The following is a 226,265-nucleotide window of genomic DNA, read 5'->3' as shown; positions in this document are numbered from 1 at the left end:
TTAAGTACAGTTTAATTACAAACACTGAGATGAAGGTCCCCTTTTATGGGATCATAAAATCCTTCACCATCCATCCAAAATAAAGGACCTCTCCAGCTTCCCTAGTGGATTTGGGCAATGGGAGATGACTCAAAAAGGACATACAATGTAAACAAGGACCATTAGCAATATATAAGAAGTTAAACATGCCCCTTTAACACAAAACTTATTCTGGAAGTACAACATATCTGTCAGAACCCAAAGTTCTTTTTGATTTTAAACTAGGAATCTCAAATCATGATAATAGGCTTTTTCTCCAAATCAGTGAAATCCATTTGTTATCACAGTTTTCAGAGTGATATAAGACATTACCTCTTTGGGGAAGGGAGAATTTTTTTTGAACAATACAAAACAGCAATAACAACAAACAACAGCAAAGACATTATTTCCTGTCTCTTGGTGCTTCTGCAGATTCTTTCAACAAGCAGCTACTCCTTCCCTCCATGTACAGGAGCCACATGCAGTGACTTCACCCATTGTTTCCTGTACTAATATGCAATCTCCTGGACTATACAACTTTTACCAAAAAATAGCAATAGAGGCTGGAGTAGCAATAAATAAATGTAATAAACAAATTTAATAAAATTTAAAAGCAATAAATAAATGTAGATGCTAAACATTTATGAAAGGGAATAGTTTACTGAACGTATCTGGAAATCAAATAACTTTGTTTCTTCTGCAAATGGCAGATTATCATTTGATAGATTTCAGAGGGAAAGGACAAGTATAACTATACCTTTACAATTCATACTTTTACATTACTTTACATACTTTTCCATTACATTACATTACTTTTACTTTTTTTAATTTTTATATGCTGAAATAGGATGTGCAATTCCTTTGGATTCAGACATTTACACTCAGCCAATATTCATTCCATTCCCCCTCCACACTGAGTAAGGTGTTAGCACACACACAAAAAACAGCTGCAAACAACCAAAACCAAACACACCACACGTCAACTTGAGAACATGCAGTGAAAGCTTTGAAAACTACAAGCAATGTAACTGTCTGTTTGTCTGGATAGTGATAGAACCAATAGGCTTTTTGGTTTTTAGTTCTAGGCAATCAGTAGAAAGAGATTTGAATCACTTGGCAGGGAAATACATAGAGTTATTGAAATAGCTATAGGTAAAATCATATAGATCTACATTTAGTTACATGAACAGTGCTTTTTGTGTGTCATTTTGCCAGAAACATGCATCAAAAACATAAAATAACATAAAATTCTGAAAAAAAATAGTAGAATCAACAAGGCAGAAAGTGAATAGGTTGTCAGAAATTCATGTTTCCCAGAGAATAAATGAATAAGAGATATGGGATGAAACCAAAGTAATTATAACATATAATTAATTAAGACAGTTCGTAAATGGAAAAACTACTAAGAAAAGATAGTCCAAAAAAAAACAAACTCAAGAAAAAAAGCCAAGCAAGCAAGCAAACAATCAAATAAACCAAACCAAAACAAAACCCCAAAATCAAATCAAACCAAACCAAACCAAACAAAACAAACCAAGCCAAAACAAAACAAACAAACAAACAAAAACCCAAAACACCACAAAAACAAAAACAAAAGCATGCTATCAAAAGAGAAAGAAATTATACAGAAGGAACACTAGATGATCAAAGAAGGAAACTAGTGATAGATGGTCAATATGTTGCAGGTGTACTGTTTCTTTTCTTGACAGTCCACACATAATGAAAGAAGAAAGCATCCTAGGGACTGAGGTATGTTTTCTTAGGCTTGGGGGAGTGAATTGTTGAAAAGCTTTACCCTCATCATAAAGCAGATAAGAAGGCAATTAGAACTCCTGAAAGCCAACAAAGCATTAGACCCAGATGACTTAAATACCCAGCGGAAGAGAGGACAACTATAAACCTTATAGAAAAGATTTATGACAGGTTACAGAGAACAGGGTATTACAAAACAGCTGGAGAAAGAATTGATGCAATTACCACATTCAATAGAGGAAGGAAGGAAGGAGCCAGAGAACAAATGCATTGGCTGTAAACAGAGACATAGGAAAGGCTCACTAAAAAAGATAAAAAAATTTGTGTGACACTGATACAAGATATGGAAATAATAAGGAGAAAGGGAAAATAGGGAACTCACATTTTCAAAACTTGTTTTTTGTTTCTTTTTCTGTTCACCTTTAATATTGATCACCTAGCAGTAGAAAAGGGGACATGCAGCAAAGATAATTTATCTGTGTTTAAGGCAAGAAGATATCCCATATCTGTATTTATGTTGATTGTCAAAGGGTGTTTTTAGTTGAAGGGAGCAGTTAGTCCTGATAAAGCACCTATCACAGACAGCTGCATCAGTCAGTACAGCATGAATGTGTTCACTCCAGTGGCAGGCTTCAACCTCACAGAAGCAGAAGTTAATTGAATAGCCCAGAAGATACATCTGATCACTTAAGAGACATTTCAAAAGTGCTACAAGCCATGAAGACAAGTGCCCAGAGATTACAGAGGAGCAGCATAATACCACTGAAGGACATATGAGTCACAACTCAATGTTGAAGGGACACTTTCAGAAGTGTCTTTAATAAGTAAGCACTTTTATAAACACAAACACCACAATTTGCATGGTCAAAGTGAGATAAAAGGGGATAAAATTAGAAAGATTAATTTCTTTAAGGTCAAAATACTAAAAGCAATAAGTGGATGTGTGCAATCCCTCCCCTTTCTCTCTCAAAGCACTCCACCGAATTAATTCCTCTAAATTACACTGTTAGTTTACTCTGGAGGGCATTTGTTTGTGTTTTTAGTTTGTACTTTCTATTTATAACAATTTACTAGCTTCAGTAATTGAAGATCATCTATGATCAGAAATACATATTTACAGTTCTCTATTTGTACCCTTAGACTCTTGAGTACAAAATTTGATCTGCCAAATTTAAAAATACTCCAGACACCAATTTTCTTGCCACAATGTGATTTGGCACATGGAGCTGAGACTTGGGTAGTCAATTAGTCCACTAACTTCTTTGAAGATCTTCTCTCATACCACTTCACATTACTGGTGGAGAAAAGTACTGGAGGCTATTTTTTCAAAACAAAAATATGAGCATTTTTAACAAGATGAAGCTTAGAAAAGCATAGCCATAATCACAGGAAGAAGCAGAGCCACAAAACAGCCTTTATACTTAAATAAAGGCCTTCACTCTTCTTATCAGCAAGCCTGTGCACACTCTTGTCCAGAATCTGTCACACAATTTATCTTTTCTAGAGGGGGAAGGCATTTTATGGGAAGTGGTGTTAAAAGACTGTCACACTTCATCAGTATGCAACAATTAAAGAAATACCACTATTTTTAGTTTCAATGAGATGTTTAGCTCATTAAGTGGCACTTCTAACTGCCCTGATCATCATTTCAACTTCTTGTTACGGACAACATTTCTGATCATCAGAAAACTAACATAAACTTAAAATATATACATCATAGAAACATGGAGTGGTTTGGGTTGGAAGAGACCTTACATCAGGAGGGTTCTAGGGTTCTATGACAGGGATGCCACCAACTAGGCCAGGTTAATCAAAGCCCCATGCAGCCTGCCCTTTGATAACAGCAGTGATGAGAAACAGCTGGATTCACTGAGGAAAAGAAAACCAAAAGCAAAGATTTACCATGCAACAAAAAATGTCTGTACAAGCAGCAGCAAGTTGTAATCTGGAACCACTTTTATTTTTGTCTTCTGAAAATGTGTAAAGTATTTGTGTATTAAATCCATGTACCAAGATCACAGCAGAAGTTTCATACAAGGTCATAAAACTAATTAACAACAAATTCAGCAGAACTGTATTTACCATAGGATAGCAAAAGCACATTTGGGAAAAAAGATAAAGTGTGCTGAATTAGGAAAGTCAATTTCTAATTCTAATGTACAAGAGCAGTACTGGAAGTTCAATACAACTAATTTTTTAATGTAAAAATTGTGAGAAAAGAAACAATAAAAATAGCCATCTTAGCATCTCAAATATTTTATAATGCCAGCTCTATGTAGCACCATTCTGAATTGTCATTGTCTGTCATTTAATATCTGTGTATTCTAAACTACACAGTTAACCTCTCTGGAAGCTAAGAACCTATGAACTGCCTTTCCACACTTTATTCCTACCATTTTCTTGCAGCCTTTGGAAACATTGATTGAACAAAGAAATTAACACAGCTGATGTTACAAGTGTTACACAGCCATATGGACCATTTGCTAGTTATATACAATAAGATCAAAAACAAATAAGAGTTGTGATGCTTTTTGACACAAGACAGGATAGCTTCTAACTCAAATTTTGACACACTTTGCCTAGACAACCTTTTGTTTTTGTTGGTTAGCTGGTTGGTTAGCTGGTTGGTTGGTAGTTTTTTGGGGGGGGGGGAGGGTTGGAGTTTTTTTGGGTGTTTTTTGTTGTTTTTTGGGGTTGTTTGTGTTTTGTTTTGGTTTTTGGTTTTGTGTGGGTTTTTTTCCTGTTGTTTTGTTTGGTTTTGTTTTGTTTTGTTTTGTTTTGTTTTGTTTTTACCTTATATTTTTATTCTCCATTTTAGCAGGTCAGACCATATCCTCTTGGATAGCCTCAGGGCCCTCTGAGCAATCAATTGCAAAGAGTACAAAGGTTGAAAAAGCAACTGCAGGTGCAATCTATGCTATCTTTGATCACTTATGGTACACTGTAATCATCCATTTCTTAAGGCTTCAAAAACTCCAAGCTGACCTTGTGCTTTATAAATCATGCCACTTTTACAGAACTATCCCCTTCAGCTATTAACTGAATTCTTTTGCATAAACATGCATCAAATCTTATTCTTCCTTTTCAAGCTTCCAAACGGCATAGCTTACCCCAGAGGGAAGAGAAACTAAAAGAAACTTAGAAGATAGTTTAAAAGCCACCAAATACCCAGTAACTATATTCTAGCTAGTCAAAACACACAAAAATCAATGCTTATCCTCAGGACTCATCCCTCTTAAAGCAGTTTCTGACATTTTTTAAATTCAAAGTAAGTTTTGCGAGAACATATACATTATTTGCTCACAAATACATTAAATTTTTTTCTCATTCATAATCTTATTTAATTAGCATAAGCACAGGAAAATGGTTTAAGGATGACCTTTAGGCAAACAAAGAGAAGTATTTTTTGGCTACTATCAGTACAGGAGAAGTCAATGTATTAAGCTTATAAGGAGGCTCAAGATTTGCATCCATTTAGATATCCATGGAAACCTTGTTCCTTAAGCTTCCTTTCCTATGTCTGTAAATAACCAAAGTTACTAAGAAACTAACTTAGATTTAGGTATGTACCTAAATGCATACCTCTTTAGCTGCATTAAGCAGGGGTGGACTAGGTTAATCCTTAATTTCAGAATAGAAATGTTGACTTTTTCTCACTTGTTGGTATATGCACTCAGATGACATACATTTCCAGACAAGACACAAAGGAAATATCATCATATCTCCTACACTGTGATTACAACCTGACAGTGGAATAAGGCACAGACTCTGCAATGTTAATGCAAAGACCTTTATTGGTTTCAAGCACTTATATTTATACTTTCCAAAGCTGCGATAAGATAACGCTTATTGGTAACATGTTATTGTGCTTGCCTCATGAACTGTGTGTGCTGTGGTTACACTGCATACATGAACAGGATGAGATGTTCCATCTTCCTGGATGCAATTCATGCCACGTAATCGGCTTCAAGGTTGTTGCTGCACAAGCTTTAAGAAATCAGCCATGCTGCTCATGTCATTTAACTCATTCTGCTCCTCAGCAATGACCAGCGTCTAGGATGTGGAGACCAGAGTGCACATACTTACGTCTGTCCTGAGGCTTAGAATCCATACCTCACCTATGCTTTTTTTCATAATTTTTTCCCCCAAACACCAAGCAATGGGATACCTTAAACAAGGGGTGAAGGCATGTGCCACTAAGAGAGATTTCGCATTACTCTGATACAACATGCTCTTGTGCATCTAGCCATTACATATTCTTGGAAGTTCCCCCCATAGTATTTGTTTACATGGCATTTTGTAGGCAGGCACATGAAAATTCCACCCAAACAGAGCCAGCAGGACATGTGCCAGCTCTGAATGAAAAGCCGTACTGAGCATTTAGCACATTATTGAGCCTCAAATGATAAACTCCACTCAACAGTAAGCAACTTTAAATCCTGTCATTTTTAAACTTTGTACTCTTTAATTACAAAAAAACCCCAAGGATACCTGCTTGCAATATATTAAATAGCAAGATTAAGAATTTTCCTCTATAGCACTACCCCAGAACTTATGCTAATAATAAAAGTAATATGTAGTAATGTAGTTTTAAAAACAAAGTAATAATGCTAGTAATAAAAGACTAGCTTTTATTTTATGTCCCTATCTGTGAGAGGTGAAGACACACACCTTGACAATTTTTCGGGTTTTTGTAAGACAGTAATGCAGTCTGAGATCTTGGGAGGAACAGCCTCTGCAGGCAAGCAGGCCATACTTAATGTGCCAGTCAAAATGATCTAGCTGTTTCTGAGGCAAAAAAAAGTTAGAAAAAATTGAGAGCTTAAAAAAAACATGATCTTAGTGAAAATACTCATCTTAGACTTCCCTGTTCCCTCACCAACTAGATTTATGAAAACCACTGTCAAAACATCCAAGATCCACATAGAGGACAGCAACCTATTATTGCTGCCAATTACTTGCTTACTTCAAAGCACTTGTTTTGATAGGCTGAAAATTTCAGTCTATTTTGAATGAAAAAAGCATCTTGGAGAAAGCAGTATGATTTTCAAAATCAATCATTCAAGCATAACAAAGATATGAAACTAAGACCTACTTATGCAACATTAATTCAGCTACCTGTTTATGAATGCTCAGGTCAGATCTAATAGGGAAGGGAGCTGAAAGGACATCACTCTTTTACAAAGGCACTTCTCAAAGCCAAGGCCAATAATAGTCTCTGCAAAATTATTACTATTCAGAAAGTTACTTAAAATCATCCTGTCTAGTTTCAGATAAGAACTAGCAATAATTTGTGCATGCTTTTGAAATTCTCAGTTTTCTTATTTGAAAAATAAGTTTCAGTTCACAAAGCAATTCTGTGCACACTTAGAACCAAGTCCCAAATCATCATTCCAACATTCCTCTCACAACAGTATAACATTCTGTATATATTTTAGCAGCAGGACAGTCATTAAAATTTCTGCTCACTGTTGGGAGGCCTGAACCTTGCCCAGGAGTCTTTCTAGTTCAAGGCAGGTAGGGGTTGTGAACAAGCCACAAGCACAAGTGATGTTCAATTCTGTTTGTGCTTGAATTAGTAAGAGAGGGGGCTTAATCTGAGCAAAATCTCAGGTCAAGTTCAGTATTACATGTTTCATTTTATATCCAAGACAGAATATGGGAGGCCTGAGTCTCAGTCTTGACGTGAAGTATGAAAGTCTTCACCAAATGAAAGGAAAATCTTTCAGGAGTTCATCTAAGTTAATGTTGTAACTATGGAGTAAATCCTGAGGTTGGGTAAATAGCTATTTACTTACTTGTCTACATTTTCTTGTGTAAATGTTAATTCCAGCCTAAGAGACTAAACACCACTGCATTCCTTTCCTGTGAACGTGGCAATTCCTTAAACTGAGGGAAGTAACAGCATTTCAGCAGGGAGAGCCTGAACCTCAGGACACTCCCTATGAGTCTGGAATCCTCCCTCCCTTTATCTGTCCATGATGTTATGTTGCATTCTTTAATGATCACAAATCAATTTTTCATTAATGACCTCTGCCCCATTCTGTATGTTTGGGACTTGGAGGGTGAATCAAGGCTGCACATGAAGTACAAAAGGCTGTCTTCTGAAAGCACTCTGCTTGGCCAAAAACACTGGGAGAAATATTTGAACAAAGCCAGAATTGCAGAAAGAAGAGTCTGGTTTCATACTCAAGGCTGATAAGTGATAGTCTGGAGCATTTTTCTCTGGACCTGTATCTGCATAACACTTTTCACTTTAGTAAATGCTATACAATGCCATACAATGCTACATGGGAGACAAGAAAGAAAGAAAGAAACAAAAAATAAAAACCAGAAAAAAATTATTCCAAGACTTTGGAAACTGGACACCCAAAGTAAGTTATAGCATTGAAGTGCAAGACTAAGTTCTGATCTATTAAATTGTGAAATGTGGGATCTATTAACCTGTCTAAAGTGTTTTGAAAATATTAGCGATACTTGACTATTTTTTTGAGAATGCTTAGATACCATTGTGTCAATTTCCTTAAAAAACAATCAGAAAGCTAATAAAACTATTTACTTAGCATAATTTTTAAAAGCACAGGAAATATGGTCAGGTTTAGATGCTGATTTGCTTGTTATTTCATCAACAGTTATGGTATCAGAAGTAGCAGAGCAAATAAAGCTGCAGAATGTATTTGGCCTTATGTGCAAAACTGCTATACGTTGCGTTTATGGTGTGTTTAAAAATGCTGAGGTTTTTTAACAACAGAAGCCAGAATTCCAAACAGTTTTCCTGTTAGCACTGTCATACTAGGTAGTAATTATTAAATTTGAAAAGCAGAAAAACAACAGCAATTCTGTGGAATATTATTATTTTTATACATTACTATTTTATACCTTATTATTGTTTTTATACTGTCATTAGCAAATAAAGTGTTAGAGGAAGATGAGATAGAGGCCATTTTCTCTTCTTTTGTACAAAGCTTCTGAATCTCTAAAATATCTAATATGGTCTTCTTTGTCTTAAACACAAAAAAAATTGCATTTTTCCATCTTTAGAACTTCATTAATGAAATAGCTCGTGCTAAGAAAATAGTAGTTATAGGCCTGTTATTTTCTAAGGTTTCACAGGAGAAGTCTTTAAAACTTTTTAAAATGTAAAACTGTTTACAAAATTAATGTCAAATGGAAGGACCTCAGCAGTTTGCATTAAAGCTCCTTTCTCAGGACAGAAAGTACATTCCTTCTTTGTGATATGTAAACTATAGAGAACTTTATTACAAAAGTTGACAATTAATTTCTAGGTCAAATAAAGATTTTATTCTTTTTTCCATTTTCTTTCTTATAAAGTGCCTTCAGCTCATACTGGTTTGACCACAAGGCTTCAGGCTACATATAATCCAAAATCATTGCAAAACAGTGATCAATTAGATAGTGATTTTTCTCCTCTTCACAGACAAATTGTGAGTTTCCTACATGGATTAATCTTAAAATTATCTGGTTTGTTTCTTCTTCTGCTTGCTTTACACTTCATACCACCCTTAATTTTTTTATTGCTGGAGTCCTCAGTGAAAAAAGGGAAGTACTGCACACATTTTTGAAAAAGGTAAATGGGATCCTGGGAACTACAGGCCTGTCAGCCTCCCCTTGCCACTCTTTGTCTCTCTAAATTGGAGAGAAATAGATTTGATGGGTAGACAGTTAGATGGACAAGCTAGATGGTGACCTGCAGAGAATATTGGCCCACAGTCCAAATGAAGATCAGTGATGACTGCTGTCCCCCGGGAGTCTATAATGGGATCATTACTGTTTGATATCTTTGTTAATGACGTAGATGAAGAGACCAAGTGCAGTCTCAGCAAGTTTGGAGATGACACCAACCTGAGTGGTGTGACTGACACACCTCAGTGATAGGATTTCATCCAGAGGGACCTGGACAAACTTAATAAGTGGGTCCCCATGAACCTCAGAAGTTCAACAAGACCAAGTGCAAGGATTTTCACCAGGGTTGGGGCAACCCCCACTATCAATACAGGCTGGGGAATGATCAGATTGTTTACTTAGGTTGAAGTACAGGTTAGTTCTTCAATTTTGTTGGTGTAAGAAACTAGTACAAAGGATCCCTGACTAAGGTATAGTTCTTCATCTCTCAATTTTGCATGCTTTGATAATCACTTTTAGTCACAGGGCTGTTTTTTATCTTTAGATATCTGTTCAAGAAGGTAAATATCTGGCTAATAAGGTTGTAATGAACTCCTTTTTTCTTCCCCCCCTTCCTCAAAAACTACATGTCTAAGTCTGACAGTGGCCTATCTCCCTTCCTCAAGGTTTAAGAAGGAAACATTGCAAACAAGTAGATGTAATTTCTAATTCTGAATGTAGAAAGCTGTGTTTAAATAAGTGCTTCTTAAATGGCAGCTTTCTCCACATTGGCATCATCAGCAACCCTTCTGATTTAACTTATGGTGAACAGTTCTAAAATAGTTTGGTAATTTGATAATTAATAGTATGATAGTATGATAATTTACATACATCCAGTTCCAAAATATGCCTTGTTTTATAATACAAAGTCATATGTTATAGAAATATTCATCTTGGTTAAAGGTAAGCAAAAAGCGCAAAATAGGATCTGTATATATGAGTTGAAAGGTAAAGAGAAATAAAATCAAAATAATTAGATAAAATTTTAGTCTCTTTACAAGTTGAGTAATAATATTGCTACTTCCTGGTATTTTTGCTCAGCATATCTGCAGAGCTTGTTTCTCCCTAAACTAAAAGGCAATGATAAAAAGACACAAGGCTAGCCCAGATTTATGGAAATTAAATCCCACCCATATTTTTATAACATGTTTCTTATTAGCTCACTACCAAGGCCACAGCTTTTGATCAAAGGCTGTACAAAACCAAGTTACAGGCTTGTAGATGGAACACTGAAGTAGAACACTTGATAGGCCTGTAATCATTTAGGTGGAGGCCTGATAAATCTGTTCCCAGGAATCAATCATATTCAAACAGATTTCATCTTGACACCTTTTTATGAGATTGCAGCTGAAGACACACCTTTTTCTAGCTTTCACAGCTCTGAAATAAAAATTTTATTTCCAATTTAAACTAAAAAAATCATCAGAAGCTTATTAAGAATGCAGATATTCCCTTTATTAAGAATGTTGCAGGAATGTATTGTTTTTCTGTTTGCCATATCTGATCACAAAAAGTTGTATCAAACACCCTGTGAGACTACTCCTTACATACAAGATCTTCCCTCCCACTTAATTTTTTTCCATTTTTCAGGAGGGACCAGACAAGGTGATCATTCTTCCAGAGCCCTGATCTGGCTTCTTGTATGCAAATAGGCATTGAGTGAGCGACAGCTCCTCAGATGGGCTTGGCAGCCTCCCCCTCCTGCCATTGTCTCTTCAGAGATCCTTTCTGGGTGTTTTGCCACATAACCTACCACTTGGATTTAGAAATAAAGAAATAGCAAAAGAATTTGAAAAATATATTGATTTTTAAGGATGCTATTCAATTGTTCAGTTGTAGGATATCTAGAAAATTACTACCTATAACTTAAGCTTTCCATTTATCCTTACGGTCTCAAGCTGTTATGATGCTGACAGTTGCAAAAGCACAGTTGGAAAACAGGAAGTAAAGTGAAGATAAAGTAGTACTTAGAAAATAAAGTTACATCTGGTTTTGCACCTTTCTTTTTCTTCTCTCATACTACTTCTGCTTTGCTCAGCTGATCTTAATATTTTGATCACACTCTGAGCTGTGTTTTTCCTGGGCTTGTCTTAGGCTTAGCTTCATCTTTTCAGAAAGCTTCTGCCTGTTTGCATATCACATAACAAGTGACAGATATGTAATGATAAGTAGCATTAGATGGGCTAAGTATACATTCTGACTTTCTGATGGAATAAGTAGACATTCTGCATTTCAAGTGAAACCTCACTTGGACAGAGAGTCTGATTAGAGCCAAGTGTTTAATTTTTTTCTAGATCTCACAAGTTCTGACACAAAGAGTAAGGACCTCAACTTCTTCTACTGCTTTTTGAATAAGACACAGTTCAGTAGCACACTATAAATTCAGTAAATATAATACCAAAGGATTTTTGGCGTCATCTTAGTAGAGAAGCCAATGAACACACTATAAATGTGCAAAGAGGGAAATCTCACTTTACTGCCTTTGATCTAAAATTCCCAGGGATAAGGAAAATAGAAGCCACAATTGTTCTTTTCTAACTAACATAGCATAATTTTGACCACTAGCAATTATTTTTATTAAGATTACTAGATTTCTCTTTTATAACACCCTGTTTCTCAAGTGATCAGCAACTCAGCAAGACAGCAACTTTAGACATTTCACATTTTTTTTACCACCTGGGCTTGCAGCATCTATAAATCTTTGAAAACCAAAAATACAACAACCAAGCAACATGACTAAACCAAGCAACATTTAAGCTACTCTCTTTCAATTTATTATCAGTTCTTTAAAAAAAATAGTATCTATGTGAAAGCAGAGTATTAATAGAGTTTCTGCTTCCCCATCTGTCCCAACAGGGCTCAAAATAGCAATCACACAAGTGCAGGATCTAACTCTCCTAGACTAACAAAGTTCAGTGATGACCATTAGAATTGCCTCTTAATGTGCACACATGCCACAGCACTGCTTGATTTCAGAGCAAAGGTTCAGTCAGAATGACTTTATCTTCTGGAAGTATCATCAGTACAATACCAAATACTTACTGCCTTTCACTTCAGTGATGTGATCTCACTTGTCATCCTGGAAGGAACACCAGTAAAACTGCTGTTCCTTAACTACCTGAAAACCGAGACTATCTCAGCTCTAAGTCATTGTAGCCCCAAAGGAGTTATTTGCTCAGTTTGGCAGTACTGAAGTTCTTCTGACTTCAGGCTCAGTTATGGGCTCCCAGTACTATGGAATCAGACCAAGCCTATTTAACTGCCTGTTGGTTTTAAGCAGAGATCTGAAAAACAAGTAACTTATTAGGGAAAATGTGTTAATCTCCATCAATGATAAATAACTTTTTCTTCTAACCTTCAAAAGGGATTACAAACAGCAATCATCCTGTATATCTTACCTTCTATTGAATGTCCCACAGAGTAAGAGATTAGTTGTTAAAATTATATACATAATATTAAAATTATGAAATACATAGATATAAATAGAGAGAGAAAGCATAAAGTATAGGACTCCACAACAGCATGGACAGCCTGGAATCTGCTTTTTATCTTCCTAATTGTTGTCATCCGACTTTATTGAGTAAAAAAGAGTGTCTAGAATTGACTGAATGTGACAACTTGCTCCACACAAATCCCTATAACCTAAATGGGCTTGTTTTTCCCAGCTCCAGATAAGGTATCCCCTGTGACATCCAGGCATCTGTATGGACTATTTATTACTTCAAGAAACCAGCTCATGATAGCACCACAAAAACCTCTTGAAAAAGTTTTGGGAGCAGCTTCCTATTTACTAGAACTGTATGCGCAAACCTCAAGTCACAGGTACATCATCAGGAGTTTTAGCTTTCCTTCAGGCAGAATTGCTCCAACAGCAATGTCAGAAACACCCTTCCAAACCTCAAAGGAAACATCAAAGAACACATCAACAACCTTCTGTAACCTCCCCCTCGGAAGCCTCCCAACAGGGACAGGCACCCAAAGGCAGTTTTGAGAGGAAATGGAAGAGTGTGAATAAACCCAGTTTACAGCTTGACAGCTACTTTTTCAGTTTTAGAAAGTGCCTGAGGTTACCTAGGACAAATGGTTTCTCAAAACTCTCAGCAAAAGATTCACAAATGGTTTTCAAACTTTTTCAAACCTATTTATGTTTCCAGTGCCCAGCTGGATTATGACTGATGTTCTACTTTTGTTGCACAAGTTTGGGGTCTCTGATTTGCAAATGTGCAAATACTCAACTCTGTTTGTAGACAGTCCTATGGCCTATGGCCTTTTAGACAGCTGCAATGACAGAATCAAACCAAGCAGTAACATATCAGAGAGACTACTGTAGTACAACATCTGAAGAGTTTGTAAATTAAGGAAACATGGGACTGCACCTCACATGTATTATAAGTTCACTTCCGATATGCATTTTGGCTTAGCCACACAGAATTAGTATCTCAAGAGCTCCATTAAACAGAAACAGTAGTTTTGTTCCAAAACTCTTCCAGTCAATTTCATCCATGCATCAGTTTAGTAAGTGCATTCCCTCTTTTCTGTGGTATCAGTGCCCTGTGTCTGACTTTGCTGGCTTCTATACATAAGGAACATGGCAGAAGAGTAAGAATTATGGCTTGCCTAGAGCAAGTTCTTCAATAATGTAAAATTATTGAAGGATATACTGTGGGTTACACAGAACAGAAAGATGAGCTCCATATTGACAGAGACATCCTAAAGCTTCATTAGTGTTGAAATTTGTTCTTTCTTAGGGAGACAATAAGATCCAGAGGTGAACATGACAACACAGAGGAAAAAAACTCTGTCCAGATACAGGAACAGGCAGTGAAGTTTGCAACTCAGCCTAAACTTGATTTGACCTTGAGAAATATCAGGTGGGATATGTATATTTTATATAAAGCCCAGGATAGGTAAATGAGCATTTAAAATCAGCTCATTCTGAGATGAGTAGTTCTGTTAAGAGGTATTTGTAAAAATAGATATTTATTTTATACTAACCAGAAAGCAGTGTAAATGCATCTTGTGACATTGCATTGATTCTTGCTAAGCCATAGGAAATTTATAACTAATCTGAAAAGAGGAGGCTTTTTAAATAAATGTAGAAATATGCAGTGCATATAATTTGGCATTTGGTTCCAGATGCCAATGGAATGAAGTGCTTATAGCTTTTAAGACTTAAATATGACTGCTAATGGCCAGTTTGCAAAAAAAAGAGGTTACAGGTAACTTTGCCGTTAAAATCACTCCCAGGCTGCTTTCCAAAAAATTTTAGCCACATTTTAACAGAAAAATATACCTGTGACAGGGCAGCATACAATACAGCTGGAAGTTCCCAGAGGTTATGTATAACATGGATGCACAGCTTATGCAACTATCAGTGAATAAATAACTTCATGTTTGGACATGCTTATTTACACATGATCTTGGGAATGTTGGTGAACTTTCTGAAACATTAATTGATTTCTGTTAAATGTGTCAAGGTACAATAAAGAACAGAGTGGGGCTTAACTGAAATGAGGCCCTAACTGATTTTAATATTTTTGTGCTGACAATAAACTGCAATTGAATGTTAGCTATGTAGTGTATGGGTCATGGTGAAAAAATTTATTTCAAAGCTGTTTCTCCAAAGAATGTTTTGTGAGTATTTTTTCTAGTGCATGTATCTATTTTCAAAGCAGACTGGTAACAGCTTTTAGAGACTAATTTGTAATTTTAGTTCTAAGTCAGAAATGCTGTTTGTGCTTATTTTTTTTTAATTGGAACTGAAATTCCAACAAATTCTTCAAATCTTCTCATCCTAGCACTTCTTCAACAGATGCCTATTAGAAAAGCATATTCAGTCTGGAACCTCATGTGGGTTTCTTCTTAAACAGAAGAAAAAGGAAACAAAATACTTTGGGAAAGATCTCTATCAGTTTATAACGAACAACACCAAAGAAAACTCAGTTCTTATCTAACATATTTACATATAAGTTTCTAAGATGTATTACCTTGTATTGAGTTTTCACTAGACATAGCTGTTTGTTAACAGTTTTGGATGAATCACAGGAGTACCCAGATACCATCATATCAGCACAGTACTTCATCAAATACTGACATAGGAAAATGGGTCAGATTATCCATCCAGAAAAATAATTCTTTTCCTTGTATGTTTACTTCAACACTGTTATGTACTTATATGGAATTGTTATTTAATCATATTATTGCCAAACTGGCTATAACATAATTCACCTAGCACTGACCAACTACAGAACAAAAATTAAACAAACATTTTGCTGTTGTTAATTTTTTTTTTCTATGGGTCTGAGCTTCTGAAGCCAGCAGGTCACTTGGATTATATATACAATGTTGATAATTGCATTCCTTAAATCTACAAAATGCAACACAGCTCACTATTTTCCAAAATAGCTTTAAAAACAATTACAATTACTGCCCAGATATTTTCAAACACAGCAGGCTATTGGCTTAGGCAGTGATGGAAACCCTAAAAAGAAGATAAACATTTTGAAACGCACTGTAAATCAAATTTGTGCACTGGACTAAGACTGGATTATCTGCCTCTAAACAGCAAAAGATGTTTTAGCTTGAGGGGTTTTTTCCATGCTTATTTACTAGAAATGATTTTAAATTGTGTCTGCATAATTTTTTTTTCTCGAGATTTTTAACAGCTGATTTGTAGTAAATGCTCTACTATAATTAGTTCTACATACTTTACTCATTGCATTTACTGATGCACAGGAATCCACTGTTTCACAACCTTTTAATAAAAAGTACATTTTTCAGCTTAAAAACTGATTTGGAACAATGCTATGTTGGCCTAAAGCTGCTCTGTAAGTATTTATAGTAGATGTATCTACAGTTTCAACTGGGCAAATTTTGATGATGTAATTAACAGAGCATTCATTAAGAAAGAGACCTCGAGGAAAATTATTATATTGTGATCTACTATCTTCTGGTACTGTGTTACCAAGACAAAGTTAGCCACTTTTTCTAAGCTTCATTCCAGAAAGTGTCTGGGAGGGGGGAAAAAAAGTCAGCTCAAATGGAAGCCAAAGGCACTGGTTTTGTGCATGTCCACTCCAACCTGGTTATGAATCATCAGTTTTCTGACTTTGGGCCAGATTCACCTTCTCTGGCACAGCAAGACTATTGCAGGACAAAGACAACACTGCCTGTGTACCTTCTGAGGAATCCTTCAGCAGGCCACAAGCTCATGTCCACTGGGCAACTTCTTGAAAGAAGTTAGGTCAGTAAGATAGGATGATGCTAGATTGATGCTGATGGTTTACTAATTAGTACAGAGCTGGAATTGCAGCCTTCTCTTTCCAAGCAGATCACAAAGAGAACGTGGGAAGTTTATCCTGGATTCTCCAAGTTTCCAGCTGGAAGACAATCCCTTGGAATGACCCAGAAGGAAGCAGCATTTTCCTAAGTCAGGTCATTATTTTTATAAAATGGGAGTAAAAGCTTAAAGTTTTACAAAATTTGTCTTCACAGAGAAAGATACCTTTCACTTTCTTAGAAATGTCATGAGTATTTAGTTCTTAATCAGAATGGGGTATTATCCTGTTAGCCCTTGTAATATTGTAATATGTTAAAATATTTGTGTTTTCTACTGAAAGACTTCAGTTGCATAAATCTAGCTGTTGAGTTTCCTACTTTTCTTCTTTCCCTTAGAAAGTGATTTTCTGGCTTTCCTCAGTATACAGAGCAGGAAAATATGAAAGAAGCAAATCATAAGACAAAAAAGCCTAATAAGAGAATGGCAAATCAGAAGTCTGATTTTGGTTTGGTGGTTTATTTCTCACAGACAGTTGCATGACTTTTTCTAAATCCTGGTTCAAGATTTTTGTGCAGTAGGTCTGATCATTCATCTGTCCATCCCTTTTCAAACTTCTCTGCATTATATCCAAGTAAGAATGGGCCATACCTCCAAAACCAGCATGAACTTAATCAAAACAAAGATAAACATATATTGTTGAATGACATACATGGTATAATAAGGAAAACACAAACAAAATCTAGCTGAGACTTCACATGTAACCACAAGACTCCACTGCACAAATATGGACACCCTATGCAAGGTCACTGCTTTTGTAATCAAGTTTCTCAAGCCACAGAGGAATGATCAAAATTTCAGTCCAAAACATTTTACTTGTCTCTTTTATTTTTAAAGGAGATTCAAGGTTCATTGTTTTGAAGGCTGTGTCATACTCTTAACGAGCAACATACCTCTTGGCAGCCCTTCACTATCTTGATTACCAGCTGAGAGTCAACACACCCTGTAAGCATTTGTTCATCAGTTCAGCAGAATTACTCAGGACCCAGTGAGCATCTGGCATTCAAGAATGCAGCTGTCTTTGTGGCAGGCAAATTTACAGACATGATTTTTGTAACTGCTACTTTTTGAGATAATTTGCAGTTCACTCATCTGCTAAATACAGCATGGCCAATTAAAATAGGTTATTCAAAGTGGTATAGACTTCTGCTCACTGCTGCAACTCACTGAGAGAGTCATAGCTTCTTTTGTTATTAGTATATATAGCATTCAGGTGTTCACCAAAGGGATTAAACTGACCCTATGTCTGCAGGCTCTGCAAGGGCTCTCCACTCTCCATCCTGAAGACTGAGCTTCTGCAAGGGACATGTCTGAGCTCAAGGCATTTCTTCATGTTTCTTGCACTTCATCTATCCACAGAAGCCATGTCCTCTCCTCTGTAGGGGTACCTCTGGCTGGGACCTGTGGTCTTGACCTATGTACCCAACTCTTGCCCCAGGATCCCCTTGCTGAGATTTCCTCAGCTCTTTACACACCCCCCAGCTCCATCTCAATGCCGCACTCTTTCTTTCTGCTCCCTGGCCCCTCGCCCCTCCACAGCTTTCCCAAACTAGCAGCCTCAGCATAGCTCCCCCAAAATCACTGTCACTGGCCTTCCACCTCAGCTCAAGCCATCCTGTTCCCATGCAGAGTCTTCTCCGTTTGGAGCTGTCATGGCTGCACATTGGGGCAGCCCCTTCACCTCTCCATCTGAGGAGGCAGCTGTGGGGAGCTTGAGGCTGGGCACAGGCTGCTGCTTAGCCTGGTCCAAGCAGCGCTCCCCAAACTCAGAGTTCTCTGAAGAGAAGCCCAACCATGCCCAGTTCTTGGCCTCACCTCAGGTGCCAGCTACTTACAGGGGAGACTAACCACAGCTCAGAGCTCAGCAGCTCTCCACACCAACATGATTGACCAGGGATTGACAGCTGCCATGGCAAAATTGCACATTCCAGCATTCTAGCACCCCATCCTGGCTGTAGCTCTGAGACACCACAAACCACAGCTGACCCCCAACAAAGGGCTGAGGGACACTTGCTGCTGTAGACCAAGAGCTGGCTGCTGGCCAAATTTGAAAGATGCTCTGGAACCCTGTGCTAAGCATGAAAGCCAGGTGACAAAAAGGCCATATTCCATGGGAACCAATTTTACACAGTGCTGGTCCAAGGCACCTGTGATACGTGATGCCACAGCCATCCACTGAATCTTTCATGGGCGTCTGCCCACACTGCAGATGAGCAGTCAGAGAGCCTGTGGTTCCAGAAACCTGTTTTGCTCATAGTGGGGAAAAAAAGGCCACATGGCAGTTTCCCAGCTAGAGGAGAAAGGGAGTGAGGGGACACATCCACAGCCATGAGACCAAGGCCTCAAATCCATCATTCTTGGTCTTTCTCTCATTAAAATTTGTGATCATCACAACTACAAGAAATGGGAAAAAAACAGCATAGCAAATCTGGGGGGGATGTTTTACAGAATGGTGCTTGAGACCTTTCCTAGATGGATTAGGGTAACAGAGAGAGTTAAAAAACTCCAGACCCTTCATGGAAGTAGAATTCAGGTCATTTGACTTCAGCTTTACAAACATTTAACAGTGCAGTGAGCAACCAGTGCTGAGCCAACTTCTTAAACCTCACTGAAAATCAAAATGGAATATTCTTACCTTGCATCTTCTTTTTGAAGCTCGTATAAAATGCAGTTTAATTTCTTTTCCTCTTTTAACTAAATAGGCTGTTCTGCACTTTATTTCACAAGAACTCTGAGCAAGGTATAGTTAATTGATATGTGTAATTATAGCCATCATACCTTCCCTCCTCTCTAGAAAATCAGTTACAAGCCCTATCCTTGACAAAATGCTTTTGAAGAATAATACATCTGAAGTCAAATATTATTGCTAATTGACAGGATAGTTTCAACAATGTAACCGTATCTTAGGTAAATAAACTTCTATGGAAGCTTTGAGCCAGAAAGGCCAAATGAGATGTTTGAGATTCCTTTTTGCTGCAGAAGGTCTTGTTTTGATAGTGCATTTCAATACAAAGGCTATATGTGAAAGACAATCTGAGACCAAAAGAGAGGCTTGGTTCCTCCTGTTTGTATTCACTCCTAACTCAGTATTTTTCATAATAGGAAAAAAGTAACTTTAAGGGGCCTCTAATTGCTGCAGATGAAAAAAATATTAAATATTATTCTTACTTGGATTACTGTTTGAAAAAGACTTAATGCATTTCCAGATTTTTTCTTGAAATTCTTATTTAGATTTTGTATTTGTTTTTACACTTCAATAAATAATTCACAAAACCAGCCTAAAATGAGCATTCTTAACATATAACTGTGTTAAATTACAGATGTGAAAACTCTCAATAACATTCACGATAAAGTAGCTGATCAAAGACAGCAGTACTGTACACCAAATATGAGATGCATAGATGGGTTAAAGCAGTGAGAAAGAGGAGAAACAGCCACCAGGGGAGAGGAGATGATGGAGGGAAGAGATATCTTGTACCAGTGTGTGGATTCTGAGGAGTGGAATCTGAGAAATGAAAGAGAGTGTCCTGGAAATGGATTGTAAACTTTTCAACCACACATTGTCATTCATACACAAGGTCCTGCCCCTATTTCTGGTCAATATTCAAAGATGTTAGAAGGTAGTGACCCTACTAAGCACACTGCACTTCTGTAAATTTATTTGCTTAATGAAACATAGATGACCTCAGAACAAATGTGTCAATAATAACTTAAAATGAATTCTCAACTGAAGTTTGTCTTCTGAAATCCCTAGAGTGGGTCTTGGTCTTTTCATAGAGATATAACTGGAAGATATTCCCACATGTCCAGAACTCTTACCTCACAGTTAATTTGGAAAGGAAGTGTTACTCAGAAACATTAGTCAGCATTGCTTCTCAGGGGAGGTAGATTCTACACAGAAGACTGATCTTCATTGCAAAAGATAAATCATAATGCAAGATGGGTTTTTCAAACAATGTGAACGATAATTTTGTTGTAAACACAGCAAGAATGTGCACATTTGTAGACTTTGATGTCAAGGTGGGATTTGGGAGAAGAATAAACAAATATACTTGTCTTGATGCAGATGAAGAAATCCAATTTCCAAAATCCACGGCTTATTCCTTACCAGCCAGGCCAAATCTGGTCTCTCTGTGTGGTCATAGCAACCAAAGCTTGGAGCACTCACTGGCTGAGTCTTCTCTTCTAGCTTCCAAAACACTACCTTTTCTATCTCAAGCTGTGATCTGATAAATTTATTTGAAACAGGATTACTAAAGAAGTGAGATTATTTATTTACTGATCTTGATAGATCTGCTCTGAAAAGGCCTTCCTGTTTGTAGAAATTTAATCTTCCAATCCTTAATGCAGAAATACATATATCTTTTCCAGAACAGACTTCAATAATTTTCTGATTGGCAGCTATATGACCTCTGGACATAAACTGTGTCCTGTCCAGCTCAATGAAAATATCAGTCTGATGCAGAAACAGAAGAAAATAAATGACACGTGGTGCTTAGGTGGTATGCCAGTCTAAGGGATGCAGAATCCTTAAATGTACACCACCCCACATTTTGAGTGGTTCATTTTCCTAAACTGGACATGAACTTCCACTTTAGCTGGGCCAAATACACTTGGGAAATGACCAATGCCCTAGTTCTGTAATGAACCTTGTTCTGTGGCTGGCTGAGCCCTTATAAATCTGTTTGGGATTTCATCCTGATTACTGCATGGAAATACTCTTACACCATTCTGTCTAGAACGAAGATTCGAGGGACCACACAGAAGCAGTCATCCATCCCTTCCACCTAATTGTTTGTGGTGAATGGAAAACAGCCAGATAGGGTGTCAATTCTTGCAGAATGATAGGCTCAGTGTAGTAATGGCCTTCTACAAGACTATTGGATTGATGACTGACTGCCTCCAGATGAGGCTCACAGGACTCGTCCGAAGTCCATTGCAGTAAACCTCCACAGAAGAGGACCCAGAAGAGTCCTGGGTCTTGGTTCCGAGTAACAACAACAACAACAACAACAACAAGTCAGAAGAATAATGAAAGCCTGTTCAGAATTCTACAGAGGATATGTAAAAATGCTTCTTGTACATCAGTGAGCTTCAGATAGAACAGCAAGTATACTCAAGAACGGTATAGAAAGGGAAGTCAGGGAAAGGAAAAAACAGTATCTCAGGTAAAAATGGTGCTCATTTCCTCAAGAAATAAACTGAAAAAGTGTAACAGAGAATCATAATAGTAGGATTGGCCCCATTATCAAATTCTGGTGAAAAAATGCACTTTCAAAAGACTGGAGGGATTATTTTGTGTCAGGAGTTCTACAGTCATCAATGGGTTATGCCAGGTTTAAGGTAGTAGGAGAAAAGGAGGGAGAAACACCTTGATTTCAGTGTTCTCAGCTTGTCATTATAATACCAGTGGGAAAAAAAACAGCACTACAAACTGAACAATAATGGGAAATCTATCAGATTATAATTTAGTGTGAATGTATGGGAGGAAAGTCAACAGCTTTACAATGACAGAGAAAACTGTCACTAAACTGTGTTATTTACTAAGACTACTCCATCTTTAACTTTTGATCTAAAGGCAATAAAATTTTGTGATCAAGCACAGATAGAAATACCCATATTTTTAAAACAAGCAATTGATTTTTGAATCCTTAATTGTAGATAGAATAGCAAAAATACCCAAAATTAATAAATACACCATTAATACATTTAAGATTCTTTCTTTAACATCTTATTCACAAGAGTGGTGTGTTTATGTTCATTAAACCAGAAACTAGATTTTAATTCAGAAATAAGAAATATTTCATAGGACCTGATCAGAGATTTCTATGGCAAGTTATTTGTACTGTGCCAGGTAAAAAAGGAAGCATCTCTCAGCAACAGTTACCCAAGCACAAAATCTACTGAAATTACTTTCTTCTTTATATTTAAAAATATCATGGCTTCAGATAAACTTCAGATAAAACCTTAAAAGCTCAATGCAAGAAGGACATTTTATTGTTATTATTGACTGGCTGTAAATGAAATAATTCCAAGAAGTACAGAATAATTTTGCTGCCATTAATTTCATTCTTGATCTACATCACTGTTTAAACTAAAATATTACTTAATAATGTACATGAGCATATTCTTGATTTTTCCTTTTTGTTATTTCCATATTTGCTTATATATGACAAATATTGCTGCTGCCCAGGACAGGATTCTAGCATAACATAGATGTTACTTCAAAGAAGACACTTTATATATATTTTGATGCATCGGATGAAGCAAACATTAAGCATACAGAATTCTAGTAACTGTAAGTAAGGGAAGAGACAACTGTACCATGGGTATCAATCTTAAAATCTGCACTTTTATTTTACTAAATTATCTATGTTAAAAACAAATCTGTGCCTGGTGTGGAATTTCACTGCATCGTTACAATATTTTTGTTTTTATTACAAGTAGGAGAATGCATGTAGAACAAGTGTTAAGAAACATGACAATAAATTAGAATATAATTTACAAAAGCAAAAATAATAATAAAGTAACAGTGTACCACATTAATACTGAGTATAAAATAATAAGCAACTAATCACAATAATACAAAGGTAATTTCAGTCTGTATTATTAAGGATATCTATGTGACATTCACTCCTTTATAAAGTTCCTAACGAAATGGACTATTTTGGATGTATACACCTTGAAGGATTAATCTTAGATTTTTATTTCTGTTTTGATCTTTATCAGCTGATAGTATTGCTCAGCGGAAGTACTGGCACCAGGTTTCTGCATCTTGTATTGTACTGTTTGATTCTAGGTCTGTCATATTTATAGCCTGCACAAAGATTCCTTTTGTCACTATTTAGGAATATAACACTATTTAGCTTAGATTATATAGATGGCTACAGTGTAGCAGCAGCAATGAACTGTGCTGTTGAAACCAATTATTTTTCTTTAAATTAGGTTTCATATTTCAGTCTTAGTCCGTAGTGTTGCTTAGTTTGCAAATCCATTTACATTCTGTGTTTTGTACCCTTTAACAATACAATTCAACATGGCTCCAGGCAGTTCTTTAAATTCCAGCCTCAGTGCTGTTATATTGCAGAGTAAACATCAGAATCCCCGATGTTCTAGCACCAGTAAGAGAGCAAAATGTGTCTTTGGAAACATTCCTTACAATTTTCATGTCCTAAGTGAGGTAAAAAGAAGGGCTTCTTTTCAATACAGAGAAAACCCTTTTCTCATTAGCTGAAATGACACATTAGCTGATAAACAAAATCATGCCCTGGAGAAAAATGGACCTTGATACAAAGAGGCCTCTTGCTCAGGGAATGTTGTAACAACCCTTACCCTTTCATCATACTTCTGATCTAACCAGGGCATGTTAGCACCAAGGTGTTCTGTCAAAAGGATATGGGAAGTCAATTCATTTAACAGACAAGGACTACATACTGCCCTTATCTCTATGTGCAACTCCCAAAAATTTGGGATGTTTTTATCTACTGGTGTCAGTTTTAACAGGAGTTGTTTACATGGTGATGAGAGCAACAGATAACAAGCATATGTGAATACATGCAAGCCAAATTAAAATTAATTCCACTGGTCACAAGTGTACAGAAGTGGAAATACTGGCAAGAGGTAGCAGATGACAGGAATTTGATGGTCATAAGTACAGACATGGGGTTACACAAAACCCCTTGACAGATTGTCAATATGTTGGGGGAATTTCATAGTATGAGTCCTCATAACAGTATCTGTTGTTCCACGTTAATTCACATTAGTAAGTAGCGTGCAACATATTTGGATTGTTATTGGTAAAATACATTGGTACACTTCAATATCATATTTTGAAATAATTTTTCATTGAAAAGATTATCTTTTTTAAAAAAGTGCTATTTGAGTTAGAATTTGTAACACGTTATTGTTCACATAATTTTAACTGCTTTATAACAAAGGAGTCATGGTTGGACACACAATCACATTCATGAAGTACCTGTTGCAAAATTCAAATGTTCAAGTACAATATATTATTATAAAGAAATACCTACTTTCCTCATCTCCTTGTTGAAACTGTTACTGAAAAGTGAGGGGGAAGAGGAGCATGACAATTAACTTTTTAATGTTATATTCCCGATTGTGACTTGCCTAAGAAGTTTGGTTTCACTTTTAAAAATGCTAAGTATTTGCTGAATATTAAAAATAGGGTAATATGAATAAGTGGAGTATGGCGGTGAATAGTTAAGGCATCTAGCTTCTAATTTACAGGCATGACTTTGTTCCAGTCTCATGCTGAAAGCTGCCCCTTGCTTAAATATGGTCCAGCTTCAAATAGGTACCTGGCCATTTAGGTGAAGGTGGCCAGAAGAACAGCCATCCCTTTTCCCATGTGCCTTATTCCAGGCACAGGCCTCTTGGCTCAAACACACTTTTGATTTCTCATTTGAACAGAACCTAGATACCTCCGTGAGTCACTTATTCTTTGGTTGCAATCCTTGCCACTCAGATGCGGTCTCCTGAATAGAACATTCACATACTCCTTCTCATAAACAATACCTCTGCTATGGTGAAAAAAGGAGGGAACATCTGGAATCCATTTTAACTTTCAGCTTTGCAAAGGATTGTTGCTATTACACAGTAGGCTTATCATTTGCATTCAAATTCCTCAGTTTTGGAGGATCAAAGCTAACACATAAACCAGATCTAGAAGCCCACAAAGTTGTTTCTTCTTTGTCGCTGGAGTCAAAGTGTAAGTCCTAAACAACCTTTATGGTAGTAGTGAAGGAACTGGCAATCCAGTCTTCACCACTGCTGGGGTCTGCCTCCCCCATGATACTGAAATATGTTCCTTTCAGTGGAGTTCTGTTTCACTTGTACAATGGTAAGATGGCTATAAACCTGCAGTGAAGATTTCATTTTGTTTCATAGCACACTTGTATTTCATGCACCACTGCAATAACTGTTGCACCTCTTAAAACTAAGTCCCTCATGGTTGTTCTATTTAGTATAGCTTTATATATGGCTCACAGCAGTGTTCAGGAAATATGGATTACTCCAAAGGGAAATAGGTGGAATGAAGGAAAAATACTTTTTTTTCTAAAAAATTTCTGCTCCTTAAATAACATTTCCAAGCTCATTTTATAATTTAAATTGTGGTGTTGTATCAAGAGATAAAATAGTTAAGATTTTTAAGCTATGAATTAACTTTTTTTTTGACTCTTCTTTACTTCCATAGTAAACCAACTCATAAGAACTACATTTTAAACAGTTTTAAATAGAAATGGATTCAGTGTCATTGCTAAGTCCATAATAAAAGTTATTTTAATGGTCCATGGATGTAAACAGACTATTGGATTTAGTCAAAAGAACACAAATGTTCCACAGTAAGCTATTCTATATGTGTTGTGTGAATCTTTCAAATTTGGGATCCCCTCATACTGTGTCCAGCACTTTGGATTAATAAATCCCACTTCACAGAAGTTAAAATAATATTGAAATCCTGTCAGCTGGGGCTGACCAGTGGTTATGTTTTCCACAGGGTAATGCATTTGCAAGGACATCAATCTTGTTCCGCTGTGTGGCTCTCTTCGATGGACACTCTTCCACAATGATAAAAACAAGGCACATTCTTCTGCTTCCTGTGGGTCAGTGTCCTTGGCAGGTCTTGCAGCACATCTGTCTGAAGTATGCTCGACTGCAGAACTTGAACTTCAGCACCAGTGGGCAATATGCCACTTTGTTCACATCTTTGCACTCTAATAATTAAGAACATTAAAGAGAAAAAAATCAGATATCTAAGTTAAAGTACAATGAAAAATTGGTGTTTAACATGCTTCTCTATCCATCTATCTCGCTGTCTTTGTAACTACTCTTTCTAGTACAGTCTAGTGCATATAATATTGCAAATTTTAAAAGCCATAAAATATTTGCAGGGCTTTCAACATTTAGAAGTGTGCAGTCTTTGCTTTGGAAGAACTATTATTTATTGGGATAAGTCATCACTTTACACAGTTCGAAAATGTGAGGGTTTTTTTACATTACTTTTACTTCCTTCTCAGGAGTTATTTCATTCTTACATGAGAGGTTATCATTATGATGATTCATGTCCATGTATTTGTAAGAATCCTTAAAACAGAATGAGCATTGCAGCTAAGAGGGATGGAGACTATTACTTAAGTTTTACAAATAATGGTACCAACAGGGTGAGTTCAGTAACCAAACTGAATGGTGGATTATACTTTAGGCTTGGTTCCACACATCCACAACTTATTTCATGCTAGAAGGAAAGGCATTTTTATGCCTGTAATAGACATAAAAGCTTTTTCTCAAAGTTATGTTTTCCCTGTATGCTGGGCTTACTGCCTCAGCTGCCCTGTTGTGCTGGCAGGTAGCTTTCCCAGGAAGGGAGAACAGAGCTCAAGCCCGTGGAAGAAGGTTTCATTCTTTTGCATTCCACACAGGTTGCATATAAAGTGACTTTGTGGGTATATTACAGGAGCTGGAATATGTTGTAGTTATCCTCTGGCTCATTTTTTGCACCTGTAGAAAGAATATGGGAATGGGGAATAGTTTGATCTGTGCTCAGGTCTTATCCTGATACAGCTTGAGAAAGAGCTACATCTGTGAATTCAGTAACACACTTGAAGATAGAATTTTTGCCTAATTTTGGGATAGGGCAACCTTAGTCTTTCACAGATTGCAGCAAAATTCTTCTGAAATTATTTAAGAATATTAAACTGTTAAGTGTTTTGAGATAAATATCTCCAGTGTGAGACATAAACAAAAATGGGATGCTAAGTGGCAATGTGTTGGGAACTATATCCTTCATAAGATACTGTCCTATATCTTTTTCCCTTTGATTCTTCCTAACTGTGCTAATGAGCCTGGATGGCTGTCAGTAAGGAGCTGGCTTGCACCTGATCCAGAGTGCAGGCCAAAGAACTGACAACCATCTGGAATACAGTATAAGTGTTTTTCAATATTTTCTATTTGGGGACCCCAAAAATTTTCCAGTGAAGGTGTGGGTCCCTAAAAACACAATTGCCAACAGACTCACTGTACATAGCTAGCCTGCACAGTTCTACTGTAGGGAAGTTCAGGCCACCCAGTGTACAGAGATCACACACAGAAAACCCCCAGTTGCATTTTTCTATAAGGGATTAGCATATTTTCTGATAATACTGAAGAATTATTCGTGTAATTACTATAAATAACAATATGACCTTGTCATCTAGAAATTAAGAGGAGACTGGGACTGAATCATGTCCACTTATAAGTAATTTATTACCTTCCTTACTTTGGACTGAAATCAACATCTGTGTCTGGATATAAAATAACATGTAGCCTGTGAGACTTAAAAGGCAGAAAATTTCCTAGATTGATAATTATCACTTAAAGATTTCTTGAGAGTGCTAAACAGAAATAATGCAAACTTTACTAAAAATAGTGAATTACAGTGTTCATACATTGAAGCATAAGTGTATTTCTGGGAGCTTTTTAGTATGCTCCCATTTCATCACAGACATCTCTATTTGCCAGACTTTTATAACAATTTTGAATCTATGGCATGGACATTGATGGATAGAGTAGACATTGAATGACCACCAAATCTGAGAGACTACAGGATAAACTTGCCTTTAAAAAAATTTAAATCAGAGCATTTGTTCCACATAAATAGGACATTAAACCCCAATGTAGTAGGAGATTTTGTGTAAAAAGTACTCAATTATATACTGCACAGAGATGAGTTATGTTAAAAGCAGCAGTGCTAGCAACATTGCAGTCAGGTACTCAAAATTTAGGGAATATAAAAATTTTGGGAATAAGTGTTTTAGAACAACTGCTTTTGCTGTGTAATCTCTTGATAGATTGGAGAATTTTCTATTCTTTTTCTTCTTCCACACAAAATGAATTATACTTACCTCATGAGCAACTATTCTAAATTTTATAATCAATGAGCAAACATGTTTTTTACTGCCTAGAACTCCAAATCTACTTTGAAGTCAGCATTTCATAATAGTTTGGTCTAGACCATTTACATGTTCAGATCCAAAGTATTTAATAAATGTGAATAAGCTTATTTTCACAATATTATCTCATATATTTGCTACCAAAAATATATTCTGATGAAGTGAGTTAATAGTCTGATTAAATTGGACTGTATATTGCAAAAAATACTATAATTATTTTGAACAGGTATTATAAATAATATATTAAAAAAAAAAAAAAAGTTAGAAGAAGCTGAAAGGATGTCAAAGTGTAACAACAGACTTGTTCTTACAAGAACCACGTAGCATGAAATCTATGGTCCCGGTCTTCCAATGAACACTATTTTTTGCTACTACATTGTTGTGTTTAACACTGATTAGGCAGGTAGGTCAGTGGATGAAAAGTGTATGATGCTCCCCCTGCAATTATGAACATTTCCATTGAACTCATGAAGAGATTAGAAAATCAATGACACAAACAATAGTATTTTGTCTATGACTTAGGCTATATATATTTTAAGGACATTTTTTTAAACAACCACTGTGTATTTATGTTTTCATTGACTTTACCATTGAGCTACAATGACTAAACAGAAAATAATTTTTAAAAAGTCATTCACAGCCTGAGAGATGATGTCATATAGACTTTTACCAATGCAGCAATACTGACTACACTTTACTCTTTTCAGAATAAATTATATTAAGATGGTAGACTTACCCTCTGTGTTGGAAATGGGAGTACTGTCACATTTACTTTCACACTGCTGCATTGATGGAGGTCTGAGAGTTTCTGGACACTCACTGGATGCTTGTCCAGTATATGACAGGCACTGTACTGTTCTCATCTGTTGCCCAAGACCACACTGTGCAGAACACTAATGAAGGAGAAAAAAAATTTTAAACCCTGTGTCTAATTTTTAAATATATAAAAAAGCAACAGGAAGCAATCAGAAACACTTCATATCCACAAATTTTAAAGAAGACAGGCACCAGAAGATGTTTGATTAATAGAGAAAAGAATTATCATAAAATATTCCAGAATTTTTTACAACGCATGTGAGCACTCGTCTCTCAAAGAAAGAAATTGCAATGCAATATTGACTCCCTGAACAGTTCAGATTTGAGATATCAGAATATAATTTACTCTATTTCATATATCATACTGACACTTTAGAATAGAGAAGAAAAAAAACAAAGAAAACAAGAATCCAAATCTGCTACAGGACTTTTTTTAAGGGAAAAGTAGATGTCTTTCAAACAAATAGACTTTGCTGTTTGAAAACATTTTTAATTTCTGTAACTAAGTAGTTACAATTTTAGCACAATATTAGTTAAATATAAAAGTGGATCTGAAGAATCACCATGACAAAAAAGCCAACTAGACTGTAATATTGCAAATGATTTTCCACTGGTTAATTAAATAAAATGCATTAGAGGAAAATTGCTCCACAAACAGAAAATTTTTCATTAATTTAATATTCTAAGAGTAGGCCATGGATCACTAATGAGATGCAAAAACATAGAGAAAGAAGGAAACTTAGTAAGTCATATTTTGAAGCACAGCATAATGGCACATTATTCAGCCTGTCCAGGAGTAATTTAGCTCCCTGTATGATAATTCAATCTCTTATGTAAAAAATTATATTGATCTCAAAGTTTTCAGAGATAGATAGACACACCTATCTGCTAATACAATAGGAATTGACTTTATATTTCCATTATGTTTCTCAAGGAAGTTAAGCGTGTTTTAAAAATAGTATATCCTGCATCACTGTTGGAGCTTCAAAATACTCTTTAAAAAAGTAAAAATGTTTTTTTCTTTAAAGTGCATACAGAAACTCATCCAGTAGAAACTAGATTGCTCAGACAATCATCACAAAGAATCATGTTTCAATCTGACACAAAAGGGGAGAATCTTTTTGTTTCCCTTAGCCATAGGAACCATCTCTTATCTATCTCCAGGGACATCTTAGGCTACAGGGTGCTAATATGGGAGACTAACAGCAATGAAGACTTGCATGAAGTGTCTCACCTGTCCCCAGTCTCCAGCAACCCAGCGAGGAGGAGGACATCGGCCTAAACTACAGCGGATGCGCACTGGCGGCTTGTTCTCATCTTGGCATTGTGCAGCTGGAAAGGTTTTTAGAAGATCACTGCTTTTGCACAGGACAATTCGGTGTTTGAATCCTGGGCCACACTTTGGTGTGCACTGAAAAAAAGAAATTATTCAAATAAATAATTATAATCTCAGTAAAACACCAATGAAACTCAGATATGCAATTTGTAAAACAGGACATGATGATTTATGATCTTACAATTCAACTATAATCAAAATACAGTAATAATAATTTTTGAATGTTTAGAAACACACATAAGCTGACTGAAGATTGTTTCATTATGTACAAGCTCTTGTAAGTTTTAAATTTCCTTTGCTGCTTGTATTTAGACTACAATGATACTATTTATGTCAGGCTTAAGAAAACACTGCAAAGTAGAAAGGTCTGCCACATGTAACACTATTATGAAACCAATTTGAGTGTTTCAATAATTAAAAATAAGACAGTCTGTTCTTAATATCACCTTAATACCGTCTTCATTCACTTCACTTTTTCCACAGACAATGAACACATTTTTTCATCAATACACAAAAGGAAAGATAAATGTTGGATTTGACTTCATAAGACTTCATAGAAACATCATTCAGATATATCAAAATATGATAACCTCTCCTACAGTGTATGCTTTCCTCTCTTTTCCTATTTAAATTTTAACTCTTATTTCACAGTTTTCCCTTCTTTTATCTCTCTTGTGCTAGTCTGAAAGCAGAAAACAAAACAGCCACTTGAAAAGAAGCAGGCCTGATGATCACTGCTTTTCCTCATCTTCCTTTACCATGGTGCTGCTGCCATTCTCTTTCCTTTTTGCTACTGACCATTAACTGTCATACACAGTAGCTCAACTGCATAATGAGGAAGAGACAAGTGCTAACAAAATTAAAACTCAAGACCTTTCCCAAATCAGCCCCTTTTTTGACATGAGATATTGTAAGCACAGTTTTAGAATCCTTTATTGGCATGTTAATCATTATCCCATAAGCATATCTGCAGTATTTGATCGGAATCAGTTTTTGACAGCATAAACTTTACATGCAGATTATGCTAACCTGTTCAAGACTGGAACTGCCTTTAATATGTGGAGACAAAACAATATTTGGGAAACAACATTATGTGGAACTGGAACAATATTCAAGAGATCACATACCAAAGGCTTTCCAAACATCCAAAACAATTCACTATATCACTGGGGAAAAAAGAAACACCCCTAAGATTAATTTTAAAAAAAATTACTTGAGTGAGGCAAACTTAGTTGTTTCATGCCTAATCCTGAAGCATCTTTTAATAATTTATAGAATTTTTAAAACAGTTCCACAGTATTATATAAGGATATACCCTATAAATATGTAAAATTTTGTATCTCTATCTACATATACCTCAAAACAAGAAGAAAATCTCCAGAGGGAAGCACCTGAACAAGTCCATATAGAATGAAAAGGTTTATTCCAAATGTTATTTCCACTCGGATTTAGAATCTTAAACTGGGCTGCATAAAGATGAGTCTTGCATTTGAAGATTATAATCCAGAATGCAAAATGGATATATTATACTTTCTTTAAAATGTAAGCTTTTCTACCCTATTTGATCTTTTTCTACCAAGGTACAGCCTTTTTATCTGCAGTAGTTCAGTATTCAGAATTTTGATACGGAATAAACAGTTTCAAATGTCTCTATACTTCAACACCAAATGTTATGCACACTGCCTACTAGAAAACTAGATGGAAGAGGGAAGTAAGAGAAGATGTCCGGTAGAACTACACAAATAATACTAATGATAAAGAGAGACCAAAACCCAATGACAGTTATTATGTGAGGTCTTTGAAGTTATGATGATGACTGATTAGTTTTGGTCCAAATTTCAAGAAGTGTTATGAGTACTTTCTCCCACATGTATTTCATGCAAAATGCATGACTTTTTAAGTAGGAATTAGAAGTATGTGCCCCTTCCCAGCTAAGTGCTTAAAAATCACTTCAGTCTGTCAAAACAAACAGAAAAGTGACAATGTTGAAAGGACTGTGTCAAAATGTCAAAACCCAATTGGCCTGTGAGGTTCCATAATCTATAGAGGATGTTAGCAAACAAGCAACAAGGACTAAACTTTGAGTTTAGGAGCATCTTCCTTCTAGTACTAATTAAAGACACAATCTTGAATCTATATGTAAGATGCCATCTGAGAAAGATCTTCTTCCAGCTACTGGTACCAGAAGAAAAAAACATTCTCTTTTCTGGACTTATAGCATAAATTCTACCAAGATGGACTACACTGAATCCCAGAAATGGAAGTGAAAGAAGGAAATAGGTTGCCTTCAATAATACTGAATGACTAAAAATAATAAACACCAATAAAATTTAACAAAAAGATTGTACACTTCCAAAGAAAATTAAAAGAAAATATCCAGATAAGCCAAACGAGGAAAAATTATCTTCCATTACTAAATGCTTCTATAATTTTTGACTGCCTTTGTGGAAGTCGTGAAGGCAAGTTATATGTGCTTGTCTGATAAGGCTCTTCCCGACAAATCCTTAGAATATTTTTTCTGCTTTTTAAAATAATTAGCCTGAAAAATATAAAAGGAGTAGTTTAGAGTGGGTAGATTAATTCTGTCAAAGCTCAACTATCACAAAGTGTGAAAAACCTTATGGCACTAGCTAATAATTACTACATTCCAATGGGAAAGACATCCTTAGTTTTCATTTCAATTTGATAAAACCATGCTTACATTCTCCTAAGGACTTCATCTAACCAGTATGTTTACAAAATGTTTCTGTTTCTCTGACCAAAAGGATACATAATTTCTTGTTAATAATCACTGAAAATTTTAAAAACATGTAATTATATTGAGTATCAACAAGTGCATAACCAGATAAAACAGTTCTGTAATTGTTTTATTTGTAAAATGCATTGTTTTGAAAATGAAAAGAAAACTTCATCTCTTGCATTCCAGAGAAAATTAGCAGGGTTTGCCATTGGTTTCAATTGGAAGAGTATTCAACTCTTCATTTTTTAAGTTCACTCTTGTTTTCCTTTTCATGTTTCTGTCAGAAATTCATATAAACACACATATAAAAATGTTTACATTTATAGTACTATAGGGATTTTAATATATTATATTTCTGGAAACCATTAACAGACCAAAAAAAGCAACTTTTCTTATTATATTAAAATGGTACCATCAGTCAAGACAGTCTGCCAAGCTACACAAATAAAATCCATACCTGAAGGAAACCTGGTACTTTTTCACAATCCCAATTAATTATCACAACCAGAAGTTTAGCAGAGTTTGAATCTTTAAATTAGAATTATTTTGTTCAAAATCATTGCATGATCTTGCTGCATAAAAGCCTAGATATTATAACAGAGTGTAAAATTACTTTAGGTAACCAGTATGTGATACCTGTGGGAGAGAAGGAGCTAATTTAGGGTATAGTGACACTCTGTAGGTTATGGGCATTTTCAGAAGAGGCAGGAAACAAAACAATGAGGCACAGGTGAAACATCGTCAGGGAAATTTTCCTATTAATCCTTCACTTAGCAAGCTCTGACAGAAAAAGTGCTAATATTCAGTGGTCAGAGGTCCTGCCTCCACTATTACCAATGAGCTAACACAGTGAAATTTCCTTACCTCTGACCAGTCCAGAGCAACCCATTGTGGGGGGCAGGACTGGTTGTTGCAGGGCTCTTTTTCAACAGGCCTGTGTGTTAAACAGTTGGTAGCATCCAGCGTCTCCTCCTCAGAAGGCCCAATCTTCCTGATGCAGAGAACTGTTCGTGAACGCATTCCTCCATCACAGGTCTTACTGCACTCTGACCAGTCTCCTATAAACCATCTGGATAGAAAATGTTAGGAGGCTAAGTTAAATACATTTCAGAAACAGAGTTGATAGCTACACAAACCAAGAATGCAAATAGCTTAAATCACTAAACCAAACTAATTTTAACAATGCACACATTCATGGTAAAATAAAGTAGAAATTTATGTGTCTTTTTACTAAATATTTTAATTTATGCCTCACTGCAATTGTATCTTCCAATAATAACACTACTTTGTATTTTCTAAAGCAGCAATTTCCATCCTAGCCTATAGTAGTTAGAAAGGAGTGTTTGAGCCTGACAAAACTGAAGCTATTTATGTAGTTTGTATTGGACTTGCCTGAAATAATTTCTGTGAAAATGGTTTGCAACTGGAAATGTTTGGGAACCATTGCTGAAAGTTACATCACAAGTTAAAAGCGAAGGTGTTTGCCTCTTTAGTATCATTACAATAAAATATTTTTTTCTCAAAATTGGGTGTTTTGAGAGTTAATTCTCCTATGATTATGAGACATTTGTAAACTTTTTAATAAAAGACTACACTGAAATGTAAAATATTCTAATTTTTTAAACTGAAGCAAACACTAGTAAGACATTAATTCATCTCATAAAAACAGTCATCTTAACAAACTCCTTTAAAATTTAAAGAATTGCATTATAGGTAGTAGAGGGAACTTCTGTTTCTGCATAGGTAGTAGAAACCAAGAATTATAAATCATATTAGATTGCTTTGTACTACTGCAGAGCTTAAAGCAGCTATTAATCTGGCTGCGATGTTATATATTTCTACATATGAATGGCTAATGCAGCTCAATTAAATAGAAATATCTCTTCATATTGACGAGCACATTTGGTCTTCAGTATTTTTTATGTTGATTAGTTATTCGCCAGAGTCATCCTTAAAAAGGATGAAGTCAAGTATGCTATCACTTGTTGCCAAAATGCCAAAATTGCCAGGCATGTCAGTCACTGTGGGTGTTCCTGGTGGTATGCCTGGATCTACCTCATAAGATCTGTCATTTTCTCAAGCTGCTGCCAAAAAAAAGTGCTGCTATCCTCGTTTGTGTTACATTATGCATAATATATCCTAATATGAAACTAGATCGATGCAGAGATTGAAAAAATTATGTAATATTCTGTCATTACTTTCCCAGCAAAAGGAAGTTAATTTTTGATTCTTCATCAAAAAATCTTATCCTTTCACCACAAGAGGGGGAATCTGAAGCTCTTCAGAGCTTTCAAGAGGCTGCAGAGTTAATTTTTAATTGGTATTATGATTTGCTCTAGTGACTTTGCTCTCAGGTACCTTTAATATTTATACTGTATGATAAGCCAGCACTATTCCTAATTCATAGAAATAGAAGAGCATTTTCTTGAAATCTGAAATGTAAGAGTTACTGTAATAACAAACAAAGTATTGAAAACAAACATAGTCTGCTGCTGTTCAAAGACATCAAGTATAATGTAACTGGCATTCAGTTAGAAAGGGTATAATTTTCATTGCTTTTGGTATGCACCATGAGAAAAGTAGAATTGTGCTAATTAAAAAGGGAAATATTTGGCCAGTCCAAGTAAACATAAAGTCTTACTGCATGATAAAACTTTCTGTCAAAACAGTCAAACTTCTTTGGATAACTATCTGTTATTTGAACAGCCTTCTACTAGATAACTTACAGAATCAGGAATTGACAACCTTTCCTCAGTTTGGCACTTAGTATTCACTCTGTGGGGGAACATTAGAATGGAGGCCAACATGGATTGAATTGCTGTGATATGTTGAAGTAGATGCTAATTAATACACTCTACCTATTTTCTGAATATTGATGCCTTGACTTTCAAGATGTTCATCAATGTCCCCATTGTAAAGAATGGGGAATCCAAAAGCTTCCCACTTTGTGGGCTGGGTTTTGTTAGTTTATGGGGTTTTTTTAAGTAGTGTCAGTGAAAAAAAAAAAAACAAAACAAAAAACCGTATCAAGCAAAACAACAAAAAGACTCCCAAAATTAAACTAGTTTGGAATAACTTTGTTAACATTACTTTTTAAAATGTTAATTTGCTAATAGTTAAGCCACACAAAGGAAGGGATTGGAATGTGTTTGGTAAAAATGAACCGATCAAACATGACTGCTTTTCAAGTCCTGCTCTCAGGTACACATAGTTGTTACACTCAGAGCCATGCCAAACAGTGTTATCCAAACAGAGGACAAATGCATATCCTTCCAGAATAAATATATATTTACACATAGAATGTGAGGACAATTATTTCAACCTAATTTAGACCTGTCTGACACAGCTTGTTCACACTCAAAGGTAACAACAGTGCAATGGCCTCACTTGGCTTTTTGCCAATTGATACAGGGGCATGAAGTGTAAGAGATAGTGCTCTGCCATCCTGCAACCAGGCACCACACCAGGGAAGAAGCTAATACTCCAGGAAGAGACTGACTTTAGTTGGAAGTTCATTGACCTGCTGTGATTTAATGCACAATAATCTTGTCTTATTCCTCACAGTGTCCTTCATGCCACAATTTAGCAGTTTCTAAGAGACATTTAGAGGTGATCACAGTATTGTACAGTATCTGCATTCAATCAGCATTAATGATTATCACACCCAGTTGGAATACAGCTACAGATTATCACCAAAGTCAAACTAACCAGAGCTTGGGAATCAATAAACTGTTGTATGTGTTCCATCTTTTCCGCAAGTTTTATTTGTCCCAAAGCATAAGGAAAGCTTTTGTTCACATGCTGATATTATTTTCTAGTACAAAATATCACAACTGTTTCTAAACAGGTTTTGTAGTAAGATTAAGGTATGCTCTATGTCCTTGCCAAACTTAATTTTTGATCAAATGAGCTGCTGTTTTTTAAATTATAAATATATAGCATACAGCTATCTTTAAAAATAAACCGAAACAGAATCTAAGCACCTAATCCTAAAGGCACACAGCATTACTCTACAACACTGAATATGCTGGAGAAAAGGTTTGACAAAACTATTAGCAGGAAATTGTTTGGTCTGCTTAGAAGTTTCTATATTTGTTACTTCTCATGTGAACACTTCAACACAAATGTTAATATAACATACTTTAAAATATGGCAAACATTTCAGATGCAATATTAATAACTAGGGTAAAGTTGCCTCACCCCAACATTTTTTTATCATTGTTGCCTTAACAAAGGTCCCCAGTTCTACTCTGTGCACTACTCACTGCATAAGACACTCAAATCCTAAGAAACTGTTTTACAAGAATCTATTTACTTACAGGGTTTGGTGTAGTTCAAACATCACTATTGTTCCTCAGTCAAGCAGAGATCCTCAATGCATTTTTCAGAGATGATTTAAGAGAAACAAGAAACTAAAAACCCTTTCTGATAATACAGGACATGAATACTAGATGAGAATCTTATTTGGTTAACAGGATTTATTATAGATTATGAGGACTTATCTTTCTATGCAAAACCAATGCCCATCTTAAGTGATTAATGACTTACTCAGGTGGGCAAGGCTCAGTGTTGCAGGCTCTTTGGTTTTCTGGAGGCTTACTGTCAGGGTCACAGTAATTGTTTTGTACAATGGAGCTGTCATCCAGTCTTTTACACACCACCTCTTGTTTCTGGACACCTTGAGATGAAATGAAAGACCATTAATTAATCATTCTTGCTCTTCTAATTTTTGAGTATAATTGTATTTCAACTATTGATTATTAATTCTACCAACCCACTTTATTTGGCCAAAGTCTACAGCAGTGAGAATTTAAATTCACTGAATGCCCCCTAGCCACAACAATTTTTAAATTTTCCTTCAATTTTAGGCTGTTCCACTCTGAGAGGAATTTAGGGTTCTGTTGTTTTCTTTTAAAAAAAAAAAGGGAATATATTTATAAATTTACTAGAAGTTTGTTTTTGCATAAAATCCATTCTCTGTCTGCCATCCCCTCCTAGTAAAACACATAAATTTCCAAAGAAAACATCGCAAAATAGAATGTGGTCGCACTTCAATGCAGAATTATTGTTTACGTGCTCTGGTTTGAAACAAACCAGCAATACTGGGAAACAGTGTTGCATTTTCATATATTATCCTACAATTTTTTTTCAAAAAAATAATAGAACTATAATCCATTCTGAAAGAGGCAGTTTGTCTCTGTGAATATTCATTTTGCCTGGCACTTCCAGTTCCTCTTTCATTGTTAACCATCAACAGGGTAATTTGGAATTGATCATTACTGCCAAAACATGGTATATCACTGCCAAGGCAACATGATAAGGTTGTTTATTAAGCATACTTTCTGAGTTTTTTTTTTTAAAGCAGTAAAGAACCACTGATATGATGACAGTATATTGTTGCAATACACACTGCCTTACTCCTCACTTAAAATATGCTGTAAGATGTTTATTAGAATTTTAAAATGTGTATTTGCAATTTACAGGCAGTTTTTATTGAACACGCATAGTTATAAATCTGAAATAATGGCATTATTTGTACTTAAAAGCTTAAAAAAGTCCTGTACCTTTCTTCAAAAGAGAAGTAATCATTTAACTTATTCCAAAATATGAAATGCATATAATTAAATGGAGATTAAAACCTCCTGGCTTCAAATATCTGCTAACTTTACCTTACAGCCATGTCTTCATTTTAAGACATATATAGAATCATAGAATGACTTGGTTGCAAGGGATGTTAAAGATCATAGAGTTCCAAAACCCAGGCTGAGGGCAAGGAGCCTTCCACTTGACCAGGTTGCTCAAAGACCCATCCAGCCTGGCCTTGAACACTACCAGGACTGGAGAGTCCACTTCCCTGGACTCACCAACCTCACAATAAAGAATTCCTTCCTAATATCTAATCTAAACCTGCTTTCTTTCTGTTTGAAGCCATTCCCACTTGTCGTGTCACTAAATGCTCTTAAAAAAAGTCCCTCTCCATCTTTTTTGTAGGTTCCCTTTGGATCCCAGATGCCTGCAATTAGGTCACACCTAAGCTGTATCTTTTCCAGGCTAAACAAACCCAATTCTCTCAGCCTTCCCTTGTAGGAGGAAATAATATCCTCCTTTGGCTCTTGAAAAATAAGTGAAAGATCTAAATATATGAGAAGATGTGACAAGATTCACCTTGAATTCTATAATCAGTGCAAAAACTGCCAACAGATGTCAATAACTCAAATAGGCCTGACAACCCAAGTAGGAATATTTCTAGCAATTTTCTGCTCACATTTCACTACAATAAGAAGTATTTAACAGCCCTAGACAAACAGCAATGCCAGTGATGTGGCACTACTAGCTGATATACAATTCATGTTGAGTTCTGACTAATTATTTATCCTTTCTATTGCAAACTGCCTTAATTCTCTTGGTTGAATCAGCAGAATGTGGACTTCATAATGATATTTTCCTCAAATATATTTGGTTAAAAATAATTTATACACAGTTTGGAATTAAGCATTTTAATAATGCATACCATTCTCAAAAATGTACTTATTGGATAACATTGATATTAATGTTATATTTTTACTGCATTTCCTACTGGCATCAGACACATTTCCTTCTAGAATCTGGCTAAAAATTGGCACTCTTAACAAATTCATTTTTGAGGAATTTTGTAATAAGAAAATATTCTAGACTTCTATGATTGCACAGTATCACTCAGCTTTAAAAAAAAATTTGAAAGTGTGTTATTAACTGAATGTTGTTCAGGTAGCATACCACCTGTAAGACAGTACTCACCCTATTCACTTACAGTGAAGAATCTCTAATTGATGCAAGGAGATACATTAATCCATTTTTTAAAAGTTCTGCAGCATCTTGTCACACAGTATATAAAATTTACATAATTGTTGTCTAATTTTAATATTATTTATTAAAAATCTCAGATAAAAATTCAGATAACTTTTAAGACAAGAAAAATAAATGGGAAAAGTTAGAAGTGCTGCTTTTATCCAGACAATAGATACAACTTGGTTATGCCCTGTATTGAAAAATTATTTTTAAATTATGAACTCTTCCCTGAGTATAAGGTCTCTTTTAAAAGTAATCTAAAAAGCACAGATTAACATGTTCATTTAAACACTGGGGAGAATAATTACAAGCAGTTAGATAGAAACACTCTGCTTTCAAATCTACAGATTTTTAGTTTATAATAAAAGACATAAAATGTCCTCATGAGTAGTCAATGCAATCCTAAGAGAAAACAAAACTCCAGTGGTTTAAGTGACCACAATCTCCTGAGAACTGAAATGCTTTGCAGATTTCAATTCACAAATAGTCTGCATGACTTTCAGCAGCCAAATTCTAAATTACATGGAGCACTTTTATTCTTGAATTAAAATTGCAGGCATGTAAATGCTGTATCTATTTTTAAAAGCAATCCCAAAAATTGTGGCTTGCGATTGCAACAGTTAATTATAAAGATGCCAGTACCAATACATAGTGAAACTTGCCTCTCTAAAACTAGTGCATGCTGGTTAACCCAGACATACTTTCTGAGCTCACTCATCAGATCACAAGATGTTCATCTCAAAGCCAAACTTATATTTTCTTTGATGATGAAATGTATGTTTTATTTGCCTAAAGATAGTTTCATAATTCATCTGAGGGCATAAAACAAAAACATAGTAGGCCTCACTCTAGATGGGTTATGAGCAGCAAAGAAAACTGAACAGCAACCAATTTACTTATGATAGTAATAGTATGCTGACTATTTTATAAAAAAATATTTAAAAATTATAAAAAACCTATGGATATTTAATCCATCTGGAGATGAACTCTAATAGAATGAATGAAATCCTAACCAATTCTTAGGACTACTGGCAAATTCCAGATAATAAATGCTGTCATTTGTTGCCATAATTGAACATGAAAGAAATTTAAAAGGGAGTAGGCAGTTATTTGAGTTATTTTTAAATGCATAAAATATAAAAAACATGAAGAAAGACTTAGTTCCTTTGCTAGATTTTTTTAAACAATACCACCAGAAGTTTACTGCTTTCTTAATACTTGTGGATCAGAACTGAGTAATACACTTTCTCTTGGGAAGTTACAAGATATAAGGAAGGACATGTCTGAGAGTTAATAAACTATAATTCTGCAGTCTACAAGTGATATAACTGCCCTTTCCTTTCACTTTCCAGAATTTTCATTGTATTGTCTCAGTTCCTATTGCTGAGGAATAACATATGTTATTTTTCATTTAAAAATAACATATGTTATTTTTCATTTTCTTTGTGTTTCTCATTAAATAATATTCAGGTCCTTAAAGAAAATCTGTTGTTGCCATTAATTTTTTTTGGATTTCCCTGTGTTCTCGCCTTTCCCACTCCTCTCTCTATAGATAACTTAGCACTGTACATTGCAGTGTTCTCTGGTATTGCTTTCATATCATCTTGTCCAAGTTTCCATTGGCTATAAAGACCTACCTGTATAAGGTAATAACAAGCTTTTCTTCTGAAAACCCTTACCTCAGAATAGAAGAGTTTTTACTGTATTTTAAGGAAAAGGGGGAATTAATATGAAGAATACATGTAGATCAGCTTTACATTATTATGTAATATATATATATTTTTATATATGTGTGTGTGTATATATATATATAATGTATATTTATAGATCTCTTTTTTTTTCCCAGAAGAAAAGAACTAACTCAGATACTATAAATTTATATTGTAAAGGAAAATTTTTCAATACAGAAAGTATAGGTTCTAGTGTACAAAAAGAAGAGCTGCAATTCTGGATCCCCAAGACTAAGAAAAATACTGATATTAAAAATCAGAGAAATTATCTTCTCATCCTATATATGAGCATAGGAATCCTACATAAATAAGACTTGTCTGTCATCAGACATGCCTTTTTAACTATCTGGTAAATCTGAAGATCCACTTTTAAGGAAAAAAAAATTAAAATATCAAAATAGATCTCAGACTTTGGAGATTTGGTTCCTTCTTGATTCCCTGTACAGTGAGCATCAAGGTCAGTGGAAGAAAAACTATGTGTACCTTGCTCCTTTAACATAAGTGACGCTACAAAATACAGTTTACAATCTCTCATAGAATGGGTCAGGTTGTAAGGGACCACAGTGGGTCATCTGGCTCAAATTCCCTGCTCAAGCAAAGTCATCCTGGAGCACATGGCATAGGATTGCATCCAAATACTTCTTGAATATCTGCAATGAGGAAGAATCTACAACCTCTCTGGGCAACCTGTTCCAGTGCATGGTCACTTGCACAGTAAAGAACTTTTTCCTCATGTCCTGGTGGAACTTCCTGGGCATCACTTTATGCCTCTTGTTTCATTGCCTCTTCTTCCATTGATTGGTACTACTGAGAAGAGCCTGGATCCATCCTTTTGTCAGTATCCTCCAGGTGCTCCATGTCTCTGTTGTCCTGAGGAGCCCAGAACTGGACACAGCACTCCAGGTGAGGCACACCAGGGCTCAGTAGAGGGGCAGGATTACCTCCCTCCACCTGCTGGCAATGCTCTTCCTAATGCCCCCCAGGATAGCACTGGCCTTCTTGGCCACCAGGACACGCTGCTGGCTCAAGGACAGCTTGTTGGCCACCAGGACCCCCACGTCCTTCTCCACAGAGCTGATCCCCAGCAGGTCAGCCCCAGGCTGTGCTGGTGCCTGGGGTTGCTCTTCCCCAGGTGCAGGACCCTGCACTTGCCTTTGCTGAATTTCAGATGGCTCTTCTTTGTCCATCTCTCCAACCTGTTAAGGTTCTTCTGAAGGGCTGCATAGTACTTCAGGGTATTTGCCACTGCTCCCAGCTCTGTGCCCTCAATGAACTTTCTGAGCAGGCATCTGCCCGTCAAGCCATTGATGAATAAGTTAAAGAAAACTGGGCCCAGTATTGAACCTTGGGTGACACCACCAGTGTCAGGCCTCTAACTAGATCCTCTGCCACTGATTATAACCCTCATTGGCTGTTCATCAAGTCCACATCTCCTGAGTTTGCCTATGAGAACACTGTGAAATGGTATTGAAAGCCTTGGTGAAGTTGAGGCAAACAATACCCACTGCTGTCCCCTCATCCATCCAGGTAGCTCTTTCATTGTAGAAGGCAATCAAACACCTGATCACCTTCAGTGAACTCATGCTGACGACTCCTGATTATCTTCTTGTCTTCCATATGGACAGAGATGGCCTCCAGAATGAGGCAGTCCATCACCTTCCCAGGGATTCAGGCCTGTAGTTCCCTGGGTCCTATTTCTTGCCCATTTTGAAAACTGGGGTGACATTTCCTTTCTTCCAGTCCTCAGCATCTCTCCTGATCTTCATGATATTTCAAAGGTGATCATGAGCAGGCTCGTTACAGTGTGCACCAGCTCTCTCATCACTCATGGATCCATTCTATCGGGGTCCATGAACTTGAGTAGATCTGTCTAGTTGTTTCAGACCAAATCTTCCTTCCCTAAGAAAGTGTCTTCCTCCCAGCATTCCTTCACCCTGATCTCCTCAGTCAGGGATTCACGAGGCCTGGTCTTGCCAGTGAAGACTGATCCAATGGCACTCAGTAACTCTGCCCTCTCATCTTCCCCTCTTACCAGGGTCCCGTCTCCATTTAATAATGAGCCCACATTATCTTTTTCTTTTGTTATTGATGTATTTGAAAATGCCAGTTTTATTATGCTTGACATCTTTAGCCAAGTTTAAGTCTAGCTGGGCACTGGCCTTTATAGTCTCATTTGCATTTACCCTGACCACCTCTCTATATTCACTCCAGGTGGCCTGACCCTGCTTCCATCTCCTGTGTATTTCCTGCTTATACTTGAGTAATGACAGTAGCCTTCATTCATCCATCCACAGACATCTCTTGCCCCACTGGCCCAATTTCTTTCTAATTGTGATGCATTGTGAGTGGAGTGAGTGATCCTTGAATATCAATCCACCCTTCTGGACCCCTATTCCCCGGAGGGCCTGTTCCCACAAGATTCTTCCAAAAAGATCCCTAATGAGATTAAAGGTAGCTCTCCTGAAGTCCATGGTTATAATCTTTCCTGCTGTCCCACTACCCCTTACTTCAATACAGAATTCTACAATCCCATGGTCACTGTAGCCAAGGCTGCCTCTCATAAAAGATTTTCTTCCACCTTTTAGAGGCAATCTAAACACGTAACTGTTTCTTTCATGAGCTCTAACTTACCTCCTAGATCATTCTATTGAGTATACAGGGGGACAGGAGGTATAATGTCTACTGTGAAGAGCCCATTGATTTCAGGTGGTGGGTGAGTTTTCATATGAGATTATGAAATTCCTTGAATGCTTCAGAGGTCAGAAATTCCAGAGAGCTATACATACAATAATGAACTCATAATGAGCAAGTAAGAGTGTAATGTATGCTTTGAGTTGCTCAATACCATAAGAAAGACACAGAGGAGGCAGGAATGGAAGTCAGAGCTCTGGCATTGTATTGAACTGCCATAAACAGGAAACCTTTCTTCTTCCTACGATTCCACTTACTGTGCTCTTCCTATTCTTCAAAGTCAAGACAGGCGCTAGAAGAGAGGTCCTATTTGAAAAGTTAAAGCAATTTTTAATGTTCTGATGTGACTCCTCAGCACAGCAGAGATGAACATAATATAGAAGTCCAGTGGAAAAGACAGCATGTTACTATTCAGTCAAAGACTGTGGGTTTCTCCCAGCTTGCTCTCAGCTTATTCCTTGACTCCTGACTGCTCTAGTCACCCTTCTCCAAGATAAGGCATACTAGCAGGTCTAGGAAGAGCTGAATGCAGTGGATCGCTCTTAAAACACTAAGAAGAAACAGCACAAAAAATCAGACACTTCTGCAATATAAAGTACTCCAAAACTATTTAAACTTTGCACTGCCACAATGTCTTTATGCTCTGCTTCATGACATTCAACACATATGCTCAAGTTTCACTTACTACATCAAGTAATAACCATGTTTTAAGAGTCATTAAGTAATTAAGAAATGCTTAAGTCACTAAGTCATTAAGCAATGCAGATACAGATAAACTGATTTAGAAAGAGCTAGACTTAAGCAGTACACAGTGGACATAAGGTAGCCTGTTAAAATGGTCCCTGGTCAAGTCTCTGTTTAATGGAATATTTATATCAGCTAAATTTTCCAGTTGAAGTCTCTGTGTCTTCAACCTTTATCTCCCTTTTCTTTTTCCTGACTCAGTTCCTCTTTAGAATTGTGTCTTCTTTTGGCATATGGTGAAAGGCATTTCATAAATTGACAGAAATAGCAGAAGCAGGTTCTTTCATGGAGAAAGCAGATACATGTTTAAACATGAATTATAGCTAAAATGAAATATATGTTTATGAGTAGAGTGGTCAGTGACCTCAATATATCCTTTTATTAAACTGAAAGAGAGGGGAGAAAATGCCTGGTTTGGCCACCATAAGCTACCAAAGAAAATCTCTCCTCCACCTCCTCTGAGTTTAAATTAATAAATATATGCCACTTTAAGGGATTCATAAATCTTCCCTTGAAATCTAATTAATTACATCCAAATTTTTTAATCTCAACACGTGCCTACTCCTTCAGAGCCACTTATTTTTTCCACTGTATTTTGTCAAATGTGTGAAATGACAACGACCTTCATGACAGGATGCCCATGGCTAAAATCTTGTCTCCACCTACATCAATGGGAGCTTTCCCAGGACTTCAGAAAGATCATTACCACATTACCATCACAAAAAATAGGATACGACAATACCTTTAAGGTTTTGATAACTGGAACTTACTTTCTCTATGAGCTAGGCACTTCTCTTCTTTATACTTCTCCTTTAAAATGGTTTTTTTTTCGCTGCCATCCTGACCATTACTAAAATTGTATTTAAAAATCAATCTGTCACCCAGGAATCCAACAAACTAATAATAAAAACATCGAAGAAAGTTGGCATCCTTTATTTTGTTTCAAGACTTTCTCTAGTGGCGCAGAAAATAATTTATGCTATTCTTTGTGTATTATGTATGGCTAGGCTGTATTTAAACTGCATACAACTAGTAACAGCCAAAACAGCTTCCAGCAGAAAGGTGAGTCATGATGAATACCTCCCATAGACAGAAAAAACAAGAAAGCAAGAAGTATTTGGTCCAAAGGTTCTTTAAAAAAATATGGTGTCTTCTTCTTGATAAGGATTGTCCATGGTGCCGTAGAAACTGAAATTCTGAGATGCATTTAAAGCACTCTCCCATATCTTCTGGAACAGAAGTATGTTGGGGAGATGATGATTCATTCAGTCTCCAGAGAGAAGAAAGATACTGTTCACACAGCACTTCTACTCACCAGTCCTTGCAGCAGCAATGGTGTTGGCTTTGAAGGAAGCCAACTGTCCTGCTCTCCCAGCCAGAGGTAAAGAATTGCATTGGTGGCCACTAGAGGGAGGATTAGGAATATAGTAAGTTGTCGGCAAAAGCCACCCATGATGAACCACATGGGACAACCTACAAATCCCCCACTGCTGCCCAAGGGCAACAATTCTCAGATACTGCTACGGGCTGGCAGGTAAAATCCAATTGCTACCATCTTCTACAGAAGAGCTGCCAGTGTGCATCCTAAACTTTGGTGGCTGGAGCATAGGAGGGCTGACTAGGATTGTGTGAAGCACACCTACAAACACACAAAGACACATTGCTTTATTTACAGATGCCTATTTTGCCTTCTCACTTTTAGTCTCCTTATTTAAAACTTCTGATGTCCTTTATCAACAAAGCTTCTGTGAAAAACAAACATACCAGCTTCAAGAAAGTCTCAGAAGTATCAGAAGAGAGAGACACTGTGCCAAGATACGCTGTATTTAATAAAAAGATCTGAACATATTAAAGGTACTTGAAAATAAGAAAATCCGTTGTGATTAAAATAAATGTTCATTAAAATCTGAGGCATACCTGAAAGAAATGTTTTCAGTTAGTCATCTAGATAAATATACAGTGAAGTGTATCTTGCAATTCAGTTTACCCTGTAACCTGACTGTCTGGTGTCTTACCTCCTGCACAAGTGGCAGAACATTCTGACCAAGGCAGATGATTCCATGCAAACCCAACCTCATTGTCTCCACTGCCAGTGCGAGAGATCGGAACATTGAATTTATATTTTATCCCCAAATTCTGTTCCTGCAGCAGAATCTGTAGTTGAAAACAACTGGTTATACCATTAAAGCAGGCACGCAGAGGGCAAACACAGTGACATTTATTCTAGGAGTGTGTTATGTTCTGCTGAACAGGAAGAAAGTAATAAAGGAAGTCACGTTAGTTCTTTTAAGATGTTCCCCAAAAGAATCTGTACCAGCTTTTAAAACATATACAGAAGAAAAATATTATTGTTTAAGGTGAGCTTTATCTTTTTTTTTTCTCCCTTAACACAACTTTATTATTTCTGTCAATTCCTTATTCCTGACAAAATTTCATAGTTTTGCTAGTTTCATAAATTTTATAAATTTTGCTAGTTTTCATAAAATTAATGTCTTCATGGAAAATAACTTGAGAGCTGAATAATTATGGGAGGTCAAAGTTGGTAAAGCACATTACTGTAGAAACATGCAGCAGTTCTTACTGAAGTCTTGCAAGGAGTACAGTCCACAGAGTTTGAAACCATCTCTCCCCTTGTTAGCACTTCTAGTGACTACAGTACAGTACATTACTTCTAGTAATAATAGCAACACCAACAGACTGTTGCTGAGGCCATTGTTTTTCCTAATGCAACAGCCAACAGCTTAAGGTGTGATTGGTGGAATCACACCTTGATTCCTTTAAAAGAATAATAAAACTCACTGCAGCCACATCACTGCAGGCAACAAAAGTGCAACAATCACCATGAGTTTTTGCCTAGCCTCGCTGTTGAAGTGCACTTCTACAGATTACCTGTCCAACACTAGTGTTTGACTCTCAATCGAACATTTTTCTTTCATTGCTAATAGCACAAAATCAAGTTAGACACAGCAATCTGACCCACCCTACAGCTATTTTTCATGCATTTCTACTTTCTCTTACATTTTGCAGAGGCACATCTGTCTATGTCCATATGGCAAAAGAGCAGAGAACTTTTAGAAAGAAAGTCAGTGACACAGACTGAATGAAAGAAGGCACTATAATTGTGTAGTTTATTCTGTATGGACTGTCTAGCTTATTCACAGCTACAGAAGAAAAAAAGATTATTCAAGTGTTTGAAAATGCTGCCTAAAATGTGGATATCCATGTAATAATTATTCTGTACAAAAATATCCTATCTGGCTCAAGCAATCACTGAACTGTAAATCCGGAAGCTGACAGAATACACTGGGAAAATATCAACTTGTTCTCATACTCCTCCTCCACATAGTAGTAAAACAGCAGGTTCACCATTGCCTGTTGTCAGAGATGGCATCAGGATCCTGGTCATATCTTCTGTTACATTCTCATACTCTGTAAGATCTTTTGAGAGAAATGTATGTACCAGTAACATACTTTAACATGGGTCATACCATTATACTCATTCTGTGGTAAGGCAGAATGGCATATAGATGCCATTCTGTGGCATATAAATGTCACCCTTAGGCCAGGCTTAAAACTACAGAAATGTACAGAACTGTCAGGGACTGTGAAGTGTCAGCAGTATGCAGAGATACGATACATGGCCCACTCACAATTCTCACTACTATTACTGTGAACCACATTTAAAGAGATGGTTTATTTTCTGTGAGTTTTTCTGATGCTCTTCTGACTTTATCCCCATTTCATCACAATGTTTGCCAGTCAGTTTTGAAATGTAAGAAACATGTGTTAAAACAATCATACAAAGTCCCAGCTAAACAAGCTCTATACTGTTGGTAAACTCAACCTATTTTAATTTAATTCATGAAATTGTCTTTTCTCAGAACACAAATACATATTACGAATTTCAAAAATATATTGATTATAACTTTACCATGACTATGAGGTTTTCTGAAGTAGGGCCTAGTGCTTCCAAAGACTCTGGTTCATCTGTTGGCCTCTTGTAATGGAAAGCAGTTCCAGCAACATCAAACTTTCTTGGCCAGTCAATAGTCCAGGCACCATTAATATAGTAGTCATCCTCTTCAGATTTTAAAGCTTAAAAAAAAATACAAGCCACCTAAAAATTGGAAGCAGCATTTATAATGGAGAAGCCATTGTAAATTAATCTACTAATCTGTTAGAAGTATGTACGCTGCAGCTCTATATCACTGTTTTTTCAAGCAATACAAAGCTTTTTCTTTAGCTCTAGTAAAAATATCCCTCGTGTAAATCAACAATTTTGCAATAATCTTCGATGTGCAGATTATTTTGCAGATTTCAACATGCAGATGCTACATGAAATGAACCAGAATGCCTAATGCAACTTGAACTATTATTCTGATCTACATGAGATACATGCACGTCTGAAATGTATAATCAATTATCAACCTCATCTTTACATTAAGAGGCCGCGGCATAGAATAAGTATCACAGACAATGTACAGAGGAAAAAAAGAGAAGGAACATTGAGTCTGAAATATGGTACCAGTCAGCTGTTGTTTTATTGCCTATGTCCACTAGTTCTTTTTTGCCTTACTAAAGCACAAATACAAGATATTTCTACTACAAACTGAAATATTAGCTACTTTATCTGATATTTTATCCTTCTTCATTTACAGCTTTGAAACATTAAAAGACTGTAGACAAAACAGAAATTTCATAACTAATCAACCATTAGGATGGGTAAGCACAGCTTATTCAGTGATTTGAATTTGATATTTTATTTAAAATATTACATTAAATTCCTAAATTTGAAACTGACATTGTATCTTAAAGTGAATATTCAGTTAAACATTGACTTCTTGATTTAAGGTGAAGATTACCAGGTTTTACATAGTTTATTTATTTATTTATTTTAAATAGATCATGTTTTTAAAGGAAAAATTATGGTTGGAGCCCCATAGTCAAAAAGCATGTCATTTTTCATTGAGACAAATAACTGATTTTATTGGATAGGGGAAACTTCACATCATAATCCTAAGGAGTAAGACAACTTCAGTTATCTGACATTTTACTCTCAACTACATGTGTGTGGACAGTTGGTTTACCTTAAACAGTTAGGGAAAATGCCTCAGTGATGCTTAAGTTGTCTAAAACAGATCAGAGAGCATTCATGTGAGCAGGAGATAGAGAGGCAATACTCTTCTACTGGTGACAATGACATTCAGCAGAAATTAGTAATTATTTCCATTAGCATAATAAGGTCTGAAAACTAACATACATATGCTATATATGCTTAAACTAATATACATCCAGTAGCAAAGCAGTCAATTTTTTACCTGCCTGCCAATGAAAAATGCATTTTCATTCTCTAAGTACATTTACCTAATGTCAGTTATGCACAGGTGAAGGCCACAGTTGTGAACAGTAGTCCAATTATTACATTATAATAATTATGCAGTGGCATAATGCTAGTAGCATATGAGACAGAAAGAACAAGTTCATGTTCATAATCAAATAATTTATGAGGACCTGAAATGCAGGAAGCCCACAGAAAATTAGCATAAGAGGAAAGCCAGGTGTCACCTTGGATCAAGCCATTTAAGGGAAGATAACAGCGCTACTAAATATGCAGTTTTTTCTGCAGCTCTGAGCACAGACAGTTTTGTTGCTGCTGGCTTCTCTGTTGGAGAAATCACTTAAAATATTGTGGTATTTCTGCAGCAGCTGCAGAAATGGGCTTTTGACCAATTTTGTCACATAACTAGGAGTGATACTGGTGAAAAAATGATCAAGCAGGTCAAGGTGAGAGAGGACAGAAGCTAGCTGAGCTAATTGAATTGTCTAACTGCACTCCAAACTTGAGGTCATGGATTTCAAAGGAACTCCATTCTAGTTTAAGGAACTATGGGATGTGTGCTGTGAGTTAGTTTGAAAGTCTTAGTTTGACTTAGTTCGCTGAATAAAGCAGCCAGTGTGACAACTACAGAGGAAGAGGGGTTTATTTTTTTGGTATGTTAGAATCATATATAAAGAATGTCCTTACCAATGTAGTTTTTTGACATTGCCACTTCTCTTATTTCAATGTGCACAGAACCTCTTGGAATTTGAATCACTTCCATATATCCTATAAGACAAAGATAAATTCTATTTAGGAAAGAAAACTCTCTAAACTTTGTACAAAAATTTTTAACTGATAACAAGAACATAAGTATTCAGGAATTCCTTTTCTAAGTGCTAATAAAGTATTTTCAACAGTGTATCTTAAATAATTAAGACATTTAGAAATGTCTTCAGGAACATAGGATAATTCAAGTGTTAGAGGATTTCAGTCAATCATTTAGTCCAACTTCCTACTGCAATCTAAGAGATCAGATTGAGTTACTCAGAGCTTTATCCTGCTGGGTCATGAAAAACTCCAAAGATGGAAACTGTACAACCTTTCTAGAAAATCTGATCCACTGCTAGACTGTCCTCCTGAGTAAATAGCTTTTTCTTCTATTTGATTAGTCACCTTCCTTCTATCAGTTTATAGCGACTGTCTTATCTCCAGGTACCCACCAGTGCAGAGCCGGGCTCTGTTTTCTCCATGAGCTCCTCATAGTATTGGAGGGCTCATACCAGATCCCCATAAACCAGGGGATTCTCCAGGCTGAATCAGCCCACTTCTCTCAACCTCTCCTCACAGAGGGTCAAGCATTCCAGATCCCCATAATCATGTTTGTCCCCTACTGGACAGAATTAACTGCAGTGCATGACTCCATTTCCTGAATTATGGAGTCCAAAATCTGATTACACTAAGACTACAAGATTAATTTTTTTTTGAGCTAAGATTTAAAATAATAGCCTATATATATTTCCTGAATTCTTAATATTATGAATTTCTGGGATTTTTCTGTTACATTATTACTGTATTCTTGCTATTCTAAAATTTCATGCATTACTATCAGATTCTACCATATACAGCAAAATAATACATAAAACAATAAAACATAATACAATAAAACATTACTCTTAATATACCACCATAACTAAATAATAACAAAAAACTTCACCAACAGAACTAAACATTCAATAATCAAACACATTGTTGTATTTGGGATAAATCCAAACTAATACACAAAGCCAGGAAACAACAGGCAAGCATAGTCAAAGTGAATGACTAGCAGCAATGCTATGCTGGGAATGAAGGCAGCATTGGTATTTGCTAAAGAGTAATTAGCACTGGTAAATGCTAAAAGCGTTGTGCAACAGAATGGACATACATGTACATACCTCCTCTGGGCAATGAACCATTGAAGAAACCTTCAATGGCTTCACATGTACTCCCATCTCCTCCACAAACACGGCATCTGTCTTCCTTAGCATCAGACCCCAAAATATTATCACAACCTACATGCTGAGAACAGGTAAGAACAAATATTTTAATAGGACACCAATGGTCATGCACCATTATTTCTAAAGTTTCTTTGAAGTGTTTCTCTCAGGTTTGAGATATTCAGTTCTTATTTTTATCTACCCTATTGCTGATAACCAGTACTTTAAGTACTTTAAGTACTGGTTATCACTTGACAATAAAAGGAGATAAAAAAGAAGAAGAATTTGCAATTCGGGTTGTTATCAAATCTTGATTAATAAGAACCTTGCATTTCTACTGTGACTTCTAGTAAGGGATTTCACAGTGTTTTGCATGTTATATAATTATTAGACTTATCAATAAATGATTACTGATGTTGTTATTTGATACTATAACAGCTTCATGCCATCTATATTGCTTTTTTAAGGTCAACATTTGCTGTGTGATCCTTAAACATTTAGACAGCATAAGCAGCATTCTAAGGCATTACAGCTTCATAAACCATATTTCCACATGCTGCAGGGGAAACTTGTAATTTGTATAAGTATGAATGTAGAGTGTAAATTACTTCACAATAAGAATAAATGCAGAATGAAACATAGTGAAAAGCTGAATTGCATGCTGTATTAGATGAAAAAAAATTAAAATAAATTAAAATAAAGACAGGACCTTTAGGAAAAGAAAAAAAAAATAGGATGAAACAAGTAGGCTGAAACCAGAATAAAGACTGCAGCTTGCCAATATTTTTCCAGGACTCATATAAAGAAGAAGGTAGCTACTTAATTGTCTAGCTGTCTTTGTTTTCTGTCTAGCACTATTATTTGCCATCTTGTAAACAGCTAATACACACATTATAAGAAAAGTTAAAATACCTTCAATAACTGACAAAATATTATTATTTTAACTCTTTACATTTCGACTTACTGATTCACTAAGATGACAGACACCAAACTTTCTTCACTCTTCATTCTCAACTTGAGATTCTTTTCACTGGTTTACTAAAACATGGCAAAACTTTTGATCTCACTGTGTCATTCAGTAAACATTCATCTTCAGCCCTCTATTTAGCAAAGCACTTCAGCATTAAGTTAAGCTTTAGTTATGTCAGTTGTTTTGTTGAAATCAAATAATTTTTGGAGTCACCAGTACTTTTCAAATATCTAGACCTAATTACATAATTAAATGCTTTGCTAAACTGAGGAAGAACTGGAATGTTAATAACCAAAAAATATGGCACAAAACCCCAATCCTATTGAAATTCTTCTAATGCAGTTCTATAGAACTCTTACATGATAATCAGATTTTTAGTAAATGGCAAATACATCATTATACATTTTTTCCTAGAATCACAGAGCAATAGTAATGACTTTCTGTTTCAATTACGTTAACAGCATGATTTTTTTGCAACAGGATGAACTAGTTAAACAGATTAATATGTTCACATTTAGTGTTTTTCAGACAGAGTGATGTTACAACTGAAATAATAGAATAGGCCATGGAAGACTGCAAGGAGCCTGTTCATCTCCTGTTGCCATTTCCATCAACTCTTCAACAGAAACCATAAAGCAAGAAAAAAGATAAAATGGCAGATTCTAGTAATGTCTCTGAGAAGTTACTGAAATTCAAATTATTTGTCTATTTTATGCAATACCTTTTTTAACTTTCTGTCTCAATCTTACACTTTTATTAACAACTTGACCTGTCAACTCTCCCTTTCACGTAATATACAAGTCCCTTAACTAAATATAGGTAACAGAAGACACAACAAAGAAATCCATAAGTACTTCATAAAACATATGTAACCTTGCATTCTCCATTGATACAGATATCCAGTGAATCAGCATTGCACTGAGTCCCATCTATTACTGCAGGAGCACGTTCAGTGTAAAAATTATACCCTTCAGCCAAGCAGTTTAATGCACATGGTTTAACCCCACCTGGACAACAAAATCAAATGAAAGGGGAAAAAATTAACAGAACTTACAAATTTAAGGTTTAGTTAAAAATATTATACATAAACAGATCTGCAATTTACAATCTTATCTCATACCTGACGTATACAAGATATACATTTTATTTAACTACCCCTTAATGATTTCTCTACTTGACTCTTCTCTTTTGCAAAAAGAAGTTGTATGTTATTTCACACGGTAAGATATGAAAAGGTTGTCTGGGTCCATAACGATGCTGTTATGCTAGTACAATCCTAATGGCTATTTAACAATTAAAAACAACAAGGATACCACTTCACTAATTGAAAAGAAAAAAAATAGCAACAGAATGTATTCCTAGAAGTATATCAAAACCAAGATCCAAAAATTTAAATTGAGAATTCAGTCCTATTGAATTGCACTACAGCTCACACCAGATGATCATGAAGACCTTTTTCAGGCTTTTAATCTAAAAACCTGTTTGTAAAACCATTTAAGCTGTTAAGCTAAAAATCATTGGTAAATCATTTTATTTAAGTCAATAAAGTATAAAACCCACAAATTATACCCTCCAGCTTTAAAACAGGAAAAAATTATTAAATTATGATATTATAAACACTGTCATTATTGAAGTAGTCTTTAGAGACTCCTATAGTGCTTTTACTTCTTTCTCATTTTCCTAATACGTTCCTGACTTTAGTAAAGGCAAACTTATTTTGAGATTACTTAACACTAAACTCATCACTCTAGAATAAGAGGTACTTGCAGATCACTTATGGAATATCTAATTCTAGTACAGGGGCAGGTGGAGAATGGCTCCATATTTTTAAAGTGGAGTCTCTACAATGATGTTGACTCACTTTCAGACCAAAACAAAATCTACTAGAATAAAGAAATTTTGCTCTTCAGTAACACTTGCAGCAACTGACAAAAGTACAAGCTTAAAAATCTTAGCTCATGCTATTTTTGTCAAAACATTATATTTACAAACATTACCCTCTATACAACATTAATATAATTTAGAAATCTTCACATATGATAATGGTTTTGCAATGCTAACCATTACCTCCAGTGTAGGGTTTCCAGTTATAATACTTTCCCCGGAAAGGCATATTGTCAAAATCCGCACATTGCTTCTCTCTAAAATCACGAGCCCCTGAAGGACATGGCTAAAAAAATAACACAAAATACTTAATTTATTTCAAATATAAACATGAAAATGTTTAGAAGCTTATACTGCAACACAATCATGCAAGTGATTAGAAGGTTTTGTCTTGTGGCTCTGACTCTGAAATTTGCTTTATTACTTTACAGTTGAAGTGTCCATTTGCAATCTTAGGCTGACATGAAATAGCTGAAGTAATTTAAAGAAAGGTAAGTGTTACATAACAGATTCCATGAAACTGGAAAATCAGAATCCTGTCAAACTATGCGTCATAATCAATCCATCAGCTACCTTCTTATAAACACATTAAAAACAGCTGGAAAAAGAATTTGGTTGGAGCTGTAGGTTCAATTATACTGTACAAACGAGCTGTACTGAGACACATTATTAAGACATCAAGAAAAAAAAACATTTTCCACAGAACTATATCACTCCTGCTTACTTGTAGCCTTGACAAAAGCATTTTTTTTTAAGGCTAAGAAAGAGAATAGATAGCATGTCTGGCTCTTATTACCAGCCTCAATGCATCAAGAAATAAAAATTTTCATTTAAATTTTGATTGCTTTGCATTAACAATTACAAAACCATGAAGTAACTTTTTTACTTGGAATGAGGGTAGATTTAAGTAAAATTAATCTTGGAAAGAATTACAGGAGAAATAGAATTCTTTGCTATTTATAACATTTTTCATCAGCAGATACAAAGTAATCTTGAATATACCCTCACCTCATTAAACATTGTTGTCAATGTTTAAGTACCTGCTGAAATTGCAGGTACTTAAATACTTTAAATACTTTCAACAGAAAGTATTTAAAACACAGATTAAAATGCTGTTTCGAGTGAAGGACAAAAGGATTTTTTTTGATAGACATCAGAGGTGTTAATAAACATTACTACTTTATGAGCAGGAAAATAGTAAATTTTATGGCATTTCACTTGTCTTCCTGTATACCTAAGCCAGTTAACTCTTCCCAGGAATCTGAAATGCATTCACGTGAAAGGGACCCTATTAACATGGACGCTAAAAATTTTTCACACAATGTAAGTATAAACATAAAAATTATTATTCTCATTATACATTAATCAAGAACACATGATAGCCAGCCCATTGCCATATGATTCAGGAGCTCTAATTTTTTTTTTTTTTTTTTTTTTTTTACTCTATTACCCCCTTCTAATTAAAAATACATTTTTAAAACAGTGCACTAGCTGGTAAGTAATGCAATTAAGAGTAGTGCAATTACTTTTAATCAAGAATCCTTCAGATGATAACAAGAAGCATTCAAAATAACTACATAATTTTTTAAAATAATTTAATTTCAGGGTGTTTTTAATAGTAACCCAAACTAACTTTGCCCCTTTGCATCACATCCTCTAAGCAGTGGAATGATCAGTCTTGACATGCCTCAAAGCTAGAGCCTGAATCTCTTTGGTACTGGTCACTTCACACTCCTTCAGTCCCATTTGCTCAGCTCCTAATCTACACAACTGGTATTTTTATTGCACTGAATTCTCCTTACAAGTTAAATAATGAAACCCTTCATCTAAATAAAGCCTTTATCTTATACTAGGATAAAACAATAAAATATGAAGATGAGTAAAGAAAGATCAAGATTTTCTTTTTTATACTCAGAAAATATTCTCACTACCTGGTCTTTGAGATGTAGTCTTGCTGCCTAATTTTCCTATCTCTTTTTAGTATCTCACCAATATCTGACAGGAGGTAAAACTAAAGGCTACAATCTCAAGAAATGCATTCAAAACTGTGCTTGACAAAGCTGGTTGCCTTCTATGACTCAGTAACCTTCCTAGTTGCTGTTGGGTGAGTGGTGGACATTGCTTGCCTGGATTTCTCCAAGGCTGTCAGTGTTGCTTCCCACAGCCTCCTTCTGCAGAAGCTGTTGGGTTATGGCCTAGACAGGGGGTCCATAGGGTGGGTAGGGACCTGGCTGACCCAGGGCAGTGGTCAATCACTTCTCTTCAAACTGACAGCCTGGCACAAGGGCTGTTCCCAGGGACTGATACTGGGCCCAGCACTGTTTATTCTTCTGAGTGATCTAGAAGATGGGATCAAGTGTATCCTGGTGCAGTTTTCCAATAATAAGATACTGGTCGAGGAAGCGGATGCTTGTGAAGGGAGAGCCACCCTGCAGAAAGACCTGGATAAGCTGGAATAGTGGGCTGATGAGAACATTGTGAAGTTCAGCGAGGACAAGTGTAGGGTTTTGCACCTGGAAAAGCAAAACCTTAGTCCAGGAGTGCAGCACAGGCAGGGATCTACCCCGCTTGGGAACAGCTCTGTGGGAAGGGGCCTGGCGCTCCTGGTGGACTCAGCTCCATCTGAGTGCCCAGTGAGCTCCTGCAGCACAGAAAAGGAGCAGATCCTGGGTGGCCCCAACAAGGACTTCACCAGCAGAGATGATGTCCTTATCCCACCCCACACAGTGCTTGTCAGGCCACACCTGCAATGCCGTGTCCAGTTTTGGCCCCTGGTGCACAACAAGATGTGGACAGGCTGCAGAGGTCCAGAGGAAGGCCACAAAGGCAATCACAGGGCTGGGCAGCCTGGCACGTGAGGAATGGCTGAGGGAACTGGGTTTGTTCCTTGAGAAAGAAAGGCTTGGGGGAGGCCTTATCCCCATGTTACAGTGTTTGAAGGGTGGCTACAGAGAAGATGGAGATTCTCTCTTTTACAAGGAGTCACATAGAGGAGATGGAATTTGTACAAGTAATTCCTGGGCAGATTCTGATTGAACACAGAAGAGAAACTTTTCTCAATGAGAACTGGCCATTGGAATAATTTCCTCAGAACAGTGGTAATTTCACAACCAGTGGATGCTTTTAAGATTTGGCTGGACAGGGTGCTAGGCCATCTTGTCCAGACCATGTTTTTGCAGAGAAATGTTAGACCAGAGAGTCCTTGAGGTCTCTTCCAACCAAAGGGAAAATCCTAGGCATTGAAATGCAAAAAGATTACTACATGGTAAACCACAAAATGCATTTACAGAATGTCATCTCTTTGGCACTATCTCTTTGAGTACATGTTCTTTCCCTAATGTAAACATGCAATAACCGCTTTTCTTTATTGGGTAAGATATTTCACTTTTTTTCATGCAATTATAATACATGGATAACTCTTCTCAAGCTGAAGATTGCTTGTGTCTCCAAATGCTCTTTTATGAGACTGCATATCATGAGGTAGCAATCCAGCAAGCACATGAGAACTTAAAATCATGCCTGAAGAAAGTCCTGAGAAGAAGATGTTTTGAGTTTAAAAAGTGTTAACAAATTACCAAACCTACACTAACACCACACCTGTTCATCTTTTGGGGTCAGGAGTTTGGGGTCTGGAGTTTGGGGTCAGGCAGATTTCAAAACTTGTTGTTTCGTATTAACAAAGTTCTATAAAACCCCTCAGAGAAGATCAGAACCAAACAGAAGAAAGACAGTTCAAACTCAGGTACTATTACAATATGTGGTTTCTTACATTAAATCATTTCAGAAAAAAAAATTGCTTGAAAACATCAAAATTATGAAAGAAACAAACAATATCTGTGAATGAAAGGAACACCCCCTCCCCAAAAGAAACCTACTTTTTCAAGAGAAAGGACTGAAAACCAATAATCTTTTTAAAGTAGGTATGCACACATATATACATAAAACATTTCCAGAAGCAAACCATGTTTTTCACCATATATATAAAAAATGACACTTTTACAATTTTAGATGTATGTCAAATTAAGATTCACATCCTTATAAATATTTTAAATCAATTAGTTACTATAACTGAGAAATAATGTTTCTTGCAATACTACTAGAATTTTGTACTTCTTTTAAATTTAAAAGCACTTTGGTCGGAAAAAATACATATTTTTTGTTAGAGATTATGTGGTTGGTGGTAGAAAACAATTTTCTGATGAGCGTGTTCTTTCTACCACCCTTATGTTTCCAGAACTTACTAGCTAATGTTATTTTCTGCTGATCTCAATGTTTCCATTAGCAGATGCCTTTTGAATTAAGAAGTCATATATGGCTTTGGACGTGCTTGATGAGAAATAAGTCTAGTAGAAGTGTGTGCACTGTTTCCAAAGGATTAAAATGGTAAAAAAAAAAAAAAAAAGACAAGAGAACTAGCTCATGCCTGCAAGAAAATTGAAGTCAAAATGAGGGGGTTTTTGGGTTCTGAATGGTAGGCACTTAAGGCAAGGCTGAAAGTTACAGATGGGCAATAAATGCTGACACTGCAAAAGAAACTCAACAGAAAAAAATGTACAAAGAGCACATTATTAATAAAAACAACATCAGATTTCCATGCTCTTCCATGCTCACTTACATTAATCAACATACCATTCCAGTAAAACTATCAAAGACTATCTATTAAGCACTAAGGACTAACACAATCTTGAAACAAAACCTACTAGTGTCTCTGATTCTTAGTGACATAGAATCCTAAATATTACTATGAAAGAAATGGACTAGAATTCTCAAAACCATTAAGACTGTAAATTTAGACTTTCTGAAAGAAAAGTTGTTCACACACTGGAAGACCATACCATAAAACATGCTAAAAAAATGGATCACAAACTTTAAGAATGGCATTTCCAATCTGCCTGACTTGAGTTTGCAATCGGTTGTTTATCAGACCTAGGCAATGAAATGAAAAGTTCTCTCTCCAATACCTTGTCGAAACTACTGATTGAAATATGTGACTAGGTAGGAAACAAGTATTTCAGAATAGAGTGCTGTAATTTTAAAATAAATCAATAGATTGTTGCAGTGGTTTGAATGGATGCAAATGACTACACTCAGGTATGAACAATTGGCTGTGAAAACACAGCTGAAGAGTGACCTCCTAAAAAACGCTTTAAAGAAACAGTTTTGGGCACAATGAATCAACTTGGACTAAATGAACATTGTCATTACCATAAGAAAAATTAACAAAATACTAAAATGAATGAACAGAATCCCATCATTAAGGTGACAAACTAAGTTTGAAATTAGAGTTATCTCTGACAAGCCTCAACTAGTGCAGTGGTTTGTGTACCATACTTCAAGGTGTGTGCTACTGGCATCCCAATGGTTACCAACACAGAAATGGTCTGGTGTAAAGAAAACTAAGAACAGACATGATAGCAATCTGCACACACAGGAAAGGTTCCAATCTAGGGAATAATACCAGTTATGTTCTTACTGGGGATAGGGGATAAGTAGGGACCTTAAAGGATTGAAAAACATACATTCTATTTTATGAAAATTGTACTGACTGTAAGGATATTGAAAAATCCTAATGTTATTTCCTGGGCTAGAAGTATTTCAAAAGAGGTCAGGTGCCTAACCATCAGTTAAGAATGGTTTATTGAGAATTATTTTGTGTTTGTGCCAGAGAATAGCCTGAATGGTCTCCTCAGAGACCTGTATGTTTCTCCCTCCTCAGACTCCGTAAAGTCCTCTCTGTAACAAATAAATAAAGACTAGGGAAGAAAAAACAACTAAGAATAAAACTGTCTGAAAAGTGACAAGTAGAAATTTAATATAATAAAAATAAACCAAATCATAGCAACATTTCTGTGGTGTGTCTAGGTAGATATGGCATCATTCTTAATAATAGAAAAGCATTAAAAATTGTATAATTGTGAAGGAATGGGATTATATATTATGTAAACATTTTTATATACTAGTTACTGTGGCAGATTGGAGACAAATACAACATTTGAAATAATAATGCCTGGACAAATACTTCGCAAGAGTCGTCAGAGTTAAAGGAAGAGGGCTACTGTGTGCCGTGTGTTTTAAGAAATCTTAGACTGTGTATAAACTGAAGCAGTGCTAATGTAAAAAGATCATTATTTGAAAAGGATTAATAGAATAATCTAGATTACAATTTGCCTCATATCAATCCCAAATAAACAGAACAGTTGGAGACACTTGACTGATACAGGTTTAAAAGAAAGACAAATAATAATACAAATCAGTATTTTTGTATAAGTTGTATCAACTAAAACTTGATAAAACTTTTTATTTTTTAAAGTTTTAATTAATTCTTTAACTTAACCAGTTCAATTCTTGGTTAAATTAAAAGAATAATGAAACATGCCTACATTTTGGTAAGTCATTTAGCTTAGTAGTAGACAGCATCATGAAAGATGTTGTAATAGTTCAATAAAGCATATGTGAAATTTACTAAATACTGATAGATTTCAGTAAGCAGTCATGTGGTTGCCTAATTTGAAAGCAGATTTCCTATCAGCTGTAAGAATTAGAAAGACACCTGATGTAACTCGATGTTTTCAATTGTGAACTACAACTACAAAAATATTTCTTGCTTATGAAATACTCCAATTACAAAAAGACCACCTGAGTGAAAGTAAAGAGAAAGGTAAATTAATTGCTGAATATCATCTGATAAACCAGATGCATTAAAATTAAAATTATACCAAGACAGACAAATGGAAAGATACACATCTACAGAAAAAAATAACACAGTCAAGGATCCAGAATGGTGCACTGGATTTTGGAGGTTAGACAACTGGAAAAGTTTTACAGCTCCTACTGGACAGCATCTAAACTTCAGTTTTTCTTACTACACTGCGGCCACTTCTTGCCTGTGTGAACAGGGCAGCTGTGATCAATAGTAAGAAAGTAATTTTTAATTAGGAAATTTTTAATACTGCCTAGGAATGAGAATAACCTCCACAGAGAAATTTGCAGGGACAGAAATTACAATAATTAATTAGTATACAAACTATTATAATTTCCTGAATATATCAAAAGATTAAGAGGTGAAATAATATCTTTAGCATTCTCTCAGTGTTACATACTTCCTTGATTTAAGATGAAAATTAATACAAATTTAAAGCTAAAATAGTAGGAGAGTCTTTTTATATTTGCAGTGCTACTGACCTGTAATTTGACTTAGAAACTTATTAGTGAAATTCCTTACAATGTGTATTTTTTCCTGGTTTGAATTTTAAGTTACTTGCATTTGTAATTTAGTGTGGGAGGGGTCCCCGCCCTCCCTTGGGAGGCAACTTCAATATAGCCAAAAGTTGTCAATCACATGCTGTTTCCCTCCCCAGTTGAGCCTAGCCCTGCGTGGGATTTTTAGTCTGGGCCACTGCGGAGCGCACCTCCCCACCGCTTAATTGGAAAACTGATACACCGGTGTGGGTGGACCAGTGGCCCTTGCCAATCGAAAAACTTAATGCGCTCAACGAACTAGTAGAGGAGCAGGTGCGCCTAGGGCATTTAATACCCTCCACCAGCCCTTGGAACACACCTGTCTTTGTTATTAAAAAACCCGGCAAAGACAGGTGGCGCCTGCTCCAAGACCTACGCAGGGTTAATGATGTTATTGAAGATATGGGACCTTTGCAACCGGGCCTTCCCTCTCCCTCTATGCTGCCCCGGGATTGGCAGCTCGCAATCCTTGATATCAAGGATTGTTTCTTCAACATCCCGTTATACCCCGGAGATGCTCCCAGGTTCGCGTTTTCGGTTCCGTCTGTCAACCGAGGTGGGCCGTACAAACGGTATCAATGGACCACTCTGCCCCAGGGAATGAAGAATTCTCCGGTGCTCTGCCAAACCTTTGTGGCACAGGTCCTTTCCCCAGTTCGTCGCCTTTTCCCAGAGGCCATCATCCTTCACTATATGGATGATATTTTGATTTGTGCTGCTAACTCAACATATCTACAAGCAGCCTTAGACAGGACAGTTAAAGCCATCAAAGCTGCGGGCTTTCAAATTGCGGAAGACAAGATCCAGCTGTCGTCCCCCTGGAAATACCTGGGCTTCCTGATTACGGGAAGGACCGTCGCGCCCCAGTCTCTTGTCATCAAGGACGACCCACGGACCCTGCGGGATTTGCAGCAGCTTTGCGGTACCATCACCTGGATCCGACCTCTCCTGGGACTCACCACAGAGGAGCTGTCGCCACTTTTCCACCTGCTGAAAGGCGACGGTGACCTGGCATCCCCACGACATCTCACACCGGATGCCCGTGAGGCCTTGGAGAGAGTCGCAGCTGCTATCAAGTCCCGCCAGGCACATCGGGTCGCGCGGTCCCTCCCAATCCAGTGTGCCATCCTGGGTAAGTCTCCCAACTTACATGCCCTGCTATTCCAGTGGGACGACAGCCAGAGAGACCCACTCCTTATCATCGAGTGGCTGTTCCTCCCCCACCAACCCGCCAAAACAGTAACAACATTTCCTGAAATCATGGCTAAACTAATCATTAAGGCCCGCCAGCGCCTCCGGACCCTCGCAGGGTGTGACCCAGCATGCATCTATTTACCATTAAATTTGGACCAATTGGATTTCCTCTTACAAACAAATGAAAATTTGCAGATTTCAGTAGACAGCTATCCTGGTCAAATTCGGATACACTACCCCAAGCACAAATTATTTAAAGACACTTTATATCTGGCCCCAAAAATTTTTAAAAGCAAAATACCATTAAAAAATGCTCTCACAGTGTTCACTGATGGGTCAGGAAGATCCCACAAATCAGTGATCACTTGGAAGGACCCGGACAGTCAGAAGTGGGAATCTGACGTCCAAATAGTTCAGGGATCCCCCCAAATCGCTGAACTTGCAGCGGTTGTGAGAGCCTTCAGAAAATTCCAACAACCTTTCAATTTGGTCACTGATTCGGCATATGTAGCCGGGATAGCAGAGCGGGCCGAACATGCCCTGCTCAAAGAAATTCAAAACAAAACGCTCTATAGCTTGCTCTCAGAACTAATTTGGCTGATCTCCCACCGAGAGCAACCTTATCATATTTTGCATGTTAGGTCACACACAGACCTGCCAGGAGACATCACCGAGGGCAACCGGAGAGCGGACACTCTGGCTATGTTAGTGAACACCGCAAACTCAGCAGCTTTGGCACCCACCCTGCCAGATGTTCATATGCAGGCTAAGATGAGCCACGCCTTTTACCATCAGAATGCTCCAGCTCTATGCCGCCAATTTAAGATCTCTAAGGAGCAGGCGCGAGCCATCTTAGCCACCTGCCCCAACTGCCAGTCCCACGCATTACCATCAGTAGCGACGGGGGTTAACCCCCGGGGACTGGGAGCATTGGACATCTGGCAGACAGACATTACTCATTTTCCTTCCTTTGGGCGGCTCAAATATCTCCACGTGTCGGTGGACACATTCTCGGGGGCAGTGTTCGCCTCCACACATACGGGGGAAAAAACCAAAGACATTATAAAACACCTATATATGGCTTTCTCCACTCTGGGTGTCCCAAAAACTATAAAGACTGATAACGGACCAGGGTTTGTGTCCAAACAGTTCATGGAATTTGTGCAACTATGGGGCATTGACCATGTTACTGGAATTCCACACAACCCTACAGGGCAGTCAATCGTGGAACGGAAACACCAGGAAATTAAAAAATTATTAGAACAACAAAACGATTCGGCCATCACCACGAGCCCTGTAGAGAGGTTGTGCAAGGCCCTGTATGTTCTCAATTTCATGAACTGTTCAGACCGTGAGCCAAACCCCCCAATCCTGCGCCATTTCCATAATAACACCAGGGCGCAGTTGAAGGAGAGGCCTCCTCTGCTCATAAAAGACCCTGAGTCTAAAGTTATCAAAGGTCCATACCCTCTAATAACGTGGGGGAGAGGGTATGGATGTGTTTCAACAGAACAGGGCCCCAGGTGGATCCCCGGAAAATTCATCAAACCATACCGGGAAGACATCTCTACAGAAAGCCAACCCCCGGAACACTCCCCCGAGACGCCAGCTCCATCAGAAACCGCCGTCGCGTGGAGTCGAAGGAAAAGGAAGAAGACTAGACCAGCCAGTATCGCCGTCAGGACTTTAATAATTAACCGGCATTTCCCACCCGCTTGGACTGTTTACCCTCTGACCCCATCCCCTACCATCCCTCACCCTTTTCCGTCCTACCACTTTCCTCACCCCTTCTTCCCTCATACCTGACCTGATTTTGTTTTCCTGTTTTGTTACTATTTCGATTTACACGGGGGAGGATGGGGATTCAAAGGGGTCACTATTCTTATTTCCGTTATATGTCTATTTATTAGACTTTGGTCCACCCAGAATGGCAGTCGCAGCAGCCAGAACACCCTGCAGTGACCAGCTTCCTGCAGCAGCACTTTTCATCATCGTGTGGTTTCACCTGGCAGGAAGCTGGATCGTACCACAGCCCAAAGAGAACGTCTGGGTCACGCTGGCAAAGTCCATCGGGCAGGAACAACTCTGCATGGCCATGGGAGGTGTGCCATCGACTTTCTGCTGCTCGCCCATGGCCACAGTTGCGAGGACTTTGAGGGGATGTGCTGCTTCAATTTGTCATCGAAGAGCACATCCATCCAAGCCAGCATCCAGCGGATCCAGGCGTTGGTAAAGGACTTAAAGACTGAAACTGGGGCTGTGGACGCTGTGAACAAGATCTTTTCTCAATGGGGTGTTCCTGGGTGGGCCATTCCAATTGTTAAAGGTTTAGTTTGGGTTTTAATCATAATTTTCTTAATTTCTGTTGCGTTAACCATCTTTAAGAAATTGTTAACTAGGACAATGGGAAATGTTTTTTTTTAATAAACCAAAAAGGGGGAGTTGTGGGAGGGGTCCCCGCCCTCCCTTGGGAGGCAACTTCAATATAGCCAAAAGTTGTCAATCACATGCTGTTTCCCTCCCCAGTTGAGGCTGTCTGTCAAAGCTTAACACACTCCCCAGTTCTAGAAAGTTCTTCTCTTCTGTTAATCCCATTGGACCATGTTAGAATGCCACTCCTCTCCTGTATCCCGATTGGTTCATTACATGTCACCCCATCCCGTCTCCTCCCCTCTACCCTTTACCCATTGGTTGGTTTGTGCCCTAGCCACTCCTATCCCTCTGCCCTTATATTCTCGGTCCCGCCCGAGTGCTGTGCTCCCGAAGTCAGCTCTTCCTTCGGGAGGTTGCTGCTCCTGGCAATAAACTTCTCGGATCCTGCTGCTCGGGAGACGTCTCGTCTTTATTTGGTGGAGCTTTCCGGGTTACATCTACCCCTCCCTGCGGACCGGTCAGCCGAGGATCACTCCCCGGACTGGCTGGGAACCCAGGGAACCCCCGGAGGACCTAATTTTATACAATTTAGGTTCATAATTTAACCTTATACATTTATACTGTGTCCCACCCCTTCAGGATTCCTGTCCTGTCCAGCTCAGCTGTAAAATGGAACTGCAGGATCATTCTGGTAATACAGTAACTAGCAAATACCTGGTGGCAAAACAGCAGGTTTTGAATATATTTGCATAAAGGGTGTAAGAGGATAGTGTAACACATTAGCACTGAATGTTACAAAGGTATAAAAAGTGTAAGAGGGCTTAAAAGTAGATTCATGGAGGATACTTTAACTTGTGGCAGTTGATGTGGTACAGATACAACATGAGTTCCAGCTATCTTTAGCAACACAGCTTTTGGAAACTTACACGGTAAACCAATAGAAAAGTCATCCTTTGCCTTTGTCATCCATCCTTTGTCAAAAGTGTATAATTTATTCCCAAAAACCTGTTATGGGCCACTGCTGGAAGATAAGGCAGTGGGCAGGACAGATTTTTGCTCTATGTGGAATGATCCTTGTTCACATTTACTGTGGAAGCTCAAGCTGAACTCGCTCCAGGCCTTAATGCAAAGGCACTAGCTAGACACTACATCAAGATAGGATCCTAACATTTACCAGAACACACAGGGTGCCTGGAATATAGATGTGCCTTACGGAACTGTTTGCCAATTAAGCACAGAATCCATACACTTTCTGAACTGCAGAAAAAATGCGCCCATTGCTGGTAAGTCATAAACCAGTCAAGTTGATCACAGTAAAGTAAAAATTACTTACATCAGTATTACAGGAGCGATAACGCTTCCTTTCTCCAAGACAATATTTGCCTCCACCTGACGGCCTGGAAAAACATGTTTATATGTTAGGATATGGCCTAGAACAAACACAACTGCATGAGATATACTAATGCATTCTTAATATTAATACAAGTCCAAGAGGTATACATAACATAAATAAAAATAAAAATACATTCAAGTTTTAAGATGAGATTTTGATAAGAATTGTATCTTTGACTTGCATTGGAGCAGACACAAAATATTACTTGGTACTTGAAAAATCATCACTCATAATATTAATGGAGTTTGCATAAGTTCCAAACAGTACAGTTTAATTGCATTTTGAACATAATAAAAAAAAAAAACAAACCTGTTAATTTTAATTATTTGCTTGGTTTATAAAATTTAAATGAGAAATGTGTAAGCAACCTATATGATACTTTTTTTTTTCAATCATCTCACCTTACTTGAAAACCAGCAAAGACTGGTTTTGTACTTGGGACAAGCAAAGACTGTATATTCTGTTCAGAAATTTTACTCTGATTTGAATTAATCAATATTAAATCTGAGGAAACTCCAGAGTAAACAGATTTCTATTAGTGCAGGTAATTATCTGTTAAATTCCCAAACTGCTCAAGAACACTATCTATTTTCCATAGAGGTTAAATATTGAACTAACTTAGACTTATATGGAAGATTAATCAGACATCAGCTCTTCAGCTTGCAACTTGAAAGCAGAAAGAAAAAAAAATACTTTGTGACGCTTTCATAACAAAAAATTTAAATATTCACAATTAAAAATTAACTAAAAATTTAAATCAATGCTATTTTTCATATTACAATATTTATCCTTAATCAACAGGTTTTTTTTCTCTAATGCAGACATACCCTCTCCCGAAAGTATTTGCCTGTTAAACATTTAAAATGTAATAATTTTCATCATACCAACCCAATACATGGTGACAGAAGTTGGAAAAAAATCTTAGGATATATTCATGCTCCAAACAAACATTTCACTAGGATTTTTAAATACTGCTTTGAAAAAAAATTATTAATTTCTTATTCTCTCACTAACACAGTCTGACTGTGTTATTGATGCACACAGATAATTTCTGCTTTTGTATTTCTATATTTGTAATTTCTGTATTTATATTGAGTAAGTAGTGATATTGGCCAGATTAGGTAGTTATTGCTAAAACAGGGGACAAACAGACCACCTTAAGTAGCAGTGATATGGCATCACGGTATCTGTCTTGCAGAGTGCAGTAGAAAGCTAATGGACAGCCTGGCTTGGAAAACATGGATATTAGAAACAAATAACCTACGTGAATAGAGGACAGAAGACAAGAAACGGAGTGACAAAAGACACAGAATGATTTTTCATGAAAGAAACACAAATGACTTTCAGAAAAAGTGGTCTTAAAAACCAGTAGTGACCACGGAGATAGTGATTATGAAAAATGACAAGAAGAGAACATGGAGAAATAGAACTATCCTGCAAAGGTCTAGAGCTCTGGTGAGGTAATCAGAACAGGTAAAGCCGAAACAGAAAAGAGCAGCGATTCATTCAGCAAAGAACAGCAATAGAAATAAGCATTCCTCATTTGAGAAGAGATAGTGACAGAGAGAAGAACACTTACCTGACAGAACTCTGGAACAGTGCTCAGGACATTGGAAAACAGACAGATTACTTGTACTTGTAAGACAAGTACATATATATATATATATATATATATATATATATATATATATATATATATAACAGATTAAAAAATATATATATATGTATAAAAAACAGATCAAGCTGTAGTGGAGAAGCTGGCCACTCTTCAGACAGGGCAAACACACCAATAGAGAGTAGTGGCAGGGAAAAAAGATGCTGAATTGTTTTAAGAGTCAGTAGGAAGTCACATCTGAAGTGTTGGACAAGGCAGCACATAAATATATTGTATGCAATATAATATTATTACCTATGGTTTGTATGTAAGCAGTTATATTGAAAACCTTGGATCCAACTGTGTTGGATTTGGGGTTTATTTTTTAGTAAGTAACTGGCAATTGTTATTTTATATCTGAGACAAGCATTAAAGAAAATATGCCCTGAGAAAGAAACCTCTCTAAGGCATAATATATATATATTTTGATGAACAAGTCACATAAAGAAAATCATTGTGGTTACTGCTAAATATAAATCCAGCTATCTTTACAGTACATAAGATACACTAAAAATGTTAGAAGCATGTCTAGTGAACTCCTCTTTAAGCATTTCTCTCTGCTATTTGAAGACAAATGTTGGCAAAATAGCAAAACATTTTTACAGATAACAAGTGACACCACAGTTTTGAATAATTTCCAAATGTGTCTTTTTGTTGGCTCCGGCTTACTTTAGCTACTTACGCTGGACTGTCACAGTGTCTTATAGATGAGGAGACTCCTCCCCCGCAGGTCCTGCTGCACTCTCCCCATATTGACCATGGACCCCAACCCCCATCTATGCTCTGGGGCCAAGTGCCAAAAGGTACGCACTCTCCCTGATAACACCACTGAAAGATTTCACAAAAGAAACACAAAATTAGCTTGGAGGCTGACAGAATTATCAGGACAGAAAAATATAAGGGTCAGACAATGACCAATTATAGGCATTAGCATTCCCTGTATAGATAACAAGACTAGTATTTTACTTTTTCTAGCCATGTTTAGACATTGGTAAGGGTGTGTGTGATTTGTTAAATGTCTCCACTCAGTCCTGAATTATAGGTCCCTAACACACACCATAAGTATTTTTTATTTCATCAGCCTCCTTAATGTTTCACAATTAAGGAAATACAAGTTGCTTACATTCTTTTAAACACTAAGATTCATTTCCAAGCCCAGTTTGGTAAAAGACGCTCTACTGAAGACTCACACAGAGGCTTCATTACAGAAGATGAAAAATTCCCCTAATAATATTTTTAAGAAAGGATTTATTTTTATAAAAGAAAATCTGGAGGACATTACAATGAAGGAAGAATTTTTCACAGTATTTCATTCACTAACACTACAGACATAATAAAAATAGTGCCAAAGCATGAGACATGGTACAGAAAATCATTTTATAATAGTGACTTCCCACTTGTTTGGGGCAGAATGGACACGTGCATTTCATTCAAGCAAACATTTAAACTTTGCAATATTGTTACTTAAATCAGAAATACAAAATGACAGATAATTCACCCAAATTATTAACTATTAAAACAAGTTTATAATTTAGTTCATCAGAGACCTTTTCTAAACCATTCAGAAATAATCCCGGAGCCCATATTTTGATCACATTCTGGTGTATACCATATCACTGAGAATTTGAAGCAGCTGAATGAGATACCCTTTCCTGCTACTGCAGGCTTAGGTGACAGAGTCTATCATGACCTGAATCTGCACATTTCCCTTCCAAAAGCTGAGCAAGTACTGTTTTTAAACTCCCTCGAATTTCTGTAGTATAGATCCTTTCCAAAAAAAGACAGACACCTTCTGTGCCAACCCCTCATCATCACAGTGTTTTGCAATGCCTCTCATGACACAATAAGGATGGAGTATAAAGTAAGCTAGAGGACTGCCTAAAATCATATGCTTTTCTTCTCTTTACAGTGATAAATTGATAGAAATTTTATTACTAAATATCAAAATCTCCTTTATACAATATATTAGAGATGCCACAAAAGTACATGAACAGATTTTTAACACTAAAGTCAAAAGCTAAAAATGAAAATACTTCTAAGATTAAAAATGTAAGCAACTAATTTAATTTAAATTACACTACATACATTACAAACATGTCAAGATCCAAGCTAAGAAATGCAGATTTAAACTTATAAGAATATCACAGATATAAAACCGAATAGGTAAACCATTCTAATTCCATACTATTAGAATTATAGAGACAATAGACAGGTGCCATTTACCTACTTTATTTTTCCAAAGTAGTATAAAATCCCTGTCATGCAAACATTGTCTTCCACATTCCCATGCTGCCCTGTAAAATCTCTTTAAATACTGAGTTTTCTCTTCTACTGAACTTAAATCTGAGGATTTAATTCCCACCTCTGTGTCTCTTCTTAATTTTCTAGTAAAAATTTATCTTTCACTAGAAACCAGTGATGCATAGAATCTCTGTCATAGTAATTAAAAATGACAAAAGTCTTCATTACTTCTAATGGGACTGCAGAAATGTGTTTCCTCCAAGAATGACAGCACCTTCATCTGCTATAATGAGGTTTGGACTATTGAGTAATCACCATATGAAGAAAGAAGAGGAGGTGACAGCTGTTTTAAAAGAACTGTTCTTCACAGAAGGTTTAGATCTGAAATATTAATTCTTCTCTAACATTGAAAGAATAATTTTCCATTATTTCAGCAGAGAGATAACAGTGATGGATTTAAATATGCATAAAATATGCAAGTCCTCTGTGAATAAAAGGACTCTGAAATTTTTCCTAAAGAAGTAACTAATGAAAATAAAATATGATATGGTGGCACATTTGAGATTACTTTTACAAGTATTAGCTGCTTTACAGAATTAACATTATAAAAATATGATTTTAGAAAAACCAAACAGCAAGTACTCTAATATAAAGAAAAATTGATTTTCTATTTTGTGTGAGGAAGAAAAATATTAGTGTAAATTTTAACTACTAATTTTCAATCATCAATTCTACAATTATTTTACAAGAATGCGTAATGTTCAATTATAACTTACATTTATTTTATGTTAATGTCCAATGACAAATCAAATCATCCCACAATGTAGCTAGGTAAACTATCCTTTCAGCACTGTGTTTTCATCTTTTGCATGTTTGCCCCTCTTTTCCGTCCCTAGAATGGATGTAATCTATGATCTACAGAAAAGAGTCACTTTTTTTATTAAATTAAACACAAGTGTCCCTATCAGTTTTGTTTTATTGTTTTATGCACACAATTTCTTCATGAATGAATTTTTTAAAAATCTATCCGTTAATTTAGCTTCACAACCACATCTCTGGGAAGACCAGAGAGAAACTTCATGCTTTTTTAAAATTCTTATTGCAAATTAGGAAAAGTGTACTTTTTTGTACCCAGCTGATATGTGTATGCAGAAAACAGCTGAATGACTCCTTCGGGGGTAAGAAGATATCTACCATGGAAAATTTCAACCCAACGGGGAAGAAGAAGAAGAAGGAGGAGAAGAAGAAGGAGAAGAAGAAGGAGAAGAAGAAGGAGAAGAAGAAGGAGAAGAAGAAGGAGAAGAAGAAGGAGGAGGTTTTACAGAGCAGTAACCTATTTATGTCACATTACTCTTTGGGAAAGGAAATTACGTATTTGGAAAGAGCTCATGATTTCTGGTTTATTGCTACCAGGAACTATTAATTTACAGGAAGCCTTGTGGATACAGTTCATAGACACAATTCTCCACTGTTAACAGGCATCTTTGGTTAACAGGCTTATCTTTGTAAAATGGCATGGATTCTCTCATTTCCCTCTAAAATCTAACAATGGAACAAAATACTGGTGACTGGAAAAAGATGTTTGGCAGAGAGCAAACTGATTAAAACTTCTTGACAAGGGAATAGATCAACAGTGTCTAAAAGGATCTCAACTTGTAGTCTCATGGTTCAAAAAACATAAATTGAGGTAAATTATTCTTTGTCATCGAGAAGGAGGATGGTTCCAAAATAAATCTAGACTGTTGGTTTAAGAGCAGGGCTTCTAACATTTTCTATTACTCTAATATAAGGTAACATTTTTGGTACTATGTGAACATCTCTCTATTTTTATTGGCTAACTCTATTCCCTCTATTTTTTTAAAATGACCAGTTCAATAAATTTATTTAACATGGCTTACCAATATTTCCAAACCCACCATGTAATAGCCATCAGAACAACACCAGGTTATATGCCCTGAATGAAGCCGTCAACACGCATTAATAAACTGTGACAGCTGCCCAAAAGCTTTCATTCTTGTTGTTTAAACATCAGATTGCAAGTCAAAATGCACTGTTATCTTTGTTGAAACCAGCTCAGCTAGTATAGTAAAAGTCAGAGTGAGAATAGATGTTCAGAGAAAAATCCAGTCTGGATCACTGAATCTCATGAACAGATGCAGCCACTCTCAGACAGATACTGGAAATGGTTTAATGCAACAAGCTCTCTTCACTTTGTACAAACCTCCATAAAATAGATTATCTTGAAAAAAGGTATGTAGAATGCATTTTTCCTCCCTAGTACATATCTTTAAAATCAATTAAAATATTTTTTCTCTCCTTTTCAAGATCTGCATAGATTTTGCCTTGTAACTGAGAAACAATCTTCTAACAATCTTGTCTGAAACTACTGATATACAGAGATTGTTTTAAAATCAAAATTTTCATATTCAGACAGATATTGTAGTGCTAAATGTATCTATTGCAACAAAGTACAGTGACTTTCTGTACTTTTCTGTTACATAGAAGAGTTTACCTAACTGTACATCAAAGTCCATAAAGCCAAACAGTTATGCAAGCATAACTGAATAATGAAAAAATAATTCAAAGTCAAAATAGAAACGTCACTGGGAAATACAGGCTTTCATAAAACTCTTTTATGGAGTCATCCTTTTTTCTATATGCTTGTATGATTTGGCATATATCTGAAAAAATAAAATTCTTTTCCCTTCTAACAAAATGACATAGTTCAGGCTCTAGATTTATGTTGCACATTTTCAAAGTTCATGGCAGGCCTAAAGCTGTAACAATCCTTAATGGAAGAGCGGTATAAAATAAAATAAAGATCAAACTAAAAGACTTCTTACAAAAAAATTACTCAAAAAACAGGCAGAAGAAATAGAACATGTTTTGGGGTTATTTTTTGATCCAGGCTCTAGAGTTTCATAGAGAGGATAAATATGTTATTAAATTACATATATAAAATAATGCTGAAAAAATTCTGTAGGACACTTTCCATTACGATGTACACTTATTATGATAAACTATGTTTTTGTTTGAACTGTTATAATTGCTGTGAAATACTTTGATTTTTCTAGTTCTTTCTTCTTGTAGTCTTTGAACAATAAATTGCTTCTTCAAACAATAAAATTTTTTGTACTCACCCCCTTTTCAATGCTCCCTGTTTGGCAAAGAGTACCTTCTGCTGCTGGAATACTGTTAGTAACACAGCGGTTACTTTTGCTGAGGCACCAAAGCTCTCTACACACTTCCTAGGAAAGAAGGCAGAAGCAAGTTGATCAGAATAAAAGCCTAAAGTTTCTTCCAGTCCTCATACACACATGTATACACAAATTTGTTTTGAATAGAGAGATTTAAGACAATGGTCTTAAGTGGTCTGCAGAGAGAAATCTAAAGATGGCTGTGATGGTAGCAATTTTTAAGTCACTATATTTGCCTAAGAATATTCTGCCCAAAAAACCCATTCTGGAAGCATCAAGACTAGACAATAATATGTTTTTCATACCTGCCATGCAAGTAATAATGTATAATTGATTTTTTTCTTGACTTGTGCTAAGACTGGGCTTAGTGTATTTTAGTTTTGTTATAGAAGTGGTCTTCGGATAAGCTGTAGTGTCTCCATTAAGGCTGCTACCTGCCTCAAAATTACCTGCCATAAAGGATATCAATAATCTTGAGATATGAAACAGCAACAATTATTTTTCTTTTCTTTATGTAAAAAGAAAGTTTTTGCGCTCATACTAGCCATATTCCTCTTCTGCAACACTTGTTAAAGCAGTGCATTTGTAGTTAGAACTAACCAACCTATGTACTAAAATATTTCTTTTAGGCTTTCTAGATTTGCAGGTGCTCTTTCATAAGTTATTTATCCTATCCTATTTCCTTACGTTGTCAGTGTTATACTGAGATTTTCAAATCATCTTTTTGTTCCTACCATATTTTCTCGTTTGGTTTTGCCAAATTTAAATTAAGCCAGTTCTGCTGATATTGGAGAGAAATTGTTAAAACTAGCAAAGGGTTGAAATTCATAATGTGGGCAAGATCCAAAATTGGGTGAACACTGGAAATCTTCACAGTTGCTTCAGCTGCCCTTGGATTCAGCTGTGTACACACAAAAGAATGAGGAGATGTTTGCTTTTACAGTAAATTATTTACACAATAATCTTTGCTGTATTACTTTGGGATTTGTGTAACAGTTCACAACTTCCTTAAAATATTCTATATTTTAAATATATTCTATATTTTAAAATATTTTTTAAAATTTGGAATATAACAAGATCTTTAAAATGATCTTATGATAAACCTTACTGTTTCATTTTATTTAACAGCTGCTTGAAATAATATTCTATAAAAAATCCTTGTATAGGTTCTATGGTGAAACTTGAAAGAAAAAGAAAAAGGAAAAGACAGTATGAATGAATGAAAGTTATTGTCCACTCCCCTCCAGGTTCATTGTTTCTCTGAGGTAATGAATAAGCATCTGGCACCTATACACCCTATATGATGTGTTCTATACACATCAACAGGAAGAACTGTTATGTTTTACCCCGAGATTCTTATTTCTTGCATTGTACTTCTTATAAAAATTTATTTATCTATACATTACTCTCTAGCAGCTGCAGCAACAGTTCAACAGTAGATTTTTTTTCTTGAAAAATGCAGAATTATTTACGAAGTTTAAAATCAGCTTGCAGGGATGTTAGCAGAGTGTATTCAGTTTCATGATTGGCAGAAGCAAGGTACCTTTTCTATAGTCCATTAAAAAAATAGACTATAGGAATGGTTTGAAATTATACGGACTGAAAACTGGTGAATCCTGGACTTTCCATCAAATTTTTGAAAATTAGGCCTAAGTTAATTCATCCTATTTAGTGTCTGGCTCTATGAAAACTTAAAATTATTAAGCCTGTTTTGGGAGATATACTGCCACTTCTAAAAGTCTACCTGTAGCCAATGCAGAACTTTTCAAATTAGTTTTTTTTCAATAAAGAAATGCAAGCAGTGTATTTCTTAAAACAGAGTTTTAAGTTTTATTACTTAAAACTCTGAACAAAATATTTTCTCACTCAGCTGAAAAATCTTCAAATTAAGATACATGTAAATAAATATACTAATTAAAATAAAACAGAGAAGTAACAGAAGACACATCACATAGCTTCTTCAAAAATTTAGCTAGATTACACATTTGACAGCAACCAACTAAGGTGCTAAAATTCAACACTAAATCAATTTCACATCTAAATCAACCATGAATCCAAACTTCGATACAGTACAGATTCCAAAATGAAAACATAAAATGAATTATTTTCACAGTAGGAGGTCCTCCTGTAATAATCCTGCCTTATTTACTTTAACCTTTAATTTACTTCCTCATTTTGTTGAATAAAATTAGTGTAATTTACTCACTCATTCTTCACGTGTGGTTTATATTGTGAAATAAAAAAGAGTCAGACTGTGATAATTCTACTTGTGACCTTCTATTTATTTTAGATCTGACCAAGTTCAAATGTCTAAGTTAACAGCTGTTCTGACTTCATGGAGTTTGCTCCAATGTCCTGAAAAGCAAAACATTCTATTGCATTATGAAACAAAGATTTCAAACATTCCGATATGGACAAAGGCAAAAAATTAGGTCTGGATAGCAGTCTGGAGTTTTAAAAGGTCTATGTTTCACAATTATTTGAATCCAGAATCCTGGTTTTTGCTCCAGAGTTTATGTGCAGAATCCCACTTCTGATATGCCTACACAAGTATACCTTCTATATATCATGTAAGTAATAATTAATGTCTTTGTCTCTACAAATGAAAGCACTTGACAACTTCCTTTCAATAGGATTCTTTCTGTATATTCAGACTTCTCTGCTGCATTAGACTTTCCTAATTCACTGATCTAATACCAGCCTGACATTTTAATTCAACAGTGTGAATTAATGAATACAGCAAGCCAAAATTATTTTAGTCATTCATCTGTTTGTCAGAAGATTACAAGCAGGTCAACTCACCTCCCTACTTCACAAAATGAGAAAAACATTTAATCCTAAATTGCTTTGAGAAGCAGTACATCAATACTAGATATTATTACTGACGTATTCTGATAATCCTTTTTCAGACCGTAATTTCAGCAGGAATTTACCTCAGTAAATCCCTAAAGACAAAATGATAGTGGTGTAAAATTACTATGGGCTTTATCATACCATTAATGTGTGAGCAGAAACCTCTACTTAAATCAGAAAGGAGTGCTGTTTGAGACAGATATACAATATCCTAAAACCACCAGACTATTTCCTCAAAGAGAAACTATTCAAAGCACTAAAGATCCACAAAAATAACACAATGTATCAATTTGTAGGTGTAATTTATCTTAAACACAATAAATAAAAGGTTTTTGTAATATCTTTTAAATATAGCCAAATTTAAGATATTGTTTATTTTTCCCCGTTGTACTGCATTTAAAAGAAAACATAGACTCTGAAGTATACTCTCCATCACCCTGTACATGAAATGAAAAATAACATTAACAGTAATTTGAAAACAAATGAGACACCTAAAAAGAAGTAAAAAAATCCATATATGTATTAAATTAAATGGAATTAGACCAGGTGTTCCTATGGCTATGTCTTCTTTATTTTCAACTGACCTTGGAAAGTTAAACAAAGAAGTTCTGACTAAGGTTCATAAAGCTTTCTCTTCTCCAGCTCAACCCCATGAACCCTGTACCTGCTACTACTTTAATTATTGCCTGGAGCTATTTCCTTACTACTACCATTATCTGTAACACCTCTAACCAATAGTTTTCAATAAGCCAGCCTTAAAAACATACGAGAAACTGCCCTGAAAAAGTCAGGCCCAAAATAACTAATAGAAAATATGCTGGTTTTTTTTCACACACACACACAAGCACACACACCCACCCACACCCACCCACCAACAGGTGACCGTTTTAGGGTAGTCTTTTCTTCCTCGGAAAAGGATGAAGCTAATGTATATTTTGCCAACATTATATTTGTTTGACTAATTCAATGAAACTAAGAGAAAGAAGAATAATCTGAAAATTAATAAACTATTTCAAAGTCAGTCTCCAAATGTCTGGATTTAGTAACTACTAATTGGTAAAGTAAACAAGGAAAAAATTTTTAAAATCCAGGAAACATAAACTGAAGCTGAGGCCTTTCACAAGATCAAGACAAGATAGATGACAACCTGTAACGGTGTATCTTAGGGTTCCATGACTTCAGTTTGGAATTCGGATGCTTGTATTTGCAGTAAATTAAACAAAGCTGAACCCATCTAGAGAAAAAAACACAGCAAATCAAATTACCTTCATTTTGCCTAAGTATTATAAATGATGGAGCCTCTTTCTGTTGCATCATGCAGAGTTACATATAGGCATTTCAAATTATGTAACATCTAAGCATCCTATATCATAATCATCATAAACTGTCACAATGCAGCACAATGAAAACTCAGTGATATGAGCAAAGATCAAATTGCTGTGCTGTTCTTGTTTTCAAAACTCATGAAAGTTTCTAACAAATGTTATCAGTTCAGCCCATAAAACTAAAATTTAAAAAAAAGGATGGGAAATACAGTCACAAGGCATATTAAATTATGATAATTTGGGAGGTTCATCTTTTGTCCATAAAATTTTAAAAATCCTAAATAGGTTTGTCTGTTACTTCAGCATGTTTAATTTATAATATGCTGCACCTCTTGATGAGCATTTGCTAAAAGAGAGCATAAAAAGAATTAACTTGAATTGCAATTCAGACCTGAAAATCATCAACAGAGTATTTTCAGGCTCATTCCTGAAATGAAGATGACAACTCGACTAAAACTAGAAGATCCTAATTAGTAAGGGAACTTCAGAAGGTTCCAAGTTTTGTTCAGATAAGCACCCAAAAGTTACCATTTTAGTGCTTCACTACCAAAAGCTCATTAAGTGGTGCAGCATGTTATGAATCACACACCAAAAGAATGTGAAATAGAATACAAAACTTAAGTCCCACCTTTGTATTATGTTACCAATATTCTATCATAAACATTGGGTGCTTATGTGAACCTTTAGGAAACTAAAGGAACCCTATAAGATCAATCACCTCCAAGTACAATCTTCCCTTTCAAACCCACGCAACCTATCCATCTTTATTCAAACAACATTCCGGTATCTGGAATCTCATCCATTATTGCTTCTATGATCATCTAATGCACTTCTCCTATTCTGATCACCAGCTTCTCCTTGCACTTTCTTAACAGCATTCATAGATGCAGCACATTGATGTTGACATCTGTGTCTCTAAGAGAGAGAAAGAGAAAAACAAAGACAGAAAGGAAGGAAAAAGAGGGGGGTTTGGAGACAAGATAGTCCTAATGAAGAAAAAAAGGGGACTGCAGGAACTTGTTTGAAAAAGGATGCTGAACTACTTTAGGTTCCAGAAAGAGGAAAACTTCTGGGACTTCCCTTGGCTATACACATCATAAAAAATATTTAGAAAAAAGAGGGAACAAAATTCATTTAATTACAACACAATCCCGTAAGTCCTTACACAAGAAAAGCTTGAAAGATTAATCATTTGTAATGCTGAAGGCCTGCACAATAGTGGTGAGAGTACTAGGAAGCAAAAAAAAAAAAAAAAAAGGTTGATAAAAATGACAGAGTATGATACCAGTATCTTCAGTTCCTCTCTTTGCTTATACATACTTTTAACATCACTTTGTGAGCAATGCAATGTAGATCCACCTGATGAAACTACATATACTCAGATAACAAACAGCAAGCCTAAGGGCAACTTAGCTATAGTATGATATATGAAGCTGGGGTCAAAAAAAGGCACTTTACAGTAAGTTATTATTATGCCCAAATTCAACTAAATGCATAATCCTAGGCATAGGGATCAGTAAGGAACAAAAGTAAGGGAACAAAAGGAAAACAGTAGTTTTGGTGCAAAGATACAACAGTGGCTTCTCTGTCTTTCCTTGTGAAAGATCATCAGTTTCCAGAATCTGCTTCTGCTTCTATCTTCCTATAAAACCCCTACATCAAGCTCAATACTACTGCTCTTCATTTAACTGGAGTAAACCACATCCATATTTCAAGAGAAAAGTGACAGTTTAATTCATGAACATTAAAATTTGTATCACCTGATTACTAGGGTCAATTGCAATTCAGGCTTCTTGCCCTAGTGGAAATATTTTAGAACTATAGATATATAGTAGCATATTTAGTCTCCTGGATTTTAAAGTCAGCAGATCAATGCTGGTGGAAAAGCATAAAATGACAGAAAAATATACAGAATAATTGTAAGCTACTATCTCTGAAACGCTGCTGCTAGCAGCCAGCAGCTTCACAGATCGTAAAATGCAACACAGCAATACCAACCATATGCATAAAGTATTAACTGCTTTTAAAATGTCTGAGGTTTTAGCCTCTCTCCTAAAAATGTAGGGACCAACTCTAAAGTAGAGCATTATTTTGAACCACAAAATCAGGCATTTTTCAGGTATTATTTAAACTCATAAAGCAGAGAATTTGAAAGTCAAGACTGCAATTCTTTCCTGAGTTAACCCAGAGACAGCCAACAGCCAACTGTTACTAGGCAGATTCTCAAAGGTTAAGGAGATCAGAAGTCAATGAAAAAGTTTCCCTTACAATCACCTAAACCAAAAGACTAAAGCAAATTCTGAACTATTAGTGGAACAAAAACACAAACAGAGCAGAGAATTGAGACACATCTGACAATCAGCAGAAGAAAATCCACACTGCATCATCCTAGAAGATGTAGGTTATCCAGCAATTACATAACCGAAGAGGAGCTAGCACTGTTTCTAACAACCTCAAAATCTTCCACTGCAGTGAATTCAATAAGATACCTGAAAGCATGTATTGCCTTCAGGAAAAAGCTATGCATCAATATTGAATGCATAGCTTTGGTGCAATTTCCACCATTAGAATTTGACTCACTCTAAGTAATAAATCTAACATTCTCCTGAGTGCAAAAATATACGCTAAAAATGAAATATTTTAAATAGCTTGAGACATTGCCTTTCAGTTTTTCATTCAAAATACCCATTTTTTTCACCTAAATTCTGTAAAATTTTCCCTGTATCAAAAGGGTTACAGTATAGTATATAGATTAGTATAGTATAGTATAAAAAACAGTGCACATGTAACACTCGAAAGATCAATGTCTACTTGCTAAAATACAGCTTTATTTTTTCAGCTCAAACAGCTAAGGCATCACCTTGACTTCTTGTCTCAATATGCTAAACAACACAGAGAAATCTGACCAGTAGCTGCAATACTTTTGCTACAAGAGTTCTGTCTGAATGTAACTAAACAGCTGATTAGGAGTAGCCCTCAAAATAGCACCAAAACTACTGAAGAGCTCCTTTTTATTCCAGATTGTCCCCTTGTCAGTAAACAAACATACACAAAAGCAGAAACTTGAAGTCCCTTTAGTAATTGAGTTCTGATGCTTTAATTGGTTAAACACCTCTTCATGTTATTTAACTTCACATTCCTAAGTAAGAACAGCTCCAACTTTAACAGCGAAAAATTCATTGCAGAATTAGGACAGGATCTATGATCTAAAGCAACTGTTTAATTTAACATCCAGAAGGAGCAGAAGAGGAAATAAGGGAGAAAAGGCAAGAAACACAGTTTAACATTAAAGCTACATGGTTGAAAGAGATACTTTTTCTAAAGGTTAGAGGATTATGGCAGAATTCCTAAGCAGAAAGAATGTCAAGATTTCCCAAGTTATTTTTAAAAACACCAATTATATAAACAGGTTCATCACAGTCCACAGAAGATTTTCCTGCCTGCACATATTTTGATTTGAGAGTTTCTCTTGTCATGGCTCGCCACTAAAAATCAGTGTTCATAAAGAACATGAGCAAGAGAAAAATGCAAGCAATTTTCTCTGAGACTTGGAATTTATTTCCTTTTGAGTCACAAAACTTCCTGTTGGAAAACCCACTCTACCCCTTTTTTTATTAGACACTTTAAATAAAAAGGGCTAAAAGAAATGCTTGAAAGGACCTAGTATATGAACTACATTCACTGTCAATAGGTAGTTTTTGCTAGTTTTTCCATCATAGTTGCACATGTATCTGTTTGAAAAAGATCCATGAACTATTAGTGGCATCTTTATTGAATAGTATATTGAATAGAAATATCCAAAGCACTGACTGTTTACTTTTGATAATAAGAGAATTGAGCAGAGTATTTGATTTTGCTTGTCCTGGGATTTAAATCCAGTTTCACTCTTCAGTCCTGAAACCCTTTCATATATAAATAAATCTTTTCTGAGTAAGTTATTTTCATCTGCACTACAATCTCCCAAAAGCTGTTTCCCCCCTGCTTCAAAATTATCACTTCAAATCTCTAAGATAATAATCACCATCGTCACATTGCAGAGCATTATGACCACGGTAGATAATACTTTTAAATGTATATACTATTTAAATGTATATTATTTCTTAGAATGGATACTACCAGACTTCTACAATAACTTAATATATGCAGTTTGAATCCTGTGATCAAAAATAGGGTGGTTATTTTCTGAGACACTTGGAAGTTCATATTGATGGCACACTGATGGAACACCTCACCCTATATCAATTCAGAGGTCTGGTAATGAAGACATAGCTTCGCTTCATGAAGACATTGCCTCAATTAAGTGTCAACATATTTTTCATAACTCTTAGGGAATCCCAAAAAAACCTTTTTTAAAAAAAAAGAAAACAGAAGGCAAAAAGCAAAGATATGTCTTCATTACTTACAATTATTTCTGGTTTAGACACTGGTTTAAGAAAGAAAATGCACTGTGCAGTATGATCATCACAACAATGGTTACACAGTTTAACAGTGTTTCAAAAACCCTATATATATGTGGAAAAGCTAGGTTTTGCACATTATGAACTTTCCAGTTTAATTTAGAATTAAATATGGGATATGTCTCCAAAGACTATATATGTGCTATAAATCATGGATTAAATAGCTGCAGATTTCCCTAGAATGCAAATAAAGATTGTGGTGAAAATTTGTAAGAAAAAAAGAAAAATAATAATTATATGACTTAGATGAAGAGACAGCAAATAGGGCTATTAAAAAACAGAGATGGAAAGTGAGAACCTAAACAGGAATAATAAAGGCCAAAAGAGGCTTGATGAGGAATCAGAAGACACAGAGCCTGTTAGCCAGCTACATAGCTCTTAGATCCTTTCCAAAACGCAATCTGCCAAAGAGGCATCCCAAAAATAATAGTGTATTTATCGTCCCAAAAATATTAAAAATTAAATTTCTTGTTTTATTTAATTATTTTATCCGAATTATCTAAAAAATTAAAATTATTAAAACTATTTACTTTTAAACCATAAGATATGTTTTCAATGTTTACTTAGTGTGGTCTCAGCTGATTATTTCATAACAAGCATAGCAGAATGCATCCTTTAACTGCATACTTTTGCCTGGAAGACTTTAAGTAAATATTTGTAACACAATGACCTACATTTGAAGGTTTTTATTTCTACTGTAAATTTATTTTCTTTAATTATTGTACACTGGTACTTGCAGCCAAATCTTTGCTACTACTTTGCTACTCAGTTTTGTATCCAGCTATGTAGCTTCAGGTTCATCTATTCCCAGAACCATAATTCATCTTTCAAAATAGATATCTGAATAATGTGAGATGCAATAGACTCAATGTCAGGGGAAAAACAAACAAACAAACAAGAAAATAAAATCATATCTGATCAATCAATACAAGTACAAAAGGAACTTCAAAATGTAGTTTTATATGGAAAGGTTAAAGCCAAAAAAATAGACTTCATGTTTCAAGATTAATAGAACATAAACCTGACCTCAAGCAAGTGAAATCAGGGAAAATTCTCAATTACACTTTACAAGGATCGGGCTTGAGTGTTCTGGGCTCTTTTTTTCCCTACAATTAAAGAACAGTTTACCCGGCTCATCATTACCCACATTTAGTGTACAGCACATACAAAGGGCTCAAGCAAAAGATGCAGCATAAGGATTAAAAGTAATCCTTTGCTTACAAATTATGGCACCAGACATGCTATTGGAAATCTGTAACCCACTACTCCAACTAACTAAAGATTTATGCTGTAAAGGAATATATACAAATGACTAAGCAGAACACTCAGCATAAGGATTAAGACTTCTTACCCCATATTTACATTGGCGGGATGTTGCTCCATACTGGAAGCGACACTGTTCATCAGCATCATACACCTGACCTGGGGCCACAGCTGGATAAAGAAAGTCACGCTTGGGAGGCTCATTATCAAGGCAAGTACCACGGCCCGAACTGTTCAACATAAAGGACCAAATCAATTAGGAATTCTACTGACTGCAAATCACAGTAATGATATTATGTATCTAGTTATTACTTTTAACAGTGCTGGGTGTGAAACAAATATGATTGCAATAAACAGACAGTAAGCAGGTACACCCATATAAACAAGAGAAAATATTTAGAGGGAATTAGGAAATTAAAATAATTTTTCATCATTATTATTTTAAAAAATGCTTATTTTAGATTGTGAAATAATTTTATATATTATCCTTTTTTAAAGTGTGATAATTTCTGAGCCACACAAGACTGATTTTCATTTTTGGTTTAGGATTCCTATTTGTTTTCACTGAAGAACAGCTACATTTAGTCATAGAATGAAAAAAAAAAAAAACAAATCAAGAAAATGCAAGAAATTCAGTTTACAGTTTGAAATGACCCTTCTAATCCTTCAAACAGCTAAATATACTCTTATAGATAGAAGCAGCTCAACTGGTTTATGTAAAACTAAAACACATTCGAGTTTCAGCATGACAAAATGTTTATAGGACCAGGACCTTAACATGCAAGCTTTTCTTCCATTTGAGTGAAGAAAATGGTTACAGAGGTAAAAATTCTGCAGGAACTTCAAATTTACCTATACCAGGGTAAGTGAAAAAATTTGTATGGGTCCAAGATGTTTTTTACTGTACTAATAGTTACTGTACTAATTACAAAAAAATTCATGTTGGAACAATAAGAATCATCTTTGCAAACTTCAATATTTTTTTTCATTTTATATTCACTGTTTTGTTCAGTGGTTGATGTTTTTTTTCCAAAATATGCCCATATTCAACCACAATATTTTAGTGTAGTGGAACAAATGACAAAGAAAGCCAAAACCAGACTGAGCTCTGTTTAGAAAACTTTGTACTTTGCTAAATACAATTATTCAGTTTTATTGGGTCAGTGTGCATAAAAGAGGACAGATGCTTTTTTACTTTCATTTCACACGTGAATAAGTGAGGATTTTCAAAGAATTCTTATGGCAACACTTAAAATTTTTTTCCGACATTCCTACCAATTTTGCCAGCACTTATGTTCTGTTTTTTTCCAAATCTTTTCCATGCACCTTGCCAAAGGAACGTAATTTCAGAAGTGAATGTTCTACACTGTTTTTTGGAGATCTCCAATTTTCTATACTTTTCATCTGCAGATAAAAAAAAAGCAAAAAGCATCCTTTAACTACACATCTTATGTTCTCATTTTAAATCTATTTTGATCAAGTCTTCAAAATACTAGAAAAGATCCTTTGGAAAAATGAAGAAACAGCCTCTGCCAACCACTTTAGAAGGTGGCAAATAGCAACTAATGCAAGAACCAGGTAAATACTGGAAAAAATACAGTATTTGATGACAAATTCCAAGGATTTCAGTGTGATTCACCCGCATGCATGCATACCCATGCATCCACTCACCTGAAATCTACTTTTAAAATATCAACTGTGTGGTTCTGGCATTAAAAAATGCCAGAAAAAAAATGCTTTATCTCATATAATTGCTGCAAGTATATATATATTTTCTAGCAGTAGAAGTTGGGAAAATATCCTTCAATCTTTAAAAGTATTTCAGTGCTGTATTTTGTGTATATGAGGAGTGCATGTTAATTCCAGTATTAAAAGAACTGACATACAAGCTGATTTTTCTGCAATGTCTGGACTAAACTGCAGATAGAATCTTTCCTTAAACAAGCAGTGAGAAGTTTAGCATTTGGCACCAGTTTGAGCTAGTACTGCCATATGATGGGAACATTTCCATAGATTCCAATATTGCAGTTTACAAGATGACTGTAAACTGTGATCTTGTAAACAGGCAGCCGAGGGCACTGCATTTCAAAAACCTCATTACCTTCAGTCACTTCTCTCCACAGGCATATATACCCCTGCCCAAATTAGATTACAGAACCCATCCTAAACCTTTAAATTTGCTAAATTAAAATCTATTCCTAGTCTACAAGACACACAATGGCAGAAAAGCAAGTCATAAATCCTTGTATTGAATACAAAAATATTACTCTTCTGCTCTAATTACCAGATTTGCACCATAATGAAATATTGTTATCGTAATTAAGTGAGAAAAGTACTACCGAGAAGTTATTCTCTTACTAGCTACATTATATCACAACCTCTAGACTGAAAATTTATTTCTGAGTTTCCTTCTGCTTCACTTCTATTATTTATCTCAAGCAGTTGAGCAAAACTGACCCCTGATACTGTATTGCAGGAACTGAAGTATCCTGGAAAATAAATGGCATGATCTTTATAAACACATTAATAAAACCAAAGGCTTTCCATTGGTAATGAAAGGTTTGACCAAAGCTCTGCAAAGGATGAATACAGCCTAAGGACCATTTAACCTTTCCAGAAAACTTTTACAGGACTTGGGAATGGCCCAATACTCTTGTGTATGTCCCTGTTCTCTCTTTATTTGTTCCATCAAAGCAAAGCCCAGATACTTGAGAAAAAAAATTTATGTTAAATCTAGGGGACTGAACTAAAATGGTCCAAGAAGATTCATGGTTTTGGAGAACTTTATAAACAGAGATCTAATTATTATTATCAGTCAGACATATAAAAGTGCAGATGTAAAAAAGGATAGGAAAGAATGCCCCAAATACCTTCATATCCACCATTTTAGAAAATTCTACTCATAATTGCTTTTGTGCTTTGTGATTTTATCTTATATAGGAAGTATATACACTAAATCAAAAAATCTACAGGATATCCCTGCAGAGCATTTTTGAACATGAGATGGATAAATCTTTAATGTCTGCAACAGAAATAAGATGATCTCGAACTGCTCATTACATTCTATTACTCTATAAGGTACTAATAGTACTCACGGTTTTTCTCATTTTCCTAACTTTAGGTTAATTTTGTGAAGTTTTATGGGACATACTGGGACTTGTTTCAGTTATGAAATAGCTAAGCTTGATGTCATTTCAGCCCAGTATTCCAGTATTCCAGTGCCAGTGTAGTGTCTCCAGAGATCATTTTAAAACAGTCTACAATATAATCTAAACTTTTTTTTTTTTTTTAATTGTAGTATCACAGGACAGCAAATTATTCTTCTGTTTGAAAGGATAACAAGGATGCTAGAATTTTTTAGGAAAGCTTAACATTTCAGACTGCTGTCACTGCTAACTGCTCAACTAAATTGATACCAACCAGGGATTGAATGTTTCTAAATCTTTACAGACTGAACAACACAAAACTCAGGATCACCACCTCAGCACAGCTTTCACAGTTGTATTCAAGACCAATAAAGAGAAAAAGCAAAAACCATGGATGTAGATCTCTGAGAGTTTATATTCCTATTACAGTATCTATTCTCAAAAATCCCTACTTACGTAGTATAACCAAACTCCTGCAATGGCTGATGAAAATATCCCAGAATGCTGGCTCTGAAAATTGGTTTTGAATGTCACACAATGGCTTCATTCATAATAATTATGTGGACTATAATGCAAGCTACACTTCATGATCACAAATTAAATGTAGTATAAATATTTGTGAATATCTGTAATAGCTAAACTATCATATACATAAATACATTGATAATATACATAATGTTTTATTTAATTCTGATACCAAATAAGCAATAAAATATGAAAAAAAATAGTAAAAATTATTAACAAAAACACAGAGCATTTTTACATATACATACCATTAATTATTTACATGCCAATACATCTGACTCCTAACAGAATCCTTACTTCATATTTATAAGTATAAACTGATTTTTTAAAAGCACTAGATTATAGTTCTGTACAGGTTACAAAAGCTGCTTTACTTGACATTAATGGGTAAACATTAATGGGTAAACATTGCTCAGTAGTCTACAGATCTAAGCACAAATATTTGTAGAATCTGGACATGAGAGCTGAGATTTGGATTTGGTGTGCTTAAAATTAAAATTAAGCCAAATGCAATTACTAAATAAAAACTTTATTGAATGTTAGGGAAATTCAGATTTACCATTCACTCTTCTGATAAAATCTACTTCTTTCCATTCTTTTATGCCAAGGTTGGCTCTGTCTTAGTATCTATTTCATACAAAAGACTCTGTAATTTTGCACAATCTTCTCATCACACTAAATGTTTCTTTTGCTTGGAGGGAGCAATTTGCTTTTTCTTTAATGCATGCTATCCCCCATGCTTTCCTATGATCCAAAGCATTATTTTATTCATTGGAATATCCAGCTGCTGTACAAAGAAAATTCTATTGGTTCATCAATCAAAACCATCCTCCTACCAAAATCAGGTTTTAAGAGTTCATGAGATACTAACATATAAAATACTGGACCAATCATTTATTTCATCAGATACTCTATAAATAAGTTAATGGAAATCTGATGCTGATTCTGCCCTTTACAATTTCCTTATATTTAAATAAATCAAAAGTTAGACTAAGAGTAATACTTGCAAAGTCAAAACTCAAAGCCATATTGTCATCCCATAATTACAGAAACTCTTAGGTCTTTTTTTCAACTAAATAATCTTTTAAGTAAAATGTAAGACTTTCAAAGTTTCATAAATCTATAGCAAATGAGGGCACATGTTTTTTATTTAATTACCTGTTAGCAAAAAATAATTTAAATATTAGTATAATTTAAAGAAAAGAAGCAAATTATAATTCAAAGTGTAGGTCAACACATAATACTGAATGCAAATATTCTCCACTGATTTGTAGAAAGAGATATTAAATTTTGATACAATAGATGTGATCTTATCTTCCAAAACTAGTCTTAGTTTATACTTTTTTAAGAAGTTACTTTACATTTCTGGAGCATGAAGGAACTGGTCACAGATAATATATGAGGCATATGTAGACATATCCTATATTTACCTTGCATATTCACTTGTACAATTAAGATTCTTGGGCAGATGATATCTGGACCAGAACACAGAATGATTTTTTTTTCCCCTATATTGTCTGCATGGGCTTGCTTGGACAAAGATAGTTTTGGCTCCCTTTCAGAGTTAGAAAGTTGTAGTCTAAGATCTAAATCCTGCTGTATGGCAATCATAGAGTGTCTCCAAGAATTTCCCATGATAGATCTTAATGAAACAATTTAAGATTCTTGGTTCTTCTCCATCTTCAAAAGACAATCCTGCCTCTGAAAGACAGAGCTGGCCATCTTGCTTCTTTTAACTCCTCTCCTGTTACTGACAAGAGAAATAAACTATGACTCCAAAAATCACACAGTTGTTTTTTTTTTTTTAACATCATGTAGAAGTTATATACATACACACATGTTGCATGGAATTAAATTCATACTAATTGTTTTTCAGTCATTAAAATTTTAGGATTGTTTCTTTTCTCCTATGAACAGATATTACAGGTTTCTACTCATCTCACAGAAATCTCTGTCTCCCTCCAAGCCTTCAATTCTCAGTTAGTATTGCTGGAATTAGTTCCATATAATGTTAGTGAAATGAAAGCCATTGCAAAGCACTTATGAACAATTCAGCTGATAAACTGAATTATGCCAATCTTTCATTCCACCTAAAAGCTTGATAGACAATAGCTATTTTAAGCTTGGCAGACAATAGCTCTTATGTCCTCCAAGGAATGTTTTCTCCAGAGAAAAAAAAAATTTCTTTTGGCCATTCCAGTATCTGTGCTGGTTGATCATCCTTGCTGAGAGTGTTGGTTGACCTATTAGCATTGCACAACTTTGCTTTGTCTTATTGTCATACTTTCAGCCATATTCATCCTCTTTCCAGCACTCCTGCAAAATATTTTTTTTCCCAACTACTGCCTGACTGAACTGATACCCTCCAGGTGATACTTCATGGTTACTCCTCAGTGGAAAACTGTGGTAGCAAGTGGTGACCTGAGCTGGTAAACTAGTAAATCCACATTAGCCTTCCTTACCATAAAATACTGTGAACGTGTAATGAAATTCTATCAAAATTCATTCTAGTTGCATTAATGTGGTACCATGACAGCACGGCCCAAACACATGCAAAGGTCCAAAGATATAAATCTAAAAGGTCTCACAGATCTGCTTTCTGCTTGGGTATCTGCATTTAATATGCTCAAGTCCTACCTGTATTGTTACACACAGCTAAATGAATTCCAAGCCAGCTTGGCCTCTAAAGCTCTACATCAGCATTTTTCTCACCAGTTGCTAAGTCATCAAGAAATATTAGGGGGAAAAAATAATTTTTCCTGTGAGGATGCAGACTCTTCTACTCTCCTAAAAGCAGTCACAGATATTTTGCCACATGAAACTTGCTATTATTTTTTTGATTCTTGCTAACTGTTTACTACCTGCAACTGAAATACACCTGCTCTTAGAGCTGTTCTCTCTTAAGGAAAGGTGTGAATGGGTAAAAAGTGTCCTGCAGGTATTTGTTGTACTCTAACAGCTGCCTGTTGTCATTGAGATGGCATAAAAGCTGGTGAGGAAACTAAAAACTAGAGAAACAAAGTACAGTTTTACAGACTATCTACCTTATGAAATAATAAATCAAATATTTTAAGGAAAAAACTATCCATTAATTGATAGGATATTAGATCCACAGACAATAAGAAGCATAGATTTTAATGAACAGATCATGTTTGAGAAATCTGACATTTTTGAAAACAGATTCCAGGATTAGTAGATGAAAGAAAAGTTATACTTGACTCTTAGTACAGTATTTAACACTGTATTCTAGACAACTGGAAAATCTACAAAAATTGTGATGTGTAACATAATATGTGTCCAAGGTGGCTTTGAAAAAAAATAACATCTCTATTCCAGGATACAAAAATACAGCTGAAGTACTATGAAAAATGATTTATCATTGAATCTGGTATGCATAGATTGTTGTTTTTCTCTAGTTCAAATATCACTTAGTATCATCAGTAATGATTTTTTTGTGAAATTCCTTTTTGGTAATAATTCAAGTAGAGTTGCAAACACTCTGTGTGAGTGTTTGATAGAGAAGTATCTCGAAAAACTTGATAAGATTAGAACTATGGAAAGAGATTCAACAGAGTACTTCTGGCTTTATAGTAATGTAACTACAATTTCACTGCCATTCCACAGATTTCAAAAACTTAACCATAAATCAAACCTATGGAATGGAAAAGAATAATAGAGGTGCTAAAAGTAAATAATAAACTAAATCAGTAAAAAAAAAACCCAGTGTAAAAAGGCTCAAGATAAAAATGTTTTTAACTGGCAGTAAAAATTCAAAAGACCACTGCATGCATCAGGCTAAAATTTGAAACTGTGCAGGATTATTATAAACAAATGCTCAGTTCTATTATTTTTGAAGAATAACACACACCACACAATTTTATCATGTTCCTTTCCCTAAATCCATAAATAAGAAATAACTTGTTCACTTTATGTTGATTATTTCCTCATCAGCAAACAACTTATTGTCAGGACAATTATGGGATCAAAATTTAGTTTTTCAGAGAAGAGCAACAAATAGAAGTAAACGAGACAGAGAACAGCAGAAGTGTAACAAGAAGAACAAGCTCCCAAATACTACAAAGAAATACCTGAACAGTAAGCTTACAGTCAGAACTACAAAGCTGTGAAATAATCCTAGAAGAAATATGAAAACAATATTCTTTTTCATAGTTAAAACCAGGCTTCAACGACATACTGGAAAGATGATTAATGGGAATAGCATTTAATTAACAAAAATAATTGGTAATTATCAAACAAAATAGCTAGGTATATTTAGTACATTTTTTTAATAATGTTAGTATTAAATAAATACACACACACACACACACACACACACATATATATATTGCCTTAGCAAATGAAATTATATTGTGAGAAAGCTGTACCACACATATATGGTAAGGATGATTTACTCATTTACTGCTTTATTTTAGACATTCATCTTAAATATACTAGTATATAAAACTGCGTGGATGCACAGTTCAGAGATGTGATGCAAAATGCCTTAAACCTATTACAGTAACTGATGAGAAGTTTTCTTCCTCTGAATAGCACCAACACTTAAATATCTTTCTTTGCCCACTGACTCTACAGAAGTTCAAGCACCTTGACAGCCCAAGTCAGTGATTCTGATTCTCAGCATCATGTGGGAAGCTACATGATGTTTTGGTATAAAGGTTTTGGTCTAGATGAGTTCTTTCAGAAATGATACAGAACAGCATCTTATTCTGAAGTTAGATCTCTAAAAGAAAGGAAGATGCTAATTTTGTCCTTAGTAGAAGAATGGTTAGACAATTGACTGGTTTATGTCCCTCTCTTAAAATACAGTAAGTGTCTGAATTACTGAACAAGCTGTATTTCTTAGGGCGTGATTGCACAAATGACACTGAACCTGCCCATTAACTGTTATTTGCCTCCAATAAAGACCATCTTTCAGCATCTAAACAAATCTGTTAAGAATCTGTTCTCAGTGAACTCATGGTTATATGTACTTGTCTTCAAATTTGAAATACATACAAGGCTTCATTATGAATCATCAATATGTATAAATGTATATATTGATACATTTCTGTGAACAACTAATTTTGACTGTTTGAATTTTTTCATAGTGAAATTTCAGGTAGCAAACTACTTCTGGATAAAAATCACCACAGAAGTAGAGGTTATCAGAATTTTAAGGTATTCATATAAAGATCCATGCCATCCACTTCTATAATCTTTATATTCTCGTCAATGGTACCAAAGAACATTGATAGATAAAAACCCACAAGACTGCCTGAAAAATATCTGAAGAATGAAATGTAAAAGGAACAGGGCTATAACATGATCCATAGATGAATCCTGCCCTCTTTTATTTCCCACTCTCAGATTAATGAAGTAATGAGGCATGATCAGAACTTCAGAACCTTTTGAGTAGATTAAAAACAATAGAGAACTGTTAAGGTGGTGAATGGAGCAAAAGAAGCTTTTGTCATTTACATTGAAATAATGCTCTACAGAAAAAAAGAGTTTTAAATGACTCACTATATTTCTGTCTATTCATTATAAAAATGTAAACCATCAGAACAGGTCACTATATCTCTACAACTGATCCCAAACGGTGTCAATTTTTTGAAAGCGCATTTTTCTTGAGAGATTACTTACTCTAAAAAACTGGTGATGTAATCCCGACTGCAAGCTGACCAGGAGAAAGGATTGGTGTTTGCTGTAATATGAGCTGCCATTAGCTTTGCTGCTTCATGACCTTTGGTCCCACAGGAATTTCCAATTCCATCATGATTCATACCAAAACTGCTCAAAAGAGTAGGAGAGAAACAGCCCATTACTTTTCTACAGTATCATATATCACTTAAAACATAATGTCACCTTTACAGCAATCACGTTGGACCTAAAAGAACACAGTGCAGGAGAACTCCTAAGTAGAGAGTGAGTTAAGTTCTGATTAATTTATTCAGATCTCATAATACAGCACAATAACATAACCATCTTCCCCCCTTCTATGGATTTTTGGAAGCATTTGATTTGTTTTCTAAAGCTTTTAAAGAAAACATAACAGTATTCTTGCAAGACAAATAAATACAGAGCACTCAAGCCTTTATTTGATATGGTACCTGGATATGGAATATTTATTATAGTGCAGACTCTTGTATTAGCAAAAAAGGACTAAGAATAGGTACTGTTGCTGTAACAATACACTATATATAGGCACGATGCAACCAATGATAATTCAAGTAGAACATGGGTTTTGCAATTCCTAGGACCATCCTGTATGCACACACTCTCTCTGTATCTACTCACAGAGGGACTTGGAGCCCTCCTGTTAGAGCTTTGCTTTGTCAAAGAATGTCAAAATGAAAACAATTAAAAATCAGCAGAAAATAAAAAACTTCTGGATTGAACTTGGCCAAAAGAGAGTTTCAGGAAAGAAATTAACTTTCAAGAAAGATGATATGACCTTAGTAAAAAAATATCTTAAAGAATCCTTATTCTTATTGTTACAAAATAATCCTTATTCTTATTATTATAAAACTCCATGTTCTTAGTCCTTGATTAATTTCAATTCAATCACTTGGGGAGAAAAGTTTGTTCCTTTATTTCTTATTTTTTTAAATATTAAGCTTTGGTCAAATTTACTCCTTCTCAAAGGCTTATGAAATCAGAAGGGCAGATAGTGAGAGACACAGGAACTTCCCTGATAATGAGACAGAAGTAATTAAAACAATGACAAAACTGAGATTCTGAACTCCCAGAATCATACAGAGAAGTCTGTCTTTGGAGTCTTCTGTATGCTAAAAGGACTGACTCTCTTATTTCTTAATCATCATTCAGAAAAACAAATGTATGGAGGCACTCAGTTTTGGTTTTCTGTAATATTTAGGACTGGCGCAAGCACATACAAAAAGCAGTAGAAAAGAAACTGACCTTTTATCAGCTGACAATACCACTTCATATCAGTTCATGCCACTTTCTTCACTGAAATCAGTGCAGTTGTGTTATATTAATGTGAACATATTGCTCCAGAATGTGGTATAATACCCCTAGATTTTAATGTTACCCTGAATTTCAGTACACTGAGTACTATTTCACCTCTTCAGATGATCATAACAACCTACAAGGAAAGGTGTTGGCAACCATTCCTTCAAAAAAAAAAAGAACATCAGTGAACAATGGATGATTCCTACAGGATCAGGAAGGACTTCATCATCAAAAAAGCATGGATGCCTTGCCTATGGGAGGTGTCCCTATGGTATATATATTCTGCAGCAATGCCTGCATGTGTCTGGCTCAGTTTGTGGTATCTCACACATGCAGAAGCCATGTATTATATACTGGAAAGGTCTAACTGGCACCTTAGACTATTATATAATCAAATAAAGGATGTCCCTTCTCTATAAAAAATACAGCTTTAATCAACTAATCTGAGTAAAGTATGTAATGCAATGAAACTTTCAGACCAGTGTTAATTCCTATGATCTTATCAAAAATTATCAAAAAATCTTATCATATTAGGAGAGAAAAGAACTTAGATGTCCTGTGCAACAAACTGAACCAGAATTTTACAATTAAAAATGTGCTTTATTTACCTGTTCTCTGTGGCAATTATTTCCTAGAATTTGGGGTACTTTAGAAACATTCCTTTTTCAAATGTCTCTGTACCATTTCTGGAAACAGAAAACCTTATTTTTTAATAATCTCCATAAACTACTCCTTTATAGAAATGAGTTGGATTATTCTTGTATTCAGTTTATCTCTAGTTAGTGTATTGCATTTCTTTAAAAATTTACAGACTTCAGTTCTCTGGGAAATGAAATTTTTATCTTTTGGGTGTATAAGTAAAAAAACAAACTTCATAGTTCAATAACCTTCCTTCTAATTGCTCTCCTTGTGAAAAAGAAAATGTTGGTGACAGTGGCAGTGATATGCCTGATAAAAAGCATGTCTGTGAATGGAAGCCATAATTTCTGATGCACATGGGAACTCAATCAATGCCTTTCCATGATCTAATGATATGCTTTATAAATATTCCTTCTCCTAAATCATCTATCCCTTTCCTAGAAGGCTTTTCTACTTGTAAATTCAGGCTTCTGAATTTAGGAGGAATGTGATCATGAGGTGCAGGTAACTTTCTGATGTTTGCTGAAGGGTTTTACAACTACTGTCATAATTTCAGAAGATGCTAGTGGCAGCATGCCATTACAGTCCAGTAACTTGCCCTCCTGTGGGCAGGATTGCAGATGGAAACACATTTCTGACCAAATTACCAATTTTATTTCCATCAGAACAAGCTGGTTATATTTGGCCATCATTACATTAAAACTAGGTCTTTACAAAAGCATGCTTGCAATTGGATTGGCATGGAAATGTAGGGAAGAAAGTAGGGAACATAAAATATTCTTTGTGGAGCCACTGTTATAATTTGCCTACCTTTTTCAATTTCACTAAACATACACAGACTTCTTCCTTTCAAAAAGCACTTACTTTACATTAAAGTATTGTGCAAAGTAGGAACACTTAAAAAGTTTAAAATTATAACTGAAACTCTCCTGCAAATTATCTCTTGTCTGTATGTTTCTTTAAAAATTCTAAAGCAGCACATCCTAGTAGCTCTCACTGCCTTGTTTCCCTTACTAACATCTGTAACTGAATAAATTTTTTTCCTTTGGAAATCTGCTTTTCATTATATCTGAAAAAATTATCTGAGGGAATTATTTGTAATAGGCATCCAACTTGCAATCCAACCCCAAAAATCACAGGGGAGATAACTAGTGACATCTGCACTGAATAAAAGGGCAATAGATAAGTACAGACCCTGGAGTATAAGCAGAGGGAAGGATGTGAATATAAATTTCTTGTCTACCCTTCCTTTATCTTGCAAAAAAATCAGCGCTGCAGGTAGGTCCCTACAGTTTAATTGGCTTACTGATATTTTTGGTAGTTCTAACCATGATGGTTATGGCTCCCAAAACACTTATTGCTGATTCATATGAAATTACAGCAGTCATTTTTGTGAGACAGCTAGAACACTTCTGTCCTTATGTATTACCCAGACACTTTGGATCCAGAGAAGACAGGTCCACACCAATCTGAATGCATCTCCATACTCTTCACTGAGATTTATTTTGTATACCAAGTACTTTATTAGCCCTGAAGTTATCTTAAAAGTAGTCCTCAGGTGAAATGCTGTTTCTCAACCAATTATCTCTGCTATCCAGCTGAAGTACTAATTATCTTTGTATCAAACGACATCTTCGTTATCTTCAAAAGATATCTTTGTATCTTCCTAGCTTTCTTAGGGTTTGGAGGATTCAGAAAAGCATAGACTGTTTCATTTCTCTAAATACAATAGAGAATATTAGGCTTTCTTACCAATTCATGAGTTATATTAATTTGACCCATTTTTTTTAAAGCAGTGTCTTTTATGTTGCTCTGCCACTTAACAGCATTAGGAAGAAGAGTACCAGAGACAGAATTGTGAGTCAGGTGAGGAAAGAAAGTTACAGGAACACAAGAGAAATACTGTAAAGTCAAGCACTGGGTCTTCTTGTCCATTATCTGAAGCTGATTTACAGCTCCAAAAAGTACATATCCTTGCCATAAAGAATTGGTACCCTATCTTCCTATGAGAAAGAAAAGCAACTTACACCTTAAGAGGTTTAATGACACTAATTATCTGTTCTAGGAGATGAACACACATACAAAGAGTGAAATGGGCTATCTTCAAGTGAGTATCTTGACCCTAGTTACATTGCAAGTATTTCCTCCAATGTCTCACACTGACCTAACATTTATGGAGATTGACATAAAGGGGAGGAAGGTGTCATAAAGTGTATCAGTGAATGCATTAAAAGTTTCTAAAAGTAAATCTCTGCCACAGTATGGGCGTGCTTGTACAAGTATTCTTATGTTTGACAGAAGACCTAAATAGTGAATCATAATTTGTTTGGAGAAACAGTTTACTATATAAGAGACAAAAATTTTCATAAAATTTGTATTAAGCAATTTTCCACTGTATTGTACTTATTCTCATAATGGTTTAAAAAGTGTAATTTAAATCTATGTATGTATTTCATATAGCTTAGAATGTCTATTTAGGGCCTACATTGAAAAATTTGACCTGTTATCTTCCCTACATCTGTAAATATAGGCATGGCTTCAAATACGCTTTTCTTAGTGTCAGTAGAAAATACACGAGTGAAAAAAAGGAAAATTTACCATGTTTCAACATTGTTTTGTTCAGCAAAAAATGGGTGAATCTGAACATAAACTACTATTAAAGAATAGTAGATTTTTTTTCCCTACAATATCAGAGATATGAGCTACTTGGAACAAAGCACAATTTCTATGTGGACATACATGGTAATTTTGTGTCTACTAGGAGTGAAATACTTGTCAGTTGTTATGAGGTTATGGTAAATGTTGGACACATTACAATCATCGGATTTTATGTTTTCTCAGTAACAAAAGTAAGCACTTTTTCTTTACTTTTGTAAATATTTCCCCCATACTGTCTCTTAAAAGAGAATTCTCCTCTTTCTATGTAGCCCTCCATATAATTTTAGCCAATGTTATAAAAGTATTGGTTGTATCTACATAACAGCATGAAAATTAAAATTTACCATTAAATGACATTACAAATGAAGGGAAAAATAATCAAAAAGTATTGTCTTAAAAAATCAATTTATTTAATTTTAGGATTCCAAACATTGATAGCATGTATTGAAACTACCTAACATTGCATATTCCTCAAGGGAGGAATCAAGGTTTATTAGTTAATTCACTTTCTATTTCCATGTCTTAAATGGATTTTAACCTTAACTACTGATTTCCTGCATTTGGACATCATTCTGCAGTCTGGAGTATCCCTAATGCTTTATTTTGAAGTAATACAGAATTTTAAACTTGAGTGAAACACATTAGCTCCCTGAAAACTTAGGAAACAAACTAATTCAATAGTAGGAGCTTTATGAAATGCATATCTGCCATGAAATTCAACACAATTCTAGCACACTTCTATCCTAATTTTTCCTCTTTATTTCCTAAATATGGTTCTTCTCTCAGTTATGGATGATGACCAAATACCCCACCAATACCAATTTTTATAAATGAGCATCATTTAGTATTAAATAACATATGAGGCTCTTAAAAGCACAGCAATTTCTAAATTACTAAAAACCAATGCATTTTATTCAGAAACCTGAACTTTCTTGTGGGGAAATTACAGACTTCTGCAGGACTGTTACAAAAAAAAAAGCAGAGCACAAACTTCTCCTGGATTACATTGCCATAGCTTCATAGCCTGCATGGCACAACAGTAACATCAAGTAGGGCTTGTGTGCTACACAAAGCCAATAGTGCAAATGCATCAGGTCTTTACACTGTAGGTCAAAGTGTAAAGTATTGGCTCAGATCAGGAAGCAAACTTCTGAACTCAGATGTGCTTTGGAAATTCAAGATGCCCTGAAGGTTATGATAACCTTCCACTTCATCCCCATTTATTCTTCTTGCACTTTTGTTAAGACCTGTGAAATGCTACAATGTTCACTTTCTTTGATAAAAATGCTTTGATGTTAGAAAAATTATTTTAGTATTGCAAATTCTGAACATTAAAGAATATTTCAGATATGTAGAGAAAGATGTTTTTTCATATTTTAAATATAAACATGTCCCACAATTGGGGGGTTTTGCCGTTTGTTTATGACATTTTATTTTATACGCATGTCACTAAAACTGAAGTCCCAAAGAAAACTTTTTAAAACCTCCAATATTATGAAAGCAGGCATAAAAGAGTGTTCCTTTAGCAAAAAAAGACCAGGGCAAGGGATGAACAGTGGAGAGTGAGAGAGTTAGAAATAATTATGTATGGTCTGATGTGGCTTGTGGACTCATTTTGGTTAAGGTTTCTGTTGATTTTGTTTTGTTGGGGTTTTTGTTTCTGTGATTTGTTTGGTTTGGTTTCTTTTTGTTTAATTTCTTTTTGTTGGGTTAGTTTTGATTTGGTTTGGGGTTTTTAAACTAAAAAAGATAGTTAAACTGTCCCTAAAAATTCACGCCATCAACTCCATCACTCCTAGACATCTAGCAGGAATAAGCTTAATGTTTTCTGTTTGCTGTTGAGGTGTTCATACACTGTAGATTTGAGTTGTACAAAAAAGACATTCCTTGACATGCACTTCTTCTAGAAAACCTCTCACTAAAACTCAAGTCCTGTAATGCAGCTGAGGTTTGACTGATTATAGTGAGTTGACCCTGGCTGAATTCCAGGTGCCTGCCCCTCTCTTCCTCAGCTGGACAGAGAAAATATCAGGAAAGGTTTGTGGGTTGAAACAGGGACAGGAAGAGACTACTCACCAATTACCGTTATGGGCAAAATAGATTCAACTTGCTGAATTCAGCTTAGTTTTATTACCAGTCAAATCACAGTAGGAGTATGAAAAATAAAAATGAAATCTTAAAACAACTTTCCCCCCATTCATCCCTTCTTCCCAGGCCCAAATTTACTCCTGAACGGAGAATGGGGGTTACATTCGTTACACATCACTGCTGCTCCTTTTGCCTCACACTGTTCTCTTCTCCAGCATGGAGTCCCACCCACCCGCTGCAGACAGTTCTCTACTAAATTCTTACACATGAGGCCTTCCCATGGGCTGCAGTCCCTCATGAACTGCTCCAGTGTGGGTCCTGTCCTTCAGGCACAGCCAGTTCCTGCGTGGGTTCCTCACAGGGTCAACAAGTCCTACCAGGACCCTGCTCCAGTAGAGTCACAGCCTCCCTTCAGGCATGCACCTGCTCCAACATGGTGTTCTCCATGGGCTGCAGGTGGATCTCTGCTTCCCTGTGCTCCTCCATGGGCCACAGGGGCACAGCTGCCTCACCATGGTCTGCACCACAGGCTGCAGGGGAATCTCAGCTCCAGTGCCTTCTCACTGACCTTGGTGTCTGCAGAGTTGTTTACCTCATATATTCTCTCTCATCTTTTCTGGCTGTTGTCGTATAGCAGTATTTCTACCCCTTTTCTAAAACATATTATCCCAGAAGCCCTACCACTGTCACTGATGGGCCCACCATCCTACCACTGTCACTCCATCCTGGAGCCTCTTGCCATTGTCTCTGTGGGACATGGAGGAAGCTTCTGGCAGCTTCCCACGAAAGACATCCTTGTAGCCTGCCTGACACTAAAAACTGGTCATGCAAACCCGATGCACTGCTCAAACATGAAGCTCACTGGTCACTAAGAATGAGGTACAGACAAGCACCTCCTGAAAGTACCAGCAGATTACAAGATTTACTCCATCACTGAAGACCATCCTTCTCATATAGAAGGAGGGGTATTTATAATATTTTTCACTTGCATACAAGCTGAAAAGGGACTTTGAAAAGTGCTAGAATGCAGGCACACTTTAGCTGTATTAACTAATTTACAACTAAATGCATGCTTGAAAGTATCGCTGTTCTTCATTTTGAAGACAATTTAGTCAGTTGGACTATATGTTCTTATTATTTCTCACATCTTTTTTTTATCAAGATATGACTGTCAAATTGTTAAATTCATCTATAAGTCAAGACAATTCTGACTTTTCAGAAACCATTTTGCCCACCAATCTTATCTACCAGTTTCTTTCATACAGCTCTCAATGGCTGTCTGTCATTAGTAAATTATTTCTTACTCCAAGTTCTGTGCACAACTTTCTGTCCTAAGCCTAGTCCACTATCCTCATATTTTGACATTTCCTTTGTTTACCCATTTTTATTCTGTTTATTCTTTCTCACTCTGTTTTTCACTTTCAAAATCTCAGCCAACTCGTCCACAAAACTGCAACAATGAATGGTAAAATACCTTTCTTTTACCAATATACCTCTTCCAGTGGAATCTGGAATTCCATACCAGTTTAACTAAGCACGCTTTACAGCATGCATAGGACAAGCTAGACATTTTAGAATGTACCCAAATACAAAAGCATAGAGCAGAAAGCCACCTAACTCAGCTGGCTGGGGAATAGAAAATGTGACTGGATCTTACATCATTCAACTTGTCCAAGATAAAAGCATGATCATGCCTGCAAAGGGTTCCTCTCTTCACCAAGAGAAAAAGTTGAACTTTGACAATTTAGGGGATACACACTCAGTTCTCACTCCTGGTACAAGAAATTACTGTTTGTGATTTTTGCTTACCAGAAATCTTAAGCATATTTGGTGTGAAATATATAATGGTAGGAAAGCAGACATCCTGTATGTCAAACATCAAAATTCAGTTTTCTAGAGAAATTACTCTGAAGCCTAAAAGGCCAACTCTGAATTTTATCTAATTCACAGAAGTACTAAGAGTAATACAGGCTGTTCTCTGAATCATGGCTAGGGAGAAACAATCACAAAACTTTAGTTTCTCCATTTTTTATTCCCTCAAGAAAGAAACAAACACTGTGTACTACCATCTTCAATAAAAACAGCCGGTTATGAGCCTGAACTGCACACAGCTGAACAGTACCAAAACTGGGCTATATACATATAAACTCTACAAGTGGTAATGGAAGAAAAAAAAAAAGAAAAAAAAAAAAACCAAAACAAAACAAAAAACCAAACAAACAAACAAAAAAAAACAACACTCTAACAATTTAACAGCAAGTATGACTGACTATTACAATCAGACTGCCAGTTCCTTTAAGGTTTCAAGAAGTATTTTTCTGGTATTCTTCAATCAAATTGAACTAATTTGAATCAATACAAGGTTAAAAGAGACTTATAAATAAATTAAATTCAACACACTATAATATACAGGAATTAAGAGCGAAGGATCTAATGCCTTCTCATCACTGTATAATTCAATAAAGTATTAAGAAGAAGTTGAGCCACTTCCATCAGGGAAGCTTATAAATCAGATTTTGGAGAAACTGTGGATAATCTATCAAAAAAGTGCATTATCACAATTGTTCTCTTTTAGTCACTAAAGAATTGTGATCCTCAGTTCAAAAGTTTTTTAAAAACTCAGTATTCCATAGCAACTATACAATTAATAAAAACATGATCTTTCAAAGTGCAATTCTCCCATTCTGATCTAATTAGAAGGCGATCCAGAAAAGCATTTCTCTTTGAAAACTTAAAAGACTGATAGTCTGATTGTGATTAAAATGTTCATTCATACCTTCTGTTAAATATTTATGGGGGGGGAAAATTTCTTTTTGCTTCTGTTCCTCACCACTCGTACATTTTTTTGTGTATATTCATCAATCGCATGGATGAAGGGGCAGATGCCTGCTCAGCACATTCACTGAGGGCACAGAGCTAGGAGCAGTGGCCGATACCCCAGAAGGCTGTGCAGCCCTTCAGAAGAGCCTTGACAGGTTGGAGAGATGGACAAAGAAGAACCATCTGAAATTCAGCAAGGGCAAGTGCAGGGTCCTGCACCTGGGGAAGAACAACCCCAGGCACCAGCACAGCCTGGGGCTGACCTGCTGGGGATCAGCTCTGTGGAGAAGGACCTGGGGGTCCTGGTGGCCAACAAGCTGTCCTTGAGCCAGCAGCGTGTCCTGGTGGCCAAGAAGGCCAGTGCTATCCTGGGGGGCATTAGGAAGAGCATTGCCAGCAGGTGGAGGGAGGTGATCCTGCCCCTCTACTGAGCCCTGGTGTGCCTCACCTGGAGTGCTGTGTCCAGTTCTGGGCTCCTCAGGACAACAGAGACATGGAGCACCTGGAGTAGGTCCAGCAGAGGGGTGTGAAGATAATTAGGGGACTGGAGCATCTCTCTTATGAAGAAAGGCTGGGAGGGAGTTGGTCCATTCAGCCTTGAGAAGAGATGACTGAGAGAGGACCTCATTAGTGCCTATAAGTATATGAAGGGGAAGCACCAAGCCAGGCTCTTCTTAGAGATGCTGAATCATAGGACAGAAGCTGATGCCTAGGAAGTTCCACCTGGACACAAGGAAGAATTTCTTTACTGTGCAGGTGACCGAGCACTGAAAGAGATTGCCCAGAGAGGCTGTGAAGTCTCCCTCACTGGAGATATTCAAGAACGATCTGGATACCATGTGCCGTGTGTTCTAGGATGACCCTGCTTGAGCAGGGAGATTGAACCAGATGACCCACTCTGGTGCCTTGCATCCCGACCCATTCTGTGATTCTGTGTAATTGAGTGCTCTTTTGTTGTATGTTACATATTTGATGTAGATATGTCCTTTAAATGCTTCTATTTTTCACTTAACAATTAAGTCAATTTCCTATTCTAAATGTGAAAAGAGGTACAGCCAAAGAAAAATGTTTTCAAGGCTGTCAGAAACAATTATTTTATCCACATGTGTAAATAATGTCTAGTAGGTACTGGAAGCTAGGAGATTGAGAGGAAATAACAACTTTGACATTTGTAGAGGCATTCAGTCACTGTGTGGGTAGAATGACAGGCGATGTTGTGGCTACCACAAAACAGAAATCTTGAAGATTTTTTACCCAAAAAACTTGTATAAAAGCTAAAGGAATATTATTTCTGCATCTTATCAAATCAGATTTTAGAGATTTTGGGATTTTAAAATACCTTTTATATAAGAAGCCAAAAGATACAATACACAGAAAACATCAATGGTAAAAACATTCCTATGATCACAGGATATATGCTATCACTATATGTAGGGGTTTTTTTCAGATTCTAGCCAGTCTAAGCTCTTCAAGTAAATTCTGGTCATCATGCCACCTTTGCATGATAAAATTGCTGCATATATTAAATAATGTTGTGTATCTCTGGAATAACATGTATAAAACATATACAAATATCTCAAATGTAGATGGAAAGAGGGAGGTAGAGGAAGGGAGGGAGGAGGGAGGAGGGAGGGAGGGAGGGAGGGAGGGAGGGAGGGAGGGAGGGAGGGAGGGAGGGAGGGAGGGAGGGAGGGAGAAGTTATTACATGTATTTTTAAATTCTTATTATCATTCAGATCTTAATCAATTGCTTTTGAATTCAAAAATTCATCTACACTACATGTGTAGGGACTTTTTAATACATAATATAAATGAGAGCAGAGTTGCCGATGATTATCTAATACAACAGGTGGGCTAAAAATAACTTTTTACTTCCAACTCCTTTTTTTGATTAGCAGATTGCTAGCTTTCATTTCAGTCCACACTCGAATTTTAACAGTTCCATCAGCTAATGGGTGGAAAAGCATGTCATCCATAACTCTGTATTGGTCAACCCATGTACATAAAAAAGAAAACCTCTTGATAAAATAAGGTGCCCAGTCTTTTTAGAATCATCACATTGTACTAAGAGTGCTGTCTTTTGTACTAAGTGTGTCAGTGTACTAAGAGTGCTTCAGTGTGGACCGAAGGCCTGAAATATTTCCAGACCAAACACTACTCAGATTTTATCAGTGTCATAGCAACATACTCTTTAAAACTATACGATAATACTTTAAACATAACAAGTGATTCTGACTACTCTATGCCTGTTTTACACAAATCATGCTTGAGTGAAAGAGGACTTAAAGCATATGAATATTGACAACAGAATCAATGTTTCAATGATAGTACTTTGAATTATATTAAAGACAAAATAAAAAGAGCAAAAAATTTTACCTTTTAACCACTTCTCTTTCATAAAGTATAGCAGAGAAAAGTAATGGGGGAGAAAATATTTTCAAAGCCAAATATTTAAAAATATGAAACAGAGTAGGAAGGTTGTGAGTCAAGTCTCAGAGGGACAGATTTAACTGGAATCTGAAATCAAAGGGTATACAATGAGTCTTCAGTTCTAAATTTAAAGTCCCTGGTAATACATACTAAATAAAATATAATGCCACTTATGAATACATATACAGGAACATGGAACATCAGAATAGAGATGATGCAGGAAAAAATTATATCAATTATTAACTAACATTAAAAATGTGGTAAATTAAAATGTATTCTTATTTTAAACTCACTCACTTGTGACCAATCTCATGTGCAATGGTAAAAGCTGAACCTAGGCCAATATCTTCATTAATGCTGCAGCTCCTTTCTGGCTCACACATTCCAGCCACAGAGGCCAAGCCTGAATAAACAGAAGGAGACACAAAGGGTCATGCCAAGGTGTTTCAGACTTAAAAGCCCTAGTTATAAATGCCTGGATTCTTTTTAATAACTTCTATGCACAGAAGGAGCAGTTGGCAAAAGGTTAACTTTCTAGTCATTTGCAAAATCACTGGGGGGAATTTCACTTTGCCGGCTAGACATTAATATTTTTTGAACTGCAGTCAGTGCTGGAAAATGTCTAGACTAGGGGTTAGATTTATAAATTTTACTTCTGGTAACTTGGGACCACCTAGTAACTTGAGCCAGGAGAGGGAATTCAAGAAAGCATTTCTATTTTAACATTCTTGTGCCTGAAGAAAGCAAAATGTATCCACATTATTTTTCTAAAGAAATCTGTTTAAGTTTAGTGGGTTCATAAAAAATACAAGCAACTTTTTTAGCTATGAAAAACCTCACATGGTACGTTAAAAATTTAAAAAAGCAAAACTGAATGCATCAGTGAAGAGAGAGGAGACATGTTAATAACAAGCAAGCATTTAAGCATGGAAGTCTTTTCCATTTATCACCCATCATCTTCTGGCATTAAAACCTTATTGTGTTACAAGAGCTTTTAAAAACTTTCTTCTGAGAGAGAACACCACTGGCATTTACTGACTATGGCTCTTCTGTATCTTACACATTTTTCAGCAACAGATTATTACAGAACATACTGCAGTCATAATTCAGTACCATTAGAGAAAGACTTAAACATCAGGTTTATTTAATGTATTTCTCCCCTAGAATTTCTTATCTCAAAGAAACAGCAAAGCTTTCTTTAAGGAAGTTACCTGCTCAGTTAACTACATTACCAAAAAAAAAAAAAAAACAAAACAGAAAAAATAATAATTCATAAATAACTCCAAAAATAACAATAAAAAAATTTGAAAAAGCTTAACTTTGGTTGAGAGATGAGGGGAATGGAACAGGGAGTGGGGAAGAGAGAAAGCAAAAATATTTATATGAGTAGGGACTTCAAATTATTCTATTTGGACTAACAGTAAGGAAGTCATAATATACTAAATGCTTCCTGTTATGTCCACATTAGCAATTAATTTGAAGCCATAGGAGTGGATCAGCACAGTGAAGTACTGAAGTTGAGGCTCTTCATGTATCTTTGCATGCTGGTTTGGCCATTCTGGACTAGTTGAATCCTGTAGGCTGAACACGTGTGGATCAAAGCTTCCTGAAGGGAAAAAATATTGCAGGCATATTGTGAGAACACACCCCATGGGTGATCTTAGGTCTCCTATAGGCAGACGTAGAGTATTTGGAGGGTATGTGTTCTATGTTTTCTTCCAAACAAATCTAGTTTGGACACAGTGAAACTACTCTGATAGCCAAATTGACATGGGCAAAAGCTAACAATGTGTATCTGGAGAGTTTGCAGTGTGGAACCTGCAAAAAATGCAATAATTATAGTTCATCCATGCTGTTCTAATTGAAGAATTCTGAAGACATGGCAATACATATATATACAACTATCATGTTCCCCTGCAAAGTCCACCATATTTGAATGATAAAGTCATCTCCATCTTCAGGTCTTTGAGTGAGGACTTGCTTCAGCAAATGAAAAGACCAGAGTGAAATAACTCCATACTATGCTTGCAGAAAGTGACAGAGATCAAGCTAAGAACTCAGTCAGTGACTCAGACTTTAAAAGGACTTGTCCTTCACTGGAGCCACAGAGAACACTGCACAGACGTCTGAGATCTTTTCTAAGGGGTTCCATGAAAGGTTCCCTGCCTCAGGTGTCTGAAATAGGATACAGATGTTTACGCCACATGAAAACTTTTACTTCTGTCTCTTCCTAGAATACCAGTTATTCAGGTTTCTTTTGACTTTCTGAGACCTCTCTGTGAGTTTTTTTCACAGACTCCTTTATATATATTATTAACTTTAGTTATTGGATGTCAGTGAGACTTAAGCATATCGAATGCCTTGCAGAAGAGGACTACAGGGCCTTGTCTCTTCTCCTATTCAATGCCTATAATGCAGAAAAATTGTCATGGTTTTGTTTCCAAGACCCCTATAACAGTAAGTTGGAACTGATACCATATGTAACTCTTATTTTTAATTTTTTTTAATTAAACTTTTTGTTTAATAAAATGTTTGCCAAATCTAGCCTCTGTTACACTGGATTCAAGTGAAGCAAAATTTGCCTTTATGCCAAAATCTGATAGAGTAAGAGTTAGTTACACTAATGATCTGTGTCAAAAGTATCACATAAAAATATCAAATAGTTCATGCATGAATGTATTCTTTCAACCTTTCTTTTTTTAACACTTGCAAAGCCACTTCTAAGACATCATCTCTTCAGTTTCATCACCTCCAATGTCAAATAAAATCAATTACATTTGGAAATTCATCAACATGATTTGCCTTTTATTAAAGCATGCCGTGGGTTTTTTTTTATGTTTATAGCAGGCAAAATTCTGGTACTTTTCCCCATGTAAACTACACCCCTCTGCCAGAAGCATTGTACTGACTTGTGAGAGAGTTTCAGAAAAAATTAACATGGGTTAAGGCTATCAGTAATAGTGATATACAGTAATATAGGAAAGACAAAGCAGATACAATCATGAATTCTGAATGAGAGAAGTATTAATAATATGAACTAGCTGAATTAGAATTTTGTCTTTAATCACCTCCAAGAAAGAGGCTTATGAAAGGATGAAAACTGAAAAAAAAATCTAAACAAGTGTTATGTTAATCTTTGAATAATGTTCCCTTTATATGTTAAAGCACCATTGGAAGCAACAACCTATAGGTCATGTGTAGTTATTTGTTGTAGTAAATAACTTCTGGTGATATATTTAGGTATGGAGAGAACAGCTCTCCATCCTTAATCTAAAATTGACATGTGCACTTCTCCATTGTCAAAGCACTGTTTTAAGCAGTTTCAATGTTATTGTATTTTCTATCACTGTGCTATTTTTTTCCCAGTCTGCAAAAGGAAAAACATAAAGCTGTACTTGCAGTGTACAACACAGCAACAGTGTAAACTTCAAAGTCCATTACTTTTGTAAGCTTTATGGGGGTGCTTTTATAACCTTCCTGAGGATTTTTACTTCTGTCTTTTAAATTAGATTATGGATACTGGTAAATGGAAATAAACAGCGAATTCTCTCTTGTAAGAAGTAAAATTGAGTCATCTGCTAGGTTTTATCAGTATTACAGCTGTCAGAGATGAAATACACAGCACCAGCTCACACAAACTCCCATTAATGTATCAAAGCCAAAATCCACCTAGATTATCTTTTATTTTTCATGTTTATAAAACTGCAAAATTTTGAAAGTACAAACTTAAAAAGATCTAATCAGTCAAAAAACCAATAGCTAAGTATAAAGCCAGGAAACAACAAATATGAGCTGAAATTTCTCTTTATAATCTTACCCAGTGTTCCACAAGGCTTGTTTTTATAAGTGCAGATATCATATCTGTTAGGAAAAAAATGTAGATAAAGTATGTCAGTGAAACAGGTTTGTAAGATACTTTGTATATTTCACACATATCTGTATCATAGTCCAAGTTGTCAGACCGCAATCAGTTTAATTATGTGCAGCCAGCTGGTGTTGGCCTTTTCTACACTCTGGTGTAAACCACAAGCTGCAGTACACTCACAGCCGCTGGCCTCAGGCCAGTGGGACACCTGCCATCAAGAAAAAAATGGTTAAAGTGGATCTTTGTAATCACCAGATCCATAAAGTAGTCTACCATTCTGTTATGAAGTTACAGCAGCATGGCTACAGACTGCTACTGATTCTTAAACCCTACGTTTTACTTAACATAATTGGTCCTATGGTCTCACACTTATCAGCTAAGTCATACTACTTAGACTTTGGTTCTATTTAAAAAACTGAACTCCTAATTATTATACCATTTAAAAAAATATCTTATGATCTTATGAACTGTCATTATAGTGCCCTTCTCATTATCCTTCCATAATTATAGTGTATCTTAAGAATATGTGCTAACAACCTAAAATGAAAACTGTTTCTGCAAAAAGCTAAAATATTTCTTTATAGGAAATTTTTTGTCATTGTAGATACAATCTTTCAAACACAGAATATAATGAGTTTTTGTGTAGTTAATATTTAAATATCTGGAGCTAGCAATGAAATTGTTTTCTGTGACATAGCTTTTAAAACAGCATGGTGGCCATGCAGTAGTCAATTCATTAATTACACCTTCATATTTTGAATATGCCATCCTATAATATGGATAGTGATAAAAGTACACTCCCACAATGCTATTTATTTTCAAGAATTTATACACATTTCCTTGATTTCTGAAGTATACTATGCTTCAGAATAATTTCTACTCTTTAGAAAGCCAAGTAAGAAAAAAAAAATTAAAATATACCATCTTTATGCTTTAATTTTAAACTCAAATAGTTACTAATTTTGGGCCACCAGACATTTTATGTTACAAATACCGTAAGGACTGCTATCACATAGGAGTCTAATCACAAGATATATACCTTTCACTGCTAAAAGAGTTATGGTCTGTCTGCAAGCCAAATCCATGGACAAAATAACAAAGCTTATAATTTGGAACAAATCCAGTAAACTCTCTATGCATGCAGACTGCTGTGACCACATGGAATTCCTTTGATTCTTAAAGGGTACTGAGTGTGGAGCAGTTTGTGGGATTAAGCTATAATTTTGAACTTAAATGTTCATGTGCATTAATTTCATCAAGGTGGTTCAAATGTGTGCTGATTTCCTGTTTGCTGTCTGGAGGAGGAGAAGGTAACCAAGTCAGCATTCTTATAGAAAATATTCTTATAAAAAAGCTTTCTTACTTCTCTTGAAATATAACCACTGAAATGACCCTAAGTTCCAAGATGACATGGATTCAGAGTAAAAGAAGGTTTTTTACTGAACATTTCCTGCCTTTTACATAATTAAGGAAACAAACTTCTTGTTTGTCTGTTCAGGAGAGTGTCTGAACCTAATCCTATTGAAAATTTTTTCCTCAGAGAAAGCAGACAGCTCAGTCTTATTTAGTGAGAAAACCCTAACTAAATTCTTTAGAACATAGTTGAAAACTGAATGGAAAAAAAGTCTCTGAAATACACAGGTCTTCTGCTTTTTAATATCCAATGGCAGGTAAGGAAAAACAATTAAATACATACATCCTTAGATAAAATGGATGTTTGAAAATAAAGCCAATTCCACTCAACTCAAGAAAAATGTTGTCACTGACTTCAGCAGAGTTAAAAACTTTCCTGATGGTCTGAATCAAATTATCATCCTACAGGTATGATTCTGAAGTTACTCCTCACCTAAGGTTCAGTTTCACAAAGAACTGTGACAGGAGAGAATTATATTAATTAAGTCCCTTTCTTCTGTTATATTTTTGAAAAACAAAGACTACAGTATTCTTCCGTTTCTGCTGGGAAGTATTTGTTCTTTATTATGCATAACCTAACATTTTTAAGAAAATATGACGGTAATGAAACTTAAATTAGATAATAAAACTAAGGAAAAGATAACTTTATTTTCCAATACACCAATTATTTTTGCAAGAACATACTTGGGTAGTAACATGTTCTAAATATGGCATCACTAAATATTCAAATTTTATAGACAATTATTAATTTCCTGTAAGGATGTTCATACACTCTCCTAGGCCCAGTTTACCAGGAAAAATTCTTTTGAACTTTTGAAAAAATTTTCAGTCTAATAACTTACTTCATCTACATCATCTTACAGCTCCATTTTTCATCTTATTACTTTCATATGAATGGTTTCCCCTTGTGATTTGTCCGAAAGCTCACAGCATTCTTATCAACCAAATTGCTTGCTTCCATCATTTACTTCTCTATATGATTTAAAATCAGACTAATTTGTCTTTTCTTTGGTTTTGACACCACTTCTTCTAACTTTATTTTGAACCTTCAAGAAATCCATTTAGTTCTCAGGTGTTGGGTTCCAAATGCAGAAGACTACAGATGTAATACTTGACACTAGTAATTTTAAGATAAGAAACCCCTGAAAACACAAATCATCAAGACTGCCCATGAGATTAGATAAGTTTCATTGCTATGGGAGAAAAAAAAAAAAAAAAAAGGCAACCCACAAACAAACAAAACTAAACAAAAAGCCCACATCCAAAAAAGCAGCACAAAGGTGCAGTTTGACCACCAGATGCCTAGTAAATACTTCAGGAGCTAAAGAGACCCAAAAGGGAGAGTCTCAAGCCAACAATTATCTCAAACAACCATTAAAGATTATGAAAACAGTCGCAATTATGACAACTGTAAAAATGTTGGTTCAATTCACTGAATGATGGTGTAAAAGGGACACCACGCAAAAGCTGAATGAAAGAACACAGTTACATAGGTAAATAACTTGGGATAAGATGGCAGCCAGACCATTTTGAGACAGTCAAGAAAAATCTGTACCCCAAGCGAAAAAAGATCATATACCTCCTAATAAAGTGGGTGCAGTGCCCCTGAAATGTATCCACACTGAGGAAGTGGAATGGAAAAGAGGTAGGAGGGAAGATGGTTGATTACATGGCCATGCCTGCCCTGAAGAAACCAGAAGTAATTTCATGAGGCAGATGGGGAAGAGGTCTGGGACTGCTGAGCATTACTGTGGGGCTGCTGAAGAGCTGCACAGACAGACAGGAAATGCATGATGAATGTACAACTGTCACTGACAACTCTGACTGACACATCAGCCAGAAGGAAACTGCACAGACAGACCACTATCTGTTCAATAGGCTGGTCAAGGACTGGAGCAGCAGTACACTCCTGTCATGCCATGGATCAAACAGCAAGAGTTAGTGCACCATACAGGGACACCTTAAAAAGAAAAACCCTAGTCTTTTCTGGCAGGATATACAGGCACCATGCTAAAATATACTTGCACATTGTATTAAAAAGTGAAAGGGATCACACTAGACACTGAAATTCTACTATCTGCATTATCAAGCTGCTTTAAAACTCTATCACAATTTTTTAAAGAAACGTTCCTTGCACAGATTTGGCCCACGAGAACAACTAATCTCAAAGAACTCCCACAAAATGTTGTGGAGATGGCCATGATTATTAACAGGCAAAACATGCAAAACTAATCAGTTTTGGAGAAGCCAGCTTAGTAGTGTGTACACAAGATCTGTGCCAGTGGTACTCAGTGCAATAAAAAAGCCACTGACGTGTTTATTTAATGTATTAGTGCAGATGTAAGCTACAATCTATCTCTTCAAGAAGTCTCTCTTATCTGTAACTCTAACCTGAAGAAAAATCCATTTCCTTTGCAAATCTGATGACTGGCATGATCCTGATTATTTGAGTAGGACACTTAAGTCAAACAGATAAGAAAGACAAATTCTCTGTGAATACCGTAACCACTGCTCAAATTTGTCAGGTAAATTATCTGCAGCCATAGCCAATCCCAGGCACATTAGGGGAATACAGCCATTTGTCTCCTGCAGAGAAAAGAGAGAAGATTCTTCCTGATCCCTGTGAACTGTCTGTTTCAGGCCTAATGCATGCGGTTTTGCAACTATGTAGCTCACACAGAGTTCCTGATTGCAAACGTATTCCCACATTAAATATAAAAATAAATTTTAAAAAACCCAGACATACTAATTCACAGATTAGATTATAAGAAAGCATCACAATGGTTCTATTGTACTCCACCCACCCTTAGCATAAAAATGTAAGTAATTTATTCTAGAAGCTAGAGAAGTTAAAAAATACTCCTTAGAAGCTATTCAATCTCATATTAAGAATTATTTAGAGCATAATCTGAGAACAACTGTCCTAGGTTATCCAGTTATCTGCCCTTCCCTCCACAGCAGTCATTTGTGAGTGTTTGCAAAGAAAACAGGACAGCTCATACTGATACCTCTCCTCATAGAAGTCCCCAGCTCTGTGGCTTAGGGTACTTCAGGGACAGAGATTGTATCTTATCATTTAATTGATTTTTCTTTCATTGCCTTCAGCCCTTCATTAATTCCTCTTTATTCTGAAAAAAACAAATTGTTACAGTGTCTGTCTAGGGGATATGGTCATGCCTTTATCAGCAAAGTTGAGTCACACTGTTTCAGTAGAGCTTCTTCCCTTTGAAATCACTATTTAAATTTTGTTTTAAATCAGATTAATATATGGGATTTCTCAGAATTATACCATTACACTGTGGCCCTTCTGTGACCACCATGTGAACTCACAGGCTTTTCAGACTTTCTGAAGTGTGTGTATTACAGTTCAAAAAGTTATTCTAACAATGGCATAAACAGTAATAGATACAAAGGCAAAATGAATTATTTCTCCTTACATGTTAATGTGTATTTATAAATTCAAGGACAACATTGCCATTCTACCAGTCGCATTATCCAAATTTGCCCTTTAATTGAAAAGAGTCTCTATAAAACTGTATTATTACTAACTATATGCTACTGGAAATGTCCAATGTGCAAGAAGTGACTATTTGCATCAAATTAACACTTAGATAGAAATATACCTGTTACAGGATTGGAAACACATATGAATACTAGTATTAGATACACTCTAAAGAATTTCATTAATCAACAAGAATTACCCACACAATATCTTTAAGTACAGTAAATGAGTAAGGCATGAAAACTCTTACTTGAAAAGCAAACTGTTCAAAATCAGTATGATACACTAGCTGTTTACTTATACATACATCAAACTTCCCCAAAACTACTCTGAAAACGACCAATAAGCATGAGTAATATTTAAGATAGATATAAATAACATAAATAACCAAGACTTTTGAAGGAATATTTCTTAATGGAAAAGATTTTAGGAGACCAAAATACAGTCACAGTGAATTGCTGAGGAAAAACCTACCAAGATAAATGGAATTCAAATGTAAAAAAAAAAAAAAAAAGTAAGAAAATTCAGGCTAGGGAAAAACAACAAATATGTATGATGGGACATGAAGCTCTTTATAAGTTTCAGATAGGTGAACACATACTTCATATATATAATACTAGATGATTTGTTTTATAGTTAATCTGCTTGAAGAGGTTGTCAGAAAATAAAATAAACTAAAATAAAGAGAACTGATTCTGTCTTGACTAAGAGTAAACAGAGCTAAATACTACAAATTATTAATGTTTCATTTTTAGGGAATATTTCCAGACATGTTATCTCTGAAAGCAAGGTATTATTTTTCACTTTTAAACCAAACTATACTATTTGATACTCACTTTTTAATTATTATAGGTTTTAAGAACAAGCTCTTTAAATAATGATTATCCCTCTCTCACACACGTGCTCAACAATAAACCTAACAAGTTCATTAGGGTTACATATTTTTTTACTTTTTATTCTTCATGCTGTGCAACATGATTTATCTAAGCACCCAACCATAGATGTCTCATTTTTGAATAAAGGTAAAAGACCAGGCAAAAAGGTACCTCTTATGAAAAATTTAATTAACCTAGTTCCAACACCTATGACTATAAACTGAACTGCTGCCAGATCAGACTGAAATCCCAGATTTCTCTTAAATGGATCAAAACCTTCAGGCTATCTGACAACTCCAACTCCTATTTCTAAAGTATGGAAAATCTAGAAAAAAGAAAAAAAAACAAAAAAACAGTGACTGTCTTGTACTTTCGCTTTTTTTTTTTTTTTTTTGCATACATATACTTGGCTATATTTAAAAAGTGGTCATTTTGAAGTGCAGAAAATGTCACTAATGCTAGAGAACTGGATGTGACTAATACTAGAGAATTGCAATGAAATTAATAACTGCTAATATAATTTGGTTGTTCATTAGATTTGCACAGGTTATCAATAGTAATACTCTCTACTACATAGTATTTTTATGTCTTTTTAAAGGTTTACTTCAGCACATCCTTTGGCTTACAGAAAGTGGTACACCACAACAGCATTCTGCCCTCAAATAAAGAACATGTCTTATTTGGTTCCTTCCTAAAAAACCTCAAACCAAAAAGAGCTATTTAAACCAAGGAAGGAAAAGAATAACATACATGTTACACATCACTCATCAGAAATAGCTTTTTCTATTATTAGTTTTCCATGTCTTTAATGCTTCCATAGACAACCAAAGTCTGTCTCTATTGGACTTCATTCTGATACTTAGCTTGGGTGGATAAATTCTGAGTTACAGCCAGAAAAACTATTGCTCTAAGTTCTAGTTCTCCTGATTTATATAATTTTTTAAAATAATTGCACTGTAAATGAAACGCTCCCATACTACTTTTTCTAACTGCAAATGCAGTTAAAAACATAAAAATAAACACAGTTCTGAAAAATAAAAATTAAAGCTGTCATTTGTATTCATCAATTTTGGCAATGTAATGAGAATAGCAGTTGCAAGTTTATCATAATCAGTGATAAACTTAGTGCCCTTAGGACACTCAGGATAATTCCTGATCCATGTAAAAAATATCATGCAAGTGCATCAGAAATATAGAGCCACCTACCTGTGTGACAATGGTGATTTCAATAATATTCAGGGATAACACAGAGATTCAACATTTGCAGTATCACCAGAGTGTAGGAAATACATGACTTGTTGCATTATGAACCTCAAAAGTGTTTGAAACTTTTATTGCAATCTCAGTATTGAGCCAAAATTTAGATGGTGTTATACAGATGTAGCTAGCTCAAACTCGGCTAGAAAATAAATCAGAAATTTCTACATATCTGTTCTAATTACACTGTTAAATAATCTATCAGTACATTCAGGATCAGTCCAGCAACTAATACATAAAGCTTTTTTTCAAAGGACATTAACACTGAACAACTTAAGCAGCTTGTGGGGCAATGTTTTTTTAGAGTGTGGTAATGCAACTAAGTTTGGGGAAAAAGAAAGCTAGCAAAACTAATTACATAGGTGTGGTTGGGGGCATCCTGCCACACAGCAGAAAATAGGAAGCAACTAGTCTAGACCTCTGGCAGAAGGGAAACACAACTAACAGCTATGATTACTAACCAAGTTTTAGCTCTGTTGTACGGAAATAAATTAGATAAGTTAGAGCAATAACATATTGCACATATATTTCTACGTTTTTCTATTATTTCTTACTGTGATTTTACTGTGGGTATGCCTTTTTTTACAAATTTCTGAATATTGTAAACAGTTAGTTTACAATCCCTGAGAAGATCACATACTCAAAATGTCCAGTTTATTTACCCTTACTCACACTGCATATGGCATAAAAGGCTAAGCCTTGGCTGTAAAGAATAGAAGTTAATTAGGATGACAGACCACACCTGGTACAGAAGAACCTAAGAATTGTAACATGGGCCAGACCACAGATTCCACTATCCCAATACCCTGCCTTCACAATGAACTAAGGGAAGGCCCAAGAAAGAATAACACCACTGTAAGCATAAAATGTCAATTATACCAGTACTCTCCCAACTATTTTTGGCTCAGAAATTTTGAGACAGATGTGCTTCTGTGTATTTAGTACTTTCAATGGATTTTTCTTCTGTGAACATGCCTAGCCAACCTTTCAACCTATACATATGTCCAGCTTCCATAAAGTGACTTGCCAAGAAGTTTCAACATTAGCTAAACCTTGCATTAAAAAGGGCTGCCTCCCTTCTCCTGGTTTTGAGTCTTTCTTCTTCTACATTTTCTGGACAGCCTCAATTTCTTGTGGTGAAAGATGCTATGAACCATTTTTTCCTCATTTATGCCCTCCATACAATCTTGTGACTGGTTAGATCACTGTAGTGCTGTCGCAGATGTGACTTTTCCAAAAGTTGAGTTCTCCAAGTAAGAGAATCCTCAATTTAGCCATTCCTTGTAAAGGAAGTCACAGATTTTTCAATCATCCTTGCTTCTCTTCTCAATTCTCTGAAAACCTTTTGAGATGAGAAGGCCAGAGTGATACAAACTATTCAAGATGTAGGCATACCATGCCCAGTTTAATCAACCACAAAGTAAGGTTCTTTATTCTTCTTCCAATTATCTTTAATACATTTAATTTGCTGGATTAACAATGTATACTTGACAAGTAGTCCAAATGTTCTCAGGAAAATAATAATATTATCCAGTAACAGGAACAGTGGTTGTGTTTTGCTACTTCTGGTTGATATTCATACAAAATTTCTGAGAAAAAGATTGAAACTCTTACACATATACTGTAACAACTTATTTTTCCTGAAAATAATGAGAACCCTGTGCTTGGACTCAATTAAAGAATCACAAAATTACATTTAAAAAAAGAGCTAAATTTCAGTAGCTTAGTGCATTAATTAGAACCTTCTTCAGTCAATGCAATAAAGCTTATTTGCTGACTTCTTCTAAAGGTCAAAAACAAAGAGAGTCATTCCACCTAAGTTATTTTTAACCTGGACTAGAATCAAAATAATTTTTTGTCCTAAGATGATACTCACAATCTATTTTACAAGTTTAGTGCTTTTTCCTATAAGTATGTGTTACAATAAGTTACAAGAAAGGATTTCTCCTCTTCAAAAAATGTCAGCAACAATTTGATCTGATTGCTTAAAGAACAATACAAAGCCAATTGAGTGCTGGACATCTGAGGTAGTTTTCCATACTACATGCAAAATATAGGTAATAAAGTTTGAAGCTAGCATGTTCTGGGGTCTGCTTATGAACTGAAATGAAAATAAATACACAGAGTGACTGAATTAAATGGCAGCAGAGGCAAAGACTGCTCTAACAAAGAGGATCAGTTTAAAAGAAATACACAAGTTTACAAGAAGAAAAATATGTCAGAGATCTTGTCCGAGGTTGTAAGAGCACATCAACCTGACATGTTAAGACCAGAAGGAACTTAATTTGATTTTCTGTGTTTTTTAAAAGGGGCTGGCAAATGGAATACATGCATTTCACATGGATCTTTGAAGTGTGTCTGTATGAAAAGCAGAACCCATACAATTCAGAATTGCATGCAAATCTTTGTTTCATCCTCTTTTCCATGTAATACAAGCCAGGAAGAAATATTAGCTCTATTGAAGACAAAAAAAAGTTTGTGTAGCATCTATTATCATTTTCTGTCTAACTTATTTTTTACAAATCATTTGTCATCACATGTCAACAGCAACTAACTGTTGTGAATGAAGGGCTGAATAGCATGAGAACATTAACTGACTTTACAGCAGTCACTCCTCATAAACCACATCACTCTTATTGTATATAGGTTAGGATTAGTCAACTGTATCTATCCAGGCTGTCTGCAGCGTATGTCCTTGCTTCCTCTTACCTTAAAGAATCTAAGAGTGAAGCTGGTGCAATTTATTTTATTACTCCTGACAAAAAGAAAAAGAATCACAGAACTAGATAGGAAAGAAAATGGGCTTCAGAAACCATGATCTATCTTGCAAAGAGATGTACGTGTTATGTATATGAATTCTTCAATCTAAGCTATTAAATCCGTATTAAAACTACATGATTGTCAAAAGGAATTTCTCAGTGATTCCTTAGGTTTAAACCTTCCATACATGATTCAAGCCTTCACTTTGTAAACTAGTCTTTCAAAGTATTTAGCTACTTTTGTCTTTTCTGAAAACAGTTCCAGTTATATTTCCAAAATTAGTTTGGTTCCCCCATAAAGTTCTATTACTTTTTTTTTTGACAATCTACTCCTTCATATTAAAATTAACTTGAATTTTTGTTTTATTTTTTACCACAGACTGCATATTACCATGACACTATTAAAATAATTATTCCCATGAGTTTTATAAAATTTTAAATGCTGAACAGAAATTTTGGCTGGCTCTAAGGAGAACCTTTATTCCCATGAGGGCAGTCCAGTAGTAAAGAGTCCTGCCCAAAAGGGTTTTGCAAGATTTGACAGGGTAAAGTCTTGTGAAACCTAGTTTGATCTCATAGCTCACTCTGCTTAGGGGATAACATTGGACTGAAGACCTCCAGAGGTCCCTTTCGGACTGAATACAATAGATTCTAAGTAGGTGTTACCTAAAAATCTTCACATCATTTAATTAATAGTTATGAAAAAATAAATATTACATTCTAACACAAGTCTTCAGAATATTATAGGAAAGCAAATTACATGTAAATGACATTACTCAAAATGGAAGCATCATTAGAACCATAGTTATTGTATAGTATTAATTTTTTCATCAGTACAGAAAACTAGGGGAAGAGGTTCCCTCTCCCTTCCACTCTGAGTTGGAATAATTCTACATCTTCCTAACAACTACACATGAAAGCTCTTGAACTTCATTCCCCAATTAGTTGACTGTGAAGTTTTAAACACCTGACATTGTTCTGTAAAGCACATTATCTTCTGCAATGCCAACACAATTGCCCAAAACACTAACTGTAAGAAATCCAGGAAGTTCAAGCTGAAAGAAAAATAAGCATGCTTTATTTCTTTTTGCCTCATTAAATTTTAGAAATTAAAGTAGCTAAACCATTATAAATAATGCCAGGTAAATACTGTAAGTTCTACAAACAAGAAAAAAATCACATCCGAGAAAATATTTCTTTCAATTGTGGCTGAAAAATGGGGAGAATTTCACTGTATTAATGTCACAAAATCATTATTTTTTAATTATTAGTTTCATTTATGTGAAGTTATTGATCTAAAACACTTAACTTCTCCCCAGATATATACAAAAGGAAGGATCAATTTAGAAGTTGAATGAAGTAAGGACGATTTAAATAACATGTAGGAACTACCACTATTTGATTTTCTTTTTCATTTATTAACTGTAATTTCTGTTTTATAAAGTAGTCTGATTCTCATTTGTTCAGTTTAAGTCATTTTAGTGTTTCTATTATTGTCAAGCATGGCTTTATTCAATAAATCCAAGTCATTTGTAAATGTAAATACGTTAATCAAATTCCCACTTTTCCTTGGAAGAACCTGGAAAAAAACATGTGGTGTTCCTCAGAACTGTGTTGGGGCCAGTCCTGTCTAATATCTTTATCAATTATGTGCATAAACCTCTGCAAGTTCACAGATGACACCAAGCTGGGTGGGAGTGCTGATCTGCTGGAGGGCAGGAAGGCTCTGCAGAGGGATCTGGGCAGGCTGGATCATGGCATGAGGCCAATGGTGTGAGGTTCAACAAGGCCAGAGCTGGGTGCTGCCCTTGGGTCACAACAACCCCAGGCAGCTCCACAGGCCAGGGCAGAGTGGCTGGAAAGGACCTGGGGGTGCTGGTGACAGCAGCTGAACGTGAGCCAGGGTGTGCCCAGGTGGCCAAGAAGGCCAATGGCAGCCTGGCCTGGATCAGCAATGGTGTGACCAGCAGGAGCAGGACAGGGATTGTCCCCTGTACTGGGCACTGGTGAGGCCACACCTCAAATCCAGCACTGTGCTCAGTTTTTGGTCACTCCCTATAACTCACTGAGGTGATGGAGTGGGGATAGAGAAGGGCAATAGAGGTGGGGAAGGGTCTGTAGCACAAGTCCTGTGAGGAGCAGCTGAGGGAGCTGGGGGTGTTTAGCCCAGGAAAAAGAAGGCTCAGGGGAGACCTTATCACTCTCTACAACTGCCTGAGAGGAAGCTGTAGAAAGGTGAGGGTCAGCCTCTTCTTACAGGCAACAAGTGACATGATGAGGGGAAATGGCCTTAAATTGTGCCAGAGGAGGTTTGGATTACATACTAGGAAACATTTTTTCACAGAAAGGGTTGTAAAGCATTGGAACAGGCTGCTCAGGGAAGTGGTGGAATCACCTTCTCTGGAAATGTTCAAAACACATGTGAATATGAGACTTGAAAATATGGTCTATTGGTGGTGATGGTGGGTTGACAGTTGGACATGATAATCTTAAATGTCTTTTTGAACCTTAATGATTCTATTATTCTATGATTCTAACTTGTAAAAGCCTAAAGCAAAAAAACTGAATTAAAATGTTATTTTTATTAGTTAAAAATTTTTATAAAATTAAGATTCATGAATCTGTTTAAATTCTTGAGCTACTTAAGAGAATGTGCCAGAAAAGAGTTTCCTTCCAGAAATGCGGATAGAGATGGCAATTTCAGCAGTGCACAGACTATAAAGAAGAGCCACATGTTTCAGTGAAGTTACTACCTCTAGAACAGCACCATACTATTTAGAATGCCATTTTGAGGAAGAGGCACATACAGGAACAAAGTTTTTTGGACTGCCAAACAATCTGCTTAATTGACTCAAGACATAACCAAAAATAGAATTGCAAAACATCACAATTTTCCTGACCAAGTGCATCTCATACTATTGCTATTGTTTTATGCTTGATTTTTTTAACCACTAAATAATTAACAATAATAACCAAAATGTGACTAAAATGGAACAGCTTCAAAACCAGTCTTGGTCAAAGACCCATAAACACTTCCATGGCCTAAGAGACTGAATTTCACACATCTGAAAAATTCCTTGGTTTTGCTAGTATTTGAAGTACAATTTCTTGTTCTTTACTGATTTCAAACAGACTGTTCACAATTGCAGAACATATTTCACTCTGCTTTGGCAGGTGGTTGAAAAAGCTCATAGGGTAGAAATTTCTTCTGTAAGAATCTGGACAATGAACATTTGTCAGCATTACTTATGACCTTGCAATTTCTAAGCAGGACTAACTGTCCTAAAATAACAATATAAGCAAATACCTTTCATTACAGCTAAATTAATGTGCAAGCTAAGGAACTGCCTGTACCTCTTCCTGCCTATTTATCCAATCACTTAGCACTCCCTTTTTCAAGCTGCTGAGAGTAATAAATGAGAGATTTACATGCGTGTGTCTGGCTGAAGTGGTGTGAAGGTAATCCAAATGCAACCTCAGTGCTATCCCAAGAGCCATCTCAAAAGGCCTGAAAAAGAATCACATACATTTGGAAGCTGAATGTTATCAGCTCCCAAAACTACAAGTTCTACAGTTTTCAGAACACAATCTGAACAAAATGTTCAGAAATAACAAAAATATTAACTTGAATCATTTACACTTGATGTCCTAACATAATGTTACAAATACCTACAGCAGTGATTTGATCCAAACAGCCATATTGGAGAGTCATTCCTTCTGCAACTCACTATAAAGTTAATTTTAAAACAAGGTTTTGTAACTGGCCATATGGAAAAGAAAAAATGAATTTTGGCAGTTTCTATCCTTCCTGCTCCGACCTTAAGGCATCTTGTCCTCCAAGATCCTAACTGCATTAACTCTCAGCTTATTGACAATGAAACAGTCAGCTTCTTGGACTAAGCCAACTTCTATTATCTTGTTGTTACTTCCTAGTAAGTTGCTTATATCTCTAACTATTACACAGACTCTTGTATTTCCCTGGCATGAGCCTTACTCTATGTAGATCTAGGCGTCTTCCCAGAAAAGTCATGTTGGTCAATACGTGCTTAAAACTCCAAAACATGTAAAACTGTAAGTCATTTAGGAACTATGTCTCAACTTCAAAAAGAATCCAAACAAAAATATGAAAAAAATATTTTCATTAAATGATCTGAATATTCTTCCTTCTCCATTAGACTGATCAGGATTTGACACTCCAGTTAGTCTTATACCAATCTAAAGCCATTACTAAGAGTTCCAAAATTTCATCCTTCATGAGTGAGTAATTAGTCTGGTTACACAAATTCCAGACTACCAAAATTACATCTCACTGCTAGGATATGCTACTGACAACATTTTCAACTTTTTAAAACAACAAAAGATCAGAAATTATCTCACTCCTTTGAAAATCACTTGGGAGGGCAAGTCAGGGGAGGGGGCAGGCAGCAGGGGTGAGAATTAAAAACGGGGAAAAATTAAATAAGTGAAAATGAAATATTGAAACAATTCAATATTTCATGTTTTTTTGTTTCTAGATATTTAAGTATTTTCAATTAAATCTATTATTCCTAAGAACTAACAATAACTTGCTTTTGCAAAGGAAAAACATCTCTCCATTTGTTCACAGACCTGCTTTAGTACCTGTTATGTCAGAACAAGTGTTTTCAGAGCATCCCTCCAAAACTGATACAAGACTCAAAGATCATTAATAGATTCATTAACGAATGATTCATTCATTTAGCAGTTTGATTGCTAAAAACAATGTCAGTCACTGTAGCAAATTCTGTAATATGGACACATATCTTCTTCTACTTAGAGAAATACTAATTATAATAATTACCTATTATAATAATTACCTAATTAACAGAGAATTATCCTGAATGACAACTATATTCTGAGAGATATTAAAAAGCTTTCAATTCCAAATTATAAAACTCACAATGATTGCTCATTTAAAAAAAAAGAATATAAAGTGCATATGTATAGAAACATCCTTTTTCTGCAGTACCCAGGACACAAGTGTATCTTGCCAGCAAACCGCAATACCACATGCCCAAAAACTCAGACTCCAGACTAACAGTAAACTGTCAAACTCTGAAAACTCATGAAGGTACTGATTCAAAATGATTGTGGACTTAAGCTGTGGGGACATATTCAGGATAATTTGTTTGCCCAAGAAAGGCTTGGGCAGAAAAAACAGGTAATTAACTATTTCAAGTCATGTGAAGATTTCTTTGGCAGGGGGCAGGCAGGCAGGAATCTAGAAAGCTAGAATCTATAAATGTAATTATGTCCAGAAGTCCAAATCTAATCTAAAATTCTATAGAAAGAAAGATGGTGTACCATCCAATCTGGAGAAAAATGCAAGGTGTGACTGGTAATGTATTAAAAGAGCATTAAAGCAGGAAAGGGCACAAAATAATGATTCTGCTTTCAAAGTCACCACCAAAAGAAATTTGATTCTGGGAGAATCTATTCCTCAGTGCTCATCACCATATAACAGGTCATCAATCCCAGGGCAGATAGCTGATAGCTTTTATTAAAGTGGCCACAGATTGCTGGTTGAGAATGTATCACAGGTATCAGGAACAAAACATCACAAAACATCAGAGGAGCACACCTCAGTTGTAATTTCTGTTTGGGAAGTTAAAGAACATTTATCTTTTCATTTTACCAGATTACAAAGAGAAAGAGAACTCCAATTAAAGAGTAAAACTAAATCCATGAGGAACAGCAGAATATGCATCTGAAGCATAATTATAAAAAATAAGCATATAACATTCTTTTCTGCTTTGTGGAAGCTCTCACTGAATAATATAAAAAGCTTGTCTTTCCTGATTTAACTGTCCTCTCAAGAAAGAAAAACTCAAACCAAAATCAAACCAAACTAAACAAACAAGAAAAAATAAAAAAAAAACACAAAAAAGTAAGCAAAAAAAAAAAAAAAAACAACCCACAAACCAAAAATCTTTCGATGTGTCCAGTAATGTTACTTCAAATCTGTATCATAAAACAGAATGAGCAGCACTATAATATGAGCATATTTCCATCTTATATGTTTCTTATTTCCATCTGTAACTTGCTAAATTCTCTTACAGTGGAAAGTAGAGAAAAAGTATGAAGAAGGCGTGGACACTGTTTTTCAATGACCAGGCTGCACAAAACCAGAAGAATCCAGACTACCCTAATCTGCTATATAGAGGGCTAAAAGAAAAAGCACATGGTATAAAGTCTGTGGATGGTATAAAAGCACAGTGTCTTTGGCATAAGTACTAACAATAATGAAGAGATAGTAAGCCCAGTTTCTCTTGTTGCCATGGGTTCAGGGGACGCAGATATCTGCAGCATGGCATGGACAAAGGTACTAACAGTCAAAACTGTAAGACCGTAACTTTATATGACCCAAGCACACTGGCAGTAAAATACAATTTCCAAGTGAATTTCAATAACATGCATATGAAAAGCATGTATTTAAATACTGTGCTTCATATTTAAAAGGATTTACAGGTTATTTGCATTTATGCCTGTAGTGGCGCAATCAGACCTTTTAGCAGATAAGAACCCATAGTAAGAGATCCTGTCTGGATACAATGAGTGCAGAGTATCAATACAACTCAATGTGTAAGTTTCACACAGAGAATTTTCACCTTGGCATGAACACAACTCTATCAAAATCATAAGGCTTAGGTGACTAAAGATTTGGCAATGAGGCCCTGCTAGGTGCAAGCTGAGGAGTGAAGGTTGGAGGAGTGTATGTATGGGGGGACATAACAAGTATTTTAATACTAACACACACAGCAGTTCACAGAAAAAAATCAAGCAGCCATAGCAAAGACTGAGACAAGCAAGAATGTAATAGTTAAATAGAAATTTTGTCAGAATATGACAATTGATACTCATGTTCTAATGAGCAGTGGTAGTCAGGATCAATTCTATACTGTAAAAAAAGGGAACCTTAAATACAGATGACCTAGCACCTTGGTGACTCAGAGGGAAGAGTGCCATCTACTGAGGCAATAACTTAATTATAATACATCCAGCATATCCTGTTTTTGTTGTGAAACAGAAAAGGAGTTCTAAAAGCAATATTTAAGTGCCTTCTATAACTTATAGAAAATCTAAGCTTTTTATTTTGAAATATTACTATAATTTATCTGATGGTGGATTTGTGTTCTTAGTAGGTTAGTGTTTTAGCTGAATTAATATTTAAAATATGTTTGAATAGCTTCTAAGATCTCTATTTCTAAATAACCTAGGAGCTTTAGTTTCCAAGTAAAATATGTCACTTCTTGAATATTCTGCCTCTTAAAAAAACCTCATATTTGGACATAGAAACATGAAGATACTCAAAGTGACAACTGAAAAAGGCCTTTATGCCTTTTTATTTTCCTTCATATAAGATTCTAGTGTTGAGTTTAAGTATGTTGGAGGACAAAAAAATAAAAAATAAAAACATAAGGAACCAGTTACAGGAGATATTCCGAATTTATTTGACCTTTGGGTTAATAAACTTGCTGATAATCAACCAGAAGCATACTTTTCAGCAAAATTAACTACTTCTAGAAACATATGCAGTAGTCAAAGAAAAGTACATAACCTCTTAGTGTGTTCTTTGCCAAGTATAGCAGAATATTATCTGTGTACAGATTTCAAATTCTTTAACTTAAATTGTATAACGTAAGAGGTTAGTTCTGGATGTTTGTGAACTAATTCCTCCTGTGCTTTATATATTTGCTAAATATACAATACAATCTGAAATCTGGTCATTGGAAAGTACTAGAAATGGAGCACAAACTGCACTGTCAATGTCTCTTTAAAGGTTATAGGTCTATCTTAAATTTTGTTCTCCAATACAGAATAGTAAAACAATAGCAAATTGTCTTACTGGAACCCTTGCCAAACTTAAAATCTGCATGAAAACTATTACAATACTTGTATAATATTTGATTTCTACTTTTTCACCTCCCTGGTTTCATTTTTCAAATAGCTTACCTCACTTGTGTTTTACTATCTTAATGGGCATTCAAATGCATACACATGGTAGTTTACTCAAGTATAATAAACCACAGCTTTATGATGGCTATTTTAAAAAAATTCAAAAAAATTCATCTGTGGAAAGCAAAGCTTCAGAAATCTGACCATGTTTCTACAGTTACCTAAAAAAAGCTGTATTGAAATATGAAGCAATCATGAGCTGGTATTCTTGGATTTAACCTCACCAAATGTAACAGGAAATTACTTGGTAACTATTTGGAAAAAAATAGATGCATGGAGTAGAAGATCATCAAGACTTTGGTTTGAGAGCAACTATAAAACTATGTCTCATATAGTGTTCAGGGAGTGTATAGCACTGAAAAACTAGAATTTCTCAGCTTGATTTCAGCATATAAAACTGACATAATTCCTAACAACAATATATGCTGTGACATATATAAAGGGGAAAATGACAGTTGAAAATGAGTAAGATATTTTGGTAGATTACATAAATTACGTTACTTACCAGCAAACTGAGTTCTTCAAGATACTTTATCCAAATACACATTTTCATAAAAATACTACTACCGATATCATTATTTTTTTGCCCTAGTATTTACAGGCAACCATTCTCTGTCTGGTTTGTACTGACTGGGTACTTTCCAGGTGCTCCATCCAGCTCCATCTCCATTACCAAGCATGGGAGTTGCACGGGGCTCTGAGCAAACAGACGGTTTCTGCTCACTGCCTGGGCTGGCAGCATATGGCTTTCCAAATGTGTTTGGTTTACAGGTTTGAGCTGGTATCCAGCTTCTACCTTCCAGCAGGTCCCCATCATGGTGCTTCATCTGCCTGCCTGAGTGATGGGCCAAGCACAGTTCCTGTGTGCTCTGAGTACATGTTCCTGTAGCATGAGCAATATTGTGAAGCTGGACCCAGAGTTACCCACATCCCCCAGAACTTATATGCTGTCATGGAAATATGGTGGGATTTCCCATGCTCCACGTACTCCAATAATTTCCCTAATTTTCAAAATCAAGGTTGTGAAGAGTTAGGAAGGAGAAAGCAGGATGGGAGAATGTGGTTCATCAGTGTAGATTCTGATGCACAATAGATACCAGTAGTAAATTTGCTTCCTTCTCATAGTGCTGTCAATACACATCATCTTTGCTATAGAGGACTGTAGCACTAAGTTTCTGGAGACTGTTTCTGGGATACAGGCAATAGAAACTGTGTGCCTCTACTCAGAGCTGCATCCATCCCAAGCAATCACCCGGCGTTCACAGTGAACATTTATCCCTGTGTTAGACCACAGAATTATTTGAAGTGAAGGGGAACTTAAAGATCACCTAGTTGCAACCCCACCACCCTCAACAGGGAATCTTTCCACTAGATCAATTTGCTCAGGGTCCAAGCTGTCCTTGAACATCTTCAGGGATGGGGAATCAGACACATCTGCGCAAACTGCTCCCAGTGCCTCACCATAGTGAGTAAAGAATTTTCTCCATGTATCTAAGCTAATCTACTCTCCTTCTTTTTAAAACTATTCCCCCTTGCCCTATCACTACATGCTCTCATAAAAAGTCCCTCTTAAGCTCTCATAGTCTCCTTTTAGCTACTGGAAGGATACAATAAAGTCTGACTGGGGCATTGTCTTTACAGAATAAACAACCTCTGAGCCTTTCCTCATAGGAGAGGTTTTCCATTCCTCTAGTCATCTTAATGGTCTATCTCTGGACTCACTCCTGCCCTTCCAGTTCTGAGGACCACAGAGCTGGATGCAATACTCTCCATGAGATGTTAAAGAGCAGAGCAGAGGAGAGCAGAGCAGCAGAATCACTTCCTTCAACCCGCTACCCATATCTTTTTGATGCAACTCAGGGCACATTTGGCTTTCTGAAATCCAAATGCATATTGCTGGGTCATGTCCATCTTTTCATCCAGTCTCAAGACCCTTTTGGCAGGGCTGCTCTCAATCCCTTCATTCCCTAAACTGTGTTGATACTGGGGTTGCTGTGACACAGGTGCAGCACCTTATAATTGGCCTTGTTGGATCTTCTGATGCTCACACAGATCCACCTCTCCAGCTTATTCAGGGCCCTCTGGATGACATCTCATCCTTCAGGTGTGTCAACAGCACCACTCAGCTTCGGGTCATCTGCAAATCTGTTGAGGGTGCACTCGATCCCTTTGTCTATGTCATTGATGAAGACATTAAATAACAGTGGTGCCAATATGGACCCTGAGGGCATCACTTGTCTGACATCCATCAGAACTCTGAGCCATTGACCACTCCCCACTGGATATGATCATCCAACCAATTCCTTATCCACTGAACAGTACACCCCTCAAATCCAACTCTCTCTAATTTGGCAAGAAGGATATTGTAAGGGACCATGCCAAAGGCTCTACAGGGTCTGCATAAATGACATCTGTAGCTCCTCCCTTATCCACTCATGTAGTCGCTTCCTTGTAAAAGGCCACTACATTGGTCAAGGGGGACTTTTTTCCACTCACCAGGTACTTCACACGACTGGCACAACTGGCCAACTCTCTCAGAACTCTGAGGTGCATTCTCTTCAAATGCTATGTATTTATGTATATTCAGGTTCTTCAGCTGGTCAAGAACTTGCATTTCACTTAGAGTGGGAAGAACTTTGCTACCCCAGTCCTTGTTTTGCGGTCCATGACAGACATAGAAATATTTTTCAACAGAGCATGCATGGTAGAATGAGTTCTGAAATGTAAGGCAAGGTCTTCCTTAGCAGATCACTACCCATTTGGTAATTTTAACTAGATTACTGTTATTCCAGATCTTTCAGCTATAAAGGCAAGTATCAGTCAGTAAAGAAATTTGTTTGGTTTTAGTAAGTTTAGTCATATATAAGTGAAAGTCTTCACACCAATTACGTAAAAGACATTAAAACAAATACACAGAGAGCTAAGAGAGGGGAGGTTCACCCTTTTGGAAGAAGAAAATGGCCTGTCTCAACCTAGGGCAATCAAAAGAAAAGAAGACAGACTGCTGTTAATGAGTGGGGAGGTCTTACACATGTGGGTTAGGGCAATGCCAAGCACAAATACAGGCTGGGTGAAGAATGAATTGAGTAGCCCTGAGAAACATTTGGAGATATTGGTTTACGAGAGGCTGGACATGACCCAACCATGGGCACTCACAGCCCAGAAAGCCACACGTGTCCTGGGCTGCATCCAGAGCAGTGTGGGCAGCAGGGCCAGGGAGGGGATTCTGCCCCTCTGCTCTGCTCTGCTGAGACCCCACCTGCAGTGCAGCATCAGCTCTGGGGTCCCAGTACATGGGAAGGACATGGACCTACTGGAGCAAGTCCAGAAGAGGCCACAAAAATTATTAGAGGGATGGAGCACCTCTCCTGGAGGACAGGCTGAGAGAGTGGGATTGTTCAGCCTGGAGAAGAAAAGGCTTTGTGAACACTTTACTGCAGCCCTCCAGTACCTAAAAAGAAAGCTGGAGAGAGACTTTTTACTAGAGCTTGTTGTGATAGGAGAAGAGGTAATGTATGAAATTGCCTCAAATGTAAGAGATAAACATGACCTTTTTCTCTGTTATGTCTTATCCCCTTTATTCAAAATACTATATTAAACTGTCTCTTACATATATATGTATCTTTGATATTGTGTTACCAGACACAAAACCTTTGGTTTTTAATTTAATTTTCTCTTTTCTTTAATTTCTATCCAGTTTTTAATCTAGCATCTAATACAGTAGTTTACCTAACAGTATTTGACGCAATGGAAACAGCAATTCCAGAACCAAAGTGTTTTACTGTGAGCTAGAAAAAACGACACACACTGAAACAGTAAAGCTAAAAGATAACTTGGGAAAACAGGTCCACTTAAACTGATTAAGTGTCAAGTGATGAAGTGTTTTGTCTCTAAAAACACACACTGATAAATTCCATTATATGCTTGTCATTTACAAAAATCAAATACATTTACCAGTGTGTCTGAAATCCAAAATTCAGGCATTCTCATGAAGGAGATTCACACACTGAGGACTGTACATTGTCTTAGTATAAAAAAACTTTTCCTCTGAGCCTCTGAACAGACTTTACAGACTGCATATTTCTAACTATGTAGAATCAAGGGACAACAGTACTTCCAAAGTTGAAGACAATGATCTAACAGCAGAAAGGTTGAAATTCCTTAATGAAATACCCTATGGGAATGGAAAGAATTTTAAATGAGAAAAATCTGTCCCAGTTGAACATGACTTCTCACTGCCAAATCTTCCACAAGACTACAGAGTAGCACAGGAACTAAACCCTTAGCCAAAGGACCTTGATGAACCTTTCAGTTTTGTGAGTTTTTATTATGTACCTATTGTCTCTAGACCTTAAAAAAAATTTCAAAGTACACATTTATTTTACACTGCTATGGGGGTATGATTCCAAATAACAGTTTAACAATAGAGCAATTCTACAGATGAGGTGATTTTAGAAACAGGACACTAAAACACATCTGTATCACCAGTCCCACAAAACATTACTCCAGACTACCTCACAGAAAATACTTTTAAACAGCTGCACCAGACACTTGGGACACAAGTGATTTAAGATTTGTATGGGAGAAGACTCTCTTTAACACACAATGAGGGAGGAAAGGATACATCTGAACAAGGATAGCGGAAAATCCTATGGCATATAATATTTGCAAGATACAAGTAGATACAATGACTTCTAACAAAAGAAGGCACAGTGAAATAACATCACTGAAACAGCAGAAATAATTTTGCAGGCCTAAAGAAAATTTTTATTCCCTTTCCTCATTCTACAGAAGTCATATAACTTGAACTCAAGTCACAACATCAGCATGGCAAGCAAAAAAAAAACCTGTGAGGTTGGGAGCATTGCTTTTTAAAAATAACACTATGGCATTGTAAAAGAAGTCCTAAGTATTACATTTTGTTTTAAGAGTGACACTTTGGCGGCTCAGTCTGAGGAATCTGCATAGTTTTGTTGGCTTTAAAGTGTGGAAGGAAAAAGTGGTTTTGGTGTCATTCCCCACACATGCACACACACAAAATATTCTTTTGTTCCTCCCCCTCCCTTCCATACACTAAATCTAGTTGTTATCACCTATAATCAAGAAGAAAGTACTCTGCCCTCTAAATGGCCTTAATCCTTCAATATGATATACTCATGCAGAGTTAGCTTTTAGATATATATAGTTGTGCAGAGCCAAGTTAATATTTAAGGCACTTGGCATAAGTATTAGAGTTTGACTTAGAGATCAAAATACAGGACTGCAGCCACAGTAAATATTCTTCCTGATAACTCACTAAACAGAAACACTTAAAGAGAAGTTACATGTATAGAGGTCACAAAGTATGATAAAATTATGTATTATAATTATATATTATTCTGATGGCAGAAAGGCCTTTTGGATGAGGCTGAGAAATATTAAAATCTTCTTTTACAGCCAAAGCAGCCACACTGCATCTGTGCATCTCTAACAGCTCAATGTTTTAATATATTCTTGATTCTTCTAATGGTCAAAGCAATTGCAGTTTATCCATTACACATAAATAGATGCATCAAATTTATTGAAATGAAACTGCTGCATGTAACTAATAATGATTTTTCTCCAACTAGAATGCAATTTATTTCACTCTCTGTGCTACCACAAAAAACATCATACCGTGGTATAAAGGAAATTGAAGGAAATTTTAATCTTCAGGCAGGAAAATACATACTGAAAAAAATTACCTCTCCTCTCTGAAAGAATGCAAGTCACCACTACACCCTTCCACACTAAAACACTTCATATATTCAGTGCTTGCCTGAATAAGTTTCAAGTAAAAACTTCTATAAACCATTAAGAAAAGCTTATGTCAGTATGAAGGGATGTACAGTGATAAAACAGTTCAAAACAGAGAAAAAATAGAGAATAATACAAAATAAGGTCCAGAAGGAATTCTAGTCAAAATTAAAGAATACTTTCACCATGCACGATGAAAGTAGATGAGAAGAGAGAGAGGCAAAGGTGACAAAAAATTCTTTGGGTTTTAGCTGGTTAAGACTGGTCTCTGTAGGTTACTTACTTTGTATACAAAAGTAAGTACAGCATACTTTAGGAATCAATCTGAAGATACAAATTGGGTACTTAAAATAATTTTAATCATGGATTAACAAGTCAGAGAGAAACAGAAACAATTCTCACATAAAACCAGAATGAGAAAATTACTATTGCAATATGTGCTGAAAAAATAGTGATTGTTGGGCCAATTCTGCAAGTCAAATAATCAGAAATACCTTCTTGGCAGTTTGAGTTGACAAGAGTTCACTGTACTAGATCAAATATTTTCTATAGTTATTTACCCAAGAGTTCCCTGCACTAGGTCTAACATTTTCTATCGTTAATTACCACATTGCTGGAATTTACCATCCTAACTGTGTACAAAAATAAACGTTAAAATAAAACATGCATTACCCTACTTATTTTAGTATTCATTCCACTTATGTAAGACCTCAAGTTTATACTTACTATGCAAAATCTAAATATAAAAAGCTTCTTGAGCATAAAAGCACTTTTCATATAAAACAGTATTTTCCTATTTGTGATACTTGATGCTGATCGTGACCAGACCAGTGTTTCAATTCTAGTTCAACAGCATTTATAACTTAAATCCACTTCTCTCTGGATATAAAATAATTACAAAATGCAACAGAGCAAAAGTACATGAAACACTCAGTACAAAGGATCTATACACAATTTGGTGCCAAACCATCAAATACTAAAATACCCATCACTATTGAGAAACTAACACTTTGACTCAATAAACCACTCTAAGTTGCTTGAATATAACTGTTGCCTATTAATGAAGTGACCAGTCATTACTCAAAAGAAGATACATTCACATATATATTTAAAAAATTAATTCAAATTGTTAATTAAAAGTCTTAGCTTGAGGTAGCACTACCACATGTGTCAGTGGTGGTAAGCCTTGGCAATGCACATACAACTTTGAGCTGTCTCCACAGTGTTCACAGAATCTCAGACCTTATGGATCATCCAGTTCCAACTCCCTTGCTTTCACCAGGGATACCTTTCACTGGACCAGATGCTCAAAGCTGCATCCAACCTAGCCTTGAACACTTTCAGGTATGAGGTATTTACAACTTTGCTGAGGAACTCCTAACAGTGCCTCACCACCCACAAAGTGAAGAATTTCTTTCTAATAACTTATCTAAACCATAGAATCATAAAATAGATAAAATAGATAGGACCTATCAGGATCATTGAGACCAGCTCCAGGCTCTGCTCTCCCCAGTAATTACATCATGTGCCCAAGAGCATTATCCAAAAACTTCCTGAACTCTGGCAGACTTGCTGCTGTGACCACCTCCCTGGAGTGCCTGTGGCAGTGTCCAACCATCCTCTGGTTGAAGAAATTTTTTCTAATACCCAATATAAACCTTCTCTTTAATGCTGTTTTTCCCTTGGGTCCTGTCACTAGTCATCAGAGAGAAGAAATCAGTGTCAGTCCCTCTATTTCCCCCTGTGAGGAAGCTGTAGACCATGATGAGTGTCCCCTCAGTCTCCTCCAGACCAACTGACCTCAGCCACTCCTCATATGGCTTTTTCTCTATAACCTTCACCATCTTTGTAGCACTCCTTTAGAGTCTCTGTAGTAGTTTAATATCTTTCTTATACTGTAGCACCCAAAACTGCCCCCTCACTCGAGATGAGGCCACTCCAGTGCAGAGCAGAGCAGGGCAATCCCCTCCCTTGCTCAGCTGGCAATGCAGTGCCTGAAGCCCCAAGGACTCACTTGGCCCTCCTAGCTGCCAGGTCACACCACTCATTCCTGTTTTCAGGAATTCCTACCCTTTTTCAGTTTAGAGAATCACAGAATAATCAAGCCTGAAAGAGGTATTCAAGATCATCTGTTCAACCACCAACCCAGCACAACCATTGTCACCTCTAAAGCATATCCCTAAGTGTCACATTGAGAACACTTCCAGAAATGATTACTGTACTACCTCCCTGGGCAACTTATTCTAATGCTTATTCCACATTTGCAGTGAAAAAATATTGTCTAATATCTAATCGGAGCGTCCTCTGGCACAACTTGAGACCATTTCCTTTTGTCCTTTTAATTGACACTTGGCAGAAGAGGTTGGCCTCCACCCCACTACAACCTCCTTTCATATTGTTGTAGAGAGCCATGAGGTTTCCTCTGAGCCTCCCCTTTTCCAAACTAAATAGCTCCAGATAACTCAGCCTAATGGTGCTCCAGCCCTCTGATTTCCTTTGTGGCCCTCCTCTGGACCTAATTCAAATGGTCCACATCCTTCTTATGATGGGGGCCTCAGAGATGGATGAAGGACTGCAGGTGGGGTCTCATGAGAGTAGAAAGGGAGAATCACCTCCTTGCCCTGCTGGCCACACTCCTTTGGATGCAGCCCATGAAAAAACTGGCTTTCTGGGCTGCAAATGCACATTGACAGGTCATGTCCAGCATCTCATCTGCTGATCCCTCAAGACCTCTTCTTCTGCAGGGCTGCTCTCAATCTATTCTCCATTCAGCCTGTGTCCATGTTTGGGACAGCCCTAACCCACATGTAGGATCTTACACTTTGCTTTGTTGACCCCCCTGAGGTTTGCACTGGCCCAGCTCTCAATCCTGTCCAGGTCCCTCTGGATGCCATCCCTTCCCTCCGGTGTGTCATCTGCCCTACAGGGCCTGGTGCTGTCAGTGACCTCGCTGAGGTGTGCTCAATCCCACCATCCATGTTGCCAACAGAGAAGTTAAAGTGTGCTGGTCCCAGTATCAACCCCTGAGGAATGCTACTCGTCACTGATCTCCATGTGTTCACAGAGCAGTTGACTGGTCATCTTTTTGAGTGCAACAATCCAGACAATTCCTTATCCACTGGGTAGTCCATTCATCAAATCCATGTCTCCACAGTTTAGAGATGAGGATGTCATGTGGGACAATACCAAATACTTTGGAGAAGTCTAGGTAGATGACATCACTCACTATTCCCTTATCCATCAAAACTGTAACTCAGTCACAGAAGGCCACCAAATTGGTCTGGCAAAATTTCCCCTTGGTGAAGTTATGTCGGCTGTCACCAATGACCTCCTTATTTTCCAAGTGCCCCAGCATAGTTTCCAGGAGCATTCAATCAATGATCTTGCTGAGCACAGAGATGAGACTGACTAGCCTGTAGTTTTCCAGGTATTTTATTTTTCCTTTTTTAAAAATGGGGGTTATGTTTCCCATTTTCAGTCACTGGAAACTTTACTGAGCTGTCATGGTTTCAAAAATACAATGAATAGTGGCTTAGCCATTTTCTCCACCAGTTCCCTCATGACAGCTGGATACAGCCCAGCAGGTCCCATGGACTCATGCACCTTCAGGTTCCTTAAATGGTCTCAAACCTGATCTTTTCCTAGCCAGTGCTCCTACATTCTATAGTGATAGCCACTGATATTTATAGCCAGCGATATACAATTCTATATTGCCTTCTGCAATTCAGGCAGTGTTGGCTGGAGGACTTGCCAGTGAAGACTGAGCAAAAAAGTAATTGAGTACTTTGGCCTTCTCCATGTCCCAGGTAACCAAGTCTCCTGCTTCCTTCTGGAGAGGACCCACATTTTCCCTAGTTTTCCTTTTATCATTGACATACTAAGAGAAGTTTCTCTTGTTGCCCTTGACAGCCCTCAGCAAGTTTAATTCTATTAGAGCTTTGGCTTTCCTAATCTGATCCCTGCCTGCTCACACAATCTCTCTGAATTCCTCCCAAGCTACTTTTCCCCACTTCCACCCTCTGCATGCTTACATTTTTGTGTCTGAATTTGTTCAGAAACTCCTTGTTCATCTTTGAAGGCCTCCTGGCACTTCTGTCTGACTTCTTTGTTAGGATGCATTGCTTCTGACTTAGAGGAGATGACTCTTGAATATTAACCAGATTTCTTGGGCCCCTCTTCCCTGTGCAAGTCTTTATCCCACAGTACTCTGTACCACTGTGTTGTCCCTTCAACAGCTGTCTGAGTGGCCGAGGTCTCCATGAGGACCAGTGGTTGGGAATATAAGGCTGCTCCTATCTTGTCTATAGAGGGCCTCACCCATTTGGTCTTCCTGTTCAGACCCCCACTATAATGTCACCTGCCCTCCCTTTAATCCTAATCTGTAAACTCACAGTTGGATCTCCATCAATCAGTTAGAGCTCTGTGCACTCCAACTGGTCACTGACATAGAAGGCAACACCCTCTGCTTGTCTCCTCTGTCTGTCTTTGTGAAACAGCCCCTATCATTCCATTCCAACACGCAGTCATAGGAGTCATCCCACAACATCTCTGTGACACAGACAAGACTATAGCCCTGCTACGGCACGCACAGGGCTCCATTTTGTTTATTCTTCATGCTACATGCATTAGTACAGAGGTACTTAAAATGAGTCCTTGATGAAGGATGAAGCCAACTTACTGGCTTGAGCAGCTGGAATTCCTTCGTGCTGCTCTTCATGTGTTCTCCTGCTGACCTCTGGTCGCTCTCCAAGCTCTGGGCATCTCTTGCTGGCCCTGGGATCAAACTGGTAGGAGTGGAATGAATTGAGGTTCCTTTCCTCCAGCAGCTTTTGCCTAAAGCCCTCTTCACCATCTTGGCAAGCCTATGACTGAAGATGCTCTTCTCCCTCTCTGACAGATCGACCCCATCAGTCTGCAGGAGACTAGGTGTCATGGACTGTTTCCATACAGATTTGAAATACTATATATAGTGCATATTAATAGTTTAAATTAGGAGTACCTAGAATTTGGCATTAAGTGCATGTTTGGATGTTTAATGAATGACTAGTGATTTAAGAATGACACTTGATTATGCAGTATCAGAAGAGATTTTTTTATTCACAGTTGATAATATTGTTATTGTTGTCCTGCATTAGACTGATGAGAAGCCATACAGCAAGGAAAGGCCAAATCAGAAGTTCAAAGATTTACAAGTCTAGAAATGAGTAAGAATTACAGTATCAAAAACTCCAAAAATTGTTGCAAATGTGGAGTATATTCCCACTTGGAATATTCCCACTGCCACAATTTCACTTGCTGATAATAGGTTAGTATGGCAGCAATTAAAGAGAACTGAAAAAAATAATGGTAGGAGGAACTAGAATATAGTGTATGAAAGAGTAAATCTACACAAGACTTGCTAGTCATTTTATGCGTTTACAATTGCACATTTAATTCTTTACAGTTTGCCAGACCACTGCTCTTTCACAGGCTGTAACAACATAAATAGTTTCACCAGAATTTCAGTTAGTTCTCAGTGTTATCTCAGTCTTCATATTCCAGCAACCATATTTTTCAGAGTTAACTATATATAACAAAGACTGTATAGCATGTGTCTTACACTTACTTCATACATTAACAACTGTAAAACATGTATCTTTAGAAAAGTAAAAATGCCAGTCAAGGAAGTAACTGGGACTGCATATTCACAAATAATTGGGAATGCAACATAGGCAGTAATGTAATTCTGAATACACCACGTGTAAACAAATGTGGTGTATTTTCTACATCAAATTTCTCATTCATTAAAATATTTGTATTTGAGCTGAAAACAAAAGAGTTTGATTTTATAAGAGTTTAAAGAAAAAAATTATCTCTTGTTTAGCAAATCTGATTTCAAAATCAGCTTCAGTACCAATTAGCCCTGCACATGTGGTTAGTCTAGCATGGCAATTACAAAATATTCAAGTACAGAATTTTAACTACAGATTTTTACTATACTTCCACCATCCAGGTCTGTCAGAATTTTAATAGTTATTGAAGTTACATTTCATCAAATGTACAGAAAGTTACAATTGCAGACACAAAATATAATTTATTTCTTTACTTGAGATGATTCTGTAATATCCTCTGTTCCTGCCTATTCACACCTGCTCTTTGAAAAGAACTAGAAAACTTCCAGACACTTCCCTTGAAGTGTCACTGCTTTGTTGTAGATTCACTGAGAGCAAGCAAGCAGGAGGAAAAAAATCACAAAAAAAACCACTCTAAGTAGCGCTAATCACTTTGGAAAGTACGCTTAACACATTGAATATACTTAAAAATTAGTTAGGAAGTTTATAAAAGCCATTAATTTAATACAGAAATTGCTAACTCTTCGGAAAAAATACCATACCTAATTTTAAGAAGGTTGAGACACTCATGCATATTACTTCGTTATTCCACTACAACATTTTTCAGAAAGTTTAAGCAGCATGGAACAGACAGTGCTCAGTTTAGGTTTTACTTCATTATTTGCATAATTAAAATGAAATAGCTATAAGCTCAAATTGAAATCTTATCCAGATCCTACTAAAATAATGGGCATACTGCAAATGACCTCAAAGCATAAAGAATCATGTCCATTAGAAAGATTGGAGTAAATTATTAGAAACTAGAGAATAGTGAATACTAGAATTAAATAGATATGATGTTGCCACTAAAAGAATGAATTTACAACCAGTGTCCTAATTAAAACCACATTTTTAATGTACTCTTATACATAACCAATCTATTAAAAGGTAGCTGTAAACTTGAGCTAAATAGTCCAGACTCATGTTTAAAATGTGAAGAAAACATGAAATTGTAGTACATATATAGTCCTGTGCAGCAAGAGACAGAATTTATGCAACAGATCACAAACAAAATCCAAAATTGGTCAAAATCCAGGGAATAAACTGGCCTAATATGTTTTTCTGGATTGTTAATAATAAGAAAAAAAATATTCACTGGCAAATGTATTATTCTGCCAGTCATTGTAGGTTATGAAAATAATAACATCCCCAAGAGAAGGGAAAAACATAGAAGAAGGTAAGTATTCTACTTAGACTACTAAGAAAACTTAAAAATTATATATTTTTAAACAAGTGTATGTACTTTATAAAAATTTTAAAAAAGAAAGCAAAATACAACATTTCGAACTGCTAGAAAGTCCTTTGTCAGATATCTGGCCAAGCAGTAACTGAGTGTTCTAGCAGATATCCCAAACTATTACCACCAAACATTTCCTGGAAAAACTATAATTTGAATAGTTTTATGACCCTTTGTGCAACTCAGAAGGTGAATGCTTGGAGAAAAAAAAAAGGGGGGGGGAGTAGAGCATAAGAAAGTATTTTTCACTGTTTTTTCTTCTTTCTCTGCTAAGTCTAGTATACAAATGGAAAAAATTATTTACAAACTACAGAAGACATTAACATACCATTACTATCAACAGCATATGTAGTTTGGCATTTTATAGGTTTATCCTGATACATTTTTAATTGCCAAAAGTTTCATTGCCACATTTAGAGGAAGACTTTAACTGGGGCAGTTAGGAGTTGCACTGCTCATCCTGTGTGCTGGTAGATATTCTCCAATTTTCCAATTCAGAAAATCACCAGGTCTGTAACCAGCTCCCCTCAGTGAGCACATCCTAAGATAAATTTGTGAGATTACACCCAAAATTTCTGTCTCCTATTTCAGTTGAGATAGGAGGACATTATTTTTATTCAGTCGTTTTATTTGGTACCATTTATTTTAATCAATCTAACAACAACAACAACAGAAAAAAAAAAAAAAAAAAAAAAAAAAAAAAAAAAAAAAAAAAAAGAAGAAAAGAGCTTTCAGACTTCAAGTCAGAGCATGAAAATCTGAGCTTAACTCCACGACATCGGTCACTCTTCTGGATTTGGTATTAAAAAAAGCACATTTTGAACACATTTTGTCCATCTGGAATGGATTAGGCAAACTCTGGTATACCTTATACCTTTTCCATCTTTTCACCCTCACAGACTAAAATTTTATAAACTAAATCAGAATACACATCTTGTAACTAACCAGCTGTACACTAAGAGTCAGCTAATGGCATCAGAAATTAAAAACAGCAGCCCTTTTATTAATTAGAAAACATTCCACTCACATGTTGTGCTTGTTAATTAGCTGCAAATAACCAGGTGGTTGACATTTGCCATGCAATAAGCAGTTTTTCAGATACACATTCTAGCTACTTAATTGTTCCACATGAGTTCCCTCAAATCCCACAGAATCTATTTGATTCCCTTCAGCTACAAAATATAGGAATAAAGTTTAAAGATAAATTTACCCACATCTATCCCTCAAAAAACCCCAAACAAACAAACAAACAAACAAAAAAGCACTCACAAAAAAAATTCTCAGCCATGAGTGGACACCTGAACAATATTTCCAACTTTATTCTGCTAACATGAGGTGGGGGAATAAAAAAACCCACCCAACAAGTTTATAACTGTCACAGAAAGGGAATTACATAAAATACCAAGGGATCTTATTAATTTCCAACTACTTCCTATTTTCTTCTACTGCCTGTTTTATCTACTGATTTCTGCCATGTCACAGCCTACAGACTCTCACCTCACAAAAAGACAGAAAATGGGTAACAGAGTATTCTTCACTGAGATCTTTGAGTAGGTTTCCCCCCCCACAGAAAATGCACAGTGCTTGCAATATTGGAACATGGTTCTAGACCCAGATTTACCTAAAGTTCACAACAGATCACAGTTGTTATGCTGCATCTCTCAGTACAATTTTTCTTTTATCAATCTATCATCATTCCAAAGAATATGCCTTAGCAGAGATAGCAAAAACCCCCCAACATGTTTTTGACACAGAAGTAAGAATATAAAAGCTATGACAGTGGTGCCATATCTAGCAACGTGACTGATTCAAATGGTCAATAGCAGATCTCTAAAAAGGAGTGTAAGGAATACATCCTGTATAGAGACCCTGGAATAAATATTCCTATGTGAAGCACTGCACACAACATAAAATGCCTCACTTTCCTCAGTCTGCTGAGCAAAGCCCTAGTAGACTTCAATTTTGTTTGAGTTTTTTTCCCCCAAATACATAATTTTGAATGTGCAGATACATTTTTTCCTCTTAAACCCCTTCAACTCCCTGAAAACAAAGATACATGGGAATTTAGTGCTACTATTTGGAAAGCTGACTCCTTACATTTTATATATCTGCAGAGACAGACACTAAGGGCAATATATGCCTCTCTGCTTTTCAAACCTCTCCCTCAATCTTACACATGTGGTCACAAGAAAACCAAGTCAATGGGCACTGTTATGATTTTTGCACAAAAACCAAATAAGGAAACACAGTCTCCTGTCAGGGGCTTAAATTCACATCAAGGAACTCCAGTAGAAAAACCTAAAAGTCTACACAAAGAACAAGGGTGAAAACTGCTCCATGGACTTCAGAGTCAAGTAAATAAGAAATAAGACACAGAATTACAGCTTGAAATTGGGGCTCTTCTTACAAACAGAGGAACTAGCCACAGGATGAGGATCCAAGACAAGGCTATGAAAACAGAAATGCTTTGGATCTACAGATTTATTGGACAAAGCTAGGAAATTGTGCTCATGGAGCTGGATAAGACTACCTTGTATAAAAGAGGAATCTTGCAACAACTTAAGAAGCTGAGAAGAAAAGTGTAAAATGCCTCAGAAAAGAAGCATAACAATCTTGGACCTGCAGGAGTAAAGGAATCTGCAGAGCCCTGGCTGGTTGGCCTCACCTTGCTACCAAATGCCTTAACAAGTACAGAACCTGATAGGGGAATGTTACTTACTATTGCAGATTAAAAATATATTACTAACCTACAGGCAACTGACATGCAAAAGGGAAAGAGTATTCATTAAACAAATTTTCTTTTAGGACTGCTGTCTGGACAATGCAACTACAAAACCATCCCCAGCTGCCTAAAAACTCTAATGTTATTTAAAAAAATAAAGGCATGATTGTGGCCACCTCTACACAGGTATGCAAAATGAAACAAGAAACGTTTTGTTTCTCTTGAGTATCTACACCAATGTCAGAAACATTCCTCTTCTTAGATTATGAACCACAAAAATTACAAGAGTTTAGAATTACTGCCATTTAAATATACTTTCTATGTCCTAAGAAAAGCTGGCAGCACCGGCCTGCACATTGGATGCATCTCACATACAAATGGAAGTGCTTCTTACCCATAAGGGCACATGAATGAGGAAACAACTGATTGAAGCATTGTGAAATTAATCTTATGCATATACAATAAACATAAATCAATTCTGTAAAATTCTCTCCTTGAAAGACTCAAAAAATCAACCATGTAACAATGCTAATGCCTGCCATATGGGCTTCAATAGTGTTGCTAGAGAAATGCTGCATACTAATACTGATGTTAATGCAAACAGCAGCCATATCACACTACTTATCAATATACCTACTTAATTAGTTAGAAGTACAGCAAAATACAAGCTGTACCCAGCAAAAATACAAGTGTCTGTTAAGAGAGAGCTCATTCACTGTCTCAAAATATTAGTATATACAAACCCACTTAAGACCCAGACAAATAGAAAAAATATACCATCTGGGGTACTGAGCATTTTTACTCTCATCAGTACAACCCGCAAATCGAGGTGTATTTGACTTAATCAATTATTAAAATTTATATCAATTATTAACTTGTATCAAAATAAAAACATCTTACAGCTCCAATTCTTTATTCAATCAAATAAGGATCCTTCCAACAGAGTATATCAGTTCAGTGGGACTGTAGAATTAATTACTGCTAAAGCAGTAAACCACTTGTGAACTTAACTCAAGTGGATTTCAATCCAAGTAAAGGATTTTTGTATTTCAAGATATTTTCAGTCAAGAATTTCAGAAGGTGCATCTAAAAAAACTGCACAGATTTTATGTAGATACACCTAAAAAGCTTTACAGTCTTAAAATTAATTCTAGTAAGTTTTCTGCAAGGAATGTTCCCATAAACGCACCCTAGCTGCAAAGAGATCTTAATGTTTTTGTCAAGCATAGTGAATTTGTTTTCCTTTTAAAATGTAAAACAAACTCATGGTGTGTGAACTACCAACAATAGATGACATTTCATTCAACAATTTTTGAGAAGTACTGTTTCCTTAAGTGAGTGAAGTTTCAAATGTTTTTAAGACAATTGCATTTCACAGACTAGCTTCTGTCCCTTTAGAGATACACACTTCAACTTTCCCCTGAAACCTTCCTTTCTATGGCCCATCCAGTATGCCTTTTTACTTGATCTACTAACACACCAGGAGGCAAAGTAATCTTCCATCTCAGCAGCAAAACACTCCATTGCTGCAATGTTTAGAGAGTCAGCCACACATCATTTGGACAAACAATTCTTTAGTATCTGGACAAATCAAACTAGCCCTCTTGAGCTATAGAAAAATGTAGCACTAGAGTATAAAGGAAAACCAAAAGGCCTTTTAAAAAATTTTTCACCTTCTCAATCCTGATACAAAGTGTAACCTAGAATCCAGCCTTCTGGCCCTTACTATTCTGTGCAGGTACATAGGAATAGTTCTGTTCATAATGTATAGTTAACGAAGGTGTTCTTAAGGAATACCACAATTCCTACTTCATGATCTTTAAGATTAAGAGAAGGAAGCAACTGATTGAAATGGAAGGGGAGGGTTCAAAAATATAAGTAAAAATAAAATAATATCTGTACACTATAGCTCTTAAGTTTTGTGGGTTTGCAATCTATGGAGACGAGACCCTATTTCTTAAAGAGTTTCTGAATAAACAGAAAGAGGAAGCAGCCTACCAAGGAAGGCTAAAAAAAACCAAATCACCAAATAAGAACTTACTTCAAAAAGGCAAATTGATACCTCTACACTGGAGTGAGATGCACAAGCCTCAAAATTTACACCAGCTTTTAAAATTCATTACCTGACATTGTGCTAAAATGAAAGATTATCACATAATGATGCAAGAATATAGGAACCAAATGCAAGAGCTCCTTCTTTATCAAAGGATTTGAGATTAGACATCCATACAAGTTTTTCTCCTATTTTTATGATTTTGTAGTACAAAAAAAAATTTAAGGATTCACTAGGATTATGTGAAATCTTCACAAAAAAAAGGTGACATTGTCTTAACATCATTACACCAATAATCAACCTCATATTCAAGTCTGTCTGCTTAGTATTTTACTTTCACCTGCCTCCAAGAACCGAACTTGGACAATTTTAGGATAAAACACTGAGGTTTGACACCTAAATATATTCTCTTACTGGAAAAAATGGAGGTGATACACAATATAAGGTCTTACTTAGACCAGTCTCTGGCCTCTGTATTTTTAATTAGCAAACAAGAAGTTTTCTGCAATTCCCTACTCACTTAGCAGACTGCGGGGTGGCTGTAGGACCATGACCAGATAGGCCCATAGACCAGGAACACCAAACACAGGCAGGCTCTTGTCTAAAGATTGGTGGCTTAGTAGGCATGGCAACACCTCTGTGGGACTTAAGAGATCAGTTTGACATACCTCCACTCTAGTGAGGCTACCTTGTTTTAGCATACAGCTTATTTAGGATACAAAAGTCAGTCTGCATTGGTCAAGCAGATACTCCTAGAGAATGTGCAGCCTTAATACTGTTTTTCCCAGATCAGACCATGACATCTTTGAAAGCAACATGAAGGGATAGCAAAGAAAAGCTGAAGTGCTGTAAAAGCTGATGTAGCTGCAAACTTAAATACTTAGATAGGACTCAATAATATTTTCAAATACATCAATACTTACTTAAAAATCTGGTTTTAATCAACACAAAACTATTCATAATTTTGAACTGAAACTTTCCTACTTTCCGTAAAATAGAAGTACACACAATGAGCAAAAAATTTATTCCAGTGTCAAAGTCAATAAAAATGCAATTTCTCTGTACCAAGCAAAGCAGCATCAGTGGGACAGATTCAGGAAACTGCTTTCAAAATACTATTGGAGTGGCTAAAAAGTATCCTAATTTTTGGTAATATAGTTTCAAACTCCTTTGGATAGACATGGTTATTAAAGACCTTTCCAGTACATTACGAGTTTAAAGAACCACAGCTATATCCTGCTCTTCCACGTATAATGCCTTAAATCTGGTTCATCAGGTGAAAGATAGACAAGAGAATGAAAATAAGTATATCAACATTTCAGTAATTAATTTAGAATTATTAAAGTTAGTGGACTTACATGTTTATATGAATATAAATTTGTCCTTACTCATTCCAACCCCAAAAAGAACTATCGATTCTTTACATAACCTGATTCATTGTATTAGTAACAACTGGGATAGCTAGCAGTTTCAGTAAAAGCTGGATTCAGCCACTCAAATTGATTAGCGCAGCCCTTGTGATTATTTTAAGGAATTACAATTATTATATAAATAAATGAACAGAAGCATTTTGGTGTGAAAGCATTTATACCTGAACTTTATAAAGGTTAACTATTACTAGCCTGCAGACACAACACTGAGGCACTTTGTTGATTTAAAATACAGGCATATTCTTAGAGGTATAAACTTCTTAGAAGAAAACTAGGAAGCTATAAAATTCTTACATCCCTTCTAAAAGACAGCGTACACATCCTATGTAGTTAGATAATTATAGCCCCCATAATGAAGAACTAAAACAAGTCCTCAGTATTTTTTGGTTTTTGATGAAAAAATGCAATTTCAAACAGCTATTACTCACATTCTCTCAAAACTCGCTCCTTTTACAGTTAGAGACCTGCAAGTTAACACTGGCTTAAGCTTTTGTCTGAAAACACAGAACTATTTGGAGCTACACTGGAACATCCCACTGAAACACCCTATCACATCAGGGAAGCCAGTACAGAATATACAGTAATCAAACACATTAAAGCACAGGTGTGAAAGACAACAACTGTGATTTGTAATGCCAGAATACCACCAATAAAGTGTCAGTTTAGTCAGCCATAGCAGTAAAAATATAGAGTTGCCAATACAACTTATGCATACAAACACTGAGGAGCTTTAATTGACACTTTCTCACTTGTCTAAATTATACCAGTGAAAGTTTCATGTGTAGCAAATCTGCAATCACATATTCCACTTCAAAAGTCCTAGTCAAGGAATTACTTATAGGCACAAAACTGATCATAAACAAAAGTCTTTGTGAAAAATTAAGACCTTAGAATGCAACTATTTTATTTCTCATTGCATTTGATTTATTTGTATTAGAGTTTAATCTTTTTTTTACACTTCTTAAAATCTAAAAGCTTTCTGAGTTACTCAAACATTTAAGCACTCTGATTTTTACTATGTACTATTTATATACTATTGTACATAATTATATCTTAAATATTAATGAAAATGCATGCAAGTGATTCACTAGCTTCTATTTCCTCTCAAAAATAAAAAGATTTGTTCATTATGCAAAACAAAACCAAGGAAAAACACCACCTCCCTCAGGAAAAAATAAACTTCCACAAATTTTATGCAAAATTATACAAAAGATGCATTCTTTTAATCAGTATTTAAATTTTTCTGCAGTGAATGCAATGATTCCAAAATAGGTTACATGCAAAGCAGTACAGAATTTGTCCTGGAAAGCAGAAATCATAATAAAAAGATCCTAATCAAAATTAGAGCTGATGCACCTGCTGTGACTTAAACAAAACTAAAAAGAATAACTGGTATCCTTAAATAAGAGTGAGACTTATTTTCTATTAAAGTACAGTTGCCTACACCAAACTGCAAAGGGACTGACACAAATGCCTTTATCAGGATCACAAATTACAGTGCAGGTTATGTTGAATTCATCACAGTAACAGTGAAGTAGAAGCAAACAAATGAGCACATATGCAAGATTTGAAACTACCTATTAAAATTGTCAGTTCTCATCTTAATTAAGCATAATAAATCAAACCAGCTACAAAGCAGAGCCTCATATTGCTGGAATCTGCAAGAACCTGTTTTCAGAGAAACACTATTACACTAGTTGAAGTTCCGGCTTGAAATTCTTACAAAAACACTTTACATGGTTAACAATACATTTTTCATTCTGTTTTGTTCTCTGTGATCTCAAGAAATCTTTTCAAATATTAAAGTACAAAATGTTCAATAGGATCCATATTTTCTACTGTAATACTTTGTATTGGCAATTATGAAGGGAAAACAACAGCAGAAGCAAGTGATTTGCAGATCTTTTCCAAATTCTTTATCTTAACTTTAATAATCTGATATATTTAAGACAAGACATCTATTAATTTTCCTCCTTTAAGGTTACCTACCAAATATATTATTTTGCAACTAGCCTCTAGACATATATACGCTAAGAACAAGAAAGCTACAAGAAATAAAATAAACACAATACTTATAATGACCATACCTAGTAATAAGAACCGCATTATCATGGTGGGCAATCCCATTTTCTGGAATGGTGTTTCCATCACTTTGGTGGGAGAGAATGGATTTCTGCCACTTACAGAAGCTATCGAGGGACTTGTCTGCATGGTGGTTTATCTCCAAGTTTGGCTGCAATACAACATGCATACCAGAAATGTTCCAAACAAATTACTAAGGTCAGTTGTTAAGCCTTTTGAAAACTAAAATGGGACTATAATTAGAAGCAGTGGTTTCTAGGAATAAAATCTTCTTGCCAAATTTTATTTCTGTAAAATCTGACCCCAAGTTCAGCTGTGTACCACTGAACCATCATTCTTTCTGCTCCAACTTTAATAATAATTTTGTCAATAGAGAAAAAAAAATTAAAATACAGTTCTAAAAATAAAACTGACATCCCCGAAGGTGAAATAATAGTCACCTGAAGTAAGAATACATATATTTGAGATGATACATGAGGAATATTCCTTTGAACTGCTTCATCTTGATTAAAGTAGTGAAAAATTACGATAGGTTTTGTACTCAGAGGCAGCCACTTCAAGCTATAATTAATAACTCTATATTATGCAGTAATGTAATTTGTATTTCACAGGTATAAAGCTTAGCACAACAGCTCTTACCTGATCTTCAGTGAGGACAATCAAACGTGTCACTATAATATTCACAACGTTTCCTAGACTGGAATCACGATAAAGTTTGGCAACCTGACCTCCAGAAAATAAGAAAAGGCACAAAGTCAGACAAGAAACACTACTTGCTTCCTAAATGGTTAAAAATTAATCCAATTTCCTCATGTAGTTCCATAATGTAAAGTACCATTGTCACCTAAATACAAGTTTTTTTTTTTTTGACTAAAAAATGACCATTCAGTTAAAATGAACCCTTTTTGAGTCACACTTTTCAGTTGAAACTGTTTATACCTTGTTTCATAGTTCATCCAGCACGAGCATTTAGAGTGTTGATGTAAGCAGAATAGAATTCTATAATCTGAATGTAATTATTTGAATTCAAAATTAAAGACAACAATTTAAAAGTGATCACAACATACTTCTTGACATTTTTCCAAAATTCCCAAGATTTCCAGTATTTAAACTATTAATCTCTGCAAGCCAGTACTTATATTAAAGCATTCTTCATGGTAGTAAATAAACATTTGACAAGTCCATTATCATTTCAGTACATACGTATTGATACGAACACAGAGAAGGATGAAACTTACAATATTCATTACACTCAAAATGTAGTGTTCAATGTCTTTGCGACCATGGTATCCCACCATCATTTTGTCTGCTACTACCAGCGTTTCCACAAACCGTTCAAGGCTTACAGATCTCTTCTGTCGACTATGACTACTTAGTGTGCCATTGACTGGAAGTGAAGCTGGAAAAGCAGATGCATCATTCATCCACCAAGGTTTGCCACTTCTCGTGAGGTCTTCTAGGAAACAAAACAATTAAATACTTGAGAGGGAGTCACTAGCAAAACTCATTCAAATGCAGCTGGCTTATGTTGAGATTGCCAACTCCAAGGTTCTAGCAAAGAAGTCTTTCTTGAGGCAAAGAAAAATTAAACTTCTTTATTTTCTAAATTATTTTAAACTAACTTATATTATGGAGAGCCAACTTTGAGCACCAATAATCTCAACTCTGCTTGATTTTGAATTAGGATGAAAAAGCAACAATCCTCTCTTAATAAATCTGATTTTGCATATTCATGTTACTATTAAAGATTAGTTATAATTAACCACAAGAACACATGAGAATTTTAAGAATAAGAACAAGACAGCTGTAACCTCTGGGAAAAAAAATACTATAAATCAAAAATTCAAAATTAATGTAAAAGTTATCAAAATTTACTAAGGAATTAAACATGCTCATAAAACACTAAAAAGCTTTTCATCTCCTGCAAAAATCTGTAATTTTTAGTCAATTAGAATCAATTACATGCCGAAAATTAATCAATTTTCTCTTCAGAAAGTTATCAGATTATATTTTATCTACCTTGCAAATTGACTGTAATAGAAAGTTTTAAATGGTCTGACATGGGATAATTGCCGTAGTTATTTCAACACAAATTTCAGTTCAAATATGTTGTTTTGCTTTCAGGTAAATATATAGAAGAATATTTCTTGTGTGCAAGAGATAAATTATTTAAAAATTCAAAGAGCTGTAATTACTGGCAAAACAAACATTACAAGATGACTTTGAATTCTAATCCCTGTCCTCAGGCCAAAATTGAATCCATCCTTCCCTACAAAGGAAGGGAAGGATGAATTCAATTTTTCTGCTTTTTTAGTGTGTATCATATTTCCATAAGAGACAACAAAGATCTCAAGCTAAAGTTTAGCAAAGTATATTGTTAGTCTGGTTTTAACTAAGTAGGATTTCAAAATATCCATGTTATTCTTGGTATTTACAGAGGAGCACAAGAACATTAATAGATACATTTATAGCTGTCTGAACAGGATTGCTCAAATGAGCAATTTTCTTGCATCATTACTTCTACTAAAACAGGGTCAGCTAAAGGATGAGTAGAGATAGAACCAGTAGCTCCCATAAAAAAACAATGCTTTATGCAAGTCAGCTAAGCACACTGATTTCAAAGAGGAAAACTACACCACAAAGAATGTATGCTCAGGTCAAAACAAGAAATACAAACCTTCAGCATTCCTACTGTTGCAGTGTTTCTTAATTTTTGAGGCTACAGTATTGGCTCTAAAAGGCGCATATTTTAGAAAAGTCAAAAAATTTAAGTAAACCTGGTAGTTATAAAAAGACCAGTAATAAAATTGTCCTCATTCTGCAATGGGTATAATTTATTCTAAAAAAACCCTGTACAAAGTATTAAAGCCTGGTTTGGATTCTATAATGACTACTAAACTTTCTCCTGTTTTTCACCTCTATTCTAGAAAATTCAAAGTTGCTTGAATTGTTCAAAAATTTTCATCTCATTTAAACAGTGTCTTAGAAATGTCTGGAATTTTTCTCTGACAGCTACTGTACTCATTTTTTTTAAATTCACTCTTTTTCAAATAACAAACGCTGATGGTTTCTGATGCTCTTGGCGTACAAGATGTATTTTACTGCTTCCACATTAACTCAAAATTTTCACTCAAAATGCAAACTATTCTAAACATTTAAAAATTACTGATTTCAAGTATAAAACTTTCAGAGGAAAAAAAAATGTTATTTTGGAATCATCTTCATACTATCTTTCAAACAAAGGTCTCAGAGGACTCCATAAGAACAACCATATCTCATTTTCTTGTCAGATGAGAAGCTTAGGCTTCAGCTGATCTCAAAATTATACAAATGATAAAATATATCAATAAATAAAGATATACAATTTATTTAGTGAAAATAGCTACATGGCAACTTACATCATTCTTTCACTATACTCATAAGTTAAAAAAGAAAAAATTAAACTCCATTAACATTGAACATAATTATAATGAAGTAAGAAAAGGTAAAAATAAATGGAAAAATAAAGAAAAAAAAACACAGAAAAATACTATAATTGATCCCAAAATAATTACTGCAGAAGAGTGAAATTAGGTTTTAAACTGCAACCGAAGAGAAATCCAAACCCATGTAGACATGGAGTTCACAACTACTGTACACAAGTTTTCCTAAGTCAGTCATCTAAAATATTGGGGGGTGGTCAAGGTAGAAAGAAAGAAGCACAAATAGAAAAATATCTCAAAATGCAATAGCAAGCTTCTTATGTTAAATGCAACTATGACAATATTTCAAAGCAAAACATTATGCTGTTTTTTCTAAATATTTTAGCATCATTATTTCATGCATCTAGCAAGCTTTTATTCCATTTTAGAATATACTGACTGTAAAGTCTGACACAAGTGAAATCAATATATAAATCAAAAAATAGTAGAACTATCCAGAAATAATCTGCCACTCTGCAACTTTCATATCAATTTCTGTTGTTTCTCAACCCTATACAAATACAGCATTTTGCAAGTTAATCCAGTGGTCTCAAACCCATTGAAGCAATTGGAATTTGGCAGTGGAAGACTTCTTATCAAAGCCTTAGTGATTTCAGCTGTATTTAATAAAACATAATTATTTGGTGACAGTACGTACATGAAACACAAATTCAACATTTTATATTTTGAACATTTTTTTGTTTAAATGCTTAAAATCTAATTTAATTTATGAAAATGTATCCTGTGCTCTCATCTGATTCTCCATGCCTCTCCGATTCTGCTCTTGTATTAGCTACCATAATTCTACCATTGTCTATGAAGTAGGCCATCGCTTACTGATCCCAGTCAATTCTGATCATGCTTTCACCAAATTTTGAACTCCATTTTCTATTTTATTATTGTCATTTTTCTCAGAAAGCTCAGAAACTACACTCCTCTTGTCTCTATCAACACTTCAATATCCTGACTATTTCCCTGATGGAGAAGAGGTACAAAATAAACTAGGTTACAGCAGGGGAAACTTGACAAACAATGAATAGTGGCACAGTTTCTCAGGCAGACTCCTCCCTGCATAGAATATTAAAAAAACTGTTCAGCAGGTAAAGTAAAAATCAGTCTCCAGACAAAATAAATCATATGCTGCTAAAAGGTGGTTACAGCTTTGTTACATTTGCATTTTAAACCACAAAATTAGACTGTTCAAAACTTCCAAAATCAGTCAAATTACCTAAATATCACTGAATACCTGGATTTAATCCTTGGGTGTGAAAGCTGCAAAACTGAAAATTAATATTTTACTTTATTTTTTAGCTTTTTTTTTTTTTTTTTTAGGTATTTCAGGATGCTCTGTATGCCATTTGCCTTTAAGATAAAGCTGCAACAGTGATCAGAAAATTAGTTTTAAGTCTTTGGTACCCATGAGGGTAAAACAGAATGTCATCCGGAAAAGCAAGACCTTGCAGTCTTGGCAGAGAGTGAATTTTTTTTAACATTTTAATGGAGTGGAAATAGTATGCAGAACAACAGGAAAAGGAGAAACTGAGATGAATGAGCATCATAATATTCTCAGGCTTGTATAAAGCAGTGCTTTAGTACTTCAACAATTAAGGACTTCAGGCTATGAAAGCTCAGGGAATGCACAGGAGCTTCCAAGAAAAAAGGTACCATCAGTTATACTAAGTAATAAATGCTAAATATTATACCATGTTTTACAAAAAATGCATGCAAGATATATAGCTCTGATCAACCTGTGGTCCATGTGACAGATACCAACCAGAATAACAACCTGATAAAAGTAGCTGCCTCTGCTTCATGGCTTGGAGTAGCATGACTTCTAAGCATTACTCTAGAAGACAAGATCCAACAGAGCCCAATATCCTTTATTTTTGTAGGGATATAATAATGGTGAAAATTACATGTCCCTACATTTCAAATCCTTCCACTTATTTCAAGCAGCTTAAGTGACAGCTCTCCCAGCAAAATGAACATATACCAGTACCCTTATTTTACAATCAGTTAGCAGGCAGTAACATTTAAGAGATTTGTTTCACAATATTATAAGCATTTACATTGAATAATGCTCTCAAACTAAAACAGAAATTACACACAGGAAGTCTGATATTCCATAAGCACAATTAACTGAAACACTCAAGAAAAAGCTATCTCCCAAGAATGGGATCTTGCAGAAAATCGGTACTGTAAGCTTAGACAGCTGGTGCCACTAAACATTATAAACTCCAAGGGAAGCTAAAATAAATTACATCAATGAACAATGATATGATTTTATTTTACTGTCAGTCTGCCCCATGCACTGAATTTCATGGAATAAAACTGCCTAGGACTGAACTATTAAGAATAAGCTATTACTGAAATATAAACAATTGACAAGGTTAGAACATCTTTCTAGCATGTTAAAAAATTACTTCTGTGCTCTTAAAAAACTTGTCAGATTTACTGCATGCTGTCTTCAAGAAGTTAGTTTTCAGTTTAATCAAGGATTGTGTCAGAGTACTTGAAACATATATCTGTAAGGGTTAAAACTACTTTACAAGGAAAATATCTCTCCATCAAAACTATATAATCCTGCCCATAAGGCACAGGTAAATCACATACTTGACTATAATGGAATAATGTCAACAAACTGGACCAAAAAACAGTACCAAAACCCTATAAACCTCCATAAAGAAGAAAGATATGGACTCAGTTCCAAATGTATTGATAATCATAATGCTGACATATTTATTGCATATCAAGTTTCTTCAAATGAGAATGAACACATACTAAACACTGAGCTGTAATAAGTAGTCATTCAAGCACACTTTCCTGTTGGGAAATGAAGTACATTCATACACATTTTGAGGAACCCTGCACTCATTTCTACCACTGTACACAATACAAGCATAAAACAAGACTTACTCCTGCTGTCTTAGTTTTTGAAATACACTATATTCTCAATCTGAATCTGGAAAAAAAGGAAAATCAAAACTACTTTTCAACAAGACATTACATCACCCAAAAGGAAGATTCTCATAGCTACATTCTTCCCTACATCTTAAATGTGAAACAAGCAAGACATTAAAATGCATCTCAAGTTACCGTTTTTTAAAAGGAATGACACTCATTCGTGTTTACCTGAGACTCCACAGTGACTGTGATCATAGAGGTGCTGCTGGTGCATGGTAGATTTTTTGTATATAACATGAGGTTGACCATTCTCATAATTATAGTTACTAGAATCTTCTGTTATATTTCTTAAAGGCTCAATAAAATACTCATCATCTTCTGTAGCAATGACTCCATGCTTAAAGAAGAAGATAAGAAAACAAAAGCTTACAACAGACAATATGGAACTACTATCACAAAACTTAACTTTAGAAAACGTTCTCTGAAGAAATCCACAGCTAGAAGCTAATACATAAAACAGTGCATGAGCCAGCTCTCGTCTGCTGATTTAGTATGAGCAGAGTAGGTGCCTTTAAACAATACAGTAAGAAAAAAAACCTATCACTGTCCTATTTGTGGAGAACTTTGACTTTTTTTTTGGTAGACGCAGTTAAAAAAAGCAAGAGGTATTCTCAGACTATTACAAATAATCTCTTCACAGAGATATTCTGAAATGACATGATTCATGTTCATTAAAAATTACATCAAGCCAAAATGGCCTTGCTCTAATGCAGGTCCAATATCCCTCTGTGATGCCACACTGCTAGATGCTTAAAGCCAAGTACTTCATCAAAGACAAACACCATGAAGGATTAATTTTGGAACACATATTCAAAGAAAGCATTTTTATTTTACATCCAGACACAATCCCAAAACTGAGCTAGTTAATAGAAATAAAATTATTCATATTAACTTAAGTTACGCTGTCTACAAAGCATTTATTCCATAAAAACTGTTGCCATAAATCTAGTAAATAAGAGTTATTGCAGACTGTACACTAGACCTCATTCTCCATAACAAATGAATATTTCTTTTCCTCATACTGCAGTGCAGAATAGTAGATATTCTATTCTCATAACTTTCACATTTGTTAACTCAGCTTCTTCCAAACAGGAAGTGGTTTATGGAAGAAAGGGGAGATTTTGGGCCAACTATGCAATTTCCTGAACCTTCAGCAATTAAAACTGAACTTTAGCAGAAAATCCAGGTTTTGGATCCTTTCAGATATAGAAATATTGGGGAATAAGCCCTGACAGACTTCTACACCAATGTTTGTGAAATAAAAAAGTTCTGATACTCATATGTAGAAAATTCTGAATGTACAAACTTTCTACACGGGGAAGAGCTTTCCATCACACAGAGGCCTGGAAGCAGGAACTGCTACATTCATATTCTGACTTAATGAATCACAAATTTCTACCACACCTTTCATCTGTAAAACATGTACTACACATGAATCTTTTTTAAGACCTCTATGATCAGTCATAAGACCACTTGCTCCATATCTGCTCTAAAAATCATAAAGCTGTTTTCAAAGATCAGAACTTGTCTTTGTACTCTTGATCACAGCTCTTGTCCTGCCACTGTTTTGTACATAAAATGCCTACTGTTCTTCACTTCTGAAACAACAATATAAAACCTACAAAATAAAAAATCCTATGTAATACGTCAGAAACAAGTGTTTTCCAAATAGAACTCTATTATAAATGGTGAAAATATATGTATGAACAGACTGCAGCTTTCCGTTACTCAATCATTACATTGTGAATACAAAAAGAAGTGTTCCTCTTCAGTGGTATTTTTTGCTACTAACTCGATTATTAACTCAGAAGGTAACATCAGGTCTAAATTCACTTGGAAGATGCCAGTATCAAATGCCTCTTACAATGCCTTCTTGTAACTTTAAGTCTAAGATTTTACTAGAAAATAAATTATTTACTGGTATTGAATATAAAATATTTAAACAGTATTGAAAATATAAACCAAATTGTAACTGGGCTTGCCAGATGTGAAGAAAGAACCTTGACAGTTTGGACTGCATCCAGTCTGCATGTCAGACATCTGGGTTCAAGTGAATCCTGAGCCATTGTAAGCTCTGGTATTATGTTCCCTAAGGAAGAGAGTCCTGCGGAGTGGTTCTGGCCAACACCATCAGGCTGTCTGCCTCATGCCAAACCTGAGAAGACAGAGGTACCATCCAATCTGTGGCACTGTCTCTGAGTCAGAGTGGGTCCTAACTTGAATTCCTACAGAATATACATCCTTCCTGTCTGTACTCAAGTCTAGCCATGTTTGCAAGCCTAAGCACAAAAGAGATATATCAGATACTGAAACTGATAATTATAAGTGGCAAGATTACCTCAGCAGAACTGAGTTAATTCAGATATCATAAACACTTAATTGCAGCATTAATTACCGATACAAATTGCATACTTGCTCCTGCAAATAACTAAAGAATATCTGCAAACAATGGTCACAGTTCCTTCAGGTATCAGCAGTGAAGACAGTAAGGACAGCATCACCACTTCTTCCAATGCCTAGCTGATATCAGATCCCATTTTCCCAAATGCTATGGTGCTTAAGAAAAGACATTTTAATAAAACTTAGTTAAGGAACTGCAAATAAATGTTAACATAGATCTACAAGCAGGTAGTGAAAGCATGTGTGGCCAGTTGCTGCAGTCAGATGAGAGATTCACTTAGCACTGGAAACACAATGACTCTGCATATGCAAATATGCATTTATGCATCTACCTATGCCAGGCTTGTGCTTCCCATAATTTAGCAGTGGAAGAACAAAACTTCTTCCAGTGCTAAATTGATGCAAGTGGTCTTTATGAATCACAGTGATTCAACAGTGAAATGACTGCTTTTTAAGAAGCAGTCTGAATACTTCAACTAAAAAGTACCTTGGTGATGGCCAGCGTATATTCTAGGTTTCAAAAATCCATCTGGCTAGAGATACTCGCATTGTTTATGTATTCAGCAATACCTGATTAATACATAGTGGGAAATATACTATTATATCCAAACCAACATTCTAAATACCAGCTTTGATTTATAATCCACTATCTGCGGAAAACAAAACATCCGTTGAAAAACGAGTTTGAAATAATGCCCATTTAATGCATTAAAATGAATTAATTTTCATTTTCTTAAGTGTTGCTATTGTATTTTAACAGTTCATAAATTAAACTTCTGCTCTAAAGCATCAGCAATATCATTAAGACATAAGAATGACCAGAAAAGGTTTTGACATAATACCATGGATATAAGAAACAAGCTGAATGCACCAAGTATGTTACTACAAGGAACATTCCCAAGATTATTATCTAAAACAGATTGTTTGAGGTTCTGTGTTATCCAATCCCACTACAGACTGCCAACTCATGCTAACATATACAAGGTCTGGTTCCAGCATTTTGACATGCTCAGACAAATCTGTGAATCCACATGGAGTTCCCCTGAATTTCTGAAAAAGAATCTTTTTCTGTCAGGCTGTCCAGCCAGGGCCTTAACCTCCTTCAGATGGGGGACATCCATCAGTTGCAAAAACAAACTGAATTAGTGGGGACAAGTAAGCACATGTCTTTTCCACACAGCACTATAGTTTCACAATTTTTCCATGCCTTGAATCTTTTTAGGCTTTATGCTTTATCCATCTTTAATATAAAGTACTAGTAAGGCAAACCTCTGAAAACGAGTCAGTGTTGTTCAGTATGTCAACAGCTGGCTATACACTATGATTTTATAATTGAGGAAAAAGATTGCATTAACTTACTGTGCTCCCAAAAATGAAAAAAATAGTGACCTGGCCTGAGAGAGCACATCATGGAATCTAAGAAAAACTTAAAACCAGGATAGGAACAGCTTGTATATAATTTTCTAAATACTGATGTACTGCAAAAACAGATGAATATCAAAGATAGCCCTAAAGACACTGATAAAGAATTATTTCATATACAGTCAAAAATACCATAGCATATGTAAATTATGATCCATAAAACTAGATGTATTCTTTAGAGTACAAATGGCTTTCAAATGAACTAATTCTTAAGAAAAATATTAGTAATTTATAAATATATGTATTTAGGAATACATGAAGCAAACATTAAGTCTTCCAGCAAAATAATTCCCCACTGAAAAAGTAAGCTCATGCTCTTAAGCCACAGTCACCTACCTGTGCCTTCTTTATCATTTCTGTTTGGATTGAGATAACTGTGTTGTCCAGCACAAACATTAGCAATGCATAAATTTCACATACATGGAAATACTGCATGTTTTACATTAACCATTTACTGGAGACCACAGTAGCCTCAAAATAGTTCCTACTACTGACCTTTTCAGCCCAAAATTGCAATATTTTCTACCATGCAAAACTTGTTTGAGCACTCAGTTAAGAGCTTTGACACCTGGCAGAGGACAAAGGTGAGTCAAAATGAAAAAAGTTTGGGTTTTGCTTCATTCCATTACTGAGGGCTCCAGAACTTCTCTGACATTTGCTCCTCCCAGAGTCAGCCAAATGCCTTTCCCCTGAGGTGAAGTTCCTCTCTCTTCAGCTAGTCTACCACCATTTCTTTTTGCCTTTCCTTAAGTAAGAAATAGTCAGCTTAGAAAATGCCTCAGACTGGTTGACCTAACATCCAAAGTCCCTAAAATGCTGCTCATTGTAAGCTCTTTACTACAGTAAACATGAGTTTGGAAGCCAGCAAGTCTGTGGACAAGACCTTCAATTAAGGCTGCCTTAACACCTGAAAGACACACATAAGGACTGACAACAACCACAGCCACTGATGATGATGATGGTTTAACTGGGAAACACTCTACACAAAAGTTAACTTACAAACTCAAAGTTAACATACTGACAACTAGAACCATAAGTAACCTCACTCCAGCAAAATGGACAGCAAAATGGACAGCCTAGGGGCAAAGGAAAAACAAGCAATGTCACCTCAGGGTGTCAGGCACAGAAGAGAAAAAAAAGATTCTGCTTCCTTATGACATCTTCACTACTTTTTAGAAAAAAAGAAGTGACATAAGGAGCAACAGATGGGAAAAGACGATAGAAAAATACAGGCTATTTTGTTCTTCTTCCCACCTTTATTTTCCTAACATGAAAGGAAAACGAGTCAGCTATGGCAAGGGCAGGAGTTCTTGGCTCATTCCCCTAGCCAAGGTAAAAGAGGAACTGAAATGGGATCACCATGGCACTTACTGCAGTCTCTCCAAGGGGACCAACTAGTCTGTGCATCAATTAGCATGCAGCAATTAGCATTAAAAGGCTTGCAGCCTCTTTTAAATAAATGAGTCCTGAAAAAAGGGACTTTGTCTCCATCATATTTTTAGCTGAAAAGAATTCAAGCAAAGATGGCATGCACTAGCTTTGAAGTCTGAATAACTGTGACCAGAGGGGGAGGAAAAACTATTATGTGGAAACTGCAATCAAAGTGAAATTTGTACTAAATTCAGACCTATCTGCTATTAGTCTACGTGAACCAAACTGTAATATCACACTCAATGGAACATCATTTTAACTCCATTTCTTTGAAATGTTCACTTAGCACTGGAAATCCCCATTAAATATTTTTCTTCAGGAATACTCTGAAATGTTAAACTAGCCTGTTATCAGGCATATCACAAGTAGTTGGGTGTAATGCAACCTATCTAGGTCTGAAACAGCTGGCTATTTTTTGTAACATCCCAAGACGCATTATTCAATAGCACTTCCAAGGAAAAATGGTTTAGCAATTCTGTGATCTGTAATCTTTTTTTTTTAACTTAGCAATCAGTTCGATCTGCCTATTCTGAAGAAGATCAACTAGCATTCTACCATAATAAAAACCAGAATGAAAAACCATAATATATATGTATATTTTTACTAGAGTAAACACAGGCTCTTTATTTAATGTTTCATAGTCATGCCTTTCGATTTTAGTACTTTGTTACTCAATAGTAAAAAAGTTACTATTTTTATTTCTTTGCATTCATTTTCTAATTTCTTTTTCCATGCATGTACAACTGTCCTGTGATCAAAAGATCACCAGTAAGAGAAGAGATGAGAATAAATTAGGTAAGAATTTCTAATTCTACTTCTAAATGCAAAGTTTATAATTTGTAAACAAAATCTTTCTTGTAAAAAAGTTATGTAATTACTTTCTGATGCTATTACTTGCTAAAGACTTTTCATGTTTTGAATTCATAGCAATGATCATGTCTGCACCAAGCAATTCATCTTCCTTTATTTACTTAGTTTTTAAACCCAAATACTCAAAGACAGTGGGTATTCAGTCCAATCAACATCTCTCTGTAGAGATTCAGTATCCCGGAGGATCTAGTGTTTCTTCCTCCCTGCCCCTTGAGCTTGGAAGGCTCTTACAACTGTAAAGATCTCAGCACAGATATAATCCTGCAACCCTAGTGTAGAGACACTATAAACACTACAGAGGTTGCCTGCTAGAAGACTACAGAATTGAGTCTCATTACTAATATTAAGCTTGAGAAACTGACATCTACTTTTCCCCAGGACCTAGGTCAGGTTTTAGGGATTTTCTGCATCTTCCTGTCTACTTGCTTCCCACAGGGACTCGAAAAACTGAAAGATATGCCAATTTAATTCTTCTTCTGTAATTTAAAAGGGACAAGCACACTATTATACTATAACATGTAATACGGACTTACCAGACCATTGCAGTTGCTTAAGGCCACTTTAGTTGTACTGTGTTGGTCTTGCAAATATCCTGTGTAATGACAGTGGTCTAAGAAATCATGCTTCCATTGCGGTCCATCTTTCCCCCAGTACTCTACTGTAAAATGTCTGGACACCAAATCTGTGTTGAGAGTCAGGTTTAAATGAAAGTGCTTGCCATAGGCAGAAAGTTTAAAAAATAATTTAGATGCTGCCAGTTCTTGGTCATAAGGGTCTGTGCTCCTCCTCCTTCTTGAGGGTTTAGGATTTTTCACAGTAAAGCTGAGGAAGGCTCCATTTTGATCAACCCTTATTGGGATTGTTAGTTGGTAGTGTTCAAGGTAAGACAGGAATTCCTCTTTGTAATCAATCACAAGGTAAGACAGTCCAGGGAGTGGGCATAGAAGAGAAGAAAATATAACAGGAAACAACAAGTAGTAGCATAAACATAGACCATTTTTGGGTAAATTTCATCACTCTCATGAGTAAAAGTCACCTTCAGGTAAGTGCACAATGCAGCATTTTACAAAATAAAATAAAACATTATTTTCTTTCTTTGTAAGTCATGAAAATGTATTTGATTTCCTATTAATTTGCTTATCACTTTGGAAATAGAAAAGTTTTTTTAATACCTATCTTTTCCTATTTACCAAAAATATGTAAATAATTGGGGCTAATTTAAGAAGGGCATATTTTTCCCAGAGCTACTATTCAAAGACAAAAGCTACAAAATCCACTTGCAATAATACAAACAGTAGTAATGAAAAGGATTATATTGTAAAAACAAGATTACATTCTTACTTCCTAGTCTAAAAGCATGTTAATTTTATCATGGCAAGTCTCTCAAATATTATCAAGTATGTTTTATGAGATTTAATTTGCAAGGCTTTCCTACAGTTAAAAGTAGACAGAGAGAAATCAGAACAAGGAAATTTTATCTGTATGAAAATTAATCATGATAAAAGTAAAAGCAGAGTCCAGATGAGCTCATGAATTATATAAATGTGGTTTAGAAAATATTACAAAAATACAATGCAAAAATACATGCTTCTTGCCAGCTACAGAGATCAGACCCCTACCTTGAGAACTGTATGAAAGCCTGCTGTTACTGAGAAATTCCGATGAAACCATGACTAGGCTCAAAATCCATGTCCACGTCTTCCAAAAAATTTCCATAATTTAGAAAAACCAGAAAGTTCTTTTTTCTTTCTCCTTGGAGATCTACCTGTGTGCTATAGAGTTAACTTCACTCCAGAATCGCACCATAACAGGTATATTTATTTTATACTACTTTCTAATTAACTATAGGATGTTCCACTTTCTGGACAGGTACTTTCTTCTATAGCTGCAGTCATTTTCTCAATTCAAAGCAAGTATTTGTAAGATTCCTTAAGATATGAGACAGATGTTAGATTGGATAGTTACTGAAATTGCTCCATTTCTTTTCCTGAAAAACAGAAGAATATGAGTCAAGGCAAATTCTTCCTATTAAAACAGATCTATGCTGTAAAATATTAAGCCATGACAGTGGCTTATTACACAGGGTAATATTTTGAAATAATATTCAGTATCAATTTTATGGTTACATCCAAGGTCACAATCTTACAGAAAGAAAAAAACAGAAAAAGAGTTACCATTAACCTTGAAAAGCAGATCCATACAGCCTATGATGGACTTACCAACTTCATGTTATTTTTATGAATTCTTACACCTATTTATTGTTTCTTGTAGCTCAAATATTGTGTTCAGACTTGGTCAATCTATAAACAATGCTATGAACTCATTGATTTCAACTGTTAATAACACATCCCCATATACTGGTAGATAAAGGAAGAACCTAGGAAGGAATCCAGAGTATAGTTATCTCATCTTTCTGAAGCATGTATTTTGTTATCACTAGGGCCAGGGTTCTGCTTATGCAGGCAGAATTTCCATTCACTTAGATGGGAATGCTGCATGTTAGAATACTAAAGAACAAATTTCAGTATCTAAAGCTATTCATCATATACATTCCAATATTTCAAATATTTGCTGTCAATTTTTTTTTCATTTACAACACTATTGCAACAACAGTAAAAAGCACCTCTAGGTGCAGTCAGGGATTAAATGGAAGATCCACACAGTCAACTAAAAATCCAGTATCATGGGATACCAAACTATGTGTTGTGTCAGCTGGTACTCATCAGTCCACTTAAACACTCTCAGCACACCTGTGCACAAACTCTGCTGAAGCAGACAATGGAGAAACTGAACACCTAAGAAGGGGAGCTTGTTTAAAAACCAACTTCCACAAGCATACAGAGTCACTTATACATGTACCAGATAAATCTGCCTTTTTAAAATTCTGGGAATGATTTACAACATTCATTCAGACAGGCAATACAGCTGCAGCTAACGGATAATTTATGAAGGTTTTATAAAGCACTGTAGCATAAAATATTAAGAAAAAAAAATCACCCAAATCCTATTTACCAAGATTACAATGAATATTTAGATAATACCTTAGCCAGTTTCAAACCCATCTAATTACTAATGTGCAAATGAGGTTAATCTGACCTTTTAAAAATATTTCAAGACAGCACAAAGGATTTATTCAGATTTGTTAAGAGACTAAGAGGTACTTTGCAAACATGCTTTTTGCTTAGTATTATTTTTTTCCTGGGGAAGCAGAATTTGTGATGCCATTCACATGTGGCAAGGCATCAAAGCACATTAATAAAAATGCTCTGTTTGCATTGCTATATAGAACTTTTATTTCCTAGCTAATATTTAGTTACAGTTCTTAGAATTTTGCAAGTTTTGAAGATACACAATTAACTCCCTACTCTTTCAGCTACAATAGTACAATAAGTAATGTGCCTTATTTCTAGTATGAGAATGTATAGTTTCAAATTCTTGCCACTGAATCTTGCTTTATCCTCATTTGCTAATGAGCTGGTTTCTTTTCCTTGTGTGTATAGTTATAATCTGATCCAAGCATCTCTGGCCACTTCCTGATTAGCAGCTCAACCTATTTGGTTTATCTCATTCTGTATAATCCAGTTTCCAGATGACTGAATACTTCTGCAGTTTTTCTCTGAATCGCTTCCAATTCGCCAGCATCCTTTTTTATCTGCAGACACTAGAACTGGGAACTGTAGTCCAGTAATGGCTCATTAACACCATATATAGAGGTAATATTGCCTTACAGTTTTTACTTAGCCAAAATATCCTAACAGGGGGCTCATGTTCAGCCTGTTAGGCTGATAATAAGTTATCCTAAAATTAGGATCTCCTGAAACTGCAGTACCTAAGGAGCTAGATAGCTCAGAATACTAGACATAAATTAAGACTACCCATTATTTAGTACCATTATTTATTATTTACCCACCAATGGCCCATATATGGTGGACTATGGTTATATGTTAGTCAACAGTGTCAAACAGTCACTCATGTCTAGTGTTATTGAAGAGGTCTCTGAAGTGGTCTCCCTCATTTCAAGCTTCACAAAAGACCAATCTCCTTTCATATCAAGCTTTCTGAAAGTTTCAGCAGAATTTTTTACCTCTTCTTCATAAATATTGTCAGCTTGACCATGGATACAAGCTGACCATATGAAGCTATATTAATATTTCCAATTAAAGAGAGGTAATGGATGTGAATGATAAAGCACTCGGGTAACTTCAAGATAAAATAACTATGAAGTTTGGTAGGAACATCAAAGTCTGGACTCTATACCCTTTTTTGTTTTATTTTCACCTTCTTTGGCAGCCTATTTTCATGGCAGCCTGTAGACTGTTGTTAAGATGTAAAATTTGGTCAATACTAACCTTATAACAAGAAACTTCTAGTGTATGACATGGTGAACCATGCAATCACCCACTGGTTAACACAGGTGTGGCTCCATGTCCTCAACCACCACCTAAAACCACAGATCCCATCTAATTCTAAGAACTGTGCCAAACAGGAAAGGAATAGTACAAGATGTTTTCTGATGCCAATGACAAAACAGCTGCATGGCACTGGCATTTCTGTGAAGGCACTGATAACCATGACAGTCCTGTCACTGGTGTCATGAGGTTCCTACCCAGTGACACTCAGTGAGGAGAAAAAAAGGCCACAGTTATTGGAGCAAAAGTCTCATGTGAGGCGGCTGAGGGAGCTGGGGGTGTCTAGCCTGGAGAAAAGATGGCTCAGGGATGACTTTATTGCTCTCTAAAATTGCCTGAAAGTGTAGCCAGGTGGGGGTTGGTCTCTTATCCCAGGCAACAAGTGACAGGAGAGAACACAGCCTCAAGCTGCAGCAGGGGTCGTTTAGGTTGGACACAAGGAAGAATTTCTTCACAGAAAGGGTGATTAGACATTGGAATGGGGTGCTCGGGAAGGTGGTGGTCACGGTACCTGGAGATGTTTACGGAAAGCCTGGATGGCACTTGGCGCCATGGTCTTGTTGACAGGGTAGTACTGTCATAGGTTGGACTCAATGACCTTAGAAGTCCTCTTCAACCTATATGATTCCGTGATAAAGTGGACTAACGAAGAGGTGATTAGCCAAACTGCTCAGAGCAGTCACCATGGGAGCCTCCATCTAAACAAAGGTGCCTTGGGCAACTAAGGCATCACTTAACCTGAAGGCAGCTCAAGTTTTACGACAGGGCAGCATCCGAGACCGATGTGCCAAGACAACCCCCACACCAGGCGAGTCCACCGCAGAACCGATGGGATCCGGCGCGCTCGGCGGCGGCAGCGCCGAGGTGTCCCGTTAGCGGCCGAGGTGCCAGAAAACACACGGCGCCGCACCGCCGCATCACAGCGCCCAGACCGCTGCTGCGCCTCGGGGCGGGGTCGAGGAGAGCGACGACCGGGAAAAGGACCCGCCACCCCGGCGGGCGGGACAGGGGGTTGTCCTCCACGCCCCCGTCCCGGCGGCTCGGCCCCTGCCGCCTTCCCGCCCTTCGCGGCCGGGCCGTGCGGGCGGCGGGAGCCCGCGGTGAGGCGCGGGCAGGGGCGGCCGTGCGCCCGCCCGGCACTAGAGTGGTTGCTAAGGAAATGGGGAGGGCGGCGGGAGGGGACAGGGCGGGGGACGGGCATCAATCACACAAATTCAATTACAGGTATCGCGGCTGGCCGTGAAAAACTTCGCAGGGCTTCAAAAGCCAGAGATTAGCCGTGCCCCCGGGAACTTCCCCAGGCGAGAACTGCAACGTGCAGACCGCGACGGGAAGAGCTCGGTGAAGAAGGGGGGCCGGGAGTGGTGGGGAGAGGGACACGTACAAAGGGAAAAGATCGAACCCTTTTCCCCGGGAATTAACCAGAAGCCGAGGCGTGAGGAGTAAAATTACTGCTGTGCGGGCCCCGGCGTACGACGGGGCCGCCACTGTATGAACCCCCGCCCTCCCCCAGGCCCCCGCCGGCCGTGCCGAGGGGGCAGCTGTCACTGCATCTACCGAAAAAGCAACACCCACCCCCCCAAAAGGAAAAGTCAACATGCTAGGAAAATACATGCCTACACACACAGTTAAAAACGTACACACATGCACATTATCTGTACACGTCTGCACACAGAGAGAGTTCAAAAACACTGGTACTGAAAAAAATTGGAAGTCACCAGACACACATCCCTCAAAAAAAATTCAGAAGGAAAAAAAAAAAAAAAACCGTCCTCCCTGGAGAGGCTGAAGGGGAGAGTCTGGTTGCTGTGGTGGAGCTGATCCTAAAGTTAACTTTCAGCAGCCCATTTCCAGACAGCAGCGCTGAATCTATTTGGATAAAACGCGTGTGACCCAGACACTTGGCGTTTGGCCCAAACGCGTTGCACCGGCAGCCCAAATAAAAACAAGAGTCTGACTCTCTCCCTCTCTCTCCGTTCTCTCTTGTACAACAATGAAAGAAAGTAGCGAAGACAAAATCCGCACACACAGCGCCGGGGAGCAAGAGCCCACTTACCTCCTCCCACCAAACAAAGTCCCTTTGAACCCTGGGCGACTGCGGAGACAGACATACACCGACAAACACGAGTCCGCGGGGTTAAGAGTCTGGCAAATCCCAAGCGGCTCGAAGTAAATCAAAACCACACGCTTCCATCTTCCTGATGAGCCCAGCGAGAACCCGACATCCCCGCCAGCATCGCTGCGGGACGGCAGCCGCGCCGACCCTCCAAGCCCCGGTACAAAGTGTGCACTTGTCTGACCGCGGCAGCGGACACCGCCGGACACGGCACGGCCGAGAGCGGGGCGTCCTCAACTCAGCAGCAATCCGGAATAGCCCTGGGTTGTCGCTGGGGTTTGGGGGCTGCTTTGGTTTTCATCTGTTGTTTGGTTTTGGTTTGGTTTTGTTTTTCCTTTTCTGCTTCTACCAACGACTTAGTATTCAAAGTATAAAAAAATCTTTTAAAAAGTGCACTATTCGAGATGGTACTTCATCAATCACCTCTCTTATCGGTTGAAAAATCCTCGCACCCCCTTCCCCCATCTCAAGGCTTCTCTCTGAAATTACTCCAAATGCACCTCGCCTAATGCAATATAAATCTCCCCCCGCTCCCCAAATCCCTGCACGCACCATTATTCGGGACACAAGAAAAGCAAAAAGTTTCATTGAATAGCGTGAAATCTTCCTTACCGTTTTCATCTTCAATTTCTGATATAAAGTAAGTTTCAAACAATAGAGACTGCACAGGACGATTCCCGTATTCCTCTCTGCTTTTCCCCTCTGTGCAAGCAACCATCAAGGTTCTATTCTCCAACAGAATAAAATTCTCTAGCCTTCCTAAAGGGGATTTTAGAAAACGGGTTGGCTTGGCAGGAGGAAGGATGCCATCAATTCACCGAAGCTATCACCCTGCACATTTTGTCTTTCCAACAAAAAAAAGGGGGGGAGAGGAGGAAGGAGGGAAAAACAGGCTTATATTGGGGTGGGGGTGGGTGCCCTCCTCTTGAGCAGCCTCCTCTGTGCAAAATACCATGTGAATATCATCTGAGTTGGGGGGGGAGGGGGGACCGGGAGACAGAAAGGGGGGAAAGAGAGGGGGAGCAGAGGGGAGGCAGGCAGAGCAGGAAGGACTCAGGAAAGTTTGGTTGAAGTAGCCCCAGACCTCCTCTGGCTGCCGGCGCCGGGCCAAGCCGTGCGCGGCGGCAGCGGGGGAGCCTTGGCAGCCTCGCCCCGGGGACGGCGCGGGGCCCGCTGACGTCAGCCTGCAGATGTGCCCCGGACCGCCGCGCATGCGCGCTCGTCACGTGGTGGCGGGGGGGCAGGGGCGCAGCCGGGGGCGCGGGAGCGGGAGGGGCGGCGGGACCCTCGCCCGGAGCCGCCTGAGGGGAGCCCAGCCTGGCCCGCCCGGGGCAGCCGCGGCCGCCGCCTCGGAGTGCCGGCGGCGGGCGCCGGGCACGGGCGCTGCCGCTGGGCGGCGAGCTGGGGCGACCCCCTGCTGCCATCGCCCTGTTGCCGTCGGGCTGCTTGTCCCGCGCCCCGTTACAGGCGTTAATAAAGGAAACCTCTTGACCACCATTTCCAACGGAGGGGAGGCGGTGTGTGAAGCTCGCGCGCCCAGTGGCAGCCGGGCCAGCATCGCGCCGAGGCCGGGGGTCCCAGCCCTGCTCGCACAGCGCTTTCAGTTTCATTTACGGCGGGGGTCGGGGCCGGGGCCGGGGCCGGGGCCGAGGCGGGGGCGGGGGCCGCGGCATCGCCTCCCTGCCTGGCAGGACAGGAAGATGCGCATGGGAGCGGGCAGCTGGCGGCCTGCGAATCGCCCCTGCTCCGGGAAGCCAGCGCTGCCGGCGAGAGGGTCACACGGAGAGAGTGGGCTGGAACTCCCTCCCACTCGCCCTCTAACCACCAAATTAATTTCCGATTGCCGAAAAAAGAGAAAAAGGGTTGGGGGGGCGGGGGGGAATCCTTCCTAAACCTAGGTTCTAAGGTTTCAAGCTTCTGCTAACTGTATTTCCCAAATGGTGCGGGTGCGGGTTTGCCTCCCTCCCCAGCCGGAGGTAGTAGGTGTAATTGGAACTTCTGGTGAATCTCTGATATCTGGCTGGGCTGTGAAATGATTGCAGAGAACGGTCCAAAAGCGCAGCTACCTCCGGGACTTCTCCGAGCATCGAAACAGCAGGATCGGCCTGCAAAGTCAAACAGTCAGCAGGAGTCTGATGGTCAGCAGGGGCTGGCCTTGTGCCCCGTGAGATGGTGAAATCAGAGCCGTGGCTGGCATTTGTCGTTTCAAATAAACTCTACGTAATTACATTAGAATATGAAACAATACTATCGGTAAATTACATTTTGTAAACTAGTATGTGAAATTTCTTTTAACTGCAGCCGTAACAAAATAAGCACGATGTCCTAAATAGTTAGTTACCTTTGTCACTATTCATTCTGAAACAGCACAGTGAACGCCTACTTCGTCGCCGGGCAAATTAATTAGGGTTAGGGTAGTAGTAAATGGTATCACTGCATTGAAAACCGGAGCTATAAAATCAATGCTCCTTGGCAATACGGGCATTCAGAAAAAAAAACTTTATTCTGGAAATGTATCTCCAACCTGCTCACCCCGGGTTAATTGCTCATACGGAGAGCGCCATCCTGCGTCGGCGAGCGGGGGGAGCGTCCGGGGCGTGCCGGGATGCTGGGACGCCCGGGGAGACAGTTCTGCCCTTCTTCCTCTTCATACTGTATGTACGTGAACAGCTGCCGCTTCGGTGGGTACGTCTGGGTACATTAAAACAGCTATTTCTAACACTGAGAAGAGTATTTTTTGTTACTATTCCATAGTTCCTGCTCCTGCAGCAAATCATTATATGCGATGTTCGCATGGAAAAGCCGCCGCAGAGCGTGACCTGCTCAGATGCAGCCAGGTGTATCTGAGTCACATCACTGTCTCCATGGTCAGGCATTGTGACAGGTTCTGCTCAACCTTTTCTGCAAATTCATTGGTTTGTACAGAGAACTGGGACAGTCTATCCTATTGAAAGGACAGTCCATGAAGAGACTTTTTTTACACGTATCAGAACCAAATAACCTTTTGAACAGACAGACACGCATCACAGCCAATTGCCTCATGGCTATGGTATCCTCGGGGGATTTGGGAGACCTGCCTTCAAATTAGACCCTGCCTGAATCAGACTCAGGAATGTTCACGTTGCTGTCTGATGGCTGAGCTGGGGACTATTCTGGTGTTAAAGACTGACCTCTTCGTGGTTGGATCTGCTCCATTGTGTATAGCTGAATAAATACTCATCAAGCTAAAAAGAAAGACAGCTTATCACTGTCTGGTTAGGGTCCTCACATGGATTCAGCTCCCTGCTCTAAATCCAGCAAAGCAAAAGCAAAGATATATGGACTTCACAAAACCCAGCTGCTTGCTCAAACCAACAAGTTATTTATTCACTGTTCCAGACAACTACATTTTCTTGCCTAAGCCCACTGGTGTATATATACCAGTCAAAACTGGTCTATTACCCGGAAAAGCTTTGGCTTATCTTTAGAAATTCCTGTCTGTGATTAGAATTTCTGACAGAACTACCATTACAGTTTGACTTAACTGTTTTGTTTTATTGTATAAAACAATATTTCAGGGTGAACCTCATTCAGATAAAAATAGTGAGCTCATTTGGTGACTTTTTTTAGTGTCCTCGCCCCAAATCTTATCCATATATATACATTTTTATGAACTGCAACTTTTTAGAAAAGAAACTTACACAGGAAGTCATACATAGATTCTTCATAGATTCTTAGTATAAATGTTTCTTTGCTGCAACTAGAAATGTTTCTAGGAGGGATAGTAATTTTACTCTGAATTCTAGTACTATGTATAAACCATTTGGGCAACTGTAGCTCAGAAGCTCTGGGCAGGATGACAAACTTACTGAGCACAAACCATATTACTCTATGTCTTAACCAGTTTCTTAGTGTTTGCTGACCATGGACGCAAGTAGCTAAAGCAGTCTTGGCTTCAGGCGTTTGAATCCTTTAACATGTTAACCAAAAACTTTTAAGATTGGGAAGCACTCTCTTTTGTTTAAATAAATATTAATATTGAACTTGAATTTAGAATAGTGAGATGTATTTGGAAGTATTTGGGGTTAATTCCAGAAGTCTTGCTTTTTACTGAAATACATATAGAAGAGAAAGCAAGTTAACAGTGTTTCTGTAATATGAGCTTTTTATTACCTGAACATTTGGATGTATATGCTTGACAATGTCTTTGTTTTGGTTTGGTGGGTTTTTTTCAAGTAGTTTTACCTGATTAGTGAAGACCTGAAGATTGTAGCCTATCTTATTTAGAAATATCCCAGCTGTGTTTGTGGAGAGAATAAACCTGTTTAAGAATTATATACAGAATTGTGTTATGAATCACATAAATACCGTAAAATTTAAATGCTGTATATAATTAACTTCAATTGACCATAGAGTTGAAAAAGTAGTAATGATGAGCTTGCATTTATATGTGCTATACTTTCTCTGCTTGTACGGAGAAAAGTTTTTGATGTGCATAAGGGCTTCATTTTTAGTCCCTTCAAATAGAAGATTCTAGGGGTACTTAAAGGTAATGGTGCTATTGGGATCCAGTATCTTTCACTGACTTTTCCTTGTAAATAGTCTGAATTCAGACTACATACAAATCTCACCTTCTCTTGCAGGAGATCTAACAGCATCTCTAGAAATTACCCCAGGCTATGTATAGTCAATTGTGCCTGCTACATTGCATTTCAGAGGGAGAATGCATATCAAAGTGCACTTTCAGTTGGAAAATGCATCCCTTTGAATTGAGCTCTTTTGATGATCCTCTAAAACAATTCACAGTGATGCACTTGGCTTCAAGTAGGGTTTTGAGGCTACTTCTGCCCAGCAATGCAATATTGCCAAGAATGTCTTCATTTAAATAAGAAGAGCCTTGCCAAACTGCAGGACCCCCACAAGCAGCTCTATCTGTTATACTGATGCAGGGCTTATCCTCACACAAGCCCCCTTAAGTCTGCAAGACCATGTGAACCTGACTACCTGATTATCTTAGTTTTAGATTTAGAAATAAAACTAGAAAACTTAATGTTAGCTTGACATCCTCCATGATGTCCAGGCCAGTTTCCTCCCTGGTGAACACAGATGGGCAGAGAGATCAGAGAATATGAATGCAGTGAGAGTAACACCCTAAACTTGCTCAAAATGTGGGAGGGATGGACAGTGAGAAGAGTAAGATTAATTATCTATTAAACCTGAGATAAGGAATCTTAGACTCATCAAATTGATTAGGGAAATGCTATAGCAGAATGGATCACCTCAAATTTTGCAGGCAAATAAGATGAAACAGATGCTATCCTCATTAAGATTAACATAGAAAATAAAGAACACAAATCCAATAAAGTTCCACACAAGAACAGGAACAATAGTAAACATTAAAAAAAATAGATAAAGCAGATGAGGGAGTTGGGTTGTGTCAGAGTTTTTCCTGCTTTGTCTATTTCCAACTTTCCAAGTCAAGAGAGAGATACCAGAAAGATTAGGTCAGTTTAAAGGGAGCATTTCCCAGCTATATGTATTATAGTTTTTCTGTGTATTCTCATTTTGCTATTTTCCTATTTCCAGAGAAAGTTGTTCATAAGATCTGAACATTCTGTGAGACTTAAAGAGACCAAAGCTGAGACAAATTATATAATATGTGGAAAATGTGTATGTGGAAAATCTTTATGAAAAAATTTGGCAAATGGTATTCCTTAAAGATTAGTGTACACAGAAATATATAAAAGCTGTGCAGAAAATCTTGGGAAATACATAGGAATTCAGTTATTTTGGTTTTAGAATGAAAAATTGGGAATTAATTCACAGGAAAACCTGGCTATTACCATGCAGAACACTGCAGCATTTTGCAGTCTGGCACTCAGCTCCAGGAATGACGCTTCTGGTGCAGAATTAGGCATCTTGGTCTCAGGTGCCTGAGTGACTTGTTTTGTTTCTGAATTGAAGGAGAGCACTGATGAGCATCACAGACCACTCATTTAGTATCTGCTGAACCATGTGGTGATTCCCCTTTTCTTGATACGCTTCATATAAAAATGTGGACACATACACCAATGTCAGAGATTGTAAAACTGGATCATTAAATGAGCACAGATTTATTTTGAATGGAAAAATTTGGACTTTCCACATTCCTGGACTGTATAGGTGGAAAAGATTTATTAAAGATTCTGGAGCATACTGTGCATACTGCTTTGGACACAGATTACAACTTTGTCTAATTTAGGTGGTTTTCTGGCATTCTTTCTATCACACTGTCTTGCAATAGTTTATAAATGGAAATGTCTTTCATACATTCTGTTAAGACAATGGCTTGAGGAAGAAATGAAAAAAATCCCAGTACTCACCTCTCCCATTGTAACTTTTCTGTGTCACTCTAAAATGCAAAAACTTATTTTGAATACTGTATTTATTAGGTTAACGTGGTTAGTAAATGTGTTTCTTTCCTCTTACCTCACAAGTAACTTCATTTTTCATTTTTACAGGATTATCACAGCACTAACATCTTGTGTTTATGGTAAATAGTATTGTGCTTTGAAGGAGTTTATTAAGGCCTCTTCAAAAAGTCCAGCATTCCCCTTTTGTGACTTATTTAGGATTGGCTGGTTTTGCATAAATCTGGTCTGTGCAGTAGTAAGTGCTCTGACCCTCATCTATGTGTCTAACCTGGAAGTGATTACACACTGCAGATTGGTGAGTAGAAAGGAGAAGTGCCATATATGCTTGTCCCATTTTTTGCCCAGATAAATCGAGTTATCTCCTTGAAGGTGCTTTTGGAGTCAAAATCCAGGGCCAGATGAATCTTTTGGTATGACCCAGCAGTTGGTTTTATGTTAAAAGTAATCCTCAACTCCTTCAGTACAAATGTAGGAGCAGTAGCTTAAAACCACCTACCACTTTCCACTAGTTCCCACTGCAATCCACTGGCATTCATACATATAGAAAAGAATTCACTGTGCTGTTGACTTTCACATGGGGGCAGCCCAGGAGTGTACATATATTGTATTTAGCTGCTCTGCTGTGAGACCAGTGATCTTCCATGAGGGAACAGTTACAAAAAGAAGTTGTGGAAAAGAACAGCTACTGGTCCTCTAGTAATGACCACAGCTATTTGTCAAATGAACCTCTCAAAGACCTCTGACATTTATATGAAGCATGAGGGAAAGAGCAAATACCATGATGCTTGAGATTTATTTAACACCTTCATAGTAATTAGGGCGATGAATATTTTGTTATTCCTCTAGATATTCTTGAAATACAGTCTGTGTTGCATATATTTCTATTTGCTATTTGGTAAAAGGATACAGCTACAGTCTAAATATAAAACTAAAGTAAAGGACTTGAAATAAAAGATCAAAGGTCACAATGTAAGTTTTCCAGCATCAAAAGTATCTTTTTCACATTTACTGAAAACTCAGCTGTGCATTAAAATCACAAATAAAATTTTGTTTCTAAGGAGTCAAAAGATTACTTTTCTTAGCTATGGGCTTATATTCTGGGCACAATCTACAAACTGAAATATGAACTGCATTTGGCATACTTCTGCTCCTGCTAGAGCCATCAGGGGATTATTAACATCAATATGCAAATTATAATGCAAAAGGATAATATTCAATTTTTCTCAAAAGCTTTCAAGATGCCTAATATTGTGATTAAAGTGACTTGTACAGTCTATGGTATTTTAACATGAAATAACCATAAAACTATTCAGAGATATGAAGATGATGGTGTGGGACTTTTCCCAGATGCTTGGGGACAAAGGAAGAGCAACTTGAGCCTGTGTTTGTATATACACGATGAACCCAGATCAAAAGAGGCCTCATCCTCTATGTGGTCATCACTGCAAACTCCGGAATGGATTCACACTGGTTCTTGCATCAACCTTCTGAGTTCTTGGAAGGTTAACTTCTTCTAACTTTAGTTTTTCTTTTATTCAAAACAAAAAAAAAAAAAACAAAAAAACAAAAAAAAAAAAAAAAATCCATCACCACCCCCTCTCTGTATTCCCACCATGCCTGAAACTCAGCCAATGGTAATAACTTCTGTGTATTATTTTTGTAAACTTTTAAATTAATATTAAGAGATTTTTCAGCCATAAAAGTATGGAAAGCAAATGGAGTAACAGCTAAAGAAATCTAAATTTTCATGGAGAAAATTCTGCACATTTATTTTTAGCTCATTGCATCCACAGTTGCATCTACACAATTTCACTCACAGATTAGGTTATCTGACAATAAATAGAATAAACTTCCGTATAAATTATTGCATGAACAGTTTTCCGCATAGAGTTAATTATACACATTACACAACTCTTCCCATACTGATCTTCTGTATAAAGTTTGGCTATTTCACCAACTTAACATTTACAAAAAAAAATCAGATAAACACATAAAGAGCACAAATACAGAGATATCCTACTTACAAATGTGTATCTGTGATGAATTTTTTCCTGCTGTCTTTAAAAGCAGGTCTTCAAGGTTTGCATATTACCCATGCCAACTAGTGCTTGAGTGGCGCAGAAATGAAAGTTTAGTTTTGTGCTTTATCAGATATCATTGGTGTTTCGTAGCAGATGAAGTGGGACTGCAAGGGAGGTGTAATTAAGCATTATTTTTTTCATAATTCAAGGATCTGCATAACTCAGTTTAAATTTGTGCAAGAACCCATCTTCACTACAGCTGGTACAAATTTTAAGGCCAAAGCATCTTTTGATAACTTTACAAAAATGTTGTAGGATTTGTAAAAATATATTTTACAGCTATTTTCTCCATTGCAGGACTGCTTATTCCCTTAACATTGGCTCACACTTCTTCTGAAGTATTATTTTTAAGCATCATCTGTGGGTATACCCTGTCCTTTCTGTTTAAAGTATAGACACAGGATGTTTCTATTTCTCATCTTCCAAAAGCTATCCCTGGGCCATTCTTTTTCTCTGTTTTCCCCATATAGTATATCTGAGTTTCAGAGCTGAGAATTGGGATTCTTTCTGAATAGGCTTGGGGGAGGGTAAAGGGGTAACCTTTGCTCTGCCCCAGAATCTTGGCTTTGCACATGAATGAATTCTTTTCTATTGGGGTCTTTCTTTTGGGGGATGAAATGAAAGAATACCAAGGATTTCACTTTGTGCACTGTCTCTGCAAAGGTTTTCTATGAGACTTAATGAAAAAAAGAAATTCAGAAGCTTGAAATGCCCAGTGTAAAACTTTTTGAACAAGCAGGTTTTCAGGCCAGCATTGAGCACACTGTACTCTACAATAAATCACAAAAATAGTTTTCAAACAAAAATTACTTACTAGCTGCATGGTTTCTTACCAAAGATGGGATGTAAAGTGCATTACTGTAATTCTTATGAGGTACAACTGTAGTTTTGAAAATTAAAAGTTATCTGTTAATTACTGCTTTCAAAGAAGGATGGAATCAGGTAGGGGTTTTTGTTGTTTTGGTTTGTTGTTGTTGGTGGTTTTGTTTGTTTGTTTGTTTTTGGGTTTGTTTTCAATTCAAGAATTTGGGGAATTGACTGAACTACGATGTGCAGAAAAGAATACTTTTGTCTTGAGAACAGGACTCTGGATGACAAAATGAACATTCTATTAAGTATAATTAGATACTACAAATGTTTTAATCAAAATAATCCTCATTGTGCTTGTGCTATAAAGATGACATATGTCCTAGTAAATATGCCTGGATGCATGCATTGGTACCATAGTATCTTCTGCCCCCTGCTAACATTTAGGCCTCTAAGCCTCTTAGAAGCTCCTCCAGTTTATATATATTATATATATATTTCATGTATATATTTTACATGAAATACAGGAATTAATGTTGTATGACTTAATATGAAAAAGCTGTAGAAAAAGGATACCTTTTTTTTGGTGTTTTCTTGGCTATAATGTATTTAATACTACACTTATGAAATCTCACAGTATTTTTAGATGAGCCAGTGACACTGATCAGCAACTGACAATAAACAGCCATCAGCAGTAGGATCAGCAATATATCATGGCTAGTCTCATTCTGGCTCCCTCTTTGATCCTGGTTGAGGAGAAAGTGAATTCTTCCCCTGACCTCTGAGACATATTAAGAATATGAATGGTAAATATGTGCATTACTAGTGGTATGTGTATCTAATCCAGCTCTTAGCTTGTTAAAGAACTTTGCACATACAAAAACCAGTTTGCTGTAGATGAGCTGGCAAGACCTTGTAGGCTTAGTGACTTCAATATAAATTCATAATAAAAGAATTATACTATTTTAATCAGGTCTGCTTACACAGATTTAAATATAGATTTGTTTCATGAAATGATATATAGGTAAAAATGTACACTTATGTACTAATGCTGGTATTGGAAAGGTAGGCAAGGCTACTCTTTAATTATTTTATTTTCTGTAAAATAGTGCTTTGCTATATTAAAACAAAAACAAAAAACCAAGAAAAAACAAAAAACAAACAAACAAAAAAAACCAAACAAAAAAAACCCAAAAAAACCACCACTAAACCTGATCCTGTCTTATGGCTAAAGTACTGTCTTTCAATTCAGACTCCTAGTTTTTCTCATCTTTGTTTTTGGACAGGCTTTTTCAGAAACATTGATAGTTTCATAGTAGTGAACTTCTAAGCAGCATGTATTTGCAATTGAGAAGTCCTTACACCTGAGAATGGGGAAAGGGCTCTCCTCTTGTTGATTATGCATTAAGATTCAGCTTTTCTGACAGGTGCACAGGCCTTTGAGAACTTAGATTACCCGAATTATTTTTTAACACAAATTATTTTTTTTAAAAGCAGTCAAATTTAACTTGGACTAATTAACCATATGGTTGGAAAATGCTTTTTACCCCTTTTGGAAAACACAAAAGTAATTAAAAGCAATTACCTTTTAAAATACAGGAAGGGTGTGTGTGACATACTTCTTATCCATCTTTATTCCTGTTATTTTACTAAATTAAACATAACCTGACTGGTTTCTTCATAACACTGGTGACAAGATCAGAATCTGTGCAAATATTACAACTTTGTCAGAATAGGTAATTTTTATTTCCCAACTTCACACTTGGTCATCAGGCAATCATCCCACATCAGGCAGCATAATACTTTAAACCTCTGAGCTATAAAGTCATAGACTGGCCAGCTGGAAGCAAAATAGGTTTCCCCTTACCCATTGCCAATGCTTCTGGACTCAACCAATTCCCTGAAGAAAAATGACTATATACTTGGCACAAAGCAGCTGCTAAATTTAAATTCCTCCTTCCTCTATATACTAAGCTTTCTATCTGATTCAACACTAAACTCCTATGATTTGGCCAGCTTCTATTCAGAAAGGGATCTTAGCCATAAATAAATTTACTGAAAATGATTCTTTGCTTTTCTTTCCTTCATAGGACTAAAAGGAAGTTTCAGTGAAACAGAAAAAGTGGCAGATGCAGCCAACCTAACATGCCATCAAGAAAAATTTTGGCTATTACCTGCACCACTCTACATCTAATTGCACTGCTTCTTTTCTCTTATAAATTACAGGTATACGTAGCAGTGTGCATATTTAACCAGCAAATCTGAACTGAATGCAAATTTTATAGAAAGGTTTGGAAGAAGAAAGTAGTCTGAATAGTCACTTTTTTAAAATGAAAACAATTTTATTGAGGGTTCTGAACTATTTCTGGGACTACATAAGATCCATCCAACATCTTATGAAAAATCATTGTACCCTTCTCTTGTGATTCTTTAAAGTGGCACTAAAATAAGGAAATATTGTCTTATTGTGTGAAAATGTGTGATTCAGCAGACATTTATTTAACCCACATGTTTAAAATTTCTCTGATATCCATATTCTAGAGAAAATTTAGTTGCAGGATTAGTATCTTTATTTCAGATTATGTTATAAACTAGCCATGAGTGTTGCAAGTCTGATGGAAACTGGATAGCAGGTGAATAAATATCAGTAACTTTGGCTGAAGAAATCAATACTAAAATGCAACTGTTATAGAAGCAGAAGTATATTTCTCTGATATTGTGCACAATGAATTCTTACTCATACATATTACTGTATGTGCAATACATGGACTGAGATTTTAACATCATAATAAGCAACATAGTTTGTTTTTTTTTAATTTAGTCTACTAAAAGATACGGAAATGCTTCTGTGTATTGAGCAATATATAAAAACAGTATCATGCTCTTTGTACTTCATTGTGTATCACCATGCCAAAAAGGAGAAAACAACTTTCTAAAAATTATCGCATCCTGTCTTATAATTTAATTGTCAATTTTTATTAAAGGAGTAGTGATTATAAACAAAAACAATCTACTTTAATATCTACCTGTCATATGTAACATTAATAAATCATTGCGATGATTACTTACTGCTTAAGTTTATTTGAAACAACCTCCATAAAAAAAATGAAATTTTGAACTCTTTCACTATTGTCAGGAAATCAAAGGATTTCCTTAGCTATGCAAAAAGCAGGCATAGATCTTTGAAACAAAGTTGGTTTGTGGGAAAATATATCACTCATTAATATATTAAAAATATTCTCTTTGGTCTGAGTAAGCTGAGTTTTGTCTTACAGGCAACTGTCCAGTTTGCTGATAATTTACCAAACACCCATATCTGAAAATGTTTTTTCCTATAAGCTTGATCCCTGCCATACATATGCATTTTCACTGGAAGCCTCACATTAATATTATTCATTTTTGCTTCTTAATTTGAGCTCTGAACTGTAACTACATGTCAGTTGTTTGAGATGGTAACACATCAGCTTGAGTTAGATTATTTCAGTGTCTATTTTTTTCCTAGGCACTCTTGCTTTTTAGAATTGGCACTGGGTTTGTGTCCCCTTAAGGAATTATGTGTATTATGCTGGCAAGCATCCAGATTGTATTTTTTAATAGAAGCAGCTTGGAAACAATCTTGCTAAAATGTTGCAAAGATAACTTTATTCAGCAGTTAGGATAATGCTTCTTTGAGGCTGCAGTAGTCCAGTGGGATGGTTTCATCCCTGGTATAGCCCTGCAGACAGTTTTATCTCCAGTGGAAAAGAACTTCAGCAGGAATTAATTTGTCTTGAGTAAAATAACTCTCTCTTGATTTAAGGTGAAGGCCTACATTTAACTCCTGGTAGTTCTACATGGAGTTAACTGATTCAGTTTAGGACGTTCCTGGCACAGTATAGATTTCTTCTTGTAAGCACTATCCCTATTGTACATCGTTCTGGGGCTCTGTCTGTCCTCCCCCAATTTACTTTGGTTTATGTGGCTTGGCTTTCTGAGAAGTGCTGCTTCTCTCGCAGTAACTCACAGCTGATGTAGTGATGTAATATTTCATGAAATTAATATCTGTGTAACATTATAAAATTTGAATGCTGCTGCAGCTACACTCTTCTTGATGTAGAGCAGACACTGTTTGACTAACAGTCAAGCCACAGTTGTTATTCTCAGCTTCAGTGTTCTTGAACTGTAACCCATGCAAGAGAAGTTGCTTTCTTAGTTAATCATCTCTTAAATTAGCAGTCCAGAGACTTGAAAATGCTTTTTAAATTCAGCTTTGTTGTTACTGCCCACATCAGTTCTAGCCATAAAGGGAAATTTACATTCAAATTTGTGTTGTTCTTAGCAGAATTCTGCTGGGACCCTCCAATATGCAATTATGGTATTATTTTTATACTTTTGCCAGTTCTTCAATATTTTTCTTCCCAAATAATAGATTATATGCAATGTTGCCAGAATCCTGTCATATACAAGGAACTTTGATCCAGTTACAGAATTTTTGTCAAGCTTGCACTCAAAAGAATGTATTGACTGCCTTAGCCTTCATAAGCAAAGAGCATTAAACTAAGCTCCTGTTTGCATTCAGGGCTTCTCCTGCATTTAGAGCCATCTGGCAACTACCTGATAAAGTTTAGATGAATTTTTAATTTGAAAAACTGGTAGGAGAACTATTCTGAATAGACTAACTAACTTTAAATTCAGCTCAGCTGAAGAGTTTCACCTCTCTGTTATGAAACACACATTTGCTCCCATTCAGTTAAGGAGCTTTATTCACATTAACCCCAGTCTTTGGATTCTTCTTTTAAATACAACAAAACAATCACCTTGTTTTCTAGTGTTGCAGTTCACTTTTGTAGGACTATAAGTAACATGTTCCCAAATCTAACAAACTTTCATTGCAATGAGTTGGACAAAACAAAACCTTTTAAGAGTGCAATAGACACAAATACAGAAAGAAATTATACTGAAATAGAAACATGCTGCCCATTCAAATAAAAACTTACACACCACTGCAATTGATTACGCATACATAGTAGCATTGTAAGCTCATTCTTTTGCAACATTAATATAAATTGATAACTGTAAGAGTTTCTTAGTCAGTGTAAATAGTAATAAAATTACTCAGTCTGTTAAATAAAAGCAATAGAAGTAGCAAAGATTAACTTTTATGACAGTTATCAGCTTTGAGCACTGTAATTTGTCTCTGTGGATAAATTAGTATTCTAGTAAAGATGTGTCTAGATAATGTCACCAAGAATAATTGCTTGCCTCATCACCAATCAAAATGGCCCAGTGTTCTATTAAAGGAAATAAAACACAACCACTTTATAATCCTAAGGAAACTTGACCAAACAATTGTCAAGGAAATGAATGGAGTATTTATCAAGTAAACTGCAACATTAACCTAGTTTAGTTTGTACTTTAAGTTTTTCTGCTTGAAACTATCTCCAGCAACTCATTTAATGCAACCTAAATTAAAACTAGAATAGGAATACCGCCAAAATTACATTTGTGTTGGCTAGCTATAATCAAAAGCTAATTTACAAGCACCTGCAAGCAGCATCTGTTACCAAATAGAGAAGGCAATACTATGTTTCATTTAACACAATAGATTTTCTGAAGTACAGAATTTGAAATGCAGAACAAAGAACTTCTTGTAACCATGACTGATTATAATTACGAGTAGTTCGGCACTGCTGAGGTACCTTGGAATGCTCATTGTTTAATCTGGAAACAATCTACTAAAACATGGTGTATTACCTGAGAATATGCACAAAATAAAGAGTCTCATTGTCTTAATCACTAGAATGTCATGCTTGGAAATAAGTAGAAGTATTGTGATCAAACTACTTTGTGCTAAAACAGTTTGAAGTAAAATAAATAAATAAGCAAATAAAGGAAAAATGCTGCAAGAACAGAACACCCCCCCCCCCGAAAAAAACCAAAAATCAAACAAAAAACCAAACAAACCCCCCCCAAAAAACCAAAACCCCCCACAAACAACAAACAAAAACCCAACTCTCCCAAAACAGCAAATGAAAGAAAACCCCACAACCTTCCTCCCCAAAAACCACACACCAAACCAAACAAACAACAAAAAAAACCAAACAAACCAAACAAACAAAAAAACACAAAATCCCACCCCAGAGTAAATCCAGTAAACTAAACCAAAACACTGAAACTAATAACTTTCCTTCAGAAAAATATATGGAGACTGGCTATCTTTTGTGGATCCCCAACTGTGAAAGATGACTTCAAGATTTAAACTGCTATAAGACCGCTATCACATGCTTTTATCAGACTTTTCTTTTTTTAAAAAAAAGCTTCAAATACAATCTAAGATACAGAGAATATGTCATTTTACCAAAACACTAATGAATATTCAAGAATTCAATATAGGTTCAAGAATTCATTCAAGATTCATTCAAGAATTCAATTTCCAAGGTTATATGTCTGTAACTAGCTACAGCAGTCTTCATTAGCATCACCTGCAGTCTCTCAAACCACAAACAAATCTCATGTATATTTCTGCCAAAATTTTACACCCAGAAACTTTTATGCCAAACTCTCAAAATCAGATTTTTTTTCAAAGCAGGAAAATGCAGGTAAATATAGCAGTTGCATTTAATGCCACAATCAAAAGTTGAAAATCTGCAGAACAATTTAGTTATTTCACTAGGAAATCAGTAAGTTTCTCCCAACAGCCCTTTGCAGCATTTGTGAAGGCAGGTGTGGTCTGCTCTTCCTTAACCTCATAATATTACATGCAAGAAGGTCCTCCTATTGCTAGATCAATTTCCTTGCAATAAGAAGTTTGCTGTACTGATGTATTCCAAAGAGCAAGAAGAGTTGGGGCTCTGCATGGCATGCACATTCCAGAAGAATCATTACTGTATAATAAGTCATTTTTTCCCTCTTCATGTAAATGCCAGTCTGATGTCTAGACCACACCAAATCTGAATGGCAAGTGAGGCTCCTGTGGGGTGAGATTTTCTACTGAAACAGTCACAGAGGAAAGCATCAGTCCCCAAGGTTTGGCTTCTGATTCAGCAAGTGACTGCTGGTCCATGAATTATGCCCTGACTGTTGACACAGTTGTGACTGATATCTTAACAATACTAAAACTACCAGCCCCAAACTGGGAGAATATGGCATGTGTTAGATGAAGAAGCTGCCTGCTTATCTGGTGTGGAGGCAGAGCTGTGAGACGTTTTAAGTAGTGCAAATATTCCAGAGACATGGACCTAATCAAATAGACCCAGCCAAGTACAATACTTCCATACTGAGCAATGACTGAAATCAAAGACATCTGTCCTTTTGCAGGTTGTTATCATGACATCTGTCTTGACCTGCATGGGTTATAACACACAGATTTAGGTTTACCTGATTCTCTCTAGATAGGCATGGCTGAGTAGGGAACAGCTGGTCAGCTAAGGGAAAGAAGAAAAGGCACAGGCAGACTGGCATTGATCTTCCTACTTGCACCCGGGATACCACTGGCCTTCTTGGCCACAAGGACACACTGCCAGCTCATAGATCAGTTTGTCATCTTACTTAGGCTTGGTAGCTCAAAATGTTCATTTAACATCCTAGCATTTTTTTATAATACCTTTGTAGAGTTACAAATTGATGGTAAGCTAAACAAATCCTTATTTCATGGAATACACATGGAGTCACAATATTAGCATTTAATAGAGGTATAAATTCCAAACAAAAAACTGTTACTTAGACATGCACGGAGAGACAAAATGGAGAAATTATCCTACTTTTTTGACATACGCCCCAATGTTGAAAGTACTGATGAAAGAGTTTACTCCTAGCTTTTTTTCATAAGGAAGATCTGTTCTTCATCACTGCCTTGATTTGCTTCAATTTACTTGTCAGGATTTTTCTAGGAGCTAAAGCTTTCAGCTAGCTCTGTTTCAGTCTAAACCAGCTTCTCTTAAAAACTGGCAATGCATTTTAGGATTGGATTATCTCTTTCTACAGGTTTTCTTCTGCTGTACTGATTCAATCCCTCCTGAGGAAAAAGCTCTACACTGAACCTTCAGGTTCTGAGCATATCCAGGGCCTAAGCAGAAAGGCTTCAGAGAATGACGAAGATACTGTGGAGCTGCAGGAGGATCTCAGGGAATACTTACGTGTATCTCCTCAGAGTCCAACAATTAGTAGGATAGAGGTATCTGAACCTGCTGACTGCCAATTTTCTTTAATAATCACAAATCTGAATTCCAAAAGTGTATTTTTTTGCAAGTTCATATGTAATCTTACAACATATTTTATGGCAGTGAGTTTCATAATTTATTGTAAAGCTTTATGTGAAGTATTTTTATTTAAATTTATCCTAGTATTTTACTTGGATGAGATTTAATTTTGGTATGAGGAATAATGAATATTGCATCGTCTTTAAAGCACTTGTTTATAGACTATCCTATCTCCTCAGTGCTTTGGTTTGGGTGTGGATTTGGGAGGTAGGTGGTATGGGTTGGTATTTTTCTTTTTAAACACAAGAAGCTACTGTGTGTTTAACATTTTTTCTTCTATTTATTAATGTCACGACAGAAGCAGTCATCCAGTGTCAATGAAGTATTTCAGCAGTATTAATAAATAAGGTGAAAGGATAGCAGAATACAAAGCATTTAAACACAAATGAAGGAAAAAACCCTAAAGAGACAATGCTATAAATCTAAGCCAAAAAATGTAGTTATTCAAATTCTTAATTAAAAATACTGTAAGGTAAATGTGTATAGATTAGTCAGACTCTAGAGCTCATAAAAGAGGTTAAACCACAATAGGAGGGCAGTTACACAAGCAATATGAACAAAAAAGAAGTCAATGCTCATGCACAACAGCACAACCCACATCCTATTCCCATGCTTAATCACCAGTTGTGAGGGTAAAATGAACAGCCTTCACTCAAAACTATACAAGATGAAAGATTATTTTGCTTAACATTTAATTGGTATAAAAAGGGCAAATGATACTGGAACTTATATTAGATTGGTCCCCCTTACCTCTCCCATGCATCCTTACATCATGTTTACAAGTCATCACAGCAAAACACAGAAACACATTCTAAAAACCATCACATAAAAACATTCTATGATTGTATACAACTCTATTTTTCCATCAACTGAAAAATCACCCAAGTTCCTCCCTCAACAAACTAAAATCTGTTTAATAAAGGATAATTTAGTCACTACAGATAAGAGCAGAATTTTTGTACTCAATACAATACAATAAAAATGGCTACCTAAAAGACTGAGATTGCAAAGAATGCCAGAATTGAGTCAGAAGGTAACTCTCAACTGACATAACTTAGAAGCTGTGGAGATCAACAGAACAGAGATCCATTAAAAGCCTTGATAAACTAGGTCTGAAAAGGTGAAGACAGGTGCTGTAAGGCAATATACCATAACACAAAGAGGGCCATTTGGAATGCGTGCAGTGAAAGGTGCAGACTCAACATCCACTGCATGTTGCACAGAAAGATGTGTCAGCTTTCCTACGTGTTTATCTTGGAGCCAGTAAAATTGTTTGCAAGGGCTCTGAGAAACAAGCAAGGCATAACACATTCTTGAGAGGATATCTCTCTGCTAGTTCCAAATGTTTGCAAGGCCATGTACAGGAGAAGTGGTCTTATTCTGAATTTTGCCTCCACAGAATACAAGAAAATACTAAAGGAAATAGAGACAACTTCAGGCAATCTAAGAAATCTAAACCTTAGAAGTAATGCATAAAGTATGACTTTAAAGTAAAAAGGACTGTTAAACATATTTGTCTATGACATGAATTGGCATCTTACAGAAGCACTGAAAAAACCTTCCATAATGTAAATCTGAATGCCAAAATAATGCAAAAATAATGCAAAATAATGCAAAAATGAAGGCCAACTGTAAGCAGTTAAAATAGATAATTTTTTTTTCTTTTTCCACATTTTATGCCCTTAAATATCCAATTTAATTTAAAAGAAAAAAAAATCATCTAACAAGAAGTGATGCTTGATACTAAAAAAGCTTAGTAGGAAACATAAGTATGTCCTAGCCCTGAATTAAGAGTACTGGTGTTGTTTTGTTTTCAAGTGCATGTGTAGGTCACACTACTTGTGAAAAGCTTGGAGGCGCATTCTGTTTGGATCTTCTGGATGTCTCAGGGCCATTCCATGTCGCAGCAGCAGCTCAATATAAGGTGGCCAAAATGACTCATTGATTGTTATGTAAGGTTCATGTGGTGTGGCAATTAATGTGTTTATCAGCATCTGGAAGACCAAAAGGATAGGATTTAGGAAATTAACAAAACAGCTAGATTTTATCTCCTTTAACCAAATTTTTACAAATTACTGTGATGTAGGCAATATAAGATACAAAAGGACTACAGAAGAAATATAAGACCTTTTCAAACTAGAAGTAAAGCAAAGAACTTCCAGTTAGCTATATAACATTTTTTTGATGTAAAAATTAGAACCAGAATCCTCTTTTATTCCAGAATAAATGTAGGTGAAATGCTGTATCAATTACAGAATTAGTTAATAGAGTTAAAAACAAAATCAGTTTTGTAATTCTTTTTCAGTTCATGGAGATCATGTACATGCCCTCACAATATTGCTCATGGCGAGTACTGCACACATTATAGACTAAATAATCTTACCCATCTTATGATGCTCTATTTATCCCAGATATTTCATCTTTCTACTCAGAGCTTTTAAATGTTATACTGTCCAAATTCCGGTAAGTACAAAATATTTTTTGCCCCTTAGCGCTAAAGACAAATTCAAAATCCTTGCTACCAGACTTTATATTTTTGTATCCTAATAAAAGACCCACTATTAATAAAAGACCCGAATGAACAACTGCTCTTCTTTTTCAGAACATTCTGAAGAAGAATTGTTCCAGTTAATATGTTTTGTACTTCCAATTATGACAATTTACTCCAAATGCATTATTCTAGACAAATTTTAGTTTTTCCTGACATCTGATACTCCAAAATAGCCTTTATGGCTGTAACTTTATCTGTATCTCAAAAAACATTTTTCAAATTTAACAGGGACTTGAAGCTAGAACAACACGACTCAACAAAGAAAAATCTTCCAGAATACAAAGATAAGGGACATTGACACTTTAGGTCAGGATGTTGAAATTCAAAATGAGTCTGAATTTTGCAAATAGTGTGTTCTTCTAAACAGAAATCAGACATTACATGAATATGTTCACATTTTCAGGAGATTAACAATATCAGAAAAATATGAAGGGCAATTTTAAAGCATTAGAAGAACTTCAAAATTCTTTTTCCGTAAGGGCTGTGGCTACTCTGAATTCTGATCTGTTTTCAAGCTCTGCCTAATTTGGCATTAACAGGTATGCTGAAATATTTGAAGCATGTAATATGACTTTGATTATATAAGCCCAAAGCCTGGGCTTTAAACTATAGTACAGTGTCATAGTGATTAGATAATAGCTTCTTAATACCAGAAAGTTTTTATACATCACGTTTTGCCTCAAGAAAAAAAAAAATTCCCCAAGGACATTTTACATATAGAAGTCTAAAACTGTCTAAGGAGGGGGAACAGAAAATTTCACTTCAAATGCTACATTTAAGACAAGAAGGAAAATTATGCTTTGCAATTCACTTCATAAATTGCACTGTAATTAAAAATTCACGCTAAGCAATGCTTCTATACTTATAAAATGAATCAGAAATGCATGAATTGGATGAACTGATTCCCTTGTATGAGTTAATAATCCAGTTAATGCACAAGACTATTGGCCCTTCTGAGGCTACATATTAATTAGTCCTTCCGTTAATGTATATTTCAGAAATATTTTTCATGAAACAATATAAAATAGAGCATGAAATGGACCAGGCTTTTTTGTTAAACACAGTATTTGTCTCACCCAACATGAGCCATTAAGGCACATAAAACTTCTTTGAACTAAACACTGTAAAATCAAGAAATAAGAGACAACCATTTTCCAGCCTAAACTGAACATTATTGCCACACCTTTTGTAAAAATTTGGGATTTACTTTGATAGGAATTAAAATAGAAAACTGACCTAGATTCAAAGAATGGTTTGGGTTGGAACGTACCTTAAAGATCATCTCATTCCAACTCCCTGCCATGGGCAGGTGTACCTTCCACTATATCAGGTTGCTCAAAGCCCCATCCAACCTGGCTTTTAACACTGCCAGGGATGGAGCATCCACAGCTTCTCTGGACAGCCTGTTACAGTGCCTCACCACCCTCACAGTAAAGAACCTATTCTTGACAGCTAATCTAAATATCTATCTTTGTAATTTAAAACTATTCCCCCATGCAAAAAGTTGCTCTCCGTCTTTTTATAAGCTCCCTTTTAGTACCAGAAGGCCGCAATGAGGTCTCCCTGCACTCTTCTTGTAGACACAACATTCTTAATCGTTCTAGATTAACTGCCTTAACTACATATCACATACTATTATTTATATTAGAAATAAACACTTTATCATCATCATCACCATCATTACATCTGAATATTTTAAAATTCCTCAAATCTCTACATAGTAAAAACATCTTACCTCTAAAATTTCTTGCAATGTTTTCAGTTCTACAACTGGCTCTGCTGAAGAGTTCTGGAAAGATAAACATCCCCCAGCCAAATTTATAAAACCCTAAACCAGTCAGGGAAAATGTTAATTGACAAAGTAAAATAATTATACAATTATTTGATTGCATAGTACACAATAGATGAAAACTTTTAGTCAGATTTAGTCCCAACAGAAATACATGTCGCATTTAAATCTACCAGTTCAAAATCCTATACTTCAAATGTAGTATTTTTTGAATTGTCAAGAGCGATTAATCTAAAGTGATCATAATGTTTTCACCTGTGTACATCAAATTTATAATGTTGTACAGAACCTTCTGTGAACAAGATTTGTTAAGAGGAAAAAATAATTTTCATGAGCTTTAAATAAATGTTTGTAACACAAATTTGACACAACTCAAGACTTAATTTCATAGTGCCTTAATATTTTTTCATGATTTGACAGTGAATATTTACTTGCTTTGAATTTAACTAAAACATTTATCTTATCAAGGTTAAGAAATAGAATAATTAAAAATTTTGGTGGAATAAAAAGCCAATGATAAAATATCACTAGAAGATTACTTATTTTCCTTTGTAGCTAGCAAATCAAGCCATTTGTCTATAGAAATTCCTTTGGCAGCAATGTCAATGGATCTGCTTGTACTGTTGCACGGTAAACCTGATTCTTTAATTTTTCAGTTTTATTCTTTTTCCCCATGCACTTCAGTTTCAACAAAATAAAGGAAATAATATTCCACTGGCTTTCTCAGCATTGCTGTTGAATACATGAGTTTAAGACCTAAGGTACTACCAGTTGTGCAGCACCTTATACAAATTCCATTTCTGGAACAGAGGAGGAATACAAGCAAGAAAGAAGAACATTCTGAAAGGCAAGTTCTGGATCCTTTTTCTCAGTCACAGTTTGTAATAGTCTCACCTGCAGAGAGTCTGAAGTTTCAGTTTCCAGGGAGAGCCTGCTACATGGAAACTCTGCAAATCCTGGAGCTATGACCCAATAACATCTATCTATCTGCCTTTATCTTGATATTTGGCTGAGGAAATAGAATCTACATTACCTATCTGCAAAAAGCTCCTTAGAGCAAACATGAAGGTACTTCACAATCTCTGCTGATATATTTCCCTGGTCAAAATTACTACTAATACAATTAAGTACTGCTAATCACTTAATGCTTATGAAGTCGTTAAGTAGGATGCTAAGCATTTTATTATTTAGCCTAAAAGGCACCTTCTTCACCCTTCCAATCAGACAGATTTGCATAAAGAATATTCCTCAACCTCTAATTTTTCATATTATTATCTTGAAAAAAATAAAGTAGATTTTTATCTTAGATTTAAAATGCCAGATCATTGTTACTACAGTCACTACTTATATTAAAGGTGCTGGGCCATGGCAATGGAAGCCAACCTGAGCTGCTATGATGCAGTCTTCACTCCCACTCCCACATGCATGTCACCAGGTGAAAGGAGGGTGGAACCAGATGAGCAAGGCTTGGAGCAGTTCAAACTATGCTGCAGCCATGTTCTACAGACATCAAGCCTGGACATCTGCCCTCACACAGAACAACTGTGAACACAACATGCTTCAACAAAGTGAAGCAAAATGACTGGTGCGCAGAGTTAAGAGTTTGGTGCTGCTAGAATGTTGAACCAAGCTGATAATAGAAGTGTATAATTTGTTTTCCTGAACCAACATAGCAACTAATTTCATTGCCAGTGATTACAATTTGTATTTCTGACACTCAATAAATATAGGTAAACATGGCTGGCTGTCCTGCCTTCACAGTCAATTACTTAGATGCAGATTAAGGGGTACCTGTAGTTAAGTCAAGTGATCCAAGTGAGTCAAAAGATATAGAAAAAGCTATGAATTCATAAAGAGTGAAAAGAAAGAAAAAGACTGTCAGAAAACAGACTCTGTTTAAGAGTTCAGGAAATGCATAAATAAAATTTAAGCTAAGGAAAGATAAAACCTTGCGTTGAAATTAGTCAAAGTAGTTTTTCTGTTTAAGTAAAGTGATTGGTGATGGCCAACATGGCTTCACTGTAGACCATTTACATCCAACAAATTTAGTGGCCTTCTACAAGAGTTACTGTATTTGTGGAAAAGGAAGAACAACTGATGCCATCTACCTGGACTTGTGCAAAGCATTTAACACTGTCCCACATGAGACTGCTTCTAAAATGGAGAGACTTAGAACAAAATCTGTCATATTTACTAACAATAGGAAAGGAAGGCATTGGTATGCAGAAAAACTAAGAGTCAACAAAATAAGATATTTGAATAATACTTTGAAAATGAACACCATGTCTTGACATCTCCACTTGGTATTTTTATGTGCAAAATATGTGCTTATGTCGAAAACAGAGATTTTTTTAAATTAAAAGATCAGGATTCATTAGCTGCAAATTAGACAGAAAAAGACAAGGGTGTAATTTGTTGCTTTGATGATGGGTATGAGCTAGTAGTTTTATTTATAATGTTGTTTCTTAGCAGGTTGTAAAAAAGATGAGTCCAAGTGAAAACAAACATAGACAATGGTTATTACTAGGATAAGCTAGGGAATTGAAAAATATTATCTTACAAGAGAATATAAAGGTGTTGCTAGTTCAATTAGCAAAACAAAGAGAAGGTATGAGACTGCTGCCATAAATATATCAGGAGGAATAAAAGAAAGAAACAGAGCTATTCTAGGGAAAATTCTGGTGTAAGAATACCAGTGGATCTGTGTTAGACTTGGATAAATTTAGACTGGAAGCTATGAGACAGTTTCTAACCAAAGTACTGAGGTACTAGAAGAAAAAATACAGGAGAAACAACAGTAAAAAAATTATTTGTTCTAAAATGGAGCTCAGTGGTAATATTGAAGAAATTGTATTATGTGGTTACCTGAAATAACAGGGAACTGGATTAAAGAAATAATTTCTACTTCTGTAATGTTAAGTGTGCCTGAAATAAAAATCAAAACCTGCCTTTTTTCATAGCTTTTTCTGAATCTATCAAATAGTAATGGTAATAGTTTTATTTTTACTGCACACTTCAAATTTATTATGCAAAATACTCCCTGGCTGCCTATCCTCCCTGAGGTTTTACGATAATTTTTGACCCAGTTTGACTGAACAAAATCTGATGGTTAACATTCCAAACTACTCTGTAATTATAAACACTTTTCCTTATTGTTCCAAAAACATTGTTAGACAATTAAAATTTACTTTGCCAAGGAAAATAGGAATCTACTTGCCCAGTCAAGTAAAAAAAAAAAAAGAGTCAATTTGGACTGAGCCCCACACCCATTTCCAAATTTGGCATAGCTTGCAGTTCAGTAAGAAATACAACATATTGCTATGCATCTCATTGGGTAAGGGATATATGCATTAAGAAAAGAAAATATCCAGCTGGAAACAGCCTTAAATAATATAAAACAACCTGAAAAATATAAATTAAACCTAGAGGATCAGCTGTAAAAACTATGCTTATTTCAAAATACAAATGCAGGTTCAATGCTAGTGACTTCAAACAGATACTGCATCTAATTAAAATATAAATTGAACATTTCAAATTTAATAGGTAAAGAAAAGTCTTACCTTTTTTTTAATATTTTTACCTATCTCTGGAAGGGGAAAATATTCATCCAGGAATCCACCCAAGGCCCTCAAGAGTTCTTCCTTATAGGTCTTTAATTTCAATACTTTATTTTTCAGTTCATTGAGTTCTCTAATTTTCAAACTAACAGTAAAAACATAGCAACAGAACAAGGGATCAAATCAGGTAACTAAAAAGTCCCTCCTAAGTAAAAAAATCCCTTACTATCTATTGTTAGAAATTCAACATCTTTAATCACAGGATATAGTAGCATTACTTTCATGTTTCAAATATGGATTACTGAGCAATTATTTCATCTATTAAACAAAACAAGGAATACATTTTAAGAGTTTGCTTGCCCATTTGCTCCTCCTGATATTTAAATTCTTCGATTTGTAATGCAAAAAAGTAGAAATACCTTTTTGTGGAAGGATGTTCAACTTGGGTATTTGCCTCTTCTTCGATTTTATTAAGAGTCTCTAGCATCTGTTTCTGTTCCTCATACCACTGCTGTTCTCTTTGAAACATGAAAGGTAGGAAATGGCACAACAGATAAATAGTTTCCCTGGGCAGTCAAAAAAAAAAAAAAAAAAAAAAAAGCTTACAGCATTCCAAAGTCCCAATTATTGTATTACCTTTTCAGATCTTCTTCCAATTGTTTATTCTTTGACTGAACTGTTGACAGCACCATTTCAAGATCATTTTTTACTTTCTGCAACTATAAAAGAATAGAAATTAAACTATTGTTTGCAGGTACCCCAGGCTGCAGTATTTGTTCTATGCAAGGCTACATCTGTAAATCTGATAAAGAGGGACAAAATCATCTGCAATTTCTTAATAAACATTAAAATCTAGTTTAAAATGCAGGAGCTATTCAAAATGTCACTGTGACCAGTTGCTCATTAGTGTCTTCTTGAAGCTCACAGAGCTTAACAAAATACTTAATTTTACCTGAAGTACACACATGAACTGCTCAGCTGATGAATGACAGAGGAGAAAATTACTACAGCATCAGGGCTCTATTATCTAAACTACTGCAGCTGCTGGCAAGATTGAATCCATGCTACTTGCACCACATAAGATGTACAGAAAATGAAGATGCATCAAAGAAAAACTAACTTCATCCATTAATTAAATGATCTTCAGTGCTATGAATATCTGGGACAGGAAATATGAAGAAATAAGACTACTGCAGTCAGAAACAATAGGCATTACTGAATCTAGGGAGTAGCAGACTCTCAGTGGGCTGGGTCTTCCATTATACAATCACAGAATGGGTAAGGTTGTGTTGAGAAACACATTCAGTGCAGGTAGCTCAGGGTGCAGCTGCAGCAGAGCTGCAGGTTGAGCTCTGGCAAGAGCCCCAGGCAAGAGGCCATGAACTGCCAGGGGACAGGAGATCTGTGGCCCTGCCAGGTGAGGGGACATCGAGACATGGCAGGAGCTGATGATGCTTGAACTTTCCTGTGTTTACATTGTGAGGGTATAAAAGCCTTTTGGCTTTGAAGGTATGAAATTCCTTTGTTCTGGGTCCCTCCTCAAAGGCACCCAGCTGAAGCTGTTATTCTGTTATAATGCCAGGATTAAATTATTTTATGGATCAGGATGTGTGAGCCTAAGGGAAGAAGGAAACCTAGGATTGAGCTGGTAAGGACACCTGATCTGTGTGAGTGTGGGATGTGTAGCTGCAAATGGGCTTAGTGACTGACACCATGGCTCCTGGACTGTTGGACAGGGAAGTTTCCTTAACCATTGTGACAGGCCACAGTGGGTTATGTAGTCCAACCTCCCTGCTCAGGCAGGGGTCATCCAAGAGCACATGGCACAAGTTGCATCCAGACAGTTCTTGATAAACTCCAGCAAGGGAGACTACACAACCTCTCTGGCAAATCTGTTCCAGTGCACAGTAAAGAAGCTCTTCCTTGTGTTCTTGTGCATCCCATTGCCTCTTGTCCTATTGCTTGGCATCAACAAGAAGAGCCTGGCTCCATTCTCTTCAGATACTTCTATAGATTTATGAGGTCCCCTGTTAGAGCACTATGGTCTTCTACAAAATCATGTTTGTTACATAAGTCTGTGATTTGGATGTATTTTTTCTGTTGCCATACAAAATAGAAGCACTTAAGAATTTAGCTCAAAGAAATACACATTCTGAAAATATGCTACAGAAACAAATATGCTCCATATATACAACATCTGAAAAAAAGCTGTAATCCTCAAATATCAGACCAACATGCCAATCAAAGTGTGTAACCTAACAACTTTTTGATAGTGACTCTTAACAGCAGTCAGGTTTGCTGCTGTGACTGATACTAGAAGGCATTAGACACAGGAATATTCTCAGGTCACATAGCATTCCTATGTCCCATCAATACAGTACAATGTTACCTGCAAGACATTATTGATTTGGTCTTTCTTCCAATGGAGGAACTCAACAAACTATTTGCAAATTATTGCCACAGAACTCAATATCTAAGATAACTGACTCTTCTGTGTAACATATAATATTACGTCGTTTTCTAGTAAGTATGAAATGCAATATATTGTAACATTTTGTTTAAAAAAGCACACACAAATATCTTAAAGGCAGGTGTCAGAGGATAGGGTCAGACTCTTTTCAGTGGTACTAAGTGATAGGATAAGAAGCAAGAGGCACAAACTTAAATACAGGAATTTCCATCTGAAAATTAGGAAAACCTGCTTTACTGGCGGGTGACTGAGCACTGGAACAGGCTGCCCAGAGAGGCTGTGGAGTGTCCTTCTTCGAAGATATTCAAAAGCCACCTCGACACAATCCTGTGATGCACTTAGGGGCAGGGTTTAGTGGTGGATTTGGATGGTTGGACTTGATCATCTTAGAGGTCTTTTCCAACCTAAACTATCCTATGATTCAATTTCCAGAGGTCCTTTCTAACTCCAGCCATTCTGTGACAAATTCCACTTAGCAATTAAAATTCAGCCACAGATCACCTTGAAAACACAATTCTGAGTGGATCTACTTGCCCAAGCAGTTGCACAATGTTAAATGAAACAAGTTTTCAAGATTACTTTTCAAGTAATCTTGAAAAGTACAGTGTGTAGGCTTCAGCCCCAGAAATGGACCCTGCTGCATGATGTTAAAGATGATGGCTAAATCTTTGCAAGGCATGATCATCAGTCTCCTTGGCACGACATTTCTGTCTCCTGGTGGCACCCAGCACAATGGGAATCCAATCCTAAGTGAGGCTTTGTAGCATTAGTGTAGCAGGGATGTTGATTAACACATCATTTTCATTGCATACTGATAAGTTTGTTGAGCTACTGTGATTAGATGGTGTGTCCAGAGGCAGAATAGTGTTTATTGTGCACTATTCAGTGACTTGTGCAATAAGTCAGTTTAAAACCACACTCATTACAACTAGGAAATTCTACTAGTTATACTAGAGGGGGAAAAAAGCATTAGAAAAAACATAAATGGCTGAAGGAAAATACACAGCATTTTAGCAGTAGTCCACCCTAGGAATAGTCATAGGAAAATGCAGCAATTGCATATATTGTTTTTCTTTTTTTTCCCAACAACATTTTATTAGACTTACCTCTTCTTTTCCTAATTCTAACAGTACATCTGGGTTGGTAGAAATTACTGAAAAATAAAATTAATTGTTTATTTTTTGCATTCAATGATAAAGATTTATCTATACTGAAAAGCAGCTTGGCTAGAGAGAAATTTGTGTAGCTTCTGAATAATAGTTTGTCTCTCAGTAGCAGTTTAACCATGTGCCGCGGTGTCCTGCTGGGCTAACCTACTATCACTATTCAGCAAATTCAATCAGACTGAAAAAAGTGTGTTGTTAATGCTTGTATGTTATTTTTATACCTGAAGTAGCTCCAAGTACATTGGTGTAGGTACATAATGAATAAACAGCACATCTCTATACACTGCAAGACAATCACGCCTGATTTTTTCAGCAGAAGGCATTCAATCTACATTACCAATGTGGCCAATAAAATTCTTCCAGTCCTCCAATTCCTTGTTAAATAGCCTCCTAAATGCTTGATCAGGACTATAGAACCTAGTTTTAATAAGTTCATAAGCATGTCACCATCCTTACTGTTCACAAGAACAGTAGGGAGATGAATGGTCCAGCAAGACCAGTATCCTAACTCAAACACTGAGCAACAGCAATACCTAAGCAAAACCAAAGTACAGTTCAAGAAGATGGAAATTATTCTCCAGAATGCTTCTACAAAATGCAGTGATTTATGACTCATGCATTTTCAGGATAAAAATTGAATTCTTGTTTTTTACAGCATTTAACAGACTCTTTCAACAGACTCAGATCCATGTCAACTTGCAGCTTCTGCATAAAAATATGACTTTTTTGAACTACTTCAATACATTAACAGGAGAAATGAAAGCTATTCTAGCAGACTAAAATCTTTATAAGGATTTTGTGTGCAAGTTTGGGCTTGAAATCTCTAATCTTACAAATAATTACTTAAATAAAAAATTCCTTAATCAAAAAGGAAATCTTTAACCCTGTCATGACAGCATTAAACATCTTCTAAATAGACAAAGTCTATTTAATAAATTCAGAAAAGTACTTTCTTTGGTAATATTATAGTACTTACCTCAAAAATTTTATGAAGCTTTAGATTAGTAGTTTTAAAAGAGCTGTTTGTTCTGAGACGAAAAACAGAAAAACTACTGATGCATCAAAAATGCATTAAATTAAATGCTTCAATAAAACTCCTTTTAATTGGAAAATTACTGTTTTTAAATCTTGACACAAAATTTGAGTATTCTGCTCCCAAATAAGCTTAAGAGCTGCAGAAGACAGGAGTCTGTGCTTTATTAGAGTAAGATTCCTTTATTTAGATTAATATACTACCTACATGTGATAAAATTAATTGGTGTGCTTTTATTCACATTCACTGGCATATTTGTAAAAAAGCCCATACAATTCTTCCTCCTGCCATTTCCTGCTGACATGATCTTTATAAGCCTTCCCTTACCAATTATTATCCATTTTTACAACTGTCTCATAACACTTCTTTATTTCTAGATACCTAATCCTGAGTTCATGCTTGCCATTCACTGTTCATATTGTGAGTATCAGAACAGAAGGCCCTGTGTTCCTGGGAAAAAAATCACTAGCCATAATTTAGTGAAGGAACAATGCAGATCTAAAACACTGGGACAACAGACTTATGCCAGCTGCTCCTGTAAATTCACTGCTTCCTCAATCCACAATCAATTAAATCTTTTTCAGTTTTGTTGAATCACTACACTTGCAAAAATCAAATGTCAGAGAGAATTGCCTAGTGATACAAAGTACAATTACTAAGAAAAATACTACCAGATGCTAGGAATATAAAAGCAACTACTATGCACATGTTTATACAGAAACTCATATTAAAATAAAACAAAAAAGGTATTTGGCAGAATACTACTATTTTGCAAAGAAAAACAGAAATTACGCGGAGACCACAACTGCTTTAAATGGTTTAAAATATGGTTGCTTTCCCTTCCTGATTTTTCAAAGGTAAAACTTAAATTTTATTTTTATAAGCTAAAAAAAATATAAAAAAATATAAAAAGCCAAAAGCTTTTTAGACGTTTTAATTCAGCTGATTTAGCAGATCTTGAGCTACATAAATAATACCAGAAATTGAGAAAGAAAAAGACACTAAAGTAAAAGCTTTGCAAAAACAAAATTTGCATCATGAATTCAAGTCTGTTTGCCAATGTTGTGCTCAAAAAAATGTAGAACTGCCAAGCTATAACCTCTGAAAATAAGGTTTAAAATTGAAATGCTGACAGGTCCTCATTTACAGGAAATGAACTGGCCACTGCTAAAAGCTAAAACCGAAGTAACAAGACAGCCTGACATTCATGCTCTATTAATAAATTTTATTAAATCAGTATTTCTGCTATCTATTTAGATAAAATGAGACAATATTTTCAATTAAGTAATTCCTCCTTCAAAACAAATAGTAGGTAGAAAGAAGCCAATACAGAGAAGTAAGCAAAGAGGACTCCTCATTTTCATACAAGCACCATAACTCTATCCAAATTCTTAGCAGGAACTTTTTTCTTCCACTGGAAAGGGAGCCAAAAAAGGCAAGATTTGGTTGTCAAGTATTAATTATAGATATTTCTCTATTAAAAAATTAAGATTTCTAATAAGAAATATTATCATCTCGGAAGAAGTAAGAATGGTTGAACAAAGCAAGTCAGCAAGCCAAAAAAATAGGCCAAGGATATTTTTAAGCCAATAGCTTGAAGTTTAATATACATATTTTAGTACAGAAGTACTAAAGAATACTTTAGAACAGCCTCAGGTATTTTACCCAGATAAAAACTAGAGTTCTTTCAATTAATTTGCTTTAAGCCAGCAACTTATTCATGAACAGCAGCCAGGAACCAGTATGTTCCAAATTCATTCAATGACATGCCTTTGGTCTACATACCTCAGAAGCACTGGAGGCTGACAGTTCTTGGAGTGAAACTAACAACACTGAACTATGAATTTATTCTAATACAGCAACAGTATCTATTTATTAAAAAAAAAAAATCCCAGCTTCTCTTATTTATGGATGAGATGCAGCAAATACATTGAAAAAAGTTGGAGAACTGCCTCTAATGTTGATCTGGAAAGGCATTTCCGTTTGGCTAAATAACAAAACATTGGAAATCACCACATGCTGTCTATAACATTCCTATAATTTTGGAAATACTACAAAACCAAGCCTCTACTGGCATAAAAGTATTAAAATGAGTCAATAGATTAATTTAAAGATTAACTAGAAGTTTTACGGGATTGACAGGTGCTAACAGGTCCTTGATGGGAGACATAACTATGAGGACTACCAGAATATTAATGATAGTGTAGTGTGAACTGTTTTAGGAATGTCCATATGAGACATCTGAAAACAAAGATTATTTTACTCACACTTAGATCCTGAATGCTTTTATTTCCAGTGTCTGGCCACATCAGCCTTGCAAGAGGGTGAAATCTATCAGCAATGGTGCTTATGTACAAAGAGAACGTTGAAGAACTGTGGAATTGATACCTTTTGACTGATAATGCCTAACAATTATAAGAACTACTACTAGTCTCAGTGGTTTGTGCTTCTTAGGATCAGTAAGTGTTCTGGATTCCTGTGTTGTTTAAAAATTCTAGTGTCTCTTACCACTGTATATTGACTTGAAATCTCCAATCCTTGTTAATTCAAAATAGGTATTTCACTACAGTGTAAAGGGCTTAGCACTAAAGGTCTATTTCAAAGTTTCAACTATCACATCATAATACTGCACACCTTTAATCAGAAAAATAATCAGAAGATGTATGGTTAATGTATCAGCTTCTTAAAAGACAAAATGAAGACAATAATATTTACCAAAGTATTTCTGTTCTAAAAATGAAATACAAATAAAAGATAGCGAAAAAAACAATCACACAGAAAAGAATATGAAGGAGGGTAACAGGATAATGAACTTTTCTTATTTGGTTAAGACTGCTAATAGTTGTTTTTCCATTTAACTGACTGATGAATGGTGGTATGAATCATGCACTTATTTGTCCAGAATCATAGGATTAAATTATAGTGGAATTCACTTTTAATTTCAAGTTAACTTAGAACTGAAGTGCAAAAATAATGAAGAAATTAAACATACATGCTACTTTAAAAAGTAACATTATTTTAAAGTAGTTATTGAATGAAAATACAATCAGCAGACATTAATATACTCGTGTCCTAGATGAAAGAAACTTTGCAGAAGTTTATATAAGCATTCTTTACAAGGAAACAGTTACTTACATTCAGGATTTCTTGCTTGCCACTGATGAAAATCTACTGTTAAAGCTTTCCATTGCAGCATTAACAAGTAAAGCTGTGTAACAAGAAAAGAAGCACCTTGTGACGTGTGTTGAGTTGCATTGGCATAAAATGAGGTAGAACAGGACAGAAATGGAATTGTTAAGTTGATACAGCAGAAAACAAAAGAGCATCTATTACAATAGAACACTAGTTTCTTCAAAATATTTTACAGTAATTCACAGCTATCAAGGAATGTTTCTATTATTTTTTCAAAAGGGGGAAATGAGAAGAAGTCAGAGTTGCAGAGTTGTGAAGGCCCTTCAGAGGAAGGTTTGTACAGGTAAAGAAATGCTTTCTGATGTCATTTCTGAACCACCCTTTGCATATCTTCGAACCATTCCCACACATAATATCACTAGGTATAAGGGAGAAGATATCAGCATCTCTCTCTCCACTTCCCTGAGGAAGATGTAGAGAGGAATCAGGGTACCCCTCAGCTCCTTCTCTACAAAGTAGAGAAGCCCAAAGGCCTCAGCAGTTCCTCACAGGACATGCCCTCCAGCCCTCTCACCAGCTTTGTTGCCCTCCTCTGGATGCACTCAAGGACCTTCACAACCTTCTTAAATTGTGGGGTGCAGAACTGCACTGAGCACACCAGGTGAGGCTGCACAGCCCTGAACACAGGGATAATCCCCTCTCCTGTGGCTGGCAGTGCCATGCTCAAGGCTCCCAGGATGCCATTTGCCCTCCGGGCTGCCGAGGCACACTGCAGGCTCCCCCTGAGCCCTGTCAACCAGCACCCTCAGGTCCCTTCCTGCAGTGGCCCAGCAGCCACTCCTTTCCCGCTGTTCCTGTTGTTAGTAGATGTCATGCCATTGAGGCTTGCCCAATGTTCTAAGCTAGCTAGATCCCTTTGCAAGGCCTCTGGCCCCTCCAGAGTGTCAACAGCATCGTCCAGTTTGGAGTCATCAGCCAGTTTGCTCATGGTGCATTCCAATCCTTCACCCAGATCAGTGATAAAACACATGGAACAGAACTGAGCTGCACCCTGAGGAACACCGCTGGCAGCTGGTCACCAGCCAGATGCAGCCCCAGTCACTGTATCCCGTTGAGCTCTGCACTTCAGCCAGGTCTTCACCCAGCACACTGTGAACCTGCTCATCCCACAGCTGCAGATGTCCAGAAGGATGCTGTGAGGGATAGCATAATAACGACATTTAACAAGAAGAAATTACATATGCACTGATTAAGAAAAAGTCCAAATAGCTATTGGAGTTACACCCCCTTCTCCTCCCATTTTGCTGCCTATGCTAGTAATTTATCAGTTGCATTTTTCAAAGTTAGTAAGAGAAAAATCTGTCCTTATCTTGATTCCTGAGGCTTCAGTTATATTTCCTCTCCCCTGTCGAGATGAGGAGGGGAGTGATGAACAGCTAAGCTGGCCAGATAGGATTAAACCCACCATAGGGAACTAGCAGGTGAAGTGGTAAAGCCACTATCCATCATATTTGAAAAGTCATGGCAGTCTGGTGAAGATCCCACTGACTGGAAAAGGAGACACACAACCCCATATTATTAAGAAGAGAAAAAGAAAAATCTGGAAACTACAGATTGATCAGTCTCATCTCCGTGCCCAGCAAGACCAAGGAACAGATCCTCCTTGAAATTATGCTAAAGCATGTGGAAAATTAAGAGGCAACTGTTGTTAAGCAACATGACTTTAAGGGCAAATCATGCCTGACAAATTTGGTGGCTTCCTATAACAGGATTAGGGCATTGGTGCATAAGGGAAGAGCTACTGATGTCATCTATTTGAGAGTTCTGCAAAGCATTTGACACTGTTTGGAACAACATCCTGGTCACTAAACTGGAGACATACAGATTTGACAAACCACTCCAGTGGGTAAGGAATTAGCTGGATGGTCACACTCACAGGTACAGTCAACAGTTCAGCATTGCACTGAAGATCCCTGATGAGGGGGCATTCCATAGGCCTGGTTTCTGAGACAGGCACTATGTAACATCTTTGTCAGCGACATGGACAGTGGGATCAAGGGCACCTTCAGCAAGTCACTGACAGCACTTGGCTGTGTGGGACAGTTGACACACTGCAGGGAAGGTATGGCATCCAGAGGGACCTGGATAGGCTTGAGAACTGCACTAGTATGAAACTTACAAAGTTCAACAATACCAAGCAAAGTCCTATACCTGCATCAGGGTAGCCCCCAGTATCAATACAGGCTGACTGAGACACGACATGAAAAGTTGGACACATGCACTTGCAGTCCAGAAAGCCAACTGTAACACCTGCATCAAATGCAGCATGGCCAGCAGGTAGGTCAAGGCAGGTGATTCTGCCCCTCCACTCTGCTCTGGTGAGACTCCACCTTGAGTGCTGCCTCCAGCTCTGGGGTCCCCAGCATAAGAAGGATGTGAACTTGCTCAAGTAAGTCTGGAGGAGAACCACAAAGATGACTGGAGGGCTGGAATACCTCTCCTATAAAGACAGGTGAGGGGAGTTGAGGTTGTTCAGCCTGGAGAAGGCTCCAGGGAAACACTATAGGACCTTCCAGTACCTGAATAGGGCCTAAAAGAAAGAAGAGAGATTGTTTACAAGTGCATTTTCCCATAGGACATGGGGAAATAGCCTTAAGATGACAGAGGCATGTTTAGAATAGATACTAGAAAGAAATACTTTGTTGTGTAAGCAAAGAGACACTGGAATAGGCTGCCCAGAGAAGCTGCAAATGCCCCATCCCTAAAAGGGTTCCAGGCCAGGCTGGATGGGGCTTAAAGCAACCTGATTTAGTTGAAGGTGTCTGTGCCTATGCCTTGGTTAGAACTAGATGATTTTAAGGGCCTTTCTAACCCAGGCCATTCTGTGATTCTATGGTTTTAAGAGAAAATGAAATATTTTTAAAAACCCACTGTCTTACCTTGGCATCTGATGGTAGCAGTGTTTCTGTTCCTAGAAGCATTAGCTTGCTCTGACACTTGGTAGAAAAGAAAAGAAATAAAGCACAAAGAAAGTTTGCTTACTCTTCCCTGTTGTAAGAACAAAACACAATTCTTAGAAATTTAAACGTAACTTTTAAAATATAGAAATAAAATAATTTTAACTTGGATCCTTCCACATCCCTTATACCCTAACCCAGAATAGCAAATTAAGAAATGTTTTGAAATCACAACACAGTAAAGTAGAACTTAATTAACTCTGAAGGAGAAAAGTTGCAGCTAAAGAAAGATATATTCTTTGAGTAAAAAGACAATTTATGAGGGAAAAGTTCATATGGGGAAAGGCACTGAACAGATAAAGAACATGAGAAACTGGGAAGAGAGTCATGGACAAGGCTGAACAGGGAAGCTGCTAAAAAGTTAACACACTTTCTGCTACACTTCCGGCTTTCCAAACAGATTGCTCCAAACAGAGCAATCATATTATAATACGTATTTTTACATATAAGTCATTTAGGGCAGTATACTGTACAGTTCAGAAGTGGTCTGGTTTTTGGGAGAATACTACATCAGCTCTCATGTCTGCAATGGGGTGTATATGCAGTCTGAAATTCAGCCCACAACAAATATCCAAGGCATAAAGTGGTGACACCTGCTAAACTCTTTTTTTTTTCTAACTGTCACCAATGTAACCTGCCCATAACAAGGCAGGATGTATTCTACAAAGCAGTACTTTGGAAACCTTGCTGTTAATGTTTGCATACCAGAACACTGTATAGGATTTCTCCCACAAAAATTGTTCATGATGACACAAAATTATTGGAACATTACATGCAACCACATAACCTAGGAGCTAATTAAATGACTATTAGTTTAAACATTTTGCTGAAACATGAACATTTTGCATCCACGATGCAAAATCCAAGTAATAAAAATCCTACTATTTTGATCAACTTCCAAAAATAACACATAATTTCTTATATTATTTTGGGCAGGCTGGGAATGAGATACAAGATATCAAATATTTTCAATTACATTCAGAACAGTAAACATTCAGATTTCTCTTCTAATTTGAAAATTTCAAGGAAAGTTCAGGTCCTCCAAACAAAAGTTCAGAAATTGAGACATAGCATTCTCTGCCACTTGTCACAAGCGAACTTATCTGAATACTCAACAAGAAATAAATCCCATTAGTCTTTTTAAATCAACTTGTGTAAAATTATTGCATTGTGAGTTGTATGTACTTTGTTCTGCTTTAAGTTTGGAAATACTTTTACTTCAGTTTCTGGTATTTTATTGTTTTGAACCTACAACTCAGAACTCAAGCAAATAGCATGTACAATAGAAAACTGAGTGAAGTGATTAAGACACTGAAAATATAATTTAGAATACAATTTTTCATCAGATTCAGCAGAATTTTAAAGGAAGAACAGTATTCCCTAATAACTGATAAAAGTTTATCTTTTCTAGGAATCCTGAAAATAAAAATAACCAGCCCTAAACTGTTATTTGTTAACATATTGTACTATGTACAAGAGAGAAATTTTAACCATGACAGTGTAACTGTGAGTTTGCAAGGGAGTAAGCATAAGGAGACATCATCATCCTCCTCTGCCTCTCTCGCCTCCAAGATCCAAAGGACCTGTGAAATGGAATCCCATCTTTTGTGAGGCTAAAGAGAGAAGCATCTCTGTATGCTGGTACTACCGCTACACAAATAAATTGTTTCATTTTCCATAATTTTAATATATACTCCCACATTATCTAAATCATAACATCAGCACATTGACACTACAAGGCATTCTTCACCCCTCCCAGCATTTCTACATTCAATCTTTCTGAAGATATTATTTCCTTTTTTTTTTTCTGTTTGTTTGTGATTTTTTTGTTTGGGTTTTTTGGTTGGTTGGTTTAGTTTTATCAAAGTGGTTTCTTTGGAGGGGGTGGGGCAAGCATGTGGTAAATAAAATAATTCTTAAAAAGCTTTATAATAAACCTAGCCTATCATTTATATTTGCATACCTCTTCCATCTGTTTCCAAATACCCTCACATTCATCCAAGAGTTCTTCCTTGGCATCTACAGGACCACCTGTGTTAGCGATTTCTGATAAATATTCAGCCTATTAAGAAGCAAATAGAACAGTTATCATGTAGATCTACAATAACTGATGTCTTAATCATACCTGTCATTTCAGATCAACCATGTAACAGAATAAACTCCCTTAATTCAAAGCTTTTAGCTAACTCCTCTATTGTTTTAGAAAGTAGCCAGCCAATAAGTAAAATCAGCTAACTATATAACTAAGTAAAATTAGAAGACACTAATAATTTACTTTTAAAATTGAATGACAAAGTCCTAAGTTTTCATAACTGCTTTGATTATCTGCAATGGATTCTTTATTTTCAAATAACTTTATTATAGAAACAATAAAAGAATCTTACGTCTATAAGGCCACATTTTACCTCCATTTATCTGCGAAGTTTTTAGGCAGTTACTTCTGCTCTGTCAATAAACATGGTAATATATTTCTCCTTCATTTGAATTCAGAATATTTCTGATTAACAAATTAAGCACCCTCAAAGTTACTAGAAAAACACACAAAATAACTTGAAAGATATACAGACAACCAAGGAAAGAGGGCACCTGGACAGCCAAAATAAAAATCAGCCGAAGTTAAATTAAAAACTTTGAGAAACTGTTGGGTCAGAAAGAAACAGATGGAATCAAATTTATGGATTTTTATGTTTCTCACTTAAGAGATACCTCAATGACAGCAGCAATTAACGGGGGAAAAATAAGAAGGGGTAAAATTTTTTTTCCAGGGAAAACAATTAACAGGCTGTATGTACCAGATGCAGGAAGCCTTTAAAAATATCTTAGTGGGTACTAAGCCCACCAAACACATAGGAATTAAATGGAAACATTAAAAATGGATAATGATCTAGAGAAGAATTACACTTTTCTACGTTCTTAATGAAGCATAAATTATTAACTCAATCTTTTGTCCTTTTTCAGAACAAAAACACAGCATCATGTGTTTTATGTCAAAAACCCTATTAAAAAGGGGTGAAATATTCTACTAGTACTTGTGCAGTTCAAGTACCTCATAGCAAAGTGGATGAGGAAAGAAAATCAGAACACCTCACTGAATGCTGGAATTACACTAGAGAAATCATATGTAGCCAATACCTCTACTAAGTCTTCCTGGCAAATCTGTTGCATTTAAAACAGAACACTACAAAATCCAGGTTACCATGATCTTATAAGAACTAATGAGCATAGATTTTGCAAAGGAAGATCATTATCTTCTTAAGAGTATTGGAAGGTCTCCATAATATAAAACAGAACCAGTTCCCATAATTTATTAAGACTTCTGAAATGCCTCCAGCAAAGACTGTCCAGAAGGAAGAAACTAAGAAAGAAACCAAGCTGTCTTAGTTTTTTTCTCAGACAAAAAAGGAGACAAAGAGGGTCTGGAGAGATAGTGGGGAGAGAGAAGAATAAAAGGAAGGGGAGAAAAAGAACCCCATGCTTTGGAAATTTGGGGTGGGATAAAAATTTATTCTGCCCATATCCCCTGCAATACTATAATGCATCACCATGAAAGCATTATATGGAATAAAACTCTGAAGAGAAAGCCAGAAAATCTCCATTGCACAAAAATGATTAAATTATTCTGTTGTTAACTTTACAGAACAATTTCATACAACGTTTCAAAATGTACATATTGTGAGACATGACAAGGCTCTCACAAGCAAACTGACTTGCCGTCCTTAATGCTGTGCTCTTAACTACCTTACACAGTACCTTACACTGAAGTATCACTTTCAGATGTTATTTTCTCATACCTTGAGTTTTCCCTATTTCAGTATGGTAAATTACATTTCTATTTCCACACCATATCTGAAAACTGAAGGGTTTTTTGTCATTAATACTAATGTCTTCCAGTTTCAACAAGTTATTCCTTCTTATCATGTTTTCCGACTACATAAATAGGTAAGAAATACACACGTGTCCAAGTGTGGGCTCTATGTTAGCCAAGGCTTTACAAAAAAAAAAAAAAAAGACAGAATAGGTTAGGTTGGAAGGGACCACAGGGGTTCATCTGGTCCAACATCCCTATTTATAGGCAGGGTCATCCCAGAGCACACGGCACAGGATTGTGTCCAGATGGTGCCTGAATATCTCCACTGAGGGACACTCCACACCCTCTCTGGTCAATCTGTTTTAGTGCTCGGTCACCTGCACAGTTAAGAAGTTCTTCCTCATGCTCAGGTGGAACTTCTTGTGCATCAGTGTCTGCCCATTGCCTCTCGTCTTATTGCCGGGCACCACCGAGCAGAGCCTGAATCCATTCTCTTGGCACCGTCCCTTCATACACTTATGGACATTAAGAAGGCGAAATGCGTAATGTGACCAAGCACATAACGACCAACTGCGGGAAGACGGTGAGGGAGGGGAGAGGAAAGTGACGGAAGGTCTGTGAAAGAGACACGAAGGCACCCTAGGAAGCAAAGTATCAGCAGGATACAAACAACATCGCAAAAGCGGCGAGAGCCCCCGCGCTCCCGACGCCAACCCCTGCAGCAAAACGGCGGGAGGACGTGAGGCGGGACATCCCCGCTCACAGCCGAGGGATGAACGTCGCCCCTTCCCAGCCGGGAAGCCACCACCCTCCCTGCAAAGCAAGCCCACGGCCCCAACGGCAGAGAACGCCTCCCAGCCCCGAGGTGTCGGAGCGCCGGGATCCCCCTGACGCGGGAGCCGCCCGGGACTGTCCCGCCGCTCCTCCCGCCCGTTACTACCATGGCCGCTTCCCGCCGTTCAATCCTTGGCGCCATGCCACTCGCAGAGCGCCCGGCGCGGATCAGTGACGTCACACCATGGCGTCCGCCGAGCCCGAGCGCAAGCGAAAGCCGCCGGAGATGGAGGCGGGCGGCGAGGATACGGCGGCAGCGGACGAGGAGGATGAGCGCTGGGTCGGGCCGCTCCCGGGGGAAGCCGCGCAGGCGAAAAAAAGGAGAGGTAAGGGGAAGAGTGGAGCGCTGTCCCGACTGGGGTCGGGGTGGTGGGATCACCTCCAGGCCCCGCCGGACAGGAGGGGGCACGGGTAAGGGCAGCTGTCGGGAGCACGCGTCCTGAAGCTGTGTCTCGTACAGAAAATGAGCACACTGGCGGGAAACCTTCAGGCGCGGAATTACAGAGCAGGGGTGCCAGGGGCTGAGGAAGTTGTGGCCGTTCAGCCTGCAGAAGAGAAGGTTACGTGGAGACCTCATAGCAGCCTTCTAAAGGCACTTAAAAGGAAGCTGGAGACGGACTCTGACAGGAACTGTAGTGATGGCAGCAAGACTAATTGGTGCAAACTGAAAGAGGGAAAATTCAGGTTAGCTATAAGGGAAAAATTCTTTACTGTGAGGTACTGGCACAGATTGCCCAGTGATTTTTTTTTTTTTTTTTTTTTTTGGGGTGCTCCAGCCCTGGCAGTGTTCAAAGCCAGGTTGAATAAGGCTTGGAGCAACTTGCTCTAGTAGGAGGGGTTTGGGACTAGATGATATTTAAGACTTATTCTAGTCCCTTAACATTCTATGATTCTAAGACTTGTTTCCTCTGGAGAACACTTTAAGGCCAAGAGCTCTGCTGTGCAGGCTGAAGCTGTGCTGTTTATTGATGTAGAGTTAATCTGTCTTTCAGATCACTGCCCTAAGGTGGAGCACAGGAGAAGCCTCTAGGCTGTATTTTGGCATGTGGTATTGATGTGTGCAGCAACTTCCAGCTCTTTGGATATCACTTTAAGTTTTCTTCAAGTAAAAAAAAAATGTTCATCAGATGTAAACATGCAAATTCAGTAGAAAATACCGTTGCACAGGTGTTAACAAGTAGGATGTAAAAATCAGAAACAAACTCAAAATCAGATTATTTTAGGTCAGCCAGTTAAACAACGAAATAGGTGGACACCAGCACTTAAAATTTACACTACAGGACCTGTGTGGGACCACAAATCTCGTAAAAACAACAGGGGTACACGTGGTTTTAGAATGAAATGAGGTTCAGATGACCTTCTGTTTTCTGGCAGTAACTTAAAAACTGTTGATTGACTTTGTTTTTTTGGAAACAATAAGACAGTTACTGTAACAGTTGCTTTAAGAGGTAGGAGCAATATGAATTAAAGCAGCATTTGGGTGGCTTTAGTCCACAGAAAATGTGTAAGTCTGAGTGCAAAGCCAGAGCTAAAAGCCCTTTAATTATGTTTGCACAAAATCCTGCATATTTTTTACTAAATATGAGTAAGTAATAAAAGGATAAGTAAAAGAGAACAAAATGTAGATGTAACTTCATGAAAAAAAAGAACCTGACTTTTCTTTCTGTTCTGTGTAGTTCTTGAATTCGAACACGTTTATCTTGAAAATCTACCATCAGCTTCAATGTATGAACGCAGTTACATGCACAGAGATGTTATTACACACGTAGCATGTACAAAGTAAGTATTTCTGTTTTCCATTGTATTTCTTTGTCTGGGGTGTACTTTTGTGTAGACTAAAAAATTTTCACTGTAGAAGTTTTATAACGGAAAGTTACAGTGTCCTGAGGCAGTTTTTAAAGGGTGGTAGGGTTTTTTTAAAAAATAAGTGGCTTAACTAGAAGCAAAGTATAAGTTGTTTTTGTAGGCTAAAGAAGGGTCTTAAAATCCTTGTTAAAATATGCAGGAAATACAGGAGTAAGACTAGCTTACTCCCTCTGAAAAAATACCATTCACCAGAATTGCAGGGATCACACACACACATAGTAACTACCATGAAACCAGACTTAAAATAGTAGTTATATTTACATATTCAAAAAGGATAGTGTTATATTTTTGTTTGACTTTTCATAGATTAATCCAGAATGCACTAAAATACCACTTTTGTTTTTCCAGGAGTTATAGTACCCATTCAGACAGACTGCCACAGTAATTTCTTCATTTCATTCTCTGCACAGTGTTAATTCTAGTGCAAATTACTGACTAGTGGGAAGGTGCATAATATGTACATTTGTTTTCTTGTTTTTATTTTTCTTTTCTAATTGTAGGACAGATTTTATCATAACAGCCAGTCATGATGGACATGTAAAATTCTGGAAGAAAATAGAAGAAGGGATTGAGTTTGTTAAACACTTCCGAAGTCACTTGGGTGAGAAGTTGCTCTTTCTTATCTAAAGGACTTTACTTTTTCCTCTCCCTTGCTCTTTGTTGTTTGAAGAGAGAGTGCAAATAGAGGGAGAGATTCTGGGGTTCCTTTACTGCAGTCAGAGATTAAATGATATCTACCAGTCTTCCCTTTATTCCTCTGTCCTGTTACATTTTGCTCCCAAGATGTAGCAGGGATGGAATGAAAATGAAACATGAAAATGAAAACTGAAGCCTCTTCATTGCCTTGTGCCTGCTTGTGGGGAGAATATCTGGGACATAAGTGAACAAGATACGCAAAAGTGTTCATAAAAGCCAGAGAAGTTGAAAAATATGTTGTTTTAAATAAGGTTACCTCAGTCTTTTTTTTTTTTTTTTCCTTGCAGTGTGGGAAAAAAGCAGTTATTTTCATCTGGAATACTCTAACTGTAGAGCAAATTCTGCATTATTGTTGTAATTATCAGACGAATTGCAATTAAGGGAAACATTAACCCCATATTCTGACCTAATAAGTATACAAAGGTTTTCAACAGTATGCTAAGCATTAAATAGGCTGGACAGAAAATAAGATTCTCAACAGTATTAGAAATTATTATATGCCTGAAGGAAAAAAATCCAATTTGATATGCAGAATGTTACAGTAAGTTTCCTTTTAGAGTTACAAGAAATACTAAAGTCTGGTTTTCATCGTAACCTTCAGCTTCTTTAATATATACAGAAGCAAAAGGTCTGAACAAAACCTACCATGTGAAAATCAGGATTGTGAGAACTTTATGGAAGGCCCAGTTGCAGAGAAGTTTTGAGTATCGTGAGTGTAATAGTCTATAGAGTTCTGCTGCTTTTACCCTGTTGAGAAATGCAAACTGAGGAGCACATGATGTTTGCCCAAATCTAAATGTTCTCAAGTTTCTAAAATCAACATTTTAAACTAAACTTGCTGCCATTATAATATTTTACTATGTTTTTTGTAAATTGTTCATTATCACATACCTGAGTCTAAATACTGATAGGCCATAAAATGTTGTTTTGTGAATTTTATTTTTTAAATAATATTTTATTGAAGTCAGGTAGAGTTTTAAATGGAAAAGGTGACAAGGTTGGGAAACAGGTTTAAGCCTCTGTAGGTTTTCCATATGTAATACTGAAATGAAGGATGTACTTTCCCATTTCTTAATAGTATCTTAAATTAATTCACAGGTGTTATTGAGAGTATTGCTGTTAGTTCAGAGGGGGCATTATTCTGTTCTGTTGGAGATGACAAAGCGATGAAGGTGTTTGATGTAGTTAACTTTGACATGATCAACATGCTGAAACTTGGGTAAGTAACTTAGTTCTCAGAAGTGTTCTTTTGAGATTATCAGAAGGGGTTGTTTGCTAAGAGATAAGTCAGTAATTTGGGGTTCTTAAGTTCTTCCCCTTCCCCCATGCCCCAGTCATATGAAGTTGAGTAAACCGCATTGTCTGAAATGAATCCAATGGCTGGAGACTGCCTGACTGAATAGAAAAAAATACTACTGGAGCAGTAGAAGAGAGGAGTAGAAAAGAGGCTTCCTCGGTGTTAAATCTTATGCACAAGGATGTGGGGTTTCTTCAAATATTTAGCTAGGCATAATTTCTTTCTGTTGTTTGGCACTGAATTTAAGAATTACAGTCTATTAGTAGTTCCATTAGGGAAGGGATTTGGCCTGCCTGTATTGACTCATTTGTTGTCATAGGGACACAATTTCCTTTTTCCGCTAGAAGCAATATTGTTGTTTTCTTTAGTCTCGTAGCATTTTTGTAGTTACACAGTATGTACCTAAAGGATCTGGGAGGAGCAAGAATGGATGTTACTGGAATTGTAACAATACCAGCGAAAAACAAGGCCCACCCTGTTAAAATGGTGCATTTAAAGGGCTGGAGGATCAATAAATGCTGCATCCAGAACAGTAGAAATACTGATTTCTCCACAAACCTTTCAGAATTGGAAAACATATTCTTCATAGTCTATGATGTATTGGTTAATTTTGAAACTGAATAGAAGTATAAAGGTAGGGGAAAAAAGCTTTTACAAAGACCATGTTATAAAAGCATATGCTATCTGCTTTCTTTGTTATAGTTTTAGTGTCATCCTCCTGATAATGTACTTAACCTATAGGAATTGATTCTCTCTTGGCTGCCTGTTGCAGAAAAATTCCAGTTAGGGTTAAGCTTTTTGGTTTTGCTGTTATTTTTGACATAACAGCCCTGTACTGTTACTGCATAATTGGTAAAATTATAGAAAAAAGAAAATAGAGCAGCCCTGATCTTCAGAGCTTTCCAGTTCTAACTAATATATAGACCATGGCTCTCTGCAATTCTCCAAGCTTTATGCTTCCATCTGTGATCTGGAAAACATTGGCTATTTCTGCAGAGATTTCATATTTATTTATTTGCTCCTGTTCTTCCTAATGAATTTGAGATGGAAGTTTTTGTTTCTCTTTACTGACAGAAATTGAAAATCCAAATTATTGGTCTATCATGATGTCAGAATATCATCAGTCCATCAGCATCCATTAGTTTAATTTGTGAAAGGATACTAAACATGTGTTTCCTCTGGAGATTGTATAATTTTTTTGATGTTTGCAATTTAGTTTGAGTTCTAGTTTTCAGAATCTTTGCTTACAGACTTTAAAACAGACATAACTTATATTATTGACTATATCTCTGACTTGGCTTACTTGTAGATTACGCTTTTGCAAGTAGCAAATGAGTTCCTTCTTAAATGCACTCACAACCCTTATTGAATATAGAAGGGTTGTCTTCATTTTGTTTGTATCACTTCTTGGAGATTTTGTGGTTTTGTGGGTTTTTTTCTGGCAAGATCTAGTTGAACTTTTGCAGAAATGTATGGCAGAGGTGTAGTTGTCTTCATTCTGCTGAGTCATTACTCATTTAAGATGGAGGAGAAATGGTATTGACTTACATAAGTTGAGTACTATTTATTAATGCCACTTGGGCTTTTTATCTGGACTTCTGTCCAAATTCCTCCTTTTTTACCCACTTTCTACTTTGACTATCACAGTTTCTTTACAAAACAGTATGGAAGGAACAGAAATTGGTAGTCTTCCACTGAATAGTATTTTTTGGTAAAACTTGTCTATAATATGCTCAATATTAGCAAGATATGTATTAGCAAAACCAGTAAATAAAGTTTAAATTTTCCTTCTGATGTTTGATTTTAAGTTTACAGCATAACTTGACTCTTACCTAATTAAAACCATTCCTAGTTTATTTTAAATTTTTTTTTTTTCCTTTCTTCTCTTGGTTGCAGCTACCACCCTGGCCAGTGTGAATGGGTATATTGTCCTGGAGATGCTATATCTTCTGTTGCAACATCTGAGAAAAGCACGGGAAAAATATTCATATATGATGGACGAGGAAATAACCAGCCACTTCATGTTTTTGATAAACTCCATATGTCCCCGCTTACTCAGATACGCCTGAACCCTGTCTACAAAGTAGTTGTGTCTTCTGACAAGTCTGGAATGATCGAGTACTGGACTGGTACTCCTCATGAATATAAATTTCCCAAGAATGTGAACTGGGAGTATAAAACAGATACCGATCTATATGAATTTGCTAAATGCAAGGCTTACCCATCCAGTATAAGTTTTTCACCTGATGGCAAGAAAATGGCCACTCTTGGGTCTGACAGAAAAGTTAGAATTTTTCGTTTTCTGACGGGAAAGCTCATGAGAGTCTTTGATGAATCTCTGAGTGTGAGTTTTGTCTTGTTTCTCCTTCTTTGAAATGTTTTCTCTACTTACTTGAATTTGTTTGCCAGCACATTCATCTAAGCTACAATTTATTTCTAAAGGCAAACTTCCTTCCTATATTTTTCTTGCAAAAAAGGCCTTCTGTGTTCTCTTGCTTAGAGAGTCTCTTTGATTGCTTTGTCCCAAAATGAATTCTTACTGATTTATGTTACCTACATAGTGAAACAGAGTTGTTGATTTTAATTTCTGTTTTCATGATGCTAGATTACATTTAACTAGAAAGCAATTGTGGAAGATGATGGAAAATGCCCATTGCAAGTAACATCATGATAATAAATGAAATTTGTCATCTTCTAAGGAATTTGATAGACAACTGCACACTTGCATGTGCTTAAGCATAGTCCTACAACATGCCTGTTGTATCATTAAAATTAAAATAAATTGAAATTAAAATCAAAATTAAGAAAATATTACTTGTATTTACCTAAGTCTTTCAGTTAAGTTTGAATGGAGTAATCTCACTTGAATTCAGTATTTTCTAATAATGTGAATCAGTGTTTTACTGGATAAAAAGTTTAAAATATGTTAATATAGTAGTGCTGGGGGTTTTTTTGTAGATGTTTACTGAACTTCAGCAGATGAGACAACAACTGCCTGACATGGAGTTTGGCCGGCGTATGGCAGTTGAGCGTGAGCTGGAGAAAGTGGATGCAGTAAGATTAATTAATATAATTTTTGATGAAACTGGACACTTTGTTCTCTATGGAACTATGTTGGGCATTAAGGTCATAAATGTAGAGACTAACAGGTAAGTTCCAGTGACACACATCAAAATAAATTTCTGTTTTAAAGTCTTTATTCAGTCAAATTTAGAGCATATTTAAAACTTGATATGACTGTGGAGGTTTCTAATATTTTTGTGTTATTTGAGAGCCTTACATTACACTTTGTAAGGAGTCACTGGAGATTAGAGCTTAGACAAGTGGCAAGCACATGGATATTAAAAATGTGTAATTGATCAATTAATCTCTGTCTAACTGGATGGGATAATGTAAATGTAAAATAAAGGTGGATCATTTAGTTGGGATTTTTACTGCATAAGGAGGCTGACTGGTAAACTAAGATAGCAAGTTTAAATAGAGAAACATCATAAAAGTAATTAGTACATAATAATTTTGAGGATTTTGAAATTTTGCTCTGAATGTAACAGTCAGAAATAAGACATTCTCTGACTGTGAGCAGCTGAACATTACACTTCTTTACATCTTGTATTTCAGGTGTATTCGTATCTTGGGAAAACAAGAGAACATCAGAATGATGCAACTGGCTTTGTTCCAAGGAGTAGCAAAGAAACATCGTGCGGCAATCACTATAGAGATGAAGGCATCTGAAAATCCTGTTCTCCAGAATATTCAGGCAGATCCAACAGTAATCTGCACAGCTTTTAAAAAGAACAGGTTTTACATGGTGTGTGGGGTTTCTATTTAAATAGCTCCATTCTTGTATTGATTTCTCTACATTATTTTTTGTTTTTCTCTTTGCACTTTTCTCGTGCTTTTTGTAGTTGTAAATGCAGCTTTTACAAAGGAGTCTCTTTATATTGCAAGTATATTTAGAATTTTTATCTTGAACTATCTGTACATTAACTAGAAACAGCTGTGATTTTTTTCATAAATTTTTATTCCCACAAGAAGATGATATCCTTTTGTTCTTGTTGAAGAAAAACCTAAATAAGAACATTTTAAAAACTAACCAGATTTTATAAAGAAACACTTAGTAACTGTATGCATAAAAAAATATAATAGAAAAAAATTTCATACCAGAATCAGGACTTTATAGGCAACCAAGAAAGGAGGAGTCGTCTTCCTGTTCACAGTTGGATTTTTAGGTGAGATGGAACCAAACAGACAAGCAATTTCAGAGAGGTTAGTAGCTGATTTGAGAGGTCACAGCCATAGAGGATAGAGATTGGATGGTCTGTTATACCTTAAATTTTCTAGATTTCTATAGTTTTATATTAATGCAGTATTGGAATAAGAGGATTTATTTTAACTTTGTAGCACAACTGCAAAGCACAACTAATCCTTCTGGCATAAAACCTGCTGATTTTGTTTGAGTATAGCAGAACAGCCTGGTATTCTCCACCTCACTTTAAACAAAAGATGCTGAACTCGTGCAGACTCCTGTTGTAAAGGGGAAAGTTTAAAGATAACAGATTATTAAAAGTTATTATATTTGGATTTAGTTTTACAGGAATTTGTGACTGTGGAAATTCTGGTAACACAACATAGCAGTCCAAGGATAGACTGTCTATGAATTGTCTTTGTACATTTCAAATTGAATTGGGTGTTCAGCGTGTTGAATAATGGTATTGATGTGTTGGACGCAGAGCAGTGTGTATTTTAAGAGGAAAAAAAAAAAGCAGTTAACCTTCTGTTCTTCTATGCTTCAGTTTACTAAACGTGAACCAGAAGACACAAAGAGTGCAGATTCTGACAGAGATGTATTTAACGAGAAACCTTCTAAAGAAGAGGTCATGGCAGCCACTCAGGCAGAAGGTCCCAAAAGAGTGTCAGACAGTGCCATCATCCACACAAGCATGGGAGATATTCATATCAAGCTTTTTCCTGTTGAGTATGTACTTGCTGCTTTTTCAGTTGCTTTGATTTTGTTGCTTTCTTCTGTCCCTTGTGGTTGCAGTATCCGTTATTTCATGCTAGAAGCAATTATTTTCTTACCATTTTTCTATTGTTTTTGTTTCCTGACAGTTTCTTAATATACCACAGTAGGAATGTGACTCTTAAGAAACAAAAATAAAGTAGGGTAAAAACAGTCTGGGGCACAGGATTTTTTGGAATTGTATTTGGGTTTATTTAATTATTGATTTAGGGAGGGTATTCCTTTCTTTTGTTTTTGGACAGGTCATGATACTCTTCTGTGTAAGCTCTGTATTGTAAGGCAGTGCTGTTTGCACAGATCTTGGAAAAAAAAAAAGATGATGCTGGCAGCAGCAGCAGATTTGGCAGCAGGTCTGTACAAGCCAGAAGAATAGTACTTGCAACTTCTGAATGTGGCCAGTGTACTACACTTTGTTATTGCAGCTCCTTTAAAAGGCATATAACATTTATACCAGCATATAATACTAGTGTTGTGTATATCCAAAACCAGGCATAGAATTGAAAAGTTTTCTGCATGACAATTGCTAAAATCAGTGTGTCCTCCTCTCTCCTTTGTGATGCAAAAATTGCAAATATTCTGTTATTTAACAGGAAATTTATATAATGTGTTGCTATACATAGAAACCCATATTATGTTGACGTACTCCATGCTTCTCCAAAAACAAATTCATCTTTGGTCATAAGCACAGGTAGGGCAACCTCAATTCTACACTCTAGGGCTACCAGACTTTTACTGCAGTCTTCACCAGTTTTTCCTTGCATCTGGTTCTAGTTTCTGGAATTCAAAATTATAGCAGATGGGTTGTAGTAATGATAGAGCTCTTGCCAGTGAGTGATGGGTCAAGCTACATTAATTCTTTTTTTTAATTGTCATGCTAATGTGTCATATCTGCATGCACAGTATTGCAAGGTGCTTCACTGCATCAGTATGCAATTTAAATACAGCATTACTGGGGTTGCTTATTGTTAGGCTTGTCCTTTCTTACTGTAGTATTTTCTCCCAGCTGAGCTTTAAATTAAAATCTCCTTAGTGTGATTAAAACTTTAAAGAAGAACATAAGGATATGGCTCTGTACACCTTTGACTTCTTCGGTCATTTCATTGTGAAATAAAGTTGTGAATGACTGTGTTCTGCTCACCAAGAACTGGGACTATAATCTAGTCTGTTACATTGCTTATGCCATTGGTGGTCTTTTTCACAAGATAGCTTAGAGTGTCACTAAAACCCAAGCAAATGTTCCTTTTCACAGAATAGAGTAACTCTACATCTGTGGACTCAACTTGGCCATTTTCTCCTTATAGGGAGTGCAGATAGAAAGCTGGGGAACCTATAGTCAGTGGTGCTTTGAACTAGGCCTTCAGGAGACAGATGTGGTTTCTGGCTCTCATGGTTTAACCCCCGCCAGCAACGAAGCCCCCCAGAACCACTCGCTCATATCCCCCTTGGTGGAATGGGAGAGCACTGGAGGAGTAAGAGTGAAAACACTTTGAATTGAGGTACAGACAGTTTTATAGGGAAGGCAAAAGGCATGCACCCAAGCAAAGCAAAACAGGGAACTGGACAGGCATATGTTCCACTATTCCAAGAAAACAGGCTCCGTCACATGGAGTGGGAAGGCAAATCACCATTACTTGGGAAGGCAAATCACCATTACTCTGCATGTCCCCTGCTTTTTCCCTCAGCTTTTATGTGTTGAACATAATGCCGTATGTGCAATGGAACATCCTAGTGGTCAGCTGGGTTCAGCTGTCTCAGCTAGGTCTCCTCTCGACACCTACAGCCCAGCCTCCTCACTGGAGGGTGGGATTAGGAGCAGAAAAGGCCTCGACAGTGCATAAGCCCTGCTCAGCAAGAGCTAAAACATCCCTGTGCTATCAATATGGCTGCTGCCTTTCTGTGTAATCATGCAGCTTTGTAGCTCTCAAGCTTTTTGCTTTCAGCTCTTTTTGAGTTTAGGTTTGAGGAGTTAGGAGATTTGGTTTTTCCTTATTTGGCTAAATCCCTTCCTACAGAGTCCTGAAACACTGCACAGCACAAGGGGGTCTTAGTCTCAGCTGAAATCTTTATGTCCCTGTCAGCAGACAAATATTATTGTGTTTTCTGTTATATTATGTTAGGTGCCCCAAAACAGTGGAAAACTTCTGTGTGCACAGCAGGAATGGTTACTACAATGGACACATAATTCACCGTATCATCAAGGTAACTTGCAACATGTTAATTTTTTGTTTATTTATGTAATGTACTCTGGTGGTCAGTCCTCTGTTAACACTTCCATTTCCCTTTTGCACACAGGATTGTTGGAGTGCCTTTAGAGTTCCTTGTAAATTCTGAACAGGTCTGATGTTCTAAACAGCTTTAGCATTTACTAAAGTTGTAGTAGCTGTTCTGCAACTGATACGGTAGCAGAAAACTGAAAATTTAAAGATGAGTCCTGCTATCCTGCTTGAATTAAAACTTTGCTTCATGTCGGAAGGCCTTTCTTGTAAGGCTTCTTATTTCTGTTGCACCAGAATCAAGTGATAGAGCCTAAGAATTTGCAAAAGGTAGAGATAGTCAGGTTTCTGTCCTTCATTGTCAGGAATAGTGAGTAACCTTGCTTTTTCTCAAGTACTTGATAGACACTTTAAAAAGCCTTAAATGCTTTTTCCCTTACACACAACATTTTAATACATTTTGTGGAAGGGTTTGAAGTAAGTTTGAAAAAATGTCACGTAGCATATAATGCTTATGGTTACGTATTCTATGCAGTAATGTGGTAACATATAATTTCTGTGCAGGGTTTCATGATTCAGACTGGTGACCCAACTGGTACAGGAATGGGGGGTGAAAGTATTTGGGGAGGAGAATTTGAAGACGAGTTTCATTCAACTTTACGACATGACAGACCATACACACTCAGCATGGCTAATGCAGGACCAAATACCAATGGATCCCAGTTTTTTATAACAGTAGTGCCAACTGTAAGTATACTAAAAGCTCAATTTAAGGCCTGAGAGGCTACCTAGATTGTAAAAAATCAATTTTTTTTCTCATGGAAAAAAGAACACACTAGTACTTACTTTACAAATAAATGATGCACATGATGTGTAGTGTATAGGCTTCACTGAAACTGTCCCTTACAATATACAAATACTTTTCCATCACTTGTGATCAAGAGGTCTTTTGCCTTTAAATGGAGTGAGGGTGGTATAAAATTCCTAGGCATGTTTGCAGTCATGTATTACTAGAGTATCTTATGTTAATAATAGTGGTTTAAACTTGATGGAAACCTAGGTATTGCTTCAGTTGTTTGGGGTTTGGATATGGTGCCAGGATGTCTGTCTAATATTGTCTAATTGTAGCTATACAAGGAAACCAGTGCTCAGGTTTAAACATTTCATTTGATCTGTGTATAAATTCAGAGCCAACAATAGAAATTTTGACATGTGAATGTAAGATATAGAAACCAAATCCTTAAAAGTAACACTTATAAAAACTGCATTCTTATAGCACTTCAAAGTAATATTTAAAAAACCTATCTACCATAGTTCTGAGGTTTATTAAGTTGTATGAGGGCCTATATTCAAACTGGGCATAATATATGAGTATTGAATTGGGTAGTATTCTGTACTGGCACTTAAAATTCCTCTGTGAAAATAATAAAAATCGGAGAGACTGAAACAACATTCCTGTGAACTGAGAATACACTTTAAAATGAACTATGCAATGCACTGCACTGGTAGAACATGACCTCTGTAGTACTTTAAGAAAGCAATTGAAAAAGTAAGTTAAAATGCATATGAATATGTGTTAGCTGCATTCTAGTATTTCCTTGCATGCTAATATTTACAGGGTGTTAGGTTCCACAGTCTGGACACACAAAATGTAACTTGTACATTTTATTTTTGGATTGGTACCTAACCTACATGCTGCTTTCTATTTTAATGTGCTTTTCTTTTTCTCCTGTGCTTTCAAACAGCCATGGCTCGACAACAAGCACAGTGTGTTTGGACGAGTGACTAAAGGAATGGAAGTTGTTCAGAGAATCTCAAATGTCAAAGTCAATCCCAAAACTGACAAACCCTATGAGGATATTAGCATCATTAATATAACAGTGAAGTAAGGCAGGCATTGAAGGTTCCAGCTTAAGCAGAAAAAAACTGACCATGTAGGATCTAGAAAGGGACCTAGGAAGAACAAACATTTTTGATAGTTCCTAGATATAGCAAATACCAGGACAGAGCAATCACCAGTTCTACTATTTTTAATGTACCTAAAGTGCCCTAATTCTGCGTTTCTGGTAACTTGATATTTTAAAGTAAAAACATGCACATGTTTCTTAAAAAGTCTACTGTCTTTCTTGCATCTCTTCTATACAAAATTAAAGATTAAAAACCCCTCCCACATCCCATGATAGTGTTTGTAACATTTTCACGTTTATTTAATTAATGTGTTTCACGGTACTGAAATCTTTGACAAAGGAAAAGGCCAGAAATACTGAGTTGAGTGTACTTCTCAATCCTTTGTACATTAATCCTTTGTACAAAATTAGATTAAGTTATGGTACTGTTGGCTATGAAAAGCAAACAATGTAACCTACCTCTATTCTTTAAAAATAATTATGTACACATCTCTGTCCAAGAGCAATGATCAACTCTTAAAATGCCAGTGTATAAATTCCTTTGCAATTTGTTTGGTTTTTCCAGTGATTCTTTTCTTTCATGTTTGCTTTCTCTTTATTTTAGCCTAGTGAGTCTTTTTTTCTGACTTGATTTTTAGCCAACATCCTACAAATATTAGTGCTTCCACTGAGATACTTAATTTATTTTAAACTATGATCATCATCTGAACTAAGTTTTGCATCAGCTGCTTCTGATAGAGTTATAGAACAAAATCAAAACATCATTAAGGCTAAAAAAACCTGGTAAGGTCAGTAAGTCAAACATTAACCCAGCAACACCACCATCTTTACCATTAAACTATGTCCCCAGGTATGACATCCATATGTTTTTTGAACACTTCCAGGGATGGTGACTCCACCACTTCAGTGGGTGCTCTATTCCAATACCCAATCCCATTTCAGTAATGAAATTTTTCCTGATGTCCAATGGTAATCTGAGGCCATTTCCTCTTGTGCTGTCATTAGTTAGCTGGGAGAAGAGGCCAACACCCACCTGGCTACATCTTCCTTTTAGGAAGTTTTAGAGATTGATAAGATCTCACCTGAGCCTCCTTTTCTTCTCTGCTGCTTCTCACAGGACTTGTGCTCCAGACCCTTCGCCAGCACCTCAATGTCCGTTCTGAATTGAGAGGCCCAGAACTTGGCACAGGATTTGAGGTGTGGCCTCACCAGTGCCCAGTACAGGGGACAATCCCTGCCCTGCTCCTGCTGGCCACACCATTGCTGATCCAGGCCAGGATGCCATTGGCCTTCTTGGCCACCTGGGCACACCCTGGCTCACGTTCAGCTGCTGTCACCAGCACCCCCAGGTCCTTTGCAGCCACCCTGCCCCAGCCTGTGGAGCTGCCTGGGGTTGTTGTGACCCAAGGGCAGCACCCAGCACTGGGCCTTGTTGAACCTCACACCGTTGGCCTCAGCCCATGATCCAGCCTGCCCAGATCCCTCTGCAGAGCCTTCCTGCCCTCCAGCAGATCAGCACTCCCACCCAGCTTGGTGTCATGCATGAACTTAACTGAAGGTGGACCTGATCAGCAATTACCCAGTGGTATTACACAGTGCTGGTTCCAGTACTGAGCTCCAGGTACCACTACCTGTGAGCGGCCACCAGCTGGAGGTAACTCCGTACACCACCACTCAGGGCCCAGCCATCCAGACAATTTTTAACCCAGCAACTGTGCACCTGTCCGAGCCACGAGCAGCCAGTATCTCCAGGGGAATGCAGTGCGTGACAGTGTCAAAGGCTTTAGTAAAGTCCAAGCAGACAACATCCACAGGCTTTTTTCATCCACTGTGTGTCACACTGCCATAGAAAGGGATCAGGTTTGTCAAGCAAGATCTGCATTTAGCAAAACCATGCTGGCTGGGTCCCAAAACCCTGCCTGTTTTACACACAATGGCACTCAGGATGAGCTGCTCCATGATCTTTGGCATCAAGGTTAGGCTGACCTATAGTTCCCTAGATTCATCTTCTGACCTTTCTTGTAGATAGGTGTTAGAATTGCCAATTTGTAGTCACCTCCCCCATCAGCCAGGACTGTTGGTAAATGAAGTGTCTTCTTGGTGCCTTAAAATGATTTAAAGCTCTTCCAATCAGTTTCATCAGTAACCTTGGTGGATCCCATCTGGTCCCACAGACTTGCAGCTGAGTGGTCTAGCAAGTACTAGCCCTTTCTTCCTGAATTATGACCGCTTCATTTTGCTCCTCATCCCTGGCTTGCACTTCAGGGGACTTGATACTCTTAGGATAACTGGTCTTACTGTTAAAAACTGAGACAAAGAAAGCATGAAGTACTTCAGCTTTTACTTTTTCCTTTGTCACTGTTCCCCTCTGCATGCAATAAAGGATGGAAATTCTCACTGGCCATTTTGTTGCTGATGTATTTGCAGAAACATTTTTTGTTGTCTTTTTCACCAGTATACAGAGCAAGTTCTAGCTGGGCTTTGGCCCTTCTGATTTTCTCCCTGCATAACCTCATAGCATCCTTGTAGTCCTGCTGAGTGGCTGTCCTAGATTGCAAGGCAAGATGTATTCTATCTGCCATCTGTTAGAGGTGTGGCACTTATCTTCTGTTAATTGGGCAGTTTTCTTTCTCTCTTCCACAAACCAATCCTCCCCTCCCCAGGATTGCTGTTAATGGCCTATTGAATGTTACTGCATGACTGATAAAAGTTACAGCATCCCACTGTAAAATGCACCACCCAGAGGCAGGAGACAAGCATTCCTAATTGGATATAATCTGAGTTTTTGTAATACTAGACTCAGCCTTTCCACTAGATTCCCAGAGGAACAGCTGGGTCTTTCGACTGAACCTTCAGAAGAAGACTACACCCTTCTACAGGATCACTGCTCCAACAGAACCACATCTGCCACTCCAGGAGTACTGCAGCCATTCCAATTTAGACTGCTACCAACACCGTGACCAAAAGGGTGTCAGGTTGAATTCCGACTCTGTCAGTGGTTTTTCTTTTTGAATTATTGACTGTATTTTGTTTTTTTTCTTTTTCTCTTTTCCTAATAAATTGTATTTCTGACTTAAGAGTCTCTCACTGGTTTTACTTTCAAACCAAAACAGCCTGCCCTTTCTTCCAGAGGTTATAGAATTTCTCTCCCCATGATCCAACCAGAACTCTCTGTTGAGACAGTGTCGTGGGGACAGGACATTTTCATGCTCATTATCCCAATCGTGGTTTTTGTTCCCTGTCCTCAGTTTGTTTTGTCTTCCTTCCCCCCCCCACCCCCGGGCTGGCTGCTGGCTTGCCGCTTAGCTTGCTTGCTGCTTTGCTTGCTGCTGGCTGCATGCTTTGCTGGCTCTGCTTTCCTCTCTTTTTTCTCTGCTTTTCGCTGGCTTGCTTTTTGGCCATTTTTTTTTTTTTTTTTCCTTTCTCCCGGTTTCCGTTGTTCCCTTTCCCCCCCCCCCCCCGAAGACATCGGACCTACTCCGGGCAGGAGCTCCCCCGGGGTCTGCGAAAGAAGCTGCATACCCTCTGCGGCGAAGAGAGATAGAGCTCAACCCCCTTGGACTGGTGAAAACATCTGTGGTCATCTTGGGCTATTTCTCTTGTGCTGGGGAGTGTTTTTTTCGTTGTGCCTTAATAAACAAGTTTTTTCCACTTTCCCCTCTGAAGGAATTCCTCCCGAACCCGGTGGTGGGGGGGGAGGTTGCGGAGGGTTTGGTTTCCTATAGGGGGCTCCTTTGGAGGTGTTTTCCCCTAATTTGTCCAAAACCAGGACAGACAGGCTGACTTCCTTTCCCACTGACTCATTTTTCAGCACCTGGGTAGACCCTGCTCCTGCACCTCTAGCTAGCATTTCTTTCTGCCTTCCTGGACTCCATTGCCCTTAAGGACTACCTCCTACAGGACTCTCTCAACTAGGTTACTAAACAGGCCCTAGTCTGCCCTCTGAAAGTCCAAGGTGGCAGAGCTGCTGACACTTACCCTTACTTCTCTAAGAATCAAAACCTCCTTTTGTGATCACTTTGCCCAAGACAGCTTCCAAACATCACATCACTCATGCATTTTTCTCTGTTCACAAACAGCAGGCTCACACTGAAAGCTCAGACAACTTCTCAAGCTGTTGTGAATCTGGTTCAATAGGGTCCTGTTACTATGCTGCTTAGTTAAATCTACTCTATAAACAGTAACATTGATCATGGCTGTTTATGTTCACCTAACACAACTGCGCTCATGAAAGACTTGGGAGTTTACAGTTCTGGTAACTTC

At 36.6% G+C, this 226,265-nt stretch overlaps 3 protein-coding genes and 1 long non-coding RNA gene across 10 annotated transcripts; 2 read left to right on the top strand and 2 right to left on the bottom strand.

The window, feature by feature from the left end:
- Positions 1-26,306: 26,306 nt before the first annotated feature.
- ADAMTS6 (ADAM metallopeptidase with thrombospondin type 1 motif 6) lies at positions 26,307-163,320 on the bottom strand. 2 transcript variants are annotated; one of them, XM_053931626.1, is made up of 24 exons: positions 163,224-163,320; positions 162,138-162,502; positions 155,650-155,818; positions 150,295-150,512; positions 149,696-149,779; positions 149,062-149,207; positions 110,060-110,103; positions 106,540-106,645; positions 94,276-94,422; positions 85,050-85,191; positions 75,007-75,114; positions 70,308-70,453; positions 67,912-67,975; positions 55,956-56,058; positions 54,762-54,895; positions 52,877-53,000; positions 51,648-51,728; positions 49,554-49,717; positions 47,638-47,776; positions 38,178-38,307; positions 34,494-34,698; positions 30,788-30,964; positions 29,474-29,630; positions 26,307-26,523 (listed from the first exon to the last, which is right to left on the bottom strand). In XM_053931626.1, exons 1-24 carry the CDS (start codon positions 163,318-163,320, stop codon positions 26,414-26,416), a joined length of 3,360 nt encoding a protein of 1,119 aa, XP_053787601.1. In that variant the 3' UTR covers positions 26,307-26,413. The 2 variants fall into 2 exon arrangements, with proteins under 2 accessions (XP_053787601.1, XP_053787602.1); XM_053931627.1 differs by having other exon boundaries at positions 150,295-150,509.
- On the top strand, positions 138,229-143,875 carry LOC128781751 (uncharacterized). Of its 2 annotated transcripts, XR_008428484.1 has the most exons (6): positions 138,229-138,449; positions 138,560-138,588; positions 138,798-138,967; positions 140,652-140,709; positions 143,575-143,677; positions 143,822-143,875. It is a non-coding gene; the product is annotated as an uncharacterized LOC128781751 (long non-coding RNA). The 2 variants fall into 2 exon arrangements; XR_008428483.1 differs by lacking the exon at positions 138,798-138,967.
- A 22,582-nt stretch (positions 163,321-185,902) lies between the features above and the next one.
- Positions 185,903-209,193, bottom strand: CENPK (centromere protein K). 5 transcript variants are annotated; one of them, XM_053931632.1, is made up of 10 exons: positions 209,110-209,193; positions 206,325-206,423; positions 204,284-204,340; positions 201,348-201,420; positions 197,120-197,166; positions 194,180-194,262; positions 193,963-194,061; positions 193,547-193,688; positions 189,933-190,025; positions 185,903-187,640 (listed from the first exon to the last, which is right to left on the bottom strand). In XM_053931632.1, exons 1-10 carry the CDS (start codon positions 209,143-209,145, stop codon positions 187,482-187,484), a joined length of 888 nt encoding a protein of 295 aa, XP_053787607.1. In that variant the 5' UTR covers positions 209,146-209,193; the 3' UTR covers positions 185,903-187,481. The 5 variants fall into 5 exon arrangements, 4 of the variants coding, with proteins under 4 accessions (XP_053787607.1, XP_053787605.1, XP_053787606.1 ...); XM_053931630.1 differs by lacking the exon at positions 209,110-209,193 and adding an exon at positions 208,547-208,710; XM_053931631.1 differs by lacking the exon at positions 209,110-209,193 and adding an exon at positions 208,547-208,710 and having other exon boundaries at positions 189,933-189,986.
- Positions 209,173-225,079, top strand: PPWD1 (peptidylprolyl isomerase domain and WD repeat containing 1). The gene is made up of 11 exons (XM_053931628.1): positions 209,173-209,329; positions 210,680-210,782; positions 211,370-211,470; positions 212,664-212,784; positions 214,759-215,206; positions 215,821-216,011; positions 216,481-216,670; positions 217,656-217,837; positions 220,000-220,081; positions 220,660-220,842; positions 221,841-225,079. Exons 1-11 carry the CDS (start codon positions 209,188-209,190, stop codon positions 221,982-221,984), a joined length of 1,887 nt encoding a protein of 628 aa, XP_053787603.1. The 5' UTR covers positions 209,173-209,187; the 3' UTR covers positions 221,985-225,079.
- Positions 225,080-226,265: the final 1,186 nt, after the last annotated feature.

Source organism: Vidua chalybeata, chromosome Z (assembly GCF_026979565.1).
Source record: "Vidua chalybeata isolate OUT-0048 chromosome Z, bVidCha1 merged haplotype, whole genome shotgun sequence".
NCBI lineage: Eukaryota > Metazoa > Chordata > Aves > Passeriformes > Viduidae > Vidua > Vidua chalybeata.
Note: the sequence above shows the minus strand (reverse complement) of the source record. Positions and strands in the feature narration are given on the sequence as shown.

What these genes read in the sequence shown, in the direction of transcription:
- PPWD1 (XM_053931628.1), top strand. Translation starts at nt 209,188, where the DNA reads ATGGCGTCCGCCGAGCCCGAGCGCAAGCGAAAGCCGCCGGAGATGGAG. An exon ending in TCTTTGATGAATCTCTGAGT is followed by an intron (nt 215,207 to 215,820) that starts GTGAGTTTTGTC and finishes GTTTTTTTGTAG; the next exon opens with ATGTTTACTGAACTTCAGCA. An exon ending in ATCAAGCTTTTTCCTGTTGA is followed by an intron (nt 217,838 to 219,999) that starts GTATGTACTTGC and finishes ATATTATGTTAG; the next exon opens with GTGCCCCAAAACAGTGGAAA.
- ADAMTS6 (XM_053931626.1), bottom strand. Translation starts at nt 163,320, where the DNA reads ATGGAAATTTTTTGGAAGACGTGGACATGGATTTTGAGCCTAGTCATG. An exon ending in CCCGCCAATGTAAATATGGG is followed by an intron (nt 75,115 to 85,049) that starts GTAAGAAGTCTT and finishes CTTCTTTCCTAG; the next exon opens with GAAGTGTGTAGAGAGCTTTG. An exon ending in ATCGCTCCTGTAATACTGAT is followed by an intron (nt 56,059 to 67,911) that starts GTAAGTAATTTT and finishes TTATTTTTTTAG; the next exon opens with CCATGTCCTTCAGGGGCTCG.
- CENPK (XM_053931630.1), bottom strand. Translation starts at nt 208,681, where the DNA reads ATGAAGGGACGGTGCCAAGAGAATGGATTCAGGCTCTGCTCGGTGGTG. An exon ending in TTTGGAAACAGATGGAAGAG is followed by an intron (nt 204,341 to 206,324) that starts GTATGCAAATAT and finishes TTTTCTACCAAG; the next exon opens with TGTCAGAGCAAGCTAATGCT. An exon ending in GAACATCCTTCCACAAAAAG is followed by an intron (nt 193,689 to 193,962) that starts GTATTTCTACTT and finishes TTTTACTGTTAG; the next exon opens with TTTGAAAATTAGAGAACTCA.